At 36.5% G+C, this 288,358-nt stretch overlaps 1 protein-coding gene and 2 long non-coding RNA genes across 4 annotated transcripts; all 3 read left to right on the top strand.

The window, feature by feature from the left end:
* The first annotated feature begins 54,674 nt into the window (after positions 1 to 54,674).
* LOC115417873 (uncharacterized) lies at positions 54,675 to 228,085 on the top strand. Of its 2 annotated transcripts, XR_003935214.1 has the most exons (7): positions 54,675 to 55,323; positions 128,863 to 129,191; positions 135,061 to 135,153; positions 191,719 to 191,798; positions 206,819 to 206,904; positions 220,018 to 220,103; positions 227,658 to 228,085. It is a non-coding gene; the product is annotated as an uncharacterized LOC115417873 (long non-coding RNA). The 2 variants fall into 2 exon arrangements; XR_003935213.1 differs by lacking the exon at positions 135,061 to 135,153 and having other exon boundaries at positions 54,678 to 55,323.
* Positions 132,397 to 134,867, top strand: sox2 (SRY-box transcription factor 2). Its single transcript, XM_030132054.1, has one exon. It carries the CDS (start codon positions 132,930 to 132,932, stop codon positions 133,896 to 133,898), a length of 969 nt encoding a protein of 322 aa, XP_029987914.1. The 5' UTR covers positions 132,397 to 132,929; the 3' UTR covers positions 133,899 to 134,867.
* A 28,114-nt stretch (positions 228,086 to 256,199) lies between the features above and the next one.
* LOC115418482 (uncharacterized) lies at positions 256,200 to 256,480 on the top strand. The gene is made up of 2 exons (XR_003935301.1): positions 256,200 to 256,301; positions 256,395 to 256,480. It is a non-coding gene; the product is annotated as an uncharacterized LOC115418482 (long non-coding RNA).
* The last annotated feature ends 31,878 nt before the right edge of the window (positions 256,481 to 288,358 follow it).

Genomic DNA, 288,358 nt, shown 5'->3' with positions numbered 1-288,358 from the left:
ATGCAATTACTATAAAAAATACTACAATACAGTATCACACAAAAGGCAAAAGTAGTAACTGTATAATCCTGTCATGAGAAATGTGAAATGAACAAATAAGCTAACATGAGTGATCAAATGACATTAGCAACTGATCATTATATCCTGTGTATGATTTAAGATGAGATACTTTATTATCATTGTATTTTTATACTATGAAATTTGGGTGCACCTTCATAAAAGATACTCTAAAAACCATTCATACATAGATTTAAAACACCCAAGGCACTATACATTTTTGCAGATGGAAAATATAGGCTAATTTAAGCTTTTGTAAACATAGTTGTATGGTGATCTTTGCATGCATTATATTCACACTACTTCCTACAAAAGTACAGTGTAGCATTCAGTACATGTTTGCTGTTCCAGAGTCACCCCCTGTCTTGTGTCTAATTGATGAGATATTTTGTCACCGTTAGCGGATAATTCAAGCCGGTGCAAATATTGCCGTTACTAAGATGTCTTTCAAAAAATAAAAAAATGTTATTGTCTCCCAACAACATCATTTCAACTCAAAGTGGATCAGTAAGTTCAATAGGAATATGACTTTCATGACTTCTGTGCATAGTTGGAAGCAGAACAGAAACGGTTTTTATCTGAAGGAGTTGAAGTGTTTTGTCAAGTGTAAAAACTGTGAGGTAAGTTCTAAATTGGGACAGTAACATTTCATCTGGGGTCAATAACAAAAAAAAAAGTAGCAGGCAGAACACAATAACCTTATTCAGTTCTATATTTCTACCTGGCATTGTATCTATGGTATTTCCTGCCTCTTTCCCGGTGCATGCTGGGATAGCGGCCCCAAACAGGATAAGCGAGTCTCGATGGTGGATGGATTATGGATCGGCTGCTAAACTCTGATGAGGCCTGCTGTGCACTCATGTCCGTCAAACACCACTTGATTACCGGCTGTGTATTTATCATCATCATCGTCATCATCATCATTATCATCATCAGTCTTCTCCCCTCTCTTAAGTCTGAGACAATGGGCTCTCCTTAAAGGCTCCTATTGAACTGGAGCTCACTAGCCTTCGCAGCCTCAGCCCGGTCCTAGTCCTCCACAGCAGCCTGCAGTGTGGCTGGGTAATTACTCGGGGATTGATTCCCCTAACAGAGACCATTTCTTCACCTCCTGCAGAATCACTAAGAGGCTTATAATAAGCCCTGCTCACCTCCATAGCTTCCTAGCTAATGTCTCGGCGAGCTAGAGCCTCTATTGACTTGTTGATGGAGATGCTGAAGCTGTGCTAAAGGCAGCCGAGCGAGGGGTGGAGACTCTCTTCAGTGCAGAGACTTGACTCTTAAAAGGCCACCAAGTTCTGTTTTCATCACACCTAAGATATGCGCCATGAGATTTCGTCTCAGGAACATCAGTCGAAGGCTTTTGTGGACTTAAAACAATCCTGGACCTTTGCCCTGTCGCTCAGACTTAGCTTATGATGTTGGTGCTAGTCAGAAATAACTCAGCCCCAGTGCATTTTCACATTTTAACTGGCAACAAAAGTTAAATTTGAAGTTAGGTTTCATCTATTTGCAAAGTTTTCGGGGGATCACAAGTCAGTCAGGTGACCAGAAAGACCAGAAAGTTTCACTTCATTATGCACCTTTAAACAAAACTGCCTTCATGGCTTTGCTAATTATCATTCTGAGGACGCAGCAATTTGTTACTTCCAATCTGCCAGTCAGCAGCAGGGCATGAAGAGGGCCGGGAGCCAGAGAGAACACAGGCTTTCATTCATTCACTGGAAGCTGGAGCCACTGACAGAGAGCAGTGTTGGTTTGTGTGTGTGTGTGTGTCAGTGTGTGTGTGTGTGTGTCCGCCAAAGATAAAACTATCATCTTGTACATCTTCATCACTCTTATCAGTTTGTCGTCAGTCGCTGCAGCACCTGAAGCTACGGTCCTGTATTCTGTTTGTATTCTAAAGTCAATACTCATGTGTTTTCTCGAAGTACTCATTGAAAGATTTTGTCAGTGAGTTTCACAAGTCTGACATTTTTGTACCGATGTCTTTCTGCACAGATGTTTTGTTGGGAATCATGGGGATATAAAGTGCAAAACTCTAATGTTAGAAAAGATTCTGAAGTTGGGAAATACCATCGCTTTGTTAAATGTGAATAAATGTATACTTCTTTGCTGTTTACCCTTTAAACACTGAGTCTAAATCAAGCTTTCTGGCCATATTTTCCTTTTTTTTTTATTATTTTGACTCTAATTGTACAACACAATATTACACCATAAAAATGTATGTCTCTTTTCTTAAATTCAGGTTTTAACCTAACATTGTGTCATCCAAGTGTTCAGAAGAGCTAAAATATAAGGGATAAGCAGAATTTATTTGTTTCATAATCACCGATAAATAAATAATCTCTCAGTTAATGAAAGAATTTGATTAAATCCATTATTCTGACTTTATCCATTGAATTTTAATATAACTGTGAAAGAATCTTTGTAATCCTGACATGTATATAGGCAGTATCCATACTAACATTGACCTATATTTGATGCTTCAAGTGCATATTCATTACACAAAACAACAACTGACATATACAGCACATATTGGGGTGTGATGCCATTGCTTTCTAATCTTTTCATTTTCCTTGTTCACATGGATACAAACTGGATGTTTTATAAATCTTCACTTTGGAAGGCATTTTAAAAAGTAATTTTGATTACAAAAACGCTTACATGTGGACAAATAAAAAGAAAAATATTTGTCCTGTCACATTAATTTGGATATTTTACAAAACAAAGATCTCATTAGTCTTTAAAGGATTAAGATCCTTTTAATGGTTTCAGTTTTTTTACCAAGACGATAATCATTGGCCTGACCTAAATAAATGTTGTCCAAACAGAACAATGACGAAGTTCTGTTTTGGTTTAATTTCTGTAAGAGAAGATATACTTTATTGATCCCCCAAGACAGAAATTCAAATGTACAGCAGCACAAGACAATAAACGTCAAATGCATGTAGAAAAAATTAAGAGAAGATAAAAAAATATATATATATAGATCAAATTTGTTAAAGATGACACTATTGCAAGAGAAGATATTGCAATAATAGAAATGATGTACATTGTTTTAAGATTAGATTCACAAAACCTGACTAATGTTAATCAACTGTGGTTCATCTGTGTCCCCTGACTCTTAAAAATTAAGACCTAGCTTTTACAGCAGGTTAGATATACACTCTACAATTACTATAATTCACAACCAGTCTCAAACTGTGCAGAAATAGTAAATAACAGGTCACAGAAGGAAAAAAAAAAAAAAAAGCAAAATACCACATGTTTTTTTAGTGTACTGAAATGAATCTGTGAAGTTTCAGAGTTTCATTTCTATAATTAGTATAAAATTCAGACATCATGGGTTACGGGACTTATTTTCTTCATTTATCTGCTGTTCTCACCTCTGCATACAGCGGTTTATTGTTGTTTACCCCAGTTATATTTTAATCACACTTACATTGTGCTATTGCAACTAAAAGGACAAAGTAGGAAATCTAATGGACTTTTTCTTTCTCGCTTTCTCTCTAACAATAGCAGAACAGGTGCTGACCGCCATTTCTAAAACTCTTTAATAGATCGACAAATGTGTAAACTACTACCGGCGCTATAAAAAGAACACTCATGAATAACACTTTCATTTAATTTGCCTCTATTAAATTGCTAAATGTAAATGTTTGGCACATTTATACAAGCTCTGCGCTTTTCAAGTGTGTGTTTTCATCATTTCTACGTTTGCCGCTGTGCCTTCCAATGAAAGGTAAACATTTTTTGCCAACATGCCCAATTTAGTGGACACAGTGCAAATTGCTGACTGTCAGTTTGTTTGTGTGTGTTGTGATGAATATAAGTGAGCACAAACATGCTCTCCCACAGAAATAGGGCTTGTTAACTGCATTTTGATTTGTGGCGAGGCGCGCATTTTCATGAGAATTTCTCTCGCTGCTGAAAAGTCCTTCGGCCTTTTGTGGAGGCTTTAACACACAAAATTTGGCACCCTAAGTCATCCCAAGTTTCTCGAACAACTCTTCCCCCACCCCCTCACTCCACCGTCCCCTCCCTCCCTGTTTTACTTCGCTGTTTCTCACCCGTCCCACCTTCCTAACTGGGACAAACATTTTCCTAATGAGGGGGACGGTTGGAAAAGCTGTGGGGAGTGGAGCGTGGATGTGACCTCTGGCATCGTTGGATACTTATTATTCATGAGTAGGGGCGCTGTCTGTGAAAATGTGTGTTTAAGCGCGCGTCAAAACATAGTCCAGCTCAATTCACATGAGAAACTAGAATCATATACTGTATTTATTCTTTTACATTTATTGATGTTTTGAGCTGCCCGTCTACATTGGCTGTTTTCTGAGTGGGTCGAGGCTGGCAGAGTAACGTGTGTGTGTGTGTGTGTGTGTGTGTGTGTGTGTGTGTGTGTGTTAAAGGGGCCCGTTTTCTAAGGCTGCTCTGTCTCTGTTTATGACTGGAGCACATTGTTCCAGATCAAGGGTTGGGAATAAGGCCTTTGGCAACAGGGGAAACGAGCACACACACACACACACACACACACACATACACACTGAAGACACACATATGCACAAGAGGAGCCACTCATTGTGACATAAAACTGCATCTATTAATAGTGTGCGACAGTTTCGTGAGTGTTTGTCGAAAACACAGATTTCCTGACTCACACACCAGTCTGCTGGAAAACTGTAAATCAGTTCTGGATGAAGACTGGAGAGCGTTTCTCTTTCTCCACTCCTTCTCCGTCCTCTATGGTTCTGCTATAATATAGAAATCAAAGCTGATGATCTGCATAAGGTTACAGTGTCATTCATATAGCGCTGCATCATAGAATAACCGTACAAAATGATAGAATTCTCACTTCATTATGTAATAAGTCACATTTTGTTAGATTATAGTACATGATATGCATGTTTTTTGATGTAGTAATGTAATCACACATATTTTTAATGATTAAGATAAATTATCCTCCCAAATATACCTAAAATTAGACCCCTGTTATAATGAGTGAGTCTGATCCTGGTCTAAATGTCCAAATCGTTTCAGTTCAAGACCCAAACTGTTGTCTTGAATTACCATACTAAGTATATTTTTGATGGCTTTTCTACTCTTAATCTCTTTTATATATCTTTTTTGTGACCTGTAATGTCATTTTCATCAAGGTTTGTATCATTTTAATCTTTTCCTGTTTGTTTGCCTCTTGCTGCATCTTTTATATCATTTTTGTCTTCCTCTCTTACCTCTTCTCTGCATTTCACATAAATCAAGATTCATAAATAATGAATTAATTTGCATGTATATTACTCAGACTATGGCCACCCAGTGAAAACAGCTCCTCAGTCTTGATACTGTAGTTCTGTAACGTCACACACTTTTTATTGTCATATATAACACATTCATGGTCATATTTACGCTACATCTCATCTATAAACATCTTTCAATCAAAAGTATGGTACCCAAAAGTTGATGTAAACTTCAGAATGAGTTTGAAATTAGCGATAAAGAAGCTATTTAAAAGCTTTTTTCTTGAACCATACTGTTTGTGACTCTTGGAATGACTCAAAAGACCAACATAAAAAGTTGAGAAAACTGGTTCTACAGTGATTTCCTTGAAGTTTGGTAGCACGAAGCATGATTTTTCTAACATTGCTCGGTGGACTTTTTGTGCTGTCTAGATTAATGCTAACCAATAAATAGTATTTTCAACATTTATTCATGTTTACCTTACATTCACACTCAGCAGGGGAGCATTTGACCTATTAGCTGGAGCTCTGGATACATGGACTGTACAAATACACCACTGGTCTGATCAGATGAACTTCCAGTGAGCCATCAGTCTGATAATCCCATTTGTGATAAACATAGTGTGCAATGCTAAAACATCAATGGTAACTCGGGATTAAATCTACAACCATGTCTGCAAATGAGGTGATGTCTGATGTGGTTTCCTAATCCTAACACTTAGGCTCACATGAGTCTGTAGGTAGTATCGCATTGAAATGTCGTGCTAGAAACTAAGCATCAGTATTTTGGATCCACAAGTGTTTCATTGTATAGATTCTTTTATGATTTGTCACTGAGGTTTCAAAGTGCACTATTATGTATAACCCTTAAAGACCCAAACAGCAACCGGCAACCAAAACCATCTTCTGATCTAAAATGTGTAATACCTGTTGATCCACCAAACCTATCAGTACATGTAAATAATTAGAATAAAATACAGTTTGTCATCTTTTCATTGGTATCAGATATGACCCATTTGGACGTTCAGAGGCTGCGTAGTCAATGTGAAATCTTCTACAACATTGATTGACGGAGGATGCCCAGGACATTAATCCATTCCCTTCCTCTACTGTTTATTTGACTGTTGCTTCTTTTCATACCCAACTATTTTTATTATTATTATTGTTGTTATTATTATTATTATTAGGGATGCTCCGATACCAGTATCGGGCATCGGCTCCAATACTCAGTGTGTGTACTTGCACTCGTACTCGTAAAAGATATCCGATACCACTTAAGGCCGTGTGACATTCACAGTTCAGTGCAGCAGGTACGCGGCGGTGGAATAATGTGTGGGGAGTGTGGAGATTTTTCAAAACAAATGACGGTGATAAAAGTAACGCTGAGTGCAAGTAATGTTAAAGACACAGACAGATACGGGCGCAGCATTCTGTCCGTCCTCTGCGTACATTCCGTCCGTTTTCCAGGTGCTGGCGGATGCGTACCCAGACAGAGAATACCACCGGGGGTACGGAGCGGTGTGGACCGCTGGTGGCGGGAGTGAAAACGAAACTTATCACTCATTTCTCTTTTCTCTACCTGCTGAAGCTAAGCTGTTAAACCTTACCAGTGAAAACACTGCAATATTAGTATCACATTAGTCTTACCTCTGTCGTCTCCATGTTTGTTAGTACTGACTTTCTTCTTCCCAAAAAACTTTCCTCTTCTTCGTGGTATTTGTCCAGTATGATTAATTCAGAGCGGCGCCCCCTGGTGGATTAATTGAGAAACGCTCATTCCAACACATTAAATGTCAGTAGCAGCACTTTTTTTCCAGTCAGACTAATGACAACGACAATAAAGCACATTTACAAAAGGAACTAAGTACTGGAATGGGATTATTAAGTACTCGTATCGGTACTCTGTATCGGCAAGTACTCAAATGTAAGTACTCGTACTCGGTCTGGAAAAAAGTGGTATCGGTGCATCCCTAATTATTATTATTATTATTATTATTATTATTATGTTTTCATGTTATATACCTGTTGTGAAGCCCATTGAGTCTGCCTTGTGCATGAAATGTACGCTATAAACAAAGTTGAAGTGAATTGATTCACCAGTAAAACCCATGGAGTGTGATTAATGACAGTGAGTGTAGATGCTTGTTTTGTGTCCATTTAATGATATATTTTACTGAAAAAGTCACTTTTTCTTCAGTTTTCTCTGTTTTTTTTTTTTTTTTTTATAATAACCCTCAATTTTAATCTGAACTTTCATGAACATCTACATGATCGCTGACAGGTTCGCTGAGGAAAGGTTAAATAGAGACAAAAGTAGCGCTGGGTCTTTATGGGTTAAAGCCCTGCATAGTTTTTCAGTCCCTACAGATTTATTATGAGCCTATATAGTTTTTCGTTACACTGTGTGAAGCTTAAAATGTAATCATTATCACAGCCTGAGTGCCCCTGGTGTCCTGTTTTATCATCTTATAAAGCAGTGGAACAATAATGGGTGGAGCTGTGTGTGTGTGTGTGTGTGTGTGTGTGTGTGTGTGGGTTGTGAAAGTGCGTGGAGCCATGGGACAGTGTAGTCGTTTGGGCCTCCCACCTCGTCACATGGCGGAGGACAGGTCAGCTGTGGGTGGCCTGTGTAAAGGTCAGCTGGCTTAGCAAGCAACCCGGAGGTCTGGATGTGTGTGTGTTTGATCAGGCCTCAGTGTGTGTGTGTGTGTGTGTGTGTGTGTGTGTGTATTAGACCTTGGGACACAGTGCTTCCTTTCTCCTCCTGATGATGCAGTGGCTTCTGGGTAATGGCTGACTCAACTGGGTGTCCCAGACAGCATTGAATAACAGTCACACACTCTTAGTCCAGTAAACCTTCTTCCAGAACTACCACGGCCACCGCCATGGCAGCACATTCAGCGTCGCCATGGTGATTTCTCTGTGTTTTAATGGCAGCCCTGATGACCTGTGACTTCATCAGGAGAACTGACAGTTGATTGGTGCTCGGGTAACCATGACGCATGATGAGCAGAGCTGTCTTTAACTAGTCGGGGCAAGACTGGGTCAGAAACTGTGGGAATGAAGTAAACTGGAATGGTAAAACAAATTAAAAGTACTGAAAAGGCAGGAATGACTTCACTGGTTAAGTATGAGTTGGATAAATAACCATAGTGGGTGGTGGTATTAAATAACAGGTGTTTAAAGCCATTTCTTTGCTTTATCATCCTTATCAGTCATATTTTTTCTTTTCCCTGCTAGCTTCATAACTTAATAGGAAAATGTACTCTTATGCGAAGCATTTGCTATGATTGTTTTAGATTCATAGATTTATTTCACAGCATCATCCTTGAGGAGGACAGGTATCTACATTTTCTTAAGCACTTAAACAGGATAGATGATCAGTGAGGATAAAGTACAGTAATTCCTGCATGTCTTTATGGTTATTAAATTCATATTCAGGCATGAACAGTGAACTTGTTATTAAATAAATCTGTAATTTAACCAAAATGACTTACATGATTTGATATTTATTTATTTATTTGCTGTGGTTGTGTGTTTTGACTGTATAAAATTGCCAATGAGAATCAAGTATTCTACAAAACCCTGTAATAATTGCATTGATTAGTGTATTAAAATCCTTTTGTGTCTGGTAAATTGGGATTGTAGTCTGTCACTATCACATTTGCTGATTTAAGCATATCTATAAGACTTGGTCGAGGTTTTTCTGCATTTTTACTTTCTTACTCATACAGAACTCACCAGTTACAGGAGGTAAAGGTCTGTCATGACCAGAGGTGCATCATGGGTTGTTCCTTTCTATTGCCATTACATTGAAATTTCCATTCGTCTGCATCTTTAGTTTATAATACAGTGATGTGGACCTCAGCTTTAGTTTTTTGTACTAATATATCGCTGTTAGACTAAGATTTTGCTGGTTGTAGACTTCTAATCTTGCAGACATGACAATAAAAACTGACAGTTATAACCTATATCTATGGGACACTTTTCTAAACTTGTATTAGAGTGCTTCACTAAAACACATGCAGTATAAAATAATATGATACACCAGCACTTTACTTTAATTTTCAGTTTGTAATGTATTTTGTTTGTATCAGCTTTGTGTTACATACAATACAAACAAAAAGTTAAGGATATTTCTTTTTTTTTTTGTCATTTTTTTGTCATTTTTGCACTTTGTAAATAAAACTATGTCTGATCATTAAAAAAATGTGTTTCAATTCACACACAGAAAAGTAAAAAGCGCTGTGCAAGAATCCCAACTGAAAAAAATAGCCCAAAAATTTTAAAAATCCTTAACTTTTTGTTTGTAGTATTTGTACACATCAGCTTCAGGATCATTTTCATTTCTTCTTGTTCATCACCCAAACCTGATGAACATGACTGTGTCCTCTCTCCTCTCTGTCTGTCCTGTCCTGTTCTGTCCTGTCTGTCTGTCTGTCTGTCTGTCTGTCTGTTTTTCTGGCTGTGTTGATGGCGACAGGAGACAGTGGCGTGCTGGCAGGTGCATGCCACCAAATTACCATCCGCACACGTACACACACACATCCACCGTCATACACACACATACACAAAGCAGGCCTCTCCTGTGCTGAGAAGGCTGCCATTATCATATCAAAGCGTCTCTCACAGAGACGTGGCAACGCTTCAATTTAAGCAATTAATGCAGAGAGAGACTCTGTCACACAGCCCTGCACCCCCCACCCCCACCCCCCCAACCACACACACAGGCAGAGCTCTCTTGTGGCACCCTGAGACAAACAAAGGTGTTGGGAGGCGAGGATCCATATTCTCAAGGCCATCGTGCTGTTTTTCTCTCTGTCCTGCACTCCTTGTATTTCCTGCCTTTAAAGGAAATCGCTCTTATTCGCACCTTGTTCCAGGTTTTTCTTCAGTTTATCTACCTGGATTTAGTGGGAACTCTAAGGTTATCTTTGTGCAGAAAGTTGAAATACCACATCCCATGCATATGAAGTCCAAAATGACCAGTAATAATATTTATTATAATATGCAGATTTAGAGCTTAAAACAGATGCAAGGGCTGTAAAAAGTAAAGTATGTTTAACAAAGAAGGAACTTTGCTAACATCCTCCAAATCTGTGTCCTGTTGAATCATGGAAGCCACAGAAGAATGGAAGAATGAACTCATTTACTAGCCATACCATAAAATTGACACATTTTTATGCAGTTTTTGGAGTATTGCATTAGAAAAGATTGTATATAAATGGAAAAATAAGAAAAAAAAAAAAAAAAAGTTCCTTAATTATGCAAAACTTTTTCTGCTGGCTTGAGTTGGTTTTAGTATTTCTAGAAAAAACCTAATGCACTTACTGGAAGATGGAAACACTCATCAGATAAATAAATAAGAAAAACCCACTTGACATGAGTTTTTCCAGCTTCTAAAGGCAAAAGGAAGATGCTATTTCCTCCCATAAAGTGTGAAAACATGACTGAAAGTAGCATCAGCAAGCAACAAAATTGTTCCAAATTATTCCATGAAAAAATCACTGAGAAGTCATCCTGCTTTCAAAGTCTTCTTTTTTTTTTTATCCCAACCATGTGTAAACTGTAGCCTACAGCCTAACGCCACCTTCTGACAACATTCAGCAGCGAGTTGATTCAATTAGATCATAGCAAGTTTTTTGTAGAAGCTGAATTTCTGATATAAAATGACCCAGTGTGCATTACCCCATCGCAGCGGATCAGCGTGATCTTCAGGTTGCAGCTGCACTGCTTGAATTTTTTTTCTTCAAATTCTGCAGTCACGATGCAAGATTACTGCAGGCCGGAAGGATTTTCGACATGCTATCGATCTAAACAGGCACAGGAGGATCCTCTTGGAGCCAATCAGTCAGCTTTTAAACCTGAGTATCCACCAATCAGTCGACTCATTGTACCTTTTCCTCCTGGTTAGGAGAAATTGGCCCCTGTCATTTAAGCTTTTCAACAAAATCTCTCCATCATTCATTGCCTCTTCCTCCACTGCTGCCTTTCTCTTAGCGGTGGATTGTTGTGAAGTACTCCATTTTTTTCCCCCCTTTTTCTGAGACGAGACACTTTATTAGACACAGCTGTTCAACTGAACCCAGCAAGGCCTGGATTCACTGCCAAGAGCCTCTCTCTCTGCTGCTCTGTGTCTCCCTCTTATTCTGTCAGGTGCTATGTGGGGCGATGAATAGGCAGTGATGGGGAGCAGCTATGTGAGGCTGTTTGCTCTGGAAGCCTTGGCTCCAGGCCCCGGGTTCTCTGCACAGCAAGGCCACTGGAGAGCCATGATTTTATGCTGTAGTTGAATGGATGCAAACTCAGTGTCTGGAAGGATCATGGTCAGCTCCAGAAGGGCAAAATGTTTAAGGAACAACTTATCAATAGAGAATGTGAACTAGATGTTGCTGGTAGGGACACATAATGAAACGTAAAAATAGCACTGCATAGCTGTTCTTTCTGTGCTGCTGATTTGTCATTGCAGTAATGTTACAAAATCCTGTTTTGCTTGTATATCTCCTGATCCTAAACACAATCACAGCATTTTGATGGCAATTAACATAATAATGTGGCTTTTCTGTTCAGTTTGTGCCACAATCCTACTATATAATACACGTTCTGTGTCCCATCGATGTTGCAGCACAGAAGGGCGTTTGTACGGATTTTCCTCAGCCTTCACAGCCCCGATCGCCGCCAAACTCGCCAAATGAATAGAAACATTACCAGACTATCTACTAGGCACAATTTTATGTCGGTATTGAAATGTTGTGAGGTACACTGGGCAATTTTAGCCTCTCTCTACTTTGAATTCTTCATCCCTGCCGCCATACTCCATTTTCAGAAGTGCTTATGCTGCTGTTAATGAAATTTCTACTGCTAGCAGACGATGCTACAATGTGAAGGCTGCAGTTCACTACTGCTGTATGAATTTAATCATGCTTGACAGGCCAAACAAATATATGCTCTTCCCTTCATTCCTCACATGTTGGCTCAAATTATTACCTGCACAATGCATGATTAAATGGTAGTTTACAAATGGATAGTGGTGGCAGACAAGTTCTACTTATCATGCTATCGTACAATGGCACCACGGGTACAATGCTGCTAGTGATTTTATAGAACTTATAACAGATGAGAAATACACATACACCTTTTTAAGGAGATTCCTTAACCCTATACAAATGTACCATATTTGATACGAGTTTTGAAACCCTCTGCATAATCTGTGTGATATTTTATTTCTTGAAAAACTTGATGTATATAATTAGATACATGCAATACACGGATAATCCACCAGGGGGGAGGAATTCGTTCACCAGAGGCCTTTCTAATGACACGACAAGAATGTCATTAATGAGGAAGAACTTCGCCAATTTTGAAAAGGAATTACCAATTTGTTAGACATGTTTGTGTTACATTATGTTTTTGTTTGTTTAAAATAATAATATTTGATCGAGACCCGATGTATCAAATATGAGACAAAATTGAAACTCATACATGGAAATTGATATTTGAAAAGAGTTTTGGGGGTTGTTCAGAAGGACCAATAAAAGCTCCAGTTTCAGAGAACTGGAATTTTCTGTCAATGATTTAATGGTTCAGGGTTTACAGGGTTAATAAGCCTTGGCTCATGCCTGTCCGTTCCTCTAAGTTTAATGCAAATCAGTGCAATGCTTTTTGAAAAATTCTGAAAGTTTCTACCATCCATGAAAATCTAAAAATCTAATCATCCAAAATTTTGGGCTTAAAATATCTTTGATGTTCAACAAATCAACAGGGTTTATCCACAAACTGTATCACTCACTGAATACAGTATAAAGTACACACATCTGTTTTATATTATTATCAAGTTTTCTTCGTCAAATAAAAACTCATAGCTGGTTATTTTGACAGTTGGTCAAAATAACTTGTCTTATCTTCCCTTGCCACATCAGGTTACAGTTTGCATTATAGCTCCGTTAGCTTAGCTCTATTTTTAGACAGAAAACAGCCACAGTAAAATCACAAATCAACTCTATTTTCTGCACAGTTTGTGTTGTTAGTAGTTGCACTAAAGATCTGTTTGGAATCGACCAAACAAGGTCAGAACTGTCATTGTTTAGTCTGAACTGTCGATCAACAAGTGCTGACTTAACAAAGATAATAACATCATATAATAACTTTATACCTTAACTGGAAAAGCACTCAGACCTCCACCAAGGCAGATCAGTGCCCCCCCCGATCACCACCAAAATTTAATCATTTTTTCCTTGTGCGAGTATCAACATTTTCTGAAATTTTCATCAAAATCCATCCATAACTTTTTCAGTTATCTTGCACACGGACAGACAGACAGACATACACCAACGCCGGCAAAAACATAACCTCCTTGGTGGAGGTAATAAGCCTCATAATCAAACTCACCAATGAAACACTGCCATTTCAGCATCAAATTCCATTCTTTTAATTTATAGTTGTGTCCAGTGGTGCAAACAACTGTGCAAGTAATTCAAGCTTCTGTAACTTTGTCACTTTCTTTGACTCTAAAAGTTGTGAAAAATTCGGTGAAACAAAGTGTGGAGATGGTTCTGATTGAGTAAAACTACCTTGTATTCCAATGTTCTTAACCCTTTATTGGGCAAGTGACTCTTTTTGGTAATTTCTGCATACATTTCAAGACAGCAACAGTTCCAGTGAGGACAGTGAGTCAACAATCTCAGGTCCAATGTGGTCTACAGGGTCTATAAGGTCCACCTCTGCATGAACAGTGAGTGTATCTGCTTTGTTATAGGTACCATGAAGTAATGGTACTAATGTAAGGAATGATGTTCAAAGGGATAATGTGGATGTGGACAGGTGTTCCATGTGTTTTCTTGTATTTTTCATGAATTTTTTTAAGGCTAAGGAACCAACTATGGTAACTTTATTAACCTTGATTTTCTGCATAACAATAAAAAAATTTGAAAAATTTCACTAAAGTAGTAAAGTCTTGTTATGTCCTCCAGTAACACACTAAAGTTGACATTTTGAATTTCAGAGTATTTCTATGAGTGTCCTATAAAGGGATAAAAATGTCCTAAAGTGTTAAATTGACCTGTAGACTGTAGTGGTTTCATTACCTCCTTGGCTCAGGTATAAATATAATAAAATAGGTCATATTTTTGGAGAATGGTCATTTGAAGATGCTTGGCCAAAGATATCAGTGAGTGAAACACTACAGATGACTTGACCCATTTGACCTTGTCTCTCATCTGATCGACTATTAAAATAATGTGTTATTTTTCATTCTCTTTATCTCTCTCTCACTTTATCTGTCTCTCTCTCCCTGTCACTCTGCGTCTCTGTGGATCTCTGTGTAAGTCTCTGTCTGGTTGCAACAGCTGCCTGATGTTTGTGACAGGAACTGCGATAGCGCTGACAGGCCTCAGACGGTTATCGGAGAGGGCTGCAGCGAGAGGCTCTGCCCGACTAAATTGAAAATTGCAAATGAAGATCCTGCTCAGCGCGTTTTTTAAATTCATCAGCCATTATGTCAGATGACCTTTTGGCGTCAGACTCCGCTGATAAAACTCCAAACGACAACACTCGGCTCTGATCCAATTTTCAACACCCTACCCTACCTCCCTCCCTCTCCCTCTCCCCCTCTCCCCCTCTCCCCCCCTCCTCTCCCTCACCATTCGACCCAGTGCCAGTGAAAATGATAGGCTTTCAGGAGAGCCTCCATTGTGCTGGAGATGAAGAGGAGGAGATGGCCCTGCCGTGTGTTGAGTGTGTGTATCTATATATGTGTGTGTGTGTGTGTGTTGCTGAAGGGAGTGTGAGGGTTCGGGGGGCTCGGCCTGGCCTCGTCCAGGGTCTCGCTGTTGTTGTCCAATCACAGGAAGGATCAGAGGCCAGAAACGAGTGAGCGTTTAGAAACACAGCGAGGGGACGAGGCCACGGAGAGAGGTGTAAGGCTATAATAAAGACTAAGAGTAGATGTCACTCTAAATGGCTTTTCCTGGGTGGGTCAGTGTGTGCCGATATTGACTGACGTGTGTGTTTGTGTGATTGTGCCTGTGTGGAAAGCTGTGTATCATCTCAGGGGAGGAAAAAGGAAGAGAGCTGATCCTCTCAGTCTATCAGAAGCTCTATCCTCTGTAATTGAATTCTCTCCCTCTCCTATTGTTGTTGTCTTTGTCTCTGGTGACTGGATGGTCGCATTTCTTTTTCTTTCTCAGGTGGTTCTGTATTACATCTTCTGTGTTCCACTATATCGATATTACAGTTCAACCAATTGTTAGCTGGCTCGTTTCATCGGCTTCTCTCAGATATGTCAAGGTATATGTTTTCCTAGTGGCGCCATCTTGAAAACTTCTTGCAGAACATATGATAAAACACACAAAGATACTCATCAACTAGGCTGTAACAGAAGTTGTTTGGTGTCATTTTTTCCCTTGAGATACTTTCATTGCTGTGATATTTGGCTGCAGATTGTGTGATGATTCTTTCATTCAGTAGTTTTACAAAATAATATTTAGCATGGGTTTTAATAGTGTCTGAGTGGGATGCTTAAAAGTAGTATTTTCTCTCAAAAGTACCTTTTTTTTTTTAACCATTCTTCTTTGTCATGTCTTCATTTTAAGTATAACTTATTTTTAGTCCCAATTATAACACTGTTCTAGATTTAAGTCCAAAGGCTACATGAAATAAGATCAGAAATTGTTATTTTGAGACAAAATGTCTTGAAAGTAGAATTCTTAGTATTAGGAAATGCTTTTTGTGCCATAATAAGCCAATATTCTCCAAACGGGCATTTCAATAGTGTTTACCAGTAATACTGTTGGAGTTTCAAGACATTTACCTACTTTTTACCGGACAGAAAAAATGAAAACAAGTCTTGCAAACCAAGTTAATGGCAGCTGTTAAGGTCTATGAAGGTCGTTATCAGAGTAAGATGAAGTAGACGATCTGGATTTTCAAAGATGCTGTCCACATTCCTCAGTGGTAGATGAGGTCTATGTTGCATTTTACTGGAGTAGATCTTCATGGTCGACCTCATCTGAAGCACTTCTACTTCATCTGTTCTGCTTAATCCACAGCAAAAGATCAAAATCAATAAAATCATCATATAGTCACTGAAAAAATTATTAGACCACCCTTGTTTTCTTCAATTTGTTCTTCATTTTAATGCCTGGTACAACTAAAGGTATATTTGTTTGGACAAATATAATGATAATGATAATAACAACAATAGCTCTTAAGAGTTTAATTTCAGAGCTGATATCTATCCATTTTCCATGTTTTCTTGAATATAACCAAAATCCCTTAAGTTCTTACATTAATAGCTATGGCATTGTACTGACAAAAACAGTACTTTTAGGCATTCCATGTTTTCTTTTCTGTCTGTTTTAGTCACATGATACACACAGGAGTTAGTACTTGATTGGATAACCATTGTTTTTGATGACTTTTGATGGTCTAATAATTTTTTCCGCGACTGTATGTTTGTAGCATCGCTGTCCTGTGAGAACGGCGCATTTCTAAAAACTCTACTTCTCATCAGCTCAGAAATATAGCCTTGTTTTAAGCTTTGTGCATTTCCAGTTGAATGCAAGAGTTTTTTAAAGAGGTTATTTAGTTTAAGATGAAAGAGATGTTTCTGAACGCATAAAAGAACACACAACCCTTCAGTTTATCACAAACCTTTAATGAAAAACATTTTAAGTGGACAGGAAGAGCATGATAAATAACTGAAGCAAAAATAAAGGAATAAAATGGTTAATTTTATGAGATAGTGCAGTAGAAGATGAACTAGCATAAAAAGTTTGAGTTTTAAGCCACTTTTACACAGAGATCCCCCCCAAAAAAAGTGAGATAGTGATCATCCCACCTTTTTTTTTCCACTATTGACCGATTTCTACAGCCAAACCAAAGGAGTAACTGAGGTGAGTCAGGCTGGACTTTTACACAGTGGATTGGAGTTCCGGAATTAACGCAGCATATAGTGTGATGTGTAACTTGCGCATCAGAAATACCCCGAGCATAGCTTCTTAGCGAACCTCTCCAGAGTTGTCACAAATGTTAGCATGAATAGAGCCTTCACCCGAAGTGACAACAGCTCACAGATCTCGGCATCTTCCCAGTTCAACAACTTTCTGTTTGTTTATATGTTTGTTTACTGTACACGGCCTACACTCACACGCACACGCAATACGTCATCCAAACATCACACCTTGGTTGCAGAACGAGAGGTGTTCCTTTTACATAGTGTTCCAGAATCATAATTCCACCTTTATCACGGCTCTGTTACTACCTCCAGAGGCATTACAGAGCCACGATAAAGGTGGGACCAAATGATCCCACCATTTCATTTACACAGACGTCATTCCGGAATAAAGGTGAAATATTCCCAGAACAGAAGTGTTGTGTAAAAGGGGCGTTACACTACTTTCAGACTGCAGGCAAATGTGACCCAAATCAGACTTTTTTGCCCATATGTGACCTGTATCCGATCTGTTAAAGAACAGCACAAATCAGATTTTTTTCAAATCCGACCCAGCCCACTTTTATATGTGGTCCTAAATCTGATATGTATCCGATATCACTGGTCTACAAGGAAAATGCTTCCAGAATAAAAGTAATGAAATTTTACCACATGAGAGTCACTGATAAAGAAAAATCAAGTAAAAAATGCTGGTTGGCTGAACTTTCCAAGATACAGCCTTGGGTCAAAATGTGAAATTCAAGAATTAACGAGAGAATGGGTTTGACTCAAAAGGAATATTTGTCTCAGAGCTACAAGATCTACTTCAAAACACTGTCTGCACATTAGAATACATTCACTTTACAGGTTCTATTTAGTGGAAGATTTATAAAACTATTGTATAAATGTACATAAACCAATATATATGTGTAATAACACTTAGTCATATACCTTGAAAACATCAGCAAACCGGCACTTTTGTCATTTATTTTCCAATTAATCTTATTAAAATACGTAACATTTAGCACATTTAATCTCTGAAGCAAATCAGTTCTAAAAAATTGTAGACCAGTGTATTTTGCAATGCGACTTCAGTCTGAATGACCAGGTCACATTTATCCAACCATTATGTCATTGAAATGCGACAAATGTCACAATTCTGCAACCCAGGAGGAGGAGCAGTGGAAATAACAACAGCGTTATTGGAGGACCTCTTTTGTGCATGTGGGTCACTTCAGGGTCGCATTCAGTTCATACTCAAAACTGATAGAAGTCGCAATTTATGTGTAAGACAGTGGTTCCCAAAATTTTTTGGCTCATGACCCCATTTTAACATCACAAATTTCTGGCGACCCCAGACATTCCAAACGGACACTTTGTTTTTGCTAAAATTAATTTGTTTTTGATCATGTAATAGTTTGCTATACTATTTTGCAAATAAATGTAAATTTTTTTAGATGACATTTAGGCTATATAAAGTATATTATTATGGACAGAGGCAGTAAAGCCAGGTGTAGATTACTGCACAAAGTGAGAATTTTATTTTCCTTGGTCAGGATATGTACAGTCAGTCCAGCTGGGATTTACAAGGCCGACAGTTAATACTGAACAAACAAGAACTCAAACTATGAATTATGAAAGAGCTGCAGCATCTGAAACTGACCATAATGAACATTTGACAGATAAACAGTACCACAGTGCTTCAGTTTCAGCTTCACAGTTGGTCATGTATTTTATGTATTGGGATTTTCTCTCTCAAATCATCATATATTTTTTATTAGTAAGCTTCTTTTTTTTTTTTTTTTATAAATTACTAGAAATTTCAGGCGACCCCACAGTTGAAAAACACTGGTGTAATATGAACAAGCACCCAAAAAACAACAGATTTCGCCCCAAAAAAATCGGAATTGTGTCTGAACGTGCCCTTAGTTTATCCGCGGCGTCAACATATGCAACTGTTATGTAACTTGGTGTTCATCTTTCATTATTTCTCTGTTGAACATTTTTCATTTCCCACCATTTCTACTTCCTGTCACGATGTTGAAAATGGATTCTTCCCTCTCTTTTCCCCCCTTTACATCGAATACACGTAATTTGCATGTGCTTGTACGCCACCCCGTGTGTGTGTGCGTGAAAATATGAATGTGTAAATTTGCCATTTTGGGCTCGTACGCTCTGAAATTGTATGTGTTGGCTCTCCCTCTGTTTACAAGTGTGTCTCAGCATGCGCCTACATCTGCGTACGAGTGTGTGAGTGTGTGTATGTGTGTGTGCAGCTGTCCCAGGTGTGCGTTATTAATCAGTTATCAGGGCAGTTTATTTGCTGGGTGACAAGTTGCAATTTCCCCCTGATTCAAGGCCTCTTTGTCAGGTGGGAATTACACTGAGAGCACATGACAAAACACTTCACCTCTCCGCTTCGTTCCCTCTCTCCCTCTGGAGTTTGCCAGCTTTCTTTTCTCTCTTCCCTCTCGGTGATGTCAGCACTACTTTCTCCCCTTTCTTCACGTTTCCTTAATTTAACATCTCCCACGTCTTCACTTCCATCTTCCTCATATACTCTTCATCTTCCTCTTCTATATTTATTTTTCCTCCTATCAACATCATCCTCAGCCCTTGGAGTAAAAAAAGGCGGACTGTATAATTAATCACACAGCTTGGTCTAATTAGAGATGAATACGAGTTGTCCCTCTTGTCTCACAACCACACACACACACACACACACACACACACACACTCACCCCTCAGCACTCTGGGCCTAATAGCAGTTGATGCTGTATTAACGGCAAATGGTGCAATCCCTGCGAGAGCCACTCTTGCCTTGATGAATCTGATGAATGTGACAATAATTAGTGAAGACAGATGAGAGGTAAATTACCACTGACAATGTAATGCTATCCTGTCTGCCACCAGAGAGAGATAGACGCACAGAGAGACAGAAACAGACAGTGAGGGCCGCAGAAAAGTACTTTGGTTTCATGCAAATTATTATTTTCAGAAGTGCGATGCATTGATTTTAGCTTAATGGAAGTCTACACATGTTTGGAAGTTTCCTTGTTGTTACGGCAAAGTTTTATATGCACTGTTATGTTAAGTTACGCTTTAAAAAAAAAAGTGTAACGTGACACACTGACCCAGTTTACAGTTGGTATCTTGATGCAAGATGGTGATTTTTTCCTGCTCCCTGCTTAGACTGTTGCCCCCACGACCCGGCCCCAGATAAAGCGGAAGAAAATGGATGGATGGATGGATGGATGGATGGCGATTTTTTTTTTTTTTTTTTTTTTTTTTTAACACCTTTTTGACCTTTTGTTTTCTCTTTAAGTTTAATTCACGGTAAATTTTAAGGGTGTAATCAAACCCATTTTAGTTCAGAGGCCACATTCAGCCCAATATGATGTCAAGTGTACAGAAGAGGATTAGGGCCACTGTTAAAAAAAAAAAAAATTAAGGGCCAATATATTTTTTTTTATAATTGTTCTTAGAATTCTGACTGTTTGTTGTTGACCTATTGTTGGAATTCTGACTTTTTCTAAGAACAATAATTTAAAAAATATACTGGACCTTAATTTTTTTTTTTTTTTTTTTTTTTTAACAGTGGCCCTAATCCTCTTCTGTACACTTGACATCATATTGGGCTGACTTTTTTTCTCAGAACAATAATAAAAAAAAATATTTAAAACAGTCAGAATTCTGAGAAAAAAGTCAGAATTCTGACTTTTTTCCTCAGAATTCTGACTTTATTCTTGGAATTCTGACTTTTTTTTCAGAATTCTGACTGTTTTACATATTTTTTTTTATTATTGTTCTGATTAAAAAAAAGTCAGAATTCTGAGAGAAAAAAAAGGATGAATTCTGACTTTTTTCCTCAGAATTCTGACTTTAATCTCAGAATTCTGACTTTAATCTTGGAATTCTGACTTTTTTTCTCAGAATTCTGACTGTTTTAAATATTTTTTTTATTATTATTGTGAGAAAAAAAGTATGAATTCTGTTTTTTTTCTCAGAATTCTGACTTTTTTCTCAGAAAAATAATAATAATAAAAACTATATTGGACCTTAATTTTATTTATTTTATTTTCTTCCAGTGGCCCTCATCCTCTTCCGTCCAAGTGGGCCAGACCAGTAAAATAATAACATAATAACCTATAAATAATAATCCAAATGTTAGACTTTGTTTTAGTGTAAAACTTAAATTACTTTATGAAAATGTGAATAACCTGAACAACCATGTACACCCTGAAATATCTACTAAAACGATCCCATTAGCATGCAGCATAAAAGCTAAAGCAGCTCTCTTTAAGTTATTAGTTTCACTTTTATTTGTTTTTGTAATATTGCGTATTTACCACAAAAGTAAAAAAACAAAAACAAGTGTGGTGTAATAAAAACTTAAAACGTCATACCAATAAAAATATATTCACATAAGTCAAATAAGCAGTAATTTACATGAGGAGGACATTCAATAGGGTTTCTTAATGATCATGTGACGCACACCTCGTTAATTTTGGGTCAATAAATGCAGGCTGATGCTTTCTATTAATTGCTGGTTTGTTTCATGCAGTTCACAACAGGTCATATGAGAATGGAAAAGAAAGAAAAACACTAACTATTTTTAATCACTATCACAATTCATGGTTTGACCTGTGACCTTTCCTTTCAGGCTCTAAATGTACTGTAGATTAGACAGATTGTTGCATAAAACAAAATATTACATTAAACATAACCTCTGTTTTTACTATATATCATTAGTTTAGAATTAATGAGAAATACCTGTTTTTTTCTGATAAATTCGTTAGGTATTAGTTACAATTTGTGAACAAAAATTTTAGAAACTAATGATAAAAAATTATCAAGTTTTTCTACAAAAGGAGATTTAAAAATGAAATCCTAGCATGCATTTCTCAAATTCCAATACTTAAAGATCCAGATATTTGTGCAGATTTCAGTGTTTTTTCTAATATTATAACATCTTAATGTTTCTCCACAGCACCAAAGCCAAATACCAAAGGGAAATACTACACTGATCTTCCATGTTCTGCTGTCATCTGGTCATGATGAAATTAACTTAATTTCCTTTCATTATTGTGTAATCACCGTTAATTCTTTTGAACATCTTTTTTAAAATATGGTAGTGACAGTAAAATATTTGCTTTAACTTTATAAGTTACCAAACAAATACTGGGTAAACCACAAGTATGCCATTTCATTTTTTTATTTGCTCTAAATACATTTTCAGACTTAACATTAATTTTGTGTCTCGATAAAGTAAAATATAAACCACCCCAAATCCAAATAGAAATCAGTCGACTTTATAAAGAAGTCAACTTTTTAACTAACCGGCCAATCGATTAATCACGCATAACCCCTGTCAAAATACAGTTTTTATTGAAATGGTATCAAAATCCCCAAACCACATGGTCCTGCATGAGTCTTAAGCTCTCCATAAACCTAGGGAACGTCCTGGCTGTGACTATAAAAATGGAATGTTTGTAATTATGTTTTCAGTGCTATTATTTTACTGGTCTGGCCCATTTGAGATCGTACTAGTCTGTATGTGACCCCTGATCTAAAATGACTTCGACAGCCATGACATAGAATATCACATGTGTCCAGATTATTTCACAACCAGTACCTTTTAGTTGTTTTCAGACCGGCCAGCCCAGTGTCAGAGCTGGTTCACTGAGAACCCAGGTGCTTACCCAGGAACAGCCGCATCCATACCATTATGCGAACTCATGACGCATCATCAACAGAGGGCGTTGCTTTGCCACCAAAAAAAGGGAGATGTCATATTGCTACTGTTTTGTCCCTTGACACTTACAGTAGATGTAGTAGGACCAAGCCCGGATTAACCATATGGGCAACTGGGCAATTGCCCAGGGGCCCGTGACCTTTGAAGGGCCCTGGGTAGCTCGGGCATAACGAACATATCTGGTTATCTTTTTCTTATAAATGAAACTGTCCGCTGCCCGGAGCCATTGCACTGCACAGAAACCCTGCCCCTGCTGTCTGTGACCGTGAGCTGAGACCCTCTCCTCATTGGTCAGTCCAAAAAGCGAATCAGCGGTGACGCAAATCAACGTGCGTGCACGTACGTGAATCAAAACATTGCAAACATGGAGAAGCAGCTAAGTGGGAAGTTTTGTATTGGTCAGATAAGTATTTCTTTGAGAGAAATTGACGGTTTTTCCAGATGTTTATAGTATTTAGTATATGTAGTATTTAGTATTGAAATGTTTAACCCTTGCCTTGACATGCCTTGAATTGTGATGTGTTTTCTGTTTAAAAGTTAAACTGGGACCACAATGTTTATTTTAGCAGATTATACTGCATTATATTTATTTTTTCCTTGTGGTGGCTCCATGAAAATGTTGAGATATGTTTATTGTTGAGAGAAAGCAGATTTCAAGATGTTTACATTGCACTTACTTTAACTCTCATTGAATTCTGAGGTGACAAGGGGATTTCTGTTTAAAATTCATATCTGATTCTATCAGATTATGTTTGTGTTTTGTCTGTGGGCTTTTTCTGATGATTCAATACATTTGTGTTGGCTAAAAGTGTTCTTAAATAAATTCTGGATACTTTGGAAATGGTTTCTTATTTATTTTTTGTGAAAATGGAGGACACTTCCCTCTCTTTCTAATGTAGTGGATCAATTTAAGATTATACTGATGCTAATGTGTTTTGTTTTCATATCATCATATGCAAGTGAGTGGCCTTGACAAGAGGCTATAGTGGTGCACTTGCAGTTCTACGAGCATTTACACATTTGTACATCAAAATGCAATTGATAATAGTTAGATATTGAAGTATGAGGTATATTTACATATATTCCTGGAATTTATTCTGTATTTTGCCAGATTATAGGGATCCTGGGGTTGTGATGATGGGGCCCTTGAATATTGTTGCCCAGGGTACAATGAAGCGTTAATCTGGCCCTGAATGCAGAACATTACAACTCAGTTTCTCGGCTATTTTCAACACTCATGTTTTCTTGGTTTGTTTATTTTTCCACTTCTGACCCACATCAACCTGGTGACGTCCAAACATGTTGTCACAGTCCGCTTAGAAAAACCAAGTTTTACTCAGTCCCCGTCAGGAACCAAATTTTCGGTTCCTGAACACTCTGACTTTCAGTATGAACATGTCGGCCAGTTCGAGATTAGGTGTGGGAACCGGCACGGGCACGGTTCTCTGTCAGTCTAACATGGACAATATATATGGACAAAAGTATTTGGACACGCTCAATTCAGGTGTTTCTTTTCCAACAGGGGTCTGGGATACAAAACAATACTGACAAATATCATACTATAGTTTTATATTGTGAAAAATATCATTGCATTGTACCGGTTAATTTAGTTTAAATTGTTATCTTTGCTTCCAAAATTCCTCAGAGATGGTTTTTACTTAACTTCTCTCAACATTGGTTCAGTTTTTTCTATTTTTCTTATCTATGACTATGATTCTAAATGTTCTACCTTTAAATTTCTAAAATATTTTTGTGCTCAGACTGTAAATAATAATTTTCTACCACAACTAACCATCTATTTTCTTCACATCTTACGTAGGAAAAAAAAATCTCAGATTAAACTTGAAGGAAATATTGATATTTATATCTCAAATCAGCATGAACAGGACATCTTATGAGTTTGTAGCCATGTGTCCCAATATTTTTGTCTATATGCGTCAGTATTAAAAAGCCTTCCAGTAAACTCAACCATAAAGCTCGTAAGTGTCCACTTATTTCTATAAGTTTCTTTGCTTCCAACTTTTTCCTCATCCGAGAAGTTTTTCAAAATTCTCCCGATAGTTGATGGGAAAGAGGCCAAGCCGTGCACAGAGAAAAAGACAGATAGTGAGGTTGAAGCAGCAAAGCCTCAGGACTAATTACTGCTCTGTGCTAGAAAAGAGAGAGAGAGCGAGGGATGAGATGAGAGCGCAAGGTGGAGGGGGGGAAGAGATGGTAATTGTTTTCGTCAGAGGCAGTGGGGAGCTATCAGGGTAATAAAGTTAATTAGCAGAACAAACAAGGAGAGAGGGAGAAGGATGGAGAGAGGGAGAGAAGGACAGAGGGGTAGATTTGATGATGATAAACGGCCCCAAATCTGACACCAGAAGAAAACAGTGAAATCAATTATTCTTATTTTCTCCCTCTGGTGGGAAAAAAAAAAAACGTACACACAAGAGCCACTGTAGAGCTCAGCTGAATGGAACCGAAACTCCTCCTCCTCCCTTATCTGGAGCTCATTTAGCATCCATACAGAGTGTGTGTGTGTGTGTGTGTGTGTGTGTGTGTGTGTATGTGTGTGTGTGTTTATCTGCTTTCATTGTATGTTAGATGTGCTTCATAAATTTACACATTAATAACTGTCACAGGTGAAGTGGTAAACATAAATACACACATAATGTTTGGATGTTTTTATGTGTGTGTTGGTTTTGTTTTTTTTTTGGGTTTTTTTTGGTCGTAGTTAAATGAAGCCAAGGGGTAACTCATGTTTTTGAGTGATATTAAGCGGAAAATTCCTGTTTTTATTATATTTGTTTGGGACTACAAGTGTCTTAAGGTGAGAAGCATCAAACCAAGTATTTAGTAACTTACCAGACATTAACATTTTACAAAAATGCTGTGATTTATGACTGTGCCGCTACCAATGACCCAAAATAAATAGAACAAAAGCAGCCTAGACAATAGTGCACAAACACTGACCTGCTGGTGGCGCTACCAGACCAGAGACCAGGTTTTATCAGATTTTTGAACAGGGATTTTTAAGACGGAATATCTGCAAGGTTTTTTGTAAGTGGTCATTGGATTTGTGTGTCCAGAAATTAGATTATATGCATGGGTTGTTATGGTAACAGTGTAGGTGTCTGTAAATGTGTAGCCATGTTGGTGATGGAGCTCTAACACTTCCCGATGTAAACAATCAGCCAAGAGCCAGCGAACACTTTACAATGAAACATGAAATGAATAAACTTCTGTATTTTTTTTTTTTTTCATCTTATGGGTGAACAAAGTGAAAAAATTATTTTGCACCTGACTTTATCATATGTTCAAATCCATCTACCGAAAATGTCTGCAAAATTGTACATATTTAATGAGATTATGCCTAATTTGCATAATTAAACATTAAATTTCAAAAACTTGTAATACATTTTTTCATACTTGTGTAAGTAATCAACTAAGGACATTTCATGGTCATATCTATTTTATCTAATTTAAAATTTTACCCTTTTCACCTGTAATGTCTTGCCTTAAGACGGAATATCTGCAAAGTTTTTTTCTAAATGATCACTGGATTTGTGCTTCCAGAAATGAGATTATATGCATGGGTTGTTATGGTAACGGTGTAGGTGTCTGTAAATGTGTAGCCATGTTGGTGATGGAGCTCTAACATTTCATGATGTAAACAATCAGCCAAGAGCCAGCGAACACTTTACAGTCCAGAACAATGAAACATGAAATGAATGAACCTCTGTAATATTTTTTTTTCCATCTTGCATGTGAACAAAATGAAAAAAGAATTTTAGGTTGTTATGGTAACGATGTAGGTGTCTGTAAATGTGTAGCCATGTTGGTGATAGAGATGTAAACGATCAGCAAAGACCCAGTGAACACTTTACAGTCCAGAACAGCTGGACTGAGACGCATGCATAGAAATATGATTGTAGAATTGATGTCAAATATTAGATTTCTGTCAGGACTTTTGTGTACAGCTGCAGCACAGGCTGCATCTATGTAACTTCACATAAGCAGCCTAATTACAGGACATTATGTGACCAAACAGTGTCCAGTATTTAATGTGAGTTATGACCTACGTGTGTTTTAATAATCACATTTACTTCAGTAACTCCTACTTGTGAACAAGCTAAAAGCATATGAGTGATGTCATCGGCTAGTTTGTTTCAACATGTCTGTGTGCTGCTGGTGACAAAATAAAAACATTAAAAAAAAAAAAAAAAAAACAGTTTTCTCATAAATCCAGGTTAAAATAAGTTTTATTGCAGTGCCATATATTACCTAAGATACAAACAAAATAAACCACAGTAATTTTTCTATTGTTACCGGCCTTCTTCATTCGTACATTGTTTATCTGTTAAAATGTGCAGCATATACACAGAAGAAAAACATTTTTAACATTTCATCAAATAATGTGTGTCATATTGTACATTGTCCACTGGAAATATTGATCTTTTTTTCTGTTTTTGCCAGACAAAAGCACAAACTCCATTTGCATTATTTCAAAGCCTTTAAATCAGCCTGCACATGCCCATTCCCGTATACAATGAGTCAGTTTTATGCTTTAGACATAGCACCCCTCAGTAAAAACAATAAAATCTCAACTGTTTTATTTATTGTCATTGCACAATTTCATAAATGCACCAGAGATTTAGTTATTATAATAAACTACTATTATAAACTTAAAGTTCCAAATTATCCTTGTAGATGAACGCAGAGGAGCCCCCTGGTGGTGAAGTGTAGAGCGGTTACATTTTTTTAAAAAGCGTCTAGATATTTTTTTTTTCTCATTCTGGTTAAAAATGTCTCCTTACAACAGACAAATATAATATAGATATGGTTTTCTTTATTAAAACTACATTTTGTATCTTGGCAGTATCAATGAACAATAACAAAAAGCCTTTGCGGGGATGTCAATGGTATCATTTGTTAAAAAAAAATACAAATGATTTTACAAATCATTTTAAACGAGAAATCTAATCAGCACCATGAATGGGAATGAGTCAGAATGAACATATTTTAACATGCAAATAAGTTGCAGTCTGGAGATTTCTCCAGAGGAAGCTCACTTTTACAGTTTTTTATATTTCTTGCAGTATTTTCAGTATTTTGCCCCGTCAAAAAAAAAAAAAAGTAAAATTTAAAAAAATGTAATGCATGTCTAAGTTTATCTCTTTATTCTTTTATTTTTCCACCATTAAATTATATACTGTCACATGCAAAATGACAACAACAACCTGATATCAGCGTTATTTACAGTTTTATTGGTATTATCTTGGTATTATATACATGTTGTGCTCTCTAAGTAACTGGCTACTGACCAACCCATGTCAGTCAAACCACTAATGGAGACTGTCAATCAAAAGGAGGACAACGTGTTCACTGTCAGCATCCGTCTGTCCATCCATCCATTTCAGTGAAGAACAAAATGTTGTACAGTGTGACATTAAAGTGTTGTCACACAATTAGCAAAAACGCCAATATGTATTTCAAGGTTCAAGGTTACTTTATTTGTACCCGTGGGTAGATTTGTTTTGCAGTCGAGGTGATTGCTTTGATATTACAACAAGACATACGTTGAACATGTAAGACAGGTACTTGATCGAGCTTACAGACAGGACAAAAAGTGCTCAGTTCCACCATTCATCGGTATAGCAGCGTGGATAAGTAAAAAGAATAAAATAAATAAATGAGATCAAATAAATAAAAACAAGATGCAATAAAATACAATAAAAACCAGAAAAAGATGAAAAATACTGGGATAAAAACCAGGACAAGAACATAAAATATAAGAATTTGAAATCACAATAATAATAAATAGAGCAAAGAAATAGAATAAATAACTAAAATAAGTTAATTAAATGCAATGTCACTATTATACTATACAGTATTTATGTCTGTATCTGTAAATTAACTACATCCTTTAGAGAAATTATTAACATTATTATACAGTATCTATAGGACACACACACACATGCTGCTTTATGGGGATCTGAACCAATCACAAGCTTGCATTATTGAATTGTAGAATTCAGAGTCTCTCGCCATGGCAACCAAACAGTATTTGACAAGGCATCACCAGGGCGACACGGTGACACGCCAGGTAATGGAACCTGTGTCACTGACATCACGCGCAGAGGAAACACTTCATTATGGGATATCTGTGTGCGGTGTCTGTGTGTGTGAAGGAGAACACAGCGCTCTACAGTGCTAGCATACTTTCTCTGTCATGTCTCATTTCCAAGATGCTGTAATTCTGTAATTGTACAAGGCATGCTGAGGGGGTGTGAGAGGGATTAGATGTACAATTTTCTCTGCAGTGCCACTAGATTATGTACCATTACAAATACGACTGCTCAGTTTGGTGAAAAAGTCATATTGCGATGACTGTGGACAATATTGTGATTTTTCAGTTTGGATTTGAGTCGACTTGATCGATAGTCAAAGAAAACACACAATATTCATCATTTTTTATTATTTTCTAACATGACAACTTAAAATATATTATAAGAAAAGTAGGAACATTCATTGTAAATGTCTTATATAATAACAAACATATTCTATGGACAAAGTATTGGGATACATTGAATTCAGGAGTTTCATTCATAAATAAAGTTGGAATAATGTTGTTTTCAGACACATTTTTCCTTTTTATTTCTATTTATACACCTCAGTAAACACCTTTAATCAGTCAGAATGATAACATACCGAGTCCCAGTTACACTTTATATGTCAAAAATAAATCACAAAGTCGGAATCATTTCATGAGAAGAGATAAAAAACGTTTTATTCCAACTTTATGGGCGACAGTGTAATTTTATATTGTGATAAATATCTTTGCAATAAATGTTTTCAGACAATCCTTTTGCACTAAAAGAGTAAAATTAGTGGGGGGGGGTTTAAAGCATGTGTACATAAGTTAAGGCATGATATTGTTAAAATTGCATTTATTAGTTATTATGCTATTATGTTACTGCTCTGGCCCACTTGAGATTATATTGGGCTGTATTTGGCCTTGGAGCTAAAATGAGTTTGACACCCCCAAGTGGTGCCAGGCACAACAAACCCCACCCCTCACACATATTTCGCCCATTGTAAGTAAATGGGAAGACTTCAAAAAATTCATAAAAAATTGGAATTTTGACCTACAGTTCCCAAAATGTAATGAGATCCATTCTGGATCACTGGTAATCTATGAAGGTAATTTGGTATGAATTCAACCAATAGTTTTGCTGCTACAGACATTTGAAATTTCACTAGATAGATAGATAGATAGATAGATAGATAGATAGATAGATAGATAAAGAAAATTAATTTTACTTTTCCTAAAATGTAATGACATCTATTCTGTGTCCCTTACAATCTATAAACCACATTTGATATGAATTCACCCAATAGTTTTGCTGGTACAGACATTTGAAATTCCACCTATTATAAGTAAATGGGGAGAAAAAGATGTTAAAAATTCATAAAAACATTGTAACTTTGACTTACTGTTCCCAAAATGTCATGAGATCCATTCTGGATCACTGGCAATCTATGACATCAATTTGGTATGAATTCAACCAATAGTTTTGTTGCTACAGACATGTGAAATTTCGCCCATTATGAGTAAATGGGGAAGAAAAAAAAAAAAAAAAAAATTAATTTAAACCTACTGTTCCCAAAATGTAATGAAATCCTTTCTGGGTCACTGGTAATCTACAAACCACATTTGATATGAATTCATCCAATAGTTTTGCTGCTACAGACATTAGAAATTCCGCCCATTGTAAGTAAATGGGGAAAAGAAAGATTTTAAAAATTCATAAAAAATTGTAACTTCGACCTACTTTTCCCAAAATGTAATTAGGTCTATTCTGGGTCACTGGCAATCTATAAATCAAATTTGGTATGAATTCAACCAATACTTTTGCTGCTAAAGTGTTAATAAACAAACAAACAAACTGAACCAAAAACAGTACCCCTTGCCTCCACTTTGGGGGGCGAGGTAATAATATGTATTAAAAAGAAAGGCATGTCTTACAATTACTGAACAGAACTCCAACTGAAAATAGTCCAAATGCTGTATTAAACACTTTTATTGACAGGCGTGTTTAGAACATGCAGAAACAACAGTGAAAGTGGGTTGTGTGCTGTGTGTGGTCCTGCTGTGGATATCATGGTCTGTATTCTGGACATGTTGGTAAACTGAGCCACCCGGATGTTCCTCCTTAAAATACACCTTATCACAGACGATTCCTTTTTGGGTCACAAATAAAAGGCCATCCTCTTTCACACTGTGTCTGCGGAAATGTATGTTGAGTATATATTGTCAGTTTGGGTTTGTTTGGTTTGGGTTGCCAGGATGTCTGGTCTGGGTGCGCTTGATTCGGTTGTCAGGGAGCGCCTTTAGACTGATGTGCTGTTAGAGAACATCACCTGGGACATGTGATAGCTTATCAAAGTCCAAGCAGCCCTTCTGCAGTACACACACACATACACACAAAGACACATAGGACGTACACACCCCCTTCTAGTAGTAGGTGAAATGTGTAGTAGGTGTGTGTGTGCGCACATAGTTGTCAAGGGAACCCTGGTTGGAAGGACAGTTTGATGTCTCGCTTGGCATCATGGGATATGGCTGTCACCTGACGATGCTGCCACCACGGAGATAACCTTCAGGGTGACAGCTGAGACAAAGACACACACACACACACACTCAGAAGAATGTATATACAGCCAAACCTACACACACATGTATGAAGCCACGTATACATGCATGACTGCCCAAACACACACAGCACACTTCACCTGCTGAGCTAAACACAGTGGATTTTAGCCTAATTAGTCCTAATCAATATGTTGATTGATAGTTTCAGCTCAAAGGAAAGTGTCCGAGAGGTCAGAACGTCCTCTCCTTGAGCACACAAGTCTGGGAAGTGCAGAGGTGATGACTTCTTTGGTGTTTTCTAACCCTAACACACAGTGGCTGCAGGGAAAACTCACACATGGGTGCTTCTGTGAAACTGGTCCTAAAAACAGGACAGAGGGGCTAAAAATTCAAACCAAATGTAGACTAATGTTATGAAGCAAGTTCGGAAGCACTTTGGGTCTATTTTAAATACAGGGTGACACAAAAAAACGGGAACTTTTTAACAATTCAATAACACCAAGAGTGATGGAAGAAAAATATTTTATTCATAGTAATTGAAACCTTAAAACATGCCATTTAAGAAACAATGATGGAATTTTCATTTTTTTTAAAATTACTTCCTGTACAGGGTGGGGAAGCAAAATTTGCAATGAACATTTAGTTGTTTTTTCTCAGCAGGTACTACGTCAATTGTTTTGAAACCAAACATATATTGATGTCATAATCATACCTAACACTATTATCCATAACTTTTCAGAAACTTTTGCCCATATGAGTAATCAGGAAAGCAAACGTCAAAGAGTGTGTGATTTGCTGAATGCACTCGTCACACCAAAGGAGATTTCAAAAATAGTTGGAGTGTCCATAAAGACTGTTTATAATGTAAAGAAGAGAATGACTATGAGCAAAACTATTACGAGAAAGTCTGGAAGATACTATTAAAGAAGAATGGGAGAAGTTGTCACCGGAATATTTGAGGAACACTTGCGCAAGTTTCAGGAAGCGTGTGAAGGCAGTTATTGAGAAAGAAGGAGGACACATAGAATAAAAACATTTTCTATTATGTACATTTTCTTGTGGCAAATAAATTCTCATGACTTTCAATAAACTAATTGGTCATACACTGTCTTTCAATCCCTGCCTCAAAATATTGTAAATTTTGTTTCCACACCCTGTAGATGGCATCCTCCTGTACGAATGCATTCTTGAAATCTGCTGTTGAGATTCCTCATTGACCGCTGCAACATCTCAGCTGGGATACTGTGAATTTCATCCTGAATTCTCAGTTTTAACTCATCCAGAGTTCTCGGTCGAGTCGTGTACACTTTACTCTTAAGATAGCCCCACAAGAAAACATCACAAACGGACAAATCTGGCGATCTAGGGGGCCAGGGAACGTTACCGAATCTTGAGATCACATGGTTACCAAACAATTCTCATACAGCCGCCAATAGTTATGTGCAAAAAACACAAAATTGCTATACATATCAATTAATTAAGGATAGACTGTCCATTTTGCAGCAGCATTTCACATTAAACTAAACTCATAGCAGTAATAATGCACATATCAATAACAAAATAAACTGTCTATTTTATAACAATAATGCACATATTAAAAAATGAAAATAAACTCTGTCCTTCTCATGACAATAATGCATATATTAAAACACAAAAATAAACTCTGTCCTTTTCATCACAGTAATACACATATTAAAAAACAAAAATAAACTCTGTCCTTTTCATCATAATAATACACATATTAAAAAACAAAAATAAACTCTGTCCTTTTCATGACAATAATGCAGATAGTAAAAAACAAAAATAAACTCTGTCCTTTTCATGACAATAATACACATTGAAAAACAAAAATAAACTCTGTCCTTTTCATGACAATAATGCAGATAGTAAAAAACAAAAATAAACTCTGTCCTTTTCATGACAATAATACACATTAAAAAACAAAAATAAACTCTGTCCTTTTCATGACAATAATACACATATCAAAAACAAAAGTACACTATCCATTTCATAACAATAATGCACAAAAATAAACTGTCATTTCTTAGCAGTAACATACTTAGCAAAAATAAACTATGTTCAATTCATAACCATACCATATAAAAAAACAAAAATAAATGTGTTGAAACAGCACATAATAAACAGCACAAACATGTCCCCTGGGAAATTTATTTCTATATTGTACTGTATATAAAACTAAGCTGTTTCACCAGACAGTCATAGAAGTCATGGGTCCTGCCTTTGTGTTTTTTCAACATCATTAATTTGCTTCATTGTGAGCATTAGCTCAAAGGTTCATGTCATAAAATCGGCTTTTGAAGCCTTTCTTTGTCTCTTTCAGTTTTACTGTATTAATATTTCTGTCACTGGGGTTTCTCTGCCTGTTGACAGGTTATCATTTTAATCTTCAAATCTCTGACAGTTTTGTAATGTTTGGCGATGGAGTCATTCAATGAAATCCTGCCACTTTAATTCAGAGTTTTTAACCATGAACTGTTATTTCTATTTCACTATTATTACATTGAGCTTTTAGAAAGGAGAGATCAACGTGGCCTTTAAATTGTCCTTCATTGACCCTCTGTTCTACTTTGATATACTTCTCGTCATATTCATGTTGCAAATAAAGCTACGTTCAGACTGCAGGTAAATGTGGGCCAAATCTTTTTTTTTTTTTGCCCATATGTGACCTGTATCTCATCTATTAAAAACAGTTTGAACATATTTAATTTTACTTAATTATTTATTCGCTATGCATGTTTTTATGTTTTTTTTTGGGGTTTTTTTATGTAGGTTTGCTTACCTCTTGTATACTTTGTTTAAAGAAAAAATCTTCTTTTTTTGTGATGCACAAACAATAACTATGACATTTATTTGTTTGTCAGATTTTTGTTTCCTGAAATGTTGAATTTTTTTTTTTTTTTTTTTTTCATCTTTGATGTGCCACATTTTTCAAGAAAAATATTTATCAGAAAAAACAGTCCAAATCTGACTTTTTTTTTTTTTTTTTTCAAATCCGACCCAGGCCATTTTCATATGTGGTCCTAAATCCAATATAAATCTGATATTTTGCAATGTGACTTCAGTCTGAAGTTATCCAACCTTTACATCATTGAAATGTGACAAACATCATAATTCTGCATCCCAGGAGGAGAAGCGGGGGGAAAAACATACTTACTTCCGTAAACACAGTGCGTGCCTGCGTGGTTACGTCAGGACCTCTTTTGCACATGCGGGTCACTTCAGGGTCGCATTCAATTCATACTCAAAACTGATAGAAGTTGCATTGTGTCATAATGTGTAATATGAACAAGCACACAAAAAAATCGAATTTCACCAAAAAATCTGAATTGTGCATTAACCCATAAAGACCCAAACATCCATCACCGACCAAAACCATCTTCTGATCTAAACTGTTTAATACCTGTTGATCCACTAATCCTTTCAATACATGTAAATAATTGGTGCAAAATGCAGTTTGTCATCTTTTCATGGTCATCAGATAGAACCCATTTGGACATTCAGAGGCTCCGTAGTTACCGTGGAAACACCGTTATCTTCTACAACATTGATTCACCAGTAAAACCAGTGGAGTTGGATCAATGACAGTGGATGGGGACATTTGTTTTTCTGTTCAGTTATTGATATATTTGACTGAAAAAGTCACTTCTGCTTCAGTTTTCTCTGCTTTTGATATTATAACCCTTAACTTTAAATTGAGCTTTTATGAACATCTTCATGATCAATAAATTAAATATAGGAAAATACATGATTTTCACGGACAAAACACAAACTAAAAAAGATAATGTTACAATAAATGGTAATAAATTACTTAAGAGAGGTTCAATATAGAGGAAAGAATCATTTGGGAGCTGCCACAAAAGTAGCGCTGGGTCTTTATGGGTTAAGACCTACTATCTGAACGTAGCCATAGTTATAGTACTTTGTCCTCGTACCATAACAGACACACATTTCAGACAGGTTAGCTAAATAAATAAAGTATTACTGTGCCTTTTGACTCTCTGGTGTTAAATGCCTGTGGTTACTATATATCTCCCTTTTTTTTTTAAACCTTTATTTAACCAGGAAAAAGATCCCATTGAGATTAAGAACCTCTTTTCCAAGGGAGCACTGGCCAAGAGGCAGCATGAAATACAACACATAGTTACAACATACAGTTACCTCAAACAATTACAACAAACAATAATTTACAGGACAATTCAACCTATATAAAACATGTGCAAGTCATTCCGTGCGTTTACATGACAACTTTTATTCCTGGATTAATCAGATTAAACGTTAGATCCTATTTCAGATGCCCATGTAAACACCTTATTCCAGTTGAAAAAGAATAGTTTGGAATAAATTTAAACTCGACTAAAGTCACTGGTTTAATCCCCTTTTAATTTCGAACTAAATTATTCCTGGGACATGTAAACCCTTTATTCCATTTGGACTTTATTCCTTCCATTCTGCACATGCTCGTTGTCTTGTCCTGTTGCGATCATGCACACATTCTGCGATGGCGGAAGAATATGCAATGCAGTCTAGTCAACCCAAACCGTTCCAGTGGGCTATTCTGATGGGATCTACCAGCCTGGAAAACCCTGAAGGAAGAGTTCATCACTTGTTTTTTTATTAATTCATTTGTCATGCACTAATGAGTTCGATAAGTGGGCAAATCAGTTTGCACTGCAGTGCGTCGACTGCCTTGTTCTCGCAGCCCTTCCGTTAGCTTAGCTTAGCCTAGTTTAGCATAATCGCTTCATTCCTATGGTCAGACATAGCCAGGCTTTTATAGGTGATTTGGAGTATTTTATGAATGATTTTGTGAAATTCACTTCTCCCTAATCATTACTTTAGTCCGGTGGGGTCAATATGATCACAAAGTGAGGCTCAAATCATGGCGATGTGACTTACTGCAGTAATAAAATCTTGGGAAATAAAAACTAATGCAAAGCTAAAACGGTAAAGCAAAGCTAATTTAGCGCATGCTTCCCTTCCAACAAAAAGATTTTCCAACTTCCGTCAACACAACAGTCCCAAGATTGTATGAGTGCAGTAAGTCGCGGATCTACAGAAATAATTAGGGAAAATCGGATTTCAGAAAATCATTTACAAAAGACAACAAATGACCTTTTAAAAAACTGGCTACGTGTGACCATGGAAATGCGGTGACTATGCTAAGCTAAGCTAACAGAAGGGCTGCGAGAACAAGGCAACGTGAGCACTGCAGCGCAAACCCTTTTGCTCACTTATCGACCTCATTAATACCTCATGTAAACCTTTATTCGGGTTTAACATTTCCATGTAAACAGAAGAGAAAATACTTAAGTTCCGAATTAATTTCTTCTGGAAAAATAAATTAGATTTAAAAAACATCATGTAACCGTACCCACTGAGTTGTTCTCCAGCACTTTGAGTTTGGATTTAAAAGCATTCAGGGAGATCAGTTCAGACAGTTTCCAGTCTTTTAGCAACATATTCCATGTGGACGGAGCAGAGTACACAAATGCCCTTTTACCCAGCTCTGTATGGGCGAATGGCACAAAGAGGAACAAATGCTCAATTGATCAGAAACAATAAGAATCAACACTTCTTCTTGTTATTAACCCTTTCATGCATGAATTATGAGAACCTTAATCAAGATTTTTTTTTCCTGAGTGTTTTTATTCCTGTTTAGGCATGAAAAAACAAACAATGTGATTGATTTTTTTTTTGTTGTTTTTCATGGAGTTATAAAAATGTCCACTCAGCTACACCATGAATTTTATTCTTGAAGCAAAGAAACGTGTATTTAAAACCCAATATCATAAAGTGATATGAAAACAGTGAAATGAAACCATGTTTAATGCAGTTAATCTGATGTTTTCTCACATTTTAACATATTCTAATACTAGTTATTACTCACTTCATAGAGATAATATGCAAAAAATAAATATTAACAATTGATTTCCACTCAAGAACCAATCAAGAAAAGCAAAGTTACAATAATGGTATGAATTGCAGTTTATGAGAGGACGCGTAAGTGTCCACTGTGTTGGTTGATATGGAACTAAAACAACAAAACCCCATGAATATACAAGAGTAAAGCTGTAGAATAATTGTCCACTGTAGTGACCACTATGCATGAAAGGGTTAAACTACAGATATAGGAAGGCAGTAGCCCAAGTATGGCCTTGTAAATGTAGGTGTACCAGTGTCTTAACAAATGTTAAAGATTTTCCAGGTGCTTATGTCATTCATTTATGCAGCGCTGATCCTCACAGTAAAGGTAGTTAGCATTGTAAATGTACTTTTTTTTCTCTCTCTCTACAAACTGGCCTGAGGGCTGTCAGTAGGGTTTAGGAAGCGCCGTCGTTTCCCTGCGGAGTTCCACTGTCATGTAGATGGAACCCAACGACCATCTCCTGAATTCAGCGCGCCACCTTTTGTTTTAGTTCCCCACCCGTCACATACACATACATGTAAGAGAGAGAGTGACTCAGTGAATGTGGGATGACTGTGTGTAAGTAAGTATGTAATTCAGTAAGTAGGTAAGTATCCCTCCCAGCATTTCCTGTCTTATGGAGCTCAGGCAGTGTTAGCCAGAGTTAGCTGAGGCTTTAGCACCTGCTGTCACTGCTACAGTTCCACTCACTAGTCCAGACACAACAGCTTTAGCTTGGAGATGAGGATTACTGCTAGTAATGTAGGTTAAGAGCATTAGCACAATCCTGGGTGGGTAATAGATTGTTAGAAAGTAGCAGACAAAACCAGGATCTCCTTTTTTTTTTAATTGAATAAAGTTGACGGTATGGAATTAAAAGTCTGAAATGCATGTGCTCGTAAAACTTCATCTACTTCATGTTGAGGTAAAATGATGTGATATGAGAGTAACACCTTTACTGTTACGCTACATGTTTGATTGTTCCAACGCCGAGGAAAGTGGACATTATCAGCTTATCCAAAATCCCGGAAACATAAGTCACTAACAGACTCATTAGCAGAGATTTTGATGACTGTTATTTCTCTTTCAAAATATGACCATGTGTTGCTGAAGCATGTATTTTGTTTGGTTAAGAAACGACCCCTCAAAACTACAGCCCAGTGCAGTATGGACAAAAGTATTTGGATGAAATGCAGTTTTTGCTCAAACAGTATCAAAATCCTTTCTGTGTGGAGTTTGCATGTTCTCCCCATGTCTGCGTGGGTTCTCTCCGGGTACTCTGGCTTCCTCCCAACATCCAAAGACATGCACTGATAGGTTAATTGGTTAATCTAAACTGCCCATAGGTGTGAATGTGAGAGTGATTGGTTGTTTGTCTCAATATGTTCAGCCCTGCAATGAACAAGTGACATGTCCAGGGTGTACCCCACCTTCACCCATAAGTAGCTGGGATAGGCTCCAGTGACCCCCGTGACCCAAGTGAGGATGAAGGGGGTTCAGATAATGAATGAATGAATGAATGAATGAATGAGTATCCAAAGCCCCAAACCACATGATCATGCTGTGTTTTCACTACATGGAAATGGCTTGTCTCATCTCGACTCAGGTACCAGGTACTATTCCTGGAGACCGTTTCCATTACAGGATACTACCATCTTTAGAGTATCTGGAAGTCATAGCAACGTGGAGTGTAACTTCCGTGTCATCTGCTCAGAGAGTTGCTGATAAACTCGTTCGCTGCTAACCTACAAAAAGTTGGGGCTTTTGCATCTTTACTAGCTAGACGTACCATTCTCTTCAAATGGAAGGACTCATCACCTCCAACACACGATCAATGGATCAGAGACATCATGCTTAACCCTTTCATGCATACTAGTCACTGCAGTGGACAGTTTTCTCCAGCTGTTCTCTTGTATATTCATGGATTTTATTGTTTTAGTTCCATATCAGCCAACACAGTGGACACTTATACATCATCCCATACACTGACATTCATACCATTAGTGTAACTTTGCTGTTCTTGATAAACCTGATCTGCACTAACATGTTTGAGTGTTGAAGGGGTGGGATAAATAAATTATACTTCCTCCACTCCTTTTAGAATGTGCAAATGAAGTCATGTATACGTATAAGTTTTGTTTTTGTTATTTTGTTTTCTTCCATGACCTCTTACTACCTGTTTTTTTTCCTAAGGACTAAGTAAGATTACTTTGTCTTGTTGCATATTCAAAATAAACTAAACTAAAAAAAAATAATTAAAAAAATAAATTGCTTGTTATTGTTATTAAACTGCAATTAACTTTTTTTTTAACAAAAAAGGTTGTTTTTTTTTTTGCATATTATTTCCATGAAGTGAGTAATGACTAGTATTAGAATATGTTAAAATATGAGAAAACAGCAGATTAGCAGCATTAAAAAGGTTTTTATTTCATAGTTTTCACAGGATATATCAGTAAATCCATGTTTCTTTGCTTCCAAAATTAAACATATGGGTTCAAGCTGACATTTTTTTAACTCCATGAAAAATAGGTTCATAAGAAAATTTTCTGTCACATTGTTTTTTTCATGCCTAAAGAGGAATAAAAACACTCAGGAAATAAATGTTGATTAAGGTTCTCATAATTTGTGCATGAAAGGGTTAACATAAAGTTAGAAAAAATTAGGTGCACCCTAAATAACTCTATCAATAAATTTTACAAAATATGGGAGCCTCTTACTCTACGTGAATATATTGCCTAGCCTGGAACTTTAAAAATATTTTAGGTGTTTTTGTTGTTATTGACCTGTTTTGTATATTTATTTATTTTCTTTCCTCCTTTAACGGTACCAGAATGCACTGTCTTTATGCATGTCTTGTTTGTATTGCCTTTTTTTTTTTTCTTTTTTCCTTGGGTTCTGTTTGTTTATCATGTCCGGCGTCAATCTCTGTATCATGAATACATTACTTGAAGTTATAAATGATATACTTGTTAAATGAAAAGTTCTATAAATGTTGAAAAGTTCTATAAATAAAGTTATTAAAAAAAAACAACTCATTCTTTGCTTGTTGTCCCATTAAGCTCACACTGAATTTTTTTGTTGGCCATCAAGGACAAAAATGTCTGAATCTCCTTGACCACGGCGTAGTTTTGCGGGCTGTCATCATGTGGATTAACCTACTGGTATATTTACTATAAACATCCGCATCTGTTTTTTAAAAAATGGCGGGTCACAGCACATAGATAACGCACTGACGCAGAGACACCCCTCTGACCAATCAGCGGTCTGCAGTGTTTACATGTCACGTTTTATTATCGCTTCCCTGTTTTGAAACCTTGACAAAGTAGATACCAAAAAACTAGTACTGGGTACCAGATTCCAGGTCCTTTTATGTAATGGAAACGTGGGCGAGTCGAGTCGAGTCGAGCCGGTACTACATAGTGAAAGTTCTCCAGAAACCTATGGAACATTCTTGCTCTGACAAAAAAAAAAAAAAAAATGGGAATATGTTTGTAATTACATTTTCAGTGCTATTATTTTACTGGTCCGGCCCACTTGAGATCATCTTGGGCTATATGTGGCCCCTGAATTAAAATGACTTTGACACCCCTGACATAGAATATCAGATGTGTCCAATCATTTCATAACCAGTACCTGTTACAATACACTATATGGACAAAAGTATTGGGACACATTGAATTCAGGTGTTTCTTTTCTAACAGGGATCTGGAATACAAAACAATACAAATGTGATTATATAGTTTTATATTGTGATAAATATCATTGCATTGGTTAGCTTTGGTTAAATTGTTACCATTACTTCTAAAATGCCTCAGAGATGGATTTTACTTAATTTCTCTCAACACTGATTTTGATTTTAATCCATGAGTATGATTTTAAATGTTCTACCTCTAAAATAGTTTTCATGCTCTTACTTTACTTTACTTTAAATAATAGTTTTCTACCATGGGGAATCATCTACTTTCTTCACATCTCACTTAGGAAGAAAAATCTCCCATTAAACTTTAAGGAAATATTGATGCTTTTATCTCAAATCGGCATGAACAGGACATCTTATGAATGATATGTCCCAGTATTTTTGTCCGTATTGTTTATAAACATCAATATTTCCTTAAAGTTTAGAGAAATTAAGTAAAAAACATCACTGAGGCATTTTGAAAGCAAAATAATTTAAAGAAAACTAACCAATGCAATGATATTTATCAGCATATAAAACTACATTATTGTATTTGTCATTATTGTTTTGTATCCCAGACCCCTAGAAAAGAAACACCTGAATTCAACGTATCCAAATACTTTTGCCAACATAGTGAATATAATCCAGTTTGAACTATTACTGAAGGACATTTTACACCTCCAGTGATCAGAAGAGACTCTTATCTGTAGAAAGAAGGAAGTATTCAGTCTGCAGATATGTTCCTCTAAACTCTATGACTGTATTACCTTGGTTTTGCCCCAAATATATCAACTTCTTCAAGGTGCTGCTGAACGAAGGATGGAATGTTATTTATCACAAATCTGAAAAAAAAAAAAAAAACATCTTTTAAAGTCAAAGAAATGCGTCTTTACTCCAAGATCATAAAGGGACTTAATTAGGGGGAAAAATCCAAGTCGATGTAAATACCAAAATGTGGATAAAAGGTTAAATGTTATTAGATATTTTTCAGATATTCCATGCTCAAATGTAGTATAAATAGCAGCCTACTGCAATGATTAAGCAGTTATTTAGCTAATTATTCACCTCTTATCCCAGATCCCTGAGACTCTTTTAATGATTAAGCGGTTTGGAAAATGAATGAGTGAATCTTGCATAATTGCACTTACATTTTAATTGTTTGTGAATGAACTGAAATGGAAATGAACGTGCTGCTAACATGGGTGAAGCCCTAAGTGTCTGCTTTCATTCAGGTGTTTTTTTAAATGTATCCAGAACGACACTTTCTGGATTAATAGTTAGGTAAATCTTCATACTGACATTACTAAACACATTGCAGTGGGATACAGTTATTGCACTTGAGCAGCAGAACTAAACTTTTTTCAGTTCAAAACCCAAGAGACAAACTTGCCATTTCTCTGGAACCCAAATTCTTTATAAGAAATGAATTGCCTTGACGTGTACATTTTTTCTAACTTTTTTCACCTCAGAAATGAGTCTAGAGGGAATGTTGGAATGTCAATTGCAGCTAAAAGTTTGATTTCCTTTTTAGCTGTCAATAGTGTGCCCTTATTGAGGAAAAAATGTTCTCGACTCCTTTCAATACTGAGAGCCTGTCCAATTTGTTCAATCTGAAGCTTTCTTGACTGAGTACATCTCCACTCAAAGCAGAGTTAGTTCTCTCCTCTGTATTTCTGAATGACTTTGACTTTTATAAACTCATCCTAATATTTTCATTAGGACATAAGGCACTCAATCAACAGTCCCAATCAATATAACCTGTATAACCAGTATAACCTCACATGGAAACTGACCATGTGATCAAGTCCAGAGAGTGATCTCTGCACATGCAGCATCAGACCAGAGCACTCTTCTTCTGTTGTAATTTAAAAAATGACCTGTAATATCAAACTTTTGTGTTTACGGTACCAACTGGGGAACCCATAAAGTAGGTCTGTACTTGGTGCTGACATTAAATCTGAATTATAGTCTTATGTCTATTGTTTGTATGGACAGTGTGCCATAATATCTACCTGGGAAATTTAAAAAAAAAGAAAAAGAAATGATTGTCTAGAATCCATTGGCAGAAGTGTAACTTTTCTTGATATAAGTTACGCTACAAATGAGAGCTGCATCAAACATCTAACAGACTAATTAACTACTGAATTAGTCAGCAGATACTTTCATAGTTATTTAATTGGTAATTAATTGACTTAAAATATTTTTAGGGGCAATACTTAGAATTGATAATCCAAATTTTAACAACAGGGGGAAATCGCATATTTTGACAGTCAAAAATAATACTGTTTTATAATCTTCACATAGGTTACTGCCTTACCTCATTGTAGCTCTGTTAGCTCTGTTTTTAGACAGAAAAGCAGCTACACTAAAACCACAAATCACCTCTGTTTTCTGTACAGTTTGTGTTGTCAATCGCTGACCTAAAGATCTGTTTGGAATCGTCCAAACAAGGTCAGAATTGTCACAGTTTAGTCTGACCCTTGGATCAAAAAATGTCAAAACGTCATACTTTCATTAGCCTCATAATCAAAATCACCCATGTAGAAGAAACTCTGTTATTTCATCATCAAACTGAATTCTCCTCAGTCAGAGCTGTGTCCCGTGGTGGAAAAAACAGCTTTTATCACTTCTTCACTTCTTTTACTCTAAAAGTTGTTTCTCTTTTTGGTGTTTTGGTGGAAGGCCCTGTGGTGTTAGTTTATTTCACCATGGGAGACCAGCAGAGTGACTCACTACTCCCTCTAGTGGTCACATTATACGTCAGATTATGGGTATGAATAGATTCAGTTTATATCTCTATGATCCTGTCCATCTTTGGTATAACTTCAGAGGCCTTTATTCTTAACACTCTAATGATACTTTAATCATACGTCAGTATTTTAAAGTAGAAATACTACATATTGCTCTTTTAAGGAAAGATTAAATATGTTTTTTTTCTACCCTACTTATGATAAAATGAGGATCTTTTTGTTGTGGATCAAACAAGATATTTCAACTTGGACTTTGGGAAACACTGACAATTTCATAGTTTTCTGACATTTTATAAACTAAAAAACTCATAAAAACACTGGAGAACAATTAATAGTCATTGTCCTAAATAGGGATGTCCAGATCCGATCGAAAGATTGGCATTGGCCTCTGATCTGGCATTTTTTAGAAGATCAGATTTAGTCACGAGATCTTGGGGGAGGGGGGAGTGAACAAACATCCTGCCCCCTCAAATTAAAGTTTCCAAAAATAGGGAGGAGGAAAATTAGCTGCACAACAGCGGGAGGCTTAGAGGAATTAGTATAAGTTTCACTTTCATTTCGTGGTCCAGTAGTGATGCGCAAGTTGGGGTTTTTTTCAACCCACAAGGCTGTTGTGGAATTATTTGACTTGACCCAACCTGCCCCCGCAAATAAACTGACATTATTTTGACCCGCCCCAACCCGACCCGCAAGTAACCAGCTGATCCGCACATCACTAATGTACGGCACAGAACGCACCCCCATATAATACCTGGATGGACCTGTCCATAGACACACTACAGCAGTGGCAAACATATCACCTGTGGGCCAAAAGCGGCCCGCCAAAGGTTCTAAATTGTCCCACAGTATGAATTTGGAAAGCGCAAAAATTATACTAAAGTTATTAAGAGTCAAAGGTGTCATACTTGTTTTAGTTCAGGTTCCACATTCAGCCCAATTGTGATCTCAAGTAAAATAATAGCATAACCTATAAATAATGACTCCAAATTTAAATCAAAATTCATCGTAAAAACTCGGTATCTGCAAAACTAATCCTAAAAATGATCGGATTGGACACAAAGAAATCCAAATCGAGACATTGCTAGTCCTAAATGGCATCTCTGTACGACTGATCCAGCATCAGTAGGTTAAACTGTTACATTAAACTCAACAACCTCCTAAAATTAACACATCTTTAAGAGGAAGTTTTATATGAATTGATCTGGTTGTTCATTGATTGAATAATGGTATCACGTCTCTGTTGATGAGCATGCATCCTCCTCTGGTGGGAAATCTGAACACTGGTCTTCTGGAGACCATTGGTTTGAGTGGCACACACTCAAACAGACCTCTCAGTGGGCGCCAGCAGTAGACCAGGTAATGATGGTTATTTCAGTTTCTCTACTCCTGATGTTCATATTGACTGGCAACCTCACACTGAGACAGATTATCTCCCCTCCTCTCCTGACGGGTTTGGAAAAAGGAGGCAGACAGGAAGTGGGCAGAGTACTCTCCTGTTGTGTATCAGTAGTTTGCCACTCACACACACCCTGAGAAGCCTCGCATGTGGATGAACAAGTACACACACACCTATATAAACACACCTGCACGGGGAAAGAGCTAAATGTTGAGCAACACAAGAAGAGAGCAGAAGTGAAGGTGATGGAGAGGAACAAATGTGTCCCCAAACTCTACGTTTTGTTCCTTTAAATCTTCATAAAGTCGTTAAATCCGGTTGAACTCTTCGCCTCAGAGAAGAAAAGTCCTCGACAAAAGATCAGACACTGTGACTTGGTAATTGAAAAAGGTTGTCATAGGAACGCACGGCCAGAAAGCGGCGTGAGGATCAGCCTTGTTGACACGACAAACAAACCAAAATTGAAGATGAAACTGATATCTTTCTACAGCTGCCTCCTTATCTGATGTGGCTTTTTCTGCCCATTTGGATAAAACAGATCATCAAACCAATCACTGCTCAAAATATCATCTCGCCACCTCTTTATCCTGCACGCACGCACTTGCACTTCGTACAATTTGTGCTAATTCTCATTAATTTCGAAGAGGCAACCTGAGTGTACTTATCACGCGATTACAGCAACTGACTCTGAAAATACAATTTGCTGCAGATACAGAGGCAGAGAGAGAAAATGATGGAGGGTTTTCCTGCTGAACAGTAAAGAGTCTCAGTGTGTAAAAGACACAAGACTAATCACTCTCATTGTGGCCTATTTCCATGGTAACTCTGCACCGAGCGGTTATTTAGCCTCACTAGCTAACGACACAGAGCGAGTCATTATCTTAGCGCCAAGCTAGGGCCTCCTATTTAAAGATTCACACCATGAATGAACAATTAGAGAACAGATTGCTGGCCTAAGTGGAGGAGAGACAGAGAAAGACAGAGGCAGAGAAGAGACCAGACCTGTATGTGTGCATCCATACGTCCATCCACAGACGGCCGATGCACTGTGTACACCAGTAAAAACACCTAAAAGTACTGACGTCCATGCGCTTAGAAGTTGGAACCAAAAAGAGAGCACACAAGTAGTCAGTAACAGGATACGTAAAGGCTGAGGTTATGAATATAATTGTACATGATCCACCATATCCAACACAAAAGGCAAATGTATATCTGTAATTGGAGTAAAATTATGGAATAACCTCGATAAAGAATTAAAAACATGCACATCAGACACCACATTTAAAAGGATGTTTAAAACTAAGGTGTTCATTAAATATAACATTTTTTGAATACAGAGATATAGATTTAGAGAAAAAATCACTGAATCAAATAGTCAGATGGTCCAGTCGCCTGATTGGTGAGTCAAAGTCTTGCCCCGCCTCCCTGTACACTAAACAGGTACAGAGGATGGCTTTGTCAATTCTTAATGACTCCCATCCTTTACAGGGTGAATTTCAGGGTTTTTAGTCCCAAGGTCCAGGACACAGCGTTTATAAAAACAGCTTTGTTCCTGTCGCTGTCACTGAGCTCAGTAAGAAATAGTGACATTGCACTTTATTACCTCCGCCAAGGAGGTTATGTTTTTGCCAGGGTTTGTTTGTTTGTTTGTCTTTGTTTGTCTGTCCGTTAGTGTGCAACATAACTCAAAAAGTTATGGACAGATTTTGATGAAATTTTCAGGGTTTGTTGGAAATGGGATAAGGAAGAAATGATTAAATTTTGGTGGTGATCGGGGGTGGGGGGGCCCATTTCCAACAAACCCTGAAAATTTCATCAAAATCTGTACATAACTTTTTGAGTTATGTTGCACACTAACGGACAGACAAACAGACAGACAAACAAACAAACAAACCCTGGCAAAAACATAACCTCCTTGGCGTGGGGGGGCCCACGGGGGGGGGGCCACTGATCAGCCTTGGCGGAGGTCTGCGCTCTCCGAGTGCTTTTCTAGTTTATTTACTTATTTAGTTATTTATCCTATTTCTTTGCTCTATTTATTATTATTGTGACTTCTAATTTTTACATTTAATGTTCCTATCCTGGTTTTTATCCCAGAGACTGTTTTTATCTTCTTGAGGTTTTTATTGTGTTTTATTGCATCTTGTTTTTATTTATTTGATCTTATTTATTTATTTTATCCTTTCAGTTATCCATGCTGCTCTACTGTTGAATGGTGGAACACTGAGCACTTTTTGTCTTGACGCCCGATCAAGTACCTGCCTAACAGGTTCATTGTCTGCAAAACAAATCTACCCACAGGTATAAATAAAGTAACCTTGAACCTTAAAATATCAGGATAAACTAAGCCAATTATCAGTATGAGTCTAAGATGTTGCTTAGATTATATTATTTATTTATCTACATTATTGTTTAAAACTGTGCCATCTTGTTTTCTTGTTTTATTTCTGCAACTTTCCTTCTTGTAAATAGGGTAGGCATAAATAAGATGTTGCTTCTGCCTACACCTTTTCACCCATGTTTATAGAAATCCAAACTGTATCTATGTAAATATCATGTTCTGTTAAATGGACGAATAAACTACTCACTTACTTACTTAACCATCCACTCCCATAGGCCTCACACATTGCACAAGAGCTGAATATGATGTGTACAATCAGACAATATGGGACACATGGTTTTAAATTACATTTGTTCAGCACCTTCACACTGGTATTCCACTATTTAACCCTTTGATGCATGAATTATGAGAACCTTAGTCTATTTTTTTTCCCTGAGTGTTTTTATTCCCCTTTAGGCATGAAAAAAACAATGTGATTGAAATTTTTTTAAATGAACCTATTTTTTATGAAGTTACAAAAATATACACTCAGCTGGACATTATGCTTTTAATTTCTGAAGCAAAGAAACATGTATTTAAAACACAATAACAGAAAGTGATAAACTGTGTGAAAACTATGAAATAGAAAACATTTTTAATGCCACTAACTTGATGTTTTCTCAAATTGTAACATATTCTAATACAAGTTATTACTCACTCCACAGAGATAATATGCAAAAAAAAAAAAAAAACTTTTTGTTTCAGAAAACTGTTATTTACAGTCTAATAACTGGCTATTAATTTACACACAAACATGTTACTGCAGATCAGTTTTATCAAGAACAGCAAAGTTACAGTAATTGTATAAATTGCAGTGTATGAGATGATGCACAAGCGTCCACTGTGTTGGCTGATATGCAACTAAAACAACAAAACCCATGAATATATAAGAGAACAGCTGTAGAATGGCTGTCCGCTGTAGTGACCACTATGCATGACAGGGTTAATATTATTATTCTGGCTATATTCTGACTTTTATCGAACTTATGTGCAAATATATAAATATATAGAAATTTTTACATAAATACCAAATTTCTTATCTTTCTCTTTGTGTTTCATTTTTTACTCATTTGTGTTTTTTCTTCCTGTGTTTTTCTCTGCACTTGCTTGTTGTATCTTGCTGCTGTTAACTGTAAAATTTCCCCACTGTGGGATCAAGTCATATCATATTGTATCTTAAATATGGCTGTTCAGCGGGAATATTCCTATTGTAACATTTTACTACACTGACAAGTAGGTTGAGCTAATATTATTTGGGTTAAAGGACCATTCTTTGGACATTTTTCAGAATAAGGGGGAACACTGTGTGAGTAAACACACTTACTGTTCTTTTCTATTTCTGTTCCTATTTTTCATGGCTTACCTGGTTCCAGGTTCCATAGTCACTGTCTGTGTTTACATGCAAAAATGTTCAAGTATTTTCCCTTACTCCAAAAGACACAATATTTCCTCTGAGTGGTTTACACTGCTACTGAAAAATATTTCAGGTGCATACAACCATGCATATCCCAGTTCTCAAACATCTTGTCCCACCGTGCAAACACTGTTTTTCATTCACACCTACTCTTGAATAGATCAGTGTTGTGATATTTGTGTATATCCAAATAAACCTGTTGATGTCAATGTCTCTTATAAACTTTCAGTTTCTTCTGATCAGATATGGAGGGCTTTTCTTCAGGGTGCAGAGCTCTCACATTGCAGAGTTTTTATTGGTTGGTTTTGTACAGTGACTCTACAACAGAGACAAAAGACTCCTGTAAAGACTCTCTTATAAAGACTCTCTTGTAAAGACGTGTATTTAACAAACATCTTAACTGAACTGTGAGGCCACGGTAATTCAGCCAATATACCTGATGATATACCAGATGATACCTGTACCTGTAATGCACATTAGAAGTATTTATGTTTTGTTTATTTGTGTATTTATTTTTATTTATTTATTTATTTATCTGTGTTTATCAGCTGAGGTCACACTTATATTTGCACCAAAATGATCCATTATACAATATTGTAGTTGAATATTGTCTTTTAAAAGCACTTTATGAGTAAAAGTAAGTTCAAATCATTGGATTAAAATGTACATCTATATAGAGAACTGCATCAAGAACTGCTATTAGGTCAATCATATTTTAACCTAATCATATAGCCACCTCTGATATTACAAATGCACTGTATACATGTGCAAAAAAGTGTTCCAAAAACCTGAAAAATGTAACAATATCACACATCTTAACCCTTAAAAACTTAAAACTATATTTGGGGTGACTTCCAAAAATGTAAAACTCTCACCAATAAATTTATCTCATTTATGTTTCTCTGTATTTTGCATTTTTCAGGAATTTTCTTCTATTTAATTTACTGGTCATGAAGATGTTCATAGAAGTTCAGAGTGAATTCAAATGTTATTATATCAAAATGAAAGCTGAAGCTTAAAAATGTATCATGAAATAGGAGTTTACAACCATCATCATTTAAGTTGGTGAGTAACTTTTGCAGAAGCTGATTGTGTTTCTGTGTTCACTATAGAGCTACATCTGATGCTGCTGAAAATGCGAGAAACTACATTTTACCTTAATTATTTCCGTGTCTTGATTGTTATGAAATGGACAGAGTTTATTTTTGATATGTATAGCATTTTTGTGTTTGGTGCAGGCTTAGTCAGAACTTATTTTGGTATGTATAAAATTTGTTAAGCTTACTTATGAGGGCTGACATGGGAATTTATAGTCAGTAAAAAGATAGGGTAAGGGGGCGGGAATTTATAAGTTAAACTTTGTAATGTTTTCTTTTCTTTTTATATTGATTTTTCTTGTGGTATTGGTTTTAAATGTTAATATTCGTAATAAACAATCAATCAAGCAAAAAAAAGTTATTGCATGTTTTTAGATCAGTGGATGCTTTTGTCTCGAGTGGCAAAAAAATACAGCTTTAACCCTTTCATGCATGAATTATGAGAACCTTTATCAAGATTTTTTTCCTGAATGTATTTATTCCTCTTTAGACATAAAAAATAATAATAATGTGATTGATTTTTTTATGAACCTTTTTTTCATGGAGTTACAAAAATGTCCATTTAGCTGGACACCATGTGTTTAATTTTAGAGGCAAAGAAACCTGTATTTACTGATATACTGTGTGAAAACTATGAATTTTTTTTTTTTTTTTTTTTTTTAAAGATAATAGAGATACTATGCAAAAAAAACCTCAAAAACCTTGTGTTTAACCCTTTCATGCATGAATTGTGAGAATCTCAGTTAAGATTTTTTTCTTCAGTGTTTTATTCCTCCTTGAATAAATTGAGTCTTGATTGAGTTTTTTTTTTTTTTTCTATGGCATTACAAAAATATCCATGCATTTAATTTTTGAAGTAAAGAAACGTGTTTAAAACCCAATATCAGAAAGTGATATGACAACAATGAAATAAAAACATTTTTAATGCTGCTAATCTGATGTCTTCTCACATTTTAACATATTCTAATGCTAGTAATTACTCACTTCATGGAGATAATATGCAAAAAAAAAACCTTCTTGTCAAACAAATAACACTTGATTTACACTTAAACATGTTACTGCAGATCAGGTTTATCAAGAACAGTAAAGTTACAGTAATAGTCTGAATGCCAGTGTATGGGATGGTGCGTAAGTGTTCACTGTGTTGGCTGATATGGAACTAAAACATCAAAACCCATTAATATACAAGAGAACAGCTGGAGAAGAACTGTCCACTGTAGTGACATATGCATGAAAGGGTTAAAAAACAAAACAAAACAGTTAATTACAGCATTTATAGTGGGGTTTTTTTATACTCAAGCATGTTACTGCAGATCAGGTTTATCTAGAACAGCAAAGTTACAGTAATGGTATGAATTGCAGTGTTGGGGATTATGCATAAGCATCCACTGTGTTGGCTGATATCGAACTAAAACAACAAAATCCATGAATATACAAGAGAACACCGTTGAACAGCTGTCCACTGTAGTGACCACTATGCATGAAAGGGTTAATCCCCGTGTCACATCTGGAATTGTGTTGTACATTAATGTTCATGTAGACATCGTGACAACTGTCTTTCCTAAAAGACACGCCCTCCCCAAGGTCAGCATTTTATTCAGATGGTTGTGTCTCTGTTTCCCACCTCACTCTGTCTCTCTCTCTCTCTCTCTCTCTCTCTCTCTCTCTCTCTCTCTCTCTCTCTCTCTCTCTCTCTCTCTCTCTCTCTCTGTCAGGCCTTTTGTATGTTTCCTTCTAAAGAAGCTGTCAAGCTGTACTGTTTAAGGGCTCACAGGAGGGACAAAAAGCATACTTTGTTTTGTTTTGTTTGCCTGCCGTGGCGTTCGGCTGACTTGAGTGAGTGGAGGAGAGAGGGGTAAAGAGAGGAGAGTTAGAGAGGGAGAGGGAGAGGAGTGGGGGTAACATGTAATTTACTGTTTGCCCCTCTCTACTGTACGTTGCTTTAGTTATGCTAATGCCACTCTTTGTCAGGCTGAGGAGATAGCCATCAATCAGCTGTCAATTGGTCAATTGGAAGAAAAAAAGATAGAGAAAGAGGAGACCCCCTGTCCCCTCCCTCCTCGTCCTCTTCTTCTTCTTCTTCTCCTCTGCTACCTAGCGGACTTGGGGGTCCTGGGAAAGCCTGGCAGCTGGATCCGGATCTGGATTGAGAGTCCAGGTGGAGGGAACAATAACTTAAGACTTAAAGACTTAGACAAACTTTATTGATCCACAAGTTAAATTAGTCAGTCACAATAGCTTAGTTACATACATATAAAAACAGTCTTGAAAAAACACCAGCAAAAAAGCAAAAAAAAAAAAAAAGAAAGTGTGAATAATTAATATAAATAGAAAACACTAATAAAGCAGAAAACATACAAGATTTGCATATGTACAAATCTACAGGCTATGGAAGTAAATACACACTATATATGTACACTAATAAAGCAGATGAAAAAGAAAATAACTAAATAAAGCACCAAGAATCTTTTTTTGTTGGTGGTGGTTTGTGATAAGCTTACTTTGTTTAAAAAATAAAGAAAGAAAAAAAAAAAAAAAAGAAAGAAAAAAATCCTCTTTCTTTTTTGTCATCTGGTTGTTTTTGTTAAGTGTTTTTAAAGAAGCGTCCGTTTAGAATATGACATCTCAGCAAACTTTTCATGCCGTTGGCCACTGTCAGAAAAGGACAAACCCTTTTATTATGCTAGCTAATGTTAGCGCTAAGATAAGCTAACAGGCCCATTAGTGCCAGTTCATTTAGCTCGTTAGCTGAAGCCTCGGGGCTGATGACATTCATTACATATCATTAGCGCACAATTAACATGTCTCACTCTGACACCGTCGCTCTCAGTGTTACATGACACTCTGAATCATGTTTTATGAAATGTTTCCGTCGCCGTGACATGATTTATGAGTTTTACATGACATGGCTTTTATTACATTAACCAGCTGTAATCATAAAGGGTGGTGCAAACACTCATTCCAGGTCGAGAGTCACAGTGTTGTAGCAGTTGATTTAATATAATTTTTCTCTCTCTGTCTCTCTCCTGTTAATTTATTTCTCATTTTATTACTTCCTTGGCTGTTTATCTTCCTGGAATGTAATTTACATTCCACAACACATACAGTGCGGCAAGGTCGATTTTTCTGAAGTTGTTTTCAGGTCTCGTTTTCAGAAGATTACTGGGTATCCTACCGCTATGGAGGAAAATAAATCTTTATGATAATTACATTATAGATGTCTCAGATTTATCAGCTGTTAAGGTTAGTTCTGAAGTTCAGCTTCAAACCTATAGACATTTTAGAATTTGTGTGACTGGACATGCACTTTCCATTGTTCATGTGCTGAAGATCCAGATACTGATTATATATAATATGTTAGTTAATATAAGATGTTTTTTAAGGTTTTTGTAGTGCAAATGTTAAACTGCAGAGTACATGTTCATGCTTTGTGGAATTTTAGTGTAAAAAAACATAAACTCATTTATTATTCTTAGTTTCCAATTGCTTCATAGAATAAAAAAATACAGCAGCAAATATAGAAAGGAATAAAAACATCACATGGATTATCAATCATAAAATGAAAATATGATAGATTGCAAGTAAATCCAGTAACTTTTAGGCTTTAGTCATTTTTATTTATTGGATACGTACATTTTATCTTTCATATTTATGATATAACTGTTATTAAGCAGCGCAGTGTTTCTGATGCATAAAGTAAGGTTAATATTATTTCACTTCTTTTTTGTTTGTTTTTTTTGAGAAATAAATATTCTGGAAAACCAAATCAAGCCCAAACAGCACGGCTGAAAAGAATATTGCAGTATGATATCAACTATTAGTGTCATGATAGAGCGTCTACATACAAAACGGTAACTTTCTTTCTGGAAATTTCTTACAAACCGAAATCATCACCGCCTGATTTCTTGCTTCTTATTTGTTTGAAGTAAAGGCTTTGTCACGTCGCTTTAATCAATCTTGTAATGCAGAGTCTTAAGAAGTATTTCATACACAAAGACCTGCATGTGTGGCAAAACAGTCCAGCACTACACACCCACCCACCCACCCACCCACTGAGGTACAAACACTGCTATTCTGTTTTTTGTTTTTTTTTTTTCTTCCTCCCTATCACATTCACCCACCTACTGATCTACACACAGTCGCAGAGAGAGGGAGCAGTATTGATTTTGCTGTCTCCAGGCTGTTGAGTGTGTGTACTTGTGTGAGTGTGTGTGTATAAAAGGGATTAAGGCCCTCGCTCAGCTGAGATACCATCAGCCATCAACCCTGCTAGTCCGCTTCGGGCTTTCCCGGCTGCCGCATTGTCTATTCTGCTCCGCTATGTGAAAAATGTTGAATATCAACAATGGCTTTCAGTGGTGTATTGTTGAGTTTTTGTATGAACTAATCTTGCCTCAGTGAAAGAGACCTAGGGCTTGGACAAAACGTCTAGAGCCACAGCATTCCTAGCTGGCTCTCCCCTTGAACACTGAGCAGAAGGCTGGGGCTGAGGGAGACACAGTTAGAGGGGAAGGCAGGCTGGAGGAGAGGAAGAGGCAGGGAGAGGGAGGCGAACCGGGGCCGGGGTACGAGCTCCGAGCCCGGGGCTTTAAAGGGCGACAGGACATGGGAGAGACTAGGCAAGAAAGTGGGGAAAATTTGGGAAGGGGGGGGGGGTAAAGATGGGATGGTGGGAGGAAGGTAAGAGAGGTGGAGGCTTGAGGAGAGGCCGGAAAAATGGTAGGCTTAGAGGAAGGATGCAAAAAGACAGTGGAAGGGGGAGGAGGTGGGGGCCAGGTGAGGCAGGAAGACAGGAAATTAGGAGGTGATGTCAGATGAGTGAAAAAAATAAGTTTCAGGCTGAAGAAGGTGATAAAGATGAGGATAACTTTGGGAAAAAGTCAGCCACAAAAGAGGCTAAAACTAACAAAAAACCCAGCAAAAACAGTCCAAGTTTAGGAGTAGAGAGAGTGTTTTGCTTTCCCTGCCATGGATGTAATACTGGTTTGGATGGCAGCCGGTGTCCAATCAGACGACAGGACTACAGGCCTTGTCATAATGACAACCATGACATCACAGCAAGGTAAGCCGACTGAAACAGACTAAATAATTACCCGACTCTTGACTCTGACCGCAATTCTGACTTCAATTTAAATAGAACATCATGACTGGCTCTTTTTTTTTTTTTTTTTTTTTGAAGAAAAGTGTGTGAATAGTCCAGGTGTGGGTGCAGATGTGGAGCATTGGAGGCCAAGAGGAGTTTGCTTGGAGGCCTCCTTGCAGTGCTGGTGTTTTTTCCATGCAGATTATCTACTATCAAAGTGCCCGTGGCGCTGCTTAGAACGGGGTTTCAGTGTATCTGTGTGTGATGCAGTGTCTCTCGTCTTTCTCAGCGTGTCTCCTTCCTGTCCTGCTGTTTGTGATGAGGCTCCTGCAGATTCAGGGAGAGTGGAAGAAGGATGGAAGGATGGACTCAGTACTGATATTTCATCCCGTGTTTCTCGACATTTGCTACTTTTCAGACCATAGCAGAGTTTTCCTGTTAAATTAGCAGTTGTGTTTAATTTCTGTGGTATTCTAGTGAGCAGTGGTTGAATCTAAATTTGAGATACCTGCGCTTTACCTACTTCCATTTTTTGCATTTTTACACTTCCATATCAAAGGAAAATACCCTGTTTGTTTTAATATTCCAGTGCATTTATCTGAAAACCACATCTCCAAGTCATTTTTTTTCCTCCTTAAGCTAAAAAAATCTGTCTTTTTATGTTTCCGGGCACATTAAAAGTCTCCTTTTTAGACATGCATAGTTCTCACTGTGCAGATACAAAGTAGATGAATGTGCAGCAGTAAATGCAACATGCATATTAACGCACTGACATTTCATACTTTAAGTACATTTTGCTGAGAAAACATACTTTTGCTTCGTTTTAGATGCAGAGCCTTTAAGTAAAGTATCCCAGTACTACACTAACAACAGTGCAAGACCAAATCCTGTTCATATGTCTCTGCAAAAACACTACAATTTACACATCTTTCATAACTCTTGTTTTCTTACTCGGAGATCAACATTTTCAAAGCAGTTCTGTCGCTGTTCTCTGCAGCTCGCGTGGCATCCTATGAGGGTCAGCATGGTGTGTGTGGCAGTTTGAGGTCAGTGCAACGGAAACCTGGAATTGAAAGATGGTTGGCTTAACCCCTCACCCCCAGCACGCACACACATACGCACAAAAACACACACACACTCAGACATGGGAACATCAGTGCAGTCTAATCGGAGGCCCCTGGTGATTTGTCCTCTCAGCTTGAAGCCCTGTCATTTCTCCCTGCTCTCCTCACAATTACATCCCTGAACTGAACTAGAAAATCTGCTCCAATCTAGCAATTAGTCCTGAGGCCACTGGCTGTGTGTGTGTGTGTGTGTGTGTGTGTGTGTGTGTGTGTGTGTGTGTGTGTGTGTGTGTGTGTGTATATATATATATATATGCGCTTTGTATTCCAGCCCTTGTGAGGACCAGACAGAAAAAAGCTGAGAAGGATGACAGCCAAACATTGACTTTGTCCATTTGTGTTTTTGAAGTATTATTTTAGACATCGATGGTCACCAGTCAAATTAATATTGTTACCTTTGTGTATTTTTTGTAAACAAATTAGTCCACAGTGGAGATGATTGGTAGCCTCTGTCTCACACTAATGACAGTGTTTCTTAAAATGAAGACTGCATTTATCCTGAGCTCCAATTGTAACAAATAGGATGGCTCCATTTTTCACTCTACTCCTCATATCTGAAGTTACTTCATACTAGAGGAATTTTTTTTTTTTTTATATATTTCCATCCATTAAATCTTAAAGGTTTTATAAATTTAATTACACTTGAGGACAAACTTTCTGTATTTGTATTTTTTGCTGCAAATCAGTGAAGGACATTTGTTCTAAATCTAGGTGATCTTAAGATGAAAAGAGGACGATGGAAGATATTTTAGGATTTTTTTTTTTTCTTTTCCAGGAAGAACCAGGTTAATAACAAATAAAATTTAATACAAACAGAGGACAAATAGTTGATTGAGTCTTCACTTGAATAGCACATGGTTAAATGTAAAGGTAAATACCACTTTTTATATAAGAATGCATGAAATTTAGGCTGTTCACAAAAATTTCCACTTCTTAACTCTTTCTTTTATTTATCAAACAAACTCAGGTATTAATCTTTATTTTAAAACCAAATGAATAATTTACATTATCTGAATGAGACACTATGTATTTAACTATGTAACCTTGCTGAAACCAACAAAATACATTCTTTCAAAAGTACTTGAAGGTTCATGCGTAAGTATTCCCGAAAGTGTTTTGCCCCACTTATATATCTAACCCTGGCCTTTTGTGAGGAGCTAAACTCCAAGACAATATGCAGCTATGTCAAGTAATGACGGTATAATTATGTTCTAAATAAAGAACGACAGCCGTGGGGTTCAATAAGTTATCCAATAAAGAGTCCTTACAGATGTAGCAAATCCAAATGAAAGATTGTAGTGTGTGAGGATGAGAGGATGAAGTGGACAGGGGCGGGAGGTGGTGGTGATGGTGGGAAAGGTTTTCATGGCCAGGGGAAAAGCAGGCCTGACTGGGCAGCAACAGAGACGCTTAGTGCCGCCTGGCTTCCTCCTAAAGACTCAGCCTCCCCCCCCACACACACACACATCTCGCTCCCGTGTCTCCCCTTTCTCCTCGGCCACCGCTCACTCCCTTACTTTCCTCTCTCCTCCTTTTGTCCCTTCCCTCCTTCACCCTCCGGTTCCTCCTGCTTGTTCTCCTTTTTCTCGCTCCATTCCTCCATTTCCTTACTTTTTTCCCCCCCTTCCCGTCTGGGCCATTACAGACATTCAACAGCAGGCTGAGAGGAGTGGGGGGGTGGATGGCAGGGGTTGGTGGGACGGGGGGGGGATAGAGGGGGGACAAAAGCCCTGAGATGCAGCAGTCCGACGAGAGTGGCTGGTTTTGAATAGAGGCCGGACGGCTTCTTAATGCAGCAAGTGGACAGACAGACTCGGATTGACAGACAGAGCAGACTCAACCCTTTATCCTCATCCTTTAGCTGATGCCTGTTTTGGCCAAAAAAAAAAGCACTTCATCTGCCTTGTGCCCTTCCCTCTACGCCTGATGTTTTATCAAACACATTAAGATGTGATGGAGGGATAGGTGGAGGGCGGAGGAAAAGAGGGTAATATAGCTGAAGGCCAGACACTTAAGAGGCTGACAGAAAACTTTTCCGCTTCCTAAGAGATGGAGAGGAAAACATGTGGATGGGATAGAAGAGTGTGTCTGCATTTCTTTGAAAGGGCTGCATCTCTTTTATTGTACATTAAGACATTACACTTTAGATTTTTACTCTTCCTGCTGCACACTGTTGCTAGGGTTAATGCTGAAGGAGAAATATTGACATTGAAGTTGGATGTAGTACATTAACCCTGACAGACCTAGAACTATTTTAGTGGCAACTTCCAAATGAAATTTTAATCTACATTTCCCCTTTTCTAATCAATTTATCACCATTTATTATAGTATTACCCTGTACATTTGCTTTTTTTTTTTTTTTTGGTGAAAATCTGATCTTTTCTTATATTTAATTCACTGATCATGTAGATGTTCATAAAAGCTCAGAGTAAATTCAAAGATCATTTAATCAAAACAAAGAAAACTGAAGAAAAAGTGACTTAAAGCAAAATATATAATTAACTGAACATACAATGAAGTATCTACAATCACTGTCATTGGTCAAACTAAATGGGTTTCACTGGTGAATGTTGCAGATGACGAAGTGTCTGAACATCTAAAAAGCAAAAAAGGACATCTGATGCTGCTGAAAAGCTGAGAAACTTTGTTTTATCTGAATCATTTCAATGTACTGATGAAATTAAAGTCTTTGAAGAGGTGAACTCATAGGTTACAGTCTAAATAAAACTCGTACCGTAAAAGTCATACCATCGGATTTCAGTTTTTTCTGATACTCATTTTCTGTCCTTCTCAGTAGTTGACAGCAGGCGCACTAACTTTTATTTATTGAAAATTTTAAATCTGTGTTCACAATAAATCAGTCTTAGAAAGAATTTAAGCCTCATTTCAATGGACTTTTTCATGAAGAACGTGATATTGTTCAGAAAACTGAATTCATCTCCTGGTCAGCCACAAATTCCAAATAATATCTAAACATACTTTTGTAAAATAAATATGTATTTTTTTGAGCCTCATCAAAATTTGATTTCCCCAAACAATTAAAGAATTAATGAGTGTTACATACATTTAACTTATTTAACTCAACTGTGACTGTTGATACCTGTTTAGTTCATGGCCACGTTAAAGTGAGTTTCATTTTTGGTGGTTAATTGGTAGGATAGACTACTTTTATGTGTTCATATATGCTTTTGTGAACAACTACTGAGACAGAGGCCATTGCCAAATAAATATGCCAATGAAAAATTAAGTACTGACAGTTGATAATACAGTTTCACCAAAACAGTGCCAGCTTTTAGGTCCTTTTCACATTTTAACTGAATGAATCTCAAAGTAAGGTGCGCTATGTAACTGAACAGAACCGTTTGTTCAAATAAAATCCAACTGACAATGCCTCACTTTATGTAACACACTCCTATGTCCACACTAATAGTTTGTTCTTCAAGTGTTCACAACACATTAATGCATCTGTGATAGTGTCATTTTTGCTTGATGTAAAGGTAAAGTGTTCTTAAAGCTATCTTAATAATCCTATACTATCTGTTCTTACGTAGTGCAGAGTTCAGTTTGATGCTCTTCACATCGATTTGTTTAATTTGTCTTAGGTTAGGGGTAAACTCATTTTATTATCCCCTTATGGAAATTCAGTCTCTGCATTTTACTAACACACACACACACACACACACACACACACACACAGTACCTAGCATTAGCACTAGCACTAAGGGTGCGCAATTAATCGATTTTAAATCAAAATCGGATTGTTTAATTAGGACAATGTTTAAAAAAGTGTAATCGTCAAATCATATTTCATTTTTCTTGTGATTCTGGGCCGAGTGCCTCTGGGCTACCATATGCCCCGTTTTCACTATGTGGTATTGGCTCGGCTTGGCCTTTTTTGCGTTTCCATTACGAAAAAGGACCTGGAATCTGGTACCCGGTACTACTTTTTTGGTATCACCTCCGCCGAGGTTCCAGGACTGGGGACCAGATACTAAAATGTGACATGTAAACACTGCAGACCACTGATTGGTCAGAGGGTTGTCTCTGTGACCCGCCGTTTTACAAAAAACAGATGTGGAAGTAGACAGTAAATATAGCGGTACATTAATCCACATGATAACAGCCCAAAACTACACCATGGTCAGTCGAGGAGTATCAGTCTTTGGTGGCCGACGTAAAAATTCAGACGAGACAACACACAACGAGAGAGTTTATCAGCGACTCTCTGAACAGACGACACGGAAGTAACGTGCCACATCGCTATGACGACCAGGTACTATAAAGTCAGTAGTATCTTGTAATGGAAACGGTCTCCAGGAATACCAAGTCGAGCCGAGCCGAGTCGAGCTGGTTCCACGTAGTGGAAACGCGGCAATAGGCTCCTCCTCCTACCTGAGGGAGAGGTCTCCACACACCAGTTGGCTTAGGAGAGGAAAAAGTTCATGGCAAAAAAATAGCAAGAGCAAGTTGGTTGTGTGGAATTGGTAAAGCTTCAAAGTTTCCAATGAAGACCAAACCATTCCTTGCTACAAACTTTGCCTGAAGGCGGTATCAGTCAAAGACAGCAGCACAACCCACTTATTTCAGCATCTCAAACATCATCACACATCAGAGTGGGAGCAGTACATTGCATTGCGGGTTGCACATGAAAACAACATGCTGGCTAAAATGCCACCACCAGCCCAAATGGAAAATATGGTTTTCAGAGGAAAAAATGTAGATTTTATTTTTGGCCAAAATTGTGCAGCCCTAGTATCCACACATCGTACACAATGGGAGCAGTGAGCTGACATTGAAGGCACCTGGGGACCAACTCCAGATCTTCATCAGTACTGTGGTCAGGGGCACTGACAGGAGAATTAACCTATATGCACCTGATGGCAGGAAAAACTGAAAGAAGGGCATGTGGTGCAAAAAAAAACAAAACAAAACAAAACAGGTGAATATATTCTTACAACATAAATATTATAGGAGATGAGCCCTCCAAACAGAGAGAACATCAGTATTTAAGTATGATACATGTTAAACCCAACACATCATGGTTTGTGCCTAGTAACAGACAACTTATCTCCTTAGGTTGAGGTGAGTTTGGTTAAAAATGAACTCCTACTGGGTGCAATTTGGAGTCTGGAATACATATAAGGCAACAATTCTTCTTAGTTTTATTCCCACTGGCCTTCAGGCTTCTGTGGCTCAAAATGCACGATCATTAAAGATACATAGATCAAACATTCAGTAGTTCTACATCATAAACTCAACACAGAAAGTCTCCGGTTCGTCTGAAAGTCAAACCTGGAACTTCCTAATTGTGCTGCAGAAGTGCTAACCACTGCACTCACAGTGATGTTTGGGCTTCATAAAACCTTATACTTTTAGAGTGTACAATAGTGTAAAAAATTTTTCAGACACCCTTAAAATTTTGAAATATTTGTGGTAAACTATTTTTCAAAAGGCGTGGCTGCATCAGACAGACCCAAACAAATGCAAATTACTGAAAAAAAAACAAAAAAACAACAAAACTAAATTCTGGACAGTTTTTAACATGTCATGCCCTGGGTGTGTTTCATTATTTTGCCGGAAATATCCAGTTTTGACCTTGATGGAACAGAGCATGTGCAGAAGGGAGCATGAGGTTTTGGAGAATGGAACAATACGTGTCAGAGTTTGATGACTTAAGAGTGAGTCTTAATAGGGGTGCCCAAACTGTATGTTGGTCTGTCAACTTTTTTCTATGTGTCTATATCATACACATGACATGAACCATCCTTGAACCCATTGTGGCAGTTCTCGAATGAATTTTTCTCTGTATTTAACCTTTCATAAGTGATTTATCTCCATTTATTTGGATATTATTCTCTGTATTTTGCATTTTTCAGTATAAATCATGTATTTTCCTATATTTCATTTAGATGGAGACTCAGAGTAAATTCATAGGTTATTATATCAAAACAGAGAAAACTGAAGAAAAATGACTTTTTCTGCAAAAATATCAATGACTGAACATAAACCAAGCATCTCCATCCACTGTCATTGACCCAACTCCATTGGTTTTACTGGTGAATCAATGTTGTAGAAGATGACGGTGTTTCCATGTTCACTGTGGAGCCTCTGAACGTCCAAATGGCTCATATCTGATGACCATGAAAAGATGACAAACTATATTTTACACCAATTATTTACATGTATTGATAAGATTAGTGGAAAAATAATTATTAAATATTTAGATGCTTTTGGTCACCGGTGGGCATTTGGGTTTTTATGGGTTAACCCCCACAAAACCTGACATGGGTTTGACCAATCACTGTCTCATCTTTGGCAGTGAATTTGGAACTAACCCATCAAAAAAGCTGAAACCAAAAAGAAAAAACAAACCCTGCTTGCTACTCAACTCTAAAATACTAATGTGGAAGCCCAGAAACTTGCGTCTTGTAATTAGAGTTGTGTTTACAGTCGGAAATTTAAACCCTTGTACTTCTTTTTGCATTTAGGAGATCAATAAAAAAAAATAAATAAAGTGAAATAATTTTGCAAATCCATAACGCTTTGTGACAATAATCTATGTGACACACTATCAAGGACAAACAACACTTTTCTTCTAAAGCTTCAGTAGTAAACAGATGAGCTGAATGGATTTACTGTCCAGCTCCCATCTTTTATCAGCCTAATTCTCCCACCAATTATAGCAGTTGTATTTGGTGGTATTATTTTGCTCAAATGGGAGGGGTCCTTGTATAATATTTTCTACCTACATTTATTTACTTGCATGTGGTGCCTCTTTGTTGTGGGTGGTATAGGAGTATTATAATGGATTTGGCTTTGAGAGCTTAGCCGAGCAGCGATTCTGATATCAGCTGGACTTTGATCAAATGCAACAAGCCCTTAATCCACTTTAATCAGCGCAGCGTTAGTTTACTGACGAGGAGGCTTCACAACAAGCACAGCTCCTCTGAGAAGTTAGGCAACACACAGGCTGCTTTATCTGCACTGCACTGTTTATTCTAATAAACTCTAATAAAGCTCAACTTATGCTAAAAACTAATTTAGAGATCAACGTTGTAATCCTGATATGTTATTACAGCCGTGAAGGTTTGCACAGCATTAATGAACTGTTACTTGTCTTCAATTTTATTATCATATCATAGATGTTAGTCTTAGATATCCTCTGTAGTGTTGTGGATTTCTATATTAGCCTAACCCATAAAGACCAGATGCGATTTTTGTGGCAGTTCGCAAATGAATTTTTCTCTATATTTGCCCTGTCATAAGTGATTTGTCACTGTTTATTGTAATATTATCCTCTTAATTAGCATTTCTTCAGTAAAAAATTTGGATTTTTCTACATTTAATTTATTGATCATGTAAAAGTTCACGAAATCTCAAAGTGAGTTCAAAGGTTATTATGTCAGAAACAGAGAAAATGATAGATTAAGTGACTTTTTCTGTAAAATATTTAATTAACTGAACAAAACCAAGTGTCTCGATCCACTGTCATGTGTTAAACTCCATGGGTTTTACCGTTGAATCAATGTTGTAGAACAGGGGTGTCAAACTCATTTTAGTTCAGGGGCCACATTCAGCCTAATATGATATAAAGTGGGCCGAACCAGTAAAATAATATAGATAGGATAAGAACTTATAAATAATGTCAATTCCAAAGTTTTATTCTCTGTTTTTGAGTGAAAAAAGTCAAATTACGTAATGAAAATGTTTATATCCATGAACCATACGAGGGCCGTTCAATAAGTTCATGGCCTCACCCAGAACAGAACAACACAGACTGATAATTTATATTTTATTTTTCAACATAATTTCCATTTACAGCAATGCACTTGGTCCATCGATGTTCAAGCATCACTATCCCATCACGAAAGAATGTAACATCCTGTATTATAACAACCAGTATTTCTGGGTGAGGCCATGAACTTATTGAACAGCCCTCGTACTTGAACAATACATGAACAAATATGAACCTGAAAATTCTTAAGAAAAATCAGTCCAATTTTAACAATATTACACCTCAGTTTATCATTTATACATATGCATCACAACTTACAGATCCCAGTGGATCTACAAATACACAAAACATTTAGTAAGAGGCAGAATACTGGTACAATTCCACATACTTCTCTTAAGAAATTTCAGGTTCACATTTTTTTTGCAAAAGGCTAGTTTGTAAATGTAAACATTTTTGTGTAATTTTCCTTTTTTTTTTACACTACAACAAAGAGAAAAAAAAATGTAGTTTTCATTATTTATAGGTTATTCTGATAGTATTTTACTGGTCTGAGCCACTTGAGATTGAATTGACCTAAAATGATTCTAACATCCTCGATTGTTAATATCTTCAGTGTAATTTCTGCATTTCACAAATTCATCCCAGGGGCCAGATTGGACCCTTTGGCAGGCCGGATTTGGCCCCCGGGCCACATGTTTGACACCTGTGTTGTAGAAGATGGCAGTGTTTCCACGGTAACTACGGGGCCTCTGAATGTCCAAATGGGTCATATCTGATGACCATGAAAGATGAAAAACTGTATTTTCAACCAATTATTTACATGTATTGATAGGATTAATGGATCAAAAGGTATTAAACATTTTAGATCAGTACATAGTTCTGGACGATTATGGATGTTTGGGTCTTTATGAGTTAAACATCCCACAAATGAATGATTATATCTAAAAATATATAGACTAGGGGTGTAACGGTGCACTTGTTTATACTGAACCATTTCCATTTGGTTCCTTTCGATACTATATGAAGGTGTACCAAACGAATACATGTAACCTACAGGGGTTGGACAAAATAATGGAAACACCTTCTATGATGCCACAATGTTAGGTGTTTCCATTATTTTGTCCAACCCCTGTATGTGAGGAACACAAACACTTGCCTTAGGTTTCCATACGAGCCTTGCACTGCTGCTGAATTCTCAGCACCGCTGCAAAAAAACCCAAACACTTTATTCTGAAGCTGGGGCACCGATAAGGGGGTTGGGGGTGTAAACATGACAACAGTGAGTATAACAGAGGCACAGAAGCCTGGTCAGGTGTTCGATGCATGTTAAAGGCACCCACACAGTCGGACGTACTTGACTCCGCAGACATCCGCCTGGCATGTCCACACAAAGCTCAATTTTTATGACTGCGCAGGCTCCACATACGCATACGCAGTGTCACACAATGTAGGATGATGTAAATCAGGGGTGTCAAACTCATTTTAGTTGAGGGGCCACATACAGCCTAATATGATATAAAGTAGGCCGGACTATAAAATAATATAAATTATAGGATAATAACTTTTGAGTGAAAAAAGTAAAATTCCGTGATGAAAATGTTTACATCTACGAATTGTACTCAAACATAACACGAACAAATATGAACAACCTGAACATTAAGGAAAATAAATGCAATGTTAACAATATTACACCTTAGTTTAATATTTATCCATATGCATCACAACTCAGAGATCACAGTGGATCTACAAATACACAAAACAAATAACAGACAGAATATTATTAAAATTCCACATACTTCTCTTAAGAGATTTCAGGTTATTCACATTTTTTTAAAATAAAAGGCTAGTCTGTAAATGTAAATATGTATTCATCCTATTTTAAACTGTTTTTTATGGTACTTTACTGTGTTTCACGGGTATTCTAATTGTATTTTACTTGTACTGTTTTATTCATTTTTCGCAATGTAAAGTTGCTACTTTACAGTGTTACATGTACCTCATGTGACTCCCCCTACCTCCCCCCTCTTACCCTCTCCCCCAGTCTCTCTATGTCTCTGTCGCTCTCTCTTTTCTCCTTCTCTACTCTCTCTCTTTAACCCCAACTGGTCAAGGCAGATGGCCATCCTTCAGGAGTCTGGGTCTGCTCGAGGTTTCTGCTGTTAAAGGGAAGTTTTTCCTCGCCACTGTCACCAATCACAAGTGTTTGCTCCTGGAGGATTCTGTTGGGTTTCTGTAAATTTGATTTGATTTTGATTTGATTTGACAAAGCACTTTGTGACTCTGTCTGTGAAAAGTGCTCTATAAATAAATTTACTTACTTACTTACTAAACATTTGTGTAATTTTACATTTTTTTACACTAAAACAAAGAGACAAATTTACAGTTTTCATTATTTATTGCTTATTATGGTAGTATTTTACTGGTCTGATCATTTTTACATTGATTTGACCTAAAATGCTTTTAACATCCTTGGTTGGTAATATCTTCAGTGTGATTTTTGCATTACACAAATTCATCCCAGGGGCCGGACTGAACCCTTTGGTGGGCCGGATTTGGCCCCCAAGCCGCATGTTTGACACCTGTGATGTAAATGTTGGAAACTGTCATGAGAAATGTAGGAAATTGGTACGCTCAACTATGAAACCTCAAACGTCCGTGGACAGTGTGCATAACTCTGTGGGAGCCTTAAGTTTCACTTTCAGTTTTTGGTTGTTACAGAGCACACACACCCCCCCCCCCCCTTCACTGGTCTCCTTCACTGTACCAAAAACTTATCGAAAATGTATCAAACCAAAGACCCCTGTGCCGAACCAAAATTTTTCTGTACCGTTACGCCCCTAATATAGAATATGTACGTGATATTTCCAGGGGACGTCATTTAATGGACATAAATTCAGGTATACTCACTGAAAAAGGAATAAATATGAAGTCTAAACACCACTTACAAGCTTTTCTGGACCTTTAACCTCACCATCTACCTCTGCAGATGAGGTTCACTCAGTTGTCATGGAGATCGTCATCATGCGATCTACTCCAAGTCCATTTTTATCGTCATTAGGTGAACTTCTCATTTAGTTTTTTGTGCCTTTTGCAATGATTAGGAGAAGCCCATTTGTGTGTCAATTAACATAATGTATCCTTAAGTGTCTATAAATGCTCAGCTTTGGTATGAAAATAGGAAAATGTACTTTCTGTTGTGGCTTCTGCTTTGATAAGAACTACAGAGTGGTGACCAATTAAATGAAAACCAACATGAAGTCCCTTAATGAGGTTTTGTTCCAACACATGCCTCTTCGACAGCTTCAACGCTCCTTGGTGTTGAACTCTATGAACTCTGTTTGGTTGAATTCACACCATGGCATATGATTCACATCATCTTCATACCCATCAAAATATTCAGTGACCCCTGTGTCCCATGGATGGAGGAAGAGGCCACTCCCATCCAGGCCCATTATTTGTCCCATTATTTTTCACCCACATTAACCCATAAACACCCAGTGCTATTTTTCTGGCAGTTCCCAAATGAATTAGGTGATTCACCATTTGTTAGAATATCATCCTCTGTATTTTGCATTTTTCAGTGAAAATCATGTATTTTCCTATTGTGCATGAAAACTCAGAGTAAATTCAAAGGTTATATCAAAAACAGAGAAAACTGAAGAAAATTTGACTTTTTCAGCAAACATGTCTTTAACTGAACATAAAAATAAGTGTGTCCATCCACTGTCATTGTTTCCAGTGAAAATTAAGTATTTTCCTACATTTAATTTACTGATCATGTAGAAGTTCATAAATAAAGAGTAAAGTTGAGGATTATTACATCAAAAAATAGAGAAAACTGAAGAAAAAGTGACTTTTTCAGTAAAATCTCTAATTAACTGAACATAAACTAAGCATTCTCATCCACTGTCATTGATCCAACTCCATGGGTTTTACGGGTGAATCAATGTTATAGAAGATGACAGTGTTCCCACGTTCACTATGGAGCCTCTGAACGTCCAAATGGGTCATATCTGATGACCATGAAAAAAAGACAAACTGTATTTTACACCAATTATTTACACGTATTGATAGGATTAATGGATCAACAGGTATTAAACAGTTTAGATCAGTAGATGCTTTTGGTCAACATTATTGAATATTAGAATAAATGGTGATAAATGGCTTAAGAAAGGTTGAAATAGAGAGAAAAATTCATTCGGGAAGTGCCACAAAGTAGCACTGGGTCTTTATGGGTTAATGCACTACTTACAGTCCTGTGCAAAAGTCTTAGGCTGACATTAACTTTGTTGACCCACACATATGCATTTCTCAGTCTCTGTATTAAGGCACAATCTGGATATATGTGAAATATGTGCAGCAGTAAAAACAAACACTTCAGAGAAAAAACAACTTGGTAGTAGTTAGTGTGACCTCTCTTTGTGTTTAACATGTCTTTAACCCTTTTGTTCAGACCGTATGAGATTTCTGGCATTCATTGTGTGATATTTTATACCAGGTTTCACTAAACACATTTCAGATATTTCTGAATGTTTGTGCTTGTTTTTCTGTGTCTTTTAAGGCTTTGAGTGCACATACTTCTGTATTTTCTTGTTGTATCTGAAGAAAAGGAAAGAGAAGAGAAATAAGTTTCAACTTCACAAAAACAACAAACCTAGAGGTGACCTAAGATTGTTACGCATGATTGTACAAGACAATGTGATCATGTGAGGATCCAAAATCGAAGTGAAAAAATTAGAATTGGATGCCAACTTTTAACAAACAAGCAGAGAGAATCTGGTAAGGTTTCACAAAATCATACACTCTGATCTTACTTGAGTAAGGAGCACCAGACACACAAAAAACATCAAGATTTGTTTTATTCGTACATTGTCAAATATTCAGTCATTTTCAGATCAAACTAATTTAATAAATGGCTTAGAGTATTATTTCCGTTAGATACAAAATTGTTCCTCCAGTATTTGTAGCGTATTATGCCTCAGTGTGTGTGTATATTAGCAGGATAGACGATCAAACAAAGGGTTATAAGAGATGAGAGAGGATGCTTTTATTGCACAACAATAGGTTTATAAGGCTTAAACTGATCTGCAGCATACCTACAACAACGGCCAAACACACACACTCACACACACACAGACCCACACATGCCGACATGCACATGTATGCATACACACTACAACCCCATCCAACCTGAGCATGAGCCAACGACTTGCACACATAAACACAAACACAGTTGGAAAAGCCAAATCCGACTAGGACTCTAAGTCCGGCCAAGTCCATCATCTACTGTAGACACACACACACACACACACACACACACACACACACACTTAGAAACAGCCAAAACCCAGTGACACCCAGGCCAACTCCCCATTTAACACAGACACACATATGTGAAATGTGACCACACAGCTTAGCCCCCCAGTATGGCCCATGTAGCAGACCGTGTGTGTGTGTGTGTGTGTGTGTGTGTGTGTTCACAGCGGTCAGTACTGAGGCCTTTCCCTGTGGTTAGGGAGTGTGGATGGACGGATGGAGGAACAGAGAGAGAGAGAGAAAGAGGATTAGAGTGATATGGAGACAAAGAACAACAATAGTTTGTCACATTTTGTCAGAGAGGATTTTATGGAAAAGCTCATTTGGAGTCTGCCACCAACAAACAGCGATCGGAAATATGGGATTTATTTCTAAATCAGTTTTCAGAATTTGCATAAAGTTTAACAACGCCTAAGTGTGTGTGATACTTTCCAAATGGGTGTTTGAGTATGTGAGTGTGATACATCTTCCTCATTTGGAATCATCACCCCTGTATCAGTGATATTTTTGGACGCAATTTGTTTTCTTTAACCCATAAAGACCCAAACATCTACCACCTACCAAAACCATTTACTGATATAATTTGTTTAATTCCTGTTGATCCACTAATACATGTAAATAATTGGTGTAAAATGCAGTTTGTCATCTTTCAGAGGCTCCGTAGTTACCGTGGAAGCATCATCTTCTACAACATTGATTTACCAGTAAAACCCATGAAGTTGGATCAATGACAGTAGATGGACACGTTTGGTTTATATTCAGTTACTGAAAGATTTTGCCAAAAAAAGTCACTTTTTCTTCAGTTTTCTCTATTTTTTGATACAGTAATCCTCAACTTTACTCTTTACTTATGAACATCTACATAATTAGTAAATTAAATGTAGGAAAATATCTGATTTTCACTGGAAACAAACACAAAATATAGAAGATAATATTACAATAAATGGTGATAAATCACTTAAGGATGGTTCAATATTGAGGAAAAATTCATTTGGGAGCTGCAACAAATGTCACACTGGGTCCTTATGGGTTAATTACTGTTAATGTGTCCTAATGCAGTAACTTCCAAATGTACTTTTAGTTTGTTTTTGGTTTTTTAATGCAGGGAAGTATTTAATGGATTGGTTTTCTTGCACATTTGTTCATTGTAGCTTCTGAAGGACAAGGCCTTTCTTGGATGTGGCTTTTATACGACATGATGGATAATATACACTGTTGTCCGTAAAGTTAGAATCAAAAATTTTTTTACCTCTTTTCATGAAATGATTGGGACAATATAATTTATTCTTGATGAAGTGTGTAATCATTGTACCTGGTCAAAAGTGATGTGTATAAATAGGAATAAAAAGAAGAATGTGTCTGAAAACAACATTATTCCAACTTTATAGGTAACAGTGTGTATCATCTTAGAAAATTTTTACCTCATTTCTAGTCCTAAATTACTCCCTCACAATATTCTTACAAATCCAAATGTCAGGAATAGATGTATTGCTACAAATAAAATGAAGCTGACCAGATAAAACATCAAATATTGAGTCTATATTTGGTTTGTAATTAAGAAAATCACATATTACATAGTCAGCATTTCCTACTTTTTCTGCAAATCATCTGCCAATAAATGCACTGTTTTTGCCGTTGACAATGAAAGAAAAAAATATATATGGAATGTACTACACATAAGATATAAAAAGTTCAATAGAAAACACAGGTATAAATGTGTTTGAATCCATGTCACACTTTTCGTATCATTCGTATGATAAACAGTTGACAAAAGTTGCCTCTTTTAGTTACAAAGTGTTAGTATTCTTCATTTTGTGTCATGTTCACTGTCCTCCATGTTTGTGTTGCCTTCATGTACAGTCCATACTATGTGGAAAAATACAGAACATTCACTTGACACAAAATATTGCTATAAACAGTTTGATTTGCAGCTAAATAATAGAGCAGACTGAGTTTTTCTTATCAATATAAGGCAGCAGCAAGACCTTATGGAGAACATCAGATCTAGCAAAGACGTCACTTTTCTCAGCTGTATTGGTTGATTTCTTGTGATCCTTCCTCTTAAAAAAGGTTGAAAACATTGTAAATTTAGGCCCCCCAAACCCACTGAGCACCGAAACCCTCTGAAAATGTCAGAAAAACCCAGATATAATATAAAAAATGTGCAAATTTTTCTGTTTTTGTGCAGTACATGCCATCAAATTGCATCTGACTTAAAAATACGTCAAGGTAAATTTATCAGTTTTTACATTTTCCAAACTGGTTGATTTCTTGTGATCTTTTCTCTTCAAAAAAAGGGAAGTTAGGGAAAACATTGTAAAATAAGGCCCCACAGATGCACTGAGCACCGAAACCCTCTGAAAATGTCAGAAAAACCCAGATATAATATAAAAAATGTGCAAATTTTTCTGTTTTTGTGCAGTACATGCCATCATATTGCATTTGACTTAAAAATAAGTCAAGGTAAATATATCAGTTTCTACATTTTCCAAACTGCTTGATTTCTTGTGATCTTTTCACTTCAAAAAAGGGAAACTGGGGAAAACATTCTAAAATAAGGCCCCCCAAACCCACTGAGCACCGAAACCCTCTGAAAATGTCGGAAAAACCCAGATATAATATGACAAATGTGCTAATTTTTCTATTTTTGTGCAGTACATGCCATCATATTGCATTTGACCTAAAAATAAGTCAAAGTAAATTTATCAGTTTTTACATTTTCCAAACTGCTTGATTTCTTGTGATCTTTCCTCTTCAAAAAAGGGAAACTGGGGAAAACATTCTAAAATAAGGTCCCCCCAACCCAATGAGCACCAAAACCCTCTGAAAATGTCAGAAAAACCCAGATATAATATGACAAATGTGCTAATTTTTCTATTTTTGTGCAGTACATGCCATCATATTGCATTTCACTTAAAAATACATCAAGGTAAATTTGTCAGTTTCTAAATTTTCCAAAGTGGTTGATTTCTCTTCAAAAAAAAAAAAAAGGGTAATAGGTGAAAACATTGTAAAATAAGGCCCCCCAGATCCACTGAGTGCCAAAACCCTTTGAAAATGTCGGAAAAACTCAGATATAATATGAAAAATGTGCTAATTTTTCTGTTTTTGTGCAGTACATGCCATCATATTGCATCTGACTTAAAATAAGTCGAGGTAAATATATCAGTTTCTACATTTTTCTCTTGTCATCTTTTCTCTTCAAAAAAGGGAAGTTGGTGAAAACATTGTAAAATAAGGCCCCCCAGGTCCACTGAGCGCCAAAACCCTCTGAAAATGTCAGAAAAACCGAGATATAATATGAAAAATATGCTGATTTTTCTATTTTTGTGCAGTAAATGCCATCATATTGCATTTGACTTAAAAATACATCAAGGTAAATATATCAGTTTCTTCATTTTCCAAACTGCTTGATTTCTTGTGATCTTTCCTCTTCAAAAATGGTTGAAAACATTGTAAAATAAGGCCCCCCCAGGTCCACTGAGCACCAAAACCCTCTGAAAATGTCAGAAAAACCCAGATATAATATGAAAAATGTGCTAATTTTTCTGTTTTTGTGCAGTACATGCCATCATATTGCATTTGACTTAAAAATACGTCAAGGTAAATTTATCAGTTTCTTCATTTTCCAAACTGTTCTCTCTTTTCTTCTAATTTGCCCTCGTGAATTTAGACACATTACACACTTGTTGTTCTTCTAAGTGAACTAAAATGCTGATCAAATACACAGTTTAGCTAAAAACATTTATTGCATCCTTTTGAGGCCTTGTTGCTCTTTTACCTCTCACAGACGTCGCTACAGTATCATAGCCTCTTAGAAATGAGCTACTTTCAGCCACAGTTTAGTAAAAATGTCGCCGAAGCAGCAGGCAGCAGAAGCTTTCAGACGCAGGCGGTGTGAGAGGGGAAACAGCAGGATGGGTTTGAAGTGAATGAAATGATTTAATGTTTCAGCGCTGGCCTCGCCCCCGGGGAATGGAACGATATGGGTTCCTAATTGACACCAGGTCAACTGCCTCTCTCTCCCTCGCTCAGTCACACACACACACACACTGCTTTCTCTTTCACACTGTTTCTGTTTCAGCTGCCTCGCTCTCCGTCTCTCACACACATTACAGTCCCTCCAGCAGCCCAGACTGAGTCCAGTGCCGGCCGGTGGCGTCCAAACAAAGGCCTGCGCTGTCTGAATATAATGATGGATGACCACGACTCTCATATTTTATAGGGATTTCACAGGAGTCAGTGCGTTCCCAGGCTGAGCTACCAGTCAATAGCCTTCTATTAGACGGCCGAAAATCTCCATGTTTATGAATTCTTGACAAAAACAAGAAAAGTTGTATGATTTTATTAGGCTTGAATCAGCCATTGATAGTGCAGCGGTTAATGACAGCTGAATGTAATGAGCAGGGAGTGGAATGTTTTATTAGTGTCAGTATTAGTTGATTGACAGAACCCCGGTGGTCATTATGAAAGGCTTTTTGGAGTGTGTGTACAGTGTATGCACAGCAGTTATCATGGGAAAGTGTGTTTTTGTGCTTTTGGGGTGACTTTATTATCTTTTATGCAGTAAATCTTTCTTAACTAGACATTCTGACGGCTTTATTTTCTCAAAACGAGCTTAAAAAAAAATTCACTGTTGCTTATAAAATTGGAATTAAATATTTGTACCTCTTATGAAATGATTGGAACAAAATGATTTTTTCTCAATAAAGTGTAATTAGTATTCGGTTTGTAATCATTGCACCTGGTTAAGGTGATTATTGATGTGTAAAAATTGGAATTAAAAGAGGAATGTTTGAAAATAAACTCCATAGGCAACATTGTTGTTTCTTACAAATAAGACATTGCGATATAAACACACTGTAAAGGTAATTTCACAGATAAACATATGAAAATAATGCTTATTTTCCCTGAACGTCCAGTAATTGTATAAAATAATCCCAATGAAAATCCAATTACATTACATTACCAACAAATATATGATACATACCCATATTTGGTCATTTTTCTTCTTTTATATTTAAGTGCTGTGCCGTTTATTAGTTAAGTAGGCACCTAAATCTAAAATATGAACACAAAACTATAAGTTTTTTAACAATTTCATCAAGTTAATACACACCCTAGATGTGAATATGGTTCAATAAATATCCAAACCAAACTTACTATAATACTCCTTAACAGAAGAACTGAAAAAAGATAGATCTAACGTAACACAATTTCAACTACAGCGACAAAATGTGACTTATAATATAGATATATAAATGCCTGCAAAACCTAAAATATTAATATAAAACTAGTGCTGTCAAATGATTAAAATTTTAAATCTCATTAATCACAGGGTTGTGGTGAATTAATGTCAAAGAATCACGATTAAATATCATTCATTTTTAATTTATATTAATCACGTTTCATTTTGCATGAACAGACTCAACAAAGAAGGGAATATATATGTGTGTGTGTGTGTGTGTGTGTGTGTGTGTGTGTGTGTGTATGTATGTATGTATGTATGTATGTGTATATATATATATATATATATATATATATATATATATATATATATATATGCACTTAACATGTTTATTGAACATCTTCAACAGTTTCAACGAAACTTTTTTTTGTTGTTTTTGTCCTCATATTTCCATCCAGAGGGCCAACGTGCTGTTTAGTGTCTTCCATCTTTATGAGTTGGTTCTGCTGCCTGTCACTACCAGATCAACTGCTCATTTGTTCATGTGCGACACTAACTACTTGGACAAACTGCCTGAAATGTGTTGCTAGAGACATTCAGAGTCATTCTGCGCTACAGATGGGTTAATTGCATTAAAATTTTTAGTCAAATTAATCATGATGATGGATTAATCTGCGTTAATGTGTTAATTTTGACAGCCCTAAGTAAAATCAAAAGGCTTTTAAGGTTTCTCCTCCTTTAGTAGGGTTATATTAGTCCACTTCCTATATAATCAACATTCTGTGAAGTCCAATATCGTTTATGATTCCAGTGCAGTGATTTGGTTTAAGTGATTGATTTGATCATCGAATAATGATCTCCACTGGTTACTTTGCTTTTTTAAACATCTGCACATGGCAACAGAGCAGCTCATGGTCATAGGACGAGAATCTAAAACACTTTCATTATTGGATTTAATCATAACTAAGAAATTGAAACTTCCTGGTATGTTAGGACTTCTGCTTCTTAAGAGTGCAATTTTTTATGAATTCCACATTTATTTGACTTTTATTTCATCACAAGAGTCATTGAGATGAAGAATCTCTTTCAGTAGAGCGTCCTGGGTAAGACAGGCAGCAGTACATCGAACAAGGTCTGAGACAAGATGGCACAGAGGCATGTCAGTCAGAAAATGTCAGAAGTATTCTACCAATATTTAATCACAAAGAACCAGAATCCGGAAATGAATAAGATAAATGCAAAACATCTACAGTCACATTCCTGTTCCTAAGGCAATTAAAATGACTTAATGACATAAGTTATAACCTTATTTTGTAACTGATCCAAAGTGAAGGAAGCAACATATTTAACATCTATTTTCTGAGAGCAGGGTGAACTATAAGAACAGATATGTTCCTGGGACAGAGCAGTGCTTATATTTGAGTCGACAGGTGTAGAACTGTAGATAAGGAGGAAGCGGAGCCAAAATAGAATTATATGCACTGTTGCCCATAAAGTTGGAATCAAATATTTTTACAGCTTTGCATAAAATTATTGTGACAAATTGATGTATTCTTGATAAAGTGTAACTGGGATTCAGTATGTGATCATTGCACCAGGTCAAAGGTCATTACTGGTGTGTATAAGAAATAGGAATAACAGGATGAAAACAAAATGATTCCAACTTTGTGCGCAACAGTGTGTGATAAGATAAGATAAGATAAGATAAGATAAGATAAGATAAGATAAGATAAGATAAGATAAGATAAGATAAGATTTATCCCACTGTGGGGAAATTTCACAGTTTAACAGCAGCAACATACAACAAGCAAGTGAAAAATTAAAATATAAAGTGAAAAATAAGAAATTTGGTATATACAGTATGTAGACATGTATATAATTAGAATTTAATTAGAATTAAAAAATTAAATAATATATGCATATATACATGGTGGTTGCATATGTACATGGTGTGATATGGGGGGTGGGGGGTCACTGAGAACTGGCTGTGGGGAGGAATGACTTGTGGAATCACTCCTTCCTGCACTGGGGATGTAAAAGTCTGGTGCTGATGGAGCTACTCTACATTATGACAATGCCTTAAGTGCACAGGTGGATAAGGTATGGGTATCCAACATGTAGTGACGAGTGAAGGCGATAAAGTTTGTGATAAGTTCACACTTACGCACTGATACGACACATACTTGTAAATTGCATTGCCATGGTGCAGCACTGATGTAACGGGGAGATCAACAAGTCTTGTTTTGGCCAAACCCCATTTCTATTTCAGATTTGTAACCAAATGCTAAATGCATAATATGGATTGGAATCATAAAATAAATAACAGTGCAGTCTAAACTTTTTATAGGCCTAGTATTTCTTGTAAATGGTCCAAGTATCAATGCAATTATTGTATTTTACAGAGCTGCTCAGTGTGTTGTGTTGCATTATGTTGCGAGTCCTGCGAATCTGTCACCACTTAAAGCATTTGTTATTACCCATGTTTCTTTGTTTGTTAACACTATAGCAGCAAAACTATTTCTTGCATTCATACCAAATTTGGTTTATAGATTGCTGGTGACCCAGAGTAGATCTGATTACATTTTGGGAAAGGTACGACAAAGTTCAAATTTTTATGAATTTTTAAAATCTTTTTTTTTTCCCATTTAAGGTCAAGGTTACTTTATTTATACCCGTAGGTAGATTTGTTTTGCAGTCTAGGTGATTGCTTTGGTATTACAACAATACATACATTGAACATGTAAGACAGGTACTTGATCACGCTTACAGACAGGACAAAAAGACAGGACAAAAAGTGCTCAGTGTTCCACCATTCATCAGTATATCAGCATGGATAAGTAAAAGAATAAAATAAATAAGATCAAATAAATAAAAACAAGATGCAATAAAACACAATAAAAACCAGAAAAGATAAAAACAATCTCGGATAAAAACCAGGATAAGAACATAAAATTTAAAAATTTAAAAATTTGAAGTCACAATAATAATAAATAGAGCAAAGAAATGGAATAAATAACTAAAATAAGTTAGTAAAGTGCAATGTCACTATTTCTTATTGAGCTCAGTGACAGCGACAGGAACAAAGCTATTTTTATAACGCTGTGTCCTTACTTTACTTATAATGGGTGAAATTTCAAATGTCTGTAGCAGCAAAACTATTAGTTGAATTTACACGATAATTGGGTTTATAGATTGCCAGTGACCCAGAACAGATTTGATTATATTTTGGGAAAAGTAGGTCAAAGTTCACATTTTTTATGAATTTTTAAAATCTTTTTTTTTTTTCCCCATTTACTGAAAATGGGCGAAATTTCAAATGTCTATAAAAACACCAATTTTGTTTGAATTTACTTCAGACTTGGTACATATATAGAGGCAATTCATATGCTAAAATCAGCACATGCATAGACATGATGACATCAGCTGGATCTATGCCAAAATAAGCTACAATACGTGCAAGGGGCGGGGTTTGTTGCACCTGGCACCACTTGTTGTACTTGAAACCTGCAGGAATTGGTGTCATTTTGCTGCCACTGGTATTATACAAACTGACTAATAATTACTAAAGAAGCTAGAGCTTAAGCTAACGACTGACGATTACATTATTGATTAATCGGGTTATCAGATAGTCAGAAAATGGTGAAAAAATTGCTCCCAAAGACCAAAACAACATCCTCAAATGTATGTTTTGGTCACAAGCTGAAGATATTCTGATAACTGTCACAGAGGATGAACGACACCAGAAAATATTCACATTTGAGAAGGGATTATCAGCATTGTTGTCGATTAATTTAATAATTGATTATCACAGCAATGACTTACATTAACACCACAATTTGATTGTAGATGTAGACAACGGAAAACTGGATATATTCTATGATATTGTGAAAAGTGTCATAGTTTGGAAAATGATGTGTTGGTTATGAGTGATTAATTGGAAAAACTAGAGTTGACACATGTAAGATGGTCAGTTATACAGGGTTTTATTCATTAATGATCAGGTGTATTCAAAACATTAAACAATGTTGCAGAGTGACTGCAGGAAATGGCAGGAAGTTTGCTCTCTGAGAGTTTTAGAGCACAGACACGGCTTTTATTTCAATGAGTGCCAAGAAGAAAGGAGCAGATTATGAACAATTGATAGAGATGAATAGGTAGGACAGCTTTCACTCATGGTGTGTATGGTAAAAAATGGTAAATGGACTGAACTTATATAGCGTATTTTTCTACACCTTAATGGTGCCCAAAGCGCTTTACAATCAAGAAAAATAAAAATAAACATAAAAAGGCAGATAAAAATCATACACACATTAACTTAATTCAAACAACACAATCATCCTACACATAAAATAGACCATAATCGAGCAAAATGTCCAATACCCACAATGCAATGCGGCAAACACACCACAATATTAAATAATATACATGTCCAGCATTTAAAAAGTATGTTTTTAGTTGAAGAAAACCAAAGACGTCATCACACACAGCTTAGCTCTAAAGAAACCTGAGGAAAACTAGGGGATAATTTTGAAAGCGGCAAGAAAAATTGTGGTTCAGATCATGAATTATAGAGGTGGTCATGTGATCTTTTGGCCGGCTCTGTCAGGCCTGGTTCTTCCACGAGTCGCCTTCATTCATAAAACTCTGCATCTCTCAACTACACATCCTCAGCTGAAGTTTCGAGACCTGCAGATGGAAGCCGCAACTCCATGAAGAAGGAGCGCAGGTGTCAGAGGCGACACCAGCAGATGATGGGCTCCCTCCATGACATTTTCAACTCTCCGATTTCTAGCGTTGCGGCAAGAAAACACGTCTCGCACATCTGAACAGCACGAGGATGACATCTAATCAGATGCCAGAGGAGGCGATGGTGTCAGAGCTTAGAGAAAACACACTGATTCCCCACCGGCTGTATTGTCACTAAACGCCGCTTCTCTCTATGGACTGTAAATGATTTAATTTGAGCGCCAGATGTGGCGTTTAGATTCTGCTTGCGCTTGTTGAGAGAGACGAAGGAAGAGAGAAAGAGAGGGAGGGAGGGATGGAGAATGAGGAAATGACAGGAAGCAGAGAAACAGCTTGGCAGACCGACAGCCAACAGCAGCCCAGGCACTTGACAGAGCTCTCAAACACCGTGATTGTGTGTGTGTGCGTGTGAGTGTGTGTGTGTGTTTTCCACTTGTGTATCATGACAGCTGAATGAAAATCAATCTGCTTTTACATCTGCCATCTTGAGTGTCGGGGAGTGCAGATGGGCCTTCCCTGTCACACTGAGCCCACTGGCAACCGACCAAACTCAGGTTTTTCCACCTCATCTTTTCCCTCCTTTTTCTAATCCTCTCCTTCCTTTTTCCTCTCCTCCTTCCTCTTTCCTCTCTCCTTGTCATCTTCTCCTTGCCTAATCAGATGCCAAGCTCTGAAGAGGACTTTTTTTTTCCTGCTTTGACGTGTCCAAGTCACTCTGACAGCAGATGTTTGGGACCTTTTTTTTTTTTTCTCGAAAAAAACTGCAATCTGGCTTCTAATCACCCTCATTGACGGCTCCGAGGGCCCCTGTTGCAGCGCTGAATGGCAAATTAAAGCGTTTTTAGATAACGTTGGTAATTGGCTAAATCGTTTCTAAGCCCGGAGATCACACTTTTAATCTGCAGCCTAACATGACGGATCATGAAACCGAGACAGATCTTTGCGCGTGTTTAATGTTTTGTGGCTGGTTTTTCGTTTACCCCTCCGTCCCGTTTGGTTTCTTTCCTGACGCGTCGCAATATGTTTGACGCTTAATGATTTGCCCATCAGATTAACAAACGCTAATCGTTCTCTCTGCTGTGGTTGGTCTCCATGTCAGGCTTTCCCCCCTTCTATCCTCTCTCGTGTCTCATCTCCCTAGCTCATCTCATCACTGGCATTAACTCCATTAGCCTGGTAATTGGCTTTTAAAGCAGCGGCCGCAGACTCCGAAGGCCACTTAATGTCCATCTCCTCCGCTTCCTTCTCCTCTTTGCTCCTCAGTCGATCATCTACCTTCCTCTGTAAATAGCATTAACTAGTCCTGCATAGAAATCTGAGGCCACATTAGTGTTATCCTCCCCTCTCAGCCTATTGCCAAGCTTATGAGTCCAGATCGTAGGAGATGATACGGCTAAGTGGATATTTTTCTCTCACATCACTCCAAAAACGGGGCTCCAAATAACCCCCAACTGTCACAGATGAATATGTAAATTTTGCGTATGGAGATCTCCTTCCATTTTTTAACCAAGCCCAGAGAAACTGTCTGTATTTAAAAGATGGGGATGTGGAAATTCAGCTCATCATCGCCCTCATCACCCCCCCTCAATGTGGACCTTGCTTTTCATTTCCACACAGAAGATAAAATAAAATGTGAAGGCATCTCTCTCTGTCACTCACTAATGTGGAAATCCACACTGCGTAGGGCAACCGCAAATAGTTTTCACCTGCAATTTCTACCTGCTTATTGGTTTATGTTTGTAATTTTCGTTTTATTCTACAAAAACTGAAACTTCTCAGGCCAAATGCACTTGTTTATTTCGATACTGAGGTTCCAATCCCGGATTAATTTGATCAGAGCTTTCGTTGCTTCTTTCATAAATGACATGAAAATAAGTCATTTACAAACTCTTAGCTGTTTCAACTGTTTGATCAGCAGCAGTTGCATGTGGGTTTGATCATTTTGTTCTGGTTAACCCATAAAGACCCAGTGCTACCTTAGTGGCAGCTCCCACATAGATTTTTGTTTCTTTTTAACCTTTTTTAAGTGATTTATCACTTTTTATTTTAATATTATTCACTTTATTTTGCTTTTTTTTCAATGTAAATCATGTATTTTTCTATATTTAATGTACTAATCATATAGACGTTCATAGAAGCTCAGATTGAAGTTGAGGGTTATTCTATCAAAAACAGAGAAAACTGAAGAAAAAGTGACTTAATTCAGCAAAGATGTCAATAACTGAACATAAAATAAGTGTCTCCATCCACTGTCATTGATCCAACTCCATGGGTTTTACTGGTGAATCAGTGTTGTAGAAGATGACGGTGTTTCCACGTTCACTACAGAGCCTCTGAACAGATAGCAACAAATAATCATTTCTGAATATTTCCAAAAACACTAATATTTCCTAAAATAAACTACTGACTTAGACAAATTTTATTGATCCATGAGGGTCACAATAGTTCAGTTCCAAACCAAAACACTCTTGAAAAAACACTAGCAACAAAAAAAGGAAAGTAAGTGTGAAGATAAAAGCAATAATAGATAATAAAGCAGAGAAAAATACAAGATTTGCATATGTACAACCTACAGAAAATTGAAATATATATATATAATAAACCAGTCTAGATGAACCTAGAACTACCAAGAAGAATGATGACATGGATAAATGAGAACATACAGACAAGTAAATATACACTGTATAAATAATAGTAATACTACAGAAAAAAAATACAAGATTTCCATATTTACAATCTACCAATCTACAAGAAATGGAAGAAGATATACAGTGCACACAGGTGTGTAAGACTGTTTGTGTCATTACCAAAGTCTTTTTTAGTTTAAAAGTTAATAAGATGCTGTTAAATGTTGCTTGCAACCAAGTCATGCATACATGGGTTTATTTTGTTGTATTTAATTAACATTATTACAGTCATTTCAAGGGAAGAGTCAAATACTTTGTTTGATTAACTTTATGGGCAACAGTGAAATTTTCTTCTTCCCACTCCTTTTCGAGCAATATGCATTAGGTTTATTTTATTATTACAAGTGTACATGGCAATTGCTATGTTGTCTTGATCACCTCTATTTATTTATGTATTTGCTCTGTTATTAGTTCCTTGTACACATACAAGTTGTGTTTTTTCTTCTGCTCGAAACAAACGAATGAATGAATGAATAGTGCAATATGAAAACCCATTAAATCACTGATACAAATTGTACTTTTTGCAGAATTTACAGTTGCACTTTGACTTTTTTTTTTACTCATTTATGTATTTCTGGTCTGACTTTAGTTGACTTTACCCATCTTCTCAGTTGAAGTCGAGTCTTTGTGGCCTTATTCTATGTAGTTCACATCTTCTTTAGAGAAACCTCAGACCTGATCCACTCGTGTCTTCTCTTGGTCATTATTTAAACTAATGACTTGTGTGCCACTGTTACATTTTCTACTCTGACAAACAACCCCGTTACCTACCGCCTGTTAGATACCAAGTGTAGTGGCAGGCACATTTCATTTGTTGTTTACACTCTCTGATGATGCTCTAATCCTTCAGATCCCTTCGCTAAATCGGGTGCTTTTTGTGCGAAACCTTGGTGTCTCATCTGAGGGATTTCAGAAACGGAGTAATTAGTTAGTGATAGAGGAGCCGTTGGTGTAAAATGATAGCTGCCAAACCCCCCCACACACACACATACCCCCCACCCCCAGAGAGAGACAAATCAATCAATAACCTGCTGATTTATTTCACGTCCTTATCATCTAATTTAATTGCTGGGTCTTTTGTATCTGTGGAGTCGTGGGGGAGGAGGTGGTAGTGTTGAAGGGAAGATAAATAAGGGGAGGGTGGAGGGATGTTGCAGAGTTGAAGACGGAGTTTTTTTTTTTATGTATGTGTTTTCATGTTGTTGTTTTTTTCTTCTTTTTGCACATGCATGGTGGCGTTTTGTGGGCAGACACAGCTCTGTTTGACAGGCTCCTGAGTGTATTTACTGCTGCAACGCTGCCTCCACCGGCTCACGACTGCGATAACTGTGGAAGAAACAAACACATTCACACACTGGAGGAGAGAAAGAAAGGGAAGCGCAATCCCTCCACAAATTATCAGAAAGAAAAAATTTAATTAGCAATATAAATGCCAGGCAGAGTGCATTATGTGCAATTGTCTTGCTATCTTTCCAGAAATTAGTCTTTTAAAATGAATTTGCTGTATTAATCATCTCCTGAAATATTTTTTGATCACTGAATTAATAGTTTTGCGTTGGGAGGCTGTGTTTTTTTTTAGGTATTCATTGACATAGGTGATTGCCTCTTAATTATGACAGCGTCCTCCTCCTATCCTCGCCTATTAATTCCTGTGTTGTGGCGTCTCCGCAGCCCGCTGCCTGGCCCTGTATCTACTAATTACTTCTCTAATTGAATTTGCTCTCTGTTGCCAGGCTGTTTTTTAAGTGGCTGTTTGTTGCCAGGCCTTATTGTGTCTTTGTGTGACAGCTAGCTGCTCGCTGCCACGTTGACGAGACCAGGACGCTCGCTCTCTCTCCATTCTCTCTACCTCGCTCTCTCTCTCTCTCTCTGTATTCATGTCTTCCCATCTGTATCATTACCTATACCTCCCAGACCTATGTAGTGTTTCCAGTATAAATGAAGGAGGGAAATTAATTAATGAGAGTCGGTGAAACAATTACACAGCCCTCCCCGTCCGCCGCTGCCCGCCACCCTGCTGTCATTGGTTCAAACCTCTGTAGGATTGTTGTGACTATAAGAGCCCGCCGCTCTTCAACCGCCAATTCAAGATGGCACGTCTTTGGCAGGATGATAAATAGCATACAGGCCAGTTATTTAACTTCTTTTCTGTCAAAACACGGCTCATCAGGCTGATGCCGGATGTCAACTTCACTCCGGCTCCAGAGGAATTTAGATCTTCTGCATGTCGTAACTTTTGTGCCGTGATACGTTTGTTGACGTTACAGCTGTTCTGTTGGCGTAAAGGCACTGAGCTTAAAGGAATGATATATTGCTTTTTTTTAAATGGAATTATGCATTTTCAAACATTTCCCTGTGGTCTACATCAACTGTAAATGCTACGCTTGGGTCTAAATTCTTTATTAATTCAACTCCACAGGTCTATTTTCAACACTATTCCTGAGTAATGACACCAGAAAGGTCGTTTTGAGCGCTGGCCCTTTAAACGCGCATGAGCCACTTCATGCCCCACTAGGGCGGCACGATTATAGGAAAAAATAATAATCACGATTATTTTAGCAATAATTGAAATCACGATTATTAAAAACAATTATTTGTTAACCTTAAAGTTGTTTACTTTTTTTCTTGCAAAACAATGCAAAATATACTCTTTAAAAATAAAGCTTTTAAACACTGAAACAAAGTATGTTCACTTTTGTACGAAACAAAAAAAAACATCTTTGAATGCAAGTATACTGTAAATTCAAGTATGTTTCCTTTTGTAAACAAATAGTGCACTGTAATTAAACTGCTATAGACTTGGCATAGAACTGTAGCAATAAAAAAAAAAAAAAACGTAAAGTGCAAATTATAAATTCAAGTATGTTCAGTGTAGTAGCAGCTCGTGTAAAATGATGTCTTGAAGGCAAAACATAGCGTTTGTGCAGTGTATTCACCATTTGTCTGAAGCCTGAGTTGTCAGTGGTGTTACTGGAGCGCATACCTTTAACCAGGTAATGGCCAATGGAGTCTGTTATCTTTTGGTGTCTCTCCGATGTTGATGAGTATGGAGTTGCAGCGTAAAGAGATTCGGAGATTGAGGATTGCATTGCAGACGAAGTTGTAGACGGAGTTGTTTTTTTTGTGTTTTGGTTTTTCATAAGATTATCATAAAGGTCGTGGTGGTTAAACTTTAGATGGTTACAAAGGTTTGTTGTGTTACCGGTCGGTGCGGACACAACTACGAAACACTTTTTGCACGTGATGTGTTTTTGTTCTTCGTCTTCTTCATCAAACCCAATCAAAAAGTGATTCCATACAGTTGAAGTTGACTTGCCTTTTTTGTTTGCCAAGCGCTTCTGCTGTGATTCGCCTGCCATTTTTCAAGACTGCTAGGTACAACTCCAAATTAATAATCATTTTTTCTCGATTACATAATTTTTGTAATCGTTGAGTGTAATAATCGAAATCATAATTGAATTTCGATTAATTGCACAGCCCTATGTCCCACCCCCTCCAAGTTGTTGACTGTGCTCTCTGTCCCATTCTTGTGTTCGTTAATACAACCAACTGAACGTTTGAGGTAATTGGCTCGAAGTTTGGACATATTTTCCGTTTTTACTACAACCGCTGCTGCTGATAAACAATTATGGCGTACTCAGAGAAATGTTCGTCTGAAGTCTTGACCCTATATGTGAAAATGTCATGACATAACTAGTTATAAAACGTAACAAATTAAGCAGGAATTGAAACAGGTTGTAGAAATCCACTCGATTTTTGTCCAAATGAATATAAAGATCGCTTTGCAGCACCTGGAGGGTTCAAATTCAAACTTTTTGAACTATGAGGGTCCAAATACACAAATAAATGTACCAAAGACTAATAAAAGTGGGTTTAGCAAAAACATGACCCCTTTAATGTGACGTACTTTGAATCATTAGCAGAAGAAGTTTGATTAAAGAGCTGCAAGGATTAATCAATTTGTGGTAAACTACTAGAGGAATTGCAGGCTGCTGTGATCATTTTTATGGGAAAAATGTCCGAATGGTCTAACTCTGCTCTCTATGACAGTAAACTGAGTAAGTCTGTAAGTTCTGGACCAAACATGACAATATTTTTCACCTGGCAGATAATATTAAGAAATATAACAATAAGGAAGTGTGTGTTTATCTGGTAATCTTACTTCTATGTCATCTCATAAGCAGAAGTTTTCATTGTATTTTTATTTTTTATTTTTATTTTTTGGAAAAGTGAAAACATTTAACAGTTGCTTTTCATGTTAAATGCTCTGGCATCTGTTTGAGGAAGTCTATGACACGGCAACGCGCATGCTTCAGTAATCGATAAAATTTAACGTCACCACCCACTCCCACTCCCACTCACAGCCTTGGCTTTCAGTGATTCAGTGAAGAAGACGTACATCTGCTGGTATCCACAGTGAAGGCCGTTTCTCTGAGGCGTCTTTGAAGGAGACGTGGGGAGTTTATGGTGTTTAAACCTCTCAGTGGGAGAGGAAGGTTATTGTATCGACATATTTTATTCATTTTGGTTACTTTAAACCAAATTATCAAAGAAAATCAAAAACAAACCTCCATATACTGCAAAAATTCTTCAAGTAGATAAATATTTAAATATAATTAACACAGTTGTTGCATCATTTTATGTCTGTGATACGTGTTTCAACACACATTCACTTCACAGGTCTTCGCAGTTCTTCATGACATAATGACATGATTGAATGCAATTCCAGCTCCAATGCAACAATTAATCAAACTTTATGTTTAGATGATACACAAAATCCTGAAGAGTGGAATTGCCAACCTGACTCCTGGATTTTTAGGCTTAGATAATATAGAACCTTATTAACCCATAAAGACCCAAACATCCACCGCCGACCAAAAGCATCTACTGATCTAAACTGTTTAATATCTGTTGATCCGCTAATCCTATCAATACATGTAAATAAATTGTGTAAAATGCCGTTTTTTCATCTTTTCATGGTCATCAGATATGACCCATTTGGATGTTCAGAGGCTCTGTAGTGAACGTGGAAACACCATCATCTTCTACAACACTGATTCACCAGTAAAACCCATGGAGTTGGATCAATGACAGTGGATGGAGACACTTGGTTTATGTTCAGTTAATGATAGATTTGCTGAGAAATTCACTTTTTCTTCAGTTTTTATTGTAATAACCTTTGGAAATCTAAATTAAACATAGGAAAATACATGATTTACAGTGAAAAAATGCAAAATACAGAGGATAATATTATAATAAATGGTGATAAATCACTTAAAAGAGGTTCAATAGAGAGAAAAATGTATTTGGGAACTCATAGAAAAGTAGCACTGGGTCTTTATGGGTTAAAAAAAAATGCCATTAATTGTAACGGATAAGTTGTTTTGAGCTCATATTTTAGTTATGCATCATTTGCACAGATACAAGTTAAGAAATTTGGAGTTTGTGGCAAAATATTGAATATTTAGACAGTAAAAGACTACACATGAAAGTTTCTGAGGTGATGTCATAGTAACATTCTCTTTCAACGATCTGTTCAGAGTCGCTGAAAATGTCTCCTTGGCTTCAACATGACTGGTCTACAGTGATTTTCACCTTTTTTGAATACTTTTTCACCTTGCTCTCGAAGATTAAGGTAAAATGTGCAGAGGCAGCAGCGTTTTTTTGTCGATGATTTATTACATGTGACAAGAATTGAAGTCCACAATCCTTTTTAACACTAGATGTGTCTTCATTATTTTTGCCACATGACATTGTTAGAGTTGCAACATGTTTTTTCACCCTAAAACATAAAGAAAAGTTTGAAGCTGACATTTTATATAGGTAATTATTTTACTTTTCTGGCTTGTTTGAGATCATATTGGGCTGTATGTGGCCTCTGAACTAAAACGAATTTGACACCGCTGAATATGCACGTTTTTTATTGACAAATGGTGAGAATGTGTGAGATGTTTGGACAGAAACTAGTCGTGGTGTGTTTAGAGATGCTTCTATCCTTTCTCTGAAGTTTGGGTCACAGCAGGTGTATAAAACCATATAGCAGTTCTTGTTGATTTTCTGAGAAATACACACCTAAACACCAAAACTCTCTGAATTCTCCATCTTCTGTTCTGTTTACCCCCCCCCCCCCCTTTCCTTCATCCTTCACCCGGCCTCACCCTGTCAGCTGTGAAAACTTTTCCTCCTCCTCTCTATTGATATCGATCCTCTCTCTCTCCCTCCCTCTTTCTCCCTCCCTCTCTCTCTCTCTCTCCCCTCCTCTCCCTCTATTGATCCCTCTCTCTCCTCCTCTTCTCTCTCTCTCTCTCTGCTCGCTGCTATCTGGCTCGGCCTTTGTCTTCTTATCGAGGTTTCAGGGTTTATTCTGGCTGCTGTTATTGACAGGCCTCTCGCTCCACGGCCAACTAATGCATCCCTAATCCCACTTTTGTTACTCAGGAATGTTCTGTCTCTCTCTCAAACACACACACACACACTTCTATACGTACAATATGCCGCTACAAGAGTGCGCGTAAGTAAAAAAGGGCCTACGAGGATGTTGATCCCAGCTTTCCATTTGTTGGGAACGCCATCTATCAATCAAAATGAACCCACCGTCTAGTGTGTTTCTGTGTATATGCGTGTGCGTGCATGCGTGCGTGCATTCGTGGGCGTGCACGTGGGTCTTGAGTGACAGGCCGAATCGAGGCTGAGGGCGTTTGATAAGCTTGTATTGTCAGTCGTTGGTCCCCCCATCCCCACCTCCCTCCACACCTCCACCTCGATAAGAAATACATTCGACTAGAGCTGATAACGGTGTCAGGAGCAGCAAAGCCCCACTCTAAAGAGACACACACACACACACATACGCCACACCACGGGAGAGGTGTCTTTCTTCAAACACCTTGGCTGTAAATGATACTCTCAACAAACAGCGACGACAACACCACTCAGGAAAAAAAAAAAAAAAAAAGATTCAGATACTGTGTGTGTTTGTGTTTGTAGGGAGAATGATGTGCGATATGGCTGCAGGATATGCCAGGCTTATTGAATAAGGTCTTAGCGATAGCACCAGTAGTGTGTGCTGGTGTGTGTGTGTGTGTTGTGAACAGCGCTGAAAGAATACAGTAATAGGCTTAGAGCGGCTGAGGCACAGTGTCAGACTTAACAAACACCATACTGCTCTCAAAGACTGACTGACAGCTGTCTGTGTATGTGTACGATGGAGCGCATATGTCTGAGGACGCGCCGCAAATGTGATCTAATGCGCAACAACCTCCTCCGAGTCAGGTCTGAGTGAATTTCAGGGCTCCGTATACAGTACAACAGGTCTTATCATATTATCTAGTTTCTTCTAAATGTGTTCCCTGCTGTTTGAAATGTCATCACAAAGACCCGAAGAATGTCTCTTATACCAGAAAAATGGCAGCACTACTTGGTTTAGTACTATAATGTGTCAGTTCAATGACATTATCCCTTAAAACCCTTTATAGTGCGCTCATAGAAATACTCTGAAATTCAAAATTTCAACCATAGTGTGTTATTGGAGGACATGACAAGACTTTATTACTTTTGTGAAATTTTTCAAAAATTTTTACCTCCACCAAGTGTGACGGCGGAGGTTATGTTTTCATCTGGGTTTGTCTGTCTGTCTGTCTGTTTGTCTGTTAGCAAGATAACTCAAAAAGTTATGGACAGATTTTCATGAAATTTTCACGAAATGTTGATACCGGCACAAGGAACAAATGATTAAATTTTGGTGGTGATCGAGGGTTGGGGGGGGTGGATTTTTTGTTTGTTCGTATGTGTGTTAGCAAGATAACTCAAAAAGTTATGGACGGATTTGGATGAAATTTTAATGATAGTGGATTAGATTTATATAGCGTTTTTCTATGAACACATACTCAAAGCGCGTACAGGGGATCCATTATTCATTCGCTCTCACATTCTCACTCTGGTGGTGGTAAACTACATCTGTAGCCACAGCTGCCGTGGGGCAGACTGACAGAAGCGTGGCAGCCAATCTGCGCCTACAGCCCCTCCGACCACCACCAAACATTTACACGCATTCATACACCAGCACTGGAGGTAAGGAGGGTGAAGTGTCTTGCCCAAGGACACAACAGCACAATAGATAGAGCAGGATTCGAACCGCCAACCCTTCGGTTATTGGACGACCTGCTCAACCATCTGAGCCATGGCCGCCCCTCACTGAAACAAGGAACAAATGATTAAATTTTGGTGGTGATGGGGGGGAGACTGATCTGCCATGGCACAGGTCTGCGCTGTCCGAGTACTTTTCTAGTTTATTATATAGTAGATGAAGGTCAATGAAGTTACCGTATTTGGTTCCTTACCCATATGTGGCAAAAAATAAATACAAGAAGTATATATAAAAATACAAGAAAACACATGTAATGTAAAAGTAACATGTATTTTAGAACATTAGAACATAAGTGCTGATCCAGACACCTGTCAACATGTTGAACATCATTCCTTACATTAGTACCATTACTTCATGGTACCTAACAAAGCAGGTACACTCACTGTTCATGCAGAGGTGGACCTTACAGACCCTGTAGACCACATTGGACCTGAGATTGTTGACTCACTGTCCTCACTGGAACTGTTGCTGTCACTGTCTTGTAATGTGTAATTGCAGAAATGACCAAAAATAGTCACTTGCCTGATAAAGGGTTAAAGACCTGCAACTATTTTTGCAGTGACTTCCAAATTAATTTTTCTCGAAGAGATTTATCACCGTTTCTCAGTAAAAATCTGGTATTTTTCCTGTATTTAATTCACCAATTGTGTGGATATTCAGAAAAGGTTCAAAGGTTATTATATCAAAACTGAAGAAAAAGTGGCTTTTTTGGCCTAAAGACCCAGTGCTGCTTCTGTGGCGGTTTCCAGATGAATTTTTCTATCTATTTATTCATTATTAACTGATTTATCATCATTTATTATTATATTATACTCTGTATTTTGTGCTTCATCAGTATAAATCAGGTATTTTCCTATTTAATTTTCTAATCATGTAGATGTTCATAAAAGCTCAGATTAAAGTTGTGTTTCATTACATCAGAAAAAGAGAAAACTGAAGAAAGGTGACTTTTTCCAACAAAATATATCATTAATCGAACATAAAACAAGTGTCTACTGGTGAATCGATGTTGTAGAAGATGACGGTGTTTCCACGTTCACTATGGAGCCTCTGAACATCCAAATGGGTCATATCTGATGACCATGAAAAGCTGATAAACTGTATTTTACACCAATTATTTACATGTATTGATAGGATTAGTGGATCAACAGGTATTAAACAGTTTAGATCAGTAGGTACTTTTGGTCACCAGTGGCTGCTTGGGTCTTTATGGGTTAACTGAACATAGGAACAAGTGTCTCCATCCACTGTCACTGATCCAACTCTATGGGTTTTACTGGTGAATCAATGTTGTAGAAGATGATGGTGTTTCCACATTCACTACAGAGCTTCTAAACATCCAAATGGGTCATATCTGAAAACCCAAACCCAATTTCGTATGAATTCAACCAGTAGTTTTGCTGCTACAGACATTTGAAATTTTGCCCATTATAAGTAAATAAGGGGAAAAAAAAAGATTTAAAAAATTCTTTAAAAATTTTAACTTTGACTTGCTTTCCCCAGAATGTAATCAGATCTATTCTGGGTCACTGACAATCTATAAACCCAATTTGGTTTGAATTCAACCAATTGTTTTGCTGCTAGAGTGTTAAGAAACTAACTAACAAACCGACCCATAAACAATACCCCTTGCCTTCCTTTTGATGGGGGCGGCGTAATAAATAGTCCTCATTAAAATGGAATTTTAGTTAGATATTGTTTTCCAACAAAAAAAAAAAAAAATGGAAAGTGGGATCTCTAAATGTGAAAGCATGACAGTATTTTTATTTTTTCAAGTCTAAATGCCGGGCACTAGATGTTCCTAAAAGCTCCGGTGGCTTCAGAATATCCATACTAGATCACAATTGATGCCAAATTTTTGTGATGCCACAGATCCTGCTCTTCAGTTCAGATTTGGAAACTTTCTAACATCAGCAGATGAATGTAAGAAAATCTTAAAGTCCCAAACTTTGCACAGGTATCATTACTGCTGTGCAACATGTTCAGAGCCGATTCAGTGTCAATAAATCAGGAGGAGGTCAGGTTTGGGATTCTAAAAGTATGGTTTGTGTTAAAGTGGTGGTAAAAATTGCAGCTCTTTTCTCCCTTCTTTGGTATTTTTGCACCACCTTTCTTGGAGGAGTGTGCATTAATGTAATAACAGTTACAGACCCAAATGACAGAAATCCAGCACATGAAACACTTTTACAAATAGTGTTTTCCCTGAAGTTGCTGATAGGTATCAGAGTTTTGCTGAGAGCTGGAGATGGGCACCTTCAAATTCCACTTCTCAAACAAACAAAGAAACAACAGGGGAAAAGCGAAGACCAGGGTTTACAATTGATTTTTTTTTTCTTATTTGCTGGTTGGATACAAGAAGGTGAATAAGAAAATATGCAACTGCACTAGAGCCAGTGATGGTTTATTTTTCATACATTCCCCCCAATAAATAAATCCAACTTTAACCCATAAAGACCCAAACATCCACTGGTGACCAACAGCATCTACTGATATAAAATATGTAATACCTGTTGATCCACTAATCCTATCAATATGTGTAAATAATTAGTGTAAAATGCAGTTTGTCATCTTTTCATGGTCATCAGATATGACCCATTTGGGCGTTCAGAGGCTCCGTAGTTACCACGGAAACACCGTCATCTTCTACAACACTGATTCACCTGTAAAACCCATGGAGTTGGATCCATGGAGTTGGGTTTATGTTCAGTTAATGATATCTTCACTGAAAAAGTCACTTTTTCTTCCATTTTCTCTGTTTTGATAAAATAACATGGAATTTACTGAGTTTTCATGAATATCTGAATTAAATATAGAAAAATACATGATGTACAGTGAAAAATGCAAAACACAGAGAATGGTGTTATAGTAAATGGTGGTAAATCACTTAAAAGAATGATATTTTGCTTTTTTAAATGGAATTGTGCATTTTAAAACATTTCCCTGTGGTCTACATAAACTGTAAATGCTATACTTGAGTCTGATTTCTTCATTAATTCAACTCCACAGGTCCATCTTCAACCCTATTTCTGAGTAATGACACCAGAAAGGTTTTTTTGAGCGCTGGCCCTTTAAATACACATGAGACACTGAGTTTTTATGAATATCTAAATAAAATATAGGAAAATACATATTTTACAGTGAAACATGCAAACTACAGAGGACAATAATATAATAAATAGTAGTAAATCACTTAAGAAAGATTAAATAGAGAGAAAAATTGATTTGGTAACTGCCATAAAAGTAACACTGGGCCTTTATGGGTTAAGGTGAGTCCATGTGTGATCACAAGACTCTACCCAACCATCTCTTATGTCATAATTTCACTAAATAATGTTATTAGTTTTAGTAAATGAAGCCTTACATCTTCAGTTGATAATTGGGCGTGACACAGATTTGACTGTAAAAACAAGTACTTTAGAAAAAGAAGATACTCGTGATACATGTATGAAACCATCATGATTTGTTCTAATGTGCAAAAAATATCTTTAAATTCAGTATGAGATGAATCAGGCAAAGGTAATAGTTTGTTAAAAGCTGTAAAAAAATATATATATATCGTTTGTACTTCAAGACCAGTTTTTGCCAGTGTATCTACAGATTAAAGAGTCAGATCCTTTCAAATATTGGTACATACTACTCATGTTGTAGTATCTTTGTAGTAGTTTGTTTTTAAGGATTTGTCAAAAAGAAAATTTCCTAAATTATCGTTCATATATTGTTCATGCATAGCTATCTACTATAAAGAAAAACAAGTATATCACTTTAAAAAGCACCCTACATTATTACTGCTGCCCATAATACACATCAGTAATCACCTTTGAGTCACAGTTACACTTTATCTATCAAGGAAAAATCACAGTCACAATCATTTCATGAGAAGAGTTTAAAAAAAAAAAAGTATATATGCACAAAATTTTCAACCAAATTCTGTTTATTTGGGCATCAATTGACTAATAGTTACATTCATTGTTAATGCCCCACTTACATAAACAGACAGGAAGTATAAATCTGTGAATGGACAACAGTTATATAAGTCACATGTCATATTTATGTAATGTCTCCTGCTGATGGACCACATTTATTCAGTGGAACACAGACAATAATTTCTGAATAATTCCAAAAAGCATGAATATTCCATCTAAATGAACTATTAAGACTATGTGTGGTTTAAAGTCATTACATTAGTGTGTTTTAAACCAAATCAGATGTTGGTATCAAATCATGCATTAACGTATTAATTTTATAATCTTTGTTTGATTTTTATTTTTTATTTCAAATATCAAAAAAACAAGGGAAACCAATTTTTTTAAAGTAAGAAAAAACATTCGAAAAGGAGCAGGATGAAGAACAACTTATGTATTCTCGCCCCCTACCTCGTCTTTTTCCACTGATCACAAAGTCCCATATCAGCTCCTCAAAGTAACTTAACAAATCTTACACATGTCAAAATAAATTCTAGCTAATCCTGCACAAAACGCAAAAACATTATACATATCAAGAATAAACTGTGTCCATTTCATACCAGTGTTTGACATATCAAAATAATCTATTGATAATTGTTAATGTTATTGTGGAGCATTCGTATGTGGTTTTAATCATGTATTTTCTGCTGCAGTTGTATTAATACTGGAACAGTTTACCACTCAACATAAGAGACTCAAAATCATATGCCTCCTTCAAATCACAACTTAAATACTGGATGAAAGAAAACCAAGCCTGTGACCATCAGTAGAGTAGTAGTAGTAGTAGTAGTAGTAGTAGTAGTGGTAGTAGTTTATTCGGTTGTTAATTACTTTAAACAACTAACAAAAACAACATATCCATTGTTCCATATACAATGCATCTGAAAGGGTTTCGGCTGAAGTTAAGACTTATTTTGCTGAACCTTAATTGTGTTGTTTTGTGTGTCTTTGTATGTCTTTATATGTTGTCTTTTGTCAGTTGTCTTTCTTTTCACCTGCCTACAGATGGAAATTATCACTGTTGGTACAATCTGGCATATTTACAGCTGCAGTTGTTGTAGATGTTCATTAATGTGCACTGTCCCTAATAAATAAAAAAATAAATAACAGAATTTTATTGACTTTCTTTACATTTTTGCACTAATATGATAAAAAAACAACCTAATGACAACAGAATAAGACCTAGAATAAGGGAACTTGCTGACTAGTCATTAAAAAAAAGCTTAGAGTACGACTTATTCTGAAGTTTGATAAAGACTGAAGGCACACGGTAACAATAACAGACAACATATGTAAGATATTACTTGTAAAAACAGAAGGATAAGAGGAGGCTGACACCGTCAATATGTGAGATATTGACGTAAAAAAGAAAAGATGTAGACATGGTGGGGGGAAAAAAGCAGGTTGGTCCATTACGCCTGTGAAAGAACAGTGACCTGTGAAGAGATTTCAGGAATAAGGCTGAAGCACGAAGCGAGAGTAGGACGGACGAGATAAAGGAGGGACGAGAGAGAGAGGGAGCAAAATGATAAAGAAAGAGTGAAATTACCAGAGGGCAGGAGAAAAGAGGGTTATTGTGCATGTGCATTAACAGGGTGTATGATGAAGTTAGTTTTTTGTGTTGTGTGCAGTGACTAGGGGCTAAGGAGTCAGGAGAAGAGAGGGAGGGGGAGTGGGAGGGGGGAAATCAATGGCAAATTACATGTGCTCGGCTGGCCTATTGTACAGTATGGGCGCTATATTCTAAAGAAGGCACTTCCAAGATGATGCAGCCAAATGGTGGATGGACTCCCAAGATCATTTTTATTGATTTTGAGGAGCCGTCAATAGACAAGAGGAAGGGGGCGGGGGGGTGGGGGGGGGGGGGTGGAGGTGAGCGTGTTGTGGGTTGTGGGATGTGTGTCACAGAGCCGATACAATACCCCCGGCTTTGTCCCTGTTCACACATTAGCAGCACACTCCGTCCCACTGACTGCTTTTCATTTACATTAGTGCCTGGATGGGCGAGCGAAGGACACAGACAAGGGAGAGAGAGAGAGAGTGAGAGTGAGAGTGGGTTTTCCATTAAAGGATTGGTGCGGCAGCAGACGCCGGCATTGTTTGGGTTCGAGAGCCCAGAAATATTTGGTGTTGGGGCTGATGAAGTGGACGCCGGCGGAGTGGTCTCGTTTTCCACATCAGAGATTATAAGGTGTAAAGCCGTCCTGGAGATTGGATTTTATGGTTTGTCTGAGTGAAGGAGGCAGTGGAGGAAATGTAGCGGTGTAGGAGTCGGCCAAAAAGTTTAAATGGTCCCTAATGTTCTGCTATGATCTGAATAAAAATGCTTAACCCTTTCATGCATGAATTATGAGACCCTTAATCAAGTTACTTCTCCTGAGTGTTTTTATTCCTCTTTAGGCATGAAAAAAAACATGCCTAAAGAAAATTTTCTTATGAACCTATTTTTCATGGAGTTGCAAAAACGTCCACTCAGCTGGACACCATGCATGTAATTTTTGAAGCAAAGAAACATGTATTTACTGATACACTGTGTGAAAACTATGAAATAAAAACATTTTTAATGCTTATTTATAGGTAATTCATTTCTCAGACAGGGGTAGTTGTTTGATTACTTGCTTTACTAGTTTGTCTGATAAATTAATTACCTACAATAATTATATGTGGAAGACAGCATGAACCTTTACCTGACATTTTTAATGCTACTAATCTGAAGTTTTCTCACATTTTAACATGCTAATATCAGTCATTACTCACTTCATGGAGATAATATGCAAAAAAAAAAAAAAAGCTGACAACTTTTTTAAAAAAGAAAAAAAAACTGTTAATTAAAGACTTCTAACAATAACAAGCATTTGATTTACACTTAAACATGTTACTCTAGATCAGGTTTATCAAGAACAGCAAAGTTACAGTAATGGTATGAATGTCAGTGTATGGGATGGTGCATAAGCGTCCCCTGTGTTGGCTGATATGGAACTGAAACAACAAAATCCATGAATATATGAGAACAACTGTGGAATAGCTGTCCACTGTAGTGACCACTATGCATGAAAGGGTTAATCAGGAGAAAGTAGTCCCACTGGATAGAAGTAGTAGATATTATTAGGCCCTTATCAGTCACCATGGAAACAATGTTTATGGTTGAAATTAGGGATGCACCGATACCACTTTTTTCCAGACCGAGTACGAGTACTTACATTTGAGTACTTGCCGATACCGAGTACCGATACGAGTACTTAGTAATCCCATTCCAGTTCTTAGTTCCTTTTGTAAATGTGCTTTATTGTCGTTGTCATTAGTCTGACTGGAACAAAGTGCTGCTACTGACATTTAATGTGTTGGAATGAGCATTTCTCAGTTAATCCACCAGGGGGCGCCACTCTTAATGACCCATACTGGACAAATACCACGAAGAAGAGTAAAGTTTTTTGAGAAGAACAAAGTCAGTAATAACAAACATGGAGACGACAGAGGTAACGCTAATGTGATACTAATATTGCAGTGTTTTCACTGGTAAAGTTTAACAGCTTAGCTTCAGCAGGAAGAGAAAAGAGAAATGAGTGATAAGTTTTGTTTTCACTTCCGCTGGTGGCGGTCCGCACCACTCCATACCCCCGGCCCAGCCCTGGGTAGTTGTCATAAATATGTCAGTAGTTTTTCTCTAACTCACAGTCGCTCTTTGAACAGATCCTCTACCTCCACGGTTCCCGGTGGTATTCTCCGTCTGGGTACGCATCCACCAGCACCTGGAAAACAGATGGAATATACGCAGAGGACGGACAGAACACTGCGTCCGTATCTGTCTGTGTCTGTAACATTACTTGCAGTCAGCGTTACTTTTATCACCGTCATTTATTTTGAAAAATCTCCACACTCTTCACACTCCTCACACATTATTCCACCGCCGTGTACCTGCTGCACTGAACTGTGAATGTCACACGGCTGAAAGTGGTATCGGTGCATTTGAATCGGATTACTTTTACGAGTACAAATACGAGTACACACACTGAGTGTCCGAGCCGACGCCCGATACTGCTATCAGATCGGTGCATCCCTAGTTGAAATAAATATATTCTTTCTCTACAACTTTATATAATGGTAAGTGATGTGAGAAGTTTCTAGGAGGAATCAAAATTATTCCTTTTTTTTTTTTTCTTTTTCAAGAATCCATAAGATTTAAGAATTGTTGGTTTCTTCAGTGTTGTAAATACTAAAAAGATGAACCAATATGTGTTTATCAACATTGGGCAGATTCTGATGATTATTAATCAAGGAGAATGAGGACGATTTTTAGAATAACTTCAATCAACAATGTCTCCGAAGTGCAAAAAGACAAAAAAAAGTGCAGTTCTCTTGGATTTAATGTCAGGTTTCATAATAAATACTTATAAATAGATAAATAAAACCAATTAGCGATGTGAGCAGGATGGTGCTTTAAACTACAGACATAGAGAAATGACTAAAATGAGCATATTTTAAAATTAGTTTTTCTTATCGCTACCATTCTAAAATATGAAGATTCATATAAATTTGAGAAAATGTAAAGGTTGGATCAGAGAATAAGCTTATTGGTCTATTCCTCAGATGAGCATGTCAACACATGCCAAAACATCTGAGGTTGTTTATTGGGTTTAATTTGCATATGATGTGACAGTAACAGTCTTTTTATTGGGTAAAAAAATAAATGTCATGGAGTTGTCAGTTTAGAGAAGATGAACAAAACCATCAGAAAAGTTTCAGTCTTCTCAGTGAAGCTGGAAAATCCTTGTCATCTTCGTATTCTCCTTTGTCTTTTTCTTCTTCATCTACTTCTTTTTCTTTGTCATCTTTTTCTTCTTCTTTGTCCACTAATTTGTCTTCTTCTTCATCATTATTTTCTTCATCTTTTTCTTTGTCTTCTCTTTCTATTTCATCTAATTCTTAGTCATTTTCTTCATTATCATCTTCCTCTTCTTCGTCATCTTTTTCTTGTCTTCTCTTTATTCTTCATTTACTTCTTAGTCTTTTTCTTCATCATCTTCCTCCTCTGTCATTTTCTTCATCTTTTTCTTCTTCATCTTGTCTGTCTTCTTCATCTTCTTAGTCTTTTTCTTCATCTAGTTCTTCGTCCACTAATTCATCTTCTTCTTCATCGTCATTTTCTGTCTTTTTCTTTGTCTTCTCTTTCTTCTTCATCTACTTAGTCTTTTTCTTCATCATCTTCCTCCTCCTCTTCATCATCATTTCCTTCATCTTTTTCTTCTTCATCTTCTCTTTTTTCTTCATCTACTTCTTACTTTTTCTTCATCATCTTCCTCCTCCTCTTCATCATCATTTTCTTCATCTTTTTCTTCTTCATCTTCTCTTTCTTCTTCATCTTCTTACTCTGTATCTTCATCTTCCTCCTCTTCATCATCATTTCCTTCATCTTTTTCTTCTTCATCTTCTCTTTTTTCTTCATCTACTTCTTACTCTTTTTCTTCATCATCTTCCTCCTCCTCTTCATCATCATTTTCTTCATCTTTTTCTTCATCTTCTCTTTCTTCTTCATCTTCTTACTCTGTATCTTCATCTTCCTCCTCTTCATCATCATTTCCTTCATCTTTTTCTTCTTCATCTTCTCTTTTTTCTTCATCTACTTCTTACTCTTTTTCTTCATCATCTTCCTCCTCCTCTTCATCATCAATTTCTTCATCTTTTTCTTCTTCATCTTCTCTTCTTCATCTTCTTCTTACTCTTTTTCTTCATCATCTTCCTCCTCCTCTTCGTCATCATTTTCCTCATCTTTTTCTTCATCTTCTCTTTCTTCTTCATCTTCATCTTTTCTTTTTCTTCATCTACTTCTTAGTCTTTTTTTCATCTAGTTCTTCGTCCACTAATTTATCTTCATCATCATTCTCTTCATCTTTTTTCTTAGTCTACTTCTTCATCTCTTTTTCTTCATTTTTTTATTTTTCTTCATCTTCTTTCTCTTCGTCTTCTGGCTAATTTAGCCATTACATATTTGACATTGGGCGGTACCATTTTGCATGTGAAAAAAACTGCTGTTCCATTTAAAAACTGGGATGAATGTAAACACACATCTTACTGGATCATTTTATTGATAATCCACATTCATATTTGATCAAATTAGCATTATTTCCCTTCAGGTCCATTGAACTGTAGTGAGTCTTACCTGTGTGATCAGGTTAGGACAAAATAAACGTATTAGTCTGAGTTCCATAAGAATGTGCAGCCTCTTCTTATTTGAACTCCATAATAAATACTAACAGTAGATTCATATAAATACATCATACAAACAGTCATTTTTTCTGAGACACTGTGTTTTATTCATTAAAAAAAAAACTTATCCTGCGACTGTGGTGGAGCCTTGACTGATGGAATAATGGAATAATGTATGTGTGTGTATGTGTGTGTTACATGATCAGCCATGGCAGCGTGTGATCATTTCATTCTATTAGATGGTGTGTGTGTCGCAAAGTGACATGGCAGCGCTAAATGCGGCAGATGTTTAACCGTAGGAGGCTAAAACATGACAGCTTGGAGCTCTTTGGTAGAAAGCACACATACACAATCACATTCACACATGAGGATAATCATTGGAATGCTCTTGTGGAATAATACAAGCAAACACAGCAGTGAGTACCAACATATTTACAGAATAATGAATCAACTAGTGAACGCACACACACACTCATTAACTCAGTTCAGACAGATGTTACCAGCTGTTTCATGCACCAACAGGTATACGCCTCCATCACTGGTGTATACTCAGATGATTTACTGTAGTAACATAAATGCAGTGTTTCTACTGCTGTGCTTTTAAAATATATCAGCGCTGTCGGGCAGAAACCTCATTCTGTTTGTTTGTTTTTTTCTTGCCATAAAACGATTCTATTGGTCAGTCTTCACATTGGCCTGATGGCCATGTGCCTTCTGCCACTGAGTTAAATTAAGGCCTTGCCACTATTGTTTTTTTTTTTTTTAATTCAGTATACAGTTGTGGCCAAAAGTTTTAGGAATGACACAAGTTTTGTGTTTTTTTGTTTGTTTGGTTTTTTTTTTAATTTCCATGTGTTTCTGAGGAGCACTGAAGTGCACTGAAGGACTATATAGGTTCGTATTTAATCACATTCAAACAGAGAATTCATTTGTGTCATTCCCAAAACTTTTAGCCATGACTGTACATAGAAGTGAAAGGAGTCACAGTGGTCGCTTTTCCGTTGGACATCTGTGCAAAACTTTACTGATATTTACTAAATGTCGAAAAACAAAAGTGCATAATGTTGGTTTTTCCATTAAATCACAAACGTGATGATTTGTTTATTTATTATCGCAAGAAGTCATTCCATAAACATAGTGACAAACGTAAATATCGTGTTGCTTTACAGATATATTCATTATTATTATATATTACCCCTCTATCCCGTACTAAATTAAAAAATGATTAGGTTTCCTGGTGTGTCCACACATACTGCCCCATGTTTCTTTTAAAACTCTTTTTCTTTGCTTGTTGTAACATCTGTCAATATCAGTAGGGATGGGAATCGTTAAGAATTTAACAATTCCGATTCCATTATCGATATTGCTTATTGATCTGATTCCTTATCGATTCTCATTGGGTGAGGGAATAAAAGAGTACAAACAGGTGTGTTTGCATTAACTGTCTTGTATATTTCCATCTCTGCACAGAAAATATAATATATACAGTATGTACAAATAATAATAACAGATGACGCCGGGCCCGGTTCGGGGGGGGGTGTACAGTGAAAGTGAAACTAAAGACGCTTTACAAATTCCTCTATTGCTGCATTTCTACTACGTGGAACCGGTTTGACTTGGCTTGGCTTGTCTTCCGTTATTGTGCACCTCATTTCCTTTCCCTTCTTACCTTCGGAAACTTGTATTTGAGGGGGTACAACATTTGTTGCCCGCACCGGAACCGGCCCGGTGTTCACTTTGCCGCTACATTCACAAGCGCCGCTAAGTATCAAATACATGACATTCCTGTAAATGATTACAGCAGCTGTGGACAAATGTTTGAGGATATTGGAGGGATTCCACCCTTTTGAAGACATGGAAGCTTTGCAAGTGTTCCAAGTAAGTGGACCTGGTGTCATCTTTTTAGAACCGGTTCTCGATTCCCATCCCTAAATATCAGTTTTGTTTTTTATTCACATGATTAGTTGCGGAAAAAGGTCTTTCCATTGCAGTTTTGCTTGATATACCAATTTCGGTACGCCTAAAAAAACCACCTTTTGCCAGCCCAAAAACTTTTTTGTTTAGGCGAAATTGCCGTTTTTCCATTATGTAAATTTTTATGCGCAAGTTATATTTGCACAGTTTGAGGGTCAATGGAAAAGCGACTAGTGACGACACCCAATGGTTTTTTTTATCAGTCATTTTGAAACCAAGAGTTTGTGTTTTGTCCATCATCATATTGGTCTAGCAGAACCTGCAGACGTGACCACAGAGGATGAAGATGTGTAAGCTAATACTAAACGTTAGCTTACTGACATGGTAAAACCAAATGTGCATAACAAATTATTTGACAGAGTTGTTAGTGTAAATATTTAACAATTACACTCATGCTGTCATAAAAGTATGTTTTCATACCTCCACCAAGTGTAACGGCGAAGGTTATGTTTTCATCGGGGTTTGTCTGTCTGTCTGTTTGTCTGTTAGCAAGATAACTCAAAAAGTTATTGACAGATTTTCTGGAAATTTTCAGGAAATGTTGATACTGGCACAAGGAACAAATGATGAAATTTTGGTGGTGATTGGGGGGGAGACTGACCTGCATTGGCGGAGGTCTGCCCTCTCTGAGTGCTTTTCTGTTTTTATATATATATATAACAGAAGCTTGGAAAGTCTGACTCAGCAGACCAGCAAGTTTACAATAACATTATTTGTTCTAAAATCTACAAAAAAAAAAAAAGATCTAAAATCTTTCAAATACAACAGATAATAGAGACTGGGAATTGAACCAAAATTAAATGTGGGAAAATCATTGACTTTGGTCTTTTTAAAGAGATTTTATGAAAGTCTGAGGGAAATGGGCCTTTTTCACTGCTCCTTTTATCCTCCATTTTTAACTCTGATGATGCATTTGGAATCAAGTCAGGTTCCACAATATCATTAGGTAGTGCACATTTAGCTTTTAGTTCAGTACAGTTTTTCTGGATGGAAATATCCTCTCCTTTTGTCTTCCTAGATGTGCAGTTTTAATGGAATGTTTCAAAAAAAAAAAGAAAAAAACACTCGCAGGTTTGTTATAATATGACACGAGGCCTTGGACTGAAAACTCTTGTTGGATCTTTGACATGTCAACACTGTCTTTACCTTTCACACGCACCAACATCCACACACTGAGGTGGGCAAACAGCCTTGATTTATTTTCCCGTGGACCTCGACACATTTCTACGTCCTTTATGAGCTAGTTGTGAAATTCAACAGGCGCTGTTTAAATAGGACGGAGACAGGAGTGTGTTTATATGTGTGTGTGCTCAGGGAGTGTTAAGTCACGACTCGCTACGACCACACTGTTTGAGGCCGTCCTGAAACACACACACACATTATCAGAGAGGTGCGAGGTTTCTCAGCCTGGAGATAAACACTGAACATTTATGACTCCTTGGCTTTACAGCTTGTTGACTCTGTGATGCTGACTGTCGGCCACATGGAGATACTGTAGCATAAAGTCACAGCGTAGACGTGTGGGACCAGCAGCCAAGTGTTGCAAAAACCCAGTATTTCTACTCAGTCACCCAGTGGGTTTACATGACACTCAAAAAACTGAATTACTGCTAAAACTGGATGTTGAAAGTACATGTAAATGTCTTAGCGTGACTGAAATTGAAGTTTTATTAGACAGACTAACACACCTAGATAATGTTAATTTAAATCTGTCTACTGCATGTAAACAGAGCAGTTGGACTGGAATGGGATTATCATTTATTGGTGGTGTTCTACATGCATGTTTTAGGTATGGTGTTTTATGTGTGGTTTTAGCTCTAAGTTTTATTATGTGTGTTATGTATGTTTTTAGTGTGGATATATGACTGAAATTTTGAGAGCTGCTTGTTAAAAGGAAGTTTTTTTCGCAACTGTCGCCAAGTGTTTGCTCCTGGAGGATTCTGTTGGGTGTCTGGGAATTGTCTTATTAAGAGTATGGTCTAGAGCAGCTCTAAATGTAAAATGTCATGAGATAAGTTTTGTTATTTGGTGCTATAAAATTTGATTCATTCATTCATTGGTTGGTTCGTTGGTCGGTCGGTCAGTCTGTTGGCTGGCCGGTTGGTTGGTAGGTCGGATGGATGTATGACTGGTTGGTTGGTTGGTTGGTTGGTTGATTGGCAGGGCGGTTGGCCATTTGGTTGGTTGGTTGGTTGGTTGGTTGGCAGGGCAGTTGGCTAATTGGTTGGTTGGTTGGTTGGTTGGTTGGTTGGTTGGTTGGTTGGTTGGTTGGCAGGGCAGTTGGCCATTTGGTTGGTTGGTTTGTTGGTTGGTTGGTTGGTTGGTTGGTTGGTTGGTTGGTTGGATGGTTGGTTGGTTGGATGTATAGATGGTTGGTTGGTTGGTTGGTTGGTTGGTTGGCAGGCAGGGCGGTTGACCATTTGGTTGGGTGGTTGGTTGGATGTATAGATGGCTAATTGGTTGGTTGGTTGGTTGGTTGGTTGGTTGGATGTATGTCCAAAATTTTACTTTCTGTGACTTGTGCTGCTGCTGTTTTGGCCAGGACAGTCTAGCAAAAGGAATTTTTAATACCAGTAAGTCATTTTTCCTGGTTAAATAAAGATTAGTAAATAAATAACAATTTAAAAAAAAGGTGTTCTGTGCATATGCTAGAGATCTGCGCCAAATCCTGGCAGTCGAACATCATGGATCTCATCTGCACAAAAAGTAGAGCTGACAAAAAGTATATGTACAAATTTCCAACGGTGTCCATTGTGTCTGGGTTGTTAACTTGGTAGTTCACTATCGTCTATTCGTTGTGATTTGTGACGGCATAAGTTAACAAGCTGAAGGACTGCATATCACCACCTATTGTAGTGGAGGTGACATGATTTCAACAATAAATTGATTACCCTCCTGTGCATGTAGACTGGGACAAAGACAAGAGTCCATTGCCCCGTTTCCACTGCGTGGTATTGGCTCGACACAACTCGACTTGGCTCGGCCTTTTTGCGTTTCCATTACGAAAAAGGACCTGGAATCTGGAACCCGGTACTAGTTTTTTGGTATCACCTCTGCCAAGGTTCCAAGCGATATAACACTGCAGACCACTGATTGGTCACACAGTTTTCTCTGTGACGTGCCATTTTACAAAAAACAGATGCGGAAGTGGACAATAAATATAGCAGTACATTAATCCACATGATAACAGCCCAAAACTACACCATGGTCAGTCGAGGAGATTCAGTCTTTGGTGACCAACGTAAAAATTCAGACGAGACAACACGCAACGAACAAGTTTATCAGCAACTCTCTGAACAGACAACACGGAAGTAACGCACAGCATCGCTATGACGTCCAGGTACTGTAAAGTCGGTAGTATCTTGTAATGGAAACCGTCTCCAGGAATACCGAGTCGAGCCGAGCTGAGTCGAGCTGGTTCCACGTAGTGGAAACGTGGCATAATTAAACGGTTTAGCCGAGCTGTGTTTGTAGCTCAACAAAGTTATGCTTGAAAACTATTTGTGTATGTTAGAATTTAATGTTTAAAATTCATCCTTATGGATAGTTGGAAAAGTAATCTAAATTTCACCAGTAACAAGCTAAAATAATAGTGAGTATAACAACCCAGTTTGAGATCACTTACTTAACTTGTCAAGTTAAGAATAAATGTATCTTAAATACTTGTGTTTTGTTGCTTGTTCTACTCCTTTAAATGAAAAATTCGAATTTTTTTATTTTTCTCATTTGTTTACTCACTGTCAGATTTTTTTTTTTCTCATTAGATTTACGAATATTTCTTCTGTATTTATTCTCTCTGTTTATGCAGTGTACCTGAAGTGACACTGGACCCCAAACTATTTTATGACACTTAATATGACGATAAAATCAGTTAATTAAAAGGTTAAAACTGCTGGGTATTTTAATTTATTTTACCTTAATTAACCATGAGGTCCCAGTGTGGAAAAAAAAGTGATTTGCATGGGAGGCCTGGCCAAGGTAGCATCTGTTTCAACTCACAACATATTCATATGGTGCAAAAATCTGGGGACCCTTTGGAAAATAGTATAATTTGGTGATTTTTTTTCTCATTGAAAAGACATCAACAAAATCTCTGCAGGATATGGGTAAAAGGAAAAGTAATACCAGCAAGTAGATACAATAGAAAAATAGCCATTTATGTATACTTGGCTCTCAAAAATGCAACCATAAACCACCTTCTGTTGATTTTTGTGAAGCCCTAAAATTGCTATTACGCATACATCTATCTACAAGTGTAATGACAGTTGTGATTCCCATAGAAACAAACAAAAATAGTGTCATTTGAGCCATACAATGTGAAATATTAAAAAAAAAAAAAAAAAAAAAAAAAAAAAAGCTTTTACTGGAACATGGATGTGCAGTGTTAATTTACAATCAGAAGGAAAGCTTTTCCTTTTTAGTGCTAAAAACGTCTGTAGACCCAGTAAAGTGCTGTGGGGGACTTCCTTTCTATGTTTAACTTGTAAAACAGCTGCTAAATAGACAATAAAAAGGTTAGACAGAGCAAACCTCAAATATTGACGTGTATGTAAAGTGTGTAGGTTTCTCAAGCCGGTGTCCTGCAGTAAATATGACGCCACACTGTGACTGTAAATAAATACACAGCAAAGGATTCCACATGAGCGGTGATAAAGGTGAAGAGTGTGTTGTGAAAGTCAGCGAATACTTAATGCCTCACTTTTTGTATTTATGTTGTGTGTCTAACTTCTACTGATACTCAAGCAGTTTAGAATCAAACTTCCCAAAAGTTGCAAAAAAAGAAAGTGATGCAAGTTTCCATCAAGTGGTTTTACAGTGAATAAACAATGCTCTAAGTGTCAATAGAAGGCAGTGTTAAAAGACGTTGAGGTCATTAATGTGAGACCAAACCACTCGTTTGCCGACTGGAAAAAATAAAGAACAAGAGGATGAGACAAACTACCAAAACTCATTGCCCTGGCCAAGTAAGAAACTAAGAATTCTTCACATCTTTAAAATTTGAATGTTCATTATAACAAAAGTTACTTGTAAAAGGTGTTTCCGTCTCCCTAAAGCAAAAACCTCCTCAAGTGAGTATGAAGATGTATCAACATATTTTCATTTATTTTGCCATTTTTATCAATGTTTTCTAATGTGATACTTCAAAATGTGCACAAGAATCCGTTGATGGAAACATGGTTATTGTGATGGTTAAAGTGGAATAACATCAGAGAAGGAATGTGAAGACACAGGCTGTATGTGTCAGAGCTGCCGTTTCAGCTGAAACCTCCATGTTCTGTCCTTGGGAATGTACTCACATGTGTGTAGTGTATGTACACTGCAAATTATTTGGTCTTACAAGATAAAAAAAAAAAAAAACCTTTGATTTAAAAGTGTATTTTAGTGTGTTCATACATCTGTAGACAGGCTTATTTCTAGATTTAAAGGAGTGATATTTTGCTTTTTTTAATGGAGTTATGCATTTTAAAACATTTCCCTGTGGTCTACATAAATTGTAAATGCTATGCTTGGGTCTGAATTCTTCATTAATTCAACTCCACAGGTCCATCTTCAGCCCTATTTCTGAGTAATGACATCAGAAAGGTCATTTTGAGCGCTGGCCCTTTAAATGCAAATGAGCCACTTCATGCCCCCCCCCCCCCCCCCCCCCCGCCCTCCAGGTTGTTGGCTGTGCTGCTTTGTCCCATTCAACCAACAACTGAACATTTTAGGTAATTTGCTCAAAGTTTGGACATATTTTCAGTTTTTACTACAACCACTGCTGCTGATAATCAATTGCAGCATTCTCGGAGAAATGTTCATCGGAAGTCTTAACCTTATAAGAAAATGTTGAGACGAAACTAGTTATAGACATAACAAATTAAGCAGGAATTAACCCTTTGTAGGGCACTCATAGAAATACTCTGATATTCAGAATTTCAACCTCGGTGTGTTATTGGACAACATAAAAAGACTTGATTACTTTTGTGGAATTTTTCAAAATATTTATTATTATGTAGAAAATTAAAGTCTATGAAGTTACCATGTATGGTTCCTTACCCATAAATGGCAAAAGTATATATAAAAAATACAAGAAAAACACATGTAACGTGAAAAGAACATGTATTTTAGAACATTAGAACATCACTTTTAGAACATTACAACAACATAAGTGCTGATCCAGACCCCTGTCCACATCCACATTATCCCTTTGAACATCATTCCTTACATTAGTACCATTACTTCATGGTACCTAACAAAGCAGGTACACTTACTGTTCATGCAGAGGTGGACCTTACAGACCCTGTAGACCACATTGGACCTGAGATTGTTGACTCACTGTCCTCACTGTAACTGTTGCTGTCACTGTCTGGTAATGTGGGCGATGACCAAAAATAGTCACTTGCCTGATAAAGGGTTAAAACAGTTTGTAGAATCCCCTCCATTTTTTTTCCAGAGTGAATATAAAGATAGCTTTGCAGCACCTAGAGGGTTCAAATTCAAACTTTTTGAACCATTAAGGTTCAAATACACAAATAAATGTACCAAAGACTAATAAAAGTGGGTTTAGCCAAATATGACCCCTTTAATTCAAAAAAATCTTGTCAAGTGAAATTATGTTGCTGCATGGGCCGATATTTCACTTGTTTTGAGTACCTTTTTCCTCAGATTTAGTGTTTTTATCTTGTTTTTGGACACCCCTGTTTTTGCAGTGTACAGATGCACACACATGTATAGAAAGGCCAGGGGAATGTTCTGGTATGTTACCAGTACAGAGCCATTCCCCTGCTGCGAACCATCCAAGTCCTGCTCATCCCTAGACCTGGATAAGAATCAAACCCCCCCCCCCCCCCCCCCTTTCTTCCTCCTTCTCCTCCCCCTCCTCCTCTTCTCTCCTCCTCATTGCTAATCAGATGCCAAGCTCAGTCACTTTGTCAGAACACAGGCCAACATAGTGTCAGTGTGGACCTCAGCTAACTCTGTATATTTATGCCAAGTCTAAATCTTCCTGCTTCTCCTGTTGCCTGTCTCTGCCCTGGTGACCATGGCTTATGGTTCATTCTCCCCAACACACACAAACATCAGCATCGGGCTTGTTTTTCGATGGTTTTGAACCTTGAATCATGCGGCTTTAACTCTTACAGACCCTACATCTATTTTTGTGGCAACTTTCAAATGAATCTCTCTTTAAATTAAATCTTTCCCATATGATTTATCACTATTGATTGTAATATTATCCTCTGCCTTTTGCATTTTTCTGTGAAAATCAGGTATTTTCCTGTATTTAATTTACTGACCATGTAAATCAGTGGTTCCCGACCTTTTTTGGCTCGTGACCCCATTTTAACATCACAAATTTCTGGCGACCCCAGACATTCAAAATGGGGATAAAATTAATATGTTTTTGATCATGTAATAGTTTACTATACTATGTTACAAATAAACGTTAATTTTAGATGACATTTAGTCTATATAATGTATATTATTATGGACGGAGGCAGAAAAGCCAGATGTAGATTACTGCACAAAGTGAGAATTTTATTTTCCTTGGTCAGGATATGTACAGTCAGTCCAGCTTGGATTTACAAGGCTGTCAATTAATACTGAACAAACAAGAGCTCAAATTATGAATTATGAAAGAGCTGCAGCATCTGAAACTGACCACAGTGAACATTTGAAAGATAAACAGTACCACAGTGCTTCAGTTTCAGCTTCATGGTTTGTCATGTTTCTTATGTATTTGGATTGTCTCTGTCAACTCACCATATATTTTTTAATTGTTGTTTTTTTTATTTATAAGTTTTTTTGGGGTTTTTTTTCATCACTTACTAGAAATTCCAGGCAACCCCATTTGAATTCCAGCCAACCCCACATGGGGTCCCGACCCCAAGGTTGAAAAACACTGATGTAGATGCTCAAAAAAGTAAATTCACAGGTTATTAATGCAAACCAGAAAAACAAAAGAAAAAGTGACTTTTGGTAAAATATAACATTAACAGAATGTAAAAATAAACATCTACAACCACTTACATTTAGCAAACACCATTTTATTAGTGAATTAATGTAGCATAACATAATAGTGTTTTCACATACACTTCGGAGCCTCTGAACATCCAAAAAAGACACGTGATGTTGCTAAAAAGATGAAAAATTGCATTTTACTTCCATCAGTAGATACTTTTGGTCACCTTTGGTTGTTTAGGCTTTTGAGGGTTAATCATGTCCTGTAGTCCACGAAATAAAAATAAGAAAAGCACTTGGAGAGCGCAGACCTCCGTCAAGGCAGAAGGAGGAGGCGGAGGTAACAAAGAGGTGATAGTTGATGAATACATACAGGACATAAAGGATACATGTAAGACTAATGTTGCTTTAACATATGTACAGAAACTCAGCAAATTAGCACAAGACCTGTCACAATTCTTGGATAGTCACCTAAGTTTGATCACACTGCAGAAAGGTCATCTTTACATGAATATTTCCATGTTTCTTTCTCCTATTTGAGGGTTTTATTGATGCTGTTTTCTTGACATCATTTCATTGCACACTCATCTTCTACTCTGCTAAACTGCTATTATTTATGTCATGTCTGACCTGTACAATATAAGTGTAGATAGAAGTCTAAACACAAATACACTATGTTTTTTGGGGTTTTTTTGAGTCATGGTTATCCCAGCCTTAGTTATCATGAGGAGCTGGGTTTATAATAATGATAATTTATTGAAGGAGTTCAAGTTTCCCCTCCACACATCAAACCTTGGCTTTAACCCTTGTGTGGTGTTTGGGTCTGTGGGACCCGTTTTCATGTTTTATTAAATGAAAATGATGAGTAATTATTTTTACCTCCACCAAGTGTAACGGTGGAGGTTATGTTTTCATCGGGGTTTGTCTGTCTGTTAGCAAAATAACTCAAAAAGTTATGGACGGATTTTCATGAAATTTGCAGGAAACGCTGATACTGGCACAAGGAACAAATTATTAAGTTTTGGTGGTGATTGGGGGGGCAGATTTTTAGTTTGTTCGTCTGTCTGTTAGCAAGATAACTCAAAAAGTTATGGACAGATTTGGGTGAAATTTTCAGGAGATATTTAAACTGACACAGGGAACAAATCATGAAATTTTGGTGGTGTTGGGGGGGGGACTGATCTGCTTTGGCTGAGGTCTGCGCTCTCCAAGTGCTTTTGTTGTTTTTAATGATTTTTTTTCCTCTCATATCTTGATTGTGTTATGTTTTATTTAAAAAACAGACAAAAAACGAGTAGCACTTTAATTACTTCTGCCAGGAGGTATTGTGATTGCTTTGCTTTGTGTGTTTGCGTGTTTGTTTGTTAGCAGGATAAGTCAAAAAGTTATGGATGGATTTTCATGAAATTTTTAGGAAATGTTGATACTGGCACAAGGAAGAAATGATTATATTTTGGTGGTGATTGGGGGGGGGGGGGGGGGGGCACAGATCTGTCTTGGCAGAGGTCTGCGCTCTCCGAGTGCTTTTCTTATTCATAAATGTGATCTAGCAAAGGCAAAAGCCAAATATTAAACATATGTGCTTTTATGTTGCTTGTAATTGGCATGAAGTAAACATCTGTTGAGTGTTTTAACATAAAATTGTTTGATTATGTTGAATTAAAAACCCGCAAATGCAGTGGGTCCACCACACCCACAAACACTGGCTGAATAACAAAAATCTGAACACCACACAAGGGTTAAATATATAGGTGCATGTACGGAACTGTATTCACATCGTCAAGATCCCAAGTTTTCAGTCATAGGTAACAGAAAAATATGGCAATGTGAAGATGCACATGTAGTATTTTTGTGTTCAGAAATGGCAGTGACCATAAAACCTGAGTTCCATTCCAACGATCAGAGCTTCATCATCCTACACATAAATAAGACGAGGTTGTACGTGGGGAGGGTCCACACTTTTCCTAACCGAAGCTGCTTAAAGGAAACACTTGAGCCAAAGTGGATCAGCATTTAACCACAAGTGATAGAAAGTTCAAAAGTAAACGTCACCAGTCGGCGTCCTTATACGTATAGTAACATGAACATAGTATTTGCTTGTGGGTGTGTGTGCAGGCGTGTGTGAAAGTATCATCCCAGCTCGGTAACAGCTAGCTAGCGGCTAAATGACTCTCCACACTTCATTAGCGGCGATGAGGTGAGCTGCTCATCTCCTCATTGTTAGCTAGCGCTAAGCTGCAGTAATCCCAAACAAAGGGCCGGGGCCTCGCAGCAGCCTGCATGGATTAGACTGCTTTCTAGAAACATCCGAGAGAGATTCATTCTCATTCAAATTGGCCTGTAAACAAAACCAGCGGTGGTCGGGAGAGAGATGAGAGAGGAGAGAGATGAGTGTGTGATGGAGTGAGTGGAACATCTTGTATGTATACATGTGTAATAGTTAGAGGTGGTGTGTGTGTGTGTGTGTGTGTGTGTGTGTGTGTGTGTGTACTGACGTCTGTGTTATTGAGAGTGTATTCAGAGCTTCAGTGGTGCTACACTATGCATTAACATAAGTGTTTATTTTACACTGCAAAAATCCAAATCTTACCAAGTATATTTTTCTCATTTCTAGTCAAAATATCTCATCACACTTAAAATAAGACATAATCACCTAAAGAGTAACTTTTCATTGCGATATAAGAACTTATTTTTACACAATAGATATTGAAACTCTTATTTCAAGAAATCTTACCAAGATAATTTTCACTTGTTCCATTGGCAGATTTTTTTTTTTTTTGCTAACTCAAGATTTATTTTCTTTTTGCTTAATTCAACTTCAGTTTAAACATTAGTATCCACATTAGTAAATCCTCCTCTGTCGTCAACATGTTTGTTATTGACTTTCTTCTTCTCAAAAAACTTTACTGTGAAAAATTGAATATAGGTTGTAATGAGAATGTTGCTTAATTTTTTTTCTTTTACTTATTTTTTTCTCTTTGTATCTTTGTACATTATTAAAAAATGTTGTAAATGTTCTCATTATTTGTTATCAGTTTAGCTTATTCTATAAAAAACAAACAGAAAAAACGTTACCCTTCTTCGTGGTATTCGGCCAGTATGGTAATTAAAAGTGGTGCCCTCTGGTAGATTGATTGAGAAACGCTCAATCCAACAAATTGGATGCATGGAAGGTTGAAGGCAGTGGACGAACCTACTTATGCACATGAAGCAAGCATAAATGGGCCTTAAACCTGCGGGGGGAGTCATCTGTGTGGGTGTTACTCCCAATTTACGTGGTAGGGTCATAAGGGGGGTGGATGTATCCTGGGGGTAGGGTTGTTATGCCTCGTTTCCACTGCGTGGTATCGGCTTGACTCGACTCGACTCAACTTGGCCTTTTTGCGTTTCCATTATGAAAAAGGACCTGGAATCTGGTACCCGGTGCTAGTTTTTTGCTATCACCTCCGCCAAGGTTCCAGGACTGGGGACCAGATACTAAAATGTGACGTGTAAACACTGCAGACCACTGATTGGTCACAGAGTTTTCTCTGTGACCCGCCGTTTTACAAAAAACAGATGCGGAAGTGGACAGTAAATATAGCGGTACGTTAATCCACATGATAACAGCCCAAAACTACACTATGGTCGGTCGAGGAGATTCAGCCTTTGGTGACCGACGTAAAAATCCAGACAAGACAACACGCAATAAGCGAGTTTATCAGCAACTCTCTGAACAGACGACACAGAAGTAACGTGCCGCATCGCTATGACGACCAGGTACTGTAAAGTCGGTAGTATCTTGTAATGGAAACGGTCTCCAGGAATACCAAGCCGAGCCGAGTTGAGGTGGTTCCACGTAGTGGAAACGCGGCTTTAGTGGGTATTGTGTGTGAGTTTCAGGGTCGTTGACCAAATGGGTGGGTTACTGTCCACATCCTTTTGGGGGCGGGGCTTTGGTTTCAGGTGAGTCCAGGTGTGGAAGGTTGTTGGTTGAAAACTGTTTGCGGATGTTATTTAAAATGGTGTTGTAGGTTTTTGATCAGTAGTATCTCAGACCACCACCTCTGTTCAGGACTTCTTTGACTCCTGTCTCCTCTCTCATTTTTCTCACGACCAAGAAGAATGATGACCTGGAAAAATGAGAACCTACACAGACATAGATCCTGTTAATCACAACAACAGTTTGTTTGGAGAAAATGCATTCAGTCAACAATAAATCCAAACGTTATTAATTGAACATTTAAAATAACTGGGGAAACTAAGACATAGTTATTGGTACTCTATCCATCTACTGCATAAATATGTCAACTGGTACCATCAGACCGCCACAGTAAAGTCACCCTTACCCAGAAAACATTTATTATAAGTCCCTTACCTCCACTCAAGCCTGGGAAAAAGGTTGTTCCACGGGGATCAGTTCATTTACAAAACCATCACTGGTGAACCCCCGCACATACCTTCACTCACTACAAACTAAACATCTCCAACAATAACCACATCTTACACTCCAGTAAAACCACCATCATGATCATCCCAAACATCTGCACCTCCTTTAGCTGTTCCTCATTTAATTTTGCTGAACCAAACAAACGGAATGAGTCACAAATAACACTAAATCATTTGCTTCCTTGTTATCATACATAATGTATACATTGTGTGACATGTTTTTAATGGTTTTATGAGTGGTTTTGTGCAACGATCCTTGGGGGGTTTTTTGTATAATTTGCTTCATGCTGTGGCACCTTTGCAAGGTCGCTGTTCAGCTTACCTGGTTAAATAAAAGTTAAATAAATCAAACAAAAATACTGTCATAATATTTTAGACAGAAGTTCAATATAAGTCTATTAGGGCTATGGCTTTATGGAAAACTGGTATTAGGCTACGACTTTAAAAATACTTCTGCACTGGCTTCATGTTGGGGCTGAGGTCCTTGCCCCTTTTGTCAGATCCATCACTGTCATTTTATGATTGTTTTATGAGACAGGACAAAACAAGCCTGCAAAGTCCAAGATGATAACATGTTATCATAGTATTATCTTTTATACTTTGTGCACCATACCGATATTTAAAATGACATTTTGGCCAAGAGCTGATGTCACTTTCTTTCTTTTTTATTGTTGTTGTTGTTTTCATTTACCCAACCTTAACAAAGAAATTGTCATTATAAAAAAGAAAAAGTATATAATTTGGGGATGAACACAGATTGAAAAAAAAAAAACTTTAACATAACAGATAAATATCTCATACCTCCATTGGTGAAAACACATCTTATATCTGACTTAACCCTTTAAGTACAGCCATTGTAACAGGCCTTAGATGTCTTTGTTGTTTTTCCAATAAAAATGTCAGAAAATGTCTTGTTTTGCCAATTCTTTTGCAACTTTTTTCAGGAAGATCTTAACTTTCATAATCTGTCCATTAATTATCATTATTACATGTAATAAATGCTTGAAACATTGTTATTGCAAAAAAAAATTAAAAACAACTCACTCGAATTTTTAATCATGTTTATTATGAAAAACAACTGTAAATGTTCATTATGAAACTTTATGAGATTATAGGAACAAACTTTCAAATGTTTTCCATCTGTTGAAACATTTTAGTTTGTCTAGATCATTCTGTGTCCATGTTTCAGCGTCTTGTTTTAATTATTTCTAGTCATTTTTAGCCTCATTTCACTGACAAAAACATCCATCATCTGATTCTTTTACAGTGCATCTCTTTCTGCCCTGGCTAGCTCTCTGTATATATACAGTCGCAGAAAAAAATTATTAGACCATCCTTGTTTTCTTCAATTTCTTGTTCATTTTAATGCCTGGTACAACTAAAGGTGCATTTGTTTGGACAAATATAATGATAACAACTAAAATAGCTCATAAGAGTTTATTTAAGAGCTGATATCTAGTCATTTTCCATGGTTTTCTTGATAATAACCAAAATCACTTCAGTAGCTATGGCATTGTACTGCCAAAAATGGTGCTTTTAGGCATTCCATGTTTTCTTTTGATGATATTTACCCTAAAATACAACTTTGAATGAACTATACAAATCGCAAAAATACAGGTAAAAACTGGAAAAAAGGCAAAAATTGACAAAAACATGTCAAAACACACTCGTCGAACACTTCAGAACAACATTATATATGTATATTATTATTATATACAATTATTTACAAGAATTCAACACTAAAACCAATAAAAAGAACCCAATCTCAGCTAAAAGGGAGATTAGGATAATTTGAACTACGGTGGATGTAAAATGTGTCACCAGAGACACAATCATCTTAAAAGGGTTAAGAACACTAGCTCATATCAATAAATATACTGGAGCATCTGTACTCCACTCACAATGCAACCTATGGGGAAGTATAGGTTGGTTTAGTATACAGGTGTCAAACATGCGGCCCTGGGGGCCAAATCCGGCCCGCCAGAGAGTCCAGTCTGGCCCACAGGATGAATTAGTGAAATGCAAAAATTACACTGAAGATATTAACAATCAATGGTGTAAAAATCCTTTTAATTCAGGTTCCACACACAGACCAATTAGATCTCAATTGAGTCAGATCAGTAAAATAATATCATAATAACTTAGAAATAATGACAACTGCAGATTTTATCTTTGTTTTAGTGAAAAAAAGTCAAATTACATGAAAATGTTTACATTAACAATTATCGTTTTGCAAAAAATGTGAATAACCTGAACAAGTATGAACAACCTGAAATGTCTTAAGAGAAGTAAATGCAATTTTACCAATATCTACTCTAATCTATTCTATTCTATTCTATTGTTTGGGTTCAACTCTTCTTCTTCTCTTATTCTAACATCTGTTAACATCTGTTTGTTTTGGTCATGTGACTCTAGTTGGACTCAGAGGTCTTTCCATTACAGTTTTGGGTCATATACCAATTTAACTATGCCCAGAAAAACACCTTTTACAAGCACAAAAACTTTACTGAAAAACTAATTTTGGCAAAATTGTTGTTATTCCATTAGGCAAATTTTTATACGCAAGTTAAATTTGCGCAATTTGAGGGTCGATGGAAAGGAGAGTAGTGTGACATTTATCAATATTTCTCTTCCCAGGAGTCATTCTGATCTCATTCACCCTCAAATTATTTTTCAAATCAACGTGTAAATTATGACATTTGCAAGAAAATGTGAATAACCTGTACAAGTATGAATAACCTGAAATGTCTTAAGAGAAGTAAATGCAATTTTACTAATATTATACCTGGTATTATATGCTTTGTGTATTTGTAATTGTAATGTAAGTTGTAACGCACATGTGTAAATGATAAACTGATAAACTGAGGCAGAATAATGTTAAAATTGTACTTGCTTTTCTTAAGACATTTCAAGTTGTTAATGTTATTCAGATTTTTAAGGAAACGTTGTAGATGTAAACATTACCATAATGTAATTTTGCTTTTTACACTGTTATTATTTGACTGGTCCGGCCCATTTGAGATCACATTAGGGTGAAAGTGGCCCCTAAACTAAAATGAGTTTGACACCCCTGGTTTAGTAGATGAAGCCCCTCCAGTTGAGACTATACAGGGAAGTGAATGCATCAAACTTGACCATCAGTGAATAAATAAGAATAAGTGAGAAAAGGCGGTTAACTTCTGAGGTTTCTGTACATTATGCTTCGCCCTGGTTTCGTTGTATGTATCTGCGTCTCATCTCCAGTCCCTGTCAGTCTCTCAGATCTTTCCTGCTGTGACATTTGGCTGTAAACCAGATTCAGACGTTTCCGTTCGCTGCCTCCTCGTCGACGCTGTGCTGCAGTGCATTTTTAACAGTCACTCAAACCATGGCAGCTTCCCTTTGAGCGGCCCGGCTAATCCGACTCCATCATTAATAACCATCAATCAGCTCAGAGTTATTTTAAAGAGCGCTGATTCTCCATCGGCCTGATCTGATGTTTCGATTAGATTTTTTTCTCTGCATCTTAAATCTGAAAATATACCCAAATGCTCTGCCATATTAACTGCCAGTCATATTTTTTTTTTTTATGCCCATCATTTTTTTTTTTTTTACATAATTAGTTGCTGTTAGTTTAGATCATACAACCAATCACTTAAAAACACCCTTCTATTAATGTTCATTTTAATGTGATGTCAGGCTTCAGTATTTTAATCCGGTATCCGTGATCAATTTAATAAGCATAATCTTTATAATTTGCTGGTTTATAGTGTCAGATAATTTAACTGACGTGGCCATTAGTAACCATCAGTCAGCAATTATGGTTTAGCTATTATGAAACGGCTGTTTAATGATGCAAGTTATCCCACGATAAAGCAAGCCATCGCACTAAATCTCCTTAAAATATATTTCCACTTTTTCAGAGCATATCACTGGTTTTTTTTTTTCTTCATCCGCTTAGTTAAAGTTTAGAGAGTAAGAGAACATTTTATGGTCATATCTGAGCTCTGTCTGCTCATATCACCCCTGAAATGTTTGTTTTCATGATGGAATGCACTTTTATATTGAAATATCAGTATCTACCACTGAAGAAACCTGGAAATCATTGCTTAATCCCTATGAAAGGAGGCTGAAAGCACTCTCAGTGTATTAAATTTAAGGAAAAACTATTAAAATGTAAGTGGATGCAACTTTATTTGAAGATCCACCCCTGAAGAAACCCGAAAGTAATTAGTGTCAGCCTCCTTTTATAGGGATTAAACACTCTTGTTGTACTAAATTTAAGGAAAAACAATTAAAATGTAAGTGGATGCAAGATCTTTAGAGATTTTGCCTGAGATTTAGAGTCCTCGTGTGTTGTTGTCAGCTGTTTCTTGACCAAATTACTCCAGGAAAAAGAAAAAAAATGGTTTATTTTAGTTATAATTATTCTAATTCTGATGTTTACCTTGAAAATTCAAGAAATAAACCGGGACCAAGATGATAAAATACACAACAGCGAGTAGTTATTGAAATAACCATGGAATGCACTTTTACATTGAAATATCAGTATCTACCCTTGAAGAAACCTGGAAATAATTGCTTAATCCCTGTAAAAGGAGGCTGAAACCACTCTTGGTATAATACATTAAAGCATAAACAATTAAAATGTAAGCGTATGCAACATTATTAAAGATCTTTAGGGATTTTGTCTCAGATTTAGTCTTTCTGTGTTGTCGTCAGCTGTTTTTTGACCAAATTACTTCAGGAAAAAGAAAAAAATGTGGTTGTTTAAGTTGAAATTATTCTAATTCTGATATTTACCTTGAAGATTCAAGAATTAAACCAGAACAAAAATGATAAAATACACAACAATGAGTAGTTATTGAAATAACCATGAAATATCAGTATTTACTCTTGAAGAAACCTGGAAATTATTAGTTTCAGCCTCCTTTTATCGGGAATAAACACTCTAATTGTACTAATTTTAAGGAAAAACAATTAATATATAAGTGGATGCAACATTCTTTAAAGATCTTTAGGGATTTTGCCTTGGATTTAGAGTCCTTGTGTGTTGTCGTCAGCTGTTTTTTTTTTCACCTGTTTTTTTTTCACCAAATTACTCCAGGAAAAAGAAAAAATGTGGTTTATTTTAGTTGAAATTATTTTAATTCTGACATTTACCTTGAAGATTCAAGAAATAAACCAGAACCAAGATGATAAAATACACAACAGCGAGTAGTAGTTGAATAACAATGGAACAAAATGCACTTTTACACTGAAATATCAGTATCTACCACTGAAGAAACCTGGAAATAATTGCTTAATCCCTGTAAAAGGAGGCTGAAACCACTCTTGGTATAATACATTAAAGCATAAACAATTAAAATGTAAGCATATGCAACATTATTAAAGACCTTTAGGGATTTTGCCTCAGATTTAGAGTCTTTCTGTGTTGTCATCAGCTGTTTTTTGACCAAATTACTTCAGGAAAAAGAAAAAAATGTGGTTTGTTTTAGTTGAAATTATTCTAAATCTGATATTTACCTTGAAGATTAAAGAAATAAACCTGAACCAAGATGATAAAATACACAACAATGAGTAGTTATTGAAATAACCATGAAATATCAGTATTTACCCTTGAAGAAACCTGGAAATAATTGGTTTGAGCCTCCGTTTATAGGGATTAAACACCCCAATTGTACTAAATTTAAGGAAAAACAATTAAAACGTAAGCCTATGCAACATTATTAAAGATCTTGTGGGATTTTGTCTCAGATTTAGAGTCCTCGTGTGTTGTCATCAGCTGTTTTTTGATGAAATTACTCAGAGCAAAAAGAAGAAATTTGGTTTATTTTAGTTATAATTATTCAAATTCTAATATTTACCTTGAAAATTCAAAAAATAAACCAGAACCAAGATGATAAAATACACAACATCAAGTAGTTCTTTCAGTTTTTGCGGTGATGTATGCCTACTGAGTGTACTAAACTTTACTGAGTTGACAGTGTTTGTCCTGTTCATCCTTAACGTGTTGCCAGCGAAGTTTGTTGTTCTGTAAATATCTGCCAGCTATGTCCGCATCTCTGGTTCCCGAACAAACAGCCGTATGACTGACCAACCACCTCCCCTCTGGTGGTCAGCATTTTAGTATCTTTAAAGCCCTAATCCTCAACTTCACAATTTCTGTCCTGCACTTCTCAGGACAGAAATTGTCAGACCATGTCCAAACTACAGCAGATAAATGTGAAAATGCTTTTTACATATGAAAACTTCAGCACTTGTCAGCATTTTTGTAGGTCATTTTTTGAAAAGTTGTCCGTTCACGCCAAAACTTTAGAGCAACATCAAAGCTGTGCCTTACATCATGCGCGCGGCGAGAAGAAGACGCTGCACTGCTGAGTCGGACCAAATGGAAGTTTAAAATATGATGTAATTGTTAAAAGTTGGAGTGCTGCAGTCATGTGACGACAGAGATACAGGATGAGGACAGGTGAACGACAATTGTTGAGTGATATAATTATTTAAAGTCAAAAAAGTCTATAATGTTGAATTTCCAGATGTGAAAGAAGTGCTCACATCCTTTAAAAGTACAAATTTATCATAAGCGAAATGGACTTTAAAATAAAACTGCTAACTGTGCAGAATGACTCCCCTCAGAGTTCTACGATAACACTGGACTAGGAGGAAAATGCTTCCAGAGGAAAACCAAATTTCGGTTATTAACGAAGAAAATTCAGGATGAAAATCAGGATTAAAGTGTTGGTCGGCTGTTGTTTTCAAGAGTCAAAATTTGAGATTTTAATGAAAGTGATGTTTGAACATTAGAATACACTCACTTTTCAGATCCCTTCATGTGTAAAACTGATAAAATTATTATAGAAATGTTCATTAAATTATATATAATTCATCATATATCTTGAAAACATTATAAAACCAACACTTTTGTCATTTTTTCCAGTTCATCAAATATGTAAGATTTAACACATTTGATCTATTAAAGCAGATAATTTCCGAAATATTCTACATCATTGCTTAAAATTTCTGGTTTTAATATTAATAAATGGCATTTTAATGTAGTTCATCATATATGTTATCCTCTAATTTGTTTAATGTACTATATATTATTATTATTTAGTAATTTTGGCTCACAGTTACACAGATTTATTTCAATTAAAATATACTGACTGGAGTAAATTCAAGTATTTTTTTCCAGATGCAATGAAACTGGAGACTTAAATTCATCTGAAAAGCTCACATTGTTGCACATAATTTGCTTAGTAACTTCATTATATTTTAATTCTTCTAGCAAACACTGTAAAAATAGTTAAACAGCATAAAGATCCTCCTCAATATGACACTCTGCTTTAATAATTAATCCCTGATATTGTTTCTCCTCAATAATATTCTTACTATTTGGTCATAGAGTACAAAAATCATACAGAATTTTCCTCTATATCACACATAGAAAGAAATCTATCTCAGAAATATGATAAATCTGTGTTACTAACACAGTCGGCTGCAAAAAATGTAGTCACTGTACGTCTCTGCGACCCATAAATGTGTGAACTCTCAATGCGAGTTCTCGTTGAAGGACTTTATTTGCGTTTCTACAATAAGAAGGAGGTGTTTGAGGTGGATGGTGGATGTATAAAAACCCCACGCTTAGACACCAGACAGTGGAGTTTACACCGCAACTAGAACATATTAGTTAAACAGTAGGCAGATTGTAATAGATTTTAATATTACTAATACATTGTGAGTCATTTTTATCACATGTTTGCAGATTTTTTTGTATTAAGTCCTGTGCGTAAAGCTAATAAAGTGCTGTCAGTGCTGAAATCTAGAAATAAAACGTCTAATAATGCTCATTTACAACTAGCTGATGCTGATTGTATTAGTGGTAAATAAACAATACAGATTCTAAAGCACTGTGAGAGGTTAAAACACTAAAATCTAAATGATGACATGATTTTTTTTTTCTTTTTAAACTTGTCTCGTCCAGCATCGTAACAGCAGAATGGTCGTCTGGCTTCCTTTTGGTACTGAACAAATTTGCTTTGCCGATTGAAACTTCATAAAGTATATGAGGCTCCCTTTGATATTCTACTGTCTTTATTTTGAGTTTCGTTGAACCACATTTCGGACCTGACATAAAGAACAGGGGGAAGGAGAAGAAAGGGGGAGAAGAGAAGGAAAGAGTTAAAGGGGGAGAAAAAGGAAGAAGATGGTGAAGACCCTCACAAGAGAATGTCGACAATACCAACAATAACAAACATGGTGATAATTAGAATGGTAAAAATGTTGCACATAATTTGCTTAATAACTTAATAATATTTTAATTCTTCCAGCAAACACTGTAAAAAAAAAATAGTTAAACAGCATTAACATTCTCCTCTGCTTTAATAATTAATCCCTAATATTGTTTCTTTTCAATAATATTCTTAATATTTGGTCATAGAGTGTAAAAATCATACGTAATCGTCCTTTATATCACACATAGAGAGAAATTTATCTCAGAGAAGAGAAGGAAAGAGTGAAAGGGGGAGAAAAAGGAAGAAGAAGATGGCAAAGACCCTCACAAGCGAATATCGACAATACCAACAATAACAAACATGGTGATAATTAGAATGGTAAAAATGTTGCACATAATTTGCTTAATAACTTAATAATATTTTAATTCTTCTAGCAAACACTGTAAAAAATAGTTAAACAGCATTAACATCCTCCTCAATATGACACTTTGCTTTAATAATTAATCCCTGATATTGTTTGCCCTCAATAATATTCTTAATATTTGGTCATAGAGTGTAAAAATCATACGTAATCGTCCTTTATATCACACATAGAGAGAAATTTATCTCAGAGAAGAAAGAGGGAGAAGAGAAAGGAAGAGTGAAGGGGGGAGAAAAAGGAAGAAGAAGATGGCGAAGACCCTCACGAGAGAATATCGACAATACTAACAATAACAAACATGGTGATAATTATAATGGTAACAATAACTAGAACCAGAAGTGAGTAAACTGGGCAGAAGAGAAGAAAACAATGAAATAAAATAAATAAGACCTATTAAGTGAGAGATATAAGAAAGGAAAATGTGAACAAAATATCATAAATGACATGAAATTTGTTCTTGGTTCTTAACCCTTTCATGCATAGTGGTCACTACAGTGGACAGTTATTCTCCAGCTGTTCTCGTATACAGTATATTCATGGGTTTTGTTGTTTTAGTTCCATATTATTCAACACAGTGGACGCTTATGTACCATCCCATACACTGACGTTCATATAATTACTGTAACTTTGCTGTTCTAGATAAACCTGATCTGCAGTAACATGTTTGAGTGTAAATCAATGGCTAGTTCTTATTAGACTGTAATTAACAGTTCTCTTAAACAAAAAGTTGTTTTTGTTTTTTTTTTGCATATTATGTCCATGAATTTATTTATTTATTTGCACATCATAAAACAGCAAGAGAAAATTAAAAAAAAAAAAAAAAAAAGACATACAAACAAGTAACATCATTATGCAGGAGAGGATAGAAGCCAAAACAGGAAACACGACACAGGAAAAAAAAGAAAAAAAAGAATAAAAAATACGATATAACTGAAATAATAAACTTAAGTAAAACCATAAAAATACAAATCAAATTACAAACCATCAAATACAAATCAAATGATATACAGCCTTACATTTTTCTCATCAAATAGAGTCCTTTTCAGATTCTTTTGAAATAATGATAAAGAAGATGTTGATTGAAGTTCAGCTCGTAGATTATTCCATGATATTTTAGAGAATACTGACTGACAGAACAGTACGGAAGATAAAATTTGCTTGAATATTGTGTAGGATAATTGTGAATAACAGAAGACAACATAAAGAAGTTCTGGAAAACTTTGGGAAGGACGTGAGTTAAGTGAACATATGTGTACATGAAGACAGTAACATGAAATGAGTAATAACTAGTATTAGTATGTTAAAATGTGAGATAACATCAAGGTTTTTTCATAGTTTTCACACTGTTTGTCACTTTCTGATATTGCGTTTTAAATACATAAGAAAATCTTTGCTTCAAAAATTAAAGCTGAGTGGAATTTTTTGTAACTCCATAAAAAATAGGTTCATTAAAAAAACTGCAATCACATTGTTGTTGTTTTTTTCATGCCTGAAGAGGAATAAAAACACTCAGGGTCTTATAATTCATGCATCGAAGGGTTAAATATTCACATTATTCATATCGTATTTGTGGTTTTGCAGAAAATGCACTTTGGCGATATTTAATTCTAGTGACGGTGTTGTGTGATGTTTGTGTGATATGACTGACAGTTGGTTGGCCACGTCTCCTTCGACAGGGCCCGTCTTTTCATCTGCGACTGCATCAGTGTGTCTGCATCACACACACACACACACACACACACACTATACAAATACAAAAAACGACAGATAACTGCGGTTCTCCCATCAGACCTGAGCTGGGGGACACACACAAAAACCAGATGCAACAAATGTGCTCACTCTCATGCATATGGAAATGGTAACGTGTGTGTGGGTGTGTGTGTGTGTGTGTGTGGTGGGTAGATGTTGTGTCTATATGTGCGTGTCAGTGGCTTCAATATAAAACGCATTAGCATTCAGTGATGACGCTGGTGTTTCTAGAGACTATGATGGTGCCACTGGACTCTCTCTACCCCCCCCCCACCCCCCCCACCCATCACCCCACCCCCCCCACTCTCTCTCTACCAGGCCGCCGTTCAGCTCTTCAACATGCTATCACATTTCCCGGCCTCTGTGGATGGGTTTATAATTAAAAGTGCTCCAGCTCGCTAATATGAGTGCTACATTCACTGGTTTAGACTGTATGGCGCAGATTGATCAGATAAAGAGCCAAAGTCATATTTCTTCGGTGCTAAGCCTATTGAGAGGCCTGATCCTCCCTCCCTGCCTGTCTGCCTTTCTCGGAGTGATCCTCCAACTCTTTCTCTGCCTCTGTTTGTCCCTTTAGTCTTTAAATCTTCCTTCTGCCTCTTTCTCATTCCGCCTTTTTCTAAATGAGGAAGTGGACTTATTCCACTTAAGTCCACTTTTACAACAATTTTATCAAGGTTTTCTTCTGTTTTTATACTTCACATCTCATGCTTGTTGTTTACTACTGCACCCCTGAACATGGTTATCAGTATTATTTCGACTTTTTTGAACCTTTAATGTAACTTACCCGTACTTGCTCAGGTTTAGACGAAGCTCTCACTCATGCAAACATTTGAGGGGATTGACCTGAAAGATCTCAAACATTAATGCTGTTAGATTTAATACCAGCTGGCACTCTAAAATAATATCAATGAAAAACTCATTTGACTTCAGCTGCAAAAATAATTAGTCTGAGTGAGTGTATTTTGTGTGGTCGTGTTTTGAAGCAAATGGAACCGATGCCAATTTTGTGTAATAAGCTCTTATTTAGAAAAAAAAAAAAAGCATATTATCAATTAGCTTTGTTATAGTAAGTTAAACTGCTGCATTAACATTATGTATTATATTGGCGACATTTGTATAGATGCTAAAAACATCTTAAAAGGCATTTAATTTAATAATCTAAATATAAAACAGTCTTTTAAAAGATATTTCTAATGCTGTAATCTAAAATATTAAAACAGTTGGTCATAATTTGTCAAATGCATCTCATATTTTTTCAAAAATCATCCCTGCATGGTGTGTTTGTAAGTTTATTTATGTTTTTTCCTTATGTAAAATGCACATTGTCTCATTGCAACAAACTGTAGATGCTTGATAAACACCATAAATATCCTCTAAGACATTCTGTAAAATAAAAAACAATCTTAGAAAAAAAAAAAAAAAAAGCATCTGATATTAATGTCACAGATCAGGATCAAGATACCGGAACCAGCAACATTCATATTTTCACCAAAATAACACATTAAAGTGTACATTCAGACCAAGTTTTGCAAATATGTTTCTCTAAATCAAACTATTGGATGAATGTCAAAGAACAACTTTTCAGCCCAACTTGTGCTTTTTTTGTTGTTTTTTTGTATCGTTTATCACGGTTTAACACTCTAGAAATATAAAATTTGCGGTAAATCATCTAACTTAGGTCATGTGATGTTAAAATAAACACCTGAGAAATGTAATCCGTAACTTTAATTCAGTGATAGTGGGGTGTTTGTTTCTTCATGTTGGTGTTAAATCGAATCGCTTTAATCAAGTGTTGCATCTAACTTGGCTGTAGCTATAGGAGCCCTGTTCCAAGCCCATGGAAAACTGACGAACACCAAATAGAGTTTGCCCTCTTGTGCTTCGTAAGAATAGTGTCACACAGTCAAGGTGCTGAAAACAGTTCAACATCATACAAATGGATCTACACTGAGAAAAGGTTGTGACATTTGTTTACATTTAGTTGTTCCGCATTGCATCTGAGACACTTCTGTTTATATTTGTATGTCTTTTTTTTTTTTTTCTTTAATGGCGCTGATGCATTAAACAGACTTGCTGAATGTGTGTGACTGACTTCTGATGCTTCTTGTGCGGAAAAGCATGTGGAACCTTTATCCACTGTGTACGTGTGTTATATGAACATGTGTTTTGTAAAGCTGAGGCTCAGGGATAACACTTACAGCAGGAAACAGATTCTGTGTGTGTGTCCGTGTGTGTGTCTGTGTATGCGTGTGTGTGTTTGTGTAGGTGTGTGTGTGTGTATGTGTGTGTGTTGCTCTATCAACTATGCCAGACGAGTTGAATTCTTTGTAATCTTCTCCTCACCTTACCTGTCCTCCATTATTCCCTCCTTTATCCCCTCTCTGTCCTTCTCTCCATTCAGTTCTCTCCATCCCTTCATCAAATGCCCCTATCTTCTCCTTCTGCACCCCCCTCTCCTCCTCCTCCTCCCACCCCCCACCCCCCCTTCCTCATCCTCCTGTCCTGTGATAGACAGGGTGTCCTCACCTTGTAACGATCAGTGACATCCAATATGTTTGGCTTGGGATCATCCCCTGTGTGTCCATTGTGTTTTCTGTTAAACACTTTATTGATTAGCCATGAGTTAATTACAAATTACATCAACCGTGGGCAGACTTAGGTGGCTCGTACAGGGGCTGAAGGATCCATCCTGCAGGAGCTAATACATGTTGACCATGCACACCTGCAGGCATGCATCTTAACCTAAACCCCCCTCCTCCTCCTCCTTCCTCCTCCCTATTAACATCTATGCATTTATGACATTTCACAGTGCCTTATCACTGCTTCAGAGCATGCAGCATTTTCTGCAAGATATTAGTGAATTAGGAAGAGGAGGCTTCTGTTAGACATCATGGATATGGGCCCTGAATACTTAATTCTATCAAGCACAACTTGACTCACCCTGTGCAAAATTATGAGACTGTGGCAAATCCACAGCAGACCTTTGGAGGCTAATGTATTCTGGATTTAAGCTCCATTGTACAATCCATAACAGTCTGCACCTGACCTGCTCCTGCTGCAGCCCTGCAAACAACCCCTCACCTCTGACTTTTTCCACACTTACAAACAATAGTCATAATAATAAAAAAAATAATAATAATGATAATAATAATAATAATAATAAATGTTAGTAACGACCTGCAACATAAAGCACTTTTTCCAGCCTTTTTCCTTTTCATGCCGTGTCAGTTTCTCTTTGACATTGCCGTGTACTTTGTGCAAAAGGAAAAAAGGAGCGAAAAAAATCTTTATCAAATCCCCATTCTGAGGCTTTCAATAAGGCAGGCCATTACCTCACTGGCGCTTTTGTTCGGCCCATACAAGAGAGAACAAAATGGTTATTCAGGAGGACGCTTTAGATTTTTATTGTGGGCTCGCTATTCACAAAGAGCACCGTTATTGTATTAAAAAGAACCATCTGTGGCAGAAACAATGGCTTCAAATTATCTGTGAATACCCAGTGAACAAAATATAAAGCTTTTTCCTGCTCATTATGTGGGCTAAGCTAGGGGGTGGAAGATAGGAGAGGAGAGGCATAGACTTTGCTATAACTGACTTTTGTTGTTCTTGCTTGCATTCTTCTCCTTTTTAAATCGGCCCCCTTTTCACATTGTGTGTCGCCATAAACGGCTTTTCTTGTTGCAGGGCTAGCGGAGAGAAGACAGCGGAGCTCCAGACAGACCGCGGGGCTGAGCGGGGACGCACGCCGGCCAGAGCGCACCGGCTGCCGGATCCAAAACGCGCGGACTACCGGAGTGGGATGGGTGACGGTGGTGGATGCGGGGTGAGGGGGTGGGGAGGCGGACATGCGGAAAGGCATATTTCGCAACCGGCGACTGGAGCTCTGCCCCGGACAGACTGAGGCTGCTTCACCGATGGGAAACGAGTGGAAAATATGGAGGAGGTTGAGCGAAATGGCATCTTGTTTTACTTCTGCCAATCAAGACGAGAGGAAGACAAGTCCCAAACTGGCAGTAAGTTGGAGTGCGGTGGAGAGGAGAAGCCCTGTGTGTGTCTGTGTGTGTGTGTATGTGTGAGTGTGTATGTGTGTATGTGGGTGTGTGTGTGTGTGTGTATGTTAATGTGTGTTTGAGTTGGGGTGTGTGTAAAACATGCAGTGTTGTGGAATGACACCGCATGGCATCATGAGCCTGACTGACTGGATGAGCTGTTGTTGGCCGGTGCGCCTTCCAACCAACTCAGACTTCATTTGTGCGGACAGAGGAATATTTACAGCCATTAAAGTTGATGTGTTTTTATTCCCGGTAGTTTATACAAAGACATTTATAAGTTTATCGAATATTAAATCCCTGTAGTTTTATTTTACAAATCAAATAGACGCGTATAGTATTTATTTGATTGCATATACCGGTGCGTTTTAGTAGAATGTCTTGCAGATTTTACATTTATTTCTCTCTTTTTCTTTTCTTTTTTTTTTTTTATTTTAACATTGCATTTTATTTAACCTCACTGAATTTATTATTTGTAAGCACCGGGTTATCACATTACAACTCTTTCCCTGTTTAATCTAATTTTATAAAAGCACCAAATTCCATATAAATTTGTTAAATCCTTATATAGAATTAAAACACTCCAAGTTTTGCAAATATTATTCCACTAACTCGTTCTTTAAACTTCCTTTTCATCAATTACCAAAATAGTGCATTTTTTTCCCCACTGCTTCATTTCATTTAAACACCATATTTTTCGTATTATTTGTAAATCATGCTTTTTTTTTCTTTTTCTTTTTCTTTTTTTTTTGTAGAGATATATCAGTATATATACATATATATTGGGGTTGTAGATGTGAGGATTCTGTGCATGTATCTCCAACCCCTGGTACGGCCCCTAGTGGCAAGGACACTCAAGAATATTTCTCCATTTCACTCAAATCGGTGCCTCACATTACGCTTATAGACTTCACATTTAATTGTATTTGTTTAACAGCATTTTTATGGCTTAACATTAAAGCCTGTATTTGGTTTTAATCGTCAGTAAAGATCACGGTGCCTGGAACTATATTCCAGATAAGTGTTGAAACTCCTTTCCTGCGCGGCTCTTGTTAGAATAAATCTGAAGTTGCTCTTTTTGTCGCTTATTTTTCCACTGATCCTTTCACCTAAATTTGCGCAACCACAAACACTACTTTGATATCCCAGCGTGCAGCTCTCTATATTTGTTGTATCCATCCTATCCTGGTGTATATGAGGGGGGGTTGGGGGGGGGGGGTTACAAGTGGTCCGAGGGAGCCGCCCCGCTAGTTTCTCCTGGTTTTTGTCAAACAACGGCTTTAATTCAGGATGATTGTGGATGCAGGGCCATTCCCGGCTGGATGGGGCCTGCTTTCAGAGAGCTGCAGGGCCCCGCTGTTCCTTTATTATCATAAGCAGATTAGAGGTAGCGGGGAACACACTCAGATGCAGATAGCAGCCGAGCGGCCCATTTCAACCTTGCATTATAATGGACCGAGCTGCATGTGTCGCCTCTCGCAGCCTATTAAGCACAAGATGAATCTTATGTAAGGTTGCCGGGGTCCGCATAATGAGAGCACGGGGGCTCCGCTCCTCCATTTATTATCAAATGACTAAAACAAAATAATAAGGCCTGATCTATTCACTTTCAATTATGATTTAATCTACACACACGCATTTAAATTAAATTATTTCAGGTGTGTACTTGATCTATCTTTAATAATTTGCACACATCCCTCTTCAATTCCATCTGCTATCAATACTTTATTTATTTATTTTCTTAATATTATTCTAAGCATTCACAGCACTATTTCACTCCTAAAAAAATGCATCTTTCATTCATTCTTTCTACTTTGAGGAAAAACCTAGTCCAGTATTAGAGTATATGTATGTATGTGTGTGTGTGTGTGTGTGTGTGTGTGTGTGTGTGTGTGTGTGTGTGTGTGTGTGTGTGTGTGTGTGTGTGTGTGTGTGTGTGTTTATATATGGAGTTTGTACATGTCATCCTCTATGTGGCCAGTAGGCGGCACTGGTGTCACGCAATAAGACGCCTCTCCTTCAAATAGAGATTCATACTCGGAAAAAGCCAAACAAGTGGCACCGGCAGCAGAAAGTTTAGTCGTTTGTGGGCATTAAAAGCATATGAGTGTATTATTTAGTGTAGAAATGATGTGATGTGGGTCTCATCTCATAATCACGGGCTGATCCAGAACAAGTGAAGCAGGTGGAGGCTGTTTTTTTTTTTTTTTTTTTTTTTTTTTACTTCCCACTAATTGGCTGACACGCTTGTTCAGGCTTATATGAATGAGCTGCGCCTTTTGTGCAAACACACTTTATCTTAAAATATTCCTCACCTTTATTTCTCCTCCCCTCGTGTCCCCGGTATAGGCCGTGTCCCCCCCCCACCACCACCACCACCACTGCTTCCACACACACTACAAAGCCCCAACAACAACAGCAGCACTGTGGCTGTGGAAGTGGAGTGGAGTTGGGTCTTTGTCCGGACAGATGTAGCGACAACATCCCAAACAAAACCGGCTTATTTGTGCTGAGATGAGCCCGTCTGCCTTCTGTGTGTTGGCATTCAACTTCACTAAACAAAAGGACTGGGGGAAACATCTTGGATTACCTTTCCTCTTTTCAACGCTAAAAACCAGCCGTGGCTTCCCTCTCTCTCTCCCCCTCTCTCTCTCTCCCTCTCTCTCTCACACACACACGCCATTCAATGCTTTGAGTTAACTAACTAAGTTTATTTAAGTGTTGTTATGTTATTGGGGCCTTAAGTGGAGGAATTAGTGACTTTTTGATTATCAACAACAGCAGTGTCACGGGCCATGGTGTGGCCACAATAATAGGCACATTCACATTTTAATGCCTTAGCGTTTTATCAATTTATTTTTAAAAAAAATATATATATATATATTTTAATTCCTTTATTTTCAGCCCTTCTCTTACAATCTCAGTTTCTCACAATTTATTCAGCATTATAATGAAAATGAATCGCTCCATTTATGTGAATTTTAATTTAAGACATCAGTTAAAGTTAGTGAATTTCTACACATCCGACTTTTTTGTAATAAATATCGTTTTAAAAAGAATGTCACCCCATGTAAGTATTTCCTCTTAAATATCTTCATAAGCCTGAAATAGTCAATATGCACTTTGCTTTGGCTCATATGTTGCAGCCTCAGAGTGCGTGTGTGCGTGTGTGTCGGGGCTGAGGAGTCCCCGCCCCTTTATGCTAATTAAGGTCTCCCATTGGTGCATCAGGGGAGCAGGCCCGCTCTGATTGGTCAGGTCGAAGCCATTTATTCGCTGACAGCCCCGTCACATGAATGGTTGTCTATTAACTTGTTCAAAAACTATCTGGAGTTGTCAAGGCTCAGGCGGACAGAGGCGAAAAAGTACAGTTTGTTGATGCTTTTTAGGAGAAGCGACGGGAGAAGTTTTGTGGACACAACATAGCAAGGGGACCTATTGGGAGAAGACTGTCTCACACACACGCACACACACACACTCACGGACAGGGAGAGAGAGAGAGTGAGAGTGTGTGGAGACGCGGCCGGTGCTTGTTGTTTTTTGTCCAGAGAAAAAAGTTGCTGGAGAAAAAAAAAAAAAAAAAAAAGCAGCGACAGGTAACTTTTAGGAGCTGCAGCCCGACGCGCCTGTTCACTGTCCTGGCTGGTGGAGTTAGTCTGTGTTTTTCTTCTGTTCGGGAGCTCAACACTAAAGCTGTTCCTGATGTATAACATGATGGAGACTGAACTGAAGCCCCCAGCTCCCCAGACCAACACGGGGGGCACGGGCAACACGAACACGTCCGGCACTGGCACCAACCAGAAAAACAGTCCGGAGCGGGTTAAGAGACCCATGAACGCGTTCATGGTGTGGTCCAGGGGCCAGAGGAGGAAGATGGCGCAAGAAAACCCCAAAATGCACAACTCGGAGATAAGCAAGAGACTGGGCGCAGAGTGGAAACTTCTGTCGGAGAGCGAGAAGAGACCTTTCATCGACGAAGCCAAGAGGCTGCGGGCCCTGCACATGAAGGAGCATCCGGATTACAAATACCGGCCCCGGAGGAAAACCAAGACCCTCATGAAGAAGGACAAGTACACCCTCCCCGGCGGGCTCCTGGCTCCGGGAGGAAACGGGATGGGGACCGGGGTCGGTGTGGGAGTCGGGGCCGGGCTGGGCGGTGGAGTGAACCAGCGGATGGACAGCTATGCGGCGCACATGAACGGCTGGACCAACGGGGGATACGGGATGATGCAGGACCAGCTGAGCTACCAGCACCCGGGGCTGAACGCGCACAACCCGGGTCAGATGCAGTCCATGCACCGCTACGACATGAGCGCACTGCAGTACAACACCATGACCAGTTCCCAGAGCTACATGAACGGCTCCCCGACATACTCCATGTCCTACTCCCAGCAGACCACACCGGGAATGACCGCCTTGGGCTCCATGGGGCCCTCGTCGGTGGTAAAGTCCGAGTCCAGCAGCTCTAGTCCGCCTGTCGTCACCTCGTCGTCCCACCGGGGCGCACCGGGCTGCCAAAGCGGAGATCTGAGGGACATGATCAGCATGTACCTGCCCGGGGCGGAGGTCAGCGAGCAGAGCGCCCAGACCAGGCTACACATGTCCGGGCACTACCAGAGCACCGTGCCCGGGACGACGATCAACGGCACGCTGCCCTTAACACACATGTAAGAGACACAAAAAGCAGAAAAGAGAAAGAGAGAGAGGGAAAAAAAGAACTTTTATAAGAGAAAAATGTGGACTACTTAACGTTGGACTATTTTTGTACAGAAAATTTCAGGGTGGGAAAAGTTGTATAGAAGTCTCCAGGAAAAGGACACACGACTCTTTTTTTTTTTTTTCTTTCATTTTATTCTAAGGAAGCTCTAGAAACGGTAGGAGATCCCGTCTTCGCTGGTGGATGAAGTTTGGATGAAGACTAGAAAGTGGGAGTCGCAATCAAATGTTTTATTATTGCAATCACCTTTTGTACAGTATTTATCAAAGAAACACTACAATCAGATGAAATTGTTTGTTAAACTGCAAGAGGTTGAATTTTTCTTTTTTTATATATATATAAATATATATTAAGCAACGCCAGTTCTGCAGAAAATAATTAAAAAGTGAAAATGAGAACTGGAATTAAGTGGGGGCGATCAGTTATGCTCCTTTTTATTACTGCAAACATTGGAAAGAAAAGGGACAAAAACGAAGCAGGTAATACTGTTTTTTTGGGGTTGTTGTTTTTTTTTTTTTTTTTTTTTTTTGTTCATTTAAGGTCAAATATTACTAAACATTTTAATTTCGTAAAAAAAACTATGAAAGACGCTTTTTTTCTCTCATACAGCTTAAATATAGGTTGTTAATTTATATTTCCGTCTCCCACTTTTCATATGTTAGAGGTATGACGCTTGTGCTCTTTATTTTCTAATTGATTTGTACAATTTCTGTATATTTACTGTGATATTTTAAGTTTTTATTTCAAAATTCATTCCCGTAGTTGTATTTTAAAAATTGTGGCCTGTACGCAGAAGCCAACCACTCCATGTATATATACCGGAACTAATACCATCCTTATAACAGTTACAATTTCAGCTGAGTATATTTTTTTTCAATATGCAGTTTGAAATGAATAAATTTTGGAAATTTGGATACTTGAAATTGTATGAGTTTTGATTTTATTTCTCATATGTGTGTAGAAAATCATCACATGTTGAGTTGTCATGTGTCTGTGGAACCTTGTGCGTCTTTTTTTGTGATTATCATTTAATCATTTTCACATTTATTAATAGGATCCTTAACGTTTTTAAGGGGAATATACCGTGTCGTGGTTAATCACGTTTCTGTTTTCTAGTGTCTGCATGCGGATGGCCCCTTCCAGACAAAGTTTGTTGCCAGTTTCCTCTAAAGGGGAAGATTTTTCCACCAAAATGCGCAAGATTTCCAGGTATAGACATGTCATTTCTCCTCTTTTATAAAATAATTCACAAACATCAGCATTCCTGTTGAGTTCCAATTCACACTTTGAATATATCCATAATCTCATTGTGGGTTGTATATTATATTAAAGTGTTTTTAGGGCATATGTGGGGCTTCTTTGAATGGAACAGACACATAAATCTAATATATTAGCCTAATTCACGGTTATTTGTGTATCTCGAGCTGACAGGAGAATTTATGTCAGTGTTGGATTTTATTTTAATGACACTTGACTGTGACAGAAGTATATCTTGATTTTTTTTTATGAGTATTTACATGAGTTTAATCTTATAAACCCAGGCCTTGTCTCATGCTGTAATTTCCCTTTTGTTAATTGATCAAACTGGGTGTGTTTTTTATTCTATTTCTTTACTATTTGGACGCATGGATCATCAGCCTTGCATGTCTAAATTGAAGGATTTTTTTTTTTTTAATTTAAATCCCCCTCCTCTGTAGCTCCATAAGACTCTCGGCCATTTTAATTTAATGTTTAATCAAACGAGCCCTGCTGTTTCCCGTTAACCCCGGTTCTCACGGTTCAAGCTCTCCGGTGACTCCACCATCAACCATGAAGCATCAACCCCCACCCCCACCCCCACCCCCCCGGAAAAAGATACGGCACCGCGGGTCCAAATCCAAAATGTGTCCATGCGTCATTGTGCCATGACAGGCCCTAACTCTTTCCCTATAATAATAATAATAATGATAATAATAATAATAATAATAATAATAATAATAATAATAATGAGAGCTCGTTTTGCATTTAACTGACGGTTGTAAATCTGGGGGGAGTGTGCGCATGTGTGTGTAAGTGTGTGTCAGGCTGGGAGTGGATGTATGCGTAAAAGTGTGTGTGCGTGTGTGCGCGCGCCGTGGTAGATTAGGGCCGTTGTGTCTTGCAGGGCCATGTGTCCCGGGGGATCGGAGCTCACATTAACCGGCAGATGAATATTTGAAGAGGCCCTTCGGTATTTATCCGTCCACTCCTCTCCCTCTCTCTCTCTCTCTCTCTCTCTCTTTCTCTCTCTCTCTCTCTCTCCCTCTCTCTCTTTCGTGTCTTTCTCTCTCTCAGTCGGACCTTCAAGAGGTCAAGGGATCGTTGGTTTCCCCATTAATTATTGATCCCAGCAGCTGAATTGCTTGTAATAGCCGTGAACACCGGTGATAAACAAATTGTTTTTAAAAGGTCGGACGTGTGGGCGTATGAAAGTCTACTTTTTTTTTTTTTTTTTCATGAAAAGCACCAGCTCAGTGTAGGCCCCGAGGCCCCGAGAAATTATTATTTTTTATCCGTCTGAACGCTGCACCTTTGATGTGATGTAAAAGCTTTGCTGAATTGATGCAGAGAAACACTTGAGAAAAGATGCATTGATGATGAACTTCCACTGGAATATCACTCCATCTTATTTGCAACGGCTGTAAAGGCCCGGGATGCTTTTAGAAGTGAAATGTAGCCAGTATATGAATATAATACGACAATATGCATTCGGTTTTTTGTGCAAGAAGAAGAGGCTTCAACATTCTGTGCAAAACCAGAGCAGTGTGTGTGTGTGTGTGTGTGTGTGTGTGTGTGTGTGTGTGTGTGTTTGCTGGTTGTTTCTTTCCAAAACTAAAAAGCAGTCTTTGTAAGTGAATCTTTCTTTTTTTTTTTTTTTTTTTTCTCATGTGAGGAAAAGGCCAAGTAAACTAGGACACGATAAATATTCGCTCTGGAAACACTGATATCGTCCTATCGCGCTAGAAAAATATTAGCCCGCATTTAGCCCTGAGCTTTCCAAAATGTGATTTAATCTGAGTGGCCTTAAACTCACAGGCGCTACTGTTCAAACACTGGAGGAGAAGGCGGTGATGCAGGGATTCAAGAGGAGAACATGGAGATAATGCATGAAGAGGGAGGACACAGACACTTTGAACTCTTATTAATTGGGAATAATAATAATTTTTTTATATATTTTTTTTAAATGGTGCGTTCAGGTGCGTTTATAAAAGTTAGGTCAATTAGAAAACAGGATGGGAAATAAAAGTTAAAGCCGAGATTCAGTAGCTGTGTTTTGTGACACAGGTAGGAGGCCCGTGAAGGTGTCATCCATCCATCCATCCATCCATCCGCCCTTCTGTTGCTCGCGTGCAGAGTGTGACTGTAGGATATTTGGACTGCAACAGGTGGTAAGCGCGCGCCTCTGCTTTTTTGCCCACGGTTAAAAAACCTCCCAGATGTTATCTATGATAACCTGGTGTGCGTGTGTGCGCGTGCGTGTAGGGCTCGGCCATTCTGTCTGTCAACTGTCTTTTTATCACAGCATCCAAGTGTTGCAAACATCCCATTTTGATATTATTTCAGGCGATCACGTGTATTTTTTCCCCCTTCTAAAACCTGCATCATTTTTACATTTTTTAATTTAACCAACGAAAAGACGCGTTTAATAAGAACAAACATATACAATAATTACATAAATAGGCTTAAACACTTAACTTTGAATAATAATAATAATAATAATAATAATAATAATAATAATAATACCACCAGTGCAGACAGAATTAGGTGTGTCCATACACACCAGATGCTTGTAAATCCTCTGTTTGTTGTTGAGATTATATGATTTTTAAAATTAGGTCAAATGACCCCACTGACAACACTCACACGCACACGTAAACAAAACGAGCTTAGTGGCCAGTAATCCCACGAGAGCCACTTTCCTTTTTCACCACGATGCAGATAATAAGGAGGAGTGGGGTGACTGTGGGTGACGTCACGTACACGCGATCCACGGGTCCTTATATGTGTGCGTTTCCACCGTTAGTTTGGGTAGTGGCCTCCAAAGTCCATATAAAAACCAATCAAAGCTTAAAAATGTCCAAAAGTAGAATATATGTTATCATGTTTTGTTTTGTTTTTTTAGAATAATTAATTCTCGATTTTCATTCTGCTTAGGTTTTTCGTTTTATTCTAGACGCCATCATTAGTCTATATTCTCACCCTAATTTTCCTCCTGGTAAATAAAAGACGGTCATTCATATTTTTCAAAGCAATTTGTGTGACTCTGAGTCAAGAAACAAAAATACTGCAGGGTGTTTTTCAGTAGTTTTTCCACTAATGTTATGCGTAATTTTTGTCCTCAAATTGGAGCGTTAAGCCCCATTAAATACACACTCATTAAAGTGACTTCCTCGACTGGTTTGGAATAAATAGAAAATGTATTGTGATGTTTTCTGCAGCCCAGAAGTTTTTTTTTTTTTTTTTTTAGGCTGCCAGACGTCCCTGCCTTCATCACTGGGAAAGACTGCAAGAATAGTTGAATAGCAAAACTGTCAGAGCAGAGAGCTGTCGTGTGTGTGTGTGTGTGTGTGTGTGTGTGTGTGTGTGTGTGTGTGTGTGTGTGTGTGTGTGTGTGTGTGTGTGTGTGTGAGTGTACGTGGAGCGTAGACGGACTGAATGGCAGCCAGTAGCCTGCTGATCTAGCGCAGGTGCAGGGAAGGGAAGCGGGCGGTGTGTGAGTGGAGGGGGTTCTCTCACACACACATACACACACACATACACACGCGCACGCACGCACACACACACACACACACATACTCGGTTCCATTGAATAGGACCACACACTGACACAGACCAGCATGCCATCAGCCTCGCGCTGCTCTCGGCCTGCATTCTCAGAGGCTCGAGGCCTCTCCGACACCCCCACCCTTCCTCCCCACCCTCCACCCTCCTCCTCCTCCTGCGCACCCATCCTTGCCCACCACGTCACCAGCGGCTGGAGCTCCGTTTATCATTTCTGCTCATTGATGCTGACAGCTTTATAGAGCTCCATCATTAGAGGAATGCACAGTTTGCAGCGGATCACCACTCTGAGTCCAGTTTTAGTCACTCTTTTGTTTTTAATGTTACCACAGAAGGGGGGTAGAGACCCACTGGAGACGGTCTACATACACCCAAATACTGCGAAGTTTGGACTCAGTGGCGCTTATTCACTGCGCGTCCCAGAACACTATTTATTCATGCGTAAAAGTAAAGGTTTCGCGTGCGAAGTGAATGGCTTTCCATGACAATAGTCGACAGTATACTGCCACCCTACTTAGTCAGAGCATCAACTACTACATTAACATGTCAATACAGTTTCATTACCGGCGCCATGGAGGTTGTGTCTGCACCGATTTTCATGAAACTAGTTGGAAGGTTTGGGCACGAATCAACTCACTGATATCCAAAACTGTGATGATGATGATGATTATTATTATTATTATTATTATTATTATTATTATTATTATTATTATTATTGTTGTTGTTGATTTGTGTTGTTTAGTGCTCTTATTTGACATTACAGGACTATTGTGAGGCCTTGGAAAATAGAAACTCAATGCAAGGCCCTGAACTCATCATGCCATCATGCACCAAATCACAGGATGATATATGATAGTGAATAGTCTGACACGGTGCACTCTTACTTCTGATGTAAATATGTTTATAGTCTGTAAATTATTGGTTTTTTATATATTGTTTTAAGGCTACATGCGTAATTTCTTTGTTCTGGATTTTATCCTGTTGGTGCTTTAACCATCTCCATTGTGGGATCCATAAAGTGTCAACTTATTTTAACCAAAAGGGCCCTCTCATACCTCCGCCAAGGCCCGAAGTCCTGTTATTTCGCAATGTCAGTGGGAAAAAAATCATTAGGATCCGCCCCCTTTTTTGGGATATATTTCAAGATTTTAATGGTTTGTTCGTGGTCCATGTGTTTAAAAAAATCTCGAATACCAGTGCATTAAAAAAATCATATGCAAAAAATCACAACAAAAAGTTAATAATAATAATAATAATAATAATAATAATAATAATAATAATAATAAGGTAATAAACAAGGTGGAGATCTGTTGGTGGATATTGATATTTAGTTACAGTGAAAATCTGATTTATCTGGCTGAGTTGTTACTCTTCAGATAACACATGCTTATTTTATATTTGCAAAGATTAGTATAGGCCTGGAGAAAGTGCAAGCAAGGGAGGGGAGAAAAGAGAGACAGAGGGATGGAGGGGGATTCTTTGAAAAGCACAACAATATAAGGCCTGTTGTACTGTAGCCTGCCAGGGAAATCCTGCTGCTCTGCGCTTAAACTGATCTGGGTCCTGCTATTTAAAAAAAAGAAAGAAAAAAAGAAGTTCCCTCATAAATCAGTTGAGCTCATTCTGAAAAGCTGCTATAGTCACCATTTCTAGTAATATCATTACTCTGAGTTCTTATTGAATTAACGACTTCATAACCTCGATTCTGATTTTAATCTCACATGCAAACGCATAAAAAAATGAAAAAAATCACATTACTTGCTAAATAAATAAAGTCATGTATATTTACTTAAAGCTTTAAAGGCCATTCAATGATTTTCTTAGGATCTGGTTTATTTATTTTACATGCAAATCATTTCATTTTCAGATGATTTTTTTTCCCCTATAGTCCAAATATAAAACTGTAACTGTTAATATGTACATTGTCTTAAATCTAATTCGAGTTAATACAGTCATAATGACAGTATAACGGCTCGCTAATTGGCCTTTTTTTCTTCACAACAATGCGACCAGATCAGCATCTCTTTATTATTTAATAACGTCAAACGCTTGGCTGGCTGTGCTGGCTGCTGAGCCTGCTGGCTGCTTTTTTGGGGGAAGAGGACAATGCAGCTCAAATTCAGGAGATTCACTCACGAGCTATATGGTCAGTGAAAAAAAAAAAAATACAGAGCGAGGAAAAGGACACAGGCTTTTTAGCAGTTGCCAGAAATGTGGACAGATTGGGTGTGAAAAGACACCGAGGGCCCCATTTGAGCTGGAAACAGACGCTCCTGAAATGAAATCAAATAAAGGCAGATCTCTTATATTTTCGTGGTTTCCTGATTTATTTTTTTATTATTATTATTTATTTATTTATTTTCTCGATATTTTCACGCTCTTTAGCTCATTCCTACTGCATGAAGCAACAGGTGACCGTGAAGGACCGGCCCACGCAGCTACAAGTGAAAGTGTCTGCACACACGCATGGTCTCCTGGGCTTTTGTTGTCCGGATATTTGGAGACGGTGTTTACTGATGTTCCTCCTCGGGCTTAGGGAAGAGGAAGGGAGGTGTGTGTATGTGGGGGTGGGGGTGGGGATACAGAAGTAGATCGGATTTTTTTTTTTAGCAAGACAGAAAGGGAATTTAAAAGGGGAAAAAAGGCTGTTTTTGGCTGAAATTAGTTCCGTGCGTAAAGTTCAAATGTCTTTATCCGATTGTTTTTAGACTTTTGAAGGAGCAATATCTGTAAGTATAAAAGCTGAAACCATGGAAGAGGAGGAGAAGGAGGGGGAGCAGAGAAAGAGGAGTGGGCCGTATTCTGAAACGCAGAATAGGCGATCACTTCTCACCTTAAACGCGTAATTGCGCAAATGCGTAAATTTCGATCCAAATGGCTGATGTGTGACTGGCTGCTTTGATTTTCTGCGTCCTCACTTAATGCTGACTTTGATCCTTTTCAGTGGAAAAAGTCATGTGTGGTTGTTATATGTGTATGGAAAGTTATGGCACCCTTTTGGATATAAAATGTTGATATAAAATGGTGCGTAAAGGGTTTTTGAAGCTGAAATGTGTGATGGCTCGGCTGAGTTGGAGGCTGTTTGTAGGCATTCAGAGATTCCTTGATAGAGAAGGCTGTTGAGCTGATGGGACTGAATCATCATTAACAAGCCAACAGACACAGGAACCCCCCCTCCTCTGGTCTCATTTCCCAGCATAGACACTAACCTCTTTCACTCTGTCATCAGCCTGACCCCCACCACCACCACCACCACCACCCCTCTCGCTCTCTCTCTCTCTCTCTCTCTCTCTCTCTCTCTCGCTCTCCATCCACCGACTCCACCACACAACAGCACAGTCCATTGTTCCCGGCCCACCCTCCCCTCTCCCTGGCCCCCCGACCCAACTGTTGACCAACAACTCCACTCGCACATTAAACGGGGAGGGGGTTGTCCTATTTTAGAATATGACACATTCAGAATTGTTGAGGGGAAAAAAGGGAAGGGGGGTAAAAACTGGGCCTGGACAATCTGATGTGTGGCTTGCAGCATTTTGCGTAAACACTTGGAAGAAAAAAAAAGGTCAAAATGGAATGAAATAGAACTCATTACGCACGAAAATCGGTCATTTTTGCGTCATTTTATGCGTAATTTAAGCGTTTTCTGACTTGAGCCTGTCACATTGTGCAGCAGCAGGATGTGCACACAGCTACAGTTTATTCGTTTGTGCTGCGTGTGTTGCTTTTCAGAATAAGCTTTAGAAATAGTGCAAAAGAGGGGGAAGGGGGGGGGGGGCTCAACCCGCGTGCCTTTTTAGCCCTCGGGGACTTGCGCGAGGCTTCTGAATGGATGGTGGCAAATTTGCATGTGTGTATATGTGCGTTTGTGTCTTTAACAACCATCCAAGTTTAATGGTTTTATCAAAGTTTCACAGCAAGTGTCACATTACTTGAAAAGTTGTTGCACATTCATAATGAACAGTGGGAAATGAAATGTACACTGGGGACAACTGATGATTTCAGATTTACACACATCATTGGAGGAAGTTGGTGAAATACATGTTTGTTTTGTTAACCCATAAAGACCCAGGGCTACTGTTGTGGCAGTTTCCAAATGAATTTTTCTCGATTGAACTTTTCTTGAGTGATTTATCACCATATATTTCAATACTATCCTCTGTATTTTGTGGGGGGGGGGGGTTTCAGTGAAAATCATGCATTTTCCTATATTTAATTCAGTGATCATGTAGATGTTCATTAAAGCTCAGATTAAAGTTGAGGATTATTTTATGAGAAACAGAGAAAACTGAAAAAAGAGTGACTATTTTGGCAAAGATATCAATAACTGAACATAAAAACTAGTGTTTCCAATCATTTTCATTTATCAAATTCTATTGGTTTTACTTTGTTTTGTTAACCCATAAAGACCCCGGACTACTGTTGTGGCTGTTTCCAAATGAATTTTTCTCAGTTGAACTTTTCTTGAGTGATTTATCACCATATATTTCAATATTATCCTCTGTATTTTGTGTTTTCATCAGTGAAAATCATGCATTTTTCTACATCTGATTCACTGATCATGTAGATGTTCATTAAAACTCAGATTAAAGGTGAGGATTATTTGACGAGAAACAGAGAAAACTGAAGGTAAAAGTGACTTTTTTTAAGCAAAAATATCAATAACTGAACATAAAAGCTAGTGTTTACAATCATTTTCATTTATCAAATTCTATTGGTTTTACTTTGTTTTGTTAACCCATAAAGACCCCGGACTACTATTGTGGCCGTTTCCAAATGAATTTTTCTCAGTTGAACTTTTCTTGAGTGATTTATTACCATATATTTCAATATTATCCTCTGTATTTTGTGTTTTCATCAGTGAAAATCATGCATTTTCCTACATCTGATTCACTGATCATGTAGATGTTCATTAAAGCTCAGATTAAAGGTGAGGATTGTTTTATCAGAAACAGAGAAAACTGAAGAAAAAAGTTACTTTTTATTTTAGCAAAGATATCAATAACTGAACAAAAAACTAGTGTTTCCGATCATTTTCATTTATCAAATTCCATTGGTTTTACTTTGTTTTGTTAACCCATAAAGCCCCAGGGCTACTGTTGTGGCAGTTTCCAAATGAATTTTTCTCTCTGTTGAACTTTTCTTAAGTGATTTATCACCATATATTTCAATATTATCCTCTGTATTTTGTGTTTTTTCCATGAAAATCGGGTATTTTCCAACATTTCTTTATTAATCATGTAGATGGTCATAATAGCTCAGATTAAAGTTGAGGGTTATTATATCAGAAACAGAGAAAACTGAAGAAAAAGTGACTTTTTCAGCAAAAGAAGTGTGTCCATCCACTGTCACTGATCCAACTCCATGGGTTTTACTGGTGAATCAATGTTGTAGAAGATGATGCTGTTTCCACGGTAACTATGCAGCGTCTGAAGGTCCAAATTATTCATATCTGATGATCATGAAAAGATGACAATCTATATTTCACACCAATTATTTACATGTATTGATAGAATTAGTGGATCAACAGGTATTAAATGGTTTTGATGTGTGGATATTTGGGTCTTTATGGGTTAAACACTCACAGGAGAAGGTGTTAATGTGCGTCGGCTAACATTGCAAGGTGTCACATACATATTGCAGTAGTAACATACACAACATAAGCACATTATAAGGCCTATGACGCATGTTGATCCATAAACTACCCATACATTTATATATAAAAGATAAGAAATCTAAGAACAACATCAATAATCATGTGTTGAAAAGATGATGACAGCCACAAAGCTGAAGCACAAGTGAATTGACATGAAGAGGATTTACATTTACACATGACATTAGTGTGCTGGTGTGTTTTAAGTAGACCCACAGGAGAAGGTGTTAATAGGACTTAAGGGTCGGCTAACGTTACAAGGTGTCACGGAGATCCTGTGGTTGTACAAAGGCTCCACATCAACATGATAGCACTCCGGGCTTCACACAAACACACAGGCTTTACATCCATATAGGCCAAGCTCATCCTTCAAGCACGTCCCACTTCTGTTTTCCCTCGCTCTGCGCTCACACAAGGTTCTCCTCTCCTCAAGAAGCAGCCCATCAGATAAAAGCATCCATCTAAATGTCAATTGGCAAATGTTTGTGTGTCACGCTGCCTCGGTACCAGACACATGCTGATGAATTTAGACCCTTCACTGCGGAGATACTGGCTGTTATAACAAATCAAGTTGACGCACACAACGTCACCCCAGATTACATTCCTCCATGTGGAAATGCCATATCTCTTTCAGCGGTGAATTATTCATCTGACCCATGAACCTCCACTGGTTTACTTACATTGTTTGTGCATATTGGCTAAATTAATCCCCATTTCCAGGAAATATTTTAGAAATTTAACAGTAAATCTCTGGGTATTTTTGGGTTATTGATAAAAATGGAGAGATTACAACCAGGCAACAACTGGATTGAGTCTATTCTTGGGCAGTTTTTACTACTTAATTCATGTCACTTTTGTGTGTTTGCTTTATTTTTTAGTCATTATTATTTTTTAGCCATGAAGACCCAGTGCTTTTTTATGTCATTTCCTAGATGATTTTTTTCTCTCTATGTGATTTATCACCATTTATTATAATATCATTCTCTGTATTTGGCATTTTTCACTGTAAATCATGTATTTTTTTTATTCAATTTCCTTTATTTTATTTAAATATTCATGAAAAGTCAGAGTAAATTCAATGTTATTATATCAAAACAGAAGAAAAAGTGACTTTTATGTAAGTTCCCAAATAATAATTTTTCTGTATTCAACCTTCCGTAGGTGATTTATCACCATTTATTATAACATCATCCTCTGTATTTTGCCTTTTTCACTGTAAATCTTGTATTTTCTTTGGTTTAATTTCCTATATTTTATTTAGTTATTCATGAAAACTCCGAGCAAATTCAATGTTTTTATATAAGAAACAGAGAAAACAGACAAAAAAGTGACTTTTTCATCAAATATACCAATAATTGAATGCAAAACCAAGTACAGTCGCTGAAAAAATTATTAGACCACCTTTGTTTTCTTCAACTTCTTGTTCATTTTAATGCCTGGTACAACTAAAGGTACATTTGTTTGGACAAGTATAATGATAACCAAAAAAAATAGCTAATAAGAGTTTAATTTCAGAGCTGATATCTATCCATTTTCCATGGTTTTCTTGATAATAGCCAAAATCACTTCATTTCTTACATTAATAGCTATGGCATTGTACTGCTAAAACAGTGCTTTTAGGCATTACATGTTTTCTTTTCTGTCTGTTTTAGTCACATGATACACACAGGAGTTAGTACTTGTTTGCATAACCATTGTTTTTGATTACTTTTGATGGTCTAATAATTTTTTCCACGACTGTATCTGCATCCACGTTCATTATGGAGCCTCTGAATGTCCAATGGGGTTATATCTGATGAGCATGAAAAGATGATAAACTGTATTTTACACCCATTATTTACATGTGTTGATAGGATTAGTGGATCAACAGGTATTAAATATTTTATATTAGTAGATGTTGCTGGTCACCAGTGATTGTTTGGGTCTTTATGGGTTAATCGGGACAATGGAAGTCAATGAACATCAGTGTAAAAGTACAAAAATGACATTACAGATCACAAAATAAAGCTACACATACACAATACACAGCTGATAATAAACAAACATACAGTATAGAAGCAGAAAAGTACTGATACCAAAAGTCATCACACTGAAATAAAACTCCAATTTACCAAAAATACCCAAGCCTCATACTGTGTTCCAGCTACCAGTGTGTTCTCAAGATGGAATTTCTACTTAATTATGAATCATTTAACATGATTCATCAAAGCTGTAACATGATCAGGTCACTGGCAGCATTAATCTTTAAGATGCTAATAATGTCATAATAATATCCCAATTAACGCTGTAACATAATCAGGTGGGTTGTCATCCCACAGATTATATCTCACATCTGTAATCTCACACAGAGTTCTTTATCAGACGGTAAATAGATCAGTTTGTTTTGACTGGTTTGAGCTGCACAGATATGAGGAAAACAGCAGTGTGTCGTACGTCGGGACTGGATATGTAGTAGAAGTTCACAACCGAGGGTGTGTTTTAGCCACGTTTGTGCAAAAAAAGAAGGAAAACATAAGGATTTAGTAGGAGATGGCGGCTTCTGTCTTTAGATTTGTGCATTTGTTCTGATCCTATGAAGAGCCATTTTCTATTATTATGCGTAAAACCTCGTTCCCAGTCCACGGTGTTGACTGTAGTGTAGATTTCGATTGATTGCATCAGTCACTATCGGGCTATTCTGGAGCTGGTGACTCTGAGGTCTCTCTCTCTCTGCCTCTCTGACAGAAGCTGTTGTTGAATGGAAGAGTGGCCTCTTTCAGTGTGGGTGTCCCCTCGGGCCCAACTGGGAGAGATAATCAGACAGGACAGTTACAGACGGACAGACAGACGAAGACAGACAGATGCGGCAGAGGAACCCAACAGTGTTTGCATGATCAAATTTAATCTTCACAAAGCAGATATGTTTGATTTTCTACCACATTATGTCCCTTTGTTTTCCTCTAAAGCAGTGTTTTTCAACCTTGGGGTCGACTGAAATTTCTAGTAATTGATAAAAATAAAAAACTAATTAAAAAAATATGGTGAGTTGAGAGAGACAATCACAATACATAGAAGACATGACAAACTGAAGCTGAAATACATACATAGTTTGTAAATGTAAAAATGTTCATATAATTTTGGGGGTTTTTTACACTAAAACAAAGAGAAGCAGTTGGAGTTGTCGTTATTTATAGGTTATTGTGATAGTATTTTACTGGTCCAACCCACTTGAGATTGATTTGGACTGAATGTGGAAATATTTGTTAATGTCTTCAGTGTAATTTTAGCATTTTACAAATTCATCCCACGGACTGTATTTGAGGCTTTGGTGGGCTGGTTTTGGCCCATGGGTTTGACATCTGTGCCTTAAAGCAGTGTTTTTCAACCTTGGGGTCGCCTGATATTTCTAGTAATTGATTAAAAAAATAATAATAATAATAAAAAAAAATATATGGTGAGTTGACAGAGACAATCCCAATACATAACAGACATGACAAACTCTAAGGCTGAAACTGAAGCACTGTGGTACTGTTTATCTTTCAAATGTTCATTGTGGTCGGTTTAAGATGCTTAATTTGTTATGTTTTATAAGTAGTTAAGTCCCAACATTTGCACATGTAAGGTCAAGACTTCAGACAAACATTTCTCTGAGTACGACATAATTGTTTATCAGCAGCAGCGGTTGTAGTAAAAACTGAAAATATGTCCAAACTTAGAGCTGATTACCTTTAATGTTCAGTTGTTGGTTGTCTTAACGAACACAAGTGGTTGAATGGGACGGAGCAGCATAGTCAACAACCTGGAGGGGGCGGGGCCTGAAGTAGCTCATGTGCATTTAAAGGGCCAGCGCTCAAAACGACCTTTCTGGTGTCATTACTCAGAAATAGTGTTGAAGATGGACCTGTGGAGTTGAACTAATGAAGAATTCAGACCCATGCATAGCATTTACAGTTTATGTAGACCACAGGGAAATGTTTTAAAATGTATAATTCCATTTAAAAAAGCAAAATATCACCTTTAAAATCTTTAAACCATTTTTCTGGTGCTTCTTGTGAGGAACAAATGTCAGGGTTTGATGCCCAAAATGTGCACTTTTACATGTATTTCAATCAAATTACTAATATACTAATATAAAAAACCTGGTTGCACGATTATCACAGTTATCAAGTCATTATGGTTCTAGTTATGACTTATTTCAAACATTACGCTTGTTTTGACCATCAGTATTAACCTTGTATTGGGCAAGTGACTATTTTTGGTAATTTCCGCATACATTACAAAACAGTGACAGTTCCAGTGAGGACAATGAGTCAACAATCTCAGATTCAATGTGGTCTACAGGGTCTGTAAGGTCCACCTCCGCATGAACAGTGAGTGGAACTGTTTTATTCGGTACCATGAAGTAATGGTACTAATGTTAGACTGCGTTCAGAGAGCAGGTCTTAATGCACAATTTGGATTTTTTGTGTGTTCATATTTATACATTAAATTGGACTTGTTTCAGCTTTAAGTATGAACTGTATGCGACCCTGAAGTGACCCGCATGTGCAAAAGAGGTCCTGATGTAATGCGTGACCACACAGGCACGCACTGTGTTTACCAAAGTAGATATGTTTTTCCCGTCGCTTCTCCGACTGGGACGCAGAATTGTGACGTTTGTCGCATTTCAATGAAGTAAAGGTCGGATAAATGCGATCTGGCCATTCAGACATATCAAAATATCAGATGCGTATCGGATTTAGGACCACATATGAAAGTGGCCTGGGCCTGAGTATTGTAAAGAGGAGTTGATAACATTATTTATCTTGTTGGGTTTTTTTTTTTTGTTGTGTTTTTTTTGGTTTGTTTTTGGGGGGTTTTCTTCTTTTTGGGGGGTTTAATAGATTTGTAGGTTTGTTGTATAATTTGTTTGTATATATTGTGTCTGTGTGGTTCCTTATGTATAAGTACATGTTTATGTAAATGTATAGTTTGAAATAATAATTTAAAAAAAAAAAAAAAGAAAAGAAAAGAAAGTGGCCTGGGTCGAATTAGAAAAAAACAGATTTGTACTGTTCATTTTGTCTTTAACAGATCAGATACAGGTCACATATGGGTAAAAAAATCAGATTTGGGCCACATTTGCCTGAGAAATTACATCAGATCTCCTTAAGAATCGCTCACAGAAACAAAGTATGGGATGTAACATTTAAGCGTCATTTATAGTAAAACTTAACCATAAACAGTTGTTTTTCACCTTTCAAAGCCTAGATGCAAAAAGTACATTAAAGCTTTGAAGAAGTGTCTCTATAACCCCAGTTAAACAGAAATCGTCATCGCTTCAGTCTCATATTTCAAGCGCTTGCGTGATCATACCCAACCTCATCTCTGGAAGTTTCCATCATAGCATTTCAGTGTACACCTGTATGTGCGTAGGTGTGTGTGAGGAAGCAAGAGAGAGCGAGACATGGCAAATATAGGGCAGAGAGAGGGACGAGGGGGGTGCTGAAGGGGGGCAGGTTCAGCTTGGCTTGGGTTGGGCAGGTCATTGCAGCAGCATTTGATTGTAAATAAGAGAGGAGTCAGTTCACACGCCGATCAAGTGACTGCTGGGAACAAGCGAGCCATTTGAATCAGGTGGCTATCTCCCTATCTGAGAGATCAGAGCCCTGTCACCCCCCCCTCCCCCTTACCCCCCTACACCCCCCCTCTGCTCTCGTCATTGTGTGTTGCGCAGTAAAGGGACACACACACATGCAGACAAGTGAAATGACATGTCCCTCCCTGCTGGCTATAAGGGCAGGCAGAGTGGATGGATGAGATTTCACTGTCTCACGTTAGGAGAGGAGAGGAAGAGAGGAGGAGGAAAGAAAGGGAAGGAAAGAAGAGAAATACCCCCTGCAGTTGTTTTACCCTGTGAAACCTTTCCTGCTCTGGGTTTTGTCATCCCTCCCCTCAAAGATCACCTCGAAGACAGACACGAACGAAAGCTCTGAGGATCATTTGGAACGACGTGTCCCAAACGTTTTATTTCATTAACCCATAAAGACCCACAGAGCCACCGGCGACACAAACCATCTACTGATACAAACTGTTAAATACCTGTTGAAATACTAATCCTATCAATACACGTAAATAATTGGTGTAAAATACAGTTTGTCATCTTTTCATGGTCATCAGATATGACCCATTTGGACGTTCAGAGGCTCCGTAGTTACCATAGAAACACCGTCATCTTCTACAACATTGATTCACCAGTAAAACCATGGAGTTGGATCAATGACAGTGGATGGAGACACTTGGTTTATGTTCAGTTAATGATATATTTTACTGAAAAAGTCCCTTTTTCTTCAGTTTTTCCTCTGTTTTTTTATATAATAACTCAACTTTAATCTGAGCTTCAATGAACATTTACATGATCAGTGAATTGAATACAGGAAAATATCAGATTTTCACAGAAAAATGCAAAATACAGAGGATAATATTGTAATACATGGTGATAAATCATATAACAAACGTTAAATATAGAGAAAAAAATATTTTGGAGCTCCCACAGAAGTATCACTGTGTCTTCATGGGTTAATACCTGTTGATCCACTAATGCTATAAATACATATAAATAATGTGTAAAATACAGTTTCTCATCTTTTCATGGTCATCAGATATGACCCATTTGGACGTTCAGAGGCTCCGTAGTTACCGTGGAAACGCCGTCATCTTCTACAACATTGATTCACCAGTAAAACCCATGGAGTTGGATCAATGACAGTGGATGGACACACTTGTTTTTATATTCATTTAGTAATGTCTTTGCTGAAAAAATAACTTTTTCTTCATTTTTCTCTGTTTTGATATAATTAACTTTGAATTTACTCTGAGTTTTCATGAACAGCTACATGATCTGTGAATTAGATATCGGAAAATACATGATTTACACCAAAAAATGCAAAATGCAGAGGGTATTATTATAACAAAAAAATGCTTAGAAATCAGTTAAAAAAGGTTGTAATAGAGAAAAATTCGTTAGCACTGGGTCTTTATGGGTTAAAACAAAGGTGAAGTCACATTTTCCTCCTTATATGTTGTATATCATCCTATTTATTGAGCTGTGCAGTAATTCAGGGTGGTCGTACTTTTACATATCATGCATTTAGCTTTCACTGTCCTACTCACTGGTCTAAACATCTGGGAAAATGACTTGAAACTTCCTGAATTAACCAAAAAAAAAAACCACACACTACTTATATATATTTTGTTTATGTTTTTAATTTTGTAAAATCTCTTGGTGTTTTTATTGTCGGAGATAAAGCATCGGAACATCCCTTGAGTTTCAGTATAAATAGTTAAAAATCTCAAATTCTGTTCTAAAATGTGCAAATCCAGATAATTATTTGGTAAATCTTACATGAATCACTATATACACTGTTACTGATAAATTTGGAGTAAAAAAAAATCTTTATTTATGGAATGATTGTGAAAATATGATTTATTCTTGATAAAGTGTAACTGGGCCTCGGTGTGTAATCATTACAGCAGGTCAAATGGGATTACTGATGTGTATAAATAGGAATAAAAAGAGGAGTGTGTCTGAAAACAAAATTATTACAACGTTTTGAACAACAGTGTATTTTGAGATTGATTAATTATAGTAGTTTTAAAATGATTTTCACATTCCAGCTTCTTAAGTGTGAATAACTGTCTTCATTCTGACTGTAAACTGAATATATTTGGGCTCATTGACAAAACCAGACATTTTAGGATGTCACCTTGGGCGTCTGGAAACACGAATCAACATTTATTTTTATGACTTTCAGATTTTTTCTGCACCAAAAAATAATAATTCAGAACATAATTATACAAGTTATTAGCTGTACAACTTTATTTTCAGTTAATTATTCAACACTCAACTTTTTTCATTAAACCTTGAGGCTAAAGCAAAGGTTTTAGAAGGTCCAAAAATATTTTCATTATAAGTTTGTTTTTTGTTTTCCATTAACAATAGAATCGTTGGTATCATTAAATAGTAAAAGGCCTCACAGTATCAACAGAATATCACAAGGTTGTTGTCACATTTACCGCACTTATTTATTTTATCGCCTGAAAAATAGTTCAAAATCCACTAATAAGGAAATAAAAATGTCACATTTAAGAAACCACTTAATTTGGGGGATTTTTGCACATAATCGAAATAATTGTTGACTAATCAATAAATTAACTTACTATAGTATTTGTTCAGTGTTTGTCTTAATAGATAACCTTCTATAAGTGTAATCACATAGGAGTCCAGATCATAGACAGATTCAATAAAACAGAAAAGCACAGACCCCCGACACACACACACACACACACACACACATTTTTTTCATGTTGTGTCTCGACAACGGCCCCCGTGGGAGATGATGATGTGTGACAGCTGCTGCCTGTTCATATTGATTAAATGACAGCCGGGATCATTTACCGATTTACCGACTGACGGAGCTCTAACGTGCTGTGTAGCCCTGAGGGGGCGTGGAGCCTGTTGGCCCGGACAGCCGGCATTTTATGGTCACATCACCCCCACCCACTGTGACAGGATCATGTGAAGTCCAGCATTTTGAGCCATCACATCATGATCTTTTATGTATGAAAGCATTCAGGTCATTCTATATCTGTCTCTTCTCTAGTATATCACCCAATAAACGCACAATTCCCTTTAGTCTTATACCATTATAATTAAAATGCACCAAAGTTTGAGCTTTTTCAGTGTAAATCCAATAAATACAGAACAAAACAGGATATTTTAATAGTTCAGGTGAGCATTGGAGACATTTAATGTATTTTGTAACTGAGTAGAAGTGAATACATGAGTGAACATATAACATTTGTTTTTCTATTTTTAGCTTTTTAACATTTGTATTTATCTGTACGTATTTATTGTTTAAATTTGCACTGTCGCAGAAAAATAATGTTCTTTGAATTTGAATTTGAATATGAATGAATGTCCTTATTGTCGTTGTACATGTGCAACAAAATTGAGAATGCTGTCGCTTTGAGCAGAAAATAGAATACATAAAAAATACTATAAAACCATGAAATTTAAATATGTAAAACCTGAGTAAAAACAGTAATAAAAAGGCCACTCACACACACACACACACACACACACACTCTGTAGGCATTGCACGACCCCAATCACCATCAGCTCTGGAAATATTCACAGTTTATCCATATGAACTGCAATAAAAACTGTTCCAGAGTCTTTTTGTTTGGATTCCTCATGTCCTGAAGTAGCCTGCAACAGTTCAAATAGAGAACACCAGAATATAACATATGAGAAAAGAAACTCATAGAAAAGATGAATAAATGGCACAGAATGTATCGACCAAATCAGGAAATATTAACACTGGAATAAATAAGAGCAAGAGCATTTCTCAGAACACATAGATGTGTTAATGATGTACATTTGTTCCACGTAGAAGTTATTTTTCTCCAAAGCAGAGTACGCTGTCACATATCACAGCCTGTGCCTGCAAACCTCCTAAGTATGAGAATGAAATAATTAGAACTCGAAGAAGTCTGGAAAGTTTATTTATGTCCTCTTGGTGCATCATAGCTGCCTTTGAGATCTTTTTAATGATAATGAACATTTATGAATAATCATTTCTTTAAATACATGTATTTAACATTATGGCGCAAATAGAAGGAAATAAAATATACAGTATAGTCAAATAACAGTGCGTTGTTTCTGTGGAATGTACAAAACTTCATTTTTACGTGTGGATACATTTGGTAAATTATGGAAAAATACTGATGTTTTCATTCCATTGGCCCTTTTTTGTTTTCTAAAATAAAACCGAATACCTCCTAACTGCTGTCCTCAATATAAATTAATCATGCAACGATGTTTGGAGGTCATGTGGGCTTAATATGAGCATATGTAAAGCAAAAAGTAGATTTTCTGCTTCTTCTCAAGATGAACTGAAGAATCACAGAGCTTAAAATACAAGTTTTACAAAGACTGGCTTAACAAATCCAAACCCAGATGGAAAAGGATTCTAAATAGGGCAAGAAATTTTACTGAAAAATCACATGTTCCTTTGAATTTTACTGAAAAATTACTTTTTCCTTTGAATTTTTCCGAAAAATTACATGTTACTTTGAATTTTACTGAAAAATTACATGTTACTTTGCATATTACAGTGTATTTTTGAAGCTTACTGTTTGATCCTGTTTGTCCAGATTTTCTACAGTTCTTTTTAAAAAATTCTTATTATTCCAATTTATTATGTATAGCATGTTTGTTGCATTCTATTTTTATTCCTATATTCTATTTTTACTGTTGTTATGCTGCTGCTGTGCTACAATTTCCCAGTTTGAGATTAATAAAGCATATCTATTGATCAATTGGTCCAGTTGAGATCAAACTGGGCCAGACCAGTAAAATAATAGCATAATAGCCTTAAATAATGACAACTCCCATCTTTTCTTTTTGTTTTAGTGCAAAAAAAACATTAAATTATGAAAATATTTACATTTGCAAACTATCTGTACAAAAAAAGATGTGAATAACCTGAAAAAAACTAAATTTCTTAAGAAAATCAAGTACAATTGAAACAATTTTATGCCTAAACTTCTCAAATATACATGTGCGTTACAGATCAGATGTTCAAAGGCACAAAACATTTAGCAACAGGCAGAATTTTGATAAAATTGCACTTAATTTTCTTTAGACATTTCAGGTTGTTCATATTTGTTCAGGTTAGTCACATTTTATTGTTAAAGGATAGTTTGTAAATGTAAATATTTTCATAATTGAATGGGGTTTTTTGCATTAAAACAAAGGGGAAAAAATGGAAGTTGTCATTATTTATAGGCATAATATAATATTTATTCACATTAAACCAAAAATAATATTTGGAGTTATTACTTTTAGCTTATTATGCCATTATTTTACTTGCAAATTCATCCCACGGGCCTGATTTGAACTTTTGGCATGCTGGTTTTGGCCCCTGAGCCGCATGTTTGACACCCCTGATTCAGAACCATTAAAAGTCTCCAATATGGTGGGTCACATTCATGGGAAAAAACACTATAGTCTCATCACAGCATCCTCTGCACCCAGAGTAAAACGACAATCATCTAACACCGTTAAATTAAAGAATGAGCATCTATTTGTTGGAAGTCTGAGAAAAAATCAGGATAAGACAAAAGGACAATAGAGGAAATGCAGAAACAACAGTCCAAGCAGAAGAGGAAAGGACACACTGCTGCCTCCTTTGACATCAGTGTGTGGTGAGTCAACAGTACTGGCAGAACTGGAACATTTGGCATCATCATCTCCTGCCAACTCTTCCAGTACTCTGAGTTTTGGCTTGTTTCGTGTCGGTAGAATGTGTGGGCTTGGGAACGCGCCAGGTGAGGCTGTTGAACAGAGATTAAAGCACAGATAGATCAATCACCGCCGTCTTTGGACCAGTGAGTGACAGTTCGCCAAGCGACACAAACGCACTATTGATTTTGAGTCGCCTTACATCAGATCTCCTTGATTTGTTCTCCTTAAGGATCAGTCGCACAAAACACACATGCACTAAGTCAAACATTTACAATCACATATACACACAATGATGCTTTCCTCATTCTTTTTTCTTCTCTTTTTCTCTTGGACAAACACAGCCTCATTGGCAAAACCCTCAGTGTGTGTGAATCTCCTTTAGTGGGGAACGTCTGCAAATGGACCTACAGGATATTTAGCCTCGTAGAAGAAGCTATTAACCATTAAATGCCATTTACTAAGAGGATTACAGCTCAGAAGAAATGTAGAATTTACCTGTGGGAATTTTTTATACGACATAAACCCATTCACACTGCAAAAATCACAATCTTACCAAGTGTATTGTTCTCATTTTTAGTCAAAATATCTCATCACACTTAAAATAAGACAGTCACCTAAAGAGTAACTTTTCAGTGAGATGTAAGAACTTATTTTTAGACAATAGATCTTGAAAATCTCATTTCAAGAAATCTTACCAAGATATTTTTCACTTGTTTCATTAGCAGATTTTTTTGCTTAATTCAAGATTTATTTATTTTTTTTGCTTAATTCAAGCAAAAAAAAATCTGCCAATGGAACAAATGAAAAATATCTTGGTAAGATTTCTTGAAATAAGATTTTCAAGATCTATTGTCTAAAAATAAGTTCTTATATCTAACTGAAAAGTTACTCTTTAGGTGATTATGTCTTATTTTAAGTGTGATGAGATATTTTGACTAGAAATGAGAAAAATACACTTGATAAGATTTAGAGTTTTGCAGCGCACCAGCAGAGGTGTCAAGTAACAAAGTACAAATACTTCATTACCTTACTTAAAGGTAGGCTAGGCAATGTTTTCCTGGTGCATTTTTTACTATTTTGCTTAAAATCTCCTTCACCCCCCGATTGCAACCAATTAATTAAATGCTCTAACACAAAAATACAACATTGTAGTCACCTGTGGAATGGATAGGACTGAAAAAACACCATCCAATCATTTTAAGCGGCCCATCAAAATTATTGGTTGGTGATATGTCTATCAAACTTAACTGCCAAGCATTGGTTGCCAAGCAACTCGTGCCAAGCATTGCATGTTCCGGTACTCTGAAAGCGTGGCTTCAGGGGGGAAGTCTGAAGAAAGGGGTTTGGACTTTTGAATTGCGTATTTTCAAAATCTAGCTTGCCCGAACATTTTTTCCAGGATCTCCCACCCTACCTTTAAGTAGAAATTTTTGTTTTTATACTTTATCTGGACGTTTTACTTCTACACTTACATTTTCACGCAATTCTCTGTACTTTCTACTCCTTACATTTTAAAAATAGCCTCGTTACTCTTATTTCATTTTGGCTTGTTTCCATTCCGGCTTGTCACTGTTCAAATTTTTAAAAAACTGTCCAGATAAATGGTGGCATCCTGATAGAGTGAATTTGATTGTGGTTGGATGAGAAGTATAAACATATAACATTCCAACACGCTATTGGTTTGTACACGATCCATCAAACCTGACTTTCTGCACTATTCCAACACTTATATTCAACTAGTCCTCATATCTTCCACTGAGGGGCACCGCTACCATTTATGGGCCCCATGACAGCGTAATCGTTGTGGACCCTACAGAAATTGACTACCTTCTCATTCTGTCTCATTCTGGGGATTGTACGTGGGGGTGCGGTCCATAAACAACGTCACTTACGATACCGTGACAACAAAAACGAAACTTAACATGTTTTCAATGTTCACCTCCTGACTTCTACACCTCTCTTATACAGCGGATCTTACATGAAATTTTCAAAACTTCTATATCCACTGGGCCCCCTCCACTGCTCTATGGGCCCCCCACAAATACCGGGCCCCATGAATTTGTCATGTTTACCCCCCCTTATCGGTGCCCCAGCTTCCACTCCATGAAACACGTTAATATGTTAATGCTCAGTCATACGCATATATGGTTCTTAAAAACGTTTGCATTGGACTAAAATGTGTTCATTTTCAATCGACATATATCAAACAGGTAGTGCATCCCAAATGTTTCAACATTAACATTTTAATAAAACATTATAGTCATTTAGAAAAATGTTTTTTGGGGAGGTGGGGTAATGCACTATAACAGACCTGGGCAAAATAAGGCCCGTGGGCCACATGCAGCCCGATAGCTGACCCTGACCGGCCCACATGAGGCCACTGGCAAATTAAAAGTCAATGCAAATATATATCATGGTAATAGATGCAACCAATGCAACGGCACAGCTTTTATTTTGTAGGATCCGCTAAATTAGCGTTTTTTCGCACATACTTTCCGTACTCAGCATAAAGCTTATGGTTATAATAAAGCTTATTGGTTTGTTGGTCAGTTTCAGCCCATCAAGATGTCAGCTAACGCCAAAAAAAGAAAGAAAGTTTGATTAAGAGTGCAAAGATTTTAACAAGACATGGACTTCTAAGTATTTCCTCACTGAAGTCAGAAAAAGAAGTGAGATATGCAAACAAACAAAGCTGCATTTATGGTTTTTAATGTAAAGTTAACATGCAGCTGGTTTTGCACATTTTTGGAAATGTTTTTGTGAATATTCATTAAATAGTTACATTTTGTGCTCCACATTTTCATTGTGTCATTGTATTGTTTCATTTACTGTTTTTATAGAGATATACTGTATATTGAGCAGAGCTGCAAGTGTATTGATTCAGCCCGTAATAATTGTCAGAGTTTCTCATGTGGCCCCATAAGAAAATGAATTGCCCACCCCTGCACTATAGGCTCCTGTGGCACCGCCTAAACTTTTGTCCTAATGGCATTTTTCCCCTTACATTTACTTTTATACTTTAAGTAGTTTTGAAACCAGTACTTTTACACTTTTACTTGAGTTAACACAATAAAAAAAATATCCCAAAACATACTTGAGTACAGTAGTGATGTAGTACTTCATTATTATACAACACCGCAAAGGATACGCAAAAATCACATGTTTCTGAACGACAAATACATTTTATATCAACATTTCTAGACCAATATTGTCGTGTTTTAACTGCTCGAGGTGCTTTTGCCATTTGCTGGAATAAGATGAAGTGTTTCTCAGGAATGACAGCATTAACCTTTTAGCATCCATCCTTTTCATGGAACTTTTGCTGGGAGCATCTGATAGTTTTGATGGTTAACATGTGAGTCAGTCCAAACATGGCTCAAATGAAACCAGAATACTTAAATGAGTTGATGCCAACCTGAGGGAAGTACAGTGGTTAACATTTCTTTCGTTTGATGTTTGCACTGGCAGCACTGGGTTATAAAAGACAGAAAAGGATATGATGAAAAATGACTCAACATACTGTATTTATTTATATTTAGTCACCCAGCACCGCAGGGATTGCCGTTGTTAAAGGGTTGATAACTTTTGAAGCACAAATCCTCAAAATAGATTGAAATAATTGCAGTTTATCAGCTTTTCAACATCATCAAATATGACTCATTTGGACATTCAGAGGCTTATGACTATATATACCACAACATTTTTGCTTTTTTATGTCCTTTTAGTCTGTGTACTGATACTTTAACCCTTAATAGGACACTCATAGAAATACTCTGAAATTCAAAATGTCAACCTTAGTATGTTATTGGAGGACATAAGACGATTTTATTACTTTTGTGAAATTTTTCAACATCTTTTATTATGTAGAAAATCAAGGTCAGTGAAGTTACCATATTTGGTTCCTTGCCCATAAGTGGCAAAAATTTTAAAAACCAAATAATCATATCTACAAAATACAAGAACAACACTTGTGAGGTGCTAGAAGGATATATTTTAGAACATCACTTTTGTACCATCAGACCAACATAAGTGCTGATCAAGAAATTACCAAAAATAGTCACTTGTCCGATAAAGGGTTAACTCTCAAAGACCTAAACAGCCACAAGCAAAAGCATCTACTGACCTAAAAACCACAAATCTTATCAATAGATTGTAATATTTAAGGTAAAAAGCAGTTTCTGGGGTTTTCAGCAGCATCAGATATGACCCATTTGGACGTTCAGAGGATCTATAGTGAACATGGAAACACCGTCATCTTCTACAACATTGAATCACAACAAAACCCATGGAGTTTGATAAATGACAGTGGATGTAGATGTTTGGTTTTATGTTCAGTTAATGATATATTTTGCTGAAAAAATGCACTTTTTCTTAAGTTTTATCTGTTCTGTTATGATAACCTTTGAATTTACTCTGAGCTTTCATGAACATCTTCAGGAATAGTTAATTAAATATAGGGAAATACTACATTTTCACTGAAAAATGCAGAGGATAGTATAATAAATCATGACAAATCAGTTCTTTAAGGGTTAAATCCATCATAAACAGAATACTTTTTATTCTAGTTAAACATGATTCATAGAAACATACAATGAAAATGTTTTATTCCTCACTAATAGATTGACATTGCATTAAAAATTCAAACATATTGTCTTATTTATGTTACAGGTGACATTGGTTGTCTGTCTTTCTAATACGTATCTCACAACTGCAGCACTTTTGATGATACAAGCGATTATCTTGTCATGACCTACATACTGTCATCGAAAAAAAAAAGTCAGTTAGGGGGTGTGAGTTACATCTGCATCAATTTGATAAGACTTTTTATTCCAATCAGGATCAGAACACTGTGCCTTTGTTGCTCAGTTCATCCACAATTGATCCAAACCTCATACATGTGACGTTTTAAATTGCAACTGGGCATCAGACTGAAAACAGCCCCTGAAAAATAAATAAATAAATAAATATATTCATGGGTCTGCACTGATGAGGAGGTATTTCATCAGTTATCGGTGAGATGATGAAATATGATCCAGGAAGGTCGGATGGATAAAAGACCCATCCATGACACTAACACAGCTTAAAAACTATCACAGGGAAAAGGCTGAAATCTGACTTTTTTTTGAAGGTATAAGGACACTCAATCAAGATTTTGGTAAATTTGATCTTTTTTTTTTTTTTATCATAACCCTTTGGTAACATTTTCTGAGACATTTTCTGTGTGCATTCTAGAGGTTTATACTCATACACTACAGTATTGTAATATTGTTTTGTGATTCTTTATCGTAAATCTGGACCTTTTACAAATGAAATGACATAAACTGAGCCAGGAAGTGACATTAGGATGCACAGTTTTCCTAAAATTAGACTTTAACCCATAAAGACCCAGAGCTACTTTGCATTTTCTGTCTATTTAACCTTTAATAAGTGACTTGCAACTATTTATTACCCCCCCCCCAAAGGGGAGGCAAGGGGTATTGTTTTTGGTTCGGTTTGTTTGTTTCCTTGTTTGTTAACACTTTAGCAGCAAAACTACTGGTTGAATTCATACCACATTGGGTTTATAGATTGCTAGTAACCCAGAATAGATCTGATTAAACTTACGCAAAAGTAGGTCAAAGTTAAAAAATTTTTATGAATTTTTAAAATCTTTTTTTTATTTCGCCGTTTACTTATAATGGGCGAAATTTCAAATGTCTGTAGCAGCAAAACTATTGGTTGAATTCATACCAAATTGGGTTTGTAGATTGCCAGTGACCCAGAATAGATGTGGTTACATTTTGAAAAAAGTAGGTCAAAGTTCACATTTTATATAAATTCTTTACATCTTTTTTTTTTTCCCTATTTACTTATAATGGGCGAAATTTCACACGTCTATAAAACATCAATTTTGTTTAAATTTACTTAAAACTTGGCACATGTATAGAGGCACATGCATAGACATGATCATACCAGCTGGATTGATGCCAAATTGTATTAATTTTTATATTATCCTCTGCATTTTTCATGTATTTTCTTGAATTTAATTTAGTCATCATGTAGATGGTCATAGAAGTTATTATATCAAAGCAGAGATAATGAAGAAAAAGTGACCTCTTTTCAGCTAAATATATCATTAACTAAACGGAAAAACACACATATATAACAATGCATTTGTCAAACTCCAGGGGTTTACTGATGAATCAATGTTGTAGAAGATGACAGTGTCACTACAGAGCCTCTGAACATCCAAATGATGTGAAATGATGACCATAAAAGCTGAGAAACTGCATTTTATCTTAATTATTTACATGTATTTCAATAGGATAAGTGGATCAACAGTTATTAGATCAGTAGATGCTTTTAGTTGCCAGTGCCTGTTTAGGTCTTTGACGGTTAAAGCAGTAAAATATTACCTTTAGTATGACATTTTAGTTTTCTTTTTTTCTTTTTTAACTGAATGAGAGCACAGTATTTTCTACACTTTGCTTCCTTAACCCTTTCATGCATAGTGGTCACTACAGTGGACAGTTATTCTATAGCTGTTCTCTTAAGTATTCGTGGGTTTTGTTGTTATAGTTCCTTATCAGCCGACACAGTGGACACTTATGCATCATTCCATACACTGCAATTCATACCATTACTGTAACTTTGCTGTTCTTGATAAACCTGATCTGCAGAAACATATTTGAGTGTAAATCAACTGTTATTTGTTAGAAAAAAAGTTTTTTTTTGCATATTATCTCCATGAAGTGAGTAATAACTAGCATTATAATATGTTAAAATGTGAGAAGACATCAGATTAGCAGCATTAAAATGTTTTTATTTCATTGTTTTCATCTCACTTTCTGATATTGGGTTTTAAACACGTTTCTTTACTTCAAAAATTAAATGCATGGACATTATGACTCCATAAAAGGAAAAAAAAAACTCGATCACATTGTTTTTTTCATGCCTAAGGAGGAATAAAAACACTCAAGAAAAAAATCTTGACGAAGGTTGTCATAATTCATGCATGAAAGGGTTAACATGGCCTTCAGAAGCTTATTCTCTGTGTTATTATCAGTGCATGTTACACATATATTTTCTGGACTGACTGAATGTTTCTACTCTTTTTGGCTTTTTATTCTTTGGGGGGGTTTAAGGCTCATCATGTTCTCTAATATACTGTGTCTAAAACCTTCCTTAATCATGCGGTACATTCACTTTTTTACCATCTTATTTAAGCTCTCAAATTCCACGTGTATCCACTAGGTAGTGATCGCAAAATTTTCCACAATGGCACAGTGTCCGTGAGTTATCCACTACATTCTGCAATCCAGTACATTTGATGGATGTGAAAATTACCATTGTGCGACTCCACACCTGTCAGCGATGAAGGAAAATAATGATGATTACTAAGTGTGTACATTACTGCTCACTAGTGAAAAAACTGCTAAGTGTCTTCAATGAGAGTGTGATCCCAGACAAAAACAATGGTAAATGCAAAAAGAAGACGTAGAAAACGGAACACTTCAATGTTATCATAGCTGAAGAATTGGAAGAAGTCGTCACTTTGGAAGACAAACCGAAGAAATAAACATAAAGAGAGTAAAAGTTTGATTTAAGAAAGCAAAATATGAAATAGTCTATTAACCCATAAAGACCCAGAGCTACTTTTATGTCAGTTCCCAAATGATTTTTTTTCACTGTATCCTCCTGAGACCCAGGAAAGTGAAAGTTTTAGCTTTTTACATTAAACAGTTGCCTTGATTGGAAACTGCATAATGCAGCAGTTTTTTCAGATACATTTTTTAAAAATATTTGTATTAATTTATTTATGCATTAATGGAATGTCCTTTGCAATGAACTGCATTTTTATGTAAAACTGTGAAACCTTTGTCTGCTACAGATGACAAAAATGTATTGCTGGGTCTCAAGAAGATATTTCACCTTTCTTAAGTGATTTATCACTATTTCTTGTAATAGTATCCTCTTTATTTTAAGTTTTGGTTTTTTTTTTGCGTAAATCAGGTATTTTCTTTATTTAATTTGGTGATCATGTAGATGTTCATAAAAACTCAGGGTAAATTCAAAGGTTATTACATCAAAACAGAAAAAAATGAGGAAAAAAGTACTTTTTCAGCAAAAATATCATTAACTAAATATAAAAATAAGTGTCTCCATCCACTGTCATTGATCCAACTCCATGGGTTTTACTGGTGAATCAATGTTGTAGAAGATGACGGTGTTTCCACGGTAACTACACAGCCTCTGAACGTCCAAATGGGTCATATCTGATGACCATGAAAAGAAACTGTATTTTAAACCAACTATTTACATGTATTGATTGGATTAGTGGATAGACATCTATTAAACAGTTTATATCAGTAGATGGTTTAGGTTAAAGATGGATGTTTGGGTCTTTATGGGTTAGGTATATCAAGTAATCTATTAATAAATGTACTCAACTAATAAAAGCAAAAGTACAAGTATATGTTAATAACAACCAAAGGTGTCAGATTTCAGAATATTATGAAGTTTACCCAGGATTTTAAAACAGTAAAGTGGTAAACTAAAAGACAAGCAGACAAAATACTGAAATAACAGGGTTTCAGAAACCTAAAAAGTGACTTTTTCTGTAAAATACATCATTAATTGAACATGAAAACAACTGTCCATCCACTGTCATATATCAAACTCCATGGGTTTTACTGGTGAATCAATGTTGTTGAAAATGACGGTGTTTCCACGGTAACTACAGAGCCTCTGAACGTCCAAATGGGTCATATCTGATGACCATGAAAAGAAACTGTATTTTAAACCAACTATGTACATGTATTGATAGGATTAGTGGCTCGACATCTATTAAACAGTTTATATCAGTAGATGGTTTAGGTTAAAGGTTGGTTTTTTCGTCTTTGTTGGTTAAGTATATCAAGTAATCTACAATTAAATGTACTCAAGTAATGAAAGCAAAAGTACAAGTATATGTTAATAACAACCAAAGGTGTCAGATTTCAGAATATTATGAAGTTTATCCAGGATTTTAAAACAGTAAAGTGGTAAACTAAAAGACAAGCAGACAAAATACTGAAATAACAGTGACTTTTTCAGTAAAATACACCATTAACTGAACATAAAAACAAATGTCCATCCACTGTCATATATCAAACTCCATGGGTTTTACTGGTGAATCGATGTTGTAGAAGATGACAGTGTTTCCATGGCAACTACGGATCCTCTGAATGTCCAAATGGGTCATATCTGATGACCATGAACAGATGACAAACTGCATTTTACACCAATTATTTACATTTAATAATAGGTTTAGAGGTTCAGAAATGATTAAATATTTTACATCAGTAGACGATTTTGGTCCATGGTGGGTCTTTATGGGTTAAAGAAACAAACAAAAAAGTCTCGGCGTGGCTGTGGATGATGGGAGGGGAAGTGTGTATTGGGAGCAGTGTCCTAATAAGGCTAAATACCAGACTGTGAATAATCTCCCAGTAAACTGTCTACTCATGAAAAACACAGAGATGCAACAGCAGCAACTCTCGCTTTCTGCCTGGCTGCCCTCTCTCTCTCTCTCTCTCTCTCTCTCTCTCTCTCTCTCTCTCTCTCTTTCTCTCTCTCTGCCTCTCTCTCTTTCTGTCTGTCCACACCATTTTCTCTCCCTCTTCTTTCTTTACTTTCTCACTCCTGCTCTCCTCCTCTTCCTCCTCCTCCTCCTCCTCTTCGCTCCTCGTCTCGTCTCAGTAAGTAGGATAAGGCTTGGAGAGCTCTGTCGTCGTGGTAACTGCCAGAAGTATTCAGTTTGAAGTTTGAGGAGGTCAGTTTGCGGGTCACCGTCACCCACCCCCCCAGAACCCCCACCCCCCCACACACCAACCCCCAACACACACACACATGCACACACACTGACACACACACACACACACACAAGGCCTGAGACAGAGGGAGTAGGGGTTTTGAGGGGACCCCCATACGGGACCAGGCCCTTATACATGAGGAGATGAGGAGGGGGAATAAATGTTTTTCAGAGGGGCCCTGCATCTAAAACAGCTGTGGTACCAGAACTTTTTACATTTGTGAGACTGAAATTAAGCTGATTTCCACAAAGATCTGAGTTTGTCATTGTTGTAACTGGATTATTTTACAACTCACTTACTTTTCATCTCCTTTAATATGAAGATCAGCAGCTTAAACCTCACAAAAGTTTCTATTTATTTACGGAGAATCCAATCCTCTTTATGTGTCTTTCACAGTAACAAATCAATACCACGATGTAAAATAAAGTTCATTTCTTTCATTTCATTGGAGATTTTAGTTGTAAAGAGTATTTTTTGCAACACATAACTTGAAAAACTGGTCATTTTTAATGAATAGTTTATTTGTATCTCAAATGCAAGTGTAACAGGACAAAAATAGCTGTTTGTAAGAAGATACATGGCTAAATAAACACATGAACCAGTAACTGAATATTTCTACTTTAATTATGTTCTCAGTGTGTTTAAGTTTAGAAGCTACATACTGAATTTGTTAATTTAAAGTAAAAGTACAATCATTTTCAGTTAAACAGCCCCATTTCTGCGCACAGACTCAGTGATATATTTCTCTTTTTCATGTCTATGTTTAACTCAGAAAAACCCAAACATCCACTGGTGACCAAAATCATTTGATGATCTAAAGTGTCTAATACCTCCTGATCGACTAATACTGTAAATACATGAAAATACTTGGTGTAAGATACAGTTTGTTATCTTTTCATAGTCATCAAATATGACCCATTTGGATGTTCACATGCTCCGTAGTCAGAATGGAAGCACCATCATCTTCTACAACATTAATTCACCAGTAAAACCCATGGAATTGGATCAATGACAGTGGATGGACACAACTGTTTTTACGTTCACTTATTTCTATCTTTGCTAAAAATGTGAGTTTTTCTTCAATTTTCTCTATTTTGATACAATAACTTTTGAATTTACTGAGTTTTCATGAATATCTAATTTAAATGTAAGAGGTTAAATATAGAAAACTACATGACTTACAGCGAAAAATGCAAAATACAGAAAATGATGTTATAGTACATCACTTACAGGAGTAATATTTAGCTTTTTTAAATGGAACTATGCATTTTAAAACATTTCCCTGTGATCTATATACACTGTAAATGCTATGCTTGGGTCTGAATTCTTCATTAATTCAACTCCACAGGTCCATCTTCAACCCTATTTCTGAGTAATGACACCAGAAAGGTGATTTTGAGCGCTGGCCCTTTAAATGCAAATGAGCCACTTACGCCCCACCCCCTCCAGGTTATTGGCTGTGCTGCTCTTTCAACTGTTCAACCAACAACTGAACATTTTAGGTAATCGGCTCGAACTTTGGACATATTTTCAGTTTTTACTACAACCGCTGCTGCTGCCAAACAGTTATGTCGTACTCGGAGAAATGTTCGTCAGAAGTCTTCACCTTATATGTGCAAATGTCGTGATGTAACTAGTTATAGACCTAACAAATTAAGCAGGAATTAAAACAGGTTGTAGAAATCCACTCGATTTTTGCCAAAGTGAATATAAACCTAGCTTTACAGCACCTGGAGGGTTCAAATTCAAACTTTTTGCACTATTAGAGTCCAAATACACAAATAAATGTACCAAAGACTAATAAAAGTGGGTTTAGCAAAATGTGACCCCTTTAAGAAAGGTTAAATAGAAAGAAAAATTCATTTGAGAGCTGCCCCAAAAGTAGCAGTGGGTCTTTATGGGTTAAGGCCTGCATTCAGTACTGAACAGACAGCAGCAGTTTGACAACACCTTGTATTTCTGCTACTTCTTTGACATTTAGCTGGACTCTTCTGCTCTTCTTAACTACTGTTTCTGTTGCTTAAACTAAACTGCACACTCACTCGGTCTCTGATGTCAACATATGTCGCAGCTGCCTTCGTGCAAACACACTTTCCTCATTTGAATAAACATAAATCACTAAATCTACTGTATTTCAGGCTGCATTTACATTCTAGGAGACACTGCTTTAAAGGCAACTATGAGCAAACACAGAAGTCCTCCACTGCCACCACACTGTCACTGCAGGTGCAGCCTCCTCCATTGCAAAACTATCAACCTCATATCTGAAAACTATAACTTTCTGAAAATAAAACAGCAGAAATATATTATTGTCATCCCTATGTGTAGGATAAACAGTTGGATCATCTCTAGCATTAGCCCATAAAGACCCAATGCTGTTTTTGTGCTAGTTCCCACGTCATTTTTTCCCCTTTCTGAACTGATTTATCACCATTTATTGTGATATTATTATTGTTTCAGTGAACATCATGTATTTTGTTATATTTAATTTACTGATTATGTAAATTTTCATTAAAGCTCAGATTAAAGTTGAGGGTTATTATATCAGAAACAGAGGAAACTTAAGAAAAAAACTGACTTTTTCAACAAAATATATCATTAACTGAATATAAAACAAGTGTCTCCATCCATTGTTATTTATCAGAGTCCATGGGTTTTACTGGTGAGTCAATGTTGTAGAAGATGACGTTGTTTCCACATTCACTACGGAGCCTTTCAACGTCCATATAGGTCATATGTGATGACCATGAAAAGATGGCAAACTGTATTTTACCCCAATTATTTACATGTAATGATAGGATTAGTGGCTCGACAGGTATTAAACAGTTTAGATCAGTAGAACACTTTGATTTTCGATGGATCTTTGGGTCTTTAAGTGTGTATTCTTTGTGCATCTCCACCCTATCATTAATCATTTGTGTGTAAATGCCGGTAAATCTGCATCAATGCCGTGTTTTTTCTTCTGCAGCAGGAAAATGAATCTCAGGTAAACAGAGCATTTTGTATTAAAAAATATTTAGTGTGAACTTTTTATTCCCAGCTTCTCTCTTTCTGTCTCCTACTGATTTTTTTTCTCTCTCTCTCACTCTTTCTCTGTCGCTGGGTGGTTTCTGATGTAAATGTTTTCAGTCAGTTGGCGGCTGAGTCTCAGCAGGTGGTCCACCAAATCCTCCGTAACCCCCGGCAACCTCTGTCCAGCCAATCCAAATGCTGCCCTGCCCGCCACTCCGCTTAGTTAGCCCTGACAGGACCCTGTGTGAGTGTAGTAAAGAGAGAGGCAGTTTCAGAATTGGTGCTCAGAGAACGGGGCGTGTTCTTTGAGTGGTCATTAAAAGTTTATTAAAATGTTTTTAGCCCCTGGGAAATTGGGTTTGAGTACTAGTAAGCATGACAGCAGGTGTGTTTGTGAGTGTGTGACTTAACTACTGCAACTTCCTTAATCATTAATCATGTTCACACCAATGTGATGAAATTCCAGACTTCCCATTTTCATTATAACCTGTTGCTTTTTCTTTCTCCTGTTACTAAAATCTAGAATTTCAGGCCCTTCAGCTGCAGGTTGTGTATTTCACAGAATATCGTACTGCATTCTGTGAAATAGTGTAAGCATTTCCTGTGGTAGTATGCACAGTGTGAGGAATACAACACCAGAAAAGTTACAAAATACAGACTATATAATCTGAAAAGTAAACTAATTCTACGTTATCGTATATTCAGCTGTCCAAAGATATTCAAATGATTTCATATCTACATTTCCTTCTGTTGAGAAAATGGAAACAAGTCATTAGATCATAAGATAAAATAAGATATGGTAAGATAAGATAAAATAAGAGAAGATAAGATAAGCAAAACAAGCAAGTGCAGAGAAAAAGACAGGTGGAAAAAAACACAAACAAGTGGAAAAAATGAAAATATAAAGAGAAGAATAAGAAATTTGGTATTTATAAAAAATATTTTCAAAGAATTAGAATTAAAACATTAAACAATCTAAAAACTAATCATTAGGTGTTGATTCATATTAGACACTTAAAATCATTAATAAAACCAAAACCTACTTACTGAAGTTGTTCAAATGTATTTCATAAAGAAAGTGTGATGATTAGTCAAGTAGACTAATGAGAATCACTTCTTTACCGCATATTTTTACCACTCACTTAACGAAACATGCTTCTTTGTGCATCAGCGTGTTTTAGAGCACAGTGTCAGCTCAGTGATAAAATATAAGAGACAGTTTGGTGCAATAACACAAAGAAATGTGTGCAGATTTCATGTAAAATTGTTAAAATACTAAGGAAGTATTGTAAATGATAACTGACACATAAAAGTACAGTACATTGACCCTTTATTGGGAAAGTGACTATTTTTGGTCATTTCTGAATACATTACAAGACAGTGACGGTAACAGTTCCAGTGAGGACAGTGAGTCAACGATCTCAGGTCCAATGTGGTCTACAGGGTCTGTAAGGTCCACCTCTGCATGAATAGTGAGTGTACCTGCTTTGTTAGGTACCATGAAGTAATGGTGATACCGGCTCGACTCGACTCAACTCTGCCTTTTTGCGTTTCTATTCCATAAAAGAACCTGGAATCTGGTACTATTTTTTTAGTACATGTTTGGTCGAACTTCCAAAATGGTTGAAGAGATACTAAAATGTGACGTGTAAACACCGCAGACCACTGATTGGTCAGAGAGTTGCCACTGCGTCATTGCGTCATCGATGTGCAGCCCGCCGTTTAAAGAAAAACAGATTCGGAAGTTTACAGTAAATATACCGCCAGGCAAATCCACCTGATAACAACAACGACACCGTGGTTGGTCGAGGAGGTTCAGACATTTCTATCCTTGGTGGTCGATGAAATGATTCAGGGTGAGCTTAATGGGGCAACACGCAACGAGTGAGTTTATCAGCAATTCTCTTAGCAGAAGTTAAGCGCTGCATTGCTATGACAACCAGGTACTCTAAAGTCAGTAGTATCCTGTAAAGCAGGGGTGTCAAACTCATTTTAGTTCAGGGGCCACATTCAGCCTAATATGATTTAAGGTGGGCCAGACCAGTCAAATAATATAAATAATAGGATAAAAACTGATAAATAATGTCAACTCCAAAGATTTTTCTATGTTTTTGAGTGAAAAAAGTCAAATTTCGTAAGAAAAATGTTTACATCTATGAACTGTACTTGAACATAATACGAACAAATATGAACAACCTGAAAATTCTTTAAAAAAAAATAAGTGCAATTTTATCAATATTCTGCCTTAGTTTATCATTTATACATATGCATCACAACTTACAGATCACAGTGGATCTACAAATACACAAAACATTTAGTAAGAGGCAGAATATTAGTACAATTCCAAAGACTGCTTTTCAGAAATTTCACGTTATTCACATTTTTTGTAAAAGGCTAGTCTGTAAATGTAAACATTTTTGTGTAATTTCACTTTTTTTACACTACAACAAAGAGAAAAAAATTGTAGTTTTCATTATTTATAGGTTATTATGATAGTATTTTACTGGTCTGACCCACTTTAGATTGAACTGACCTAAAATGATTTTAACATCCTTGATTGTTAATATCTTCAGTGTAATTTCTGCATTTCATAAATTTATCCCAGGGGCCAAATTGGACCCTTTGGCGGCCCGGATTTGGCCCCCGGGCCGCATGTTTGACACCTGTGCTGTAAAGGAAACGGTCTCCAGGGATAGTACCTGGTACCCAAGTTGAGTCGAACCAGTACTATGTAGTGCAGGGGTGTCAAACTCATTTAAGTTCCGGGGCCATATCCTCCCAATATGATCTGAAGTGGGCCGGACCAGTAAATTAATAACATAATAATATATAAATAATGCCAACTCCAAACATTTCAAAGTGTTTTATAGCGAAAAAAAAGTAAAATTACATTATGGAAACAATTACATCTATAAACTGTCCTTTCAAAAATGGGAATAGCATGAACAACCATGAAAAAACTGACATCTATTGAGAAAAATAAGTGCAATTTTAACTATATTCTGCCTCTGCTCATCATTTGTAAATGTACATTACAACTTACAGATCACAATGAATCTGCAAGTACACAAAATATTTTAGTAAATGGTAGAATATTAGTAAAATTGCACTTACTTCTCTTAGGATATTTCTAGTTTTTCATATTTTTTGTGAAAGGCTAGTTTGTAAATTTACATATTTCCATGTAATTTCACTTTTTTGCACTAAAACAGAGGAAAATTGTGGAATTGTCCTTATTTGTAGGTTTCTGTGATAGTATTTTACTGATCTGACCCACTTGAGACTAAAGTAGGGCTTTTTATGGGCCCTAAAGTAAAAGGATTTACTGTTTATATCTTGAGTGTAATTTTTGCACTTCACAAATTCATCTTACGGGCCGGATTGGATCCTTTGGTGGGCCGGTTTTGGCCCCCGGGCTGAATGTTTGACACCTGTGATGTAGTGGAAATCCTGCATAAGAAATGATGTTCAAAGTGATCATGTGTATGTTGACAGGTGACTGTATCAGCACTTGTGTTGTTGTTATGTTCTAAAAGGGATGTTCTAATGTTCTAAAATACATGTTCCTTTCACATTACATGGGTTTTTCTTGTATTTTTTATATATATTTCTTGGATGTACTGCATATGTTCAGGGCGCAACTACCAATTATGTGCCCCATGAAAGCATAATCGTTGCGGACCCTACAGAAACTGATGATCTTCCCAATCCGTCGGACCGGAAGGAGGGTGGAGTATGTACGTGGGGGAGTGGTCCATAAACAGCTTCACTTACGAGACCATAAAAACAAAAAAGAAACTTAATATTCTCTCAACGTTTGCCTCCTGACTTCTACACCTCTCTTATACAGCGGATCTTACATGAAATTTCCACAACTTTTATAACCACTGGGCCCCCCTCCACTGCTCTATGGGCCCCCCTCAACTACTGGGCCTCATGAATTTGTCATGTTTACCCCTCCGTATTGGTGCCCCAGTGTATATATAGATTTTTTTTTTTTTTTTTTTTTTTTTGACACTTACATGCCAGAAACAAAATATGGTAATTTCATTCACCTTGATTTTCTACATGATAATAAAAAATTTTGACAAATTTAACAAAAGTTGTAAAGTCTTATGTCCTCCAATAACACACTAAGGTTGAAATGTTGCATTTCAGAGTATTTCTGTGAGTGCCCTATAAAGGATTAAAAGTAGCATTAGCAAATAACAAAAATTGTTCTTTGTTGAGTTTAGTTTTATCCCTTCTTTCAGCATCGACTATTTAAATCCAAGGCTTGTCCTCTCCATATTTGTCTTTTTCTGTGTTTAGATCTTCTGTTTCTTTCTGTAGGAGGGTGTGGTGATACTGGCAATCACCTGAAAACATACTGTACAGCATGTGTCCGTCAGTCTGCGAGTGTGAGGGGAAGTGGCAGTGGATGGATGGTGTAAATGCCTGAGCTATCATCAGCTTTGATTGGCTTTGAGTGGCCGTGAGTGCCGGGTCCATCCCAACCGCTTCCTTTAAAGCACCGGTTTGTGTGTACCGCTGCTTTTTTTGTGTGTTTTTGTCTGCGTGTGTGGTTCTCAACTTTTCTGTTTGTGACTATATTACTGTAAGGCCCCGTATGCCCTGCAAACTATAAAACCATATGAGGCGATGAGGGCGGCTGAGTGGGGTTAGACACTGACAATCAGCCACAGGATGCAGGTTGAAATTATGTCCACAAGCATCTGCCCTGTTGAAGCGTTACTGAGCAACACTGAATCTCTTTAAGCAATGAGAAAAATGGCAATTCAAGCAATCATCAATGAGATATAAGTGACTCATTAAAAGGTGACCTTCACCATAGATACATCACACTAAGATTTTATATTTCCAATGGGCTTTATTGGTTTCAGTGCACTGTTGGTGCTCAACGACACGCATGTAGATGGTATGAAACATTTAGTTTTAACCTGTTGCTGCAATGCATCACTTGGTTGCCTCTATTTTTTTAGGGTTTTTGTTTTTCTAAATGAAAACCACTGTAACATTTATGACTTACAACAGACTTCAATGAGTCTTTATATCCAGTTTTGATCTCTGTGGGTTAAAAATGGTTCTGAAATTGTATTTTTACCCCACCCCCCCAAAGGGGAGGCAAGGGATATTGTTTTTGTTTGTTTGTTTGTTAACACTCTAGCAGCAAAACTATTGGTTGAATTCGTACCAAATTGGGTTTAAAGATTGCCAGTGACCAAGAATAGATCTCATTACATTTTGGGAAAAGTAGGTGGAGGTTAAAATTTTTTATGAATTTTTAAAATCTTTTTTTTCCCCATTTACTTATAATGGGCCAAATTTCAAATGGCCGTAGAAGCAAAACTATTAATTGAATTCATACAAAGTTGGGTTTATAGATTGTCAGTGCCCCAGAGTACATCTCATTACATTTTGGGTAAAGTAGGTCAAAGTTAATATTTTTTATGAATTTTTTAAAATCTTTTTTTCCCCATTTACTTATAATGGGCCAAATTTCAAATGGCCGTAGAAGCAAAACTATTAATTGAATTCATACCAAATTGGGTTTATAGATTGTCAGTGACCCAGAATAGATATCGATACATTTTAGGTAAAGTAGGTCAAAGTTAATATTTTTTATGAATTTTTTTAAATATATTTTTTCCCATTTACTTATAATGGGTGAAATTTCACATGTCTATGAAAACATCAATTTTATTTCAATTTACTTCAAACTTGGCACATATACAGAGGCAATTGATATCCCGACATCACCACACACATAGACATGATGACATCAGCTGGATCAATGCCAAAATAAGCTACAATACATGCGAGGGGCGGGTTTTGTTGTGCCTGGCAGTACTTGTTTAATCGCTTTATTGTCTTAAGTGACAGAATAGGACCGAATTATGCTTTGACATTTCAGTAGTTGATTCCTGGTAATGTTTAGCCACAAAAACAACATCACTACAATTTTGTCAGTCCTTTCAGTGATTTTACCAGAAAAACAGCGCATTTTAATTGTTTATAGAATTAAGCATTGTCATTTTTCTGGTGAGTTTGGGTTGGATTATACAGAATATACAGGCTTTTCACAGCTGATAGAGTAAGTTATGATGTAATTTTTTGTCTTTGTTGTGATTATTTCAACCCTTAAAGAACTGTTTTTGTGGTGATGTCTAAAATGAATTTTTCTCTACATCTAACCTCACACTTTATTATCTTATACCATGTATTTTTCAGTTGAAATCAGGTATTTTCCTACATTTAATTTACTGATCATGTAGATGTTCATAAAAGCTGAGTTATACACAAAACAGAGTAAATTGAGGGGAAAAAGTTACTTTTCCAGTAGAAAATATAATGAACGTAACACTTAAAAACCTGATCATTGCTGATACACTCTGCCTGCATGCAGTTTGGATGGCTGTAACTCTTTCTCTGTTTGTGCAATTGGAAAAATTCCAACAGTTTCTGCAACCTGAGATGTTGCACTTTTAGGCTTTATTGGGTTGTTACAGTAATTTCACTCACACCTGTACTGGAAGCTGGAGAAGAAGCCATTTTAGCACAATTATAACATGCAGGAAATTGTAAATAACTGCTAGATTTTTGAAAGTTCTAAGTGCTCTGGAAAAATGGGCAACAAGACTCACTCACAGCATTTTTTTTTTTTTTTTTTTTTTTACAATTTTTATTTATTTCTCATTTTCATCAGTATAATACAATCCAATCTCCTCAGGTTGAGGAGCAAGAAAAGAAACAAAAGAACAGAAAACAAACAAATGAAAAGAACAGCCAGTGTTTGTGTCAGAATATGTTTAGGTCCCTTAATAGATACATTTTTCCCTGAATGTCAGCCATTTTCCCCAGTTTTTTATAGAGATTTTCTTTAAACTTCCATTTATATGTAAGATGTTCCATGACAAGTATATCATCTATGATTGAAAGCCATTGTTTGTAAGACGGAGCATCAGTCTTAAACCAGTTCTTTGTTATGGCCTTCTTCCGCAGCATATTTTTTAACCTTTTTATTGTCAAAATAAGAAAAAAAAAAGTCCATACAAGCCAATTTAGGCTTAGAATTGAAAGTGTTAAAGTATAAACAGGTGTCTACAACTACTGACATTTGTCAAACTGCACGGGTGTTATTAGTAAATCAATTTAGCGGAAGATGACGGTGTTTCCACATTCATTATAGAGCCACTGAACGTCCAAATGGGCCATATCTGATGTTGATGAAAAGCTGAGAACCTGCATTTTACCTGAATTACTAAATGTATTGATAGGATTAGTGGTTTAAAGGTTATTCAGTATTTTTGATCAGTTGTTGCTTTAAATAAATATGGTGCTTACTGTACAATATACAGTAGTTCATCTGGAATGTGCACTTGCTGGTTTCATTGGCCTAAGACGTGTTTTGCCACATATTAAAAGCTGCATTCCGACAAGTTATTGAATGAGGCTTATATTTTTTTGCTTCACCTCTGGACTGACCCCCATTCAAATGAAAGCAGATGGATTTAGTCTGAATGTAGACTAGGCTAAAAAACATGGCAGCAGCTTCAGCTTGAGTCCTCTGTTTGTAGCCAAAATACATCAAATAACCCGATCTGGACATCTATTCATATTCTCCAAGCTTCAGAGGAAGTGTCGTCATCCTGATTACCCAGAATCCTCGCACCCTGCCATGAGCTCCATACATACCAAAGACAGCAGTGGAGGGAAGACAAGGGCCTCTAGTTAATGTTTAACCAGCCTCTGTAAAGACAGGCAGATAGCAGAGCTTATGAGCAAACAATGTGTGTGTGTGTGGGACAACAATCGGTTTAATGGCTGACATGGACAAAAATACTGTACCTGTGAGGACGCACTTTATGGATAAATCGACAAAATAGATCACAGGTGTCAAATATACGGCCCGGGGGTCAAAACCGGTCCACCAAAGGGTCCAATCTGGCTGACAGGATGAATCTGTGTAATGCAAAATATACACTGAAGATATTAACCCTTCAGCCCCTGAGATATTATTCCAGGTAAACGTGCTGCATCTGCTATGAGTATGTGTTAGTGTTCCTTTTCTTCAGTGGTTTAGTTTTACTGTGTGTTTTAGGGTCAAAACAAGGTAGAATAACAGAAAAAGACAAAGAGAAGAATTGAAGTTTGACAGGTTTTTACTAAATGAGGCACTCAGAATATACATCAATAAGAGATTTAGGATGTTGAACATGAACTGTGAACTGGAACACACTGAACAACAAGTGTTTGAGTTTTGGCCCAGTAGTTTTTGTTTTAGGCTCTTTGAAGGCTCACCTGGTTGAACTCCAGAAAGCAGTGATGCAATCCAAACTCAGTAAAAACACAGTAAAAAGAAAAAAACAAACAAACAAAAAAGCGAAAATCACCGAACAACAGTAAAAACAATAAGGAAAACGGTGTAACTGTGTCTATTTTTGTAGTGAGTCACTCTCACTCACTGCTCTGTGTTTCTTTTCGACACCTGGTTGAACTCCAAAAAGCAGGTGCATGGTCAATGCTCGCTAAAAACACAGTAAAAAATTTTAAAAAATTAAAAAAAAAAAAAAAGGAAAATCACCACAACACTGCAAACAGCAGTAAAAACAAAAAACACAAGGAAAATGGTGTTTAAAAAAACGAAAAAGAAAAGGCCAAATCGTCCGTTTTTATAGTGAGTCAGTCTCACTCACTGCTCTGTGTTTTTTTTGACACCTGGTTGAACTCCAAAAAGCAGGAACATGGTTAAAACCCGCTAAAAACACAGTAAAAAAAAAAAAAAATTATAAAGAAAATCACCACAACACTACAAACAACCACAAGGAAAATGGTGTAAAAAAAAAAAAAGCCCAAATTGTCTATTTTTATCATGAGTCGGTCTCACTCACTGCTCTGTGTTTTACCCCCCATTCCACAGGCAGAGGGGGGGTGCACTGAGCATGCTCAGATGTCTATGGAAAGAACAGGGTCAATTCTATCAGCACATTTTTAAATGTTTCCTATTGAGCAAACGGTTAAATTTTTATGAATATTGAAAATAAATCATACATTCAGAACACTCACCAGACACGTCAAGGGTTAAAGGGTTAACAGTCAAGAATGTTAAAATCATTTTAGTTCAGGGGTCGCATTCACACCAGTATGATCTCAAGTGGATCAGACCAGTAGAATATTATCATAATAACCTATAAATAACTGCACAGTTAAAGTCAAATTACATGAAGATGTTTGTATTTCCAACCTATCCTTTCACAAAAAATGTGAATAACCTGAAATGTCTTTAAAGAATGAATGCATTTTTAATAATATTCAGCCTGTTACTAAATGTTTTGTGTATTTGTAGATCTTAATGTACATGCGTAAAGGATAAACTGAGACATAATATTGTTAAAATTGCACTTATTTTTCTTAAGAGTTTTCATGTTATTCACATTTTAAAGGATTGTTTGTAGATGTAAATATTTTCATGATGCAATTTTAGCTTTTCCAGTATTATTGTTGTACTGGTCCAGCCCATTTGAGATCATTTTGGGCTGAATGTGGCCCCTGAATTAAAATGAGCTGATGTTTTTTACATGTTACATGTAAATACCAGGACTTTACTTGCATATATGCAGCAGTATCATTTACACTGTGGAGTTCAACATGCAAATCTGACTAGTCATCAGGCTTTTATGGGTTGTTTGACAAACCTGAACTTATCTCAAATCTGAAGTCAAACCTCAACTTCATGATTAACTGAGCTTTAAGTTGCTAAGTTTGATAAGACAAGGCCTCATTAAGTCATAAAACCTTATCAGGAGGCAGATGATAATGCCAAAAGTGTAATTATTCCGATTATTAAGTGCATCTCCTAGTTGAAGTTCCTGCAAAAGCTCCAACTATAACTAGAAATGTGATGATTGCTCTGCTTCTCCCTGCTTTAGAAGTGCGTGTGTGTGTGACGGGGGAGGGGGGGGTGCATCCATACATGCATACATGGATATATGCATGTGTGTTAAAAAGAGAAAGAGCTTTTTTTGGCCAAGTTGGCAGTACGTGTGGTGTGTGAGCGTGTGTGTTGGTGTTTTGTATAGAAAGTGCTGTGTGCAGTAGAACAGGGGATTTGGTGCCATCAGCACAGTGATGTCAGCACACAGAGACAAACAAAGCCAGAATCCAAACCATCTCCCTACTACCCACAATCCTCCTGTGTGCACTGTGGGGGGCCCCGCCTGGGGGGGTTTGTGCTTGTTAAAACGCACGCCCTTGTTAGCACACGCTCACGCAGACACACACATAGATACAGGTGAGCACACACATGCACTCATATTTAACACCTCTATTAGCATATTAGCACATGTAGAAGATACTGTTTCATGTACAATCAGTCATGTATTACACATATATTAACCCTACAATTATTTTTGTGATAACTTCTAGATCAGGGGTCTCAAACTCATTTCCTTTCAGGGGCCACATTCAGCCAGATTTGATCTCAAGTGGGCCAGACCAGTAAAATAATAACATAATAACCTATAAATAATGACAACTCCAAATTTTTGTCTATGTTTTAGTGCAAAAAAACCACCATTAAATTAAGAAAATACTTTTATAAACTATCCAAACAAAAAAAAAGATGTGCATAACCTGAAAAAGCTGAAAGTTCTCAGGAAAAATAAGTGCAACTTTAACAATATTATGCCTCAACTTATCATTCACACATGTGCATTATGGATCAGATCTATAAAGACACTAAATACTAAGTAACAAGCAGAAAATTGTTAAAGTTATGCTTAATTTTCTTTAGACATTGCAGGTTGTTCATATTTGTTCAGGTTATTCACATTTTATTGGTACAGGATAGTTTGTAAATGTAAATATTTTCATAATTTAATGTTATTTTTTGCACTAAAACAAAGGCAATAATTTGAAGTTTGTATTAGTTATAGGCATAGTGTCATACTATTTTTTTCACATCAAACCAAGAAGAAAATACATAGTCATTATTTTTTGTAGGTTATCATGCTATTATTTTACTTGATCATATTGGTCTGTATGTGGAACCTGAAGTAAAATGAGTTCCACAGCCTTGACTGTGGAATTTTTGCACTTTGCAAATTCATCCCACAGGCCGGATTGGAACCGCTGGCAGGCCGCATTTGGGCCCCGGGCCACATGTTTGAGACCCCTGTTCTAGATGAATTTTTCTCTACATTAAACCTCTCCAAACTGATTTATGGCTATTTATTGGAATATTAACTCCTGCATTTAGCATTTTTCAATACAAAATCAGGTATGTCATTATATCAAATCAACTGATCATGTAGATGTTCATAAAAGCTCAGAGTAAATTCAAAGGGTTATTATATTAAAAAAGAGAAAAGTAAAGAAAACATTTATTTAAGCAGGTAAAGACCCATTGAGATCAAGCTCTAATTTTCAAGGGCGGCCTTAATCATTAAATGAATGTAAAAACAAGCATCTCCAACCACTGTCATTTGTTAAGTTACATTTGTTTTATTGATGAATCAGTGTTGCAGGAGATGATGGTGTGTCCATGTTCATTACAGAGCTTCTATATGTCCAAATGGGTCATATCTGATGCCCAAGAAAAGCTGAGCAACTGTATTTTACCTGAATTATTACAATGTATTAATAGAATGTGTGTTTTTTTTTATATCAGTAGATGCTTTTGCTCATGGCTGTTGAGCTCTTTGAGGGTTAAAGCATCAGTACATACACTAAAAATACCTAAAAAAGTAAGACGCACAGTCCAAATTTTCACATAAAGTTAATTTCAACACCATTCAACCTGGATTTTTTCGTATATAAATGATGATGTGTCCAAACTAAAACTAACTTACTCAAAGTAAAGTGCTGACAGTGAAGTTAAACCAATGATAAACTACCTTCAGTGAACAAAAAACAAGAAAAACTGACTAATACAAGGAAAACAACTTTACAGTAAAGTAAAACCAATACCATATTTAACCCTTTAACCCCCAAGAGATTATTTCTGCTGTGAGTTTGCATCTGTTTTAGTGTCATAAAAGCTGCTGTAAGTGTGTGTTTGTGTTCCTTTTCTTTAGTGATTTTGCTTTTTTCCTTTTTAGAAAAGCCCTTTCTGGTTGATTTTATCTGTTGTATTTTATCTGATTTTATCTGTTGTTTTTTTTTTTTTTGTTACATGTTGTTTGCTGTTTCTGTGTTTTTTTATTGTGCACTTTGGGATTTGGTGTCAAATGTAAAATGCGTTACAAATAAAATGTATTAAATTGTATTATTATTATTATTATTATTATTATTATTATTATTATTATTATTATTATTATTATTATTAAGGCCAAAACAGGGTGGAATAACACAAAAAGATAAAGATAGGAATTGAATTTTTACAATTTATTACTAAATAAAACACCTAGAATGTACATTAATGTTGAACATTAATTGTGAACTGGAACACACTGAACATCAAGTATTTGAATTAGTTTTTGTTTTGGGTTTGTTTTTCTTTTTTTCTAAATCAGTCCAGCTGCTTTTTGGCACCTGGTTGAACTCCAAAAACAGTTACGTGGTTAAAACATGGTAAAAACACAGTAAAAAAAATTTAAAATGGGGAAAATCACCATGACATTGCAAACAACAGTCAAAACAAAAAAAAAAACTCAAGGGCAATAGTGTTTTAAAAAAAAAAAAAAAAAAAAAAAAAAGGTAAATCACCACAACACTGGAAACAATAAAAACAAAAAACACAGGAAAATAGTGTAAAAAAAAAAAAAGTAATAAAAGCCCAAACCGTCCCCCCTTTTCCACAGGTGTCAAGGGCTGAACTGAGCATGCTCAGATGTCGATGGAAAGAACAGGGTCTATTCTATCAGCACGTTTTGAAAATTTTCCTATTGAGCTAATGGTTGAACTTGTATGAATATTTAAAATAAATCATACATACAGGACACTCACATCAGACACATCAGTAGCTAAAGGGTTAAGTCGAGTCATAATCCTATCACTAACTTCCTACTTTTGAAAATATACACACATTTGTGCGCCGCTGCCCTGTGTCTCTGCATTTACTCCATAACAGCAGAGAATGAGCAGTCAAATCAGAAACACACCTCTGTTTGCTTTGGCCTGGCCCTCTGCCACGCTGCAACAGCCTCAGCCGCATGCCTTGCAAATGGGGAATGACATTACTGTTATTGTATTTGTGGTGGAGTTCATATGAATATACTGTGACTGTAATGAAGCAGACGTTAGTGTAGATCTGACAATGGGCTTAGATAAAATAACACAGGCAGGTTGATGGAAACGTTTATCCTAAGGGCCCCTGACGGTCAAGTTAAACTGATACGACGCTTTGTATTTTATCAAATGACGGAAAATTATTAGACTCAACTATAAACTGATGACTTTATCAGGTGTTTAAATCCAGACGCTGTTTGCACTGGTTTCTACTGGTTCTTGCTCTTCATAATATCAAGGCTGAGTTTTTTGAACACACATTTTCAAGTGTAGGTGCTGTTAAATAAACCTATAATCCTTACTTTTTTTGTACTAAAATACACCCACACCTGTTGGTTAGAAATATAGGACATTATTTAAACATTTTCAAGCATTATTGACGTAGATGGCTTTAATTTATTTGCCCCACTTTGCAGGTAAAAAATGTAGAGGGAAAAAGAATGAGCCTCACTTTAAACCTTTATAGGGCGCTCACAGAAATGAAGTTCAAAATTTTAAAGACTTTATTACTTTTGTGACATTTTTCAAACTTTTTTATTGTTATGTAAAAAATCAAAGTCAATAAAGTTACTATATTTGGTTTCTTACACATAAGTGGCAAAAAAAAACAAAAAAAAGAAAAAAATCCAACAAGTACAAATAAAAAATACAAAAACACATGTAAGGTGAATGGAACATTTATTTTAGAACATTAGAACATCACTTTTAGAACATGTAACTGTAAATGTTGCTTTCACTGTCTTGTAATGCATGTGGAAATGCCCAAAAATAGTCACCTGCCCGATAAAGGGTTGATACTGATGGTCAAATGCAGCATAACGTTTGAAATAAATAATAAGAAAAGCACTTGGAGAGCGCAGACCTCCGCCAAGACAGATCTGCCCCCCCGCCGATCACCACCAAAATTTTATCATTTGTTCCTTGTGCCAGTGTCAACATTTCCTGGAAATTTCATGAAAATCCATCCATAACTTTTTGAGTTATCTTGCTAACAAACAAACAAACATGCAAACACACAAAGCAAAGTGATCACAATAAACAAGGCAATAATTAGAACCATAATGACTTGATAATCATGATAATGGTGCAACCCATTAGAAAGCACCCACTATGCGAATGTATAAACTGAGTCAATTATAGAAATAAACATATTAGAGAATTTGTTTGAAATACATTTAAAAGTGCACATTTTGGGCATCAAACCCTGACATTTGTTCCTCAGAAGAAGCAACAGAAAAAAGGTTTAAACTAGGAACCGGTAAGGGCAGCATATCCAGGATGTTTTTGTTAGCTGGTTTGACTTAGCCCAACATCACAATCACATATAAACAGTATCATCAACCCAGTTAGTCCAACCAGGTTTTCTAATTTTAGATATGAGCACATTCACTGTTCTCTGCAAACACAGACAGGTCTGGAGTTGTATATTTCACACAAGAAGAACAAACTGTAATCCAGGACAATTACAGGGATTTTAAAAGTTTAACCCATAAAGAACCAGTGCTACTTTTATGTCAGTTCCCAAGTGCATTTTTCTCTGTATCTAACCTTTCTTAAGTGATTTATCACCATTTTTTATTATATTATCCTCAGTATTTTTGCTTTTTTAAAGTGAGAATCATATCTTTTCCTATATTTAATTCACTGATTTTGTACAGGGTGGGGAAGCAAAATTTACAATGAACATTTAGTTGTTTTTTCTCAGCAGGCACTACGTCAATTGTTTTGAAACCAAACATATATTGATGTCATAATCATACCTAACACTATTATCCATACCTTTTCAGAAACTTTTGCCCATATGAGTAATCAGGAGAGCAAATGTCAAAGAGTGTGTGATTTGCTGAATGCACTCGTCACACCAAAGGAGATTTCAAAAATAGTTGGAGTGTCCATAAAGACTGTTTATAATGGAAAGAAGAGAATGACTATGAGCAAAACTATTACGAGAAAGTCTGGAAGATACTATTAAAGAAGAATGGGAGAAGTTGTCACCCCAATATTTGAGGAACACTTGCGCAAGTTTCAGGAAGCGTGTGAAGGCAGTTACTGAGAAAGAAGGAGGACACATAGAATAAAAACATTTTCTATTATGTAAATTTTCTTGTGGCAAATAAATTCTCATGACTTTCAATAAACTAATTGGTCATACACTGTCTTTCAATCCCTGCCTCAAAATATTGTAAATTTTGCTTCCCCACCCTGTAGATGTTCTTTAAAGCTCAGATTAAAGTTAAGGGTTATTATATCAGAAACAGAGAAAACTGAAGAAAAAGTGACTTTTAAAGTAAAATATATCATTAACTCCATCCACTGTCATTGATCCAACTCAATGGGTTTTACTGGTGAATCAATGTTATAGAGGATGACGTTGTTTCCATGGTAACTACAGAGCCTCTGAACATCCAAATGGGTCATATCTGATGGCCATGAAAAGATGAAAAACTGCATTTTAGGTGAATTATTTACATGTATTGGTAGGATTAATGGATCAACAGATATTGATCATTTCAGATCAGTGGATTGTTTTGGTCACTGGTTGCTGTTTGGGTCTTTATGGGTTAAAAATGACAGACATGGCCATTCTGTGCAGGAATCTCCACAGTTATTACAAATTACCAAATAAACAAATACAGCTTTAGGAATGTTCTAAATGGGGGTGTAAATAGTGTTAGAAGCAAGTAAAGAACAAATATCCAAATAGTCCTATGCTGGGGCGCCGTAAAGGGGGGCGGGGGGGTAAATGTGACAAATTCATGCAGTCCAGCATTTGTTGGGGGCCCATAGAGGATGGGGTCCAATGGATGCTAGTTAAAAGTAGTAAAAATTTCGTCTAAGATCCGCTGTATAATAGAGGAATAGAGCTAGGAGTCGGATGTCGAAAGCATGCTAAGTTTCACTTTCGTTTCATGCCAGCATTAGTTACGTTAATTATGGACTGCACACCCATATATATAACTGCTGCCCTTACCCCACGTGCATACCCCCCACACTCTGACAAATCGACAAAATACTGAATTTTATGAAGGATCCACAACATTTACCTTTCATGGAGCCCAAAATAGCGGCGCCCCAGGTCCTATGCTCAAAATGTTCTGAATATTTCCAACATTTCTACGTATTATTATCAACATTATGGGGAACATGAGATCGTGTACAGATGATAATTCTATTTTCCATGGCATTAGCTGCAGACAGAGCTAGATTTGGATCATAAATTGCCAGATTTAGCCCCGTAGAAAGTGGAAAACCATTGTGACACTCGTCGCTTTTCCATTGACCCTCAAATTGCACAAATATAACTTGCGCATAAAAATTTACCTAGTGGAAAAATGACAATTTCACCAAAAGTCACATTTTTCGATGAAAAGTTTTTGCGCTTGAAAGAGGTGGTTTTCCGGCGTAGCACAAATGGAACATCACGCAAAACTGCAATGGAAAGACCTTTTTTCACAACTAGAGTCAGGGGAATTAAAAAAAACGGATGTTGACGTATGTTACAACAAGCGAAGAAAAAGAAACATGTCGCGGTATGTGTGGACACACCAGGAAACCCAATCATTATTGAATTTAGTATGAAATAGAGGAGTAATATATAAGAATAATGATTATATCTGTAAATCAAGACCATATTTACATTCATCATCATTAGGGGTGTAAGAAAATATCAGTTCAGCAATATATTGCGATATTTCATTTCACAATACTGTATCGATATTAAAAAGTACTGTATCGATATTTTTAGGTATTTATTCAAATGCAGATATTGTGGAGGTTCTTTTTTTTTTTTATATTTTATTTATTATTATTTAACACTCTTATTAAATAATGTTAGTTCCTTTGTTGAGATTGCACAAAAATAATGCTCTGATGTTAGTTCTGAGCTAATAGAATATGAACATTTGAACAGGATCTGAAACTGTAATGCCTGTAAAACTTCATTTAAGTTTTAATACAGGAAAATTTTGTGATATAGCATTAGATCCTGTTGTGATCAAATAAAAATGTGTTTAGTATTTGTGCATATTTCTGGTGTTATTCAGTTCTTCGAGGAAATGATCATTTAAAAAAGAAAAAGAAACAAACAAAAAATTGCCTTTTAACAGTATCATGATATATCGTGATATATCGTATCATGATCCTAGTATCGTGATTTGTATCGTATCGTCAGATTTTTGCCAATACACACCCCTAGTCATCATGTTTATGGAATGACTTCTTGTGTCATCTCGCGATAATAAATAAACAAATCATCCCATTTGTGATTTAATGGAAAAACCGACATTACGCACTTCTATTTTTCGACATTTAGTAAATATCGGTAAAGTTTTATACAGATGTCCAATGGAAAAGCAACTACAGAAAACCTGAAGTTATAAAGCCGATCCCAAATCCTGCATCGTAGTAGAGGCCTCAGCTGATGAACCGCGGTTGGAATCTGAGGAAAAATATCTGAGTCAACACTTAAACATTTAGCTTTGAGAGCTTTCCTTCATGGGTTAAAGTAGCGTCTTTGTCATACAGTCATACACAGTGGGATTGAAAAACTGTAAGGCTGTCTGTTTTAATGCTGCCGTCTCCTCTGAGAACTGTTTTTTTTTTTTTAATTCTCGACAATTAGCAACTGTTGCTGTTTGTCTGTGCTCTTTAAAAGCCCTTCTGTCCAAAACAGTACGAGGCAGACTGGAGCTTGTTCTATATCTGTGTGAGTTTGTTTGTGTCTTTTTTTTTAATGCCAGTGGGATCTGGGTAACTGGGTATACTGGACCCAAACAGGTCCTCATTGTGCAGGGGGAGAGGGAGGAGGACGAGCTGGGTCGTCCTGCACCCTATTCAGTCAAGTTTAGGAGGGGAGGGGGGGTGTTTATGTGGGTCTGTGTATGTGAACGATCACTGCAGGGGGGCGCACATGTAAATGAAGTAATGTAAATGAAGTAGCACGACCCCCCTCCCTTATATAATTTAGAACAAGTTGGAGTTGATCTTTTGTTTGTTAGCGGATGAATGGATGGATGGATGGATGGAGATAGATAGATAGATAGATAGATAGATAGATAGATAGATAGATAGATAGATAGATAGATAGATAGATAGATAGATAGATGGATGGATGGATGGATGGATGGATGGATGGATGGATGGATGGATGGATGGATGGATAGATAGATAGATAGATAGATAGATAGATAGATAGATAGATAGATAGATAGATAGATAGATAGATAGATAGATAGATAGATAGATAGATAGATAGATAGATAGATAGATAGATAGATATCTTTATTTTGAACATGTAGATAGTGAAATCAAAACCAAATCAACCAACGAAATATCAGTAATGATACTTAAAAGGTTGATAAGTAAAGAGAAAGAAAGAAAGGAGTAGGAAGAAGTAAAAACTTATATACTCCTACCCCCAATCTCTATTTCTTATGATCTCTATAGCAATTATTATTTTATATGAATATCAATATAATAATGATAGATAGATAGATAGATAGATAGATAGATAGATAGATAGATAGATAGATAGATAGATAGATAGATAGATAGATAGATAGATAGATAGATAGATAGATAGATAGATAGATAGATAGATAGATAGATAGATAGATAGATAGATAGATAGATGCATGCTGTGGACACAAAGAATTAAGATGATTTTACCTGAAAATATGTTTTGTTTTAGTATGTGTTGATTTGCTCACTGTAGTTTTTAGTTAATTTTCAAAAATCTGTTGTTTTTATTTCTATATTAGTTAATAAAATCTGTTTTTTCCAAGCTACTTTTAGTCTTATTTTTAATTTTTCACTAGGCAAGGCAAGGCAAGTTTATTTGTATAGCACATTTCAGCAACAAGGCAATTCAAGGTGCTTCACACAGGACATTGAAATAAAAGGAAAAAAAAGAAACACATTTAAAACATTATAAAAGAAACATGTAAAAGGTGAGTAAAAACAACAAGTAAGAAAACAACACATAAAATCCAAAAAAAATAAAATAGAATAAAATTTAAAAAAAAACGAAAACACACACATATTAAAGTAAGAGTTGAAGTGCAGAGTTTCGAAGAGAATATAAAATTTAAAAAGTCAAAAGCCTTTTAGTCAAAGGCAGCAGTGAACAGGTGAGTCTTTAACCTTGACTTAAAAGAACTCAGACTCTCAGCAGACCTGATATTTTCTGGTACTTTGTTCCAGATATATGGAGCATAGAAACTGAACGCTGATTCTCCATGTTTAGTTCTGACTTTGGGAACACAGAGCAGACCTGCACCAGATGACCTGAGTGGTCTGGATGGTTCATACTGGACTAGAAGGTATCTGATGTATTTTGGGCCTAAACCATTCAGTGCTTTATATGCTAGTAAGAGAATTTTGAAGTCTATTCTCTGAGAGACAGGGAGCCAGTGTAGAGACCTCAGAACTGGACTGATGTGGTCCACTCTCTTGGTCTTAGTGAGGACTCGAGCAGCAGCATTCTGGATCAGTTGCAGTCATCGAATAGACGACAATAACAATGCTTCATGTCTTTGTATTTGGGTTCATTAAAGCTGCAACTGACAGTTAATTTGTTGACTTTATTCTCGAGTAGTCGTTCTGGGTAAAATATGTCATGAAACAGTGAAAACGTATTTGTCAAAGGCTAAGACACGATATGAAGAGATTCAGATTACAGTCGCAAACCAGAAACCAGAAACATGAACATTTAAGAAGCTGAAATCAGGGAATTTAAACTTTTTTTGTTTGTTTTTTAAAGTCACTGACACTAATATTGATTATGAAAATAGTCATTGATTCATTTAATGGTTGACAAAAATACATTTATTTGTCAATCCCACTCATTTAGGAGAGTTGAGAGTTCTTCCTTTAACCCGGTGTTGATGGGGCTCTTCACATTTATATAAATTTACCGCTAAATTAGTTCTAACTAAAAATCATTTACTGACGGAAGCGGTTGTTTTAACTTTCTGTGACTGAACTTTCTGAGCAGAGCTTCAAGGTGAAAAAAAAAAAAAAAAAAACTAGTTACTAGGCTGAACTACTTGTTGCCAGGTAACACAACCCCGTAGCAGGAAGCATTGGGAACTGTTGTGGGCGTGCAAGCATTCACTGTGAACTCTGACCTTTTCGACTCTGCTGCTTTTCACCAAGGCCGAGTGTTTTATAATTCTCCTCCTATGAACTCAGCCACATCAGTTCTTCTAGATACACTGCATTGATATTTTGACCCCATCTATAATGAAAATGTAGCTCCAGTTCTAATGTATTTGACCTTCTGTTAAATAGATGTGATATAGATGACGTTAACATTTCCTGAAGTGGCAACTCAGTCAAATTAGAAAGACAATACACAGGATTTAACAATATTCTAGATCAAGGGTGTCGAACTCATTTAGTTGAGCGGCCACATTCAGCCTAATTTGATCTCAAAGGGGCAAATAATAAAGATAATAAACCTAGAAATAATGACAACTCCATATTTTTCTCTTTGTTGTAGTACAAAAAATAACATTAGATTATGAAAACATTTACATTTACAGACTATCCAAACAAGAAACTGAGAATAATGTAAAAAAAAAAAAAAAAAAAAAAAAACCTGAATTTTCTATAGAAATATAAATGCAATTTTAACAATATTATGCCATAATTTATCATTTATACATGTGTATTATGGATCGAATCTACAAAGGCACAAAACGTTTAGTAACAGGCAGAATATTGTTAACCCTGTAAAGCCTGAACCCTTATATCACTGACAGAAAATTCCAGTTCTTTGAAACTGGAGGCTTTATTGGTCTTTCTAAACAACCAAAAAAAAGTTGTCTTCAAACATCAATTTCGATGTAAGAGTTTCAATTTTGCATCATATTTGATACATCAGGTCTAAATGCTCAAATGTTGTTATTTTTGAACAAACAAAAACATAATATAACACAAACATGTCTAACAAATTGGTAATTCCTTTTCAAAATTGGCAAAGTTCTTCCTCCTTCCTCATTAATGACAGTCTTGTAGTGTCACTGGAAAGGCCTCTGGTGAATGAACTCCTCCCCCCTGGTGGATTATCTGTGTATTGCATGTAACTAATTGTATACATCAGGTTTTTCAAGAAAAAAAATCACACTGATCATGTAGAGGGCTTCAAAACTCATGTATCAAACATGATACGTTTGGCGTTATAGGGTTAAAATTGCACTTAATTTTCTTTAGATATTTTGAGTTGTTATTATCTACAGGCATAATGTAATACTATTTTTTTCACTTTAAACCAAGAAGAAAATTTGGAGTCATTATTTATAGGTTATTATGCGGTTATTTTAATTGAGATCGCAATTGGGCTGAATGTGTAGCCTTTCCAGCCATCTGTCTTTCTTAATGAGAAATCTGTCTGGAATCACGGGGCTTGAATCCAAATATGAAGGCGGGACTAACGGGCACCAATTAAACCAATCACAGATAAGACGGATGTGATGCTTTTGTCAGAGAAATTTAAGAATACAGGGTGTAATCTGTAATTCAATCCTTATTTTTGACTCAAACAACCGACAACAGTTGTAAAGAGATTTGCCGACTTGGAACTGACTTTGACTCGTGACAAAAAGAAGTCGATGCGTATGATGTATTGCAAAACCCCCCCCCCCCAGACTTGTGATTGGTCCAGTATAAAATAGATCACATCAACTGGCCCAATTCCAGACTGTTTTCTCAGTATTGAATACACTGAGAAAACCGGATGAGTGGCCAGGCAACTGAATGTGGCCCTTGAACGAAAACGAGCACTGGAAAAAATCTAAATTTTACCAAGTGTATTTTTCTCATTTCTAGTCAAGATATCCTATCACACTTAAAATATAAAGAGATATAAGAACTTATTTTTAGACAACAGATCTTGAAAATCTTATTTTAAGAAATCTTACCAAGATAATTTTCACTTGTTTCATTGGCAGATTTTTTTTGCTTAATTCAAACAAAAAAATCTGCCAATGAAACAAGTGAAAATTATCTTGGTAAGATTTCTTAAAATAAGATTTTCAAGATCTGTTGTCTAAAAATAAGTTTTTATATCTCACTGTAAAGTTACTCTTTAGGTGATTATGTCTTATTTTAAGTGTGATGAGATATTTTGACTAGAAATGAGAAAAATACACTTGGTAAGATTTTGATTTTTTCCAGTGAGTTTGACACCCTTGACTATTAACCCTTTCATGCACGAATTATGAGAACATTAATCAAATTTTTTTCCTGAGTGTTTTTATTCCTCTTTAGGCATGAAAAAACAATGTGATGAAAAATTTTCTTCTGAAAATAAATAAATAAATTAATTAATTAATTAATTAATTAATAAAAATAATTGAAAAATTTGAAAAAATACATCAAAAATAAATAATAATGAAAAAAAATTCTTACTAACCTATTTTTCATGAAGTTGCAAAAATGTCCACTCAGCTGGACACCACACGTTTAATTTTTGATGCACAGAAACATGTATTTACTGATAAATTGTGTGAAAACTATGGGGAGGGCTTGTGATTCTGGGGGTTTATGCTCAGTAGAGATCTACATAATGTTACCAATTTATGTCAGAAAAGATATATAGTGTCTTAAAACTTTAATAAAGATATGTGTCAAAAAAAAAAAAAAAAAACGAAAAGAACAACAAAATCTATGAATATACAAGAGAATAGCTGTAGAATAGCTGTCCACTGTAGTGACCAGTATGCATGAAAGGGTTAATATCTTAAGTGTCATTTTTGCACTTAGTAAATTCATCACACAGGCCGGATTGGAATCTTTGGCGGCCAACTTTTGTCCCACAGGCTGCATCTTTGACACCTCTGTTCTAGACTAAACCTCTAATAACCTCTATTAATAATCACACTAGGTTTTCAATTAGCAGCAGATAGCAACGAACCTAGAAGAAAAAAATCTATACGTCTATTTCTTTGAGATAATTTTTTTATTTTACCTTGTTTTTACAGTGATGTAACAGCAGAATGAAGATCAAGATTAAGAAACCAGGACACCACGTGGACCGGATGGAAAACGGGAACTGGTTTAGGTAACACACATACACATCCAATACATTCACACACAGTGAGTCCCACAGTCAGACAGTAATGCCCTGGAGGGTGCCAGTCATGCCCAGTTTCCGCTGCGCTCCAAATTGAGCGTGGCACAGTGTATGAAGTCAGCCGTCTGGAAGAGAGCCAAGCATTGTTCCTCCGAGTAGCTGGATGGTAATTACTAGAAAGAGAGAGAGAGAAAGAGACAGAGCCGCCACACCACTGTTGCTTCTGCTTCTTTTCTCGGTGTATGTGTTATATTGAACGATTATTTATTTAGTAAAAAGTGAACCTACAGATCCACAGGAAAAGTGTTCTGTGTGCAGCGTCCACAGTGGAGACGAACATTCAGCCGCTGAAAACTGATCAGTTGAGCTCCTTCTAACCCATAAAGACCCAAACATCCATCACCAACCAAAATCACCTACTGATGTAAATCTGAGTTTTAATGAACATCTACATGATCGGTGAATAACCCATAAAGACCTAAACATCCACTGGTGACCAAAAGCATCTACTGATCTAAAATATTTAAAAACTTCTGAACCATTCATCCTATTAATACATGTCAATAATTGACATAAAATACAGTTTGTCATCTTTTCACGGTCATCAGATATGACCCATTTGGATGTACAGAGGCTCCGTAGTTACCATGGAAACACTGTCATCTTCTACAACATTGATTCCCCAGTAAAACTCATGGAGTTGGATCAATGACAGTGGATGGAAATGCTTCTTGTTATGTTCAGTTAATGATATCTTTATTGAAAAAGTCACTTTTTCTTCAGTTTTCTCTGTTTTTGATATAATAACCCTTAACTTTAATCTGAGCTTCTATGAACATGTACATGATCAGTGAATTAAATATAGGAAAATGCCTGATTTTTACTGGAAAAAGACAAAATAAAGAGGATGATGTTACAATAAATGGTGATACATCACATAAGAAAGATTAAATATTGAGCAAAATGCATTTGGGAATCGGCACAAAAGTAGCAGTGGTCTTTATGGGTTACATATTGTAACATCTGATTTTCACTGAAAAAATATAAAATACAGAGGATAATATTATCGTAAATGGTGATAAATCACTTAAGAAAAGTTAAATACAAAGGAAAAAATATTCTGGAACTGGGTTAATGCCTGTTGATCCACTAATCCTATCAATACATGTAAATAATTGGTGTAAAATGCAATTTTTCATCTTTTCACGGTCATCAGATAAGACCCATTTGGACGTTCAGATGCTCCGTTGTTACCGTGGAAACACTGTCATCTTCTACAACATTGATTCACCAGTAAAACACATGTAGTTGGATCAATGACAGTGGATGGAGATGCTTGTTTTATGTTCAGTTAATGATAGATTTGACTGAAAAAGTATTTTTTTTCTGCAGTTTTCTGTTTTTGATGTAATAACCCTCAACTTTAATCTGAGTTTTTATGAACATCTACATGATCAGTGAATTAAATATGGGAAAAGATATGATTCTCAATTTAAAGAAAGCAAAATACGGAGGATAATATTATAATAAATGGTGATAAATCCCTTAAGAATGGTTAGATATAGAGAAGATTTCACTCGGGAACTGACACAAAAGTAGCACTGGTTCTTTATGGGTTAAACAGAGATCCTTTACATGGCTGTGGAGAAGACCCCCTCACTACGTCACTCTGCCTGTTTACAGTGAACTGAACAAAGCCAGCATAATGCAACGGTGTGATTTTAGATAGCATGCTATCAGATTCACAGGCGTGACACAACACTGTCAGCATCTGTGATATATAATCCAGGAACAGAGACACAAGTATAATATTGTTGTTTTCAAACAATAATAGTCGGTAAGGAGTTCCCAGACCTCAGACTCTTCCAGTTCAGACCCTTTCACCAGTGGTCTCTTGGATCCCATAGAGAACCTCAGACCCACCTCCCCTTCTAGTGCTGCGATGGAACGTAACTTTGGAAAAACTCTGAAGAGCTGTCAATGGTGACAGACAGATCATTTTTGTATATAAAACACAGCTTTACGAGGGTAGAAAGTCCCAGTTTGTGGCAAAGATACTAAAGAAACAGAAAACAAACAGTTCAGTGGAATCCATCTCTTCTCACATGTGATACACGTCACTAGTCGCTTTTCCATTGACCCTCAAATTATATATATGTAACTAAAAATGTTTTTAGGATGCTTCAAATAACCATTATTTAATAAAACAGTGTTAAATAATCATAAATAAGATATAAACAATAAAGAAAACCAACAAACAAAAATGAACCTCCACCATATCTGCATTTGAATAAACACCTAAAAATATCGAGACAGTACTTTTTAATATTGATACAGTATTGTGAAATGAAATATCGTGATATTTTGCAGAACCGATATTTTCTTACACCCCTTGCAATAAGGTGCTGTGCTGGAAAAATTTGAAAATGACCCTTAAATGTGTTTGAATTTGACCTTGAAAAAATGTGTGCAAACCCTGATTTGGTGTTAAAGTTACACCGTTATGACTTTTCAGTATAAATCAGGGGTGTCAAACTCATTTTAGTTCAGGGGCCACATACAGCCTAATATGATATAAAGTGGGCCGGACCATAAAATAATATAAATTATAGGATAATAATTTTTGAGTGAAAAAAGTAAAATTCCGTGATGAAAATGTTTACATCTACAAATTGTACTCAAACATAACATGAACAAATATGAACAACCTGAACATTCTTAAGGAAAATAAATGCAATGTTAACAATATTACACCTTAGTTTAATATTTATCCATATGCATCACAACTCAGACATCACAGTGGATCTACAAATACACAAAACATTAAATAACAGACAGATTATTATTAAAATTCCACATACTTCTCTTAAGAGATTTCAGGTTATTCACTTTTTTTTTTTTTTTTTTTATGAAAGGCTAGTCTGTAAATGTAAACATTTGTGTAATTTTCCTTTTTTTTTACGCTAAAACAAAGAGACAAATTTACAGTTTTCATTATTCATAGCTTATTATGGTAGTATTTTACTGGTCTGATCATTTTTAGATTGATTTGACCTAAAATGCTTTTAACATCCTTGATTGGTAATATCTTCAGTGTGATTTTTGCATTTCACAAATTCATTCCAGGGGCCGGACTGAACCCTTTGGCGGGCCGGATTTGGCCCCCGGGCCACATGTTTGACACCTGTGGTATAAAGCATTAGCCTTTTGGAAATGGTAGTGAAAACACCAACTCCCATGATTTAAACTGCCTTGTGGCCTGATGAGGTTAGCTTACTTTGTTTTTTGCATATCTGTGTGTGTTTTGCTTTGAAACACAAGAAATATTTTTCCACTAATATTTCACAGAGTGCCTGAAATCTTTTTTGGCTTCACTGTCGTTTGGAGTTCTGAAAATGTGTGTGAAGTGTGCATTTGGGTTATTAGTAAAACAAAAAGATTAACGGGTAAAACCAGAAACAGTGAGTGTGAAGGACATGAGGAGGAGGTGGAGGAGGAGGAGGAAGAGGCCTGAGGAATGTGTCAACTCACTGTCAACTATGTGCTGCTTTGTCACCAGACCGCAGAGCACTGGAAACGCTTTTACACTTTAACTTTTTCACACCTTCGACTCCGCCCACCCACCTACCCACCATCCATCCATCCTTCCTCCACCACCCCTGACCCCCCTCCTCTTCCTCCTGCTCCTCCTCCTCCTCCTCTTCCTCCCCCGTTTACACCCTCAGTGGCAGCAGTAGCCAGCCTAGTGCTAGTGCAGCTGTGACCAGAACAATAGCATTCCTCAGGTTTTAAACGCTTGGCACTTAGATTCCTAACAGTCAAATTCCTGGTGGGGAGAAGCTGGGGGTTGCTATAGGACGCCGAGAGCCGTACGACGCCTTGTAAGGAGACGTACAGCTGTAAAGCACTGTGCGATTTGTGTTTTTTTTATGAGAAGGATGGATGGATTGGTGGGGACGGGGGGGAAGAAGCTCTTTCCTCGGATGTGTCGTTTTCAACACTCCAATTTAAGCAGTTTAGGTTGAGAGGCGTCCTGCTGCTTCGTCAGGGTATCATGTGTCGATAGAGGCACCTGTTAAGTCAACATGTGTGTCTCGTAATCTGGTTTTGGCACATGTGGTGCTAGAAATTACACTGATGTGATGAAAACAGCACATTAGTTTAAATGACATTAAATTAGGCGTTAGCAAAGGAAACAAACAAGGACACGTCACTTTTTATAATCCTCATTCATCCGATAAAGCCACTAAAGAGATTTTCTTTATTTCTATTCAGTTTTTCATTTGGGGTTTTGGTTTCAGTTTAGTTTCAAATGCAAACGGTTTTGTGTTTATATTTTCAGCTGTTACGATGAAAGCTTTGATTGAAGAAACTAAGAAAAACAGGATGGTTCTTCAATCTAGACCCTGCAGTTCTCTTATTGTTTTTATTTTAGCTAAAATGACTCTTTCACTGCTAGTTTTACTCATGGGTTTTATTAACTGCACTGTTGTCTCGTCAAATTTTACCTCCTCATGATTTATTTTGGATAAAGTGTACCAGATTCAGTACACTGCAAATTATTTGGTTCCTACACTGCAAAAATCTAAATCTTACCAAGTGTATTTTTTTCATTTCTAGTCAAAATATCTCATCACACTTAAAATAAGACATAATCACCTGAAGAGTAACTTGTAAGTGAGATATAAGAAGTTATTTTTAGACAATAGATCGTGAAAATCTTATTTCAAGAAATCTTACCGAGATAATTTTCACTTGTTCCACTGACAGACTTTTTTTGCTTAATTCAAGATTTTTTTTTTTGCTTAATTCAAGCAAAAACATCTGCCAATGGAACAAGTGAAAATTATCATGGTAAGATTTCTTGAAATAAGATTTTCAAGATCTATTGTCTAAAAATAAGTTCTTTTATCTCACTGAAAAGTTACTGTTTAGGTGATTATGTCTTATTTTTAGTGTGATGAGATATTTTGACTAGAAATGAGAAAAATACATTTGGTAAGATTTTGATTTTTGTTGTCTACCAAGTTAAAAAAAACAACTTAGATTTAGAAGTGTTACATAATTTATCTTGTTTTAAGAGTTACTTTCTTATTTTAAGTGTTCATGCTTATTTATAGATTTAACAATCTTAATTCAAGACATCTTATCAAGTGAAATTATCTTGCTGCATGAACAGATATTTCACCTTTTTCCTCAGATTGAGTGCTTTTAGCTTGTTTTTTTTTTTTTTTTTTTTTTGCAGTATATGCAATTGTTGCATCTGACCAAAGGTTTATTAATGTGTATAAATAGGAATAAAAAAGAGGAATGTGTCTTCCAACTTTATGTGCAATACTGTCACTGCAAAAAAGGAATATCTGACTTAGATAAACTGACTTGAATGTGGAATATTTATCTCGAAAGATTGTTTTTTTTTTTGTTTGTTTTTGTTTTTTAGTTTTATTTACTTATTAAGACGTAATCTTGTTAAGATTATTTGAATTGTTCCAAGAATTTTCATCTTGAGTTACCCCACTTTGATCTCACAACTATATAAATATACCATAGATTAAAAAAAAAGTCTTTCTATGAAAACTTGAGACAAGTATAGTCTGCTTAAAATAACAATTAAGCAGTCTATAATCCTTTGATAATATTTTCTTATTTTTAGAAAACTTAATAAGTGCAATTATCTTACTGCACAGGCAGATACTTGAAATAACACGTTTTACCCAATGATGTTACATTTTCTTATTTTTGTACAGGCCTTTTTTGCAGTGTATAACTTCACACCACCCTAACTTTATTATTTGTGCCTGCACTGCAAAAAATGCCCTGCTAGAAATAACCCTAATATTCCTAAATTTGGTCAAGTTGGCTTATATTGAGCAAAAAAGTCTGCCAGTGGGGTAAGAAAAAGTCTTGGCTAGAATTCTTAAAATAAGCAAAAAAAAAAAAAGTATCAACTGCGCCTTAAAACTAGACAAAAATGCTAGAATTTTAGCAAATGGTGCTTTGTACAAGAAATAAAATCACCTTGATATTAGCTGGAACATCTTATTAAGAAAGAGTTTGATTTTTTTTTTTTTTTTTTTTTTTTTTTAATAAGAATACTTTTCTTCTGTAAAAAAAAAAATATTGGCAAGCTTTTTTCCCTATTTAGATGAAAAATAAAGACAAATATTCTAAAAATAAGGCTTTTTTTAGTTTCTTCGAAATATTTTTTTGCAGTGTGAGAAAAAAAAACACAGGTTTATTAGAAATCCAATCACTTATCACTGATCTCTCATTTGTGCTTGTATTATTCATTTCAGTTTCTTTGGCCTTAGTGATGTTTTTTTTTCTCCTAAAAATACCTCCAAAGTAAATTATTTTGCAATCCAGCCGCTCCGTAATTTTTTCCGATGTTCGTTTTCTGAAATTGAAAATGCAAAATCACGTGTGTCACCTCATGTGTGTCTGATTTAGTGACTTTAGTTCACGCCGCGCTGAGCTGTCCATTTATCGGCTCATCTGAAATAACCCTCCAAAAATAACGATTCTCTCATTAACCACGCCTGTTTCACAATTTAAATATAAATGAATCTAATTTAGAAAACCTCGGCCACGATGAAGGAGACTCATTTAGAGCCAATCTAAAATTAATGAGGGCATCTGGAGAGAGAGAGAGAAAGAGAGGGAGAGAGAGAGAGAGAGAGAGAGAGAGAGAGAGAGTGGAGAGGGGCCCAGTGTGGCTTAACAGATACTGGAGTTAACAAGCTACTGTACTTTAAACACTGGAAAATCCCCATTAATTCTTAAGTTAACGCACTACTGTACTCTGAATGGTGGGACAGAGCTTTAATGTTAGTTCAAACACATTGCAGCGACATCTTCAGACTGACTTTTGGCCTCTTGCTGTCAACCCTCCTTTATGTTGTCACACGCCACCATTTATCAGACGCCGCTCACACAGAATTAGACTTTTCTAGAGTTTTTTTTTTTAAATACAACAGCGCATAAATGTGTCCGTGCATTAGTAAAAGCTTCAGCTCTGAGATGTTTCTGCTGTTGAATTTAATATCGTGTTAAAATGAGTCTTTTATTAACAGCAGAGATATATAAGAGGGGATGGGGGATGGGGGGGCAGCTGTGGTGAAGGAGGTTCGAGAAGAGGGGTTGCCGGTTAAATTCCTGGACCTGCAGAGAAATTGTTGGCTGCTATGCTCTTGAGCAAAGCAGTCAAACCCCCTCATTGCTCCTGTGTTTTCCTGCCTGCTCAGGTAGTGATGGCTTAAATGTAGAAGGTCAGTTTATATGTGTTACATGTTCACATACAGAATATACTGATAAAGACGTGACATGACAATATAACACGATATGACACAACAGGAAACAACGCAACACTGCACAATACAATACAACACAAAACAATACAATATATGATTTGACATGGCATGACAGGACATGACACGATATGATATGATATGATATGGTACGATACAATACGATACAGTACAATACAATGCAGTATGACACAATATGGTATGATATGACATGACAGGATACGACACGAAACGATATATGATATGATATGATATGATATGATATGATATGATATGAAATGGTACGATACGATATGATACAATGCAGTATGACACAATATGGTATGATATGATATGACGTGACAGGATACGACACGAAACGATATATGATATGATATGATATGATATGATATGATATGATATGATATGATATGATATGATATGATATGATATGAAATGGTACGATACGATATGATACAATGCAGTATGACACAATATGGTATGATATGATATGACGTGACAGGATACGACACGAAACGATATATGATATGATATGATATGATATGATATGATATGATATGATATGATATGATATGATATGATATGATATGAAATGGTACGATATGATATGATACAATGCAGTATGACACAATATGGTATGATATGATGTGACAGGATACGACACAAAACGATATATGATATGATATGATGTGATATGATATTATATGAAATGATACGATACGATACAATACAATATGATATGATATGATATGAAATGATACGATACAATATGATACGATATGAAACAATATGATATGATATGAAATGAATGATATGATACAATTCAACGTGATACGATACAATATTATATATGATATGATATATGAAATGAAATGATACAATGCAATGTGATATGATATGATATGATTTGATATGACACGAAACGACAGGAAATGATATGATATGAAACAATACAATAGGATACAATACGATATGTATGATACAACATGACATGATACAATATGATACGATGTGACATGAAATGATATGATATGATTTTGATATGATATGAAACAATACAATACGACATGATACGATACAATACAATACAACATGATACACTTCATTTTCTCCTCAGGGATATTTGTGTGGGACCCCAGTGCTGTTCCATGTAGTGGTCTATACAATCAGTGAAAATCAGCTGCAATAATGAAATAAAGATTCATTCTGATTTGTTACATCACTTATCAATGGTTATTCTACAAGTTTGCTTTGAAATCCACATAAAACAATGAAACCTGTAGAGCTGTTCTTTTCTTTTGACCTCTTTAGTAACCTGAAGGTAAAGTTCTGTCTTCTGATGGGACTTTTCTGAAGGGTTTACATTCACATACATGCCTATAAACCCCCTCAGAGCTCCGGTCTCTTTAAACAGAGTATTTTCGCTGTCGTTTTTTCCCCTCGGAGGCCGTCTGAGTGGTCCTAGCAGATGCCAGCCAGCTCCCACAGTGACTGTTTGGTTTTGCAGGTTTAAATCTGGATGGGTTTGGGTCCAGAGTGATTAGGCTGAGCCCTAAAGGCCAGTGGGCTTGTCAGGTGTCTCCACACATTAACGTTGTTCTGCTCACACCCTGAGCCGACAGCACAGCGAGGCAGAGAAATGCTGATCTGGCGTGGTGGGAGGCACGGACACATAAGATCTGCTAAAATATCTTTTAACATCTCCAACCGAGACATTTCAGGAGGACAAACTTAAGAGTTTTCAGAGCTGTGCAAAAGTTGAATCCAGTGTTGTAATCTGGGAACAGTGATGGAAGAAGTAAAATAAAAGTGAAAATTCATTATCACAAATATGAGTTAGGATTATCCACAAAATGTACTTAAAGTATGAAAAGTAAAAGTAGTTTTTGTGCAGTAAAATCATCAGTCAGTGTTGTACTATTACATACATATTGTTGTTTTTGATTCACTTTACTGCTGCATTAATGTATATGATGCATTTTACTACATGTTAATGGTTGAAGTCATTTGAACTACTCTACACTGTAAAAAAAAAAAAATCTTGTTTTTACAGAAAAAAAAACTGGCTGCTGTGGTTACCAGAACAACACTGTAAAAAAAAAACACATATTTACGGAGTAACATGTAGATTTAATATTTTAAACATGTATATTTAACATTGGATTTCAGGGATATTAACATGTTTAAAATGTTAAATGTACTTTTTTTTTTTTAGGCTGTTATTTCAATGATATGGTCTTGGTCCAGAAATACATAATTTCTACACACAAATCTGCTTTTGTTCACATACTCTTCCTGTAAAAACTGCAGCTATATTTGATTTAATTATTAACACAAAACTCTTTTCACATAAACAACTTTGCATTGTATTTTCACTTACAGTTTTTTTATGTTGCAATTTTACAACTTTTTGGTGTTAAATCTAGAGTCATTTCTTATAAAATAATTTTCACTTGTTCCATTGGCAGAATTTTTACTTGAATTAAGAAAAAAAAGAAAAAAAAAAGAAAATATGCCAATGGAACAAGTGAAAATTATCTTGGTAAGATTTCCTGAAATAAGATTTTCAAGATCTTTTGTCTCAGAATAAATTCTTATATCTCACTGAAAAGTTACTCTTTAGGTGATTATGTCTTATTTTAAGTGTGATGACATGACAAGATTTTCTTTTGCTTAATTCAAGATTTTTTTTTGTAATTCAAGCAAAAAAAACTGCCAATTGAACAAGTGAAAATTATCTTGGTAATATTTCTTGATTTCTTTTGTTTTTGCTTGAATTAAGCAAAAAATAAAAAATAAAAATCTTGAATTAAGACAAAAAAATCTTAAATTAAGCACAAAAAAAAAAAAACTTAAGAAAAAAAATCTTGCATGAAAAAAATATCTTGAATTGAGCAAAAGAAAATCTGCCAACGGAACAAGTGAAATTATCTTGGTAAGATTTCTTGATTTCTTTTCTTTTTGCTTGAATTAAGCAAAAAAAAAATCTTGAATTAAGAAAAAAAATCTTAAATTAAGCAAAAAAAAAAAATCTTGAATTAAGAAAAAAAATCTTGCATTGAAAAAAAAAATCTTGAATTAAGCAAAAGAAAATCTGCCACTGGAACAAGTGAAAATTATCTTGGTAAAATTTCTTGAAATAAGATTTTCAAGATCTTTTGTCTCAGAATAAATTCTTATATCTCACTGAAAAGTTACTCTTTAGGTGATTGTCTTATTTTAAGTGTGATGAGATATTTTGACTAGAAATGAGAAAAATACACTTGGTAAGATTTAGATTTTTTTTCCAGTGCAGTCTGGGGTCAAAATGTGAAATTCTGACAATTAAGGATAGAATGGGTTTTACTCAAAAAGAATGTTTGTCTCAGTTTGTACCAGATTTACTTCAAAACAGTCTGCATGTTAAAATACACTTGGTAACATTTAGATTTTTACAGTGTGTGTCTTGGAAACTACAGCCAAACAGTATTTTAGACTAAAAATGTCTTTATTATTGACTCAAGCTTTGTAAAGTTTCACTACTTTTATTCTTAGTTTGTTATTATCGCTTAATTAGTACTATAAGTATGAGTACTTTGTAACTTCTAAAAGTATGAGTAAACTACCACATGCATATTTCCACTGCAGAGGTAAAAGGCTGTGTCTTTTTGCCCTTCAAAGCAAAAACCCAATGGGTGCTACCTCAACATTTTCTTTAGCCTTTAACCCTAAAACCGACTGAGTGACAACACAGCCCACTTTTCCCTGCTGGATTCAAATAAACTTGCATTGTGTCTGTGCACAAACAACTTCCTGCATGCAGACGTGCAGCTTGTTAATGGGGGTGGGCAACCAAAAAAAAAAAAAAAAAAAAAAAAAAAAAAAACTCTTCCTGCTTCTGACCTCCAACCCCATCCTACCCCACCCACATCCATCCATCCACCGCTTACACAGCATGGTGCGGCTATAGGAGGGGAGGTGGTGGCATTAGTGTTTAATGTGTGTGTGTGTGCAGGCAGAGGAGGTGAAGTTAGGTTTTAGAGTCGGGGGGGAACTTGTGTCGTGGCCTGGAGAAGTGAAGGAATAAAGTGGAGGAGGTGGGGGGGGGGATGAGGAGACCTGCTGAGAGGGCAGCCTATATACACTCCTCCTCCTTCCTGCTATACCTCTTCTTCCTCCAACCCTTGCCTCTATTCACCCCCCCCCCCCCCCCCCTTGGCCCCCTCCGTCTCCAGCCGTGGGGGTAAAGTACATTACATGCTTGCTAATCAAACCTCCAATACAAGTTTGGAGGGAGTGAAGTGAAGGTGTCCTCTTCTTCTTCCTCTTCTTTCCTCTTCCTCTTCACTTTAGTTTCTCTCCCTCACCTCACTCACCTCCAAAGCTTGCTCTCTCTTTTTTTTTTTTTTTTTTTGAAGTAAAGTTAAAAAAAAAATCCGCTGCAGGTGATTTTAACTAAGTAGGAAATGATTCTACAAACACCTGGCAAACCTTTGAAAAACAAAAACACCTAAATAACCCTAAAACAGATGCGAGAAAGCAACAGATGAGGTTGAAAGTTTACATAAATCTCTAAATTCATTCACACTCACAATTTCTAACATTACGTTTCCATTAATTCCAGCTTTTTTTTACTTATTTAATTGCGTTCTCTGGGTGTCAAATGTTTGCACCCTCTTTGTAAAAGCTGAAATTGGAAATTCTGTCGACTATTATTCTCAGATTTCACATCATCAGAATAAAGTAGTCGGGCTAACTGAACTAACACAGGAATGTATACTGTAATGAAATGGAAAATGAAGCCGGGGTGTTTATAAACCTCACACCTCGACTGTGCGTTTGCGCTTGATTAAAAGTTACATAAATAACAGAAACTTATAAGTCGCTAAGGTCAAAGCGAGGCAGTTCTCTCATTGTATTAACGCTGTTTGTTCTCTACTTCCAACTCAATTTATTTCTAGCAATGTTGTGTATGTGAGAAATTCAATAAATACATGTCAATAAAATAACCAAGTTGGTATTTCGGGGAAACAAAAATGTTGTATTTTGTCCTTAAAACCAGCTCAACAAGTAGATTGAGAACAAAATGAATAGAAATCACCTATATCAGAGTATAGCAGAGTTGAGTGTTTTTATGACTTGCATTTTTTATTTCTTTTTTCCAAACATATCACATCACCACACATCGATTACTAACATTAGAGCATTGGTAAATTACCCACCCATAACCAGGGGTCTTTATATCGATATAGTGGCTTTTTAATATATACATACACCATTCACAGAGGTGTCTAATCATAATATACACACATATACTGCAAAAATCTAAATCGTACCGAGTGTATTTTTCTCATTTCTAGTCAAAATATCTCATCACACTTAAAATAAGACATAATTACCTAAAGAGTAACTTTTCAGTGAGATATAAGGACTTATTTTTAGACAATAGATCTTGAAAATCTTATTTCAAGAAATCTTACCTAGATAATTTTCACTTGTTCCATTGGCAGATTTTCTTTTGCTTAATTGAAGATTTTTTTATTTTAATGCAAGAATTTTTTTTTCTTAATTCAAGATTTTATTTATTTTATTTATTTATTTATTTATTTATTTTTTGCTTAATTTAAGATTTTTTTTTTCTTAATTCAAGATTTTTTTTGCTTAATTCAAGCAAAAAGAAAAGAAATCAAGAAATCTTACCATGATAATTTTCACTTGTTCCATTGGCAGATTTAATTTTGCTTAATTCAAAAAAAAAATTTTTTAATCCAAGATTTTTTTTCTTAATTTAAGATTTTTTTTTTTTTTTTGCTTAATTTAAGATTTTTTTGTCTTAATTCAAGATTTTTTTGTTTTTGATTAATACAAGCAAAAAGAAAAGAAATAAAGAAATCTTACCAAGATCATTTTCACTTGTTCCATTGGCAGATTTTTTTTTTGCTTGAATTGCGAAAAAAACATATTGAATTATGCAAAAAAAAATCTTGAATTAGGCAAAAAAAAAAAAAAAAAAATCTGTTAATGGAATACATAAAATTTATCTTGGTAAGATTTCTTGAAATAAGATTTTCAAGATCTATTGTCTAAAAATAAGTTCTTATATTTCACTGAAAAGTTACTCTTTAGGTGATTATGCCTTATTTTAAGTTTGATGAGATATTTTAACTAGAAATGAGAAAAATACACTTGGTAAGATTTAGATTTTTTCCAGTGTGTACATAAGGTATGTGATCATTTTCTTTTCAGTGTGAATCCTCTTAGCCTTTAGTCTTTGACATCTAAAGATTCCAGTTTTGCTCCATTTCAAAAGATGTTTTTCTGTCTTGTCCTTCATCCTATATGACATTCTTTCATACGCTGCTACTTTTCCCACTCCTGGAACGGAGGCTCTCCATATTTCTTCCAGTTCCTCATGATCATTTGTCGTCCAGTCATTAGCACCGTCTGTAACCAGTCTTTCTGAAGTTCAGGTTTAACAGCCAGGTCTTTATTGTACTTTTGTTACTGGTTTCAGATTCATTTATTATCCAATGTAAGAACAATGGAAATTCACACAAAATAAAGCCACAGGTTAAAAACACAAGTAAAACAAAAGGCAGAAGAGCATAGAACACGAGAAAGGTGCCCATACATAAAATGAATTATTATTATTATTTAACACAGTATGTGACAACACATTGAAGGATTCACAACATTTGACCTTCTGGAGACTTTTTCAGACTTATTAACCCATAAAGACCCAAACATCCACTGGCATCCAAAGTCTTCGACTGATCTAAACTGTTTAATACCTGTTGATCCATTTATCCTATCAATACATTTAAATAATAGATCTAAAATACAGTTTGTCATATTTTCATGGTCATCAGATACGACCCATTTGGACGTTCAGAGATACTGTCATCTTCTACAACATTGATTCACCAGTAAAACCCATGGAGTTGGATCAGATACTTGTTTTCGGTTCAATTAATGATATATTTTGTTGAAAAAGTCAGTTTTTTCTTAAGTTTCCTCTGTTTCCGATATAATAACCCTCAACTTTAATCTGAGCTTTTATGAATATCTATATGATCAGTGAATTAAATATAGGAAAATACATGATTTTCACTGAAACAATGAAAAATACATAGGATAATATTACAATAAATGGTGATAAATCACTTCAGAAAGGGTATATTTAGAGGAAAAAAAATCATATGGGAACTGGCATAAAAGTAGAACTGGGTCTTTATGGGTTAATATGTAGATAATATAGTGATAATGAGTCTAGGGAGGTAGCTGGTTTGAGAGAAGAGGGTACAGAGGATAGGGTTAAATGGAGGAAGATGATTTGCTGAAGGGAACAGCCAAAAGGAAAAGAAGAAGTGATGATGAGTATAAGTATATGTGTCTAAAATGGAAAATAAAGTACTAATACATCAGATCTGACTCTAAATAACTTTAATGTCTTGCTACTGATAAACATGTGTTCTTACAGGTTAGAGTTTTAGTGATTTTTATAGATTTGATGTGAAGTCTGACAGCCAACAAAATAAGAATAACAACATTGTTATCAGATGAGACAAGAAAACAAATGTATTTCACTGGTCTACATGTTTTTGCCTCAGATTAAATGTACTCAGTCTTCTATATTTTAATAAGATGATTTGGAAAACAAATGACGACATACTAAGTAAAATGGATTTTTCGAACATTTTAATGTACATTTGTGTTCTACAGGGGGAACCGGATACTATCACTGAGGAGGTTCTGCTTGGATCGCCGCCACCAAGACTCAACTCTGTAAAATGACGGAAGGATGAACGGTATGAATTTGTTGTTGCATTCACCTCTTGAGAACCAGTAATGCATTTTTTGTTCTCTGTGGGGGACAAAATATAGATAGATAGATAGATAGATAGATAGATAGATAGATAGATAGATAGATAGATAGATAGATAGATAGATAGATAGATAGATAGATAGATAGATAGATAGATAGATAGATAGATAGATAGATAGATAGATAGATAGATAGATAGATAGATAGATAGATATTATTTAGTGTAAAAATGCCAAAACTTGTACTTTCATGGATCTCAGGAGGTTACATATGGTAAATATGACAAATACATTTACACTAGTGTTGGAAGGACTTTCATTTTTATTCATTTATGTTCTTATTTAACTTTTATTTAACCATGAACCTTAACTCAACGATGTACAGAATATAATTCAGATAGTTTCATATTTTTTTTTATTTTTTAACAGTGTTTTAAATTCACCCAAAGAGACAAAAACATTTAGTTGAAGAACATTCTGAAGGTTATTCCAAGACTGAAGAGAAAAATAAGACAACACTGATTTACCAAGGTCTGCGGATCTTTGTATAGAAACCGTCTAGAGAACGAAAATTCTAGCACATCATGAAGTACGTCCAGTACATGAGGTGGAAAAGTGTCACTAATTCAACTATTTCCCCAAATAATACAACATTATTACCTGTTACTTTTGTTTTGCGTGAGGATTTCAGTTAAAAACAAAATGCAGAGGATAGAATATAAAACAGGAGTTTATGCACTTTATGGACAAAAGTATCAGAATGTATTGAATTCAGGTTTTTCTTTTTTTTTTTTGTCACTTAAGTTTGTATTGAAATTTTCTAAATACATAGTCACCAAAAACAACAAAAAAACAAACAAACAAACCTTGCTTGGGTACACTACACAACACTGCATTCACATTATTCAGTCCTTCCATCATTCCGAGTTCTGGAATCAGTCCATTTACACATTTAAAGGGGTCATATTTTGTCATATTTTGCTAAACCCACTTTTATTAGTTTTTTGGTTCATTTATTTGTGTATTTGGACCCTAATAGTTCATAAAGTTTGAATTTGATGCAAAACTATCCTTATAATAATTCCCGCAAAAATCAAGGGGATTTCTACAACCAGTTTTAATTCCTTCTTAATTTGTTACGTCTATAACTAGATACAGTACGTCGCGACATTTGCACATATAAGGTCAAGACTTCCGACAAACATTTCTCTGAGTACGACATAATTGTTTATCAGCAGCAGCGGTTGTAGTAAAAACTGAAAATATGTGCAAACTTTGAGCCAATTACCTAAAATGTTCAGTTGTTGGTTGTATTAAAGAACACAAGTGGCTGAACGGGACAGAGCAGCACAGCAAACAACCTGGAGGGGGTGGCTCATTTGCATTTAAAGGGCCAGCGCTCAAATCCACCTTTCTGGTGTCATTAGTCAGAAATATTGTTGAAGATGGACCTGTGGAGTTGAATTAATGAAGAATTTAGACCCAAGCACAGCATTTACAGTTTATGTAGACCACAAGGAGATGTTTTAAAATGCATAATTCCATTTAAAAAAAAACTAAATATCACTCCTTTAAATAGGCCAAAACATATTTAAATAGACAAAAACACACTTTTTTTCCTCCAAAAATAGAAAAACAACAAAAGCAGAGTGCAGATAGTAATAATAATAAATAAATGGGCATAGACCAGTGGTTCCCAACCTTTTTTGGCTCGTGACCCCATTTCAACACCACAAATTTCTGACAACCTCATGCATTCAAAACTGAGACTTTTTTTTTTTTTTTTTTTTTACTAAAATGTATTTGTTTTTGATCATGGAATAGTTTGCTATACTATGTTGCAAATAAACATTAATTTTAAATGACATTTAGTCTACATAATGTATATTATTATGGATGGAGGCAGAAAAGCCAGGTGTAGATTACTGCACAAAGTGAGAATTTGATTTTCCTTGGTCAGGATATGTACAGTCAGTCCAGCTTGTATTTACAAGGCTGACAATTAATACTGAACAAACAAGAACTCAAACTATGAATTATGAAAGAGCTGCAGCATCTGAAACTGACCACAATGAACATTTGACAGATAAACAGTACCACAGTGCTTCAGTTTCAGCTTCACAGTTTGTCATGTCATTTATGGACTGGCATTGTCTCTCTCAACTCACCATATATTTGTTATTAGTAAGGTTTTTTTGTTTTTTTTTTAATCAATTACTAGAAATTCCACGTGACCCCAAGGTTGAAAAACGCTGACATAGAGGGTGAGGAGAAAGTGACTAGAAATGTAAACATATTGTAATTGTGATAAAACTGGTTACATATCACGCTGTGTTATTGTAATTTATTGTATTTTACACCTTTGATGATGCACGAGAGCACGAGGCTGAGATTTACCACTGCGTCCTAAGTCAGAAACGATCGTAAAGTGTCAGCCTCTGGTTTTATTTGCGTCTCCTTTCAGTCTGTATAAGTTAAACTAACAGAAGCTCTTATGAAACAGAGCTGATTTCAATAAGCTGCCAAAGCCTCCTCCGAGCTCTGTGGTCTGTTAACCATACAGGGGATCAGAGGATGAGGTCTGCACAATACCACACTGGATCTACTGTACATAATATCTGGACTTAAGCATCCAAACCAGTACACACACAAATACAAAAGACACAGCAGAGACGGTCTTACTGAGGTAATTAGCGACGCACTGAACCCAAGCTTCATTTCCATTTGTAAGAGCTGTCTTTGTACAAATAAGCTGCTTTTGAAATATGTTTTTTTGTTGTTTTTTTTTAATGTTGTTGTGTTCTGCAGAAATACAGCAACATATAAAAGCAACAGGTCCAGTATTTTTTATCAGGTCTATGTTCTTCACTTACACTGAATAAACAAAACACTCATGAAGCCAAACTGAATAAATGTCATTAAAGTAATGCTCCAAATAGAACTGTTTACCTAATAATATTTTATTTTCTCATGTTAAATGTGACCTCTCTCTGCTTCTGTCTGTAATTGGATTTACTGAAGACTGATCACATATACAGCTTTATGTTACCACAAATTACCATCTAATTATCCTCTCTCTCACATATATTTTTGCACAAACTCAAGAGATTTAATTGATAATTGCAGAAACCTTTCTCAAGCAGGTACGGTTGTTCTTTAAATTAATTATTTTCCATGTTGAGTTTCCAGTGCAGGTCTTATTTTAAGGCCAATGTGTTTGTTTTTCGAAAATTCAACTTAAATTGAGCATTTCTTGAAAAAAAAAAATTATATTGTGCCCCAGTTATTGGTTTATCACAGTGTTTAAAATACAGATTCAAGAGGTAAAAAAGTGGATATTTGTTGATTTCAGTTTTTTTATGGAATTTATTAATGAAGCAGCTTTCATACAAAGCATCCAAAATGACCAAAATGTGCCACAAGATAAGACAGAGTTTAAAATATATTCATTAGATGATAAAACTAAATATGAAAAATAAATAGACTGATCCAAGCCATTATGTTATAATAATAATAATAATAATAATAATAATAATAATAATAATAATAATAATAATAATAATAATAATAATAATAATCATCATAATCATAATCATAATAATAATAATAACTAGAAAAGCACTCGGAGAGCGCAGACCTCTGCTCAGTGGGCCCCCATGCCCCACCCCCACCCCCCCACTCCCGATCACCACCAAAATTGAATCATTTATTCCTTGTGCCAGTATCAACATTTCCTGAAATTTTCATCCAAATCCATCCATAACTTTTTGAGTTATCTTGTACACACACAGACAGACAAACAGACAAATCAACGCTGGAAAAAACATAACCCCCTTGGCGGAGGTAATAATAATAATAGTAAGAATGGTAAGAATAACAATATACAAAGATTGTGAATGCAAAAAAGAAAAAAATGCAAATACCATATGGTAGAAGTCGCTTTTATGAAGAAACTTTAGTCGTTGACTCATAAATGAAGTGAAGTATTTTTGACATGGGTGTTTGATGTTAGTTTTTCTTTTGCTTTTAAGCGTCAAACACTTCTTCTGAGTCAGAACTTGATCTCTTTACGTTTAGCAGATAATGGAGGTTCAGTTTCTCTGCATCTTGTTGACATGTGAGTGAAGGACGGAGCATCAGATGGACATGAGGATCAGATCCATCATCTGCAGTTGTGTCAGAGTCTCATGAATTCAGATAATGAACAGTTCAAGCAGCTGAATGAGGTGTTTGACTGGGCACAGTGTGTTTCAGATGAATAACAGACATCGCACAGCCTTCTATTTCCATGACATTCAATAATATGTATATGTATATTAAACAGAACTCTTCTCTTCTTCTCTTGTCTGCTGTCAATAACATATTAAGATGGAAGTTAAAATAAATATAGAGCTTCATTATGTCAGACCTGTTGACATGGAACATCGCACACATCTGCAGCAAATGGAGATAAGATGAGCAAGGTTTTAGTAGTTCAACTGACTGTGAAAAAACACCTCTATAAACTGAAATAAGCATGAAAAAACACAGTGAACAATGCAGTATGTATATATATATATATATATATATATATATATATATATATATATATATATATATGTTTATGTTTATGTTTATGTTTATGTTTATGTTTACGCATTTGGCAGACGCTTTTTTCCAAAGCGACTTACAGGGGAAAACCAATTAAATCACTCAATCAATCAAATTTTATTTATATAGCGCCAGATCACAAAAAAGTTATCTCTTGACATTTTATATATAGAGTTGGTCAAAACCAGACTCTAAGTCAATTTACAGAAACCCAACAGAATCCTCCAGGAGCAAACACTTGTGACTGGTGACAGTGGCGAGGAAAAACTTCCCTTTAACAGGCAGAAACCTCGAGTAGACCCAGACCCCTGGAGGATGGCCGTCTGCCTTGACCAGTTGGGGTTAAAGAGATATATATATATATATATATGCAGTATAAGCTAAAATGAGACAGAATTGATAGACAGAACAAATGGTAAAGGTTTAGGGTGAGCAGTAATGAAATATCTTATATGTATGGTATGGGACGTTGAAATAAAGTCATATGCATATTTCATCCTACAGTTTTGAGCTTCATATAAAGCAAAGTTTTTCCTATAATATCTAAGTGACACTAAATGAAACTAAAGCTCATTATATATGCATCTGTGAAACTAAACTGAAATGTAAAATAAGAATATGACAATTAAAAGGTGAAGTATAGGCCTATTTTATGAATGAAAGTTAATCTATCTTACTGATCTACTGATCTAATTTTTCTTTAATAAATTCTCTTAATCAGGGATTAAATGTGCAAAATCTTACATACTTTAATAAGTTGAACTGAAAAACAAATGACAAAAGTGCTGGACAGCTGATGTTTTTAGTGTATATGATAGTGTTAATACACATATATATTGGTTTATGTACATTTATATTATAGATTTATAAATTACCCATTATAAGGAATCTGTAAATTGAATATATTATTATATTATATTTATCATGATGAACCCACTGTTAGCCATGAAACACTTAATTCAACATACTCCCATACTTTTGTCTATTATTACATTCTACCTCTGCATTTTGTCTTTAGCCAAAACCCCCATGCAAGGCAAAAGTAACAGGTAACTGTGTTTTTGACATGATTTTCCTTTATTAGTGACTCAAACTTGGTAAAATTTTGCTACTTTTATCCTGGAGGCATTTTTCATGTAGAACAGTGGAATAAAATAATATTAATGATGCAGAAAATTTTGAGGTATTTTGTGAGCATCGATGACAATGTAAACAATACGAACCCTGACAAGGAAATCAAAAATGTTCATTGGAATGATATTTACTGCATTATAAAATTATTTTATATTTATCATGATGAGCCCACTGTTAGCAATAAAACACCTGATTCAACATATTCTCATACTTTTGTCTTTAGCCCAAACCCTTAAACAAGGTAAAAGTAACAGGTAACTGTGTTTTTGACATGATTTTCCTTTATTAGTGACTCAAACTTGGTAAAATTTTGCTACTTTTATCCTGGAGGCATTTTTCATGTAGAACAGTGGAATAAAATAATATTAATGATGCGGAAAATTTTGAGGTATTTTGTGAGCATCAGTGACAAAGTAAACAGTATGAACCCTGACAAGGAAATCAAAAATGTTCATTGGAATGATATTTACTGCATTATAAAATTATTTTATATTTATCATGATGAGCCCACTGTTAACAACATATTCTCATACTTTTGTCTTTAGCCAAAACCCTTAAGCAAGGCAAAAGTAACAGGTAATTGTGTTTTTGATGTGATTTTCCTTTATTAGTGTCTCAAAGTTGTTAAAGTTTCACTACTTTTATTCGGGAGGTATTTTACTTGTAGACCTGTGATGACCTCTAAACCTCTACTCTCAACATTATCCATTAAAATCTGTCTGATGGGGATATGAACATCTCCAAACTCATGAAATTCAACAGCCGTAAAGTTCTGAGTCATGTTTCGGCAAAAAGCCCGCTAAGGCTAAGTGGGAAAACGAAACAATGCCTGTTGCTGCGTCATTTCCTGATTTAGCCCCAAAACAGGTGTAGTTTTCCTTAGAAATCATGTTCAGTGTGGCTTTAAAGTCTCGGGGTTGCAAGATGAGAAGGGGGAGGAGGGAGTGATGGACGGCCAGAGGGAGGGAGAAACGGGGAGAGAGCCATGGGCGGATGGAGGGAGGTGTAGGGTACAGCAGAAACTTCCCATGCTGGCCTCCCAGTGTGGCTACGTAATGAGGGCAAGGGACACAGACACACACACACACACACTGACGCACACACACACACTCGGGGCTGAGCATGGCCCCACGGCTGATTAGCGGCACACAAAGGCCCCAAACAGAAGTAGCAGAGGACACACAATAGGAGCAGGGCCTCAAGGCGTGGTTTACTTCTGCCCTGAGGGAGGGTGGAGGGGGTTTGGGGGGGTGAGAGAGGTAGAGAGACACACACACACAGAGAGAGAGAGAGAGAGAGAAGGAGAGATGGGTGGGGCGGGGGGTCCTGGCAGCCTAACGGGAAGGGTATGAGGGGACAGGAAGGGGTTCAGGAGGGTTAGAAAAGTGACAGAAGCAGAGAGGAGTTTTGTTTTTGTCCTGATAAAGACACGCTGGGTTTGTACTGAGAGCGAATGCACCGTCAGGAAACCCACTTGAATGGGTCACTGTCACAGCTGAGGGTACCGTCAGACCCCCAGACACCTGCTCTGAAGACCATTTGGAGCAGGAGAACATGTAGGAGTGTGTATGAACCCAGAAAGACCCAATGCTACTTTTATGGCAGTTCCTATATGATTTTTTTCCTCTAAATTGACCCTTTCTGAAGTGATTTATCAACATTTATTGTAATATTGCATTGTTTTAGTGAAAATCATGTATTTTTATGTTTATGCATTTGGCAGACGCTTTTTTCCAAAGTGACTTACAGGGGAAAACCAGTCAAATCACTCAGTCAATCAATTTTTATTTATATAGCGCCAGATCACAACAAAAAAGTTATCTCATGACACTTTATATATAGAATTGGTCAAAACCAGACTCTAAGCCAATTTACAGAAACCCAACAGAATTTTTATATTTAAATTAGTGATCATGAAGAACACAGGTGTCAAACGTGTGGCCCGGGGGCCAAATCTGGCTCGCCAAAGGATCCAATCTGGCCTGTGGGATTGACTTGTGAAATACAAAAATTACACTGAAGATATTAACAATCGCGGATGTCAAAATAATAATAATAATGGATTGGATTTATATAGTGCTTTTCTAGACACCCAAAGAGACCTATTATTCATTTGCTCTCACATTCTCACTCTGGTGGTGGTAAACTACATTTGTAGCCACAGCTGCCCTGAGACAGGCTGACAGAAGCGTGGCTGCCAATTTGCGCCTACGGCCCCTCCGACCACCACCAAACATTCATACACCAGTGTGGGTGGCACTGGAGGCAGGGAGGGTTAAGTGTCTTGCCCAAGGACACAACGGACTGACTAGGACAGAGCGGGATTCGAATCGCCAACCCTTCAGTTATTGGACGACCCGCTCTACCACCTGAGCCACAGCCACCCCAAAATCATTTTAATTCAGATTCCACATACAGACCAATTAGATGTGAAGTAGGTCAGACCACTAAAATACTATCATATTAAACCTATAAATAATGAAAACAGCAAATTTTCTCTTTTTAGTGTAAAAAAAAAAGTTAAATTACACGAAAATGTTTAGATTAAAAAACTGTTATTTTACAAAAAATGTGAATAACCTGAAATGTCTTAAGATAAGTAAATACAATTTTACCAAAATTCTGCCTGTTATTAAATGTTCTGTGTATTTGTAATTGTAATGTAAGTTGTAACGCAAATGTGTAAATGATAAACTGATAATCTGAGGCATAGTATTGTTAAAATTGCAGTTGTTTTTCTTAAGATGTTTCCAGTTGTTCATGTTATTCAGATTTTTGTAGATGTAAACATTATCATAATTTACTTGAGATCAAATTGGGCTGAATGTGGCCCCTGAATTAAAATGAGTTTGACACCCCTGATGTACAAGCTCAGATTAAAGTTGAGGGTTACAATATCAGAAACATAAGAAAGTGACTTTTTCAACAAAATGTATCATTAACTGAACATAATCCAAGCGTCTCCATCCACTGTCATTGATTCAGTTCCGTGGGTTTTACTGGTGAATCAATGTTGTGGAAGATGACGGTGTTTCCACGTTCACTACGGAGCCTCTGAACGTCCAAATGGGTCATATCTGATGACCATGAAAAGATGCAAAACTGTATTTTACACCAATTATTTAGATGTATTGATTAGTGGAACACATATTAAACAGTTTAGATCAGAAAATTAGTTTGAACATCAGTGAATATTTTGGTCTTTATGAGTTAAAGAAAGTTTTCAGAAAATGCGATATGTGTCGTATGTGATAAGTGAGTCTATATGAGAACATATTAGTTCTAGGATTTGCTTTAACCCTTTATACAACACTCAGAGAAATACACTGAAATTCAAAATTTCAACTTTAGTGTGTTATTGGAGGACATAACAAAAATGCATTACTTTCGTTAAATTTTTCAACATTTTTTATAGTTATGCAGACAATCAAGGTTTAAAGAAGTTACCATATTTGGTTCCTTACCCATAAGTGGCAAAAAAAATCCAACAAGTATATATAAAAATACAAGAAAAACATGTGAGGTGACAGAACATGTATTTTAGAACATTAGACCAACATAAGTGCTGATTCAGACACCTGTCAACAAAGACATTATCCTTTTGAGCATAATAATAATAATAATAATAATAATAATAATAATAATAATAATAATAAATTGCATTTAGAAAGCACTTTTCATTCGGTGGAATCTCAAAGTGCTACAGAGAGAAGGCAGTCCAATAAAAAAATAAAATACTATATCAAGAATAAAAGACTTACATTAGTACCATTACTTCATGGTACCTATAACAAAGCAGGTACACTCACTGTTCATGCAGAGGTGGACCTTACAGACCCTGCAGACCACACTGGACCTGAGATTGTTGACTCACTGTCCTCATCGGAACTGTCACTGTCACTGTCTTGAAATGTGTGCAGAAATTACCAAAATTAGCCACTTGCCTGATAAAGGGTTAAAAAAAACCTCTTTACTTCCATTATTATATTATGTTACCATATGTCAGCTCTAAGACAAAAATCCTTGCCCACCTGAACATCTCATTAGGTGAAACCCTCTGTGTGACACGTCTCAGTTTGTTAAAAGTCTGTCTGTTCTTTGTATAACAGCAGAAACAAGTTTTCTCAACTAAAAAAATAATATTTTCGACTGTTTGCTCTCTGTAATCTTTGACTTTAACTGTGAAGAATGATGTCTGTTCAGTTTGACACTTTGAAGGTTTTCTCACATTTGTCTGCTGAAGGGAGAATGTTTCTCCGTGTTCACCAAAACTGGAATTTAAGACCAGCAGAAAATGATGCATCACAAAAACTCTAGAGACCATCGTGATGTGGAAACTTGAAGAATTGGTGTAAAGTGTAATTGTGGTGAAATAAGAAACAGTAGTTCACAGTAGAACTTTACATTTTTAGAACTTTTGGCAAATTTTGATATTTATCAGACGTGTGCTGTCATTCTTCCAAATAAAAGGATATTTTCAAAACTATGTAATGAATTAACCCAGTAGGAAGAATGGCATAAAATGTTAAGAAAAATTCTTTAAAACCAATAATGCTTTAATGCAGTGGTTCTTAACCTTGTTGGAGGTACTGAACCCCACCAGTTTCATATGCGCATTCACCGAACCCTTCTTTATTAAAAAATAAAATATGATTTTTTTCAAATTCAAGACACAGGCATATGTTTTACTGGTGCACAAAATGAACCGTGCATTAACATCACTGTGTTCAAAGAACAAAACCAATACGGTGCATGAACTTACAACAAATTCCATACCTTTTCACAAAGACATGACCTTTTTTAATACAACCACACTGAAATGGTTTTAATTTTTAACCTTATGTATTCCAATAATGAACTTATTGTATTTATGCTATTTATCATTTTTAACATTTTAACACACTTCCATCAGGCTACAATAATAATGAATATTTACTGCAAATCAGTGTGACTGACGGCTTTAGTGTAATACGATTTCTCCATCCGCGACAGTGCGTCGGTTGTCACATGATTGTAACTGACCAGTGCGGTGACCGAAAAATGTAAACAAACGCTAGTCATGGCTGCCTCCGTGGTTAACAGGAAGTAGCAAAAGTCATAACAGCGATGTGGAAAATACTCAAATAATTCATCGTCAGACGAGTGGAAGAGATTATAAACACTTCGGATGTGTTGTAGTGCTATAAGCAACAACAATACACCACGTATATTGGATGTCAATCAGAGAAAGAGTCTCCGAAGCTGTTTGTTTACATACACGGACCTAGCCCAACACACACACCTGACTAATGAGTCGAGTGTGTGTCTTGACCTCTGCCGAACCCCTGAGACTGACTCACCGAACCCCTAGGGTTCGATCGAACCCAGGTTAAGAACCACTGCTTTAATGTAACGTCAGCAGATGAATGTGTCATTTATTCTAGTCTTCAACAAAAAATCTTCTATATACAATAAATATATCTAAATTCTTAATTTTTTTTGGTTTGTATAGAATAAAATATGTAAATAATTGAAAAAATGCCCAGATAGGCATAATGCCTACCGATTTCTTTGTTCCTTTCCTATCTCTGCTCTTCTTGTTTTCCTTCATCCACAATAGATATAAGCTATGTAATAAAACCCACAACTTAAATCAGGCTTTTTTGTTTGTTTCGACTCTAAAATGTATATCAGATGTTGTGTAAATAATACAGAACACAAAAGTTTGGAGCGAATTATGATGTGGAAAGTTGAAGAATCAGTGCACGAGGATTGAACGAAACAGCAGATGACTTTTAGAAGTCAAAATGTTTGCGGTATTTTGGCATTCAACAAATTTCTCTCTGTTTTCAAAATAAAAGCACAGAGTCAACAAGATGCAATGCATTAGCACAGTAGGAATATGCAGAAAAATTACAAGATAAAATAATGAATAAAACTAATAACCCTGTCCTCTAATATCAGCAGATGAATGTGTTATTTGGTCTAGTCTTCTACAAAACATCTTAAATATACAAAAAATTTATTTATATATTTAAATTTTTTTGGTTTGTATGGAATAAAATATGTAAATGCATTGAAAAACTGCGCAGATGGGGATAATACCTATTCATCTCCTTGTTCCTTTCCTATCTCTGCTCTTCTTGTGTTCTTATTTAAGTTGTGTAATAAATCCCACAACTTAAATCAGACTTTTCTGTTTGTTTCGACTCTAAAATGTATATTAGATGTTGTGTAAATAAGACAGAATACAAAAAGTTTTGAGCATGTTGCAATGTGGAAACTTGAAGAATCAGTGCATGAAGATTGAACAAAACAGCAGATAAACTTTAGAAATCAACAATGTTTGGCATATTTATATATTTAACAAATTTCTCTCTCTTTTCAAAATAAAAGCATGTAGTCAACAATATGCAGTGAATTAGCACAGTAGGAATATGCGGAAAAATTACAAGATAAAATAATGAATAAAACTAATAACCCTGTCCTCTAATATCAGCAGATGAATGTGTTATTTGGTCTAGTCTTCTACAAAACATCTTAAATATACAAAAAATTTATTTATATATTTAAATGTTTTGGTTTGTATGGAATAAAATATGTAAATGCATTGAAAAACTGCCCAGATGGGGATAATACCTACTCATCTCCTTGTTCCTTTCCTATCTCTGCTCTTCTTGTGTTCTTATTTAAGTTGTGTAATAAATCCCACAACTTAAATCAGGCTTTTCTATTTGTTTCGACTGCAAAATGTGTATTGAATGTTTCACTATAGTTTAGCTTCTGTTGCTACAGAAGTGGAGATTGTAAATTGGATATAAGCTTTTTAACATGTTGTCTAAATAGTGGATTGTGACATGGAAAGTTGAAGAATCAGTTCATGAGGGTTGAACAAAACAGCAGATAAACTTCAGAAATCAACAATGTTTGGCATATTTAGACATTCAACAAATTTTTCTCTCTTTTCAAAATAAAAGCATGTAGTCAACAACATGCAATGAATTAACACAGTAGGAATATGCAGAAAAATGATAAGACAAAATAATGAATATAACTAATAACCCTGTCCTCTAACATCAGCAGATGAATGTGTCATTTATTCTGCCCTGACCCTTTCACATTAAGACTTAACAGAGTCCAAGAAGTGAACAAACAAACAACAGTAACACTTAGACTATCCTTTACAGTCTGTTTGGAGCAGGAACAAAACCATGTCTGCTGCCCTTGGAAAATGTAAAATGATGATTGTTTGAGTTACAGCTACCACAGTAGACGGTGAGAACTTTAAAATCATCCCAGCGGCTCTGTGCATAGATGATTATCTACATACTGTATTTCTTCAGAGAATGAATATTATATGGTGCTGACTAATGAACACGGCCTTCTTTTCACAGAGGAGCGACGGCGGCTGTAATCTCCACTGTTCAATTAGCTGCACTGACCGGGACGCCACCTACACTTCATTAGCAGAGAGGGGAAGGTATGGAATTAACCTCTGTCTCTGTTTTTTTTTTTCTATTTTTCTATCTCTCTTTGTCTCTTCTTTCCTCCTGCAGAAATATCTCAGCTGCAGAAAAATGAAACTGTCTCAAAATTAGCTTCACTGTATCACTTCAAACAAATTTTTACCTTAACTCGTAAAGACCCAGTGTTACTTTTGTGGCAGTTATCAGTTTTTTTTCTGCATATCTGACTTTTCTTAAGTCTCTTTATTTACCTCTGTATTTTGTGTTTTTTCAGCTAACATCATTTATTTTGCCTATATTTAATGGCAATGGCTACTGGCACAATACTGTAGCACGAAATATCAGTTTGTCTGTTGCCAGTCAATCAATCAGAGCCAATCAAATGTTAGCATTTCTTTTTTTTTCTTTTTTTTTTTTTCATAAATATATTTATTGTCGTTTTTCTTTGTTTTATAAGAACAGGCAAAAAAAAAAAAAAACACAAACACATCAAAACAATCCCTACCACCCCCCACCCACACAATAGCACCCATTCTCAGTGCAACAAAACATACTTAACAGACACAACTTAATTGACTTTACAGACAAGTCCTTTAAATATTGTAAAAAAAGGTGTCCAGATCTTATAAAGTCTTTGATCTTTCCTTTAGCCAGGTACGTCAGCTTTTCCATTGCCAAGTTAGAAGACATTTCTTTAATCCATTGTTTCGCTGTGGGTCCTTGAAAATCTTTCCATCTCAAAGAAATAACTCATTTGGCTTGTAATAAACAAAAATTTAAAAGTTTCCTTTTTCTTCCAATTACTTGAAACTTCTCAGGGAACATGTGCAAAATACAACATTTTGGATCCACAGCGATAATACATTCTGTAAATCTATAAATTGAATTAAGAGTCTCTTTCCAAAAATTCTGAAGTTTCTCACAGGCCCACATACAATGAAACAAAGTGCCTATTTCCTTATTACACTAAGTACAAATGTCAGGAATGTTAGGATTAAAACGGTGTAGTTTTACAGGGGTGACATATGTTCTAAATAACCATTTGTACTCTAATAGTCTGAACCTGGTGTTAATTGTTTGTGTTTGAGCTATAAGACAGGCCTTCTCCCAATCCTCTACAGATATTTCTGTTTGAAGGTCATTTTTCCGAGCTGATAAATGAGAAAGAGAATTGTCCTTCATACTTGCCAACAGCGCATCATAAAATTTTGACAGAAGACCTTTGTTATGACGATGGTTCTTTGTGATACTGTCAATGGTGAATAGAGAAGGTTCTGATGTGGATTTAATTTGTGTAATTATGTAATTCCTTATTTGTAAATATTTTTTTTAAAAAAAGTTTCCTTGGCAAATTATATTTATCCATTAATTGTTTAAAAGACATTAGAGAGCCCTCCCTGTGTAGATCTTTTATTTTAAATGTTACCATTTGTACTGTGACAATAAGCAGTAAGGACATTTTGTTGCCACACAGCCAGTCATAGATACTGTTCCATGAACTCATTGTCCTCTTGTTGCCACAGTACTGTGGTGATATATGGCATATACACACGACAATGAAATTATGTCAATCTGCAAAAGTTTAATATCATTTTGCCCTTTTGTCCACATGACACCGGCTTTGTCATGTCCTGAAATGGTATTTTTGGAGAACGGGTCCCAGAGTGGAAAAATCTCACAACACCGCCCTCGTGTTTCCGTGTGGATAGGCAAAACACTACTTTTTGGAAACGATGACGCCACAGTACCATGTGACCAGAAGAAGAAAACCCTGGATGTAACCTCATGCACACACTCACTGCATTCTTCAGGGATTTTAGTGTATCCTGCAGTTCTGTCTGTGTTTGTGAAGCACCACATATAGGTGTGGCAGACGGATTACACCGTTTTAACCCAGTTTTCCCGTTTCCACCTGGACACACATACTTCTTGACACAATATGTGTATGGACGTAAAATTTTTAGAGTCCACAAAAGAAAAATTCCACGAGCGTTGTGATCTAGACGTAGCTGGACTGGTACCCTAGCCTTTTCCTGTTACCGAATAAGCCCATGGCATGTGCAATGCTTATTGCCACAGTATGGAGGGAGCAGGGTGATAGGTTATCAGTCTACACATGATAGACCGAGGGCTATATTTATTTTATTGATATTTAATTGACTGATCATGTAGATGTTCATAAAAGCTCAGATTAAAGTTGAGGGTTATAATATTAAAAACACAGAAAACTGAAGAAAAAGTGGCTTTTTCAGTAAAATATATCATTAAATGAATATAAACCCAGTGTCTCCATCCACTGTCATTCATCCAACTCCATGACTTTTACTGGTGAATCAATGTTGTAGAAGATGACGGTGTTTCCACATTCACTACAGAGCCTGTGAACGTCCAAATGGGTCATATCTGATGACCATGAAAATATGACCAACTGTATTTTACACTGATTATTTACACATATCGATAGGATTAGTGGTTCAGAAGTTATTAAACATTTTCGATCAGTAGATGGTTTTGGTCGTTGGTGGCTATTTGTGTCTTTACGGGTTAAAATTAAAGCCTGTGTGATATTTACAACAAGAAGCACAAAGTAAAAGGAGAAGAGTGAGAGGAAAAAAAAAACGGGGGAGGGGGTATAAATCCACAAAGACAATTTAGCTTTTCCAGCCACTCTTCCTGTTTTTCCAATTACTTAATGCTATTTAAATACAGCAGAGCCGTCTCACACACACACACACACACACACACACACACACACATTCACACATTGATGGTCCTCAGCCATGGAGAGGCTCCTGAAATAAGTCACGCAGTAATTGTATTTGATAAACCATAAAGGAAGCCCATCAGAGGGAAAGCTAGCTGTAATAAAATGATAAAATAGACAATTATGAAAAAAATCCCTGGCCTTTAATTTCCTAAACACACTCTGGAGAGACGGCGTTTAAGCCAGAGCGATTTGACGAGATGCTCGACACCTTATTTCCCTCATCTCTGACACTCTGAATTACACCACAGACCAGAGAAATGGCTGTAACATTAGCAGAACATCACTTCAGACTGCACGTTCATATCACCACGGCCCGCCACGGCATATGTGTCACGTAGGAAAGTCTCTTTGTCGCAATAATACAAAGCTTTTAACAGACAATTGACCAGGTCATTTTGTCCTGTGATAAAGGTAGAGTAACAAAATTATATGTTACGTGTATTTAATGACAAATAACCACTTAATGCGAATGCTTATTGACTCATACTATGGATACTGTTCTAAAAACTCCTATATTATTCAATTAACCAAACATAAAATGCATTTTTTGCTCAAAACAGTAAATTATTTTTTGTAAAATACCAACTTGGCTATATACTTAATGTTACCTTACCTTTTGAATTTGCCACCTTAATTATGGGAAAAACTGAAATTTTAGTTAACAATGCCTACTTGTAGAGAATTTTAATAACTGCTGGCAAAAAGGCTGTGACCAGGCACTGGCTCCAACCTGAACCACCTAATCTGGAAAAATGGGTAGATATTGTGAATGAAATTTGGAAAAGATGGAAAGACTAACCTTCTCCCTTCGATTACAAATGAACAAATTTTCAAATCTATGGTCAAAGTGGATATTTTTTGTTTACACTTACCAAACACAATCTGTTGGAACCCTAAATGTACAAGAAATGACAATGTAATGACAATGTATCTGGAATTGTCTTGTTTTTTGTGTAATTAATTAATTCAACTTTTCATATTTTATTAATTAATTAATTAATTAATTAATTAATTTTTCTTTAGAGAGGAGGTTAAAGTCTCTTGGTCATTGTTCATTGTTCAATTGTTTTGTTTATTAACAAAAAAAAAAAAAAAAAAAGAAAAACTGAAATGTTGAGAATGGAAAGATTGGTCATTGGTCACATACTTGTTACGTGACCACAATGTAATTTAAATGTATGTTGAACTTTTCTCAATATTTCTGAATAAAAATCTGAAAAAAAACAAAAAAAAACAACTTGGCATCAAAATGTGAAAAAATCCTTTGTTGTCATAGTTTAAAAATGATAAAACAGACAAAATCGACTCAATATCAAAACACCAGCAAGAGGAACATACTTTATATGGGACAACTTTGAAAGAATGAAAGGATTACAAAAAACAACTCTACAACAAGGTCAAGGTTACTTTATTTATACTCGTAGGTAGATTTGTTGTGCAGTCTAGGTGATTGCCTTGGCATTACAACAACACTTACATTGAACATGCAAGACAGGTACTTGATCACGCTTACAGACAGGACAAAAAGACAGGACAAAACAAAAAGCAAAACAAAAAGTGCTCAGTGTTCCACCATTCATCGGTATAGCAGCATGGATAAGTAAATAAAATAGGTGAGATCAAATAAATAAAAACACGATGCAATAAAACACAATAAAAAACGGAAAAGATAAAACAGATTAAACAATAAAAACAATCCGGGATAAAAACCTGAGTAAGAACATACAAATAAATAAAAACTACTACTGTTTATTTTTCTGTTTTATCTGCAGATTTGTATGTATTTTAAAGAGTCTGTTTCCTTTTACTTTAAACTGCTTCAGTGTTTTTTAATAGTTGACTGACCAGGTCAAGAGAGCAGTATAGATATAGTGACAATCATATATAAAAACACAAAAAAAAAAATCAACTTTTTTACACTATGTAAAGCACAATATCTTGATTATATAGAATAAAAGACAGAGAAAACCTACAAACTCAAGTAAATTTAGAAGAAATCATATTGACCAAGAGTGTTATTTATAAAGAAAAAAAAAAATTAAACTGTTTGCTAAATAGGAAAAATTTTTAAATATGCTGATAGAATAGACCTTGTTCTTTCCATAGACATCTGAGCATGCTCAGTGCAAAACACAGACAGTGAGTGAAAATAGACACCAATACACCGTTTTCCTTGTTGATTGTACTGTTGTGTGGTGATTTATTTATTTATTTTTTTTTTTTTACTGTGTTTTTACTAAGTTTTGACCATGTTGCTGCTTTTTGGAGTTCAACCAGGTGCCAAAAAGCAGCTGGACTAATTTATAAAAAAAAGAGCCCCAAAACAAAAACTACTGGACCTAAATTTAAATACTTGTTGTTCTGTGTGTTCCAGTTCGCAGTGCGTGTTCAGCATCCTAAATGTCTTATTGATGCACATTCTGAGGGCCTTTTATTTGGTAAAAAACATGTCAAACTTCAATTCCTCTCTTTGTCTTTTTCTATTATTCCATCCTGTTTTGGCCCTAAAACACACAGTAAAACAAAACCACTGAAGAAAAGGAACATAAACACATAACCACAGCAGCTTTTATGACACTGAAACAGATGCAAATTCACAGCAGCAGGGTTACCTGGAATAATGTCTCAGGGGTTAAAGGGTTAAACACATTTCTAAGGGTTAAACCTGTAGTGAACAGACAATAGAAGCCATTATGGAAACCCAAAGTTGAATAAGAACCTATAACCAGGAGGATGCGTTAGAAGGCAGGTTGGTAGTAATGGAGGAGTTTTCCTCCGTTCTACAGGTTTAGTGCAGAAGTTATTTTGGACACTACCTAAACTGAACTCAAGTGATATCAGTGTATAGAGTCAAAACTAATATAACCTTTCAGAAGATGTTTATTTCACTGTTTGACTAAAAAAAATAAAAAGGTTGATACTAGGAATTGGCTGAATTTCAACACTAGAAAAGCAAATCAATAGCTGAAGACTGAATGAGATATTATTGCAAGAGGACGCTTTCATTAAAAACTGGAATAAATGTATTATTTATATGACAAATGGCACTGTAACTGCCTATTTGGAGTTATATTCTATACCAGGGATCTGCAAGCTTTACAATCTAAAGAGCCATTTTTGACTCAAAAACAAAGAAAAAATGTGACTGGAGCCATGAAAAAAAAATCTAAACCAATCTACATTTTACCATGACAAGGCTGTTCTTCTGTAGCCTATTTGAGATTATTTTGTGATTTAACTTTGTATTTCCACTACAATAATGCAGTGTTTGGTGCATTTATGAAATAATACAACTACAATAATGAAAACATTCAACATTTATGACATTTTTTTAGTGATGTATGCTATTTCCATAACAAAATGACATTGTGTAATGGATAAAAAGGTCAGCCTTCATGTATATAGGTTGACTTTTAAACAGTCAAACTACTAATAAATGCAAACTGAGCATCTTGTTTTAAATTTGGACAGAAAATAATGTTGCGTGACATACATTTTGGTTTATATGCGGTGGAAAAAATTATTTTATTCATTGTATAGCCTGCACATTTTCGCAGATGGACAATGTTAGAATTGGTTTAGGCCTGTAACAGCGTTGAAAAGTAATGGTTAATTCAGATCATTTCAAAATGCTTCTTATGTTTTTTGACTAGGGGAGTCATATAGAGAGGCTAAAGAGCCATATTTGGCCCAGGAGCCATAGGTTGCAGACCCCTGTTCTATACCAGACTGTCCTACAAGAATTCCAGACATCAGATTGTGTTGTATGTTTTGTTGTTGTATTTGTCTGTTCACACATTTTTGTGAAAATCTCAATAAAAAAAATTAAAATAACATTTAGTGACAATGATTTTCTGATTTCCTGAGTGGTCCCAAATGCACCACAGCAAATTTTGGATGTTTTTGTAGACACACATGAGAGTAAAATTTGTCCAAAATGATGCAAAATTATTGTTGAAAAGTACATCCATTTTCTTGCAGGAGGACTGAATCCAAACCCCTACACCAAAGGAAAAACCCTGTAATCATCTACTATCTGTCTAAATAAAACCTATCAAACAGGAAAACACACCAGATTCATCCAGACTAAACAGCGAAGGGTTGGAAAACCTCAGATAGCTTCCGGTAACCGTTTCCTCCCGTTGTCACCAGATCGCATTAGCTCTTTGAGGCGCGCTTGTAATTTTTTTCACGCCTGTATAAAAATCACATTCCTTGTCGACACACAAGCATGACGGTGTGAGATCCACACCACAAAGAGTTAAAAAAAAAAAAAAAATCAGATCTTTTGGCAGCTCATGTAAATGCAGCCACTTTTTCTATGTGTGTGTGTGTGTGTGTGTATGTCTGTGTGTGTGGATGCTGTGAGTGCTACTGTGTAAAATAACATGGAAAAGGAGATTTTCCACCATAGTGAGGCTTCCACAGTGTGTTCCCTCAGGCTGCAGCAGAGAAATGATTGAATTTTATGTGTGTGTGAGAGCGAGAGGAGACGCCTCGTGCTGCTGCTGTTGTATTTTTGTCATTGTCGGAATTAAGAATTATTATTATTATTATTATGAAGCCTGGAAACAAAATACAAGCGTCAACGAAACGTGCCGGCTTCATAGCACTGTGTTTTTGTTCCGATTTTAAAGGTATTTTGTGTCTTTTTGGGTGATTCCTGAAAAGCAAACCTCTTGGAGATGTGAGGTTTTGTGCGTGGAAGAAAGAGCCGAGTAAAGAGTTATTACATTCACCTCCACCCGTCTTGTCTTCTCCGTTCGACACATGCAAACTCGGCTTTTCTCTGTCCCCGTAGGTGATGCTGATGGTGTGTCATCAAACCAGCAGGAGAGCAGGAGATGGAGAAGATGCTGACACACTTACACACACTTACACACAGAGAGTCAGAGAACACACCGGTAGTAAAAATGAAGGCTTGCTGTCGGTGGTGTGAGCCATTTCCAGGTGAAGCAAACTGAATTAAAGTGAATCGAGCTGAACTCATCTGAACTGGAATGACCTGAACTGAACTGAAAAGAAGGTTTCAGCCTGACCGGACACACGGCTCTTTGAGGTTTTCAGAAAAAAAGTGATGTGAACACTGAAGTACTTTGAATACAGATGAAACAAAACCACAACACTGCTTTCACTTCAGGATCCCACTGGTTTTTATGTTCACTTTAAACAGAAACATAACACAGTGCTTCAGTGAAGTTCTGGGACTGTAGATCATCTATTTTTAAAGCCTGTGTCCAGAATTTCTTCAAGTTTTTATATGGACACACTTCTATAATATGTGCATGTTGTTAATGTGATGAAACAAAAACAATGAGGCAGCTCTTATCCACACACAAATGCACATATTTTTTTCAGTGTGCATATGTTATTTATAACACTGGTCAACAACAAATTTATTGTTTAAGTTTTTTGAGCAGATTTAGGATAATTTTGGTGTGCTGAATCCAAAAATCACATTCATTTTGCTCAATCAGTTCAACTTTCTGAACTCTGCTACATATTGGCTTTTAAACATTTTTGCTTACATTTATGTGCATTTTCACATCATGTGATACAAAATTCTTTCATATTTCTTGCAATAAACAAGTTCTGAAGATTTTACTTTTGCCAATTTATGATTAACATTTTTTTTTAATATTACAGGTGAATGAAATGGCTTCGACTAGAAGATCTTGCAAAAATAAGCCTAACGTATTCTGCTACATCTGCAGTGAATACACCATTGTACCTAACAGGAATCAAGTGATCAAATGATTTTTTTTTCTCTTAAAACCTATTTTGGGTGAGAACTATATAAAAAATCAACTGATAAAGTCACAAAAATGTAATCAATTTTGTGAGAAGATCAAATTTTTCAAAATCAAATTAGCAAAAAAACCTGACCTGATTGAGAAAAACAGATGTCATTTTTGGATTTAGCGGTGCAAAATGGTCCTAATTCAGTTGAAAAAACCTAGACAACTTGCAAAAAACATTTTTTGTAACCCAGTGTAATATATTTAAAAGAAAAATGTGTGTATCTCTTTGGAAGTCAAATGGTGATGAAATATTAATTTGTATCTTCACTTTTTGACTTTTTAACCCTTTAAACCCTAAGCCTAGAATGGTCAGTCTGGACTTTTTTTTTCTTATTTTGATAATAAAAAGGTTAGATAAAAAATGCTGTGAGTGAGTCCTTTTCCCCACTTTTTCAGAGCACCTAAAACTTTCAAAATCTAGCAGTCATTTACAATTTACTGCATGTTAAAATACTGCTAAAATGGCTTCTTCTCCCGCTTCTAGTACAGACGTGAGATAAATTACCGTAATGACCCAATAAAGCCAATAAAGCGCAACCTCTCAAGTTTCAGAAACCATTGGAATTTTTCCAATTGCACAAACAGTAAAAGAGTTACAGCCATCCAAACTGCATATGCACAGGGTGTGTCAGCGATGATACGTCAGGTTTTAAAGAGCTAAACAGAAATATAACAAGGTGCTTTAATGAGGTTCTGTGACTATAGAACATCTATTTTTAAAGCCTGTGTCAGAATTTCTTCCGTAGTGTTTTATTCAAGGTTTTCAATGGACACACCTCTGTAATATGTGTGTGTTGTTAATGAGAGGAAATAAAAATAATGAAGCAGCTCTTATTCCACACACAAATGCACATATTTGGTTCAATGTGCATATGTTTTCTATAATGTTTATAGAAAGAAAAATGTGTATCTCTTTGTAAGGCAAATGGTGATAAAAATAGTAAGAAATATTAATTTATACACAAATTCTCTTTTTTAATTTATAAATGAACTATGTTGTGATGATTTATCATTTATTAAAAGCTTTTGAAGTACAGAATGAGAAATTTGTCATCATGTCTTTATTTCTCATGGAGGTTGTTGCATGCACTGTTTAATCAGCTTGGTAGTTGAACCTCAGATCGAGGAGGACCAATGTGGTTTTCGTCCCAGATGTGGAACCGTGGACCAGCTCTATGCCGCTGCTCGGGTGCTGGAGGGGGCATGGGAGTCCCATCCAGTCCACATGTGTTTTGTGGATTTGGAGAAGGCTTATGATCATGTCCCCAGGAGCATCCTGTGGGGGGTGCTCCAGGAGTATGGGGTGGATGGCCCCTTTGCAAGCGGCCATTCAGACCCTGTACCAAAGTCGTGAGAGCCTGGTCCACGTAGCAGGTAATAAGTCAGACCTGTTCTGAGTGAGGGTTGGACTCCACCAGGGCTGCCCTTTGTCACTGGTTCTGTTCATAACTTTTCTGGACCAAATTTCGAGGTGCAGCAAGGTGGGGGAGAGGGTTGGGTTCGGTGGTGGGAGGATCTCATCTTTTCTTTTTGCGAATAATGTGCACCTCTTAGCTGCTTCGAACAGCAACCTCCAGCTCTCCCTTGGATGAAGATCAGCACCTCCAAGTCTGAGTCCATGGTCCTCAACTGGAAAAGGGTAGAGTGTGTTGAGGAGGAAGTCCTGCCACGGGTGGAGGAGTTTAAGTATCTTGGGATCTTGTTCATGAGTGGGGGTAGGCTGGAGCAGGAGGTCGACAGGCGGACTGGGGTGGCATCTGCAGTGATAAGGATGCTAAACCGGTCTGTTGTGGTAAAGAGGGAGCTAGGCCGAAAGCCGAAGGTCTAGATTTAACGGTCAATCTACGTTTCGACCCTCACTTATGGTCATGAGCTTTGGGTAATGACCGAAAGAATGAGGTTGCAAGTACAAGCGGCTGAAATGAGTTTCCTTCACAGGGTGTCCGGGCTCAGCCTTAGAGATAGGGTGAGGAGCTCGAACATCTGGGAGGGACTCAGAGTAGAGCTGCTGCTCCTCCACATCCAGAGGAGCCAGCTGAGGTGGTTCAGGCATCTAGTGAGGATGCTTCCTGGATGCCTCCCTGGGGAGGTGTTTTGAGCATGTCTGTCTGGGAGGAGACCTCGGGACCAGGACACGCTGGGGGGATTATATCTCTTGGCTGGCCTGGAAATGCCTCGGGATTCCCCCAGAAGACCCGTGGAAGTGGCTCTAGAGAGGGCTGTGTGGGCTCCTCTGCTGAGGCTGCTGCCCCCATGACCCGGACCCAGATAAGCAGATGAAGACGGTATGGTATGGTCATGTAGAAATATTTTGATTACACATTTGTTCATGTTTGACACCAATCAGTCTAATTTGCTGTCACGTTATAATTAGTATTAAACCCAATAAAATTCAATCTAATATTTACATCAGAATAAAAGTTGATACAACACATCACGATGATATCATGAGAGTTTAGTTTAGTTTAGTTTAGTTTAGTGGTGGCAACGTACAAAAAAACATTAACTTCTGAAATTAAAATTGTCTAACTTTCCATCTGATGTCCCTGTTGTTTTAATGTTTTTATTGTTCTGTATAAAACAAATATAGCACCCTGTTATGTTAAGACTGTCTATAAGAATTACGTGTGTGTCTTTTAGGGTTAAAACTAACAATTCAATCTGTTATCAATTCATCAGTCCACTTATGTCTCGCTAAATCTGTTAGCTGTTTGGTTTATAAAACACCATAACATTGCCACAGAGAAAGGAAAAAGAAAAATGGTAACAATGTAAAAAAAAAAAAAAAAAAAAAAAGTGCAGTTTATTACAGAACTACCTACTGTTAAAAAGAATGAAAAAGTTGAATAAGAAGTCACGCTGCATTTATTTTGTTACACATTCCACAACTAGAAAACGATGAATGAACTAGAAATAAACCAGAGGAAGCGGCTGAAATGAACTGTGGTATTGAATACAACTAGAAAAAAAAAATTTCTCTTTCAACACAGTCAGCGATTACTTTATAGATGTCACTAATTCGAATAATCCTATAATTGTTGCGGCTCTAGTGTCTTTTTTCCGTCTGGATGCAGATGTTAATAGTAGTTTCTCTGTCGGTTGGTGTGTGCTGTAGATGCACACATGCAGACGTACAGATCTGTATCCTGAGGCCATCTGCAGCTCTGAGTGTAAATGATCGCATATCTGTGGTCATAACTCACAACCGTACAGGCTACTGATGGAAGATGACACCCACTGTCAATGTGTGTGTGTGTGTGTGTGTGTGTGTGTGTGTCACTTTAGACTCTTTATGTCGCTTCCCTTCCCTTCTGTCTCTTCTCGTCTTCCTCCTCCTCCTCTTCCTCGATGCCCGGGGTCATGAAACTGACTCTGTTACACCCCTCCGTCCCCCCAGCCCGCCTTTTTCCTCCACCCTTCTACACACACACACACACACACACTCATACAGTTGTTTGCCCACACTCTAACACTGCATTAGTGTGTTTAACCTTATTGATTAGGTCTTGTCTGTTGATCCAAATCGGGGCGATCAATCACTGATATCTCTGTTTGCGGGTGGAGAGGAGCTCATATTGACGGACGACAGATTAATCAGTAAACACACTGAAGTGAGCATCAGTGACACACACTCTGACAATGGCCCTCTTTTCACTTAGAGATAGAAACAATAGGTTTTGTTGCTCAGTCAGTTACAAATTTTACAGCATGTTAAATAGCATTACTTTGCATCAGTATTAACTTTTTCTTTAATTACCTAAATATTAAAGGGGACATATTTTGCTAAACCCACTTTTATTAGTCTTTGGTACATTTATTTGTATATCTGGACCATAATAGTTCATAAAGTTTGAGTTTGAACCCTCCAGGTGCTGCAAAGCTATCTTTATATTTATTCAAGTGGATTTCTACAACCCATTTCAATTCCTGCTTAATTTGTTACGTTTTAGAACTAGTTACGTCATGCCATTTACACATATCCTCCGGAGACCTAGTAAGTAAAGTGTAAAGTTTTGTTGTTTTTTTTTTTTTGCATTACATAATTGCCTTGATTGAAAATCAAATGATGCCACAGTTTTTCAGATAATTTTTTATTTTTATTTAATTAAATGTCCTCTGCAGTGGACAGTTTTGTTTTGTTTTTAATAAAGCTATGAAACTCTTGTCCACTACAGAGGACAAAAATGCATTGCTGGGTCTCAGGTGGATATAAGGTCAAGACTTCCGACAAACATTTCTCTGAGTATGCCATAATGTTTGTCAGCAGCGGCGGTTGTAGTAAAAACTGAAAATATGTCCAAACTTCGAGCTGATTACCTAAAATGTTCAGTTGCACAGGAAAAAATCAAAATCTTACCAAGTGTGTTTTTCTCATTTCTAGTCAAAATATCTCCTCACACTTAAAATAAGATGTAATCACCTGAAGAGTGACTTTTCAGTAAGATATAAGAACTTATTTATTTCGACAATAGATCTTGAAAATCTAAATTCAAGTAATCTTACCAAGACAATTTGCACTTGTTCCATTGGCAGGTTTCTTTTCTTAAATTAAGCAAAAATAATCTTGAATTAAGCAAAAAATAATCTTGAATTAAGCAAAAAAAAAAAAAAAAAAAAAAAAATTGAATTAAGCAAAAAAAAAAAAAAAAATCTGCCAATAGAACAAGTGAAAATTATCTTGGTAAGATTACTTTAAATAAGATGTTCAACATCTCTTGTCTAAAAATAAGTTCTTATATCTCACTGAAAAGTTACTCTTTAGGTGATTATCTCTTATTTTAAGTGACGAGTGTTCAGGAGTTAACTTGCTAACTGTCATATTTACTATTACCATAGTCATCCTGTTAGAATGTGCTGATTAATGCAATTATTGTTATTACTTTATCAAAGATATCTAACTTTATTTAGATTTCTCTTCGATTAGTTTTCTAAAACATAAAAAGGGGGTTACATTTCATAATGATGATGATGATGATGATGAAAAGTCCTAAAAAATATCCAAACCAGGCAGTAAAACTTCACAACAGGACTCACCACTGATTTCTGTGCAACTTGTATGAGCAGCACAGTAATATTAGAGTCCTCTTCTGATTTCATAGGACGAATATTGTTGAATTTTTTGCACTGAAAAGTGTTTTTATTCACCGACAAGGCCGCTGACATGACCAGATTTGGCAAATGCAAAAAAAGAACTATTAAGAAAATAGCACTGAAAAAGGCTGTAGTGTAAATGCAGAGAGTTACATTGTAACAACAGTAAAATTTTTTTTTTTTCTTTTTTTTTTTTTACTGTGAATTTTTCTTGAAAACCATGCAAGCAGACAGAATTTTCAAGGTATCATAATTTCTGCAGTACTCACTGCAGTCTGTCTAGACATTATCATTTGTAAACCATCCTACTCTTCATGGTATAAAACAACATAATGAATGTTATATTGTACAGACATGAAAAGAATGAGCTGTGGTGTAACCCCTTTGTCATCACTACTATTTTGATAAATAACTGGGATTTACTTACATATCTTTGCTCAGTATCTGTGAGAAATTACTATTACATTTATTTTTAAATATAATTATGCCATAATGTTAGATGTAAATACACTTCACATATGACAGACTTGTAGTTGTCGATGGATGAATCAGAGCTGGATCTCAAGTCCAGTAAATTCTGTCATTTCTCTGTTTGAAAGTCGGTGATCTGAGAGATAACTCTGCGTGTGTGTGTGTGTGTGTGTGTGTGTGTGTGTGTGTGTGCGTTTTCTGGCGTCCAGAGCATCCTTTGTGTTGCTGGAATTAACCATGACTTGTCACGTGTAACCGACTGCTAACCTCCAACCCCATTCAGGAAACGTCCTCTGTATGTGCGTTAGTTCCACAGAGGCAGAGAGGGAGAGGTCAAACTGTCACAAACACAAGCAAAAATCATTGTTTCTAGTGGAAAAACACAAACGCACCTTCACCAACATCAACACAATGATTACGTTTACATGCACAGTTTTTCGCCCTTATTCGGAAAAAGACAAAATTTCTAATAACTCGTCGTTTACATGAATATTCCAAATCACATGCATATGAACACCTTTAAATTAAAGTTTTATTAAAGTATCTGCTGCATACAGTGTCATTTTTATGATCTTGAAATGAACGTTATAGTGAGTTTTTACAGAGTAAGTTCAGACTCATCACTTCAGATATTCCATTCTTGGTACTTTGATTACCTCAGTGGATGTTTTTATTAAACTTGTGTTACACATTTGAGAAATTCATTAAAAAAAACTCCAAGCCACACAGAACTCCTCTGACATCAGGTGACCTAAATGTCCTGTAAGTTAATGTAATTTTCCAACATAAAATATCCAAACGCTCTTCTCCACACCATGCTTTTATGAATGGTTGGGTTTAGGTTTGTAGATAGAAAATCTAATTTTGTCAAGTCTGAATTCACCTATGTGTGATTCAAGATGCATCAAATCTGGCCCACCAATGGGTCCAGTGTGGCCCGTGAGATGAATTTGTGAAATGCAAAAATTACACTGAAGACATTAATCATTTTAGTTCAGGTTCCACATACAGACCAATTTAATCCCAAGTGGGTCGGATCAGTAAAATACTGTCATAATAACCTATAAATACTCAAAACTCCAATTTTTCTCTTTGTAAATGTCAACCTTTTCATGTCATTTTACTGTATTTACACTAAAACAAACTATAATTTAATAAAAATGTGAATATCCTGAACAAATACGAACTTTTTGAAATGTCTGAAGTGCAAGTTTACCAATATTCTGCCTGTTATTAAATGTTTTGTGTATTTGTAGATCCACTGTGATCTGTAATTTGTAATTTACATGTGAAAATGACAAACTGAGACATAATATTGTTAAAACTGCACTGAGTTTTCTAAAGAAATTTCAGTTTGTTCATGTTATTCAAATTTTAAAGGGTAGTTGGTAGATGTAAACATTTTCATCGCATAATTTTACTTTTTTCACTTTAAGACATAGACGAAAGTTTGGAGTTGACATTATCTATATGTTATTATGTTATTATTTTACTGGTCCGACCCACTTCTGTCATATCAGTCCCCGGACTTTTACTTGTTTTGTCTGTCTTGTGTGTCGTTTCCTGTTTTATTTTGTTAAGTTTCCCTCATGTGTCATGTCTGGTGTCTTTACTTTCCTTCCCTGATTGTTTCCACCTGCTCTGATTACCTGACTCCTCCCTGATTGTCTCCACCTGTGTCCAATTGTCTTCCCGCCCTGTTGTGTATTTAAACCCTGTGTTTTCCCCTGTTCTGTGCCAGTTCGTTTTCCTCCGTCTCGGTGTGATTACTTACCAGCGTTTTGGATCCTGTCTGTCTGTCTACCTGTTGTGACCCGTTTTGCCCTTCGACCACCGACTCTGCCTGTTCCTCGTCTGCCTGCTCATCTGACTTCGACCTGGTTTGTCCTCCACACCTGAGTACTCGCCTGACCCCTGTCTGATCATCCGCCTTTGTGCCCTAGCCTGTTTTCGACCCCCTACCTGGACTATCGGTACGTGAGCCTGCCTTATCCCCATGTACGTTTGCCTGTCCGATTGTCCTCCCGTGTATGACCTGGTCTGTCCTCTGACTCTCCTTTGCTTTCTCCTAGTCGGGTTCCCCTCGTGTGCTCCTGACCTGGGCTGTAAAGTGGTTCACTTGGAATCTGAAGCCGTGACGATTCCCCAGCACAGTCCCGCTGAAGAACTATTCAATACTTTCCTGTGTGAACCAATTATACTGACTGTATTTAATAAATTCCCTTTTAACTGTATTCCTGTCTGAGGGTCTTGCATCTGGGTTCAGTTCATGTACCACCGGCCTTAACAACTTCAGATCAAATTTGGCTTAATGTGGCCCCTGAACTAACATGAGTTTGACACCCCTGATATAGAGCTTAACATTCATTATTTTAATCACTTTAACTGTTTTAACATCAGGCGTTTACAGAAAAAAAGCAGGAACAGAAGGTGAATAAGATTAAATGTACCCCAACTTTACTGGTTATTTCCTTCTTAATAGTTAGTTTTTATCTTTATTTTAAGTCTGTTGGAAATGCATACATTATGCATGACACAATACCATAAAATTATTAAAATAAATATTAAGTTTTGTCAAGCAGGTTTGATGAACAAAGATAATAAGCAGAAGGATTTTTTTTTTTTTTTTCCCCAGTTTCATGTATTTTTAATGTATATGGTTTGCATTTTAAATTAAATGAAACATACCATTTCACTTCTGCTATGGGAATGTTAAAAGTTGATCAAGATAGGCAGTAGGTGGATGTAGACGCAGTATTTCATACAATAACCCTCTCAACCTGAGCTGCTGATTTAGGAGCTGATAGATGTAACCTGAAGTCTTTGACCCAGAATTTTGTCCATTCTGCCAAAATGTTAATTTGAGTTCAGAGGTCAAAGATAAACCTTGAGGTTTTTTTGGAAAAATGCACTAAATTCTGGGTCAAAGACTTCTGGTTACATCTATCAGATCCCAAATCAGCACCTCAATTAGTGTGTATTGTATGAAATACTGCATCTACATCCACCTACTTCTTATCTAGATGAACTTGTTGCAGTCTGAATTTGTATTTTCCTTCTGCTGATTTTCTCTAAAAGGGATTTTTTCAGTTTGTTTTAACCTTTATTTAACCAGAAAGGACTAGTTGTGATTAAAAATGTCTTTCAAGAATGTTATGACCAAGACAGGCAGCAGCACAGTGAACTTTAGACGATGTTACGACTGAAAATACATACACATGCTTAAAGTTGTGGCAAAAAAAAAAAGATTACAAAGTCAAAATCAAATATTTGTCAGAAAAATGTCAATATAGAGCTGAAAGTCACACAAAACATACAGCTCCAGTTTTTGCATCCAAGTCCCATAAAATCACTTTATCCAATTAGACCACCTTCCTACATTTCTGATCTTTTTTGCAGATTTTGCCGAAATGCAGTTTTTAGCTGTTTATTGCAGCCACACTGTGTGAAATGGATCTTAAAAAAAAAAAAAAAAAAAAAGATCTGAAAGCATTTACACAGATTGTATGATAATGACAGCTACTGAATCTCAGGCTGTGCCACACAAAAAAATAAAGAAATATAACATCAACATACAGCATCTACCTGTGAGGTTATTGTTGTTAGCAATTAGAATAAAGTAAATATCACACTGTTACAAAAGTGGTATTCATGGGGGAAAAAAATAAAGGAGGAAGGAGACAATGTCTACCTGGTAATGATGATGATTTTGCAAAAAAGGTTGATTAAGATTAGTACTTTGGTTATTTCATGCTGAATTCTTATTAGCTGCTAAATAGATGATAGCAATGTATGTGCACCATTTTTAACCCTTTCATGCACAGTGGTCACTACAGTGGACAGCTATTCTACAGCTGTTCTCTTATATTCATGGGTTTTGTTGTTTTAGTTCATATCAGCCAACAGAGAGAACACTTATACATCATCCCATAAACTGCAATTCATCCCATTACTGTAACTTTGCTGTTCTTGACAAACCTGATCTGCAGTAACTTGTTTTAGTGTAAATCAATTGTTATTTGTTAGACAAATAGTTTGTTTGTTGTTGTTTTTTTTGCATATTACCTACATGAAGTGAGTAATAACTAGCAGTAGAATATGTTAAAATGTGAGAAAACATCAGATTAGTAGGACTAAAATCTTTTCATTTGTTTTTATCTCACTTTCTGATATTGGGTTTTAAACATATGTCTTTACTTCAAAAATTAAACACATGGACATTTTTGTAACTTCATTAAAAAAAACTCAATTGCTTTTCTTCATGCCTAAGGGGGGATAAAAACAAGAAGAAAGAAAAAAATCTTGACTATGGTTGTCATAATTTGTGCATGAAAGGGTTAAAGGCATACAGTCACAGAAAAAATTATTAGACCACCCTTGTTTAGTTCAATTTCTTGTTCATTTTAATGTCTGGTACAACTAAAGGTACATTTGTTTGGACAAACATAATGATAACAACAAAAATAGCTCATGAGATTTTAATTTCAGAGCTGATTTTTAGCTATTTTCCATGGTTTTCTTGATAATAACCAAAATCCTTTAGTTCTTACATGAATAGCTATGGCATTGTACTGACAAAAACAGTGCTTTTAGGCATTCCATGTTTTCTTTTCTGTCTGTTTTAGTCACATGATACACACAGGAGTTAGTACTTGATTACATAACCCAGTGGTTCCCAACCTGTTTTGGCTCGAGACCCCATTTTAACATCACAAATTTCTCACGACCCCAGACATTCAAAACGGAATAATTTTTCTCTTGGAGATGTCTTAGCAGGGCTGGGCGAAGACATCTTTCTATTCTGTGTTCGGTCTGGTTTTCTAACTGCAACTGTACCCAGGCAGGTTGAAGCGTAGTAAAGCGGTCACATGATCAGATAAATCAAGATATGCCCTCTCAGATATTACAGCCTGCATTTTTTTTTTTTTAATTTTATTTTTATTAGGAAAAGTGCGTGGTGTTTTAATTATAATGAAATATATATTGAATCATTAAAAAAAAATTATTAGGAATTATGCTTTTATTTTTATCAATAACTAGAAATTTCAGGTGACCCCAAGGTTGAAAAACACTGGCATAACTATTGTTTTTGATGACTTTTGATGGTCTAATAATTTTTTCCGTGACTAGGTAAGATGGTTAGGTAGATTTTATTCATCACATGTACAGTTATACATAGTACAACGCTCAGTGAAATAGTATTTTTGCACCTGCAGCAAATAGTAAAATAGAAATTACACATGCAGCATGCAAGATGAAAAATTTATCCTCCTGTGACCCAGCAATGCATTTTTGTCCTCTGTAGGGGACGAAAGTTTGACAGTTTTACTTAAGAAAATCTTGTCCAATACAAAGGACATTCCATTAATAAATAAATAAATGAAAATAATTTATCAAATGTATCTGAAAAAAAACTGTTGCATTATGCAGTTTCCAATCAAGACAATTGTTTAATGTAAAAAAATAAAGATTAAATTTTCACTGTCCTTGGTCTCAGGAGGTTATAGATATAAATATATATCTAAAAAAATGTCAACTTAAAGGGGGTTACCCTGTTTTTCATCTTTCACCTAGACCCAAATTACACAGTGTATACCTGGTTTCATGTAGTTTCATGTGCTGGCATATTTACTGTCATCGCACTAGTATTTTTATTTCATGCTGTACTTCAAAATATAAACAAACGGTGTGCTGTCAGTTGTATAGAACCTGTATGCAGCAGCAGAGAAGTGTAGGTGGCTCTGAGGTCTGTGATACAGCATGTGAACACACACATACACACACTGTAATTGAAAACCTACCCCTTTAACACTGTGAAATGGCCCTAAGCCCTTTGGAATACTCTGTTCATCTCAAACCCCCCCCCATCTCTTTCTCTCTCACACACACACACACACACACACACACACACACGTTGTGTTTCCATATGTTCAGGGGACATTACACTGATTTACATTCATTTCCTTGACACTTACCTTAACCTGAACTATAACCTCAACATGTCTAATCCCAGCCCTTACACTTCCCCGAACCTTAAAACAACCCCAAACCCTCAAACGTGATGTTTTTTTTTTACTACTGGGACATGATCACTGTCCCCGTAAGGTAGCCGAGTCCCTACAAGTGAGTGTTTTAACCGATTTACGTCCCCATGATGTTAGAAATACATGGTCACATACATGCACAGTAGAAACACAGAGCGAGAGAAAATGGTTCGACATTATCACAGATCATTTATGAGGTCAGAAAAAAGGCATCTGTCTTTTCCCCTCTATGTCGCAGCCAAAGTGTGATATAAAAAAGTGAATTTCACTCTTAAAGGAGGATTCTGATTATCTGATAGGTAGGAGGATGACAGGCGGACATGGGTTAATACAAAAAGACCCCACCTTGTTTCCCCTCTCCACATCTGGATTCTTGGAAGACTTTAGGATCTTATTGTACTCTTATTGTGTTCTTGGGTTTGAGGGGTTTAGGGTCATTCACTCATTCATTCATTCATTCATTCAGGTTGTGAACTGCTTAATCCTCTGGACCAGGGCTGTCAAACTCATTTTAGTTCAGGGGCCATATTCAGCTAAATTTGATCTGAAGTGGGACGGAACAGAAAAATAATAACATTATAACATATAAATAATGACAACTCCAAATTTTTGTCTCTGTTTTAATGTAAAAAAAAAAACCCATTAAATTATGAAAATACTTAGTTTTATAAACTATCCAAAAAAAAAAAAAAAAAAAAACAACCCTGAAAAAAAAGAAATTTAAATTAAAAAACTTAAGAAAAATTAATCCAATTTTAACAATATTATTCCTCAACTTATCATTCCTACATGTGCATTATGGATCAGATCTACAAAGACACTAAACACTGAGGAACAGGAAGAAAATTTGTTAAAATTGTGCTTAATTTTCTTTAGACATTTCAGGTTGTTCATATTTGTTCAGGTTATTCACATTTTATTGTTACAGGATAATTTGAAAATGTAAATATTTTCATAATTTAATGTTATTTTTTGCACTAAAAAAAAGAAAAAAAAATTAAAGTTGTTAATTCTCAGCCCTTCGATGAACTGGCAACTTGTCCAGGGTGTACCCTGCCTTCGCCCCTATGTAGCTGGGATAGGCTCCAAGCGACCCCCGTGACCCTAGTGAGGATAAAGCGGGTTCAGAAAATGAATGAATGAATGAAATTGTTAATTCTAGATTTTTTTCAGCTTAATTCAAGATTTTTTTACTTAATTGAAGATTTTTTTTTTTTTTTGGCTTAATGCAAGATTTTTTTTACTTAATTAAAGATTTTTTTTTTGGCTTAATTAAATAAAAACTTATTTTTGGACAACAGATCTTAAAAATCTTATTTCAAGGAATCTTACCAAAATCATTTTCACTTGTTCCATTGGCAGATTTTTTTTTTTTTTTTTTTTTGCTTAATTCAAGATTTTTTTGCTTAATTCAAGCAAAAATTCTGCCAATGGAACAAGTGAAAATTTTCGTGGTAAGATTTGTTGAAATAAGATTTTCAAGATCTATTGTCTAAATATAAGTTCTTATATCTTACTGAAAAGTTACTCTTTAGGTGATTATGTCTTATTTTAAGTGTGATGAGAAATTTTGACAAGAAATGAGAAAAATACACTTGGTAAGATTTAGATTTTTGCAGTGTAAATAAATAGAAAAGTGAAACCACTTTTCCAAGCTTCCATTTTGAGACATATAGAACAGTAGTCACATCTGTGTTTTACAGAATCTGATCAGTGATTGGTAATTATAGCTGTCAATCATGTCTTTATAATAATGCGACTGTATCTCTAATTGTGTTTATTTTGAATCTGTTATAAACTCAAGGATGATGCGTTCCTAAAAATCCTGTTAGATAATGTCCTTCTCACTATACAGCAACATAGAACAATCTTGTAGAACATTTTTTGAAATTATTTAACCAGGAAGTGCCTTGAGAATTCATTTTTTTCTTCAATGGAGATTAAACCAACAACAGAATAAAAGTAGTTTAAATGAGCTCAATCTCAAACATGTTAAAGGATGTGAAAGGCAACACACACTTCAATGCAACAGTAAAATGAATCCACAAAAATCAAATGGAAGAGCAAAAAACTTTTTCAGAGTATTTTCACAGCCTGGTACAAGTATTTTTACTAAAGAGAAGGATCTAAATATTTCTTCCTTTACTGATTAAAATATATCAATATTCAATAGTCGGATTTACTTCAAAGGCTTTCTCAGTCATTCTTTTTTTTTTTTTCCTGCACAAGTGCACACAAACGTACCCACTCATTCTGCTGATAAATGTGTAGGAGTGTGTGTAAGTCATCAGTTCCTCCTTTCAAAAAGGCTGAATAGTCAACAGTTAGAGAGAGTCAGTGCCATTTCTCCAAATCACATGACTGGGACCTTCCTTTTTTTTATTGAAGAGTGTGAATAATGTGGAAATACAACCAAGACGCAAGACAAAAAACTATGCCTTCATCACCAAAATAGTTTTTTAATCACCCGGGCCCTTTTGTTTTCCTGAGATGACATATGAACTTGAAACTCTCATTTGTGTCAGAGGTGGCAAGTATTTCTACTTTATTACAATGCTTAATTACTTATTTGTACTTCATTCAATGACAATCAAATAATCTCTTTCTTTCTTTCTTTCTTTCTTTCTTTCTTTCTTTCTTTCTTTCTTTCTTGTTTTATTTTTATTTTATTTATTGGTCTATTTAACTTAAAGTATGTTAATTTAGTTTTAGTTTTTATTTATTTAAATAATTATTTAAATTTGTATTGTGTGTATTTATCTACTTATTTATGTTAAATTAACTTATCTTTATTTTTGCTATTTTAACCCTTTCATGCATAGTGGTCTCTCCAGTGGACAGTTATTCTACAGCTGTTCTCTTGTATATTCATGGATTTTGTTGTTTTAGTTCCATATCAGCCAACACAGTGGACATTTATGCACCATCCCATACACTGACATTCATACCGTTACTGTAACTTTGCTGTTCTTGGTAAACCTGATCTGCAGTAACATGTTTTAGTGTAAATCAGTTGTTAATTGTTAGACTGTAATTACCAGTATTTTTTTTTTTTTTAACAAAATGGTTTTTTTTTTGTTTTTTTTTTGGCATATTATCTCCATGAAGTGAGTAATAACGAGTATTAGAATATGTTCAAATGTGAGAAAACATCACATTAGCAGCAGTTAACAATGTTTTAATTTCATTGTTTTCATATCACTTTCTGCTATTGGGTCAAAACACTGTATTCAAAATTGCTCTGATGGGACATTTTAGAGACAATTTAACAGATTAGTGTTGCTAAATGACCCACATTTTTATTTTGAAATTAATTTTTGCTTTACAAGGAGCATAAGGGATTATCCAAAACAAGGAGCTACTTTACATTGAAATAAATGTCTTATTTATTGCACTACATTCATATCAAACCGTATTTGCACCCTCCTTTTTAACACTTTTTAAACACTTTTTTATTCAAATTTATGACTGTTTTACGTGTATGTGTATGTTTGCTGCTGACAACACTGTGAATTTCTCCATTGTGGGATCAATAAAGGAATATCTTATCTTATCTTATTTATTCAACTTTAATTGATTGCTGTGGCACTCAATTAAAGTTTGCTCTCTGACGGGGCAATACTGTGTTTAGACCCTATTGGGTTTTCAATACATGGTTCTTTGCTTCAAAAATTAAATGCATGGTATAGCTGAGTGGACATTTTTGTAACGACATGAAAAAACAACAACAACAACAACAACAACAACAACAACAACAACAACAACAACAACAAAACAAAACTCCATCACATTGTTTTTTTCATGCCTAAGGAGGAATAAAAACACTAAACTAAAAATCTTGATGAAGATTCTCATAATTCATGCATGAAAGGGTAAATAATTTAGTTTATTTACTAAAATATGTATTTATATATTTATTTGCATTGCACGTCTTTACCACCGTTCACATCACGCATGACTGACGTACTGACGTAGAAGACGTAACATGGCACGAGAGGGACGTTTATTATGGTTAACACGTGTGTATTTGACCAAACGTGGGCCACGTGGATGTTAATATGAGCTGCAAAGTCACAAAATATACAAGTAAAAAAAACGGTGGGGCAGTGAAGTACAGTGAAAGGACACAAAGGAAAGAAAGATACTGTAGTAACGTGAAAAATATTGAACTACGGGGATGTTTTATGTTTTACCATAATGTGGATAGCCGTTAGCTACCAAAGAGTAGAGTCTGAGGAAGAAACAGGAAGGAGACCAGACCAGCATCCAGGACACCTGTGGACCCGGCCCATACTCAGATCCACCTGAGCCCGTCTCCGAACCGGACCGGACTGGACCGCCAAGACCCGGTAGGACCAAGCTAAGATATTAAAAATGAAGCAACTGCTGCACTGAGGGTTAAGCCATGAAATATGGGGCAGCTGTGGCCTAGATGGCTGATGGTCGCCAGTTCGATTCCCTGCACTGGCGGGGAGACGTTAGCTGATTTGCCCCTGAGCAAGGCACTTTTTTTTTTTTTTTTGAACTTAATTTTTATTAGATTTTCTCTTTTTTCAGTACAGTACGATTATACATTCAAGTACAGTTAATTAACCCTTTCATGCACAGTGGTCACTACAGTGGACAGCTATTCTGCAGCTGTTCTCTTGTATATTCATGGGTTTTATTGTTTTTGTTGCATATCAGCCAACACAGTGGACACTTATGCATCATCCCATACAGTGCAATTCATACCATTACTGTAACTATGCTGTTCTTGATAAAACCTGATCTGCAGTGACATGTTTTAGAGTAAATCAACAGACAAAACAGGTTTTTTTTTTTTTTTTTGCACATTATCTCCATGAAATGAATAATAACTAGTATTAGAGTATGTTAAAATGTAGGAAAACATCTGATTAGCAGCATTAAAAATGTTTTTATAACATACTTTTCCATATCACTTTCTGATATTAGGTTTTAAATACATGTTTATTTGCTTGAAAAATTAAATGCATGGGGTCTGGCTGAGTGGACAGTTTTGTAACTCCTTAAAAAAAAAAAAAAACTAACCTAAATCGCATGTCTTGTTCATGCCTAAAGAGCAATAAAAACACACAAATGTTGTAACCAAGGTTCTCATAATTGCATGAAAGGGTTAATTTCTTTTCCCCCTACACAGCTGCAAATGTATTCTCATACACCTCCACAGGCACATATGATGAAATTTGAGAAAGCAATAACAATTATAGCAAACAATGTTCACTCCAAAAAAATAAAAAATAAAAAAAATAAAAGATAAAAAATAGGCTGTAGATATAAATCTTCGTCAGAGGTAGAATGACAGCACCTTGATAACATGGAGTATTCTTCCATCACCAGTAAATATTATTGCAATAGTAAAGGCAACGTAGGTTCCCATCTTTTAGTAAATATGGTTTTCTGAAGCCTGAGCAAGTATGTGATCTGCTCCATCTGGTAAATATCCCAAACTTTTTGAATCCATGTATTATATGAGGGAGGTTCTGGTTTCATCCAACTGATGGTTATAGACTTTAAGGCAGTGGTGAATAATATATTCAAAAGGCATTTATCTGCTTTTCTATCCAGACCTTCAGGTATTACTCCCAAAACTGCCACTGTGAAGCTTTGTGGGATGTTCATTTTAAAAACCTCCTTCACGGCATTGAGCACCTCCCTCCAAAACACACTTAACTTAGGACAAACCCAAAATATGTGAGTGTGATTAGCTCTATGGGTTCCGCAGTTCCTCCAGCATGAACTGGGATGTTGGGGACCCATCTTAGATACTATTTCTGGTGTTCTGAAATATCCAGTGATTATTTTCCATTTGAATTCCCTCCATGTATTAAGCAAGGCACTTTTAATAGCTTTATTTATATAGCACCTTTTAAAAACAAAGTTTACAAAGTGCTTTTGACAGACAAGTAAAGGGCACAACTGCAGGATACAAGATGCAAGTAAAAACACTAAAACAGAAGCAACACAATAGAGAGAGATGTGTACAACAATGCAGAAACATAACACCTCAAATAAATTAAACTAATCGGAATAAAGAGGGCAGGGATAACGTAACATGATGCTGTCAAATCAATGCAAAAACAAAGGAGTGAGATAAAACATCATGTATGAGAATATAAACCAACAATCAAACAGGATAAGATTCAAATTAAAAAACAAAAATTAGAATATTGTCATTGTACATTTGTACAACGAAATTAAAAAGTGAGATCCTAAAAGGTACAATCCCTGACATAAAAAACAAAACAAAACACACATACACAATCACACTCACATAATAAATAGATAAAGAAAGTAAAAACACACAGACACAATCACACTACCATAAAATACATTAAAAATAATAATAATAAAAAACAACAACACACAGTCACATTCTATTGCACTATCTTTTAGCAGCATTCAGTGCATTAACTGCAGTGGGGTAGAAGCTATTTTTCAGTCTGTTTGTTCTGGCTTTAATGCTTCTTCCTGATGGCAGCAGCTCAAAAAATTAAAATTTATTAAATTAAAATTAAAATTTAAAATTAAAAGGGACAAACATCACATAAAAGCAAGTCTATAAAAATGTGTTTTAAGAAGTGATTTAAAAGATGTCACTGATTCTGCAAGCCTTATCTCCTCAGGCAGGCTGTTCCAAAGTCAAGGGGCCCTGATGGAAAAGGCCCGGTCGCCCTTAGATTTAAGCCTTGACTTTGGAACAGCCAAAAGCCCTCTGCCCCCCTGAGGATCTAAGGCTGTGTGCTGCCTCGTAGGTAACTAACACCTCATCTATATAACTTGGGGCCAGACCCATTCGGGCTTTAAAAGTAATCAGTAAAATCTTAAAATCAATTCTAAAACACACAAGGAGCCAATGGAGGGATGCCAGGATAGGGGTTATGTGATGTCGCCTGTTAAAACCAGTGAGAAGCCACTTAACCCCTTCCATTTTATGATGCATGATCAAGTGATGGTTTGCAGGCAGAAGACAAATTGTGTGTGGTGCATGTTTGCGTACACATGTGACAAACTACTACTGACAAAATAAAAATCTATTAAAAAAAAAAAAAAAGAAAATTAATAAATAACAAACCTTTTCAGCATTTTCCTCTGATAGAAAAGTGTTAAGAGGCCGCTGGGATGTCAGAAAAACTACATGGTAGAGCAGGGGTGTCAAACTCATTTTTGTTCAGGGGCCAGATTCAGCTAAATTTGATCTGAAATGGGCCGGACCAGTAAAATAATAACATAATAATATATAAATAATGTCAACTCCAAACTTTTCTCTATGTTTTAGAGCAAAAAAAGTTAATTTACAGGTTTTAATGTATGAACAGGTTTACATCTACAAACTATCCTTTCAAAAGATGTGAATAACATGAACAAACTGAAAAAATAAGTGTAATTTTAACAATATTCTGCTTCAGTTTATCATTTACACATGTACATTATAACTTACAGATCACAGTGGGTTTACAAACACACAAAACATGTAGTAACAGGTAGAATATTGTTAAAATTGTACTTGCTTCTCTTAAGACATTTCAGGTTATTTGCATTTTTGGCAAAATTATACTTTGTTTTAGTGTAAATACATGAAAATATTTACATTTACAAAGAGAAACATTTGGAGTTGTCATTATTTATATGTTGTTATGATAGTATTTTACTGATCTGACCCACTTGAGACTGAATTGGTCTGAATATGGAACTTGAACTAAAAGGATTGTTAATATCTTAGTGTAATTTTTGCATTTCACAAATTCATCCCAATGGCCGGACTAGACCCTTTGGTGGGCCGGGTATGGCCCCTGGGCCGCATGTTTGACACCTGTATGGTAGAGATTCAGAATTAATTATATCAACCACAGTCCTCATGTACAGTCTGTGTATGTCTCTACTTTATCCTCATAGGCTTCAGCCATTATGTGGTTTGTGTTTCTACATGACCTTAGTTGTTTTTGGAAAACATTACACTGTTGTATCATTGTGAACATGGAAAACTTGTGTGACATGAATTACAGGTTACAGGTTTACCTATTGTCTGTGTGTGATTGACAGAAGAATTTGGATGTGACTGCGCATGTGTTGATATTGTTGTAGTCGTGTTGTAAATCGTACGATGGAAAATATCTCCAGGCGTTAATATTGTCATTTGGATTGTGATCATAGGCTGTAAGTCCTGTATGAGCTACAGGTGTTGCCAGCAGCTCGTGGCCCATACTGAAAACTTGCTGTGTCACTGTAAAATGTATTGTCAAATGTTTATATTAGAGCACACTGTCATACAGTTACATGTTTACTGCATACACATTGCATGCAGGATTTTTACATCCGTACAGATGGACATCTTAGGACAGATAACAATAAATGAAGAACAGATATAAACATGAGATACAAAACACAAATGAGGAAATAATACACTGAAATAAAAACAAGGACAAATAAAAATAAATATCCCTCCCATCACTTCCACTACCTGTAAAATGTTTCATGTTTCCACTTAAAAATATGAGTGAAACTGCTGCCTTAAATTTTTACATCAAATGAACAAACACAGCCGGTTCTCCTAACATACGTCATGTTGTCTCAATGAAATATCCCTTGTTGTGTGTACCACTGTCTTTGTTTTTTGGACACAGCTTTGTTAGTTAGTTGAACTCTTGCGATAGTTGTTTGAACTGAATCATTTAATTCAGTTGATTTAAAAGTTGAAATGTGTAGTTTGGACTGACTGGTGCTGTACTCAAACCAGGGATCTACATATTATGACCGCATTTCGAGCAGTTTGTCCTAGTAGAGTTAACCAACTGGCAAATGAGCAGTTGATCTGGTAGTGACAGGCAGCAGAACCAACCGATATAGATGGAAGACGCTACCACTGCAACTGCTGTTCTGTGTTGTAAAACCATAACATTTTAAATTCAAGACTTTAACATGCATTGTCTAATGTGTAGGCCTATTATTACCTCCGCTAGGAGGTATTGTGATCACTTTGCTTTGTGTGTTTGCGTGTGTGCGTGTTTGTTTGTTAGCAAGATAACTGAAAAAGTTATGGACAGATTTTCAGGAAATGTTGGTAGTGGCACAAGGAAGAATTGATTAAATTTTGGTGGTGATCGAGGGGGAGATCTGTCTTGGCGGAGGTCTGTGCTCTCCGAGTGCTTTTCTTGTTGATTGGTTTTTGTTTTTTTTTTTGTATCAAATATATGGTGTGGCGGCAAGGATTTTGCTGTGGCAGTGGATCATGGCAAAACCTTACTAGCAGAAACACTGTTCTTCTTCTTCTTCTTCTTCTTATAACAGTTTGTCTTCAACAATTTTATTTCAAAAAATACAAACTTCCAAATCTTTTTTGCTTCCATAATTTCAAACAAAGGAAGTGCATACAGTTGAGGCACTTTCCTAAAAATTAAATGCATAATGTTTGTTACAAAATGTATTCCCAGCTTTGAAACGAGGTACAAAAGAGTGACAATAGGTTCACTACTGGAAAAGGCCTCTGATAGCCTAATTGTCCATGATGCATTTGGACATCACATTACCAAAAGTCCACCCACTCTCCTAAACTGTCACTGAAGTTAAGTCAACAGAATTTACTGTTAATTAGACAAGGATTTTCAAGTTAAGATTTGAGACCCTCTAACTTGTATTTTCGTGTTATCACAACAAGTCGAGTAATCAGTTGTTGCTCTATGGGCTCCAGGTGTTCCCAGCAGCTCATGGCCCATACTGAAAACCTACTGTATGAGAATAAACTTGGATTGTGCTTGTGAAGTAACGGAAGGAGGGGGATCTAAGATTATATCCACAGATGTGTCTGCACTCTTAATCCATGCATGATACTAACATGGATGAGGATCAGCACAGAAGCTTTTACCAACTGAGTATAGTCCAGAGCTTGTATTTCAATACTTTTACTTGAGTAAAGCAGTGGAATCAGTGCTTCACCAATATCTGTACCTGTATCTGAGTTTAGGACATATATACTTATACCACCTCTGCACTTTGTCAATCCTCTGATTCTTCTAAATGTTATCTAATAGGGCATGTAGCAAAAAAAAAAAATGCATACAGCTGGATTAAACAATTGACATAGTACTAATGACAAATGACATGACTGATTTTATATAAATTGAAGATCATTGAGGCCTTTAAGTACACTAGATATTTCAAGAAAATCTAATAGTAAGAAATAATGCTGTTAAGTAATGATAATATATCCATAGAAAGTAAAAGATTACACCTGAAAAAGAAACATGAAATTTAAAATATTTCCGTTCACTTCATCTATTCTTGTTTCCTATATTCAGAGCTTGTTCCACTTAATTTTACCAGCATTTGTCAAGTATAATTTCATCACTTCCCATCTCTTTTGCTCCATCTAATGTCACTTCCCGTCATGTCAGTCTGCGTGGAGTCATTTCATCTTCACCCCTCGCTTAATGTGGTGCAGCAGGAAACACAGTCCTAACGAGGTGCAGACAGTAAGTGCAATTGATGCCACAAACACAAAACACAATACAGTCTCAGTGTGACGACCAACAGCTGACAAGAGGCTTTTCTCTTCAACACAACAGGAACGAAGTCACAGCAGTGTCTGTGTCGTTTCCTTCCATCTTCTTCTATCTCCACTTGTGTGTCATTTGGACAAGGAAACTGTTGTTCTCATCATTTCTATATCTGTTTGTAATTAAGTTGAACTACAGTTACATTAAAAAGATAACAATTGCAAATATTTAGGAAAAGTTTAACCTGCTTTATGTATTAACAAGGTGCTAATACAAGTAGAGTGATGTCCAGTCCAAACTAATGTAGGTGTTTTTCTTAACAGTTATTAACTTCCCTGTTTGTTTTACTACTTCTGTACACACTGCAGTGCAAAATCAAATACAGACTGTTAAAAATGTAAAGACAAAACATTGTTTCTGTTGGACTTTTAACTGTAGACACTATGGATGATATTGTATGTAGATGCAGAGGCTTGAGTCTGTCATAAAGTTGAGCAACGAGAAGTTATGTTATGTATTTAAATTGGTTTGGGTTGTTGAAGCGTATTCTTTATATTATATAGAGTTCACTGCAACATCTGCTCGTATCCAACTCACAAATACGTCCATGTTGATTGATCTCTTGCAGGAAATACTCTGACTTATAAACCTATTTGACATAGATGTTTCAGGTGCATGTTCATTACACAAGACAATAGACATGTGGGAATGGTGGTACAACATTATTGACTCTTACTGTCACTTCGGAAAGCGTTTAAAAAAAGACAACATCTCAGCTTTAGTGAAATAAAACACTTTACATGTGAAGAAGAGGCCCAGATGTAGATAAAAATGTTTATTTTGCAAAGATGGGCAGAGCATGACATAAAATGTAGGTACATACAATATGCATGGAATCACATTAAGCCAGAAGGACCCAGTGTGACTTTTGTTGCAGTTTCCAAATGATTTTTTTTCTCTATTTAACCTTTCGTAAGCAATTTATCACCATTTATTATTATTATATTGTCCTCTGAATTTTGCATTTTTTTCTGGGAAAAATGATCTATTTTCCAATGTTTAATTGGCTGATCATGTAGATGTTCATAGAAGCTCAGAATAAAGTCAGAGGTTATTGTATCAAAACAGAAAAGAAACTGAAGAAAAAGGGACTTTTCCAGTAAAATCTATCATTAACTGAACATAAACCCAATGTGTCCATCCACCGTCATTGATCCAACTCCATGGGTTTTATTTGTGAATCAATGTTGAAGAAGATGATGGTGTTTCCACATTCACTATGGAGCCTCTGAATGTCCAAATGGGTCATATCTGATGACCATGAAAAGATGACAAACTGTATTTTACACAAATTATTTACATGTATTGATAGAATTAGTGGATCAACAGGTATTAAACAGTTTAGATCAGTAGATGGTTTTGGTCGACGGTGGATGTTTGGGTCTTAATGGGTTAAAATCCATAACAATATAATGCAAATGAACAACAACAAAAAACACATATCTGCAATATAGATAAGTTAAAAACACTTGATCAGAATAATACATTATCGAACAATAAAACCAAGGACAGAAAACAATTAGAAACATATTAGGTGCATCGTTTCTCTATTTTCATTTTCGTCTAGAGAAAAGCAACTCAAATGAGCAAAAAAATGAGCTTTCGACGTGACCTTCTGAAGTTATTTTTCCAATGGAATTAAACAAAAGGAGTTTATAAAACATCATGACAAAGGACAAGAAAAGCAAGGGATTCTGTACAATACACAATGTGTACAATGCAATGCAGTCTTTACAGTTGGACTAATAGAACCTAGTGAAATGGACTGAAATCAGTCAGTCTTCTCTCTGATAAATTCAGAATGAGTAGAAAAAAGATAGATAGACTGAAGTACATTTAATTGGCGATGGTAGATTGATAACCGTCTACCCAGCTCTCAATTGGCTCCATCTGTGTTGTTTAACCCCTGCATCATCACTGGATGGCCTGTACCGGGAACATGGCCAAAAGCTTGAGTGGCATGACACAAAAAAGCGTATTTTTTACAAATTTGTCTTGAATTTGTGCCAGACATGAGTCATGTATTGTAATTTAAAAGCACTATGCCCTTTAAAAACATATTAGATGAAGTGTGAAAATGCGGTAATGACTATAATATCTGAGGGGAGCGTATTTGTGGGTTTGCTGGCTTCACATCTCAGCAGGGAGGCCCGTGTGAAAAATCAACCCGCTTCACTGCAAATATCTGTGTACGTGTTTACACTTTATTTTGTCAAAACGGACCGTAAGCGCTGCCAAAAATCTAAAGCATCATTTTAGTGTGCTTGCTGTGTCGCCTTGGCAACAGACGCCACATTAACCACTTAGAAACGCGCCGAAAGGCATTTCACAGGAGGACACTTTGTACCTTGGCAGTACTCAGAGCTAAGTGTTGTTGGCCCTAGCAGTTTCCTCCATATCATCACCAAGGTGAGACGACCTGCATCCGAAAAATCAGCTGGCACTCTCTAAGCAGCTGGCAGGTTGTCGTGGGTTCACACAGATGCTCCTTAAAGCCAAATGTTATTTTATGGCTCCAATGCAGAGTAATAAACATGAAAGCCCCTCCTGTGCTCTGGAAAACAAAGAATCAGATGTTAAAATAGATGTGGGTTCGGTGCAGACAGAGGTTACATCTGCGGAGGTATGATTGAATGTTTTGGCCTGGGGAGAGGACGCACTCACCCATTTATGAAAGTCACATGTCTTCAACAAACAATAATGACCTTGTCCCTTAATATTACTATTGGAGTTACAGCCTAAAAATTCTCTGTATCATGTTATTATCACACCTCACATTATAATTTTCTGTTTTTCATCAGTTGTTGTTGCTGGTTGTTGGGTGTCTGCAGTTCTGTCTGTGTTGGGCTCAGCCTGTGTTTACAGTTGCAGCTAAAATCAGTCAAATAGTGTCTGGTGTTTAAAGATTCTAGTCTGAAAGATTCTTTGTGTAAGATGTGTGTGCTTTTGTTAAGCTGATGTTGGAAGAGTGTGTTGCTAGATGACTGCTGACATCAGCTGACTCCATGTCTATACTAACAATGTTTAGGTCCTGTTTAAGCTGAAAACATTTCCTTTTAGCTCTGCATATGGCAACTGAAATGGTTTTATCTGTCACTCTTCTCTTTTTATTTCAGCTATTCAATTTGTTTTTGTAAAATATTGTGTTCAAAATTCTATATTTCACTGTTTTTAACCTTTATTCCTGTCCATGTATTTATAACTTGTCTTTTATCTTGTAAAGCACTTTGAACGACCATGTGTATGAATTGTGCTATACAAATGAACTTTCCTTGCCATGCGTAACAGAGTGGTTTTGTTTAATGGAGAGTTTCCATTTCACTTTTACACCGGAGAAAACATGCTTGATTATCTGCTTAAAATAAACTCAATGTTAAACATCACCAAAGAATGACCTATTCATGGACAGTGACATGTTATGAGGAATTAGGTTTTGTGATATGTGGACTGTGTTAGATGAAAGTTGAAAAAACTTAGTCTTTGTTTTGAGATTAAAAATCACAATTTCAGAGAGGCACAAAGATGGCTGTTGTCCTGGTCTTTGGGTCAAAGACATCTTAGGCCAAAATAGTCATAGTGTTTAGAAATGTAGGACATCATCACCTTCACTACATTTACATGACACTAAAAAAATAACTAATTCTGTGTTAGTTGGGCTAAAACTGGAGTTTACTTTAGTACATGTCAAGATATTAGCTCGACTGAAATCAAAGTTTTAATAGTCAGACTAACACATCCCAGGTAATACACAGGCCAGTTGGATTGGAATGGACAAGGTGTTCTGCACATGTGCTACAGTTCTACGCCAAATCCTGACCCAAAGTCAGACAGTATCTGGGTTCCAAACTTGCTAGCTCACTACTATTGTTGTGGTTTGTGACATTGTAGGTCAACTAGAAATAGCCCAATACTGTCAAGCTTGAAGAGCATATTGCCACCTATTGTAGTGGAGGCGACATGATTTGAACAGTAAATTGATTACACCTCCATGCATGTAGACTGGGACACAGTCAGCAGTTTGGCAATAGTACTAAGCGTGACTGCTGCTACACCCAATAGGAACGCACCCTGAAATGACACAATGATCAATGTGACAGGTGTGTTTGTGTTTGCTTAAATTAATAATGTTAATCTGTTTTTGCAAAATTGTCATCCCCTGTTGCCTTCTTTTTCCAGGTCACAGGTGAGTCCACACTCTCCTCCTTCTCTTTGATATTGGATTTTTTTCCATTCACATAAACACCATTATTGTAACAGTGTGATCTATTTACAACTATTGCAGTGCAGGATGATGACATGCACGCATAATTAGGACTGCACGATATTGGCAAAACTTGCGATATGGGTGTACAGCATTATGATAACGATAATATTGCGATATTTCTTGTTCACCTAAAGAAGTGCCAATTTCATTTACTAAGAAAAATGTTCCTTAACAATGTTAAAATGAGACAATTGTTTGTATGCTGACTAGGGATGCAAATTATCGATTAATTCATTAATCATTAGTTGGTTGACCTTATCGATTGATTAACAATTTATAGATAAGTTCCTGAGAACCTGAATTTCTTTTTCAAAATGGTCGATAAGAATAAAAGCCAAATATTGTTTATATACTTCATGAAAAAAGCGTGTCATATTCCTAAATGATTGATTTATGGAACCCTCGGATGCAGTCAGTGTTTCCTGTGGAATTCATCTGTTGATGTGGCGGTGTGTAATGGGGGGGTGCACATGCGTGCGTTTCCCTGGTGGGTGGGTGGGTGCACGCACGTGCATTTCGTCAGTGGGGGGGTTACTTGGTCGCACGCGCGCAGTACAGCCAGGGGATGCGTGCGTGTTGTTTGGTAACCGCGCATGTGTGTGCATGACTTTCCGTCCTACTTATAATACTATAGGGGTGGTGCAGTCTGTGCCCCCGCAGAAGCGAAAGTGAAACTTTTTGCTCATTTATCTTTTCCCCACCTCCTGAAGCTTCACAAATGCTCGACATACCTGTGGCCCGAATCAGGAGCCTGGAGGATGTTTTCAACTTCTGTCTCACTGACCGTGGACTAGACCAACCTCCAGGGAAAACACTCCGATACGTTTGTGCGTGTATTTATTCGGGGGTGCACCGCTCCCACAAAAAGATGGGCTGGTCTGTGTTTGGCTCCACCATGTCCATAAAGACATTCTAACACATCAACACCATGATCTGGTTCAATGACTGGCTATCCCAGCTGCGGCGTCACAGCGCGAACAAACCGGCAGCCTTCGGACAGATGTGGACAGGTGGACAAGGGCAATTAACTGACAATTAATAATTTAATCGAGCAAATTCTTATCGAAAATGAATCGTTAGTTGATTAATTGTTTTCATCCCTAATGCTGACTCAATTATTTATCATTTAAGACAAAATACTGTACTACTACAATCAGTTACACAATTCTGTCCAAGAACCTGGTGATGCTGCTACCATAGGTGGTGGTGGTGGTGGTGGTAGCTCCTGGCCTGGTAGCTAGCCGCTGGTGGTGGTGGCTCCTGGCCTGGTAGCTTACCGCTGGTGAGACCTAGACCTTCAGACACAAACATAGTCAAATATTTTGTCATTTTATTCACATGTAACAATGTGTAAATGGCATGGATGTATTTCATAATAACAAAGTGCGGAGTACTGCCATGTAAGAGCTTTTACAAAGCAATATTCCATTGCCTGCCTGGTTTGGTAAGTACTGCATTTAAAAATAAAATCTTTAAATATAATTGTTCAGGCCTTGCCCAAAGTTATTCTCAGAAACTATTCATATCTTTTCAACATTAATAACATGTAAACTTGGATTCAACCAGCAGCAGTAGCATTACTTCAGTTTTTTTTTCCAGAAAAACTAGCATGTTAGAGTGATAGAGAAAACCACTCTGGTACCCCATGACGTGTAAAACAAAGTTAATGGAAAAAAAAAAAAATTAAAAAAATGATTGCACGTCTTTGTGATATGAATGTTGCACACTCTGTTATTGTGATAATACTTTTTCAATATACTGTCCAGCCCTACTTAGGGATGCACCGATGCTGATACCAGTATCGAATATCGGTCCAATACTGAACGTGTGTACTTCTACTCGTACTCGTAGAAGTGCTCTGCTACAAACACACTGATACCACTTTATAGCAGCGTAATGTTCACAGTTAAGTGCAGCAGGTACGTGGCGGAGGAGTAATGTCAGCAGTGTGGAGATTTTTCTAAATAGACTGAAAGTTACGTTAAAGACACAGATGGATACGGATAGAGCGTTCTGTCGGTCCTCTGTGTACATTCTGTTGATAATTCCATCCGTTTTCTGGGTGCTCGCGGATACGTACCCAGACGGAGAATTCGGAGCAGTACCACCGGGAACCGTGGAGGTAGCGGATCTTTTCAAAGACTGTGTGAGTTAGTGAAAAACTGCTGACACATTTATGCCAACTACCCTCATCGATATCAACATTAGTATCCACATTAGTATTAACTCCTCTGTCATCGCCATATTTGTTATTGACTTTTCTTCGTCTCAAAAAACATTACTCTTCTTCCTGGTATTTGTCCAGTATGGTTAATTCAGAGCGGCGCCCTGTGGTGGATTGGTTGAGAAACGCTTATTCCAGCGCAATGACAATTAAATGTCAGTAGCAGCACTTTTTTCTAGTCAGATTAATGACAATGACAATAAAGCACATTTTCAAAAGTAACTAAGAACTGTAATGGTATCATTAAGTACTCATACTGGTACTCGGTATCGGCAAGTACTCAAATCTAAGTACTTTTACTTGGTCCTGAAAAAAGTGGTATTGGTGCATCCCTAGCCCTACTTATGATGTTTAATTGTTGCATCTTTATTTGCATCGATTCAGTAGATTTTATCTTTGCACAATGGCAAATGCACCTAAAGGGTTAATTACATACTTTATTACTTATCACTGTGTGGCTTTCAATGACAACTGAAATCTTATGGTCTGTAGTAGCCTGTTCCTACATTTGAGTAACTGCAGAATGAAACTTTCAAGACACACCCACCAGAGTAAAACATCTTTGTGAAAATAGTTTTAGGTGATGTAAAGAAGTTCCTGATGTGGATTATCCTCTTCATTTAAAGCACAGAGGGTATACAAGGTCCCAGTGGGTGTAATGTCAAAGTGTTGTGGATTATTTTTCTGTTGTTTAATCACCTTGAGCAGGATCTCCTTTACCATTGACCACTGAGCAGCTCAGGACTATGTATGTGTGCGTAGGTGCGTATGAGTGTATATGTGTGTGTTTCCTGATCATTTGGAGCATGAAGAACAGAAAGAGTTTGCAGATTAAGGGAAGCTCAGGGGATTAAGGTCATTTCCTGTGTGTAAGCTGTAAATTAGCCCTGCAGTACCACAGGGGAAAAACAGACCCTGAACCGTAGTCCTACTGAACTCAACTCAAACACAAGTCTCATCAACCACCGCAAACACTTTCTGTACGCCAGTAAAAGTACGACTTAAAATGTTCCACCTGACAAACATTGACAAAATATGCATCGGATGTGGGGATGGGAATAAAAGAGAAATGTGAAAAATGTAGAAAACAGTTATGATGTCGGACTAAAACCCAGAATTCAGACTGATGTAAAGAAGAAACTAGAAGGATACCAAACCCCTGCCAAGGTCCCACATTCCATTAACACATAGTTTAATTTGTTTGGCTTGTTTAGTTGGTTTAGTATCAATGACGTTACATACAAACTGATTTTTTTTTCTTACTTCCTCGTGTATTTACAGTGTATTTCATGTTGAGGGTGTGTATTAAAGTGCCTCAGACCTGCATATGATGCCACATGGTTAGAAAAAAAAAAGATTCCAAGCTCTGCCCTGCCCTTTGACTAAACTTCCTGAAAATCAGCACAGTTGATTGTTGCGCAGTCCTGTTGACAGACAGATGGACAATCAAACACAGTGATCACAGGACTTCAGTAAAAATGCATCTCAGTGAGTATAAAAACAACTTATAGCACAGATGTATAAGGTTTCTAAAGTTTGAGATCAGTCAGAGCTTATGCTGCTGCAAAAAAAATCCACATCCAGTACCCCCCCCCCCCCCACACACACACACACACACACACACAATTTAATGTGTTTAGCTAGAGTTTATGTGACAGTATAATACAGAATGATTAATTTTATTCTCAGGTGTAATCATCAAAACAGTCACATTAACGCAGATGATATGATATATGGATGCTTCTATGAAACTGGTCCCAAAAAACAGGACATGGGGGCTAAAAATTCAAACCAGTTGGAGACTAATGTTACAAAGCAAGTTTGGAAGCACTTTGGGTCTATTTTAAAAGTAAATAGTCACTGAGATAAAAGAGAAACTATTTTTCAGAAAAAAACGAATTTTTATGTTTTTTTACATTATTTTTTATACAAAAATCCACATGTAGCATGGTAAAAAGGACACGAAAATTACATGCTACTATTTTTTGGAGTACCTTTTTATTCTCTCACAGATACATTTTGGGAATCAAACTAATTATGCAAGGCAAAGTGTTTCACAAAAATGACCGCTGTTGCAAAATCACTCATGATTTATTTGTGTTGAAATGGAATGTGAGTGGACACAATGGGTTACATACGAAACCTGGTGTGAGACTGCCGATTCATGAAAAACCCACATGTCTGGATTAGAAAAACAAAGATCATCAAATTTAACACAGTGTCTTTATTTATAGTGGTATATAAGACCATTTCAAGCCATATTTTTTAGATAAATTGCACTGACACCATGGTAGTTTTTCCTGTCCCAATTTTGGTCCTATTTTCAGCCCTAATATTTTATTAAAAATTCCTTCATTTTGCCATGGCTCAGAACAAGAGTAGAATTGTTTTTGCATTTATCTGAGGTCATCATTAGGTATATCCTGGGGGGAAATGTGTCTAAATTTCTCTTTTATTATTGGGTCTAAAAAGCTGGAAAAGTGCCAGGAACCAAAATGTACCCAGTTTCATAGAAGTGCCCATTTATGGAGAATATTACTCATACAGTGTTGATATCTTTGGTGTTGATGTCCATTCCCTTCACTGGTCTATTTGAAGTACATCCTGCACATACAGTGTCACAGACTTTACATTGGATGGAAGCAATAATAAGAATAAAGTTCTTCTGCCTGTTCAGTCTGACTTCATGGTGCCGTGAAGCTCATTTCTGGGTCCAAATAGTTAATTACCGGCAAATGCTGTATCCTCATTTACTTTAACTGCTTTCTTAAATGAGGCACTGGTTAGACTTCAGAAGGGACTAAATACATTTCTTTTACTCAAATGCAGTGATTAGAGCAATTTCCCTTAGTCTGTGTTTTACCTCCAGTAGACTGCGATTCTGAGTGTCTCAAACTCTATTTTAGCTCCATTTCCAGCTTTAGTTTGTATCCACCTGTTGACATAAACCATTATATTATTTAACTTCCCCTGAACTGGACAGCACAGATAAACATGACAAATGAAACATGAGGTGTGAAGATGCAAAACACCTCAGAAAAGCCATAAAGATCCGGTTTGGCCAGTGCAGTGGAGACTGATGTCAGTTGGCTAATGCTTTAAAGGAGTGATGTTTTGCTTTTTTTAAAAATTGAATTATGCATTTTAAAACATTTCCCTGTGGTCTACATAAACTGTAAATGCTATGCTTGGGTCTGAATTCTTTATTAATTCAACTCCACAGGTCCATCTTCAACCCTATTTCTGAGTAATGACAGGAGAAAGGTGGTTTTGAGCGCTGGCCCTTTAAATGCAAATGAGCCACTTCACACCCCACCCCCTCCAGGTTGTTGTCTGTGCTTCTCTGTCCTGTTCAGCCAATAAGTGAACATTTTAGGTAATCGGTTCGAAGTTTGGACATATTTTCAGCATGGACTACAACCACTGCTGCTGACAATTATGGCGTACTCTGAGAAATGTTCATCAGAAGTCTTGACCTCATATGTGCAAATGTTGTGGTGTAACTAGTTACAGACGTAACCAATTAATTACGGGTTGTAGAAATCCACTCGATTTTTTTCCAAAATGAATATAAAGATAGCTTTGCAGCACGTGGAGGGTTCAAATTCAAACTTTTGGAAATATTAGGGTCCCCAAATACACAAATAAATGTACCAAAGACTAATAAAAGTGGGTTATGCAAAATACGACCCCTTTAACGGTGATCCTGCAAGATGGCGGTGCAGACGCATGCAGTGCCACTATGCTCTACAAAATTCATTGCACTGAACAGTAGTATTTTTGCAATGAAAGTAAAGCTTATTCTTTTTTCTTTTCTGTTCTAACATTAGCCCGTTAGTTGTTTATAAATTGTAACTTTACTTTATGTTTCAACTTCTACCTTTTCAGCTCTTTATCGTCACATATAAACTGGTAGAATGACAAGTGGGTATAGCCTTTATATATTTATATGTTCTTATGATAGTATTTTACTGATCCAACCTACTTGAGAATGAATTGAGCTGCATGTGGCCCCTGAATTAAAACGATTTTGACACCTCTGACTGTTATATCTTCAGTATGATTTTTACATTTCGTAAATTCATCCCATCGGCCAGATTGTACCCTGTGGTGGGCCGGTTTTGGTCCACGGGCCATATGTTTGATACCCCTGATTTAAAGGGTTCATCCTTGGTGTATGTCTTACTCGTCCACTAAGATTCACGAAAATGTAATTTTTGGATGAATCTGCTGACAAACAAACCAGCAGACACAGAAAACACCCCCTTACACTGGGCTAATTATTGAACTGAGGCAAGTTAACAAAAGAAATGCAAACAAAAGTTAAAAGTCAAAACTTCAGCCGCAAAATACACCAACCGGAACAATCCTCCGTGCATCCATTCACCTGTTTATCGCTCCATCTGTTGGTCCATCCACCTACAGTTTTTTTTTGTACTGTACAGTTTGCTGAAGCTGCTTCTTTATCATGACTTCAGTCTCTTGAGCTCCTCACTCTTATCTCTTCATTTATCTTTGTCGCCTCTATTCAACTCTCCTCTTTGGCTTTTTTTTTTTTTTTTGTCTCTTTTTATCTCCTATCCTCTCTCCTGCTTTGTCGATCTCTGTTTTCTTTTCTTCTCTCTCATCCCTGAGCTCCTTTGTTTGTTTATTAGTGGCCTTGTTCACTTGTCCTGCACACACGAGTATTTTTTAACAAAGCACTAACTGCCTACATTGTGTTTAGTGGGCTCTGACAACACTTATATTATCGAGATTTTGTGTGTTTGCGTTTGCAGAGAGACCGAGGAAGTTCGAGAACCCGAGTTTCCCCCAGAAGTGTGGGTCTGTGTGGTTTTATTATTGGATTTGTGTGAAGAAAACACAGTCTATATGTTTGTCCATCGCTTAGAATAGTGAGTAGTGTATGTCTGAGAACAGTCTTCCTCTCTCTTCATCTGTTTGTGAGCGACTACCACCACCACTCTGTAACCTCCCCACAGTCCACTCACATGATTCTCAAAAACACAACACAGTCGAACTAAAATAACTCACTGTCGAAGCACCTAATACAGCTGCGTATTGATGGAAGATGTTGGAGATTAAGACCAGTGTTTGGCAGCAGCATCACTACAGACAACAGCATATTCTGTATGTCTGCTGTGCGATGGTGTTTTTCATTTTAGTCATTAGTGATCATTTAACACAGAAGATCTTCCTGCTAGACTCTGGAATAAAATAATGGATGAGTATGTCGTCACTTTTCCATTGACCCTCAATTTACGTGAATATAACTTGCGCATAAAAATGTACCTAATGGAAAAACGACTATTTCGCCCAAACTCTTGTTTTTGGATGAAAAGTTTTTGCATTGGCAAGAGGTGGTTTTTTCGGGCATACCGCAATTGGTATATCACACAAAACTGCAATGGAAAGATCTTTTTCTGCAACTAGAGTCACGTGAATTTAAAAAAAACAAAAAACAAAAACGGATGTCGACGGACATTACATCAAGCAAGGAAGAAGAGTTTTAAAAGAAACATGGCGCGGTATGTGTGGACATACCAGGAAAACGAATTTTTTTAAAATTTAGTACGGGATAGAGGGGTAATATTTAAAAATAATGAATATATCTGTAAGTCAACACAATATTTACATTTGTCACCACGTTTATGGAATGACTTCTCGTGTCATCTCACAATGGAAAGACGTTTTTCCACAACTAGAGTCACGTGAATAAAAAAAAAAAAAAAAAAAAAAAAAAATGGATGTTGATGGACGTTATAACAAGCGAAGAAGAATAACTTTAAAAGAAATATGGCGCAGTATGTGTGGACACACCAGGAATATGAATATATCTGTAAAAAAACACAATATTTACGTTCGTTGCCATGTTTATGGAATGACCTCATGTGCCATCTCGCGATAATAAATAAACAAATCATCGCATTTGTGATTTAATGGAAAAACCGACATTACACATTTCTGTTTTTTGACATTTAGTAAATTTTGGTAAAGTTTTGGTCAGACGTCTAATGGAAAAGCCACTTGTGATTAAGTTAGCAAAGGTCCACACGTTCTTTGCAGATATTTGTTTTAAAAAAAAAGGCTGAGGTAAGAGTGAAAAGTGTAAAAGTCTGGCTTTCTTTTCCTGCCATATATGAAATGCACTGATGGAAACAAATGGATTGAGTCTTGTGTTCATTCCGTTTAGGTGGAAGTCAGTCTTACAAAAATAATCAAAACTAAACTTTAATGAAAGTAGTAGCAAGTAGTGATATTTTATTGATATACCACGGGCATGAAATGAATTATAAAGCAAAATTTCACTTGTAACTCCTTTTATTAATTACTTTTAAAGAAAGTCTGCGCAATATATTGAATTAATTTCAATTAACCAGAAAAAATGCTTAAATTGCAAAATAAAGATTATTCTTCTGGAGGCCTTTCATGCTCAACAAAAAGTCAAAATTTGGCTTGTTTGCGGCTTGTAATACATTTAATTACCTCCGCCAAGGAGGTTATGTTTTTGCCAGGGTTTGTTTGTTTGTTTGTCTGTCCGTTAGTGTGCAACATAACTCAAAAAGTTATGGACAGATTTGGATGAAATTTTCAGGGTTTGTTGGAAATGGGATAAGGAAGAAATGATTAAATTTTGGTGGTGATCGGGGGTGGGGGGGCCCACGGGGGGGCCCACTGATCAGCCTTGGCGGAGGTCTGCGCTCTCCGAGTACTTCTAGTTATGAATGTGATTCAGTCATATATGACATACAATTTTAGTAAAGAAAGTAGTAGAAAGTATTTTTCAGTCACGTTTTGTCTTCAGTTCATGTAGCCAGAAAACAATGTGAATAACATTGAACAGAATGGAGATTAATGTTTTTGGGCTGTATCTTTCAGCTCTACTTTGAAGGTAATTTACTCACGTTTTTTTTTTTAAAAGAAACAACCTCTGTAGAAGCATCCAAGACATATTTGCCTCTTTCTTAGTTTCCTTACCTAAATTTGAGTCTTCTTTGACTATCATTCTCATGTTACTTTTATGTATTTGGTGTAGTTTATGAGTAACATCGTGTTTTTGGGAGTGAGTAAATAAAAAATAAATACAATATTTGTGTTAAAATGTAGTGAAGTATGACATTATCATAAGAAATAAACACCCAAAAAAAGGTAAATATACCTGAAAACTCTACCTAAGTACAAGTAAAAGTAGAATAAATATATAGATATAACCATAATAGAGATTATGGTTTATTTTTTTAATGTCAGAACAATTAAAGGAGCTTATTTCCGTTTGTCTGACAGATTTACATGTACTTGTCATGATGTTGTTTTAATCTAAAAATGAAAACAGTATCTTCTGATGTAGTTAATTTCTTCCTCCATGCTTTGCTGCATTTTTCTGGGTGCAGCTTTAGTGCAGTGATGTTTCATTTAATGTAACTAGTAGCTTTGCTCATTACACTTCCTCAGTAGCCCAGCACTGATTAAAACTTCCCCTTTTCCCCCGCTAGCTCCACTGGTCACATTTCATTTTGTACTTTTCTTTATGGGGATGATGAGGGAGATTTTCTGTCTGGATAAGAGCATTGGCTAAACGCCCGAAATGAAAAGTGTGAAAATAAAAGCATCAGTGATGACAGTGGCGTACTGACATAACAGTAAAGCCTGTGACCTTTCGGTGCCACCCACTCACACATATACACAGAAGTGTTTTCAGTGTCCCTCTGTGCCTCTGCAACACAGACGTCTCTGTTTTTCCTCGTGGAGCTCAGAGCCGAGTTGTTGGTTTAATTAAGACAAAAGTGGCTCTGAAAATCCTCCAAATGTGAGCGCTCCAAACCCCCCGTGGAGCCGAGAGGAAATGGAACGACGGAAAGATAGAAGAAGAAGAAGAGAGGGTGCGAGATAATGAATCGGCAAATCCTGTATTTAAAAAGAGATGGACCCGTCAAAATGGGACTAAAGAAGAGCTGGAGTGGATAAATTAACCTCTGCGTGACTTGAGTGGGTTTACGGTACATGTGCCTGCCGAGATATCTGAGAGACAAACTGGTGCAAGTGGCTCATGCACACAACACGAGTACGAACAGATGTAGCATTAACAATAAAAAAACACTGAAGTAAAGGAAGGAGGTTTTACAGTGGCTAAACATGTAGGATTCCATCTTAAGTTGTCTCAACAAGGGAAAAGTACACTTAAATGTGTTTATAGTCATAAAAAAGAGGGAATTAATCTGCTTTTTAACAAACTTTAACCTAGGGCTGTGCAATTAATCGAAATTCAGTTACGATTTCGATTATTACACGCAACGATTACAAAAATTATGTAATCGAGAAAAAACGATTATTAATTTTGAGTTGTTTTAATTCACGCGCACGCAAGCTCCCATGAGTTGCTCTGCCCCGCCCCCCTCTAAGCTACAGCTGCCTGTTAGCCGGCAGGTCCACCCCAAGAGGAAAGTTGTACCTAGCGGTCTGGAAAAATGGCAGGAGAATCACAGCAGAAGTGCTTGGTAAACAAAAAAGGCAAGTCAGATTCAATTGTATGGAATCACTTTGGGTTTGATGAAGAAGACGAAGAGCAAAAACACATCACGTGCAAAAAGTGTTTCGTTGTTGTGTCCGCACCGACCGCTAACACAACAAACCTTTGTAACCATCTGAAGTTTAACCACCGCCGCCTTTATCATATTCTTTATCTTATGAAAAACTAAAACGCATAAAAACAACTTCGTCCGCAATGCAATCTTCAGTCTCCGAATCTCTTTACGCTGCAACTCCCGTATTAACCTAACCTAACCCGTATAACCCTAACGTACGTATTCTACAGGGTGTCCCATAAGTAGGATACATACATACATACATTTCCATACATAGGAAAAATAAACGTTTCTTGACATAAACCATTTTTATTTATTTAATATGCTCTATATGACTGCCATTTTGTCGGGAACACATTTCAATGTGTGTCCTCCAATGCTGAAGAACTATAAAGAAGAAATATAAAGAAATACATGTTAGAACCATATGTATTACAGGGGTTGGACAAAATAATGGAAACACCTTCTATGATGCCACAATGTTAGGTGTTTCCATTATTTTGTCCAACCCCTGTATGTCTCCTGTGTATGGAGACTTATAGGACACCCTGTAGATGGCTGTTGTATACAGAAGGCCTTAACTGAAACCTCACAGCACGCCACTGAATTTACTATGTTTCATACTACATTGAACATACTTAAATTTATAATTTGCACTTTAGGTGAGGGTTTTTTTTTTTTTTATTGCTACAGTTCTATGGCAAGTCTATAGCAGTTTAATTACAGTGCACTATTTGTTTACAAAAGGAAACATACTTGAATTTACAGTACGCTTATTTGATTTCAAAGATTTTTTTGTTTTGTACAAAAGTGAAAATGCTTTGCTTTAGTGGTTAAAAGCTTTATTTATGTTTAAAGAGTATATTTTACATTGTTTTGCAAGAAAAAAATAAACAGCTTTAAGGTTAACAAATAATCGTTTTTAATAATCGTGATTTCAATTATTGCTAAAATAATCGTGATTATTTTTTTTTTCTATAATCGAGCAGCCCTACTTTAACCCTTTATAACCTACCATAGCATGAATTAGTATAGTATGCATTTATATACATACTGCCATTTTTTAAATATTTACTATACATCAGTGGTTCTCAGTCTTTTTCTGTCACCCCTCCTTTGGAGGACAGAAAATCTCCAGTCCCCCCTCAACCCCAACAATATTGTAACAGTGGTGTAATTATAACTTTTATTGTAAGAAACATCAATATTGTAACACTACTTTTTGCTTTTTCTTGAAAAATTTGTTGTTCAAATTAAAAATAACTCAGATTTTTACTTGAACAATATAAATAAACTCAACCAGACTGCTCCCTGAGACAATATTTTTCTAAATGAAAATAAAGTGCAATTATCTTACAACTATGACAATAAAGTTACTTTTTTTTTTAGAACGACAAACAAATTTCGGCAACATAGATGAACATTTTAACAATATCGGTAGCTGCAACATTGCACATCTCATAACATTAAAGTGCAAACTGTACAAACTGCAAAAACAGAAACATTGCACATGTTTCGTTTCCAGTCCAATCCTTGTCCATTCTCCAAACCTAAACTCTTTGTCTAGTCTAGTGACAGATCACCATGGCAGTAGATTTGTTTGTTGTACGTCCCTAAAATGAGTCCAGGGTGCTCCAACGCTAAAACATTAGTTCCACCTGCTACACGTTCTAACCTGAAGAAAAAAAAAAAACACCCAGGAGAGATCCCATGCCCCCCTGGCAAGCCTTCCTGCCTCACAGTTTCAGAAACACTGCTATACATCAATACAACCCTTATATCCCAAACGTAATCCATACTAATTGTAAACTAAAAATTGCAATGAACCACAAAAAACTTTTTTTTTTGTTTTAAATTTTAATAATTTTTTTTTTTTTTTACACATTTTTCTTAATTCATAAATGTCATAGCTGTATAACTAGCTAGCCACAATTAAAATGACATCACTTCCTGTTGTTGCAAGCAGTGATGCGTAAGAAAACCACTGTATAGTTCATTTTCACAATGTGATTTTATGTATTAGCTATATAATTTGTATTTTACTTCCATTTCTTGTAGATTTGTGCATATGCAAATCTTGTATTTTTTAAATTTTTTCTGCTTTATTAATGTATTCTGTTCATATTATTTATTGCTTTTATCTCTTCACACTTGCTTTCCTTTTTTTTTTGCATGTGTTTTTTCAAGAGTGTTTTTGTATGTAACTGAGCTATTATGACCAAGTAATTTCCCTTGTGGATCAATGAAGTTTGTCTAAGTCTGTATATATATTCCAATGCAGGACGTTCTGTGAACACCAGATCAGATCTATTAGGCATCCGTGTCTGGATTATCATGTTTTTATTGTTTGTGCTTCTTACTGGATATCTGCAAACCCATCAGTGGAAGGAAACGGTGCTCTGGGACAGGTTGGATGAGCGATACGTTATTGAAACTCCTCCAAAGTCCTGTTTAAACCATGTGAACAGGAAAATGCCATAACAAGGGAAATAAAACTCCCCGTAAGAGTCCATAGTAGTAATAAATACTGGTAAATATGTGTTCTGAGTTTGTAAAACCACACAAAAATGTTACCAAACACTCAGTCAAATGTGAATCCATTATCATATCATTGACTTTATAGTTAGTGTAGTAGATTTAAATGTCATGTCTCTCTCTTTTAAGGCTGCAAGTCTGGGGGAAATAAAAAAGGTCGTTCGAGTGCAACCTGAAAAATGGATGCACTGTCTGTAGCAGCTTTATTGGACTTGAACAGTTGTACATATTTGAGTCAGAATCCAGTTCAGAGCCAGTTCTTGTTCTTCTTAGAATGGTTATTTTATCTCCTGTTTATGCAAGATAACAAAATGTATTGTTGACAAGTAAAACCAAGCTGCAATTGAACTAATGCGCTAACATTGATTGTCATTTGGTGTTTCCAGCCACTGTTTTTCAAGCTTTTATAGTCATTGTAGTCCTTTTACTGTCTTCCTTCCCTCTTTGTATTTCCTGATCTGTTATTTTGACCTTCTCACGTCTCAATGTTATTGGTTTTTATCCATTGTGCAGTTTGCATCTTTTATCCTCTTGTCTTGAACTTCATCATCTCTGACTTGCAATTGTTTGGCTTTTTGGTTTTGTGTTGTGTTGTGACATTACCCTCCGAGTTTCCTGTCAAAGCACTTTGTAAACGTCTGTTTTTAAAGGTGACATATAAATAAATGCATTACTATAATGTGATAGAATCTCCAGATTTCAAACTCGTTCTAGTTCAGGGGGCCACATACAGCCCAATTAGACCTAAAGTGGGTCGGACCAGTAAAAATAGTAACACAGTGCCCTTTAAATTATGTCAATTCCAAAATTTTCTTTGTTTAAGAAGGATAAAAGTAAAATCACAAAATGAAAATGTTTACATCTACCAACTATGCTTTTAAAAAAATGAGAATAACATGAACAACCTGTTATTATGACAATATTTTCCTGATCCAACCCACTTAAGAATGAATGGGCTGTATGTGGCCCCTGAACTAAAATGAGTTTGACACCCTTGACTGTTATATATTCACTATACTTTTTTACATTTCGCAAATTCATCCCATGGGCCGGATTGGATCCTGTGGTCATTCACCCTTTAAATGATATCAATTCCAAAATGTTCTCTGTGTTTTAGAATGATAAAACTAAAGTTAGAAAATGAAAACGTATACATCTACAAACAATCCTTTAAAAAAATGGGAATAACATGAACAACCTGAAATTTCTTAATAAGATTAAGTGCAATTTTAACAATATTATGTCTCAGCTTATCTTTTACATGTATGTGCATTACAACTTACAGATCACAGTGGATCTACAAAGGCACAAAAGCTTTAGTAACAAGCAGAATATTGTTAAAATTGCTCTTATTTTTCTAAAGACATTCCAGGTTGTACGTGGTTGTTCAGGTTATTCGCATTTTATGTGAAAGGATAGTTTGTAAATATAAATATTTTAAGGTAATTGTACTTTTTTACACTAAAACAAAGAGGAAAATTTGGTGTTGTCATTATTTATCATTTATAACACTGGGTTACAAAAAAATGTTTTTTGCAAGTTGTCTAGGTTTTTTCAACTGAATTAGGACCATTTTGCACCGCTAAATCCAAAAATGACATCTGTTTTTCCCAATCAGGTCAGGTTTTTTTTGCTAATTTGATTTTTTTTATTTATTTTTATTTTATTTTATTGAATTTTTATCTTGGTCACCAAGTTTAATACCAAAATAAGATTGGTAAGCACACTTTATGAAACTTGTGACTTGATTCCTGTTAGGTACAATGGTGTATTCACCGCAGATGTAGCAGAATACATCAGGCTTATTTTTGCAAGATCTTCTAGTCGAAGCCATTTCATTCACCTGTCATATTAAAAAAACCATCAATCATAAATTGGCTAAAGTAAAATCTTCAGAACTCGTTTATTGCAAGAAATATGAAAGAATTTTGTATCATATGATGTGAAAATGCCCATACATGTAAGCAAAAATGTTAAAAATCCAATATGTAGCAAAGTTCAGAAAGTTGACCTGATTGAGCAAAATTAATGTGATTTTTGGATTCAGCACACCAAAATTATCCTAAATCAGCTCAAAAAACTTAAACAATAAATTTGTTGTTGACAGTGTAATGCTATAATTTTACTGGTCCAACCCACTATATGTGGCTCCTGAACTAAAATGATTTTGACATCCTTGACCGTCATCATCACCGTATTTTTTGCATTTCACAAGTTCATCCCATGGGCTGGATTGGACCCTTGGGAGGGCCGGTTTTGGCCTGCAGGCCGCATGTTTCACACCCTTGCTTTAGACCAGGGGTCAACAACCCTGGTCCTAGAGAGCCACTATCCTGCATGTTTTAGATGTATCCCTCTTCCAACACACCTGATTCAAATGATAACCCTATCATCAAGCTCTGCAGAAGCCCAGTAACGACCATCAGGTGTGTTGGAAGAAGGAAACATCTAAAACATGTAGGATAGTGGCTCTCTAGGACCAGGGTTGCTGACCCCTGCTTTAGGCAAACCTGATAAGAAGTAGCACTAATAGGAGGCAAAATACACTGTAAATCATAGAATGATTTTAGACATAGTCCTATAATTCACAGCAGATGAATTAAAAATAATACAGCCAGGTTATGCAAGATGAAAACACCAATGAGGTCACTTTAAACTCACAAACACACAGAGTAAAGAGACGGAGGATTTGAAGCAGAGCAGGCAGACACACCTGAGAACCTGCATGCTCTGTTTGAGGAGGGAGACCTGTTGTTACTTGCCTCTAGGCTGGGTTCACACACACACACATACACGCAAACACACACACAGACTGTGACTAAACAAACCAACTAGCCCAGGTGTGTGTGCGCATGTGTATGTGTGTGTGTGTGTGTGTGTGGGCAGGCAGACCCTCCATCAGCATCCTGTCACACACAAGATGTTTATCCAATTTGTCAAGATAATCTTTCCTCAAACTGGCTGCCAAGGAGGGAGCCTCAGCTCTCTTACTCACTCACACACACCTGGGGGAAGGTTCACCGATACCTACTGAAATGGAGGAGAGAGCCTCCATCTTGCTGGCAGGTAGCTTGTGTTGATGTGTGTGTGTGTGTGTGTGTGTGTTTGTTCTTCAGGTCACAAACCTAATCAAGCAGAATTTGTTTAAAATTCATGTGAAAGTGAAATTTCCAGTGTGAGTTTTTCAGCAGTTTTAAAATGGCAAGACCCAGACCATCATTTTCATGTAATAAGGACCTAATTGCAGTGTTTTCATACCTGTATTATATTTGAGCCAGTACTGTGTCTCTTCTTTAAAAAAAAAATCTTCTTGTGGACATGTGTTGTAAATTAGAGTTGTTTTTTTTTTCCAGGCTCTTAATACAGTCCATCTGGTACTTATATGTATATTATATGTTGCAGGTCCAATCCCATATTTATGTCAAATAAATAGTTAAATGAATCTATCTAAACTAATGCTATGTTCACACTTTAGGTGCTAATGCTCAATTCAGATTTTTTTTTTTTTTTTCTGAAATCTGATTCTTTTGTGTGATTGTTCACATTATATTTTAAATGGGACTGTCATCAGACTCATGTGTGAACAGCCCTGAAGTGAAAACGTGACGTCACAGGCAGCACACTGTATTCACTGAAGTAAATATTGATGTTGTGGGCGCAGAATTGTGACGTCTCATACATTTCAATGACGTAAAAGTTGGATGAAATGCGAAAACTGAAAAACATCAGCTCTGTATCCGTAGATCTTGATTTCAGACCACAAATGAAAGTGGCCTGTGTCAGAACAAAAAAAAAAAAATCAGATTTATGCTGTTCAGACTGTTTAAAGAAAATCATATATGGGCAAAAAAGTCAGATTTCAACCAGTTTTGCTTTTCTGCATTAAGTGTGAACCCAAACTTAATATATTTTCTGAAAAACGTCTAATACTTCATATAAACAAACAGTTCCAACCAATACAATAATTACAATCTATTGCACTACTGACTCTATATCACAGATGATCCTAATGTGCCATATGATCCTCCTTTCAGAAGAGCTAAATGGATTGCACCATTAAATAAATAAATAAAAGCACTGACCAAACTATTACTCCAATAATATGTATTTTAAATCAGCAGAATGCAGTTAAAACCTTATTTTGCATGATGTATTATGATGGATTAACCTGGGAGTGTTAGATTCGTTAACAGTTATTCTTTATAATAGTGCGAGGTTCATTCATTTATCCTTGAGCTTCTTTGTTTTTCTTCTGCTGATATTGTAAAGTTTAGATACTGAATACTAGTTGAGCTCTGCTTGTGGTTGTTGACATCCAACCGTGCAGTTTAATCCTGGTTTTACACAGATGCTTTGCTAAAACAACAATGTAAAACACATTAGGCATCTTTTATGTTATTATGAAAAGTGTAATTATAATTTCAGTGTGTTGAGCCTATAGCAGGCTTCTGCTGTCTAGGTAATTAATGGGAAATGTTGCTTTTTATCCAATATTCATTATTTTAGTACAAAAAATAATGTGTAAAAAGCAACGTGATATCATGACTCGCGTAAATATACACAACACTTTTAATTAGCGTGTCATCTGTACGCATTATAAGCTTTCTGCATGTATGTTCATGGTGTGTCAAATACCACGTACTGAGGGTTAGTGTTATGTGAACTGGAGATCTTGATGTAAATTGACACATGATTAAATAGCGTTGAATAATACGCGAAAGAACGAAAATGCGTATACCACGCCAAGTGCCATGAGAACTGGTGTGACAACGTGATTTCATGAGATCAGTCTTGGAAATAGTGTCATCTTTAATGGAATACTTAAATCGCATTAGCAGCATATGTGATTGATTTATAAAATTGTACAGTGATCTCTTTTTCATCAGTCCGCTCTACCACCCATTACCCATATTTGAATGTTTTGTATTTTAACATCATGTTTCAATAAGATTTTTGAAGAAATTGCCTGAAAAGCTGCAAAATCCTTGATATAAAGCACCTAAACCTTAACCTTTACATCAGCAGATACCTTGAACCCAAATTTATCACACATTCCCATGAATATTGAATCATGTCCTCAGAACATGACCATAAAACTAAAAATTAGAACTCTGAGTCAGGTAGAGACGCTCAGGTAGATGTTGTAAAAAGATTATTTATCTGCTCCACAGAGATCATTGTCAGATGTTTTCCACTTAGGATTAGACCTGATATTTTCAGTTTTGTAAAATAGCACAGTTATTTGCAGAAATAAGCAGTACACGCCATGGTAAAGCATGCATACGCACATGCATAATTGCATAAAACACACTCACATGCACAGGTTCTCTCGTGTTAATGCTGACATGCAAATGCACGCACACACACGAATAGCAAACACACACACACACACACACTCGTAAAGTCTAGAAATCCTGGAATGTTGCAAAGCTGATGATTTTCTAATAAATGGTTTCATTGGCCATGGTGCGGATTAGTGTAAAGGGATTGGAGGGGAATATTTACATGGTTTTAATGATTCCACAACTTTATATTTAGAGGTCTGTCTTATCGGCACCAATCATCTCCCAGCTTGAAAAACAAACCGCCGAGTCGAGCGACGGCACAATTACACGCCTCCGCTACGTGCACGTTGGTCTGTCGCCTCCGACACCATCTGTAAAGTTAATGTGTAACATATTAAAATGTCTCTAAGAGGGAAAGATGAAAGACTTAAAAAAAAAAAAAAAAAACACTTTAAAGTCGTGAGCCCGTCCCTCATCAAACATTTTCCTCTCACTTGAGTTTAGCTTTTTTAAATGAAAAGAACAGAAGAACTGGTGTGGATGTGTAAAATCCTGCTCACACTTCACTTAATATGATTCTGTAGCTGGAAACGCTCTGCCAACATATAAAAGTGTTGTAGATTTGGATGATTGTTGAGGAGCTCCAGTTCTATTAGTGTTAAGGCCAAGACATCTTGTTACAGATTAGGAAAAACTTATTCAACCAGGGACTGGCCTTACAAGCAGAACTTCAACTGAGGGACAGTTTTCAAGCCGCCGTACACTTAAATGATGGATTTTGCTTCTATTTGCGACTTTTTGCATTAAGACTTTGAGAGCTTAAGACAGCTGAGCTTTGCCACAGAGCGCAGCAGGTGTCAAAGTATGTTTTCAGCTTTCATTTATTCCTGTGCTCCCAAGTTAGTTTGAAGTTTATGTAAGAGGTGAGACAGTTACAGGTTGTTCTGGCTTCTCTAGTTGGTTAGGGAGGAGCACCCAGAGTATTAGTGTAGGATGAGTGTCCTGTTTTCATACACAACTGTCTACAAGTAGATTTAATTGGGCCATTACAAGTAGTATTACAAGTAGTGGAAGAGGTATTCAGACCCTTAAAGGAGTGATATTTTGCTTTTTTAAATGGAGTTAAGCATTTTAAAACATTTCCCTGTGGTCTACATAAACTGTAAGTGCTATACTTGGGTCTGAATTCTTCATTAATTCAACTCCACAGGTCCATCTTCAACCCTATTTCTGAGTAATGACAGGAGAAAGGTCGTTTTGAGTGCTGGCCCTTTAAATGCAAATGAGCCACTTCATGCCCCGCCCCCTCCAGGTTGTTGGCTGTGTTGCTCTGTCCTGTTCAACCAACAAGTGAATATTTTAAGTAATCGGCTCGAAGTTTGGACATATGTTCAGTTTTTACTACAACCGCTGCTGCTGACGACAAACAGTTATGTCGTACTCGGAGAAATGTTTGTCGGAAGTCTTTACCTTATATGTGCAAATGTCGTGACATAACTACCGTAATTTCCGGACTATTGAGCACACCTGAATATAAACCGGACACACTGAATTTACAAAGAAAAACATTTTTTTGTACATATATAGGCTGCACGTGTCTATAAACCGCAGGTGTCCACGTTGTGACATGAGATATTTACACAGAAAGATTTATTTATTTATTCTTTTTTTTTTGTAAAGAGGAGTTGATAATATTATTTATCTTGTTGTTAATTTGTTGTTTTTTTCTCTTTCTTTGTGTTTAATAGGTTTGTATGTAGGGATGTAACGATTACCGGTATAACGATAAACTGCGGTAAAATTGCAGACTGTTAGTATTACCGTTTAAATTCTAATGATCATGATAACCGCGTTTGATTACTGCACTTGTAGGTGACAAAATGCCTATGTAAAGCTATGCTTTTATGTCAAATATTTGAGTATAGTTTTAATTTATTACAATTTAGATTTTTACTACCTAATATTTGGAACCAGTATTCACTTTTAAAGTCTTTGAAAAAGTTCGAGTTGATATAGTAGGTTAAAATGAAAAAAACAATAGGCAGATGACATAAATGAAGTTGTGCTGAAAAAAAAGATACAAAACATGGGCATAGAAAACATTTCTTTATATAGTATATAAAGGCAAAATCAAAAGTTCTGAAAAACAGCCAAAATAGGCTCAGACCACTAAGGGTTAATATTTAACTGTTTCTACCAACAGAAGGTACATTGTGCCAATTATTTTATTTGTTTTTTTTTTTTAAATACAACTTCGTTAAATTATTTCAGTGTGTGTATCAGTACTTTTTGAACATTTTGAGCACAATTTCAATAATACCGCGATAATAATGATAACCGTGATAATTTTGGTCACAATAACCGTGATATGAAATTTTCATATCGTTACATCCCTATTTGTAGGTTTGTTGTATAATTTGTTTTTTTTGTATCGTGTCTGTGTGGTTTCTTATGTCTAAGTACTTGTTTATGGAAATGTATAATAAAAAAATAAAAAAAAAAGATTTTTTAAACTTTTAAATAAATAAATGTTTAAAAAAACCAGCTAAACTTTTAATTAAATAAATGGGGTGACACAGTGGTGCAGTGGTTAGCACTTGTGCCTCACAGCAAGAAGGTCCTGGGTTCGATTTCAACACCAGTTGATGGGGGGTGGGACCTTTCTGTGTGGAGTTTGCATGTTCTCCCCATGTCTGCGTGGGTTTTCTCCGGGTACTCTGGCTCCTCCCACCATCCAAAGACATGCACTGATAGGTCAATTGGTTAATCTAAATTGCCCATAGGTGTGAATGTGAGACTGATTGTTTGTCTCTATATGTTCAGCCCTGTGATGAACTGGTGACTTATCCAGGGTGTACCCCGCCTTCGCCCCTATGTAGCTGGGATAGGCTCCAAGCGACCCCCGTGACCCTAGTGAGGATAATGCTGGTTCAGATACTGAATGAATTAAATAAATGCTTTTGTCCAAACAATGCTTGTAACATGGCTGGTTAAAAAAATAAAAAATACAGTAGCGTACCAGAAAAGTCATTGATCGCTATCTTCATCTTCCTCCAGCGCACCAAAACCATTAAAGTCGTCTTCTTCAGTGTCGGAATTGAACGTCCTCAGAATTACTTCGTCACACACTTTCTCAGTCTCTCTTTCGGTGTCGCCCTCAAAGTCATTTTCGTCTTGAGGCAAATTCACCCTTGAGCTTGTGCTGTCGTCTTCATCACGCAGAAGTCCAGCCTTTCAAAACCTGTTGGTGATAGTGGATTTTTTGACAATTTGCTCTTCGCGTGCGGCCAGTTTTGGTAAATGATTTCTCACCGATAGTCATCCAAGCCTCCCACTCAACTTGGTGTGCCACTTTAAAGTGTTTGAAACATAAATTAGCCGCATCTTTGTTGAAGCAGCAGGGTTCAAAGCGTGTGAAAAAAACTAGTGGCTTATTGTCCGGAAATTACAATCATTATAGATGTAACAAATTAAGAAGGAATTAACATGGGTTGTAGAAATCCATCTGATTCAATTTCTGCCGAAAATGAATGAGCACCTTGAGGGTTCAAATTCAACTTTTTGAACTATTAGGGTCCCCAAATGCACAAATAAATGGACCAAAGACTAATAAAAGTGGGTTTAGTAAAATAGGACCCTTATAAGTGAGAGTAAACATACAACAATATAAAAATACTTTATTATAATGAAAAATCCTACTGAAATAAAAGTACTGACAGATGTATTATTATATGACATATGACACTATCAGGTTATTCACACGGAAACATCGGTGTCAGAGCAGTGTGTTACTGATGAACTACTTTAAAATCCAGTTTAACAGAGACAACAGAGAAATGTGAGGGCTCTTCAAACATTTACAAAGAAAATAAAACAAGGAAAAAGACTTCTGAGGTACCAATCTGTTGTCTTTCATTTCTGATGGTCGGTGAAATATTTGACAATCTGAAATGAAATCTTGTGAGCTCTTTAGAGATGGACCTGTTAAGAAGTGTGTAACATGAGATGTCAAAGCCAAATGTGTTGTAAAGTTTTTTTTGTGTTTTTTTTTTGTGTTTTTTTTTTTTTTTTTACAACAGAGCAGTTTAGAAAGTCCAGAGATTACAGAAATATATTTAATGAAACACATAATGTTGGAGACTTTATGTTTCTGAAGGTTATGTTGTAAAAAAAAAAAAAAAGTCATTTACCATTTCATTCTGTTCACATGCACCTTATTATTCTGCATGTCAGGTGGTATTCGAAGCATCTCATCCTTGTTTGTGCATGTAAACGTCATATCCTGATTACATTAACACATAAAGACCCAAACAGCGGCCAGTGACCAAAACCATCAACTGCTCTAAACAGTTTAATACCTGTTGATCCACTAATCCTTTTAATGTGTAAATAATTGGTGTAAAATAAAGGTTTGTCATCTTTTCATGGTCATCAGATATGACCCATTTGGACGTTCAGAGGCTCCGTAGTGAACGTGGAAACACCGTAATCTTCTACAACATTGATTCACCAGTAAAACCCATGGAGTTGGATCAACGACAGTTTCAGTTATTGATATCTTTGCTGAAAAAGTCACTTTTTCTTCAGTTTTCTTTGTTTTGATATAGAAGGCTAACTTTTGAATTCACTCTGAGTTTTCTTTAGCATCTAAATTAAGTATAGGGAATTAAGTATAGGAAAATACATGATTTACAGGGAAAAATGCAAAATACATAGGATACTATTTTAATAAATCTTGATAAATTACTTAAAAAAGAAAAAAATAATTTGGGAACGGTTACAGAATTAGCACAGGGCCTTTATGTGTTAACCTGGATGAGACTTTATACTGGTTTTGGACAACCTGGATACTCTATTTGGAGTAATTATCACTATTATCTGGGGTGCTGTTAAATATAAACATCTTACTCAGGTTTATGACGTTATGGATTACTGCACAGGTGCTAAACGATATAACAGAAATACAAACATGGTGGCTATGGAAGCATCATACCACTGGAATAATGGGACATAATTTTGTCTTTCAGTAATGAAAACAAATAAATATAGCTATTTGGCAGATTAGATTGAAAAAAGCATAAAAAAGCTGTGCATTTCAAGTCTAGTTTAAAAAAACCAAACAAACCTAGTGGACGTTGGTTTAACAACATGAATGGTGCAACTCAGGTCACAGTGGAAAACGCTATAGAAACATTATAATTATAATATAATCACAGCTGCAGATCTTCATCCACCTCCTTATTCTACAAGGTGGCAGTGAAGGAATAACAACTGAAACATGTATTCATCTGTGGATCTCATTTCCCATTGCTGACAGTATATTATTACCACTACATCGCAATGTTAGCATTTAAGAGGGCTAAGTCTGCCATAAACCAAAGTAGCCTCGTTTTCTGAACTGCGGTGACTTTAAAGCTAAACAGAACTGAAATGCCAGATTAAATTAACACATCATGTTGTAAAGCTCACAGGTGCCTGTACAAACAGCATTAGCAATGACCAACCAGCATATTTATCATGTTCTCTGTGTTCCATGTAAACATCATATCCTGCATATAATCAAAATTTGATTAGGTCTTGTAACTAGCGGTACTAAAAGTATATGTAAACACACTGAAGAGTCCTGTACTTTTTTCCTGTATGTAAGGACTATAAGGACTACACCAGAAAGTGGAGTTTGTATTCCAACTCCTGCAGGTGTTTGGGCTAGTGATGTCCCAATGTGGATTTTTTTGTGTCTGATCTGATTTTTTTTTGGTTTAGTTTTGCTGATATCGATCCAATACTGATTCGATACAGAGTTTTTACTAGGAAATTTTGATTTAGATTTGGAGTCCTTATTTATAGGTTATTATGCTATTATTTTACTTGAGATCACTACTGGGCTGAATGTGGAACCTGAACTAAAACAAGTACGACACCTTTGACTCTTAATAACGTTAGTATAATTTTTGCACTTTCCAAATTCATACTGTGGGACAAATTAGAACTTTTGGAGGGCTGGTTTCGGACCGTGGGTTGTATGTTTGCCACTGCTGTAGCGTGTCTATGGACAGGCCTGTCCGGGTATTAAATGGGGGTACGTTCAATGCCATACATTAGTAATGTGCGGATCAGTGGGTTGGTTGCGGGTTGGGGGTGGTGGGTCAAAAGAATGTCAGTTTATTTGTGGTGCGGGTTGGGTCGGGTCAAATAATTCCACAAATGCCCCGCGGGTTGAAAACCCAAGTCGCACATCACAACTGGACCTTAAAGTGAAAATGAAACTTAATTTGAGGGGGCAGGACATTTGTCCCCCCCCCCCCCCCCCCGGGACATCCCTACTTTGGGCTTCAACAATAAAATCCCTTTGTTACAGATTACAGAAAAGCTTGTGGTTTGTTTTAAATAGAAATAAATACATTGTGAGTTGAATCGTCCCTAAATCTAACCATAAGCTGTTGTCACAACTACAAGAGACTGTAACTTGAATTGGCTGCTCTGTCAGAACCAATGCAGTACACTTGTTTTGAGCAATTTCCATTTACATTAGTCAATATCGCAATTTTGCAACATATTATTGTATTTTCAGTGTACTTTGGATTTGGGGATTAAATATCAAACAACCTGTCATTTTGTTTTTTAGTCTAAAGGCCTATTTTTTCATATTTTGGTCTTGTTGCCATGACATTTTGCCCACGTACACTGCTCAAAAAGGAGCTCCAGCCGTACTCGTCTTCAATGTGTGTTATCAGACTTAAAGATACCTTGGAAGCTGCTGCTCGAAAACAATGTACACACAACTCTTATCTGTTCCCCAACGGCGCTCCAGTCAAAGACACATGGTCGAGTTGGTGGTAGCGTACGGCTTCAAAACTAGTCGTAGCCTGCTCTTTGTTTCTTGGTCTTGCCATGTGTCTTTCCAAACACGATGCTTTCCCCTGTTTCCTTGTCTCGTACACATTTGTACCCTTTCTCTGAGGACAACACACTCAAAAACAGACCCGTCATACAAAAACACACCAGTCTTATCTTCATCTGTGTGTAGTTGTTTTGATCAGTGCTCGGATGTTTTTCCTGCAGCACCCAGTGAGGTAAGTAGCCCACACACACACACTGACATAGCTGAGGGACTATGGGACAGGTTAGGCAGGTTTTTTCCACTAGACTGGGACTAAACATGAGCTGCTTGCTTAGGAGCAGCTTGCACCATCACCGCCCAGTTCACACAGACCTGCAGGATATCCCAACATCTCTGCAGCCACGTACCTTTGTGTCACCTTATCAACAAGGAAAAAAAGTTGCTCAACAGGGCAATGCTGTTTTTAAAGGTCAAAAGTATGATTAAGTAGTGGAAAAAGTTCAAGTTGAAAATGAATCATTTCAAGCTTTGGTTGTAATTATGTAAAGACAGAAGTGGAGTAAACACTTGAATAAAAATTGGACGGTAATGCAGATCACAATACACGCTGTTGTCCATGCAGTTGGAATTATGTTGTTTTCAGACACGTTCCTCTTTTTATTCCTATTTATACACATCAGTAATCACCTTTGATCAGGTACCACTGCACTTTAAGAATATATCACACTGTCACAATCATTTCATATGAAGTAAAAAACATTTGATTCCAACTTTATGGGCAATAGTGATGCAACAGTGAATTTATTAAATCAATTCTTAAGAGTTGACAAGGAATTTGGCAGTCGATTTGTTGGGTCTTGAGCATGTTAGTATTGAGGCATGCCCACACGCTGTGTAGTTTAACAGAGGTAAAACACAGAGCAGCATGGCTGAGGCTTCGGATGCCAAGCCAGATTTTTAAAGCTAGGTTTACATTATGTTCCCAGTAGCTACGGCAGCCCTGTTTGACCAAAATGCAGTGCACCGTTTATGTAACAAAACTTGAATATGGAGGGAAAAAATGGCCAAAATCCCATGGCATGCTACGTTTTGGGCAAACGGGGCTGTTGTGGCCACCAGGAACATACTGTAAACATTCGTTTAAGATAGCCTATGTGTCGTGATTGCTTTAGCCCACTAGCTAGGTAGACACTATCGTCATAATTATAACATTTTCATCATTTCTTTTTATCAGGCCACCAGACTAACATTACCTATCATTGACTGGAACTAATACATACAATGCTAGTTTGATAGCCTATAACTGGAGCTGGTTGAAGACTATAGCTTGCTAGTTTCTAGCCATAACAAGTCTAGGCAACGGGCTAGTGCTCACTAACTATACCCGAAGCCATTGTGGGGATGTAATCATTAGTGACTTGTCTGCAGCCTATATTGCTATGGGTTAAATACTGATTTTTGAGAATTGAGTGGTTTGTGTTTATCCCATGAATCGATCATCTACAGATTAATCTGTTATTAAAATCATTATTAGTTGCAGCCCTAATGGGCAAGAATGTGTTTTCTACAAATGTACAGTATTAGCTAAATATACAGATGGGTGACAAAGTAAAGGAAAACCTTATGCCAGTGATCTTGGGAGGATGGAAATGCGCTCATCAATAGTGAATTGGTCGAGTATGAAACTTCACAATCACCAGATTTTAACCCATTTTACACCTATGGCAGAATTTGGGCTGACTTGTTTCCCAGCAGCATCAAAACACTAAATGATCCCTCACCAATCATTCCTTCATTGGAGTTCACAGACTGTAGAAGTATATACAGTACATGAAAGATGCTGCATGAACTTTGGAGGTGATCTCTGTTTTTATTTCAGACATAAAAAAACACCAGTGAACTCTGTTATAAATATATACAGGAGCAACTAGACATTTTGGCAGTCACGTGAAACAAAGCACAGTTGGTTTTATTTAATAATAAATAACACACTTATGTTCTGGAAACATGGTTGTGCAGTATTTACAATGGAAGTTTGCGTCAGCCTCCTTTATTTGGAATGAAACATATCTGAGTACAGAGTTGATCAATGTATTACTGTTACAAGTATTGACAATCCGTGTTTCGAGAACCATATATGACTAAGTGACTGATGATACTTTAACCAATAAAGACCTAAACAGCCACTGACGGCCAACATCATCTACTGATCTAAACTGTTTAATACCTGTCAATCCACTAATCCTATCAATACATGTAAATAATTGGTATAAAATACTGTTTGTCATCTTTCCTTGGTCATCAGATATGACCTATTTGGATGTTCAGAAGCTGATTGTGAATGTGGAAACGTCGTCATCTTCTTCAACATTGATTCACCTGTAAATCCTATGGAGTTGGATCAATGACAGTGGATGGACACACTTGTTTTTAGTTCAGTTATTGATATCTTTGCTGATAAAATCACTAATTTCTTCAGTTTTCTCTGTTTTTGATATAAGAACCCTCAACTTTAATCTGAGCTTTTATGACCATCTACATGATCAGTAAATCAAATATAGCAAAATTCATGATTTACACTGAGAAAATGCAAAATAAAGAGGATAATACTATAAATAAATGGTGATGAATCACTTAAGAAAGGTTAAATATAGAGAAAAATTCATTTGTGAAGTGCCACAAAAGTAGCACTGGGTCTTTATGGGTTAAAGCTGCAGAAGCTGAATTCAGGAGGAAAACACCACAAATTGAATATACACCTTTTCTGTGTCTCATGTCGTAAAGTCCATATTAAAAGACTAAATAAATATAGATGACCTGAAGTTATGTCATCCACCTTTCTAAGCTTCCACCATGAGACACGGAGCAGAGCAGTAGAGTCACATACAGGGTGCATCTACAGAATCGGCTGAATATTATTCATTTAACCTGTCTGAAAACCTGCCTGTGATTAAACAGAATCTGATCAGTGCAGGGTATACTTTCTAGAGCTTGAAAACACTGGCATGGAATAGATGCAAAAGTCCCATGTCCTCTCAGACCACTTGAATTACAATATACTGAAAGGTAATTAGCGGTTTCTGCTCAGTGACTGTAGAAAACTATTAAGCACTGCAGCTTTAAGTAGGTTAGCTTGGATTACTGCTGGCCTTGGTTCATTGTAAGTAGAATGACAGCATTGGAGGTTATTTAGTAGGATATTTTTATGACTGGTTATATGTTCAAATAGGCTTTTGTGGTGGATTTTGACATTGTGGACATCAGAGAAATTAGTATGAAATGAATGAATAAACAAATATGCAAACAGTTCATTTTTTTCAGATGGATTTTTAGTCATAGTAACAGTTTCTGGGTGACAAAGTTAGAATGGTGAGTTCAACCTGTGGAGGGGCTGGCAAAAGTTTAGTAAAGCAGCGGTATCCTTGTGGATTTTAAGTGCATCCCCAGTTCATGTCAAACTGGAGACACTTTTTTTTTGTCATTCCCAGTCTTTTTCTTCTCCCTCGGTTCCTTTCATCCCCTTTCACTCAAGGCATAACATACCTCATGTGAAGCTTTAAGGAGAGTCAATGAAAAGACTCAATGGCCTCAAAGTATCATGTCACATTTACAAAACCACCAAACTTCTCCGTCTTCACAAAAATACCCCTGAAACCTTAATTAAGTGTTTTAGGCGTTTGGTGTATTGTGTGAATCGTAAATTCCTTCAACAAATCAATAATATCCTTGCTCTAGCAGACAAGATGAAAGATAAAAGAATACCCCTCTATGTCTCTCTCCACACAAACACCTGCTGCTGTGGCCGACCGTGAGCTCCATCATCACATGCCTGTCTCCGTGCAGAGCTCGCAGACGTTAAGTCAGCCGGCTTGTCGCGGTGATGAATAGGCTGCAGACAGCTGAGAGCACCTTCTGTCAGGGAAACAGCCTGTACGTAGATGGTGGAAAGTTGCCTCTAAATAGAAAGGACAGGGCCATTACAACCTTTTCAAATCAACATTCCTCAGTCTTCATTTTTACAGATATAGTGGTGCAAGGCCGAGTGTTACGTCACAAAAGAACTCAGAAATTCCTGGTTCTGATTTCCTCATTAGTGTATTATAGTATCTGAAAAGCAGAAATATTACAGCAAGACTTACTTAGAGGTACAGTGTGCAAGATTTAGGGGGATCTAACTGCAGGAATTGAATATGATAGGTAGAATTATGATTTTGTCACCCAGTCCTGCATTTTTATTATGTCCAGGATTCCCGCGGGGTCTTAAAAAGTCTTAAAAGTCTTGAATTTCCAAATCTGCATTTAATACCTTAAAAAAGTCTTTAAAAGGATTTTAAATTCGAAATGCTAGGTCTTAAGTAGGGATGTAAACAGTTACTCAACTATCGCTTAAGTGTCGATAAGAATTTGCTGGGTTAAATTATTAATTGTTGGTTCATTGCCCTTTTCCGCCCGTCCACACCTGTCTGAGGGCTGCCGGTTTGTCTGCGCTGCAGCGCCGTGGCTGGGATAGCTGGCCATCAAACCGGATCATGGCGTTGATGAGTTAGAATGGCATTAGGGACATGATGGAGCGAAACACAGCCTGGCCGTCTGTTTGTGGGAGCAGTGCACTCCCGCATAAATACATGCACAAATGCGGAGTTGGTATTGGATCGGAGCGTTTTCCCTGGAGGTTGGTCTAGTCCACGGTCAGTGAGACAGAAGTTGAAAACATCCTCCAGGGTCCTGATCCGGGCCACAGGTATGTCGAACATTATGTCCTGTAGTCACCCCAGTGGCCAGGAGAAAAAGCTGGGGGTAGGGGGGGAACTTATTATACATATGTATAATATATTATAGTCCAGGACAAATGTCCTGTCCCCTCAAATTAAAGTTTACGAAGCTTCAGGAGGTAGAAAAAAGATAAATGAGTGAAAAGTTTCACTTTCACTTCTGCGGGGCCACGGAATGCACTGCCGCGTACCCCCATAGTATTATAAGTAGGACGGAAAGTGACGCACGCACGCGTGGTTACCATCCAACATGCATGCATCCCCTGGCCGAACTGCGCACGTGCGGCCGGAGTAACTCCACCCCACTGACGAAACGCACACGCATGCACCCACCGATGAAACACGCGCGCGCACACCCACCCACCGACAAAACGCATGCACGTGAAACCCCCTCATTACAGACTGCCACACCACCAGATGAATTCCACAGGAAACACTGACTGACTCTAATGGTTCAATAAATCAATCATTAAAGAATATGACACGCTTTTTTCATGAAGTATATAAACAATATTTAGCTTTTATTCTTATAGACTGTATTGAAAGAGAAATTCAGGTTCTCAGAAAAATCGCCACTTATCAATTAAGAGATGAGACTCTAAAGCACTCATGACTCATGGCTTGACATGGAAGTTTGGAAAAGTGTCTTTTCAAGTCATCTATATTAATATTTACACTTGTGAGAAGCTGCAGAAGGGCTTGTATTTTCAAATATTATGCATTTCTTTTCCTGGTTTTGGCTCTTGCATCTTAAAGCCCCTTAATATTCTGGATTTATCCTACACTGGATGCAAAAGGAACGTTAAAACCATCCATCCATCTTCTTCCGCTTATCTGGGTCCGGGTCACGGAGGCATCAGTTTGAGTCAGTTTGAGGCCCTGTCTTCCAGCTCCTTTTGGGGGGGGATTCCAAGGCGTTCCCAGGCCAGCTGAGAGATGTAGGCCTAATCTCTTTAACCTGGGTCTGTCTTGGGGTCTCCTCCTGGTTGGACATGCCTGGACCACCTCACCAGGGAGGCGTCCAGGAGGCATCCTGACCAGATGAATGTTGATGTGGAGAAGCAGCGACTCTACTCTGAACCCCTCCCAGATGGCTGAATCCCTCACTCTATCTCTGAGGGAGAACCCAGCCACCCTGTGGAGAAAACCCATTTCCACACTTGTATCTGTGATCTTGTCCTTTTGGTCACTGCCCACAGCACAACCGTAAAACCACAGAAACTAAATTGAATCTCTAAATTCTCCAGATGAAATGTACAGCCAGTTTTCAAGGTCTGCAAAAAGAAATGTATGGCATGGTTCAACTATTTTCTCAATCACAGTAACCAGTAGTTTGGATTTGTTTGTCGGTTTGTAATATATTTTTTCTATGAGCAATTATTGTTTTTGTACTGTAGGGTTGTGATTAGATTATATTGTGCCCTGTCATAAAAATACTATATTTTACTCTGAGTTTGATTACATATGAACATTTCTATCAAATCTTATCATTATTAATTGATTCATGTGCACCATTACAAGTCATTCTTTGTTTTTAACAGTGTGTGTGGTCATGCATGGCCTGTAAGTGTCCAGATGAGTGTAAAATGGGGCTGTTAAGGGGAGTAAAAAAGTTTTCTGGGTGCCTCACTCCGGTTTTAGTTCTGTCCCAAAGCACAACGTAATGGAGCATGACAGCTCCCTGGTTCCCTGACGACCTCTGACCCCAATCACAGTGGTGTTGGACCCTTCCCTACCTTAACCCACTCCCACGGACACACACTCACACACACACCTCAGCAAATTGTTTCAACAGATTAGGGGAGATTGCCGGAAAACTCTGTCAGACGTGCAGCTTGTGTGCACAGCAGAACGAGACGACGAGGAAGAAAAGTTCCCCCTTCCTGTCACTCTCTTTATTTTTAATGACAACTTTGTGATGTTGACATTTACTGTAACAAAGGGAAGGGGGATAAAGATAGTTTTTCTTAGATAATCATATAAGCTAAAAATAAATGCATACCGTCTACCACCAATTGATAGCAGTTTCTTTAATATAGACTGAAGACGAAAGATTTAAACAGTAGAAAGAGCAAATGTTTTGTATTATATAAAACAATATGTAGGCCTATTACAATATGTGTTGAACTGTGTCCTGTTTTATCTTCTTCATGCAAGTTGGTGAAGTTTTTACTCTACTCTGTTCTGAGGAGCAGAAGTAACTTAATAAACACCCGTCCTCACACGTTAAATATCAGATAAAACTAGACAGAAGCACATTTCCTAAAGGACATGCAACCCGTGTGCTTGCCTCTTGCCAGATTTGTGGACTTGTGTCTAGGTGTGAAGTAAAAGTAGCAAATAATACCATAGAAGGACTGTTTATAAGTACTGCATGTGGATGAAAATTCTGTTGTTCTACATTGCATTTGTATGTTATTTATTACAAAAAAAAATTGCTATAAAGTGATGAAAGTGCAGGTACACAGAACGTCAGTCACGTTCTATGTACCTGCGCTCTCATTGGCTGATATTTCGTGTACCTGCGCTCTCATTCGCTGATATTCTGTGTACCTGTGCTCTCATTGGCTGACGTTCTGTGTATCTGCACTTTCATTGGCTGACTTTTCTGTGTACCTGTGCTCTCATTGGCTGACGTTTCTGCGTACCTGTGCTCTTATTGGCTGATGTTCTGTGTACCTGCACTTTCATTGGCTGACTTTTCTGTGTACCTGTGCTCTTATTGGCTGGCGTTTCTGTGTACCTGCGCTCTCATTGGCTCACGTTCTGTGTACCTGTGCTCTCATTGGCTGATGTTCTGTGTACCTGTGCTCTCATTGGCTGATGTTTCTGCATACCTGTGCTCTCATTGACTGACGTTTCTGTGTACCTGCGCTCTCATTGGCTGATGTTTCTGTGTACCTGCGCTCTCATTGGCTGACGTTTCTGTGTACCTGTGTTCTCATTAGCTGATGTTTGTGTGTACCTATGCTCTCATTGGCTGACATTCTGTTTACCTGGGTTTAGGACAGGCCGCCA

This window comes from Sphaeramia orbicularis, chromosome 4, assembly GCF_902148855.1.
Source record: "Sphaeramia orbicularis chromosome 4, fSphaOr1.1, whole genome shotgun sequence".
Classification (NCBI taxonomy): domain Eukaryota; kingdom Metazoa; phylum Chordata; class Actinopteri; order Kurtiformes; family Apogonidae; genus Sphaeramia; species Sphaeramia orbicularis.
Note: the sequence above shows the minus strand (reverse complement) of the source record. Positions and strands in the feature narration are given on the sequence as shown.

Bases quoted from the DNA above. Each gene is read 5' to 3' on its own strand.
- sox2 (XM_030132054.1), top strand. From the start codon at position 132,930: ATGTATAACATGATGGAGACTGAACTGAAGCCCCCAGCTCCCCAGACC.